Here is a 288358-nt window from a genome sequence, read left to right as displayed (position 1 = left end):
TTAGAAGCACAAAGCGCGGAAGATTAGTAAGCATTTTTTTTATTATTATTATTTTAACTCATATATTCATATCACCACAAACTCTAAAAGCTTAGCTTAAGGAGAAATGTATTAAAGCTTGGAGGGAGATAAAGTTGAGAGAGATAAAGTACCAACCAATCAGCTCCTAACTGTCATTTTTCAAACACAGCCTGTAAAATGGCAGTTAGACGCTGATTGGTTGGTACTTTAGCTCTCTCCACTTTCTCTCTCTCCAAGCTTTGATAAATGCCCCCCATAGTTTTGAGTGGCTTAGTGAGAAATGTATCAAAGCTTGGAGAGAAATATAAAGTGGAGAGATAAAGTACCAACCAATCAGCTCCTAACTGTTTTTCAACCACAGGCTATAAAGTGACTATTATGCTGGGTACACATTGGCCGACATATCGGCCGTTCAATTGAATGGCTGATATACAGCATTTTGTGTGCATCGGCCAGTGTATACCAGTGATATGTTTGTGAATTACGTCGTTCACAGACATATCACGTCGGCTGTGCTGCACAGCCAATACCCAATATATCAGCATACATATTGGGGCATCGTGCGGTGTGTTCGGGCGGTCAGATGACCGCCTGTACACTTGCTGCATGTGTCGGCGGTGATTGAGAGCTCACAGGGGAGGGGGCATGTCACGACAGATTGCACAGTCTGTATGCAGAACATATGTTCTGCGCAGACTGCAGATATATCTGCAGATTAGTCGATCTGCAGATATATCGTTTAGGTGTGTACTCACCATTAGGAGTTGATTGGTTGGTACTTTATCTCTCTCCAAGGCTTAGTACATCTCCCCCCTTTATCTCTCTCCACTTTAACTCTGTCCAAGCTTTGATAAATCTCCCCCATAATCTTTTAAAACAGCATTCCTACCTAATCTATCAAAACATTTACATTCACCACTTGGCTCCAGAGGCATAATGAAGCCCAATCAAAATCTGAAATCTCAATGATTGGAGTTGCTAATTCGTTCTCGCTGCCCCCTGTGTGTGATGTTTTGGGGGAGTGATCAAGTGTCACTCCCCCGTTCTCGTCACATTGGAGTCTTTCCCAGCATTTCGGGAGCTACTGGGTAGCCCCCAGCCTCTCCACTGCTCTGCTATTTTAATGTCACCCCCTCAGATGGTGTCACCGATGCGGTCCACACACCCAGCACCCTCCTAGTGACGCCATTGCCCAACTGTGCACCGATAACAGATCCTCCCATACGTATTACTAGCTTCTATCGCTTTGGTAATATATTCTGAAAGATGGCATCGGCACAGGAGTTCCAAAGTGACTCTGGCACTGTATCAGTGCCTGTGTGATCTGCTAATCAGGGTTGTAACTAGGGTAGTGCGACCTGTGCCGTGGCACAGGGCACCGTAGGGCAGGGGGCGCAGTTTGGGCCTGTCAGTCTTCCTGTTGATTATCATTCTCACTTGTAGCTTCCTCTTCTTTTATACCCAGAATCTCCTGGCCTCCCCTATCTCTTCCCTGGCCCTTCCCCATGAGGCCATGGCCCTTTTTCAGGTGCACTACCTTATGTCCCTATTTAAAAAATGGGGGGAGGGGGGCAATGCTCTCTATGGCACAGGGCACCAAAAAGTCTAGTTACGGCTCTGCTGCACATGCTCCATCTTTTAAAAATATCACCCAAAAGATGGCTGCCCCAGGCATTAATAAGCTCTGAGGAATGATGCAGTAAGTAGGGTGAATTTGTGACCCTACCTAGGTGTGTTGCTTTAAGGTGTACATTTAATGAATATTTTTTTTCTAATTTCCTAATTATTAGTATTATTAAAATTATTACTAATAATACCTACTGTAAGTACCCTGATTTGATTTAGTAAGAATAGTTTAACTTATACTGACCTGGGTTTACTGGTGGTTTTTAAAACCACAGTAATTGCTCTAATGTATAAGCAGAAGACTGATGAGGATATGTTTATTTTCTTGACCTGTAGCTGTTCTAGTGAGGCTGCTTTTTCTGACCTCAAAATTGAGGCGTCAGCTGTTATACATAGACCACATGTAAATAAATAAAACATACTGCTCCTTTATCTATGCAAATGTCATCTGGCATCTGTGTTGAGGACAGTCCAGAGAACAATTTATACTGCACACAGAAAGGATTGTGTCAATGTGGCTGTATCATCAAACGGGTCTAAACACAAAGGAAGGAACTCCCTTTTGAAGTTACATCATCGTCTGTGAAGGACTTTCACTACACAGTAATCTGCCAGGCGAAAGGTCTTCCAGTTACAGTAGTTATTCTTTATAGGTTTCAACTTTAAGTGAATGCTAAAATAATGAAAATGAACTGTTCATGTTTACAATTGAGAGAGATGTAGATTTACTATTGAGATAAAAAACAGAGCAGAACTGTACTCTGGATTGCTAAAAGTCATGGGACAGCAGTATGTAAAGGTAATGGTAGTTAGCGTCACCATACTGTGACATCTTGGAAATGCCCAGATCTGCATCATTTGTAATCTGACATGTCATGAGTCAGTTTGAACACCGGCTAGGCTGCTCATGGCAAGGCAATGTGAATTATTGGAGTTTGAACAGGATATGATAGTGGGTGCCCGACGGATGGGACATTCCATTTCCAATGCTGTACAGACATTCAACATTCCTTGATCTACGGTGTCACGTGTGTACCGGAAATACCTCATGGAAAGCATTACCACCCACCGTGGACAGCACAGTGGCCGATCACATGTGCTTAATGATCGTGACCAGTGGCGTCTGGCCAGAATTGTCTGTGGTAAAAGACAAGCGACACTGGCTCAAATCACATCCACATTCAAAGCAGGAGGCACCAGACGCATATCCAGCAGGTCAGTGCAGCAAATTTTAGCTTCCATGGGATATGGGAGCAGAAGACCCACCAGTGTGCCTCTGTTAACACTATGACACCAGATACAGCACCTCACCTGGGCTTGTGACGTCGCTAATTGGACCCTGGAGGACTGGCGACAAGTGGCGTGGTCTGATGAGTCATGGTTCCAGTTGTTTTGGGCTGATGGTAGGGTTCAGGTTTGGTGCAGACCCCATGAGGTCATGAACCCTAGTTGTCAACAAGACACCATGCAGGCTGGTGGTTCCATAATGGTGTGAGGTGTGTTCACGTGACATGGCTTGGGTCCGCTGGTCAGCCTGAACACATCATTGACTGGTAACCGCTTTGTTTCATTGATTAATGACCATTTGCAGCCCTTCATGGACTTCATGTATCCCCACAAAGATGGAATATTCCAGCAGGATAATGCACCATGTCATGAGTCCCAAGTTGACCAGAATTGGTTCGAGGAGCATTCAGGAGAGTTCTGAGAACTGGTGTGACCATGACGTTTGCCCAACATGAACCCAATCAATCATTTATGGGACATGGTGGAGAGGTCCATTCGCACCTGAGATCTTGCACCTACAGATATCAGGGAACTGTGGGGAAGCTAACCAGATGGCATGGGTCAACACCTCTCCAGGGCTCTTCTGTCCACTTGTGGAATCGATGACACGTTGAGTTGCTGCTCTTCACCGGGCTAGAGGGGGTGGGGTCCTACACTATGCTAAGTATCTATCGCATGACTTTTGCCACTTCTGTGTACTAGTCTCCTGGGCCCCAAGCTCTGCTCTAAAAGTAACACAACACCGGCCTCTTCTGAGCATGCACAGCTGTATAACCACTGTAGTTCATATTAGCAGAGTGTAGAGTGAGAGCAGATAGTAATAGCAGAGTGTATTGTCAAAATATGCATAGTGGATTGTACTTGGTGCAGTTGTCCTAAAGATATGGGACGGGATGCATGACGTATCGCATTCTGGATGTGATGCTTCCCGCCACTCTTTTCATGCATGCCGGTGTTAGTTATGCCAGTATGCATTAACAAAATCACAAAAGAAAGCTCCCTTGGTAAGAGCTGTCCTTTGCGAATGAGGGACTTCCAGGTCTATGACCCAGAAGTCCCTCTGGTGTCATTCTGCACATGTGCAGAATGACACATGCGCCGCCGGGGGTGCTCGGAGGGATCCTCTCACAGTACTCTTCGAATAAAAGCCCAAGCGATGCATTCCCGAGGATTGGTGCATATGAGAAATGCGGTCAAACCCACATTTTGGGGGTTTGAACGCATTTCTCCCATTGCTGACTCCTGCCCATGAAGTTAAACCCAGGTATATGGTATTGGCCAATATGCTGATGCTATAGTTTGTGTAATGCAGGTGTTGGTGCTGGTGGTGGTTAGTCCACATATGGTACAGCTTAACCAGATCTTAGATTTATTGTAATCTGGCAGAAGAGCAAGTAACATAGGACACAGGGATATCACATGTGTAACAGAGGTAGGCAATCTGTGTGGAATATAGCAGCCTAGATTTTAGGGTAATTCTGGGCATTGTAATGCGACAGGCATGAGCTGGGCGAATGTACTGGTGGCTGATAGTCCCAAAGTCTCTCTGTGTATGGGTTCTGGTATAGGGTACTTGCGGTTATTATTACTGGCTGTACTGGCATGTATTCTGGTGGGAGCCTCTGGAGTCTGTCCTATCGTCTTGGACGTTGGGGAGTAAAGACGTGCAGAGATGCAGCGCATGCGCTTTAGCACATGTCAGGAGTCAGACTCCACCTGTTCGAGCTACGATGGGTCCTAGTGACTGCCAGCTCAGCTCAACCTACAGGATGATGGAAGGAGGCAGCTCAGGAGCGCACTCCTTCCATCAGTTCCGCCATTGGTTCACCTGCACCCGTACTTTGCATATCGGATCAGGTCTGTAGCTAAAGCTGAACAGAGCCGTAACTAGACTTTTTGGTGCCCTGTGCCAGAAAGAGCATTGGCGCCCCCCTCATTTTTCAAAGGGACATAATGCACCCAAAAAAGGGCCATGGCTTCATGGGGAAGGGCCAGGGAAGAGATAGGAGAGGCCAGGAGATGCTGGGGATGAAATAAGAGGAAGCTATAAGTGAGAATGATAATAAACAGAAATTTGACAGGCCTAAACAGCGCCCCCTGACCTGTGGTGCCCTGTGCGATGGCACCAGCCGCACTACCCTAGCTACGGCCCTGAAGCTGAATACACAATTTGCAGATCGCTCTGCAGATCCATGAAATGCTCCAATCCTCGGATCAGTGTGCACCTGTAAACACTGAGCTATTTATAAACATATCAGGTAATTAGGTATCTCAAAGAACTCAGTCGGATCCTGACATTGATTTAGTACAGTTTACAAAATGAAAATTAACATCTGACTGGCTGCCTTAGGCAACACAACGCTTATTTTTCACAGTTACCTGTAAAATAGTTTTCATAAACGTCCCCGTTACAGTCTAAGCTGTAATGAATGTAGTGGTAGCAGGCCCGGATTTCAGGAAAGTCACATATGTTGCAGCCTAGGGTGGCAAATGCAGTGGCTCCATGCTGCCCATTGTTTCAGAATTTTACCATATTTGTTATATGCCTGATAGCAGAGAAAAACAATGAGCCTTCTGGCGTACGGTAAATATTCGATAGAGATGATTTGTGATGTTGAGACCATAAAGCTTTTGGGTATTGGGGAACAAATGGAGTGAAGTACAATTAACCTAACATGGCAAAAATGTTAACTGGAGGCCTGAGCGCTACTAGCACTTAACCTCCTTTGATGATCAATAGCATCTTGCAAACACAGTAGCATGTTATCATTGTACAAAAGATAAATCATTGTGATTGGAAGGTCACAGGGTTAGCCCAGTAGGTTGCCTCTTGTACACCATGACCGTTACATTTGCTGCTATACTTAAGAACAAATACTACATATATGCTTTAAAAGTCACACAAACTATGAATACATTACCACGAAAGAACTTGCTGTCAACTTTGACTAGATATAGAGGATGCTTTACGAGCCTAAGCAACCAATTTTACATTGTGTTACAAGTAGGGATGTGCAGGCTCGGATAGGTTCGAGTTTGCACGTGGAGTTCGGATTTTTCCCTCCAAAAAAACGGAACTCAGAAAGAGGCAAAACGTCATCTTACATGGACGAACATCATCATTCCTGGACAAAAGTCCAGGAATGATGATGTTCGTCCATGTAAAATGACGTTTTGCCTCTTTCTGAGTTCCGTTTTTTTTGAGGGAAAAATCCGAACTCCACGTGCAAACTCGAACCTATCCGAGCCTGCACATCCCTAGTTACAAGCTCTTTCTAAATAGTCCCAAAGGGTGGCCATCCATGCGCTCCATCAGGTAGACCATCCCTGGGCAGCAGTCTTTTATTATGTCCCGTTGTGTCTGTAACTGAGAACTGTAGGGGGTATATTTAGTAATGGTGATTTTTGAGTTGATTTTAATTGACTGAAATTGACTCAATTTTGACTGTAACAAATTTCTCATTTAGTCATATACGATTTTCAAATCGATTTCAAAATCGAATGCGATGTGGGTCTATTTTCAAAACTGTAAAAATGGAATGTGCACTTTAAAATCACCTACAAAATCAGCAACATCACCAACAATGGCCCTCATTCAGAGCCGTACGCTCTGAGCAGAGCGCACGCTCTGAATGAGGGCCGGCCTCCATGAAAATGGAGCGTCCTTCTGGACGCTCGTATAGCTGTGGGTCACCACCCACAGGCTATACGAGCGTGCATTTTGATGGCCGCGATGGTCGAGACCATCGCGACCATCGAAATTGTGAGCCGGAGCCTGCGGTTGAGGTTTTCAACCGCAAGCTCCGGAGTGATTTTGGCTCTATCAGAGCCAAAATCACTCCCACTGACATCACTACTGATGTCAGTGGGCCGGCTTTTGACGGGAGGCGTTCCCGTGGGAACGCCCCCGTCAGGGAGGCACGCCTCCGGCACGCCTACCAAAGGGGGCGTGCTGTCAATCAACATTGACAGCACGCCCCCTTTGATCGGACACAACGAGCGAAGGACTTTCCTTCGCTCGTCGCGTCTGGCGCATGCGCACGACGGAGCTCCCTCCATCGTGCGCATGCTCAGTCCAGAACATCGACCCACTTGCGAGCGGACAGCCGCTCGCGAGTGGGTCTGAATCAGGCCCAATATCACCAACAAAATCACCATCAAAATCACCTGCAAAATCGACAAACACTTCCTTGTGTACTCCAAAACATATTACATATACTGTAAGCAACGGAAACTCATTATAAGAATGCTGGCACACACCCAAGCACTTTGAAAGAGAGTTTTGTGGTGAGAGAGGAGGGAGGAGTGTTTAGCAGGAGGGTCGGGATGTTATATACGGTAGGTGCTTAAAAAGTGATTTCTGAGAGTTTTGTTCTGACAAATTCTGTTATTGTCATTTTGAAGTTTGTCTTATTTTTTGTCTAGTCTCATTTCTTTTCTTTGTCTTTGTCAGTGTTTCTGTGTGTCTCCCTATGGAGGCATTCGGTATGATTTACCGCCGGCCTAACCCTAATCCCCCTCTAAGTGTCTAAACCTAACCCCCTCTTCCCAGCCGCCTAAACCTAATTCCCCCGGGGGTTCCTAACCCTAACCTCCTCCCAGGGGTGCTTAACCCTAACCCTCACCTCCTGGGGGGATGCCTAACCCTTTCCCCCCCGGGAACCCCTAACCTAACCCACCCCCCCTGCGGCTGTCTGCGCCCGGCATCACTTCGATCGGGATGCCGGGCGCTGGTCTCCCTGCATAGGTTAAATGACAGAAGTCTAGATTTAGATGCCTGTCATTTAACCCTCAACGGGATTAAGTAGTCGGGAAGCCGGCTGTCGGCATTGCGATGGCCGGCTTCCTGAACGTATACCCTATGGAGTATCTGTATTTATTTATTATTATTTTTTTAAGTGTAGTTTGTAGTTTGTAGGCTTCATAATTATGTTTCTAGTTCTACCAATGGTGTTTAAAAATCACCTATTTTTTAATAATCTATTTGTGGATTTTTCAGTCGGTTTTGTAGTCGATTTCCAATCCGATTTTTAGTAAATGAGGGGATCCTGTAGATATCTGTTGCAAAGTATCGATGGTTGGTCAATGGTAGATTATGGTTGTGATTCGATTTTGCCTTTAGTCAATCCCAGATTTGCAAAATCGTCTGAAAATCACCTACAACTACACCAAAAACCCAAACTCGACCTTTAGGTTCTTATGCTACATACACACGGGATGGTCTGTTCAGCGATCGATATCGCTAAATGATCTCCCTTGAATTTCCTGGTGTGTTGGATGAATGATATAGTTCATCCACACACAAAAGATATCGCCAACGATAACGATGAATGACCAACGATCGCAAACCCCAATGGAAAATGAACAATATCGTCCATGTTGGCCTGCATGCATGGCAGACCAACGATATCGTTATTGTCCATGCGGGAACGGGCATCATTGGTCGTACATTGGTCATTGGCTGCATAAATATGAACGATATGAACGATTTAACGATGAACGATATCATGTGCATTTAACTCCAAATAAACCCCCTTAGCTCCTTTGAAATATTTCTAACTAGGGGGCCTATTCATCATAACTAAAAAAATCGATGGAGGTAATTAAGTTTAGAACTCGCATAGAGTTTTACCTATGTACCGGAGGAATTCATCATTCCTCCTCTCCATCAGTATCTATTCTGAAAAGCTGTCATTTTTGTGATGACAGCTTTGCAGAAATTAGATACTTTTCCCTGCCTAGTCCTTCCTTACCGCATCTGCAATCAGTGCTGCACATGCGCCATTACATTCACAAAAAAAATCGCCTGCAGCTGCGGTAATTCTGTGTCTCCCCCAAACCTCCCCCCTCCTCCCCTCCGCTCACCTCCCTGTCCCCCACCAACCTGGCTGCAGCCGCAGACCCCGACCTCCCGTTTGAAGAGGAGAAAACAGTAAAGTTAAAATAAAAATGTAAAAAACATATTATTTAAAAAAAAAACTGTACTGTGTTCTGCCGGGAGAACACAGTCGGAGCAGCAGCCAGAGCCAGAGGAGGGACGAGGGAGGGATGGAGGGAGCTGGAGGAGCACATGCCCAGCTGAAAGCAGGTAAGTGTAACCCGCTATACGCCGTCAAATTCTGAAAATACATACATTTTGGAATTTGATGAATAGCCTAATTTCTACATCCCCAGATTATTGTATGGGGAGTGTGGAAATGAATGCAGGCGGATATAACCAGGAGATATCAGTGATATCCCCTGTGGTAAGTGTTTAATGAATACTAAAAATATGGTAATTAAGGAAAATGTCCTTAAAACCATTATTTTAGTGTTGATGAATAGGCCCCTAGGTATAAAACTTTTCTTCCAGTGTAAAACAATATCCTAATACAAACAAAGTATGTAACACATGTATACTTTGCCTGATTTATTTATTTTTTGCTTATGGATAGTGAATATTAATCCGGTTTTCAGAAAAGTGATAAATATAAACAATTGTTCTTTCTATAAATAGCGAATTGTCATATTTTGGGTGGGATATCCAAGGCAGAACTGATTAGAGATTAAACAAGGACATGTCATTATTTAAACACAAAAAACGCGAATACATTAATTGTATATATAATGGTACTAATGTACTATATTACTGTAAAATATATTGGTGTCTTTAGTCGCCTCAGGCACTGGCCATACTTTTATAGGTCATGGAATGCCAAGATGACTGTTAGTATTAGTTTTATTTTATAGCAGGGGATTATTCATTGCTATCCCTATGGGCCTGAATCAGAGGTGCCTCCCCCTTGTATACTAGCGTGCACTGGATTGTGCAAGCCCTAGGATGCACGCTTTCAATGACCGTGGATGTTGCAACTCCGCCGGTGGTCCTGATTCCACCACTAAATGCACTTCACCGTGTTCACGATCGATCCTTGCAACAGCCTAGGGAAGGTGCAGTGTCTGACAGGTGTAAATGCCTAGCGAAGCAGTTAGGGGTTGTTAATCTTCTGCCCCCGCAGTGTTTCCGCCTTAGCACATATATATACCTACTCTCCCAGCACCTCTGGGAGACTCACAAGTTTCGGGGAATCCTACTGGTAATTATGCTTTAGCAAGTGTTGCACTGAGCAGCAGTGCCTCGTCTGTGCCTTTGCCAGTGCAGTTCTCTACCCTAATGGTTAAAGTACACAGAAGTTAATTTATGAAGTGTTCTGCTGCACACAAATTCCAGGGGTCCCATCTCCAGGGGTATATTTATTAAAGTGAGAGTTTTTAGAAGTGGAGATGTTGCCCATAGCAATCAATCAGATTCTAGATATTATGTTCTAGAAGCTGCTAGTTAAATGTTAAGTATAATCTGATTGGATGCTATGGGCAACATCTCCATTTCTAAAAACTCTCACTTTAGTAAATATACCCCTGTGTTTATGTAAAGGTTACATAGGGATGTAAAGTGCACTGATTCGCTCTTGTTTAGAGCAGAGAAGGAAAAAGGGAATATTGATATGAGATAAAACAGTGAAGAAGTCGCAGTTACAGGAGCATTTCTCGCTGCCTGCAGTGCTGCGTGGCCATCTCTTCTCCACAAAAGGACTTGAATTTGCACCTGCTCAGACTCAGGTCTGGTCTCAGCCACTATGTTTAAATGAGATGTGTTTTAGAAAATATGTCCGACATACAAAATTGACACCTGTTATAACTAGAGATGAGCGGGCTCGGTTCTCAGAGAACTGAACCCACCAGAATTTTGCAGATCCGAGTCGGATCCAAGACTGGCTCAGGTATTCCCGCCTGACTCGGATCTCAAAGCGAGGCAAAATGTCATCATCCCGCTGTCGGATTCTCGCGGGTTTTGGATTGTATAAATGGAGATCAGTATGATTTACCTCCTCCTGGGGGACTGCCTAACCCTAAGTCCCCCCCGGGAGCCCCTAACCTAACTCTGCGCCAGCCGCCCGGCTTACATTCGATCGGGATGCTGGGCGTCAGGCTCCCGGAGTAGGTAAAATGACAGCCGTCGGGATATCGACGCCTGTCATTAGACCCTTGCCGAGATTAGACAGTCGGGATGCTGACGGTTGGGATTTAGACCGTCGGCATCCCGACTGCATACTGTATAAAGGTTCCCCACGCTCGCTGCCATTTTCATTCAGGCTGTGGAGAGTGAAGAAGATGCAAGGGAGGGGCTGTGCGGCTGTGCTGTTGCTGTGCATAGGGGCTGGCTGCTGTTGTCTATAGGAGCTGGCTTTTTTCTATAGGGGCTGACTGGCTGTTGTCCATAGGGGCTGGCTGGGCTGTGCTGTTGTCTATACTCTATAGGAGCTGTGCTGCAGAGAGAAGAGGGGGGCTTCAGTGGCTCCTGTGTCACTGCAGTCCATAAAGGGGTGCTACTGTGTTGTCCAGGGGGTGCTCTGTCCATCAGTGGTGCTCATCACCCCCAGTGTGAAAATTATTAAAATAAAAGGTGGGGTTTTCTTCTGTGTGTGTGTGCACGCGTTAGCCACATTTATCAGCAACATAGCTATGCAGGGGTGCTGCCTGTGTCGTTTATCAAGGGGCTGCTGCCTCTTTCAGGGGTGCTCTCTCCCCCTAGTGCCCCCCCAAAATTAATAAATTAATAAAAGTGTTTTTCTTCTGTGTGCGTGTGCATTAGCCACACTTAACAGTAACATAGATGCATATGGGTGCTCCTGTGTTGTTTATCAAGAGGCTGCTGCCTCATTCGGGGTGCTATCCCCCCCAAGTGCCAAAAAAAATTGATTTTTTTCTGTGTGTGTGTGTGAGCGTCAGCCACACTTATCAGCAACGTAGCTGCACAGGGGTGCTGCCTGTGTAGTTAATCAACGTAGCTGCACAAGGGGTGCTGCCTATTTCAGGGGTGCTCTCACCCCCCAAGTGCCTCCCAAAAATGTATAAATTAATAAAAGTGTTTTTTTTCTGAGTGTGTGTGCACGTTAGCCACACTTATTAGCAACATAGCTGCGCAGGGGTGCTGCCTGTGTTGTTTATCAAGAGGCTGCTGTCTCATTCAGGGGTGCTATCCCCCCCAAGTGCCAAAAAAATATTTTTTTTTCTGTGTGTGTGAGCGTTAGCCACACTTATCAGCAACGTAGCTGCACAGGGGTGCTGCCTGTGTAGTTAATCAACGTAGCTGCACAAGGGGTGCTGCCTCTTTCAGGGGTGCTCTCCCCCCCCAAGTGCCTCCCAAAAATGTATAAATTAATAAAAGTGTTTTTTTTCTGAGTGTGTGTGCACGTTAGCCACACTTATTAGCAACATAGCTGCGCAGGGGTGCTGCCTGTGTTGTTTATCAAGAGGCTGCTGTCTCATTCAGGGGTGCTATCCCCCCCCAAGTGCCAAAAAAATTCAGGGGTGCTCTTCCCTCCAGTGTAAAAAAAAATTAATAAATCAATAAAAGTGTTTTTTTTTCTGTGTGTGCGCATTAGCCACACTTATCAGCAATGTAGCTGCGCAGGGGTGCTGCCTGTGTCATTTATCAAGGGGCTGCTGCCTCGTTGAGGGGTGCTTCCCCCCAAGTGCCAAAAAAATTTCATAAATTAATTAAAGTGGTTTTTTTTCTGTGTGTGTGTACGCATTAGCCACACTTATCAGCAATGTAGCTGCACAGGGGTGCTGCCTGTGTCGTTTAGCAAGGGGATGCTGCCTCGCTCAGGGGTGGTCTTCCCCCCAAGTGCCAAAAAAAATGAATAAATTAATAAAATTGTATGTATGTGCATTAGCCGCACCTATCAGCAATGTAGCTGTGCAGGGGTGCTGCCTGTGTCATTTATCAAGGGGCTGCTGTGTCCATCCAGGGGTTGCTGTGTCAATTCAGGGGCAGTGGCTGCTGTGTCCATCCAGGGGCTGCTGTGTTCATCCAGGGGTTGTTGTGTTCATCTAGGGGAGGGGCTGCTGTGTCCATCCAGGGCAGGGGCTGCTGTGTCCATCCAGGGGTAGGGGTTGCAGTGGTGTATTCGGAAAAAATATTGTCACACTGTAAGTGCAAAACGCAGTGTATTCATAAAAAATATAGTCACACTGTAAGTGCAAAATGCAGTGGATTCATAAAAAATATTGTCACAGTGTAAGTGGAAAAAGCTGTGTATTCGTAAAAAAAATTGTCACACTGTAAGTGGTAGCGCAGTGTGTTATAATTTTCTTATTCATAACAAAATCTTGTGACACTGTAAGTGGAAACTTCACAATTTTACAATTTAATAATACACAGCAATAAAAAAATGCACTTCTTTCCCCAATCATGAATAACTCTACACGCCGACTACAAGACCACAACAAAATGCTAAATAACGTGCATTATATATTAAACATAATGACATCACAAACGCCTCAGCTGAGATTCACATAAACTTTTCAAATGGTGAAAATAAAGGATATGGTTTAAAAAATAGAATAAAGCAGCTAAAACTGCGTTCTCTGATTATAGTGTCCCTACTCCCTACCCATGGCTTCTCTACCTGACTTTCAGCGAGTCAGAGGGGCAACTCCATGCAACCGTATTCCAGAGTGCTGCTGCTCCTCCTATAGCCAAGGTCAGAAGATGTGTAGGGGATGTGGTGATATGGATTAAAATGGAGCTCACATCCACTAAAGTGGATAATGAATCCCTAATCTAACAGGGAGTGCAGCTGTAATTTATACACAACACAGGATGGGATGATGATATAGGTTTGGGTGATGTTATAATCTGGGGTGATGTATACATCATCTTCTTCACACAATATTAATTTGTCCCCACTGGAATCCACCATTACAGGTGCCTCTGTCATTATTGCACGTAATTGATGGTAAAAGTCTTTCTTGTAGAATTATTAGTTCATTTTGATGGACATCATCTTTTCCACATTTAGGGGAAGTAGTCTCAGGCCGATCACTGACAAGGTTCCCGACTTTGCTGAAAACTGTCTCTGAGTACACACTGGAAGGTGGACAGCTCAAGTAAAGCTAAGCAAGTTTGTGTAAGTGCCTCCAAATTGCCTCTTTTTCCTGCCAGTAGTTCTTTACATCTCTTCAGATCTGTGTCCGTTGGGAAGACGAAACAATGTCTACATCCCTTCTGGTATGAAAATCCACTCCCAGCAGCAGGCATGGTGCTCAAGAATTCTCAAGAAAGACACAATGTAAGACTTAAACCTTAAATCTGAAATTATTGCATTTGATCTGTTCCACTTGTTCACATATCTGTCACAGATTCTGTGCTGGTTAAGTGGACATTGGGTACAACAGTAGTTTGAAGGCCACTAACTAACTATGTTTTTTTAAATGTCCCTGTAAAGGTTGGGAAAAAGTTTAAAGTGAAATCTTTGCAAAGGATTATTTAACAGTCAATTGTTTTGGAAAGCACTCTTCCTGGTCCCCTTCTAGGATGAAAATCCACTCCTAGCAGCAGAAGCAGGGATAGGATTCTCAAGAAAGACACAACATAAGACCCTAAATCTAAAATCTTGCATTTGCTCTGTTCTGCTTATCCACATATCTGTGCTGGTTAAGTGGACAGTGGGTACAACAGCTGTTTGGAGGCTGTTAACTATGTTTTTTTTAATGTCCCTGTACAGGTTGGGAAATGCTTTTCATGTGGAAGCTTTGCAAAGGATTATTTTAACAGTCAATTGTTTTGGAAAGCACTACTAGAAGTCTTCCAGGTCCCCTTCTGGGATGAAAAAAATCCACTCCCAGCAGCAGCAGGCATGGCACTCAAGGATTCTTCTGGGCCACACAGACTGATGTGAATGAGTCAAATATTTTTTTTGTAAATGTCTCCTCTCCTCTCCTCCCCTCCCCTTCTCCCCTTCTCCCTCATAAATTTACTTCAGAATCAAAAAATGAAATTAAATTTACTACCAATCAACCCTTTCTTGTCACTGCCTTCATCTACATACATACTCCAACTCCCTCAGGCCCCTTTTGCATAATAAAAACATTTGTTTCCTGATGTGCCATGTTGGAAGTTGAACTGCCACGTGTTTGTGCTGCCCACTGCTGCCGCTCAGCTTAGTCAGCCAGCTAGCTTGGTGCAAATTTTGGGCCTAAACTGGATGAAAACAATATTGTGAGCTGTGAGGTGGTCAAAATTGACTGGGAACAAGTGGAAATAAATGTTATTGAGGTTAATAATTCTGTAGGAACAAAAACAGGCCCAAATTATGTGATTTTAGCTGTTTTTATTATTTTGTTTAGAAAAAATACAGATCCAACACAAAAAACAAAAAACAAAACACGCAAGGGCAGTTTTGGCAAAACCAATCTAGATCCAAAACCAGGGGAAATACAGACCCAAAGCCAAAGCCAAAACAGGGGGGTCGGCACACATCTCTAGTTACAACGTAAGGTCCTATGGGCCTGATTCAGACCCGGACGCTATTTGCGGACGCTCGTTCTTAAAAAGGGGACGGATATTTAAATTGAGCGCTCGCTCTTTGCGTTGTGTTGATGCCTCTATGTCTGAGCGAACGTCCGAAAAATGCACTCGCTATTTTGTAAAGACGCCCCTTTGCCGTTCGCATCACACGTCATCTCCGTTATTTATTAGATTATTTGGGAACATCGAAAGGCATCTGAACTGCTCGCAGTGCTTGTGGTAGGATTTACTTCCCGCTATCACTGCGAGCAGTTCAGGCTAAAAGACAACCAAGTGACGTGGTCGATGATGCTCCTTTACTAATTATGCACTCCCATTAAACGCCGTTTTGACCGTTAGGCACGCCTGCGTTCGGATCTCCACTCCCCCGTTTTCAAGCACCTTCCCCTGTTACCACCCACAAACGGTACATTCTGTCAATCAAATTAGCAGCCCTTCGCTGTTTTGCGAGTGCACGATTTCCGACCGCAATGACTGGTTTGCGCATGCACATTGCAAAGCATACATATGTACAGTTGTGCGAACATCGCTCAGAGCGAACGAGCGGCTCTGAATCAGGCCCTATGTCCCCTCACTGTGTTATTTTAGGAGAAAAAACAAAATGTTTATTCAATTGAAAGGCTTGGCACCAAGGAGGTAAAGGATGGACCTTGATATGACGTTTAGGGGAAAATACAATTAGCCATGAATTATACTATAATTAGCATGAGAGTTTGGCAATTCAATTAGCTAGTTACATTTTTGCATAGTGCGCCAAACACAGATATGAGAATATATTGTGAGGTGTGCTTGTCATACTACACTAGTATAAAATCAAGGTGTTTTGCTGTGTTTATGCACATTATACAGATTTGTCGTCATATACCTAGCCAAGGATGTAACTAGGGATGTGTGAGCGGTGATGCAGCACAGGGCATTGTCGCTGCTCCACAACACTTGCATGTGGCTTGCAGGGTGCCTAGAACAGCACCTTGCAGCTACTTGCACTACTGCAGCCTGTGGAGCTGCCCGGACAATCCTTAGGATGTCCCAGGCAGTGCTCTATCTACCAAAGCCAGTGGCAAAGTGGACAGCCCGGGCTTCTAGGCATGACATCATCATGTCATGAGATTAGGGGTCGGGGCTGGAACAGGCCGGCATAATGCCCTGTTACAGCACTGCACCTAGCATATATACGCCATATGGAGCAAGGCGCCAGGTGTCACTGAGCTGCTCTGAGAGGTGTAGCATACCGCCTTTTTCTATACATTTTGTGTCTTAGCAAAACACCACTTAAAGTGTACTAGAGATGCTGGGCTTGCACTTTAACCACACAGGAATTAGTTTTAATCATGTACAAAGTCACAGATGAAGCACAACGGAACTTGGGGTGAGAAAAAGTCACAAACGCTACATCGTAGCATTTCATATACAGATTCAGACTCATTCGCACACAGATGTACAGGACAGATGTCAAACATTAAACTGATTAGTGTAATCTAGCAAAGTAGTTTTGTCGCTCCCAGTTATTTTATTAATGCGAAAAAGACGCGCATATTGAGTGAGAAAGAAGCAGGGCACAGCCAAGTCGCCCAGGACCTAGCATGTCGAGGTCGGCTGTTTGGCGCAACTAAAGCCACAGTATATAAGGACACATCTGTAACTAACCTTTCACAATTTACAAGTCAATACACTGAAGAAACAAAGAGTAGGACAAAGTGGACTTTGGTGCTAGACAAGGAAGATGAAGTGAGGACCTGCAGGTATTCTGTCTTAGGGAGTCTATTTACAAAGCCTTGGATGGAGATAAAGTGAATGTAGATAAAGTATCAGCCAATCAGCTCCTAACTGCAATGTCACAAGCTGTGACAATGACAGTTAGGAGCAGGTTGGCTGGTACTTTATCTCCGTCAACTTTATCTCCATCCAAGTTTTATTAAATAGGCCCCTTATTATCCCAGAGCAACCTTCCTTTCACACCTTAGATCACTTGGAACTAGACACTACTCTAAGCAATGTGGGCATTACCCCTGCTGGTTACTGACATATGAAAACTACCACAATTGTGCGGCTTCTACTAGACATGTAAAGCCTAAGCCGGCTTTTATCTCAGCATGATGCTCTTTAGATAGTTGAAATTGTTGTATAAAAGGTCTCAATTTGCACTGATAAAATCAGAGCTCTCCTACATAATCAATAGTACAATAGTCTAAATATGACCAAAAGGATGCATGTTCTGCTGACATAAGTAAGGCAGTAGTTCAAAACAAAATGGAAACATGATGACCAGTGTGTGCTCTGCGCTAATAATGCAGCTGGCTGCCCTGGGTATATAAAGTAATTTATGTCTTGACAAAGGTCCTGCGGGACTGAAACATCGACTTGGGATTTTACATTTATTTGGCTGACTGGCATGAAAATAAAACACTGAATTAATATTGAAGTCTGGTGAGTTCTCTCTTTTCTTCCAATACTGAGGTAACTGATGTCGTGCAATATAGTTATTGGAAAGTGAAATATATAATACATATGTTAGGTTTAAGGGTTAGGGTCAGGCTTACCTGCAAAAGACATATTCGACATTCTGACCATGTCAGCATTTCATCTCAACATGGTCAACGCTGACTGAACCCGAGCCACATACTATCAGACAACTTGAAGATGGTTCCTTTCTCCATGGGACCTATTAATTAAGGCCAGAAATGCATTTTAGTAGGACTGACGCGTTGTAAACCCCGGGACAAGGTTGCAGATATCAGAGATATCTTCTCTATTCTCCCTCTCCCTACAAATGAGGAAAATCCAGAATTACCAAGCTCTGAAAAGATTAGCTTTCGAAGCTTGGCCACATTAGCTGCGCCATCTTTAGATGGTGTTAGCCTGAAATTAAAGCTTGCCCATGTAGCACAGTCAGGCCTGAATACAGACTTTTTTGATTTTTCTGGGATGGGTCCGTACATAAGTATTTTGATAAATAGCCCTGTTACTATATATCTTATTGCCAGACTAAAATGCAGACCTACACAAATAAGCCCTCAAATAAGAATTTACCATCTACATTAATCACAGACAGAGCTGCATCCTGTTAAATATCTTAATAACTATAAGAAAATAAGGGGTATATTTACTAAAGTGAGAGTTTTTAGAAATGGAGATGTTGGACATAGCAACCAATCAGATTCTACTTAACATTTAACTAGCATCTTCTAGAAGATAATAGCTAAAATTTGATTGGTTGTTATTGGCAACATCTCCATTTCTAACTCTCACTTTAGTAACTATAACCCCGATAATTAAATAAAGCTCGTGGTGCAGATTTTGAATTATAAATTCTTAATTTGATGACAATTTTATATTAATTTGAACAACTAACAGCAATCCCATTGATTGTATAATACTGACATTTAGGGGTAAATTTACTAAAATGAGAGAAAAGAGATGTTGCCCATAGCAACCAATCAGATTCTAGCTATTATCTTCTAGAAGGTGCTAGTTAAATGTTAAGTAGCATCTGATTGGTTGCTATGGGCAACATCACTTTTGAAACTCACTTCTAAAAACTCTCACTTTAGTAAATTTACCCCCTAGTGTACATTATGAACTTTTAGCCACAACTGTATTCTTTCCATGATACTGTCAACAAGCCATTGATATGTCATAAATATAGCATATAAGGGGTACTTGCCTACCTTTTGGACCTCCCCTCTGGGAGTCGCTATTGTGAGATTGGTGCCATTGCAGCCCCGCCTACAGTGCACAGTGATTATGGTCATCATGCAGCGAGCGGCCCGTTATGTCACAATTAACATCATCGGTGTATGTAATGACGACAGTCACGTCCTCACCCAGCAAAATGGGGCCTGATGATGCGAATCACCTCATTAAGTTACCTGCCCGAAATAAACAGAACAAAGATTCGGGAGTGTCATCTGCGTTTCGGACTACCAACATTCAGGAGTCTCCTGGACATTCTGGGAGAGTAGGTAATAATGATGTAAGGTCCTAGGAAATTAATGTTTGCAATCACCTACAGTATATTTTTAACAACATTGTATTTTCTTATTTTCTTATTGCCTGCTCTGCTAGTGATAATTACACGCCTATTAACATAATACCTTCTGCAGAGGTCTGTCCTTTTCTGTGGCTGCTCCTTGCATGTTGCCTGGATTTTAGTGACTATACACAACATTAATATGATACTTAAAAACATCTTGATGAATTTGTATAACTGTATATGTAGCTATAAAGGACAAAGATTATTTTGTTGTTGATGTCATATCAGGTTTGCCATGCTGACAGTACATCTCCAAAGTTCCTGTATCAAATTATCTTTTCCCAGATGCACAAAGGAAACAAATGAAAATACTGAACAATGAGGAGGGACTAAAAAATACTTTGGGGTCAGAAAAATGCTGTGCTTTGTAAGTGTCTGCAGTAGAAGAGAGAGGAGAAGATAAATGTTGCTAAGGAGAAACTTTCACTTGAGAGATGAGTTTTCTGAAGTCAGGAGCTCATTCAGACCCGGACGCTAAGTTGCGCTCTCACACTGCTAAAAGGGGCTGGGTATGCAAATGCCGCGATTGCACTGTCTGGTGAAAGGACACCCTGTATGGCTTAGAGAGCGATGGCAGTGAGCGCACGCCGTAGTATAAAGACGCCCATCTTTCTTTCATAGCACACGTCATCTCCAGGAAGTGTGTGATTAATCGGTGACATCGTGAGCCATCGGAGCTGCGCTCAGCGCTTTAGGTAGACCCTACCCCACCGCAAGCAGTGCGATCACTGCAGACTGAAATACAACCAAGTGACGTGTACAATGACGCTTCCATTCTAATTATGCACACCCATAAAACTCCGTTTTGACGGCCGGACACGCCTGCAGCACCACTCCCCCGTTCACAAGCACCTTCCCCTGTTACCACCCACAAATGGAGCTATCTGCACTCAAAGTAGCGGCCAGTCTGTGTACTATGAGCGTACGATTCCCGGCTACACTGACTGGTTTGCGCATGCGTATTTGCAGCTTAGCGATCGGGTCTGAATCAGGCCCTCAGTGTACTCGTATTCATGAACCATTTTGAGCCTTGGGGCCTGATCCAGAGATATATGCATTGCAGATATTTAAGCAGATAAGCAATTATCGTCCGACTGTGCATGCGTCACCGTTGCATTGCGCATGCGCTAAGCTACCTTGGAGATGCCACTCTCAGTGAAGATTACTTTGCAAACAGTCAGGGACTGTTTGAGAGAAGGTTACGGGGAGGGGCAGCAAAAACACAGATGTGTTGTGACCATTTTTGAGGCGTGTCATCTGCGATTCCGTACACAGAAAACATGGCGCCAATGTCTCAGTTCTCGTGACCGTTCTGCATGACCATGGGGTTACTCAGATTGTAGATTATGAAGGACCTGCGACCAACGCTGTGCGTTTGTACGCACTTGCTTGGATCTGTAAAGCTGACAGTGACCATCTCAATACATTTCCAGGCAGCTACAGCATTAGCATATTTTTGCACAGCAGCTACGTACGGGATCGCAGCTGCGAAAGCATTAACATCCACGTCTCTGACTCAGGCCCTTGAGCTCAAAATTCCCTATAACCAGGGTACTAAAGGTTGGTTTCGGGTTTTTGGTCGATTTTTCATCAATTTTACAAACTGGACATTTACTAAAGTCAAAACTGAAGGCAAAATCGATTTTTAACATAGAAAAAAATGGGATACACAGATTTACTAAAGGCCAGTTTTACAACACACCAAAAATCGATGGCGAAATGACATGAAACCTGCCCAAACAATAGCCCTACCTGTGGCAGGTGAGTTTGGGAGGAGCACTGCACAGATCAGTATGATCTGTGCAGGTTCTAAGGAGTAAAAGCAATGAAAGAGTTAAAAAAAAATTAATAAAAATTGTGTGGGACCCAAAAAACATAACCATTCCCGGACCTCTCATCTCGGGTTGTTATGGGAAAATAGGGGCTATTGCCCACACCCCTGGTGGCGGTGGGTGTGGGGTTAATGGTTAAATAAAACAGTAGTTAAAAATATTGTTTGTTACAGGTGGACTACAAGTCCTAGGCAGTTGACCCTGGCATGTCGGCACTAGTGCCATCATGCCCGGACACTAAGGGCCCAGTGGCAACTGTAGTCCACTGTAATGAAAATATTACAATAAACACAGTACACACAGCCGGTGTGGTGGTATTTTGTTTTAAAAATAAATAAACACAAATTACATACTTACCAAATCCTTGGGTGAAACCAATATAGGCATCCATAGGTCTTTAGAAAATAACAAACCAAAAACACGAACACAAACACCGCAGACACGCAATGTACACTGCCTTACCCGAATTGACAGGTCACTAGCGGACACTGTCCTAGGAATTAATATGGAAACGCTGATTGGCTGAAAGCGGACACTGCCATAGCAACCATTTGCTCCAGCCAATTAGCGCTTCCCTATTCAATCCTATGACAGTGTCCCTGAATAACTTTTACAGTGTGTGTCTGTGGGGATCAGTGATTTTTTTTTTTTTTTTCTGAAGACCTATGGACGCCTACATGGACCAAAGATAAGGCCATCCAAGGATTTGGTAAGTATGTAATTTATGTTTTTTAAATTAAATACTACCATAGCCGGTGTATGCATGCTGTTGTTATTTTAAATTTTTGTTTACAGACGGACAACAGCTGCCAGCAGGTCCTTAATGTCCGGGCATGCGGGCACTTGTTGTTCCACAAGTGTTGGCATGCCAAGGCAAGCTGCATGTGATTTGTAGTCCACCTGTAATGCACAATATTAGTAATTCCTTGGGAGGGGGAACCCCATTTTAGTTTAGGTTCCCCAATTTCCATGCAATTCCAGCCCTGGACTGACCAGTTTGGGGCTGGTTAATGTGATCGCAGAGGGAACCCACGCTGTGAGTCCCCCTACTGTGGCATTATCCTCCTGGCTGGTTCAGCCTGCTGCTGGTTATAGCAAAATAGGGGGAACCCCACACCATTTTTTCCTTATTTTCACATACCAGTCCAGGCTGAGAGGTCCAGGGCTGGCTATGGATTTGGGGTGGGACCCCACATATATTTCTTTTAAGTTTTAACACTTTGTTAATTTTGTAAGCAAACAAAGCCTACACAGATAATGGTGATCTGTGCATTGGTGCTCTTTAGTTTTGCCGTCGTTTTTTCACTTCTATTTGCCATCGGTGTTAAGCTGAAAGATGAAAAATAACGTCATTTAGAGCTGCAAAAACCAACTGACATCAATTTCGGGTTTCAATTGTAGCTGAAACCCGGCAGATGACAAATAGCAAGTTTTTGCACTTCCAAATGATGACGATATCAGTCGGTTTCGGTCAGTTTACATTTAGAACCAAAACCGACCCTTTGTAAATTTACCCCCTGGAAAAATAATACCCCTTGTTTCACTTTTTTTTTAAAAATGACTAACTTCGGGAGATATAGAGGTCTCCAATTATCTGACCTTCCACTCTACCAGTCTGCATATTTTCTTTCCCAACTCAAACTTGGTTCCTTTCCCCCAGATTAATGCTTGGGTTGACATAGAAAGAGCTGTATTGTCAAGGTTACCTAGTCACAATCTACTCTGGATTCCCCAAAAGCACAGTTTTCTATTGGTAACGGCTCTTCGGGTGTGGGATGCTAATCTTTTGCAACCATCCAGAAACCTCTCTCTTAGGGCACTTAGTTATTCCTCATTTACATCCCAGTACATTTTATTGTGAGGGTCTTATCCACTTTAGATTATATTCTCTCTTCAAACACTCTTGCTCCCTTTGCAGTACTTCAAACTATTTTTAATCTTCCCTCTGCTGTATATCAAAAATATCTTTAAATTGCTCATTGGATGAGAGATATGAGTAACATACCAAATGCTTTTCAAATGCCGCCAGCGTCACTTCTGCACAGGTTGGCCAATAGTTCCTCTAAGGGGGAAATCACTTTCCGGTATCACTATTTTCAGACAGAGGGCCTGATTCAGAACCGGATGCTCTGAATCAGGGCCCTCCTACCTAAAAATGGAGCGGCCCCCTGGCCGCTCACATAGCTGTGGGTGACCACCCACAGCTTATGCGAGCGGCCAAAAAGATGGTCGCGAATGTCAAGACCATCGCGACCATCGGGCTTGCGACGAGACCCTGTGGTAGGGTCTTGCTGCCGCAAGCCCAGGAGTGCTTTTGGCTCTATCAGAGACAAAAGCACTACCACTGACATCACTAGTGATGTCAGTGGGGCCGGCTCCAGACGGAAGGCGTTCCCATGGGAACGCCTCCGTCTGGGCAGCAACGCCCCCAGCGCGCCCACCAAAGGGGGCGTGCTGTCACTCACCATCGACAGCACGCCCCCTTTGGTGCGTGATCCATGCTCATTAGGGCACCATCGACCCGCTTGCGAGCGCCCAGCACTCGCGAGAGGGTCTGAATCAGGCCCAGAGATCGCTGATAAATCCACTGCTCAGTAGCGTTGGGAGTCTGATCTCAATCATACTTTTATTATCAGGCAATGGGAGCATATTCACAATGATTCCTTTAGTATCCCTAAGTGTACAAATCATATTGTGAACTTGCTCCATAGGTTATATCTTACCCCAGGTAAGTTACACAAAACGTGGCCATGTTATTCGCCTCATCTGGTTAACAGTTTTTGACTTATTGTCAAAATTCATCAAAGGTCCCGTGGCCCAGACCCAGCCCTCACTCTGTTACACTGGCACCCACTCTCTATGCCTAAATTTTAATGCTATTTAGTGGGTCAGATCTTATTAGCAGCTAGAGCTGCTTTAGCTCAGATCTGGAAATCCCCAAATCCCCCCTCTTTGCTTAAGGTCATCTCTAAAATTAAATTTAACTTTGAAATGGAGACCTTTGAAGTCCCCATATTCTACGTCATTTTCCTCCCCTCTCATGAAATAGTTATATTCGTCACTGACAGTGAGGTACTTACTACAATAAAACAAATCTGTGACTCTGCTGCTGTTTTAGATGACAATTTAATTGAATCCTCAAAATTAGCATTTTTTTTTTTAAATCTTGTCTGGAAGCTGGGGTTTGCTGTTTTATTAACGAAATTGTCTGTTTTTTTTTTACCTGTTATTTACTGTGATATTGTATAGTATTATTGCTTTTGGACCTGTGTTTGATATCCTGTTTTTTTCATTGACTCATAGGGGTATATTTACTAAGGTGAGAGTTTTTCGAAGTGGAGATGTTGCCCATAGCAATCGATCAGATTCTACTTAACATTTAATTTGCACCTTCTAAAAGATAATAGCTAGAATCTGATTGGTTGCTATGGGCAACATCTCCATTTCTAAAAACTCTCAACTTAGTAAATTTACCCCATTGTGTTTTTATTCCTTTCCCTTACAATTTTTCTTTCTGTAACCCCCTCTTCATTTTTGCAAAGACTTTAATAAAAATGTATTAAAGTTAATACAAAATAAAATTGCTTTAACAACATTACAACCACATCGGTCTATATACATACTTTATTTGTATTGAGTTATATTTTTAAATAATAAAACATCAAAACAATTTAAAAAAAAAAGTAAAAATACATACATATTGTGGTGAGAGGGGTTGTCTCTCACCTCAACTGCCCTCATTATGGTGGTATCAGCTCCATCCAAGGGAGTCTGGAATGAACCCTGTCCAGTTTGCAGCAAGGGAGGGGTGGAACTCCATGTTTTCACAGTTGCCCAGGCCCAGCTGCAACTAATCACTGAGGAGCACAGGAAGGGTTTAAAACTCTCACACATCTGTTGCTCATTGCCCTGATGCTGTCTAGTGGCCAGGTAGTAGGAGACAGTGTTGTAGTGCCAGGGTCCAAGGGCTATGCTGGGAGAGCATGGCTAAATTGTGGCTGCAAGCCACTATTGACTATTAAACATGAGGAGTGCTGGGACATTTTACGTTGTTTGATTATTTTCTGTTATGTGCCTGTGTGTGTCCAGACCTAACCTCGTGTATGCTAAGGTGCAGTGTCTGCTTCTTTACCGATTACCTGCCTGTCTGTATTCCTCATTTCAACACCCCATGTTAGAATATATGAACATAAAATCACAGCAAAATATTATATTGGTAAATGCAAAATAACAGAGAATCGACCCAGAATACAATCAGATCAATAAGGCTTGACAAAAAAGTCAAGCATAAATTTAACCCATTCAATAATTTAGAATTCACATTCAAACAGCATCTATAACATTGCCAAAGATGAGGTGCGGGCTGGTGGAGGCACAGAAAGAGCCTAAAACATTAAGAATGATCTTTAGAAGGAGTGGAAAAAGCATATTAGGATTCTTACCATAGAGTTCAGATTTTATTGAACTTTAGGGGTCACTTTTGCTTCTGGTACATAAACGCTCATGAGAAACAGTTACATTAATCAGAGCCACCCAGGAAGAGAAGGAGGGGGGATCAGGAGCCATCCATGTTCGAGCAATACACCCCTGGCCAATGTTAAAAGATTATTTACATATAATTGTAAAGGGACAATGAGGGAATTCTCCAGGTCAAGACCAGAGGCAAATGCGAGGGGTCAATAAAGGAATCTGGCTACCCATATTCCATATACAAGCAACCTCCCTAGACCAGACGGAAGCCACATAACCAAAGAAGATGCCAGAAACCAGAGTGGGAAGCACATTTAGGGCAGGAGTCCGAAGATGACCCACCAAACTCAAAAAGCCTAACCAGAGCCCAATAGAACCTGTGCAGAATATATAGTTGGATCTGCTGATATCTGGCATGTGCCATGGTATCCCGAGGAGAGACCAAGATAAATTTCCAATCATCATCAGATAAAACACCCAATGAGATTTAAGGCTTCACAGATCCTCTGCCCCCCAAGATGACAGGAGAGAGCAGTAGACCAGGGATATAGATCTCCGCTCAGGAAGGGTATGAATTAAAAGTTGAACTGGGGCTTCAGAAAAAACAGGGGCAACCTCCCCTCCATTGTGCACAGAGAGCATGCCAGAGCTGTAGGTATCTGTAAAACAAATGCGCTGGAAGACAATAGGTGGAGGACAAATATGTAACTGAGTGAAAAATCCCAATTTTATACAATTGATCAAATGCAGCCACTCCCTAAGACAGCCAGAATGAGCTACTCTCAAGTCCACGGACCTCTGGAAAGGTTGAATTACTCCAAATTGGAGAACAAGAGTCAATTACGGGCTCCCACAAAACTTTTCCTGTGGCAAGCCAGACAGTTGCAGTAAATGGGAGTAATGAGAAAATGGGGTCTGAGCCAACAAAAATTGCAAAGGGGTAAAATCCAAACCCACCTTCTCAAGGAGAACCAATTGAAGGCCTCCTTGATCCAACGGAGTAACCCACTCTCTCAACAGAGTTAGCCAAGTTGCAAATTAATAAAGGTGTAGATCGGACAGAGCCAGACCCCCCTCCCCTCGATGCCAACAAAGGGTCTAATAGGCTATAAGTGCTCTCCTATGCAAACAAAGAAAGTAATAGCAGCTAGAAATTGGGGACAAAAAAAGCAAGTGGGTCTTATATAGTTCATCTATACCAGGGGCCTTAGTATTCGGGAATCACTTGAGAGCATCTTTTATTTCCTCTAATGTAACAGGAGAGTCTAAGTATTGTTGTTGAGAGGTGGATAGAGTGGGCAAAGTGACCTAATCTAGATAGGAGAATAACGCAGAATAGGAAAAATTAGTTCTGGTCCTATAAACATCTACATAGTGGGTGCTAAATACTGCAGCATAAGAGGGGGTCTTCATGAATCATTTCAGCAGCATTTTTCAATTTGTGCACAGTGGTAGGAGAGACCTTCGGCTCTAGCCAAATATGCCAGAAACTTACCTGAGCGATCAACCTAGGTATAATAATCAAAGGCAGTAAACAGCAGGTGCCACCTTGATTTGTCCATTTTTTATGTACAACCAGCTATTCCACCCTATCAGTAGGGAGTCCACAATTCAGATACATAGCCTCAAGGGCTCTATTTTTACTTTCCAACTTTTATTCCCATTTTATATGGGAGCAGAGAGCAGGATATTAGAGAAATATCTATGTGTGAAAAAACATTATGGGATCCAGAAAAATGAGTAACAATCTAGTGGGAAGCACTATTGCCAGACATCTATCAGACCCATTTCCAAGATCAGACATGATAATGAAGTCTGGCCTCCCCCTATTTTCTGTGGACCTGCCTTCCACCTAACCAGGGATTCATCTAGTACATTATAAAAATCCCCAATACAAATAACAGGAGCATTTAAGAATTCCAAAAGAAAATTGCAGGCTTTAGTAAGAGTACTTGAGCTAAAAAAAGGGGGGGGGGAATACATTGCTAACAATACAAAGGGGGAAGCATGAATGGTACCTGCAAGAAACACAAAATGGCCCAATGAATCCACCTTTTTCTTATGACAAACAAAGCACATTGATTTGTATATCAAAACAGAAACCCCCCTAGTATTCGAGTAAAAGGTAGAGTAGAAAGTCCATCCCACCCACAGCTTCCTAAGATAAAGAATACAACTGTCCACCAAATGCGTCAAACTATCCCCGAAGACCAAGCTTTAATTTGCTGTAGAACTAAGGAGTATTTAACCTTATCATTCAGGCCCATGCCAAGATAAAATAATCAGCATAAAAAGGGAAGTACCAACAAGCAGGAAGGAGGGACCACCAGCTCCCCAGCACCCAGAAAAGCAAGGGGGTATACACCGCCAAACACTATGCCAGCCGCACCACAGAAAATACATATGCTTGTAGAATAAAAAACAACCAAAGAAAAAAAATATGGAAAATAAAAAACACACAGAAAAACCCAACCAGGTATAGAGATATTCCTAGACCCTAACATGTAAACCTACCCCTTAAACTTTCTTAACCCACTATTTAAAAGTCAAGAAAAAAGGGTGCAGCTATACCCATAACCTGTGGGACATGATATCGCCGACCTATAAGAATCAAAACCATTGGAGGAACATCCTAAATTAAGAAAGGGAAATTCATACCCGAACCAAAGAGAAACATATACCAAAAATAAACCCCAGGGCCATATAGAAATAGTATGAGTACAGACAAGTAAACAACAGATAATGCAGATCAATCATTAGAATGAAAGAGCAATATCATAAACTGTAACAACAGAATACTCAAGCATACTAGAGTCCATCAGAGCGGAGCAGCTCAGTTCGGAGCTTGCAGGTCAACCCAGGTTGCAGAGTCACATGGAGCATCAAAGAAATTCTATGGCTTCCAGTAACCACCCAAAGCTGAGCTGGGAATAACATGGAGTAAGGAAGCTGGAGGTCTTGTAATCGATGCCTCACCTGGAGAAACTGAAAACGAGAAACGTTCTGAAATACTGCAACTCTGTCCATTATATTCCAGGGGACCTATGGTTCTGGCCAATTGAAGAATTGCATCACGGACCTTGTAGTGGAGAACTTTAGCAATAAAAGTCTGTGGTTGCACTCCAGGTGGAAGAGGGTGAGTTGTTATTCAATAAGCTTGCTCAATCGCCAATTGTGTGGTAATGGAATCCTTACCGAACAGAGTTAACAACCAAGATTCCAGAAATTGTATAAGATTTCTACCTTCTGCTTGCTAAGGCAGTCCTTCATATCTGACATTGTTCTGACGGAGATTACCTTCCATATCAGTTAACTTCTGCTGACAAGTTGCCATCCAAGTTTCCAGAGAAGTGAAGTCAGTCTCCCTGGGACAGGAGCACTAGAGTAGAAATATGATTCTCCATCTCCCCTATTCTGTCTCTCATTTTCTGCATTTTGCTGGAGAAGGGAGATGTCAATATGGACCTCCACCAGCATTTTCTCAGAATCCGTGATGGCCGGTAGTAGCTGCTCTATGGTAACATAAGTAGATACAGCCATCTCAGTGGATGAGGAAGCAAAGTCTGAAACAGGTGGAGACAGCACTGGAGCTGAGGCAGGAGCTGACTCTCTTGGGCAAACATTGCCAACTTAGCCACAGAAAGGCTTGTGACTTCCACACCATCAGGTAAATAGAGCGGGAAAGGCAGCCACAAAATCAGGTCCAGAAAGGAGATGGACAAGCAGCAGGGCAGCAGAAGTCCAACAATGGCAGTACTGTAGAAGGGCAGAGGGTAATGCTGAGCAGCAGAGGAACAGCCAGAGAAACCATAGAACCATAGAAATAATGTCCGCTGCACCTAGGAGCATGATGCACTACAGCAGGTAAGTAAAATAAAGATGTCAACACCATGTAGGAGAGCAAGAGGACACCACTGGAGTGTTCAGAAGTGACCCAGATAATGACAGGCACTAATTCAGACACCAAACTATCCAGCAGGTGAGTATAGGAATCCAAGATGGACACCAGTAGCATAATGCTGGAGAGCAAAACAGGATGAATGAAGCCCAGAAGACTGCACCAAAGAACCAGACACAGCCAGCAGCGGTTCCTACAACCTGCAGGGGAAGGAGAGGCCATAGGGAGCTGAAGGTGGCAGCGAGGCAGTCTAGGAGCCAGATCCAATAGTGCTCAATGTCATCTTCCAATCACAAGAGCCCATAGTCCAGAGGTTGTAGCAGACATCAGGAAGCCCAGGGGACACTAGCAGAAATCCAGGTACATACCGCTAGGTCCAACACACCTTACAGGGGAGAGGGAGGCCACAGGAAACTGGAGGTAGCAACAGACTATTGAGAGCACTGGATCAAAGATGGTGCCATGGCATCTCACACCCACCAGGGTCCAGAGTGTAGACAAGGGCCACAACAGCCCATAGGAAAGGCCACAGAAGACTGGAGGGAGCAGCTGGATAGTGGAAGTGCCGGATCCTAAGTGCCATTTTACAGAGCCCTGGGTCCGGAGCAGAAAGAAGTTGCAAAAGGAGGCACACAGCACCAGGGAGGTTCATGCAATGGGGACAGGGCAGTAGAAGTCCTCTAAGGGCAGCAGGATAGTCGGACAGGATGGTAGTCTGGAGAGCTCTGGGTCTAGCATGCTCTCCTGAATTTTGTGAGGTTCTCCTGGGTTCTTGGAAAAACAAGTGACCCTCCCAGATGTTGCCCACACCTTAGGTGGTGAAGTGCAGCATTGTACTTCAGGGGGGAAGCACCATGATTTATATAAACTTTCTGAGTTTGATATGGAAACTTTTACTTGCCTGGCCACTGATTAGGAGGTTTCAACTTCACAAGGATTATTGTCCTGTAAAAACTGAGGAAAGTCCCAGCTCTGCCACAATCTTATTGCCCAATGTTGTTGTTCTGTGTTGTCAAGTTGATGTCGACTATATGGATAGTCGACATCAAGGAAAAATTTCAATCTTCAGTCAACTGGCTCAGTGTTGATAGTGGGGTATCCATAGTTGTTGTGATTGTATGTCTTACTAGTATTTGTTTGTGAACCCGGTGTCTGATATTCGTCTGTGTTGGTGTCTGGAGGCATTTACAGAAAGCTGGCAGGAATAAGGAGACCTCCTGGCATGTAGTGAAGAACACTTCCCTGACCGGGAATCGAACCCAGGTCTCGGCAGAAAGATGCTGGATCGTACCCACTAGACCACCAGGAACGTCGGTGATGAAGACAAGTTGTTATGTGCAATCAGAGGAGAGTGTGGCAGTAGATTGACCAGGCTGATACTGGATTAGTACTGTAGATAAATAATAAAAACACTCTTCTTACTGTAACCGGAATGCTGGAGTGGTAGATCTTGGCAACGTATTGAACAGGCTGAAACTGGGTTGTCGCTGTAGTCCAGGATCTAGGAGCACTCAGATGGTAGCAGGACCGGATGCAAACAAAACACCAGAATGGGTAATAGGTGATGATACCAGGAATGGCATCTAATGGAGCAGGAACCAGGTATACTCACCAAGTAGTGAGAATGGTATACACAGACGATTCGGATGAACAGCTGACCTGGATGCTAATGGTGAACACTTTCAACACTTGTAATGACTTCACGTTTCTTATAGACCAAGGTATATATGTATAAAATTCACTAAATTATGTCTATTACTTTAAAAGTTATAAGAGAAGCTTTGGGGCCAATATCATGCATAACATTCAAATACAAAATACAGGTATAATTCAACTAAAAAGAGAAAGGACAGAAGTGTTGGAATAACAACTCCTTTTGTAATGTTTAAAGGGAAAGAGGCTGTTGCTATGATTTTATCTTTAAAACTCAGAGCACATCACAAGATACTACCTGCTTCTTGAATCTTGTAATGGGTGATAGTGACACACCAACTAATTGAGATGATCCTGTGTTGTGGCGGTGCCTCCACCTTAGTCTTGGTTATCTTGATTAAGAGAGGAATCCACCAGGGGTCAGCTTGGGAAACCTCTGTAGCCTAAAATGTAGGAGTTATGGACTTATGTTCCACCCTTTCTCAGTATAAAATGGCAGGATTCGGCAAGCAAATCAAGTAAAACAAATTAAACATTGATGGGCTCTCTGCCATCGATGAAGGAGAAGCATCAGATCTCCACCATTCATTTGAAGCATTGACTATTGGTATCCATCTCTAGGGGTTGGTATTACATCAAAATTGGGACTGGTGGGATTTATGATTGACGACTGATGGTTGTATAATTTGTTCTTTATCTCTGTTACTCAGGGGCGTATCTATAATGGGTTCAGGGTGTGCGGGGAACACGGGCCCCTGGGTCCAGGGGGGCCCCGCACCGCACGCCCTGCACCCACAATGTTACTTACCTTTCCAAAGTCCCACGTCAGCGCGGGGTCCGGCGCTGTAAAACGACTGGAAAATGGCCACAGTGGGCATTTTCCCGTCGTTTGCGCATACGCAGTACAGGGAAAAATGGCATTTTCCCGGTGACCTGTGCATACATTATAGACTCTGGGCACACTCTAGTGCACAGAGTCTATAACTCCGGCGCTGGCCGTGCACAGCTCAGTGCGCTGCCGGCCACCGGACGGAGAGGAGGGGGCCCATGTCAGAGACTGCACACGGGCCCCCTCCTCTCTAGAAATGCCCCTGCTGTTACTTATTACCATTTTTTTTCCAGGCAACTGTCTGACTATGATGGATGGGTAGCAAAGATGCACAAGAATTGCTTTTCAAAACCCAAAGTGCTGAGAAAAAATATTTTTACAAGCTGAAGCATATACTGTACATTGTGTGCTTAGCCAATGTTTATAAGAAAGCAGCATATTAATGCACTAGTATTATAGTGACTTTATATTGTATATATTTGTTCAGCCCACAGAGTAGCTGCATTTGATGTTTAGGGGACAGGAGCTGTAGCGATTGAGACACACGGTATCAGAAATGATTTGAAAACGTGCTAGATGTTCCACCGCTTAAACATTATTCATGTTTATGGTATTTTGTGCAAGGAATAACTTTTTGTCTGAAGCAAACCCCTAATTGTAAGTTGTTTTTAAGTTGCATTTGGCTAGAATCAGTGCTACTAGTCCTTACCATCAGCATAACCTTTTGCCCCTAGTTTTGAAATGACTGGGGATAGCACAACCTATAGCGAATCCGATGATTATGGCTCCCAATGAACCATTGACTCAAACATGCTCATCTGTGAAACATCGATAACTCTGAAAATATCAACTTTTTGTAATAATAGTGACAGATCTGCTTTATACAACAAAAACAAAACTGTTTATCATTACAGATGAAAATATATATTTATATATAATTATTTATTTATTTATTTTTTTAAATCATAACATATTATTGTTCTGTAAAATAGCTGGAATATACTGCAGCTATATTAACTTCAATTTGCACTTATACGTGATGATAAATAATCTTTAAGTGATTTGAAAAAAGGTAAAGTCAACATTATTAATATTTGACATATGACTAAAGCTGCATACACACACAACGATTTTTTTAATGATTATCGTTAAACGATATCGTTTAACGATAATTGATGGCAAAAATCGTTCACTTTCTGAGTCAAACGATGAACGATTATTGTTCATGCGCGTTCACGTTTGTAGTTTGTCGTTTGTAGTTTGTCGTTCAGTCAGACTTGTCAACTGAACGATTTTCATTAAGGGAATATGCAAAAATCGTTTGTAGTTCATAAAAATCGTTCATGACATTTAGTAAATGAACAACTTTAGTAAACGATTTTAGTAAATTTTTTCAAGGGAAAATATCGTTTACTCAAATCGTTCATTAAAAAAATCGTTGTGTGTGTATGCAGCTTTAATTGTAGGTTTATCTATAGTTACTAGATGTTGAAAACACTGAATAAATAACATTTTAAACAGGGCTCATATCAGATAGTTATTCAGCTAATACACAGGTCTTCAAACTCGGTCCTCAGGACCCCAAACAGTGCATGCTTTCCAGGTCTCCTTACAGAATCACAAGTGAAATAATTAACTTCACCAATAGTACACACTAAAATGTGTTAGTGAGTAATGAATACACCTGTGCAGCTGATGGGTGACCTGGAAAACGTGAACTGTGTGGAGTCCTGAGTACTGAGTTTGAGAACCTCTGGGCTAATATAATTTGAACACAATACTATATATTTATTTAACAGGGTATTTATCTCAGTGGTGATAGTGATATCTCTTGTGAGATAAACAGGGAGTCATTTTGTAACAATTCCTGTTTCAGTCACAGGATTAGGTATTCTGTTGGTTTTCTCAATCATTTCTCATTTACATTTAAACCAGATTAATTAAAGAGTACAATCATTTAAAGTAATAATTTAATTAAGTTCAATTATAATTGCAAGTTAAAAATTAGCTGCACAAACTAGAGTGAAGTTGATAAATGTACCCAAAGCGGTTACTTTATCGAGGCAAAGCTGATTTTCCTATACTGAAAATATTCTTCTGGATTATATACTACACAGCAATATTTCACGTCAAGGGAAGCGTTGTATTGTGTTTCATTCTATTTGACACACAGCTCTAAAAAGCAATCAAGTACTAATGAGTCTTTGTGCATTTGCCCGCTGTGGATTACCCTGCGCTGTGACCATTGGGAAGTAAAAGCGTTCGTACAAAATGATCGCCTACAGTATAACTTTGACAAATGCTGTGTCAATGCTCATGGCAGTTTTGCAAAAGCAAGCGCTACATGCAGGATCGATACAGCATTTGTAAAATCTGCTTGCCTCAGTCATCAGAATCCAAAGGAGCATTTGCAACATTACTGCCAAATGCGGAATGCATGTGCAGACCATATGTAGACACAACGCCACAGCTCTGCTGGAAAATATAGATGTGAAGTTTACAGAAACAGTCATCAAGGTAGCAGACAGACTGCAGTGGAAATCAGAGAAGAACAAAGAACACATGTGGCCCTAGGTACCAGACTGGTTTGCTGTAGGACCCATTTTCCCCTCTGTTTGCCAAATAAACCCCCAGAAAAATGGTTTAGGGTAATCCAGGCCATTCAGTGGCTACTGGGCCTTAGGCAGGAGCCTAGGTCAGACTTGCCTACTTTTTAATTCTCATCTACTGGAGCCGAGCTCTTTACATCATTAAGCCCCGCCCCTGTCATGGCAAAAGTTGTGAATCGCAACACCATGTGAAGGGGCTAAAACAACAAGATTTGCATCATTTTAACCCAGCCCCTTCCTAAGGAATGGCAATTCCCAGTATTATCTCCCCATCCTGCCCACTTCACTAGGAAGTGGGTGGGATGCGCCGAAAAGAGCTGTCCTTTGCAATGATAGGACTTCCGGGATTATGACCCAGAAGTCCTTTTGCGCATGCACTCGGTGTCACGCGCGTCATGGGGGAAACAGGGAGGGATCTTATTGGAACCAAACGCAACATGGGCTTCTAGTAGGCAACTCCATCTATAGATGCAGCTATTGCAATCTGAAACATGGTACATATGGGGAATGTGACCAAGACTCAGAAAATGGCAGTTTTCGAAGTTTTGCCTGTATTTTGCTATTAGTACATCCCAACCACATTGAGAAGAAAGGTGGTAAGACCGCCATTTTACACATACCATTACATCTTCTTTACTCTTTGTTTTAGAAAACCAGAATTGCACATTTTTAGGGTATAATTTTTTTGGTCATTCTTTTTATTCTTGTTCCTATAGTAATTCCTGACTCACCAAACTTATTATCTATTTATATATAGATAATATATCTGTAGTAGGATGTTTTGGCTATGCATAAATAACCAATAATATCAACAACAACCCATTATTGCAATCTGATACAGGCATGCATTAATAAATATTTAATCATGGGCAGCTATTGTCTTCTAATTAACCTATAACTAGTCAATAAAAATAATTAATAATTATTTTTTTTTTATTTAAGAATACTCTACAACCTCATCATTAGTAAATATGTTATTTTTATTTAAGGAATGAAGAATTTTACACATAAATATGTTTGTAAAAACACAAATATCCCTTTATCTACTACGTGGCACCGATTTTTAGCGTAGACCTTCAGTATCTCTGGGTGGCAATCTGTGTAAGAAAACAAATACTACAGCAGCCTTCTGTGCCTTCTGTTTTGTTTTGCTAGGGTGGAGCTTGGCATAACTCAGTGACATAGTTACTGATCCTACATGTCTCACTGTGAGGGATATGTCTGAGTGCATTTTTTAAATTTGAATGCTGCTGTAGGGTGGGAAAAGGAGACTTTTTCAAGTTTTTTTTTTTAGCTGGCTTTATACAGACAGAGTGGAATCTATATTTTCTCCACACCCATGTTACGTGTGACTTCATAATCTAGGAGAGAAGGGGAGGGAACTGGTGTGGTGTGAGGGAGAGGTTCAAAACAAGTCCCAGATTCATAGAATCCACAAGTCGCTCTCTTCTTCTACAGTCCTGCTAAATCTGATAGGACCTATCTCCCTGCAATCCACCCTGCTGCCCCAAACTACAGGTGAGTGCATGAGATCTTCATTTTACTTAGTAATAAAGCCCTGTGTGCACATACGGGTCTATATATAAACTATAGTATCTCTACAGTATATTAACATTTACTTATATAGCATCAGCATATTCTGATGCAGTTTACATTTGGGATTTTCTAGTACAGCTGAAGAAAGAGTTTGTAATAGAGGCTTTTTATTCCTGTTGTATAAGTCTAACAGTCACTTTATTGTTGGTTATAACAAGAGTTAGCTTCCCTCCTGCTGCTATAACTCATCATCTGCTGTGTGTATCATGTGCAACTTTGCATATACTTGATTGGTAAATCAAATAAAGGGGAAAAACTTTTGTTTTTAAACATTATCTCTTTACTTTGCTTTGCTTTGCCTTTATATGAAAGTCCAACACATGTTGTGCATTTTGTGGTGATTTTCCTTTGTTTTTGTGTCCAGGTTTGTATTCACACAGCAGTGTATTTTTATAGATTGCCTTTAGAGTATTTGTATTTGAGTACAAACAACGACTTATCTCCTAAACTGCCCCTCAGGGCTTAGTGAGGGAGGGGCGTCTCCCTAATGAGGAATGTGCCTCAGGATGGTTTTGGTTATTGCAAATTAGAGCTGGAGTCAAATTCCTGTTATTTTAACTCCTTGAGTTGTAAGTTTAAAAAAATAGAGATTGCTAAAGAACAGATGTAAAAAAGAGGCAGCACCTAAGGAGACTTCTAGCTTCAGATACTAATATCCCACAAGCTATATGTGTACATTGCTACACTATATAATGCCTGGCTTTGACACTTCCCTTACCAGACTCTATAGTTTATTTTTTTAAACTTGCACGCTCCCTCCATCTCCAGCACAGAGGTGTGGCTGGGGATTTGTTTTTAAGGAAAATGTTCCACCTAGTGGTATAAAATATATGGAATTTACTTTTTTTTTGGTAACAAAGTTGCATATTTTAGAAATTAAGAAAAATAGAGGATTATCTGTAAATGACACTTATTATGAGCTGCTGATAAATGTTTTGGTTTATTTTGCCCAAACTACTGAATTTTATTTCCAGTGGAGTGATTATTGGTTCCTTTTAGCCCACCTCATGTGAACCTTGCTGGTGGGTCTGTTTTAATACTATATTTCTTGGGCTAAACATAAACAGGTATATGTTATATAAAGAAAAGTTCTGTAGATCAAACATTTGGGAATAGATGTACTAAGCCTTGGAAAAAGATAAAGTACCAGCCAATCAGCTCCTGTCTTTGTAAAACACAGCCTATACAGTGACAGATAGGAGCTGATTGGTTGAGACTTTTCTCTCTCCAGGGCTTAGAACATACATCTCCCTCCTAAGTGGCCTATGTATTAATAATGGTGGAACTGCCATTTGTCAAACAGATATTTTCATTTTTATTGAAATTATCCCCACTATGTACTAAGGGAAACTTTCAGGGACAGCGGTTGCATTGCCACAGCATTTTTTTTAGAAGTCTTTCACAAACTTATTCGGGGGATACTGACACTGCGCTTGCACATAGTGTCAGTTTCTGTCACTGGACACAGGCTGCGAAAGAGAGATCCTGCATGCAAGCCTCCATAGGCTTAAAGTGATTTACACCATCTGAGGATAGCATAAACTAATGGGTCCAAACAACTCTAAAAAGCTTTAGCTTTTTGGAGTTTGGTATAGGGGTCAGATTGTAGTCAACATTGATAATAATGGGGACTGCGATCTGCAGTGCTAATTATCACTTTGCCAGAGATTTCTGTGATATTTATGGCATTACAACCATAACATTACGCAGAAACTACATATCCATGCTTGTGCACAGGTGACTTAATTAGTAACACAGTTAATTTGATTTAAGCATCTGGAATCAAGCATGGATATATTTAAAACCCGGACTGTAATGGCGGGGTTTGGGAAACTCTGTACTATTGGTTGGAAATGAATACACTAAATATGTACCCCTACAACAAGAAGAAGTAGTCATATGTCTGATCCAGAAAATAAAAATGTACTAATGCATTTGAAATCATGTTCACTTTTATGTATGTAATTGAAATAATTATTTTTCATTTTATGTGTTATCAAACCATTGTATGTTATGACAAGTATAAGTTAGGCAGAATGCAAAGCACAATGCAGTACAATCATTAATAGCAGATGCTCACTTCACAGGGTGACATACTGTAGCTGCTGTGTGTAACAATTTTCTGTTGATGATTTTATGGCTGCAAAGTTTTGTCTTGTTTTTTAAACAGACTCCAGTTGCAACCCAAAAAAAACATTTATTTTTTTTAATAATTTATTTTATTCTTCAATTAAAACAAACTTATATTGAAACAAAATAAACTGAAGTGACCCTTGGTGCCCACAGCATGATCAGCAAAAAAAATGTTCCTCCACTGTTGAGTCTTTTTGGTGCCCTGTGAAAGAGCATTGGTTCCCCCCATTTTTTTTTAAATAGGGACATAAGATAGTGCACCTGAAAAAGTGCCATGGCCTCATGGGAAAGGGCCAGGAAGGCCAGGAGATGCTGGGGATAAAAGAAGAGGAAACTACAAGTGCGAATGATAACAAACAGGAAAACTGACAGGCCCGAACAGCACCCCCTGCCCTCTGCGATGGCATTGGTCATACTACCCTAGTTATGGCCCTGTATACCAGTGACACATGGCGTAATGAAGGTTGCACTATCCTTTCTTAGGATTTCCACAGTAAAGGTGGCAATGTTCTAGTTCGTAAAGTAACAAATAAGGAGGATAACTCTTTATTGCAGATGAACTAGGCTAATTGTAGTCCCACAGTTCCTGATATACCGGTTAGCTGGGATAAGTGTTTGCCAGGTTTTCCAGTACAGACACGTTTGGAAATACTTGGAGGTGGCAGTGAGCTGACTATCACCATTATCATATGCATTGCATAAATACTACTACATAACATGACCCATCGTGTTTCCAACTCTCTGTTCCCTTGTTGAGTGATGCTTTGAATGAAGTAGCTTTTGATTAGGAATTTCGGCTTCTTTAGAAGAAACATATACAGTATATATGTAGGTAGGGCGTAACTGTCCATTATAAGTACATGGACATTATTATGTTTTGGCTATGGTCGCTTACTGCTATGTACATTTATGTCTCTGTACCGGCTGCACCTATGCAAATTCTTACCGTAAATAAACCAGGTAGGCCAGTTCCAGGCAGCAAAGAGAACAGGCTTTACCTATATAATATTGTAAAAACACCGTGAACTTTGATTCTGCAGCCCGTACTGGAAAAGTCGCTTATGATGCAGTCACACATGTTTTATAGTTTTAAACACAATGTATCTAGTGCAACTATTTCTGTGTTTGCTTACTTGATGATGTTTATAAATGTCTCCAAAGTTTTTGTTAACAGATTGGACATTGTTCACCGTCCCTAACCTGCACCTCTCAGCATAAATTTAGATCTCAATATACTGTATTATATGATGTATTTATTTGGCATCCTGATGGTCTGAATCCCGGCACTGGAATCCTGTCTCCAGAATACGGAACGCTGACATCCCTATGGTGTTATGTGGAGGGTTAGGTTTAGGTTGGGAAGGGGAGTGTGGGGGAGTATTAGGCTTGGCCTGCGGGAGGATTAGGCTGCGGGGTGGGGGAGGTTCGGGTTAGGCTGTGAGAAAGGTGAGTAAAGCTGGGTACACACCTATACAGTCTTCAGGTCGTTCTTTCAATATCGAGAGAACGGCCGTTGGATTGTATAGGTGTGTACGCTGTCCCGATGCAGGAGTGTTAGCCGATAAATGTCTTTTAACGCTTCTGCAACGGTTGGGATTGGGGGGGGGGGTCGCATTTTATGTACTGTTTAATATTTATCGGTTTTGACCTCCCGATCCCGTAGAAGCCCGTACACGCTGTGCTATGTCTGCACAGTGTGTACACAGCTCACAGGCAGCTGACAGGGGGATGACACTGGCAACTGCATGGCTGATCGGGACAGTTTTACGCGATCAGCCTGTAATCGGAAAGGTGTGTACCAGGCTTTAGGGGAATGTGTAGGGTAAGGGTTACTTACATAATTCTGGAGGTATTCTGACCGTCGGCATCCCAGCCGCCGGGTGGTAAAGCTTATCTGATCTTGTTTTACAACCATATTACCTGTCCTATTATTGAGAAAGGCAGTAGAAAATCACTTTTTTTGTTTTGTTTTTTACTTTTTTTTTCCCAGACAGCACTAATATATATTTGGATTAGTGGATTCCTGTGTGGTAGCTTCAGACAGAACAATGCACAAAGTAGTGTGGATATGTTGTGTAAATATTAAAAAGGGAGTCCCCAGCTAGTAGCAAGGTGTGAGGTTAGTGCAGAATGTATGTCTGTGTTTATAATTGGACATAGCCATAAACTCTTTGTCAATCTGTTTGTATATTACACATTCACAGCAGCACTATAAAGCTGGGTACACCTGATATCGAATGATCAGACCGATGGTTGTATAGGTGTGTATGCTGCACCGTACTGGAGCATATATCACTCTTGCAACGGTCGGGATCGGGAGGTGGCATCTTATATGCTGTTTAATGTTTGTTGGCCCAACCTCCCGATCCCATAGAAGCCCATACACACTGCACAGTGTGAACGGTGCTCGCAGGCGGCTGATAAGAGGGTCACGCTGGGGACACACTGCATGGCTGATCGGGAGAGTTTTACCTGATCAGCAGCTGATCGAAAAGGTGTGTACCCTGCTTTAGCTAGGAGAACACCACATGCAAGCCAGTCTCCTTGTCTATTAAAAGAGGTTAATTCTGGTGATTTGCCAAGTTAAGGTCCAGAATTGTGAATTGCTTGTCTTTAAGGTCAGAAGTTACTTGAATGGAGGCTCTGAACATAAATCACCTGTTGACGCCACTAAGTACTAGTAAAAGTACTTTAGTGTTTGGAGCTTGCTCTATTAAAATGACATCTATAATTGCCTATCTTTTAAAGGACTAGCACAATAATGTTACTCTAATTGCATGTCAGTTGGAATTTGCCAACTACCCTATACCAGGATGGAAAATCTCTGGCAGAAAGTTTGGCTGTTCACTCTATCCGGCTAGGCAACTGCATGCTAGGATAAAACATTTTGGACAAACAGCAATATTCCATTTTAGGTTACTGGAATGAGAAGACTTTTAGGCCTCTTGGTTTTAAAGAACATTGGGCCTGATTCAGACCCACTCGCGAGCGGCTGTCCGCTCGCAAGTGGGTCGATGTTATGGACTGAGCATGCGCACGACGGAGGGAGCTCCGTCGTGCGCATGCGCCAGACGCGACGAGCGAAGGAAAGTCCTTCGCTCGTTGTGTCCGATCAAAGGGGGCGTGCTGTCAATGTTGATTGACAGCACGCCCCCTTTGGTGGGCGTGCCAGGGGCGTGCCTCCCTGACGGGGGCATTCCCACGGGAACACCTCCCGTCAAAAGCCGGCCCACTGACATCACTAGTGATGTCAGTGGGAGTGATTTTGGCTCTGATAGAGCCAAAATCACTCCGGAGCTTGCGGTTGAAAACCTCAACCGCAGGCTCCGGCTCGCAAATTCGATGGTCGCGATGGTCTCGACCATCGCGACATCACAATGCACGCTCGTATAGCCTGTGGGTGGTGACCCACAGCTATACGAGCGTCCAGGAGGACGCTCCATGAAAATGGAGCCCGGCCCTCATTCAGAGCGTGCGCTCTGCTCAGAGCGTACGGCTCTGAATGAGGGCCATTGTTCGAACATCAAGGAGAAAATAAAATGGTTTCTATAAACACTTTGACACTATCCGTTACTTGTATACTTTCGGCATGAGTTTGTTGATATATTTCCATCTTGTACGTAGTTGTGGTTACTAGTGACTGAGAACAGGCTAAATGATCTTATGAATGAGAAGTGACCTCAACAGACATCAGATACAGCGATTAGCTTTGGGTTTCCTCCTTGGCTTAGTAATGAATGTGGGTTTATCCTTAGAGGTTACTGGAATTTTATCGCTATTCCTTTTGGCATTTATTCAACTATGAGTGATGGTTCCCAGCCTCATTCATCACCACATTTTTCTCTTCTACTAGGATTTCCTAAACAATGTGAATATACATATGAACCTTGAAAGGGGATTTGAAGAAAAAATTTCCTAGAAAGTTAGTGGCACTTTCTTGTATTTTGCCAAATTTTATTAACTTTGCTAGTCTGACTTCTATAAATTTTATGATCAAAAATACTTGATGCTACACCCTGTGCATACACTTTTGGTTTGGCTGTCTGCTGATTTTTGGTTACTGTAACTATAATAAATTATTGAGGTACTTCTCAATAACTATCATCACATGATCTGAGCAACTGTGTACTGGAAAGAACCATCCCTTTTATTTAAAAAAATTGTTAACCTGACCTCATTTAGTACTTTGGTGGTGGCACGACTCAAGGCACCTTTACCTGAGAAGATATGTCAGCATGGGTAAAGACGCAGTACAGTACAGTAAAGTATCTGGACTGGGGGTGTGTAGTTTATGCTGCACCTGATTGGATAGAAGCCATGTGTTGCAATCATTCCATTGGATTACAATTGTTCACAGGTGAAAAAGCAGTTGCCTATTGTTGGTGTGTATGTGGGTACATGTATGAGATCATAGGCTGCCCACATAGGGCTTTGAATCTGTCTGTATGTGACCCATAGATCTACTTGCACACAAACTGTAAGAGAGCAATAGAAGTCTAACAAACGATGTTAAAATATAGATGTAATACCATTACATCCATGGCCATGTAATCATATGATGTATTGTCATTGATTTCATATTTTTCATGTATGATTTTACAGTGGCAAAAAGCGCCAAAAACATTTTTTTCATTTATATGATTGTGCCAAACAAAGCTACAATATATTTACTAAGCGGTGGGTTTGAAATCACAGAGGTTTTGCTTCGGTTTATCAAAGTTATCTTTCTCCTTATTCAGTACATAACATTTATAAATGTATTGTGATTCCTCACCTTCTGTTTAGCCAGATATACAGATGTAGCCGCCGTCATCGTTGCTGCGATACGCATGGATGGCGCGAGTAGTGTGCCCACGTCTATGGTGTGCGTGTTCAATGGGGAGAACGCTGGGTGCACCTAGTCACAGCTCGGCGAGAGATGCTCCATGCCACGATGCGTGATGCTGTGCTCACACATTGCGGCAACGATGACGGTGGCTACATCTGTATGTGTGGTATTATGGCGGTTTTCTGATGGTTTTTTTTTTTTTAAACAAAGCTACTTAAAATAGATCGAAAGGACATCGAAGTGGTTCACAAAACCCCATCAAATCCACTATATAGTAAATCCAGTAGTTTGGTGCTTCAATCTGCCGGCAATTTCCAGGGGTTTCAAATCCGCCGCTTCATAAATGTAGCCCTTGTTTAGTTCATCTGACTAAGTTCTATTGCACGAAAGTGTCTGTAGTGTGAAGCACTATTGTTTTTGTAGTATTACATAATAATATAGTGAATATAGTGAAAATGTTGTGACCCGTATATACTGTAAACCTTTGGAAGTGGTGAGTTTTAATTTATGGCTTCTTAAAACTTTAATCCTTTCTGCAGATTTAGCTGATTGTCTTACTTGCTTCTACTTTACAGGAAAGGAGAACGCTTGTAAGGCTCAGATTTGTTTAGGTTAAATGTAATTGGTTACATCCTGGTTTTCTACTCCCTTTTTAACCTTATAATAATAAATCATCAGATTTCTGTTTAGATTCTTCATGGTCTTTTTGCATAATAGACTTCCCATGTGAAATTAATGTGCCACTACAAAAAATATACATATTGATACTCTGAGTGTCTAGAAAAGGGTGTGAATCAAAAACATAATTGGCTTCTCCATGATCTTCTCACATGGAATTGATACCAGTGTGTGGGAGAAATTTATGCAGACCAGAACGTAACAAATTGAATGTGCCATAATTATAGTGATGGGAATGGTTGACATGAAGGATTATCATTTGTACTAAAATTATGAAATTTAATGATACACACACACACACACACACACACACACACACACACACACACACACACACACACACACACACACACACACACACACACGCAGAGGAATTGGCTTTGAATTTAAATAAACAGGTCAGCTGGTCTCCGAGATGACGGGGTAAGTTCCACGGGATAATGTGTGAGGGAAGTTTGTGCCATCTGATACAAGGGGGCATTGAACAAAATTGTGTTAGTTACACTGCGACCCTGTAAATATACCATAACTCTGTATTGTAAAGAATGTATTTCTGCATTTACTGTAACATTTGCGATACAGGTTTCCAGGATCTCACTAGAGAAGTACTCAAGTATGTCAAGAAAGCTGGAAAAGACACAGACCCAGACTCTTCACAGGGAGAACTATAGCCTATGATCATATCTTCAAACGGGAATATTGGCTGAAACGGTTAAGCTATAAGTAGTTCTATGTTGAGTTTTCAGATTAACCGTATTTACTATTTTGTCAATCAGTTATACGGTTGTCAGGTATTACAGATATTTACTATTAACCATTGGACTGTGGGCCTGATTCAGACCCGGTCGCAAGCGCTGAGTGCTCACAACCGGGTCGACGGATGGCCCAGAGCGCATGCGCGAGACCCGGATAGCGACGGGCAAGCCGAGTCTCACACCAAAGGGGGCGTGCTGTCGATGTTGAGTGACAGCATGCCCCCTTTGATGGGCGGGCAAAGGGGGTGGCTGCCCAGACGGAGGTGTTCCCATGAGAATGCCTACCATCTGGTGGCGGCCCCACTGACATTACAAGTGATGTAAGTGGGAGAGCTTTCGGCTCTGTTTGAGCCGAAAGCTCTCTGGGGCTTGCAGCAACGAGACCCTACCACAAGGGTCTCGTCGCAAGCCCGATGGTCGTGATGGTCTTGACCATCGTGACCATCTTCGTGGCCGCTCGCTATAGCTGTGGGTGGTCACCCTCAGCTATGCGAGCGGCCAGGAGGCTGTTCTAAAAAAAAAAAAAAAGACCTGCCTTGATTCAGAGCGAGCACTGTGTCAGGGTGTCCGGCTCTGAATCAGGGCCTGTGTGTGTATAGATAGAGCTTGTCCTGTAATATTATTATAAGTATTCTGTACTAATTGCTGCACTCTGTTTTTGAGTTAAATTTCACTCTATTCCTGGGTAGTGGGTACCTGCATAATTTTATAGTCTGAGATCATAGGTCTTTTGGCTAATGAGCCTGAAATGTCTTAGATTTAAGAGAATGCACATGTATTTGTCTGGTATGCAGCCATTCATTCCCATTTACCCATCTTCACTTCCTACATATTCCCTGTGCATTCCATCTGCATCCCTACTTTACTTGAAGCCAGGATTCTGTAAGAAATATAAACTTCGTATGGTCAGTTATACACAATTTCCATTTACAAAAAGGGGTGTATTCAGTCCGCACTGTCCCAAGTGGCCCAGTGACCACAAGGCTCGTTTTGTTTCTTGTGATTCAATATAGCACAGCTGGAATCCATATAACTGAACAGAGATGTCTGTTAAACACATAAACCTAATCTGTTTCTCAGATGTCTGGAGTTGGGAACCAGAGGCACACAGGAAACACAATCACTGCTTTTGTGATTTAACTATAAAGTATATCGCTTTCGCTAAGAATCCCATGCTTTCTGAGACAATGTTATGGCCATAAACTTGGGCTCTGGGCAGCCATCAGAGCTACCCAATGGTACCAATTTGGCCAAGTTAATACGTGTGTAAAGCATCACTAATATGTTATAAGACATTGCATTATGTAATACAGTTAGTGGCATTAATAAAATAAATTATTTTGCAGTTATGCTACTCAGAAGCGTACCATACCAGTTCCTGCACCTTGTGTATGAGCGTAATGTCTCCTAATATATTCAGAAGTTCTTTGCTTAATAAGTATGTTGCAAATAAACATAATATTGGGCAATGAGTGACCAGATGAGTTTATACTTAGAAAAACAGTGTGTCTATTAATAGAAATGAATTTCTTGGCACACATATGTAATTATTAGTCAATGTAGAGGCTTAGCTTTTTATGGATCTGGAGGTAGTTTACATTTTAGGACTGTACATCGCCATGTACTGCTGCCTTGTCAACTTGCTTATGCCTTTAACATCTATGTGAGAATTACTGCTCACAAGTACTATATAATGAATTATTGGCCCTTGTTTAAGCCCTAATGTTTCGTTTGAACATTTGGGGTTAAGGGAACGCTTTAGGAGATACTGTATGAACACTTATGACTAGTAGGAAATCACAAAGACTTTTTAAGGCTTTGTGTTATGTAGTGTGACCCCCTCTGATCACAGTTGAGGGTTGGTTTTACCTCCTATAATACTGCTATTGACTTGAAGAAAATTTCATGCTTAAATTTAAATCTGAATTATGTGGTTGAGCATCTAAAAGTGTTAATCCACAAAACGGTTATTAATATACAAGAAAATACTAGTATTGGTGCCTTAAATTGTGTATGATAAATGTGCTGCTCTATTTTTGAATACCTCCTGTAACTATAGCTGTACAGTACCTGAAGAACACCTTTGATCACACAGCTACTCAATGTTATGTGTTATACTTGGGAGGGGTTTTAGTTTGTGGATACAATAATATTTGCGATGTTTACTCAGCTGTAGGTTGCTGTCATCTGTTCATGTTTTATGGATTGCTCATTTTAGTTTTATCTGAAATCGAAAATACTCTGCATGTCTCGGAGTCTACTAAAAGTTGCCAGGGTACATTGTTTGGTCATTGATGGCCAAGAACAACAGAAGGTAACATATTTGACATTTGTGTTATTGTTATATATTTTTTTTTTATGATCATTTGGATTTTTTCTACATAATAGGCATAAATCTACTTGTTAAATGTTATTTTTATAAGTAAATGCTGTTTAACATGTCAGTTGCAGGGCTATAACATTATGTGCTGATTTTCCTGGTTTTGCTTCTATGGGACTGGCATTTCCATTACATTGTGCTAAAAAGATATGGTGCATTTTGTTTTCATACCCCATAACATCAGGGCAGGTGGTAATGTAGTGGCATGCTTGCCAACCTTAGCTGGGAGACCTCTGGGAGATTCCTTGAGGAGGAAGTCCATGTGGGAGGGATGGGAGCATGCCACTACAATTCACGTCATCGTGACACTGCCCCTGGACAGTTTGCCATGATTGCCAGCATTACAGCTCGGGGTGAATCATGTCACAATGCCCCTCGCCACACCCACTTCATGGGAGAAGTGGGCTGCATGCAGCAGAGTTGCCCAGCATACTGGGAGAACCCCTCTCCCAAATTCTGGAGTCTGCGCAAATATGTCACAAAGGTAGACTGTAACTACTCCAAATTTGTATAAGGTGCTCTAGATGCAGAGTTGACCTGCATGTATCTTTTGTATTTTTGCACAGCTGTGTGTTCCAGGACCAAGCTGGTTTTGCCTTTAAAATGATTGTCGCTTTAAAAATACAGGAAGACTTGCAGGAGTTCCTACCGCAGCTGCAGTTCGCAAATCTATTACATAAGCCCTCTGTGTGTTCTGCTAGTTTCTATACATATGATTCTCAATGTTCAGCAGACTACAACAATAACAATTATACTTTTCTATGGAGACCATCGAAGTAACACCCTAGGTTGTCAATCACAAGTAACAAAATCCAATCACATTGAATGTTTGTGTGACCAGATGAAAAGGGTCATTCCATGGTAACTCACGTTACAAAGTGACATAGCAAACAATTAGCAATTCCTGTAGCCATGCATATACAGTACTTGCTATGTCACTTTGTAACATGATTTACCATAGAATGACCAAAAGTCAAACTGTACACATCCATCTATTGGGCAGAAAGCTGAATGCCAGGGGTGAAATAGAAACTGGCTGCACCCGGCCACAATTAGGGCTATGCAAGAGGGGAAACTGACCAGAGTACAATGCTAGAGGGGAGAGGTGCATGGGAATATTTTAGATTAATTGGTACAACTGAGGGCTAGGAGACATTAATTTTCCTCCTTGCCCCAGTTGGAAATATTTATAATTTTTGCACTGGACTGACCCTGTTGTTCTACAACTTTCCTTCAGTTTAGGAGGAAGCCACACAGGGCCTGATTCAGAGTTGTACGTAAACCTGATGGTTTATATACAACTCCGATGTTCGGAGATCTGTGCATGCGCAGGATCTGTACTGTGCATGTGCAGCTTTCCTTCTGCAAGATCGCTCGCACTGCCCTAGCCACCACAGCCTGATTGACAGGCTGCAACCATTTGGTGGCGGCGACAGACAGCATCCCAGAACACAGGGGCATTTTGCCCTCATTTTCTGAACTTCCTTGTACGCAGCTTCCTTGGCTTCAGCTCTGTGAAAACACCGGCCATACTGGGTACACACTGGCCGATATATTGGCCGATCAATTGATCAGCCAATATATCTGCTGCCCATTGCCCAGTTCGTACAGGCGCTATGTCTGTGAATTAAGTCGTTCACAGACAAATCGAATTGGCTGTGCTGCGCAGCCGATGGACAGATATGTCTGCAGACTTATTTGCCCATCGGCAAGTGTGTCCGGGCGGTCTGCAGACCGCCCGTACACATACAGGAGCAGCCGGGGGGCGGGACACGCCCCCTGACACCGGGACCCGCGGGCAGAAGCAGATGGTGGCCGTTCAGTGTGTATGAACGACCATCATCTGCAGATATATCTGCAGATCACTCAATCTGAAGATATATGGCTATAGTGTGTACCAGCATTAGTCAGATGTCTGATCATCACACGAGTGATCTCATCTGTTGACACAAGACGCCTCCTTTTGGCATCAGCATATTATTGCACAGTCGCTGCTTACAAAGTCGCAGCAGCTGTGTAATAATGTACAACTCTGAATCAGGCCCACAATCAGTAGAATGGTCAGCAAAATTTAACCAAACTGGCTACCTGAATGTACACTGTGGCCAGCTTTTATTTTGCTAAAGGGCAATAACTAGGATTGATTGGACTTCCATGACTTGGAAGGGCCACTTTTGAGATTTTATTTTTTAGTTTTTTTAAACAAGCTGCTTCTCTAAAACAAACACATTTAAAAGTTCGATTTTAATGTCTGCGTTCATTAAATTTCCTTTACTGTATCAGTTTCACTACATGTGTGAAATGAATACATGGCCCCACCCAACATATTGTACAAGTTTTCCCAGATTTTCCCCTAGGGCTGTCTGCAGTTTAACGGCTGTGTGAGCTTTTGTGTTCTAGCCCACTTCCTTCATATACTCTGATTGAGGTTTCTTGCTTGTTATATACACATTTTTTAGAACTATACAGTGCTTATAAAAGAGTGAATTTAATAACAAAATTACAATTCAAAAAATCAAAAGCAACTTTTTATTCTGCTGCTGCAAAAACGTATCAGTCTCAGTGTCTTCTTTAGCAAAACTCAACTCGGTTCCAGAGGCTGGGAATCAAGCCCATGTTTTGTCCACATGAACAAATAGTGTTGCACAATTCCAGAGTCATATTGCAAATGATGAAAGTGGAACACTTAAGATAAGTGTAAACAGAATACAGTGCATACAGTTTGAGCACAAGTAAAAGTTTCACACACCGGCAAATTTTCTAGAAACACACATTTAAAATACAGACAGCATAGTAAGCTATAAGTAATGCAGTATTATTATTATTATTATTATTATTATTATTATTATATGCCACTTATTGGGGCCCAATTAATCTTTTTCAATTTCTGTGACTTTTCAGAAGTTTGTGTGTGCTTGTTTGAATTTAAATTGTTGGTATGGGTTCCCAGGATTTCAGGTCCTGTCTTGTTCAGGGACCTGGTTTATTCTTAATTTAGTACTAGGGAGATAAAGAACAATACAGTGTAGAACTTAGGGGGGATTCAGACCCGGACGCTAAGCCACGATCGCTAGCATCCAAAAGGGTCCGGGTATGCAAATTCCGCGATCGCACTGTCTGGTGTAAGGACACCCTCTATGTCTTAGAGAGCGATGGCAGAGTAAGCGCACATCGGTATAAAGATGCCCATTTTTCTATCTTAGCACACGTCATCTCCAGGAAGTGTATGATTAATCAGTAACATTGGAGCTGCACGCAGCGCTTGAGGTAGACTGCGATCACTGCAGGCTGAAATACAACCAAGTGATGTGTACAATGACGCTTCCATGCTAATTATACACAATTATGACCCAGACATGCCTGCATTCGCAGCTCCACTCCCCCGTTCACAAGCAACTTTCCCTGTTAACACCCACAAACGGCACTGTTACTCAAAGTAGCGCTCAGTCTTTGTGCTACAAGTGCACGATTCCCGATCGCAATGACTGGTTCGCATACGCACACTGCGATGCATACACATGCGCAGAAGGGCAACAATCGCCCATAGCGAGCGATCGTGGCTTAATGGTCGATTCTGAATCAGACCCTTAGTCTTCAATCTAGCACCCTGCACCTGTCACAACCTGTGCAAGTTCCTCTTTCCTGCCTGAGGTGTCGCTCTCTAATTTGGTGCTTCTAGCACACAAACTGCTGAATCTCAGCAGTTTGTTGCATCAGCTGAGTGTGCTAGAAGCACCAGAGCAGAGAGCGACACCCCAGACAGGAAAGAGGAACTGCACAGTTTGTGACAGGTGCAAGATGTAAGAATGAAGACTAGAACTGTATATTTAAATGGAGATCATATATTTGCAATCATAGACTGCATACCAGTTAATAAATGAATATAGGCTATCATAGGCTGCGTACCAGATAATAAAAAACAACAGCATCTCCGTGTGACTTTCTTAGCATTCCCTCTAGTGTTCCTTAGTGGATATGTTGTTCATGTAATATACTGTTCCTGCAGATATCACTACCAGAAGTCTACTTGTCTGGATCTTGGAATGTTATTTTCCTACAACGCTGACAGATATACAGGACCAACTATTACAGCTGCCTGCAGAGCTGCTGTATCCTCTTATTGTGAATACAGCAGCTCTTATTGTATCTAATTTAATTTTGTATTTAGGTATTACCATAATAGATCAAAGAAAGATGTAATAGACCTGCACCATCAGAAACTTCACTGCAGGAGATTACAGGTCACAGCCAGGGAATGAAGCCCTTCAGCGAGTCTCCTATAAAACTCAATGTAGCATAGGTGGTTCCATGGCTCCCTGATACCCTCAGAGTAATGGTTTCTTGGAGTGAGGTATTCTCTGTGTAACCTCCTTTTACTCTCTAAAAGGGACACTGGGTTACTAAATCCTAGGGTTTCAGATGTCGTCTAGAGCACAGGTTCTCAAACTCTCTCCTCAGGACCGCAAACAGTGAATGTTTTCCAAGTCTCCTCACTGAATCACAAGTGAAATAATTAGTTCCACTTTTAAATTGTGTCAGTGAGTAATGAATACACTCGTGTGCCTGCCTGGTGATCTGGAAAACGTGAACTGTGTGGGGTCCTTAGAACCACTGGTCTAGAGTGTAACCACCATTAACCTCCCGTTAAGTGGTACACATATTATTAATACAGTGCCTCCACCCAAGTATTAGTTTTCAATTAGGGATTTATTGGGAAACCCCTTTAAATGTTATAGTATGTATATAACTGGTCTATTATTACTCATTAGCCTGTGTATCCATAAATCCTAATGGTGCATAGTAAAGCAATTACCAGTAAAATGGAACATTGGATATAATAATTATTTTCCCACTTATGATCAAACAAGTAACCACTCCATTTGTTGCAGTATTAAAACTTGTTCATATTACTGATTAAATATATATGGAGTTTAACATAGTTACATTCTATACCTTGAATTACCAGCATCTGTTACATACAATAAGATAAATTCACATACAGAAAATATTCCTACAGGATATTCCACCAACACTTTACATCAATAAACATAACATGTTTTCTTCCCCTGAGTTAGTGGGATAAACTGTGTGCAGAAAACATACAATTAGCTGTGAAATAATAACAACTATACAGAGTAACTTACAATTTTATGAGACTCCGTCAACCATATTGGAGCGTAACCGATAATGTATACTTAAGAGTTAAAACACGCACAAACAACATATTTGTGTCTTACTGAAACACATATGCTGCTAATGCACTTTCCTACTAACCATGTATGTATTATTCAGGTAGTGTTACATGATAAATAGTTCGCTTTATATGTCCACAGTCTCACAAGATATCTAGCGAAATATAACTAGTCTTTGTGAGTATCCTATTGCAAGGTAGTAGTCTGCTAGGTTCTGGCTGCAGATATACAGTGTTAATTAATGTCTTTATCCACTCACAATCCATAGACTACACTCCGTAGCTATAATTTAGCTGAGCCTGATGGGCATATGCAACATAGACTTACTTTCACTTACATCTATATATATTCTTCCATTGGCGGAGTTAGAGAGTTGTGAGCCCAGGTGCAAGAATATGCTTTGGGTCCACCTCATGCATTGCCCAACAGAAGTAGTTCCCCCCCCTATGCAGTGCCCCTAGTAGTAGTCCCCCTATGCAATGCCCCCAGCAGTAGTCCCCCCTATGCAGTGCCCCCAGTAGCGGCCCCTCAATACAGTGCTCCTAGTAGCAGCCACCACCCTATACAGTACCCCCAGTAGCTCCCCCCTATACTGTGCCAGTTCCCATGCCCCCTTAGATGTCTCCCGAATACCCTCAGAGTAATGGTTTCTTGGAGTCGGGTATTCTCTGGTTATGTTGTAGTGTGGGCATAGGTGGTTACATGGCACCCTGACACCCTCAGAGTATTGGTTTCTTGGAGTCAGATATTCTCTGGTTATGTCGTTGTGTGGAACCAAGAAGAGAAGAATAATACATCATAGTGTACACTGTGGGATACATTGTGAATCATTCAGTTTGATACATAGAAATTACCTCTCCTTGTGGGTATAATAAATACACTATAGACAAACTCCCACCATTGTCTGAAGGAGGCTGACTGCAATAGAAGGGTGTTGAGATTAATGCTGACCGATCTCATTATTTCTCCAATTTATAGATGATCGATCATCACACAATGTACACTATGATGTATTTATCTTCTTATTTTCATTCTTCCACATTACAACATAACTAGAGAATACCTGACTTAAAGGGGTTTATTTACGAAGCATTGGGTTCTAAAACCCGGCACTTCCAATACTGTTTATGCTCGTAATTGAAAAGGGTAATACTTTTACCAGCCGTGTTTTGGTAGTAAAATCATTGCTCTTTTAAATTTCGGGCACAAAACTGATCGGAAGCACAGGGTTTTAGAACCCAACGCTTAGTAAATGAACCCACTAGTAATCATTACACTAAGGATTTCAAGGGCATGGGGAACCCACCTTTTCTGTGTAGTACTTTAAAGCACAAGGTCATCTGTATTGCAAAATATATTTCAATGCAATTGTCCCAGGAAAACGCATATAAAGTAGCCACTCAATCATCTGTAAATAGCTAGTGGCCATGTGGGTATATTTTAGTCCTAAATTGGTACTTATTTATTTATTCTTAGGTACAGTCTAAATTCAGCTGAGGTTTTGGGGCACAAAACCTCCTATCGATAGTGGGAATACTATATTTATATGAAATATTCTGAAGCTTGAAACCATTTTTAGAAACTTGAGAATACTGTCCTTATGGAAGTAATGTCAGATTAGGCTTGGAAACAGAACTGGTATCCAGATTACGGTGTGTATGGAAGTAAGTTGTTTTTTTTCAGACCGAATTATACAGTAGTTACTAGAATTCTACCCTCTTGTGTATTTCTTGTTTTAATTTTACAATAGGTGGAAACTTAATGTAGTATGTACTGCAGTGTCTACCAACGGAAATGGAAGGAAGGTTTTCTATTACAATAGATGTTTTCGTGGATCTCTCTGTACAGTACATGTTCCTCTTGCCTGGGTCATGCATACTTACAACCAGTATCAATATGAAGTACAACTTTAGTAGAAGTTTTTTTTGTACAATGCATATAAACTGGAATCTCTACATACCCACTCATGTTCCTAACTACATTGTGTATGCGTTGCAGCATAGCGCCGTCTTCTGTGTGCTGCATGGTCAATTTAAATCTTTTTGTTCACTGCAAGTCAAATACATTAATCCTATGGAGCTTCCTCCATTCCCCACCATGACTGAAAATACAGGGTGTCATATTGGCATTTCAGCTTTCAGTATCCGACCCTGAAGATCTGTCATCTTTTTTTACGAAGGTGGCCATGAATCTTTGCCCATAGCAAGATCTTTCATCTTATGTGAGTTGAACATGAAACAGCTTCTTATCTCCATTATATCATGTTACAAAAATAAACGTTAAACAGCTGCAGCAGTGTCTGAACACGAGGTGTCCACAGCTGTGACATTTTTAGATCCTCTATGTTTCCAGTTGTTGCAGCTTGCCTGGATGTTAGCATCTGCACAATAGTGGGAGGCTTGGAAGTATTTAGTATGTGTGGACATCTCCATTAAACATGAGGCTGATGCAGATTAGTATTGCACCAGTTGGCATGACGTATTTTGCACCACACATGACTAGAACAGTATTCACATGCATATGTGCCCATGCAGATTTTAAAGATTCTGCTTGCCTGTGTCTGGTGGGTAAAATGCAGGCATTCTAACACAGGCCAAACATAGTAAGGGAGTGTTTGCTCAATTGCGAACGCAGGCAGTGAAAGAAGATGATAATAATAATATATGTCTGAGAAAACATTATTATTTGCAGGTGGTCGGAAAAGAGCAAATACCGAATGATGATGATGGCTAGGACTATCACCTGCATCAGCGAATCTCTTGTGATTGGTGCTTTATTGGTTGCTTGGGCATAGCTTATGGTTTTAAGAGCTTGTTTTAAAGGATTTTTTCTTCTTAGTGGAAGCAAGGTGGGTAGTTGTTTCTGCTGTATAAAGCTGGGTACACAGTTAACCCTGCCGGGGGCCCCTGCATTGGAAAGTGCATGCAGGTCCAACGGAGGATGTCGATGGTGAACCGCTGCAGAGGCTTGGATTTGCAAAGCCACAGGTGGGCCTCTCGATACCTCTCTTGGCGACAGCGACATAGCAGTTGTGTAATATGTTGCAGTCATGGTGAGATTAGTATGCAACTCTGAATCAGAACCTACAGTATATATGTCTGTGACATGTGCCATCACCGCTATCAACACTGCTTGGTGTCACCATCAGAGTGGGTGACACCAAAATAGCAGAGGAGTTCTGCTACTTTGATGTCACACGTTTTCCTGCTAATCATGCTGTGAACTGCGCTAACTTTACTGCACCCCTATCTCTTTTTGTCCAATTAGGTTGTGGGCAAGACTGGTTACAAAGTATACATGTTGTGAAATTTAATATTCCTGTATCTCCTATGCTACTGTATGTAGTAATCAAGGAATAGAGAAAAATAAAGGAGATGATAATTAAGATTCAGGTTGAGCTACTTCTTCCTGGGATGTCAACTGAAGGTGTTTTTTTTTTGTCATATATTTTAATTGAATGTCATGGCTCATAAAACATGTTTAGTGGATATAACAAGTTTACACCTCCTTAGTGAAACTGCAGGTTTTTTGTGATGAAAAGCCTGAAAACAAGATCGATCATGTCACCTTTTTTTTATTTGCACCCAACAAAATGCAAGTGAAAAACAAATGGACAATTTCTAGGTAAAATATGTGAAAATTAAAAACATACAATGCCCTGGTTGCACACCCCATTACTAAAGTTTTGTGGTAGCACCTTCTGTTTTTATTATAGTAGTGATTCCATTTGAATGAGTCTCTACCACACAACTGGAGTTTGCAATTCAATCCCACTCATCCCTGCAAAAAAATAAAATAAAATAATCCATTGAATCCATCCAATTGCGAGGAGGTCAGGTGTGCACAGTCCTCGTTAGGTCATTCCATGGGTTTTCAATGGGATTGAGGTCTGGGCTCCAAGGGGCCCATTCAAAGTCTTCAATCTTGCTTTTCTATAACCATTACTTAGTTTGAGTTGGATGTGTGCTTTGGATCGTCCTTTTGAAAAGGTAAAATTCTCCTTCAGCTTTCTAACAGAAATCAGAATATCTTGATAATTGGAGCAACTCATTATGCCATCTATCCTGACCAGAGCCAGTGTTCCAGTTGAAGAGAAGCAGCTCAAAGCACAAGGCTGGCAGCAGCATGTGGCACAATAAATACAGTATGACGGTCTTGGGGTGATGAGCTGTATTGTCTCTGTGCCAAACATACTTATTTTACAATTAAGGCCAAAAATTTCAACCTTGGTTTTATCAGACCAATAAGACATTTTCCAGATGTGAAAAATTTAGTTGGACTTGAACATTTCCTGATGCGTTGACTCCTTATCTTGTCATCAACTTTGGGACAATATTCCTGATCTTGACAATGTTCCTCAATTTTTGATGATCGTTCTCACAATGCTTCATGGTACATGTAATGCATTTGAAATTAATTCATACTCCTATTCTAATTGGTGCATTAAATAATGAGACCCCCATGGATATTTTGAAAGCTCCTTACGGACCATGGCTAGCCTTGTAGTATGCAACCCAATAAAAGGGAATCCTACAGGAACAGACTGGGGCTGATTCTGAGTTGAGAGCAAAAGCAAAAAAAAAAAAAACTTTTCGCCTGGACAGACCATGTTGCAGTGCAAGGGGTGCAAATACCGTTGTATTGTTTGCATGCAGGGTAAATACTGGCTGCTTTTGCGTGTACAGTAGCCCACAAATGCTGGACAGCTTTATTTTACATTACAATTTATATTTGGGTTTGGACACACCCCTCTCAGATCTAAGGGGGAATTCAATTGTTTTTTCGGCAACGATTATTAATGGGCACCCAAAGCAGCAATCCAATTCTTTTGGGCGTCCATTAATTATCGCTTATGGCACTAAAAAGCACCAGGTTTAGCTGCGAAAAGCAGCTAAACCTGTCTAAAGTCCTGGTTAGGGACATTTCACACATTTTTCCTAAAATTGTCTATTTGTTCTTGAATTTTGTTGGGTTCAAGGTCACGTTAAAGTTGATTGATCTTGATGTCAGGCTTTGCATCACAAAAAAATGACAATTTCAATAAGGGTGTGTAGACACTTATAAATCCACTGTACATGGCCTGAAGCACTCCACGGTGTACTTCTCACACCCTTTGTAAAGGTGCTAGTCAGGGATAGTGCATATTGACATAGTATTTTAAAGTATCAGTATGGAAACCCTGCGTGGAGATGTAAAGTTTATTGTGAGGGAGGGAAGGTATCGCATTGTGAACACCTATGTTTTATTGGGTGTTTCCTAGCAAGTGGCATAAGGGTAAGCAGTACTGTGTGATGCAATTAGACACCATTACAGTACCACTGTGGTTCTTTTTATACATATAATACATACGGTATACGATCATTACCAACCTTTATCTCTTTGTACAAATTAACTTGGTGAGTTGTGCTTCCAGAACTGGCACATTTGTATACCTCTTATACATGTTAACCCCATCTCTACACAGTTACTGTGGTGCTGTTTTATTTTTTTTTCTAGGAGTATTTTTTCCTTTTACTGGCATTTGTACACATTCCTGAATTATCCTATTTCTAAAGCAATATACAGATATGTAGGGCAGTAGAGACAGGAGTGGTGCATTCTTCTGCAAGCTGCCTACTTCCCATGTGACTGTGATCAGTCCGTAGGCTTGATAACGCCATTAGCACTGAAATGTGTCACCGTGCTCCCCTTGCTTTATAAAGCTGCAAATCACAACTCTGTACAGTAGGGGGTGGCGAACCCACGATGACAATGTCGCTCACCATTACACCCCTCTCCCATACTTCTCACCTTGCTGCCCCCTCTGGGTTTCTAAATGTTAGCAGGTATGGAATAAGATTCTATTTCAGACCTATTTTCATGTGTTACAATTGATACTACTATGAACACTATTGGCACCAGTTAGCTAATAACAAGATAGTATACAATATAAAGCAGGTGTAAATGTGTATCTGAAATGGTATTTTACATACTTACTCCTCAATTATCTACCATCGCTTCCATACTTTTCTGTCACATCTGAGAAAAAAAACTTTACATGTCAAGTATAAAAAGTATTAATATTATTAAACTTTATAGCGCACCACATGTGGCCCACAGTGCCATACAGAGGGCAAACATCAAGACAATGCACGGTATGACATTACATTACAGTAAACAAATAACACTGCATCCCTTAACACAGCTACTGAAAGCATGGATGGGTACTGGGGTGCCCATACGTGTGCAACTAACAGGTTTAATGCTTCTGTACGAGGTGCAAAGACAACGAAGGAGTGGAGTCAAGGGACAAAGAGCCCAAAGAGGAGGTGCACAGTGTAGCTGGTGAGCAAGAGTTATAGGTAATAAGAACAAGATGTAAGAGGGTCCTGCTCATTAGAGCTTACAATCTAAAGAGAAGGGGGCAGACACATGGTTGACACATGGGATGAGCCAATGTAAGGGGATTTGAGGGAAGTGTGCAAGAGTGGGAGAGATGGAGAATGAAAAACGGTGAGGTATACTATATGGTGAAATGGTTAAGCGGATGACTGGTATGCTTTTATAAACAGATGTGTTTTCAATGGTCATTTGAAGCTATACATGCTAGAGGATAGTTTGATAGAACAAGGGAGATCATTACAGTGGTTGGGGTGGCATGGGAGAAATCGTGAATTTGAGAGTAAGATGTGAAAGAAAGGAGATGGTCATTGGCCGACCGGAAAGCGTGGAAGGGAGTGTGTATGGAGATGAGGTTGGAGATGTAGGGAGCAGTGGAGTTGGAGAGGTCTTTCTAGGTGAGGGTGAAAAGTTTGAAGAGGATTCTGTAGGGGAAGAGGAGCCAGTGTAAGACTTGGCAGAGAGGAGAGGCATATGTGGAGTGGTGAGAGAAGATAAGTCTAGCTGCAGCATTAAGTGTAGATCGAAGATTAGTGAGATGGCAGTGGGTCAGATCTATAAGGAGAAGGTTGCAGTAGTCAAGATGAGAAATTATCAGTGAGTGGACAATAGTTTTGGTTGCATTTTGGGGTATGATACAAGTGATGTTTCAGAGATGGAAGTGACAGGATTGGGCAAGAGATTGAGGGGGTCATTCAGACCCGGTCATTAGCGCCGATGCGCTCGGACCGGGTCGATGCCCCCCACAGAGCATGCGCATGATGGCGCCGTCGTGTGAATGCGTGAGACCCGCTACGACCGATAGCGCCGGTCGTAGCGGGTCTCGATCCAAAGGGGGCGAGCTGTCGATGTTGATTGACAGCTCGCCCCGTTTGGAAGGTGGGCCATGGGGGTGGCAGCCCAAACGGAGGCGTTCCCATGGGAACGCCTACCATTTGGGGGCGGCCCTACTGACATCACTAGTGATGTTAGTGGAGAGCTTCCGGCTCAGACAGAGCCAGAAGCTCTCCGGGGCTTACAAGAAGGGTCTCGTCGTAAGCTCCGATGGTAGCGATGGTCTCTGACCATCACGACCATCACCGGAGAGGTCGTTAGAGCTGTGGGTGTTAACCCACAGCCTAACGACCACAACAGAGGCGGGCGGTGAGGATGCAAGTGGCCACCCAGTATCTGAGCGACCGCTTGCATCCTCCGACCACCTCTGAATGAGGCCCTGAATGTGGGGGAGAACAAGAGAGAGGAGTCAAGAATGACACCAACACAGCAGAGTTAGGTAACAGAGAGGAGGTAGTGGTGTTGTCCACAGTGATAGAGAGGTTTGGGGGGGAGGAGACTCATGATGAAGGGAATACAATGAGTTAAGTTTTAGCCATGTTAAGTTTCAGAAAGCATATGGACATCCAGGAGGAGATGGCAGCAGTCAAATTGACACCAAAGAGAGAAAGTGAAGGGATAGATCTGGTAGAGTTGATTGTTATCATATAGAGGTGATAGATACTGAAGGCCAAAGGAACTGTGTACACCCATAGAGGAGGTGTACAGAAAAAAGAGCAGAAGGCCAAGGACAGACCCCTGTGGGACTCCTATGGGAATGATGCATGAAGGGGAGAATTCAGAGGTAGAAATAGAGAAGGAGTGGTTGGTGAGGTAGGAGGTGAACCATGAAAGAACAGTGTCAGAAAGGCCAATGGTCTGAAGGGTGTGCATTAGTACAGGGTGATCCATGGTGTCAAAAGCCGCAGAGAGATCCAGGAGGATAAGCAGGGAGAAGCAGCCGCTGGATTTGGCTGAGAGAAGATCATTGGTGACTTTGGTCAAGGCAGTTTCAATGTAGTGGAGGGAGCGGAAGCTGGATTGGAGAGGATCAAGGAGGGAGTTGTCAGATAGGTAGCTAGTGAGAAGGTTGTAGACATGCCATCTAGTATTTTGGAAGCAAAGGGGATGAGAGAAATGGGGCGGTAGTTAGAGAGTGAGGTGGGGTCAAAGATAGGATTTTTTATCATCAGTGGGATGAGCATTTTTAAAGGATGAGGAGAAGATGCCTGTGGAGAGGATTAGATTGAAGATGTGAGCAAGGTGGGAGCAGGCAGTTGAAGAGAGGGAGCAAAGGAGGTAAAAGGGGTTGGGTTTCAGGGATCAGGTTGAGAGGATAATATATGAGAATGCACATCGTCACCTGTAGTGGGGCGGAATGCGCATATGGGGTGGTGGCTGCAGGGAGATAAGGGTCCCACGGGAGGGGTGGCTGAAGACTGATAAAAAGAGGAAATTTCGTGTCTGTTGCCCTAAATTTTAGAAGTGAAAATGGAGGCAATGTCAGTAGCAGCAATGGAGGATGGGAATGGAGTAGGGGTAGCAACTGATTGTTTTGAAAGTGGCAAAGAGGAGGCGGTATTGAAGCACTGTGAAGAGATGAGAGACTTGAATAAGGATTGTTTAGTGAGGGCGGTACTGCAGGATTAGAGGATGAACTAGAGATTTCACCAAGAGGCATTCAGAGGTACTTGTGCATTTGTAAATGAAACAGGGTAAATTTGGAGTGCCAGGGTTTGGAAAGGCGAAGGCACAGAAGATGTGGACAGCAGAGTGAAGAGCGGTGGTGAGGGTGTGTCTGTAGAAGGAGGACAGCTGGTTGTGGTAGGCCGGGGAGGATAGAAAGAAGAGGCCAAATTGACGGGTTCAAGGGCATAGAGACTGTGTCTAATAATTGTTGATTTATAAGAATGATCTGTACTATTTACATTAGATGTATAATAGAAGCAAACTGAGTTACACGAACTGTTCTATTCTTAATGCCCTATATGGCCGTATATAAATAGTGATCTTGGGACCTATTTATCAAAGTAATTCTCTTCCTAAAATATGTGGAAATGGTTGTTTCCACATATTTATGTCCGAACTAAACCTCACCGTTATTTAATAAGACTAAGAGGCCGATGATTAAGTATCCAACAGGCCGTGAGTTGCAGCGGCGGATACTTAAATACCAGAGCAATTCAGCATTACTCCATTGCGGGGACAGCTGCTCCAGAAGAAGTGGTGATACTTACCGGTGTCTGTCCGACTGTGCATGTGTCACCTGAGGTCACACATGCTTGCAGCCGCTGGACACTCGGGCCTGATTTAGAGAAGGACGCAATGCCATTTTTTTCTTTCACAGATCAAGTGATTGTTTGCTATTGCACGTGCGCAAAAGCCACACTGCATATGCATAACATTTGCATTACAATTACTCTCATACACAGGAACCACTCGCAAAGTGAGTGACAAGTCAGCATTTGGGGGTAGTAACGCGAAAGTGATTAGAAAAATGCATGGATGTCTGATCGTTTTAAATGCCGTTTCATGTGTGCGCATAAATTAGCCATTGCGATCACCTTCGGAGTTACTCTGACGGAGTATGAGAACTCTCTGACAAGTGTAACCCCCCTTTTTCCACTACAGGGTCTACAGGTTACCTACTGCCTTGGGCCTAATGTACCCACCTATATCCTTCCACTAAGTGGTGTACAACCTTTCATTAGTGCCTCCACCCAAGTATAAGTAAATAGTGTGGACCTACTTGGGAAAACCCATATTAACAATTTAGGCTTGCTTGGGTAAGCCTAGCAAATATGTTGAGTGGGTTATGTTTCCTTTAATGTAATGTACAAAGCAAATACATCATATAATGCAACACAATATATGCATACATAAGATTAAACTACCTGTTCCTCGTTCTTCTTAATGCTAGGAGATACCAGATGCCACACACAGGGGCGCCGAAGAGGGGGGGGGAGCGGGTACAAATTGCCCAGGCTTGCTGGAGGGGCCCAGCGGGGGTCCAGGTCTGGCACCGCTCCCCGCCCCCCCTTACATCACAGCAGCCCAGCACACGCTGCTGTGTGCTGGGCTGCACTGGGAGACTGCTCGCGGCTGCTAAGAAGCAGCCACAGCAGTCTCCTAGGCACCCCACTGGTTATGCGCTGGGCTGAGGGGGCTCACTGCATCCCCTCCCCAGCATGAAACGTTGCTTCTCGGCACTGCAAAACTTTTTTATTTTTACCTAAGGGGGCGTGGCCACGCCTCCCATGTTTAGGCCATGCCCCCTTTTTTACTGGGGCCCGGCACGGCTCTTGATAGGCCTAGCCACACATCACCCCCTCCAGGTAAGTAATACAAAATTATGTTTGCTTTTCTGTAAAGTTTAATTTGCAACTATTTATCTACCAGATAATTGATAACAGATTATATCAGATTACATATAGATATACATTAACGATGCATACAATGTAACTGAACAATGAAGTGAGGAACTATATAAATGGTGATAACTTACACATGTAAAATTCCTTAGTACTGAAGTCTGTAAGTCTATGGCAAATCCTTAAACTAATGAATCCTTAGTTTAATATATACAACTGTAACTGTAATTCCAAATCCATTTTACCGGTATATTAGAGTACATTGGAGATAAAAGGTTCCTTTGCAGTTTACGTGCTGACCTCCATTGAGAGCTGAACCATAGTAATAAGTTATGTTCCAAGATATACTTTATCTGTATTTCTTTCTCGAATGCCTTTTCCTTTGTACATATATTTGTGGAATCCAAATAGCATAGATAATGTTAGGCTGCTTCCATACTCTGAGCTTTATTAAGCTATACATTTAGTTTAGCAATGAGCATATAGTTCTCTAAACCTCTGAGGGGAGAAGTTCAACACCTGTCTATATGGTGAATTGTATAGTACAAATGAGCTATGATCTGTCCTTATTTATGGTGGAAGGTCCCTAATGGACAAGGGATACTAATGTCTCCGTGTGAACTGCTGTGAGAGACTGTGTCACTAATTACCTGTGTGAGCGGCCGGGTAATATGGTTTCTATAATATACTTGGTATTCCATGGTACATGGTAACATGTATGAAATAGCAACACTGTCACTTCCAGCAAGTTAATGAGTCTTAGGTACGAGGCTCCAACTCAATCTATTAAACTTCCCATTACTCCTCCGGCTCTCTCCTTGGGGTGAGGTTCAGTAAGAGTGCATTAGATACCTCCTTGAAAAAGGCCTAAAGGCTGAAACGCGTTGGAGACCATTGCACTATTACCCAACTTCATCCTCTTTCACCTATTGTTTACTACTACCAGAGACCCCAGATCAGCGTGCAGGAACTAGGAACTGTTATCAAGTTTCCCCGCTAAACGGCAGGACGCTATTATTTGGCACCCGCAAGTCACGTGACCGACCCCGGAAGCAAGCCTCACCACCAAGTGGAAAAGAGCCGGCAGGACAGGAGCGGTGCCCGCGTGGCTAGAGAGGTAAGTCCCCCATCTGCTGTGGAGTACGCCCGGTGCACTGCTTTCATTAGCGCTGCATCCGTGCCGTCCCCCCCGCAGACTATAGCACTTACCAGTGTGCGGTGCGGCTTGCCGGAGGTAGCCTGTTCATTCAGGCACCATTCAGCACCTGCGCCGCTTGGTATTCACGTGCTGGAGCCAGGCAACCTCTCCCCATAAACAGCGACCGTACTCTTTGTCCCAAAGAAGACCACCCCGGGCATCTGTTTCATCCATCCCAAATAGACATTACCTTAGCGGGACGCCGCTTATGGACATATTCCCCCTGTTTTTTACTTTTTTCATTCCTAACGGATGCATCATTCACCAATCTGAGTTACATCTATTGACAAATTGATTATCCTACAAGTGCATCTTTTCTGGCTCACTCTGGTTTAGCGCATACTGAATAAATTAATCTAATTTTATTTCCCACTGTTTTATAACTTTATTGCTAACAGCCATCTTTCAGGTTATGTTATCTACTTCCATGATTATTTATAATACCCATTAAGCCCGAATACAGGCATTTACACTTGTCACCAGCTACTTGCAGTTTTTCTATTCTGACATATATACCATTTGTTATGTATGATTAAGACTGATAGTTAGTATTATATCATTTTGCATCAAGGTGCAGCGCTGCAACACTCTCCTTAGATACTATATTGGACACTCACTGGCTGATTCCCTATACTGATGCACTCTAACTCACTGGACTGAAGTAATGTGCCCCTCCAGCTCTCAGCCTCTATTGCTGCATGCAATGTCAAGGTGTATGCGGTCCAGTTATTTTACTCACTGCCGATAGGGCGCTACTGGCACTACCAACATGTCACACAGGAGCGCTCCAAGTTCAGCCCCCTCCTGTCAGCTTCAACCCGCCTACTGGTGCTGGCCAATCAGCGCACGCTAATGCTTACTATCAGCTGCCCGCTAACTTCTTGTCAGCTGCAGTTGTGGTCTCAGCTCCTGCTGAGAAAGGCTTCCTCTCCAGCTCCATTCCCCCCCAACTCCTGACTAACTGTCAGCTGCTGTTGAGAGCTGTTATGAACCTCTCTCCAACCGGATCCTCTTTTCCTGATAGGAACCAACTCACTCCCACATGTATCACTCCACCCATTCTTCTATAGTGTATGCGTATCCCATACACTGGGGCATATTTTTACCTCAAGAGAGTATTAATATATTATACACATTTTATATAAATGTACATTCATTTATACACAAGTCACTTCAATAAACAATATAGTTAAATAAATTAACATATATCTGTATACATAGTTTTACCTCACAACTTGTACATACATATATATATAATTTTATATTTTACCTCAGAATATTGTCATTAATACAATATTTATTTTAACCCTTAACCAGGGTTACACAAGCATGAGAGCTGCAGTGTTTGCGGCTGGTCAGACTTGACTTACATGCTGCATGACTGAATGATGTGCGTCCACAGTACGTTGTCGGACGGATATGAAAAGACTGCAGTGGCCATCCTTATGCTTGGCTATGCTTTGGAAGGCATTAGCATATTTTTGCATAAATCTCTGAATAAGGCCCTTAAAGAGGAAGCAGTGGAGTGATCAGCTCAGATCCCTTCTCGCAACCCCGGACCTCCTTCCCAGGAGGAAGGAGCGGGGGTCTGGGAACCAACGCCATCTGCAGTGGCGGGCTGGGCCGGGGGGCAGGGTGCCATGTGCCCCCGGGCCGCAGCGCCATGCGGGCCACGGGCAGTCTGTGTCACTGTGACACAGCTGCTCCGCGCGTGTAGCGCTGACCGGACGGAGTTTGGCCAGCGCTACACAGTGACAGACACACAGCCGCCGGCTCCGGCAGCTGTGTGTTTGTTTCAGCAGCTGATGAGAGTCTGTCAGACTCTCATCGGCTGCTGCTGCTCCCACTGCGTGAGCCATCTTTCGGCTCCCGCAGTGGGTAATGGGAGAGACGACATGATGTCATGACGCCTCTCCCATAATGCAAAGTGGCCCGGGAGGACGGACGGAGGAGCTGATAGCAGCGACCGGACCAGGAGTGGGGTTTCGGGTAAGTGTTTTTTTTTTATTACATGTCTCTCTACTGTTGGGGGGGGGGGCACTACAAGGGGGATTACTACTGGAGGCATTACAAGGGGGAGGACTACTACTGGGGGCACTACAAGGGGGGACTACTACTGGGGGCACTACAAGGGGGGACTACTACCGGGGGCACTACAAGGGGGGACTACTACCGGGGGCACTACAACGGGGAGAACACTACTGGGGGCACTGCAAGGGGGGAACTACTACTGGGGACGCTACAAGGGGGAGAGCACTACTGGGGGCACTGCAAGGGGGGGACTACTACTGGGGGCACAACAAGGGGAGCTACTACTGGGGGAACTACACTGGGGGGATTGCTACAGGGGGGGCTACTTCTGGGGGCACTACAAGGGGGGGGGACTACTACTGGGGGCACTACAAGGGGGATTACTACTGGGGGCATTACAAGGGGGAGGACTACTACTGGGGGCACAACAAGGGTGGGGATTACTGCTGGGGGCATTACAAGGGGGAGACTACTACTGGGGGCATTACAAGGGGGAGGACTGCTACTGGGGGCACAACAAGGGGGGATTACTGCTGGGGGCATTACAAGGGGGGGACTATTACTGGAGGCATTACAAGGGGGGGACTACTACTGGGGGTATTACAAGAGGGGGGACTACTACTGGGGGCACTACAAGGGAGAGAGCACTACTGGGGGCACTGCAAGGAGGGACTACTACTGGGGGCACTACAAGGGGGAGAGTACTACTAGGGGCACTGCAAGGGGGGCTACTACTGGGGGCACAAGGGGGCCACTACTGTGGGAACTACAAGGGGGGATTACTACTGGGGGCACTACAAGGGAGGGGACTACTACTGGGGGCACTACAAGCTACAAGAGGGGGACTATTACTGGTGTCACTGCATAGGGGTACCACTACTGGGGGCACTATATAAGGGGCTTACTACTGGGGGCACAATGGGCACTGCACAGGGGGGACCACTACTGGGGGCACTGTATAAGGGGTACTGCATAGGAGGATCACTACTAGGGGCACTACTGGAGGCCTGCATAAGGGGGTCCTCTCGTGGGGCACAGGGGGCACTGCATATGGGCACCACTACAGGGGGCTGCCCCATATCTTTATTTTTACTTTACATTAATTCCATATGGAGCCGCCTCCTCCCTGGAACACTTGAGGGGGGAGGGCGCCTAAGCAAACACGTGCTCCAGGCACCCTGGCTACACGCTACTCCTCTGCCAGGGCCACCTGCATGCATTTGCCCCCCAGGCTAAAAGTTGCCAGCCAGCCCCTGGCCATCTGAAGATGGCATTGGTTCCCGAAGGCAAACTACGAAAACCATCCCACGTTATGTATTCTGTACCTCCAATATTTATTCATTAAATGTCTGATGATTGTAATCTTAACAGATATATAGGGGATATCCCCGGTGGGCTTCACTGCCTGAGGGCCCAACCCCTCCTCTAGAGTTCTGGTTCGAGACTGTGCATATACTACAATATACTGCATTGGCATTGTATTCATTACAATGCATTGTGGTTATCAATCAGGTACATTATCATGCATGCACGATCAGTATTTACTGTATATATTTATAAAGGGGCTCAGACCATGCAATCTATAATGGTTAGTTAAGCCTCTGTAGTTGCTGGCTCCACCCCCTCTGGATGTTGGTCATACTCCTTAAGCATGGGCCTTTACCACTGCATTCCCCCGGTGGGCCCTTCATGCCCCAGTCCGACACTGTCACGAGGCATGTTTAAAAGTATAACACGCACATGATTACAATGCTCAAAGCAGCATTTATACCTGCATTGGGATCCCAGTGCCAGCATTGTCAGGTCAACATACTCACTGTGGACAGTGAGTGTTGACCTCCTGTACCAAACCTGACTATTCTTCATAGTTCATATGCAATGACCTTAAAAGTTACTTCATTGGGTTGCATTAATAATCATGTTTTTCATTCAAAGAATATTTTGAATGTTTCTCTAAGTAGCTGAGTATACAGTACACGCCTATGATCGTATTGTCCGCCTACAGCTCCATGTCTGTGATTTTGGCAATCTTTCATGTGTAGTGTACTTACAGTGTATGTGTGACTGAGTGCAGTATTCAAGCTGGAGAACTGGACAGACTGCCTGTAAGGCAAGGTGTGTGAGTTTGAAGAATAACTCTTCTTCCCCCTACAGCATTCTGTCTAGATAGAACTACACTGAGTACAAGTACTCTTGGCAGTGGCACATGATTTATACTATATTTATTTATTAACAGTTTCTTATATAGCGCAGCATATTCCGTTGCGCTTTACAATTGGAAACATTGATAGAACAAAACAGGGAAATAACAGACAGACATAGAGGTAAGAGGGCCCTGCTTGCAAGCTTACAATCTATAGTATATATATGGAAGTATGATATGTTTTTATACACCCAGAGAGAAACATTTGTTTTCCCCTTTTAGGCACAGGAACAGACAAATCACAGCACAACTCTAAATTACTGATTATATATAAATACATTTTGCAATAAAATTTTGCAATCAATAGAGGTTTTTAGCATAATCATGGCCAAGGTTATGGGCCTACCCACCTTATCCAGGTAACTTCTTTAGGGTAGGTCCCTAACATACTAGGGTTCAAATCCAGAGCGCAGGACACCCCTAAATCGGCGCAGCCGAGCCACACCAGGGCATCGCCATAATAAGAAAAGTGAAAAGTGAAGTAAGAAAGGTAAGAGCAGCTATGGCTGCATGGAAAGGTGAAAATACAAATATAATAAAAGCAAACTGTAAAGTTTTAAAATAGTGCAAAAAAAGAAAGAATGTGTTATAATGCGATGCCCTGAAGCCGACCAACCAAAGCAATCCAGGGGACCCACGCCCCAAAAGTCAACCCAAAATTGCACTACAGTATATAACTTGTAGGACTTACCTAAAATTGTGCCTATTACAAGTGTGCATATACAATACCAGACTCCATGCTTTTTTGGACCCTGAACTAACCACCTGTGGTGTCTGCCAGCAGGTTTATTGTAGACTACCTTTGCAGAGATTTAGCAGTGGCCAGCTCAAAAAATCACAAGTGCAATAGAAACTTTACATGCCTTAATATAAACATTTTATTGAAACCCATTAATCATTGAACAATTTTGTTGTTCTAGTTTGCAATCTGAGAACAGCCCAGCTAACCTGTCTGAACCATTGCAGAGCAGGTGGGAGAACAGGATTTGTGTAATCCCGAGGCTCTTTTGATGAGTTGGTTGGAGGTGTGTTCAGGTTTTCTTTCTTTGTCTTGAAATACTGCTGAACTCAGACAAATGACACTTTGTATATAGTGAAATATGCAAAGAAAGTGAAGTATATCTTAGCATGTAGTAGAGGAGTGTAAGCAGCTGGCACCACCAGGTAAAATGAGAGAGAAGACTCCAGGCAGGTGTGGATCATACAGTAATTAATGTTATGTAATTAACAATTCTGGTTGCTGTTATAATAATAAGAGAAGGAATTTAAGGCACCAAGTTTACTGTTTTATAGTACATGATGTCTACGCTTTGTGGCACATAGCAGTGTAAACTGCTGATTTACAACTATAATTTTGTCTTCTTTTACAGTATATACAGTAGATGTGTTATTAAATGATTAAAGCAAAATGTAGTGGAAAAATGGCGATTTTTATGGTGCAAGAATGACACCATATTATATAAAGACTTTCTTGGTTTATGTGTAATGATTTGCCTTTTAATCTATAGGCTAATCAACATTAATATAGGTGGCAGCTAAACTCTGCTTATCACTTTGCATGTATTCACTGCTGTATTTGTAAGAGGGGCAATAAAGGACAGATCAATGACCATCATACCAGTAATCAGTAGGCACATGCATTGTATACACACAATCAGTGTGTGAGTGTATATATATAATCTGTGTATATGTATTTTTTAAACTATTATATGCAGTATGTTGCTATTGCTTATAAAAGGCTTTGTAACCAATGATTCTAAGTGTCACTTATTGGTAGAGAAGATGTGTGGTTCGGTTCTCCAGAAATCCGAATCTACCCGAATTTCATGAATCCAGGAAAATCCGAGTCGCGGTTCTAATCTCCTGAGGAAATTTGGGTCACGGTTCTGATCTTTTTGCAGTTTGGAATTTGGATTTTAAAACCGAATTTCTGGTTTTGGATTGCATAAATTACATGATTTTAGCTGTTTTTAAAACTTTTTATCTATTTTTTATTTAAAAAATCCAGATCCAAAACTAAAACCATAACACTTGAGGGTGGTTTCCAAAACCTTGAAGGATATACAAAACCAAAACACGGGGGTCGTCACACATCCTTACTTATAGGTATATTGTTTAAACTTCTATGAAGGGGAAAATGGATCTTTTGTTTAACGCCATTTAAGAGTTATGTGATACATCTAGTGTTTAATATTTAAAAGATGAAAAACAATTGTTCCTCTCTAAAACATCAAATGCTACAGTATGTCAATTATGTCCCTAAAGGAAATTCCACGCCTCAGGCTGTTCTCATACTGGTTTTGCAACTCTGCTTACCAACTCCTATGACATAATATTGGGTTACAATTATAAAACTTATATTACAGACCAAATAAAGGTTATTATGAATCAGTAGGTTTGCTTTGATAAATCTAAAAGGACACAGGTGTGCAAGACCCTGAAATCAGTAGTGAGCCGTGAGCGTAATGGATTTGTCAACAAATGACGTTTGTATATGGTTCTTCTACACTGTGAGAGCCACATGGATGAGTGATGCTATAAACTGGGGCTGTAGTTATTGAATTAAAACTTCTATAGAGCTTAGGTGAAGTTGTAGTCCTAACCTGCAGTAAAACCATAACCACACATCACCACGCATTATGCTGAAGGCATGTCTCCCAAACTCCCTGGTTTCAGCAGGAGAGCCCACCATACCATTTTTGGGAGTTTGGGGTGGAATACCTCTGCCACATGCAGCAGAAACTGGTGCCTTCACTGCATGCAGTAATAAGATAGGCTCTCTGGGCATCCTAGCAGTTCAGAGGTGCCCATCATGTCCTGTGTGACATTGCCACACCCACTATGACTTGATTGCACCACCAAAGTACCACAGCCACTCTGAGTCCTCCATCATTTCTATGCAGAGACACAGGGGGCAAAGGAAGTGTCAATTGTCCTCTGTTTTATGGCATTGTACTCAACAGAATTAGTTTAATTTGATAAGTCAATTACATTATGTTATTATTGAATGTAATTTAATGTTAAATAATAACATTGTTAGAGGTTCACTTAGTAAAGTAGCTTGTTCTTTGGTCTTGATAAACAATTGATATTATAATATCTCCTTAATGTCAGCCTAGCAGTTGCAGCTGAGGGTAAGATCTGCCCCGAGAGGAAAAGAAACCCTGGACAATAGCTATCAGTAGGACGGCGTGGGCGGGGGGGTTCTACTTTACCACACTCTACTTCAGAAGCAAAACCTAGTGCTTTTTCAGAAAAATATTTATCAGAATGGACATAAATCTTACCACAGGGGGCATGGGAATTCTTTGTGTCTCTAACTATCAAGCAGCGATTTTTCTGAGTTCTGTTGATCTAATGAAATTGAATCCACCGGCGCTGCTTACCACCGGCCCTGCTTACCACCAGCCATACTTACCACCGGCCATGCTTACCACCAGTCATGCTTAAAAATGAATTACAATGAATGGTCAGATGAATGTTAAATAATACTACAGTACATTTTTAGGAATTCACTGAACACACTTCAGAAGAGTTATCAAATGTGAAATATTAAATAACTGGCCCATCATGGTTGTTTTTTCGGAGGATAGTATTGAGGCGATGAGGACTGAGTCGCCACGATAACAACTGCAGCTTGTTAGTACATTTATTCCATACTGGAAACCATAAAGTATATCAGTGGCGTAACTTCATCTCAGACGCCCAGAGGTAAGTTATAATTTGGTGCCCCCCCTTAAAAATGGGAAAATAAATATGGTGCATACAGTATCCTATCTATCTATCTATCTATCTATCTATCTATCTATCTATCTATCTATCTATCTATCTGCACAAAAAAACTAATATAGAATATGTGCATTTGTTTCTAGTAGGCCTATTTACTAAAGTAAAGTTGCAGGATACCCCTCCCTTTTTTTTGGCTATATAAAGATATGCGTTAGTCACAGATAAGTTAGTGACCTGTATAGTGCAATAAGCATGAGGCTCAGAGTCCTACTGATGGAGGCGAAAGCCACCTGATGTAGGATGTGGAGCCCTCCTGATACCCCCTATAGAGGGGAAAGCCACCTGATGTAGGATGTGGAACCCTCCTGATACCCCCTATAGAGGGAAAAGCCACCTGATGTGTTGGCTTTGAGGACTGCGTTTGAGTCAAGATACTGTAAGACTGCTACTGTGGTAGAACTACAAATCACAAAATGTCCAGTCTACTGCCGACTGCTTCACATGCCGGGAAGTTGCTCCACCAAAGATTTCCCCCTGGCCCCCGTCTCCCATGCCCTCTTACCCGCAGCTCCGTCTGGTGCATCCTTGGACATCCAGCTCCTGGAAGATCTGCAGCCGTGCTTATGTTCAGGCCCGCCGCACAAGTCTGCGGCTAGAGCTGCCACCAGGGAGGAGTGAGACGGGGATTTGTGGGTGAGGGGGTGCCAGAGTCACACTGGCATGAGAAGCTGCTGAGCAGCAGCGGCATCAATGAACGGGGACAAGCCTTAGATAGATGGAAGCGGCATCTGATGGTCTGACACGGAGCCCTGTACAAGTATATGGTTATGGTGGCTTCCCAGGTGCAGGAAAGGGTTGCCATGTATTGGGTGGCCATGACGGTGCACTCTGGGTACATAGTTACAGCCCTAAATGAGGTGAATATATTGTGGGCAATGGAGGAGGTTGCCTTCAGTGCCAGCGGCAGGCGCCTCCATTGTCTCCCAGAGTTCTGCCCCTGAAGTATATGCTTGTGTAACTGTAAACTAATATCTAAATAACCTAGATAAATACTGAATCTCCAAGCAGACCTTACATTTATTAAAAAATAAAAAACATATAATTTACATATATTTGGATGACCACTCATTTAGCTGCTTCAATATATCATTTGCACACCAATCAGAGCTTACTTTATGGTTTCACTTAACATTTATACTTATGCCATTTTGCTTGCTAATTACATAGATAGTATAGATTATTTACTTATCCCTCCTGGGCAAGGCTTTTCATCATGTGGCATATAAAATTGCTTGGTCAGCACCAATACTTAGATGTATTTTACTAGTTACAGTGCTTCCTCCATGCTGACATTCATTTTAGCTTGTATGAATCCTGCGCAAATGTTGAGGCAGTTTTGTTTTCTGAATTTTTCCTTACAGTTCTCTATCCTAAAGCCAGACATACATTTAAGCAATTTATCGGCCTGATCTGCAGATTATCTCTAGATTGAACCAATAATTGTATAGTATATGGCTGCGATCAGCAATGTTTGGCATAAAAAATCTTTCAGCTGCTCCAATCATTGGTCGATCACATCTGGCAATGTATGTACTGCCACGGCCAATATTTCCCGTTCCTTCACAGGGAGGGATCCGGGCAATGTCTCCTCCCCAGGGCAGGAACGCAGATATTGTGCAGCCATACACTACGATATATCTCACTGTGTGTGGCCATTATATCTAGTGGGTTTCAGGCTGTCAATTAAATGTCTGTCGGTCTGACAGACGTTATCTGACAGTGTATGCCCAGCATAAGCCACAAAATTCTGAGCAATGTCTATAACTGCAATCCTATTTTATCATTGTATTGTACTGTTTGGAGAAAGCGTAAGTAGGTTTTATTGCTCTTGAATAGGCTACAGGAAAAGGAGTGGCTGGCTTTTGTAGGTTTTTAGAGGAAAATATAGTTCTGTTTTGAAACAGATGGTGAATGTGATTGTAATTTTCTAATACAGCAAAGTATACAGAAATGCACAACTGAGGGTGCCTATTTATTAAGCTTCCCTCAAAAATAATGCGGAAACAGTAGTTTCATAATGATTTTAATATTGCTGCTATTTACTAAAACTGAACGCAGGAGATATCACATTTTTTTGTTTTTTCAATGAGAACTGCGGACTTCTCCAATTTGTCAACTCTGAAAAGCAGTTTGACCCTTCACTCGATAGTGAATGCAATAAAGGATGACATCTTGCTGAGCGCATGATAAAATGTTAGTATGGTTTGAAAGATGTCAGTGGAACTGTTCCGATCAGTTTTATCTGATAATGGGTGGAACAGTTTCATTTGAATCATTGTCTGGAATTGTGCTTCACAGTATGTGTCTAGTATGAAAAAAGAAAAAACTATATTAGGAAAAATTTAAACCATTAGCCACGTGAACTAGTTATGCAATTTTAACACTTTTTTCGCACTATGAAAATATATTTGAATTCTACTAGAAAACAATATATGTTCTGTTTACTATGCCAGATCTAGAACCAAACGTCCACTATTCTGTGAGAGGTTGTTGATGTAGTTCAGATGTAGAGTTTTGCTGCCACCTAATGGTAGATTGGACAATTACTGAACTCACAACCTGATCATTATCTCAATCTATTCCCTATTTTCAAACGCTTATCGAGTGAATGTGTGACACATATTAAGCTTCATGGAGGAACAGGTTGTTTGGCAATGTGTGATGTTTAGGTGACACAATATAGATTTGTAGTAAATAATCATGTAAACCTTTTGCTCAGTGCTATGAACAAGGTGTAATATATACATATAATAGTGATTGTACTTCCCTGCAGTGGAATATAATGCAAGTATCTATAGTAATGAGATTAGACGATTGTGACTTGATTGAATATAGCCGCAACGCCTATTAATGAAGTAATATTATCTGGTCCGCAATCAGCAGCAGCTAGGTAATGTTGCCTGTCCCAGTACCACCACTCCAAGCAAAAGGAGATGCAAATCAATGACATATACACAAAAGTCTAGTACTGGAAATGTATACACAATTTTTGTATACATATGTAGTTAGTTGGTGCCTGTTGCTATACTTTAGTCAATGGGTCTGTTCTTTATTTGCACTATTAACTTAAAAACAGCTGTTATACTTGTGATCAGCTGTATTTTTTTGTGTGTTTAGTTCTTGAACAGTAATGTTCAATTTAAGGCTCCCGAAAGTCAAGTAGCACTACCAGCCACCTGGAAGAGTGGGCAAGTCTCCCGGAGCCGGCCACCACACTCCCACAACCACCCACTTACCGAGTGTGTGGTCAATGATGCAATTTGAGCTGAATCACATTTCCTAGCCCCACTGAGCTAAGATGGCAATGTGTAGCAGGGGCCGGGCCACAATGTTGCAATCGCTTCATCACGCCTACCAGCCGCAACATACAGCCTCCCCCCCCCCCCACCCCTGTGTCAACCTGACTGCCATCTCCTGAAGTGGGCAGCCAGGAAGTCAGCAAGTATGACTTAAGGTGGTTTGTATTTATTAGAGAAGAGCAATTTGGATTTAAAGAGATCCAACAGGACCGAATTTTGGGGTACTGAGTCAAACCAAGGCATGGCTCTGTTCCTCCCATCAAATTTGGTTCTCAAAATGAGGCAAAACTTAATTTCCCCGGAAATCTCTTTGGGTTGCATGTAAGTCCTTCCTTTGTGCTTCAGGTGCCATTTTACACAGGAGAATGCAGGGAGAGGGTTATGGGCTGTAGCTGTGCTGCAATGGTCACCATTAGAGAGAGTTGTAGGTATTTGAAGTGAGTGGAAAAAGGTTGTAAAGACAGGGCTGCCATCAGAGATTGTGGTGCCCGGGATGGTCAAAATAGGCATGGCTCCTCCCCTTGGGTTGGGGGGCAGTTTGTCAGAGGTGGGCATTGCTGTGGATAATGTGGGTGGGCCTATAGCAGAGGTAGGGCATCAATTAGTGTGTAAACCAATTTTAAAAAATATATATGTTTGAAGTGTGGGTGTAAACATGTTAATCTATAATATAGGAGGTGAGGGAGTGAAAGCGGGATGAGGGTGTGAGAGCAGGGTAAAAGTGGGAAAGCAGGGTGAGGGTGGCAGAGCAGGAGTCTCTGTACCTAAATGGGAAGTGGGATCCCCGAGCCTCTCCTGCTGCTGTCAGTCTGAGCACTTCCTCCTCACTGTGGCAGCGCCGTGGCTGTTTGTAGATTCTCCCTCCGCCGCTGCTGCTCCATCCCCACTGCTGCTGCTTCTCCCTCTCCCCCGGCTGTTTTCTTCCTGGTCCAGCTTCTCCCCGATGGCTGGCGTTTGCCAGACTGACTGCAGCTCATACTATTCTCACCATGACAGAGACAGGGTCCGGGAGGCAGCGGCGTTTTGTTTGAATTTTGTGCCGGCCGCGACTTAATCATGTATCGTGGGCAGGCAATCAGGATCCACCACTGTGGCCGCACCTCATTGGCTACCGGTCCACGAGAAATGATAGGCTCTCGGCTGCCAACGCTTTCAAAATGCCCCCCCGCGCATATCCACTCCACTGCTGGCTGGGCCCCTTTTCTGTCCTAGCCTGGGACTCTAGTTCCGGTAGTCCCCTCCTGATGGCAGCCCTGTGTAAAGATATTATGTGTGTTTGAGGTTCAGACACTAGCAAGCACTATACAATATAGCCTCCTGTGTATATTTGTGAAGGTGAGCTGCACTTACAATTGTTTTTCATAGGGGTATCTCTATCTGCACTGCATTATACATTGTGTATGAAGGCAGAGACAGTATGTATGATTTCAAGCTTAGCTGACCAAAGATCTAGTTTGCTCAGTATTATGTTTTGGTGGACAGAAAAGCAGTCTTTAAACTCTATATGTCAAGGGGAGATTAAGGGACAGACATTATGGGGCATATCCAATTTCCTGCAAGGTTTTGCCCACAGAAAATTCCGTGGACCTTGCAACCAATTTTGGATTACCGTGGGTATGCGTGCTCCTGATGCCCGTGATATCCAATTTAAAAAAACATTATTGCAGGCTTTTTTTGCGGGTAAAATCCCACGTGGGGATTTTTTTTTTCACACAGCCTGCAGCCTGTTGATGGCTGCAGATGCTGGGAGTGGGTGCAGGCTTAGGGTTAGTGTAATGTAGTATAGTGTAGTATGGGCTTGATTCAGCAAGGAAAGCAGTTGCTAATACGCACGCAATCAGTTGATTGTTGCGTACTTTGCATGCGTATGCATCACAGTGCGCAAGTGCGAACTAGCAATTGTGATCTGAACTGCGATTGCAGAGGCTTCGCAGACCCAGAGCACAGTGATTGGCAGGAGTGCAGTTTGTGGGTGGTGACGGGGGGGTGGTCGAGCAACTGCAGACCTTCCAGTGCATTGTAACGCCCTTGCAGGAGGTGCATAAATTATTCACTTCATGGCAATACGCAGCCTGAGGCCTCATAGCGTGCGCTGAAGTAAGCAATTCCTGAGTGAGGTCTGACCTGCCTTAACTGTGCGTATGGGTCCGATGTTACTCAATGTTACCGATTATTTCACTATATTACCCAAGTATATGGATGTGAGTTAGGGGCAGAATATGTCCTTATGTTAGGCTGTGATTGCAATGCGATTGCAAACATTTGCATTTCACCGCTGATATTAGCAACTGCGTAGCGTGCGTATTAGCAGAATAGCAATCCTTGCTGAATCAGGCCCTGTGTACGGGGATGGGAAGCAGGATTAGGGGTAGTGTAGTGTGTGCGGGAAGCGGGAGCAGGGTTATAGGTAATGTGTGCGGGGAGTGCAGTGTGTGCGGGGAGCAGGGTTAGGGGTAGTGTAGCGGGTGCAGGGTTAATGGTTTAAAATATGGATTTTAGGAGAAATTGGAGCTACTGTGCAGGTGTGCAAAATAAAACTTGCGAGATTTTTGGTAAACTCGCATCTTATTGAATATATACTCCTATAGACAGCAATCTGCACAGTTTGTATTTTAGAGTCTGAGCTGCACTTGCTGTGTACACATTTGAAGGGTATATACTGCATATCTTGTGCATTAGGGGCAGAGACAGTACTGTGATTGCAAGCTTATCTGAACAAAAAAATATTGTGCTGTGAATGTGTCTGTGCTGTGTCTGAGTGAGCTGCACCCCAAAGAAATCTTTTTCTGGTTTTACAAGAAACTCCTGTCTTTTATAATTCAATATAGATATTTCAAGGGAAGATTGTGTCATATTTGCCTATTGTCCCGGAAGTTGCAGGAGACTCCTTATTTTTCGGTAGTCCCTGCTCCCCCGGAATAGTAGGCAGATCTTCCACATGTTGTCCACTTCCAAACCCACAAATCGCAGCATTTGATGGGGCAGGGCCTACTGATGTGGAGAGACCGCCTCTTCCTCGAAGCTGTCAGCTGCATCTCCTCTCCAGGCTCTTCCTGAAGAGGAGATAATTAAAGTAGGCAACAATGGAGTGTGTGTGTGTTTTTGATAGGCAGCATATATTACTGTACTTACTGGGTGTTGTGTCCCCATCAGCTGCAACCCAAAATAATAAATGTTGAAATTATTTTGTTGCTGGTTTAAAAAAAATCCTCAAGTCTTTTAATAAATCTGCTAATGGTAAACTAAAGGTAACAGTCCCTCATTTGCCTATCTCATTGTACTTTCACTTGGTCTGGTGGCTGTTACAAGTTCAAGTACAGTAGCTTTACTCCTGTCCTGGTATAAATCAATAATGAATCAGTCTATAGAGGAACAGGAGCATCCCAGTACTAGTGCTGGCAGTCATAGTACTTCTTCAACATTTATTTTTAAAGAAGGTCAAGGGGTAAGAAAGGGCACTCCAAATTTAAACAATGTTTGACAATCTTTAAGAAAACATCAACTCTTAACTGTGAAGAGAAAAATTACTGCTGCAAAAACATGAAATTGCCAACAAACCATACACCACACAAAGGCCCTCATTCAGAGGCGGTCGGAGGATGCAAGCGGTCGCTCAGAAACTGGACGGCCGCGTGCATCCTGACCGGCCGCCTCTGTTTCGGTCATTAGGCTGTGGGTTTACACCCACAGCTCTAACGACCGCTAGGGTGATGGTTGCGATGGTCTCAGACCATCGTGACCATCGGGGCTTATGACGAGACCCTAGGGTAGGGTCTCACTTGTCGTAAGCCCCGGAGAGCTTCTGGCTCTGTCAGAGCCGGAAGCTCTCAACTGACATCACTAGTGATGTCAGTGGGGCCTCCCCCAAATGGCAGGCGTTCCCATGGGAACGCCTCCGTTTGGGCTGCCACCCCCCCGGCCCGCCTTCCAAACGGGGTGAGCTGTCAATCAACATCGACAGCTCGCCCCCTTAGGAAAGAGACCCGCTACGACCGGTGCTGTCGGTCATAGCGGGTCTCACGCATGCGCACGAAGGAGCCGGCTCCCTCGTGCGCATGCGCACTGGACAAACATCGAGGCGGCCGTGCGGTCAAAGACCATACGGCCGCCTCTGAATAAAGCCCAAAGGCTCAGACCATGGTGTTTATTTGTGAGTTGTCATCCTGCAACTGATCTTTCATGCACTACAATGCATATTGCAAATGCCATGGCCAATCATAGTCATGCATCTTCTGTAACCTGGCATGCACCACCTTCTCACATTGAGTCTAGATGTGACAGCTATAAAACAGGCAAATCAGTGAAAAGAACACTGTCTGAAGAGCAAATTTATGTGTTCACAAACTTCACAGATTCCTGAGGAGTGTCAAATGGTGTCCATGAGTGTTATGTGTGAGTCTGACATTTCTGATTCTGAAAATGTAATCTTAGAGAAGCCTCCTTCCACCATTGCTGAATGAGCTCCCAAGTTCTTTATTTGCTTTACCAGCACCAAAGGGGTTGCAGCATCTTGCAATTGGATCACTACATTTTGGCAACCATGCTTGATCCTAGGTTTAAATCCTAGGTTTTCTTTCTTAAAAGAAATGCCCACATATATTGACGCCTCTACTGTGACTCAATCAGATGCAGTAAGCATCCTCCAGTGTGTACTCAGAAACCGGGTTTAGCACAACCAGGAACCCTGTGAGCGATCAGCGTAAGAGGCTACTTCCAAAAAATGTGTAAAAACTGATGTTCATTAAAATGAACTACAAATTCTATGAGGAGTACCTTTAAAAAAAGTTTACTGTAACAGTGAATTCCAGTGTGGATGGGCTAATATTGTGTAATTATGATTTTAGCAACACTGATGAAGGGTGATGATGAGGATGATCACATCTTGAACTTTGAGGATGATTAACACTGTTAACCTTAAACCCATTGGTAGCTTGGTTTAACCAAAGCCCCAAAATATTTTCTTTTGTGGGGGCCAAACAAACCAAGCACTTCAGCCACAAAAGTGTCAGTCCCTGTCGCTGAAGTGCTTTGGTTTTTAAACTGTTCATGTCCTGTTTTGGGAGGGTCCAAGGGCAAATCCATTATGCACAACTTTTCATTTTGGGCTTTGCCAAGATTGTGTGTGTTTGAGAGGCAGCAAATATTACTATACTTGCTGGGTATTTTGGCCCCAAAATGATATTAATACAATGCAAAATTCTGACCACATGAAGACAAGGTTGCAAATCTCAACGCAATTATCATCACTATGCTTCGGCACAATAAATGTGAATAATGATGGTGACCGCATGAATATGTGTAATATGGAAAATAAAGAAGTCAGGTTTTGTTGAGATAATACTAATCTATGAAAGCAATAAACTGCCTTGTGTTTGTGTCGCTTAGTTTAGCTACCCTTTGGCTAATATTGTTGAAAACCATATTGTAATCTATGAAGTGGTCAAAATTGACTTGAAATGAATATTATTAATGTTAATAATAAACATGTCCATATTCTAATTTTAGCTATTATCACATTTTTAAAGAAATGCATAAACAAAACAACTAAGGGTGGATTTGACAAATTCAAAACATGAGAATTAAAACAAAAAATCTTGGTGGTCTGAGCACATCTCTATTATAATGACATATTTACAAGAGGCTATGGAATATATACAGAGATCTGTAACGTTGCAGTAAAATACTCTCTTTACAGGCATTTTTATTAAAAGATAGCAATAATTTAGCAGAAATAAACTATTTATATTATTGTGATATTTATCATTAAAATCTGCCTTGGCTATACTGACTAGGAGTGATATGGCATAACTTGATGTTTGATGGGGCCTGTCTTGGGAGATATGAGCATGCAAGAGTTGTCCAGTGGATTGTAAGCTCTTCAAAATACTGCCCTCTTCTCTTGTGTACTATTCCTTTCCTTACCTTCACTATCATGTCCATCTTCTTTGGTATTATTTTTGCAAACAGTGGCTCTGAACACAAGGCCGTAACTAGGGTGGTGCGACATGTGCCACTGCTCAGGGTACCGCAGGGCAGGGGGCGTTGTTTGGGCCTATCAATTTTCTGTTTATAATCATTCTCACTTGTAGCTTCCTCTTATTTTATCCCCAGAATATTCTGGCAGACCCTATCTTCTCCCTGGCTCACTCCCCCTCCATTTGGTGACCTCCCAAAGCGCCTTCAGTCACATCCCCTTTTATTTAACACACACATTTAAAATTACTGTCATACCTGGGACTCAAACCTGTCACATTGCAGTCAGACATCTTTAACATGGAGCTATGTGCCCCACAATTTTTGATGGCAACCCTGAACACAACCACCAATTTTCGACCCAGATGTTAGCAGCACACCTCTAGTTCCCTTGCCGGTGAGTTCAGTAGCCGTTGCAGAGTGCATACACCGATCTACCGGACGCTGATATTTGCTGCATATGCACTACAGATAGCACTCTTTCTATACCTTCAGTCGGTGATCTACACTGCCAGCCCCAGGCTTGTGCATGGCTATTGTGATGGACATATCCTGCTGCAGGTGTAACTTCACCAGTGCTCCCCTACATCTAGTGCGTTATACTGTGTATCATCACTGCAGCCATTGGATTCACACTGTATTTGGCAGTGACACCTGCATAACAGTGGTACAATGGGATCGCTACCCCTTCATCATCATATGGGGAAAATTAGACCAAACCCCTTTTTCAGTTATGCGTCTTATGTTCCTGTCTGAAAAATTGGGGGACACCAATGCTCTTTCTTGTCCAGGCCACCAAAAAGTCTAGTTACGACTCTATCTGAACTTGTCTGCTTGCCCATCAACTGGGGTACAGACCAAGCCAGCGCTGATTTTGTAGTTATAGTGACTCTATTTGCTTAAATGTGTAGATATTGACTGCCATGTGTATATTTGGGGATGTAGTCGGCATCCCGGCGTGCGGGATGCCAACGGTCTAAATACAGGCGCCAAAATCCCGACAGGTCAGGATCTCGGCACCAGTATCCAGACCGTCGTCATCCCAAATGGTAAGTATCGGGGTGAACGGGAATGGTAGAGTTAGGTTTAGGCATTATGGGGAGGGATAGGGTTAGGCACCAGGAGGGAGGGTTAGGATTAGGGTGCGAAGAGGGGGAGGTTAGGTTTAGGCACTAGGGGGGAGGGTTAGGTTTAGGCATCGGGGAGGAGGTCTTAGGTTTAGGGGAGGGGGAGGTTAGGTTCAGGCACTAGGAAGGGGGCTTAGGTTTAGAAACATGTAGAATTTGACGGCAGATAAGAACCACTTGGCCCATCTAGTCTGCCCAATTTTTAAACCTATTGTTACCTCAACCCTTATTGATCCTTACTTCTTCTGAAGGATATCCTTATGTCTATCCCATGCATGTTTAAATTGCTCTACTGTCTTAGCCTCTACCACCTCTGATGGGTGGCTATTCCACTTGTCCACTACCCTTTCTGTGATGTAATTTTTCCTCAAATTTCCCCTGAACCCTCCAGTTTCAGAACATGTCCTCTTGTTCTAATAATTCTCTTTCTTTGAAGAATGTCTCCTTCCTTTACCTTGTTAAAATCCTTTATATATTTGAATGTTTCTATCATGTCCCCCCTTTCCCTTCTCTGCTCCAAACTATACATATTAAGATCTTTCAGTCTTTCCTGGTACGTTTTGTGGTGTAGACCTTGCACCATTTTAGTTGCCCTTCTTTGTACAGTCTCTAATGTATTAATATCCTTCTGGAGATATGGCCTCCAGAACTGAACACAGTTTTTGAGATGAGGACTTACCAATGACCTATACAGTGGTATTATCACTTCTTTCTTTCTGCTACTGATTCCTTTCCCTATGCAACCAAGCATGTGACTTGCCTTCCTCATTGCTTTGTTACAATGTTTGCTTGGCTTTAAGTCACCTGAAATAGTGACTTCTAGATCCCTTTCCTCTTCAGTAGTTTCCAGTATAGTGCCATTAATACTATATTTAGCCTTTGGATTTTTGAGACCCAAGTGCATGATCTTGCATTTTTTGTCATTAAACTGTAGTTGCCACTTTCTTGACCATTCCTCTAGTCTACCTAGATCATCAATCATTTGTTTTACCCCTCCTGGTGTCTACCCTGTTGCATACCTTTGTGTCATCTGCAAAAAGGCATAGTTTCTCTTCAATACCATTTGCAATGTCACAAATAAAGATATTAAAAAGCACTGGTCCAAGTACAGATCCCTGAGGTACTCCACTGGTAACATTTCCCTCTTGAGACTGCACTCTGTTTACTACAACTCTCTGTTTTCTATGCTGCAGCCATGATCTTATCCATTCAACTATCTTTGTATCCAATCCCCTGCTTTCCATTTTATTTAACAGTCTGCGATGTGGACCAGTGTCAAAAGCCTTGTTTAGGCACCAGATTGCATTCCAATGGGTGTCGGTATTCTGGCTGTTGGGATGACGCTGTCGGTATTCTGAACAGCAGCATTCCGACAGCCGAGACATCATACCCAACCCGTATATTTGTGTCCTGATATGTCTGTACTTTACCTATGTATACACTTTGTACAGCACTGCGTATGCCTCATTGCCTCCTATAAATAAATACATGATGATTATAAATATATTGCTTAAAGAACACACAGTGTATATATATATATATATATATATATATATATATATATATGTGTGTGTGTGTGTGTCTAATATATATATATATATAATATATATATATATATATATATATATATAAAATCTTAAAACTATTGCTTAATGTTAAAGAATGTTTCATTCACATATTAAAGCATTAAATATTTGTTACTGTTGCCGCTATACTGAGCTTATGGTAACAGAAAGATAAATGTGCTGCCACAATCTATGGTACATAGGAAATAAAGAGAAGCTATCAGATACTGTAAGCTCAGGGAACCTGATTATCAATGCAGGTTATTATTTTTTGCCTTACACAGCAATTTTTGCAGTTAGACCAATAAATATTGAATATTTAGTTAGTAATTTCCATATTACATTCCATGTACATAACTTATGCTTTCTATTTATTTTGCTTTTCAGTTTCATCTTGGTCTAGAAGAAGAACAGAGTGAAGATGTTGGTCGTCCTGGCGTTTATTGTCGTTTTCCATATAACCTCCATAGTATTGCTATTCATCTCTACAATTGACAATGTGAGTCATTAAACTGCTGCACCCACTGCACAGTCCTGCTACATGTATCCTCCTCATTCTCAGACTGGCAGAATAATTTATACATTGTAGCTAAGGTTTATATATTACTATATTTAGCACAACAAATCCACGACTTGGAAAAAGGATATTGTTAAACTTGTATGTGGATTAATGTTATATTCATATACTATCTTTACTATATAAATAATTTTTTATTTCTTAAAAAAAACATGATACAAGCAGGTGTAGTGAGTTTATTGATTCTCCCATCTCAATAGGTTATTAGATTCTGACAAGTTAGTTACTTACTAGACAGACAGATTCAAAAATAAAGTATTTGCAATTTGGTTAAAATACCTATGAAATCTGTTTTCCATAGAACACTTGTCCAATATGTCATGATTGCCAATGATAAATAATAGGTGTCAGTTAGTCGGCTTTCTGTCTCCCAGTTACAGCGCAAAGGAGCACTAACATATTTTTTCCAGTTTCCCCTTTGTATTGGCCTAATGTAAATATATAGAGATGAATTACTAAGAATCTGCGTATTATAGAATTTCACCTATTTTTTTTATGAAAGTATTACAAGAGCTGCTGGACTGTTGTCCCCAAAATAATCATCATTATTTCCTAATTTGATAGGATGATTTTGTACAAAGATGTAGCAGATACCACTCTCTGAGGGCTCTATAAAGATATGCCTTTGTGGCAAAATGTTACAATTTTACTTGTTATTCAAAAGTAATACTTAACTTAGAGGTGGGTAATAAGCGACCCCCCCAGATGTTGTAAAACTACACATCCCAGCATGCCCTACCACAGTTTTATTTGGCCATGCTAAAACTGTTGCAATGCATGCTGGGATTTGTAGTTCTACAACAGCTTGAGGGCCGCTTATTACCCACTGCTGCACCTCTGTTGCGCTATTGTCCCCATGTTCCCTTCGCAGCGACAGTTGACGAATATTGAGAGACCATAGAGGAAATCTCAGATTTTCCTGCAGTATCCCATTACGTAGCCCAACATAGAGCCCAAAGACACATGTACACCTGTACATGACTTGTGAACAGAGAGAGAGCCATGTCAGTGATCTGTGACTATCCCCTCCCCCCCATTTACTTGTACCACAGTAAGATTGTAAAATAATTTCTTTCCCTCAGCCATTGTTTGAGTGAATTCTAAATAAGAGCACTTTGGTTTTAGTTGTTATGTATGCTTTCTGTGTTTATTGGATGTTTTGGCGACTCACGTTATATTTAGCTGACAATACATGCTTTTGTCTTGTTAATGACGTAGGCCTGATTCAGAGATCTACGCAATAACGATGGTCAGTGGCATCCCTCCCTGCAGTGTCACCCTGTGCGTGGAGGGACGTTGTGTGCGCAGCGCAAAAGGGGGTGTGGCCTTGCAGGACAGGAGCGTGGCCTCTCAGCCCGATCCCCCTCGTCCCGTTTTTTTTATATTACTGGGAGGGGATGCTGACTGCTTTGTGTAGCAGTGCCAGCTCCCTCACAGTGTCAGGAGCCGGGTGCTGCACTTCATACTACAGTGCAGCACCCGGCTCCTGTCACTGTGGGGGAGTATCAGTCTGCACCTTGGTGTCACCCCTCGACAGATGACACCCGGGTGCGGCCTGCACCTCCGCACCCCCCTTGTGACGCAACTGACGATGGTTACTCAGTTTCAGCAATAGTCAGTAATCTACGCATGCGCCAATTTTGATTACCGATGTGGCTTGCAGTAAGAATTTATTCACAAAGTGATAGACAGGCAGGGACCATTTGTTGGCAGAAACGGGGAGCTAATCACTCAAACGCAGGCACGTTGCGACCGTTTTCACGATGTGTCTCTGACTGCGAAACTGTACGCAGTGAAAATGGCTCTGGCCTCTCAGTACAAAATAACAATATTTCTGACTGCGCAATCTAGACATATCACCACAAAGGGTAAATACAGGGGCCTTGGGTTGCTCCTACGTCAGATGGATTTCCCAAATCGAATAGAGGCTGGAGGTTTACAGATGTTTTCAAAATCTTTCCTCCTCCTTTTGGGTACTGGACAACAGGCAGCGGTTCCCCCACACAATGATAATCACCAGGCTTAAAGCTTTTCAGACAATATGTCCTTCCTCAGAAGCATGCTCCAGCCTCTAATCGATTTGGGAAATCCATCTGACGGGTGAGCAACTCAAGGCCCCTGTATTTACCCTCTGTGTTGATATGCTTTTTATCTTTATTTCTGTGTGAGTGCAATGTGTTAATACATTTTGTCCTTTTTCTGGCAATACTGCACTATGGGCCTGATTAAGAGCCGCTCGTAAGCGGCCGCTCGTTCGCTCTGAGCGATGTTTGACCAACTGCGCATGCATACGGATCGTTATACGCATGCATGAACCAGTCAGTGCGGTCGAAATTCATGTGCTCGCAAAATAGCGAATGCCTGATAATTTGAGTGACAGGAGTAGGCGTATGTGGGTGGTAACGGGGGAAGGTGCTTGAAAACGGGGAGTGGAGATCCGAACGCAGGCGTGCTTAAAGGTCAAAACGGGCGTTTTATGGGTGTACATAATTAAAACAGCAGCGTCATTGACCACGTCACTGGGTTATTTTATAGCCAGAACTGCTCGCAAAATTGTGGTAGCAAAAACCAACCCCAAGAATAGCGAGCAGTTCATACCCTTGTCGATGTACTCGATTAATCTAATAAATAGCGGACATGACGTAGGATGCGAGCGGCCAGGGGGCGTAGTTTCCAAAAAAATGACCGCAAGTTTTGTTCGCTCGTTCAGACCTGGAGGCGTGAACAGACCGCAAAGCGAGAACGCTTGATTTGAATAGCCACCCCTATTTTCAGGACGAGCGAGCGCTAATTGCGTCCGGCTCTGAATCAGGCCCTATGTTCTTTGGTCTCTCTCTGAACGATTGAGGAACACATTTGGGAGGAAAAAATCTGAACCCCTGTTGGCTGAAATATCCTCATCTTAACGCTGGAGAAGGCAAACACATAAGAAATAATAAAGGAAATTCCTTTGTTTGATGTAAGGACTAGAAATGTGCGCCGACCCTCGTGTTTTGGTTTTGAATCTGGATCCCCCCTGGTTTTGGCTCTGGATTGGTTTTGTCAAAACCTCACCTCCGTGTTTTGTTTTCGTGTTTTGGTTTTGGATCTGGATTTTTTCATAAAAAATCATAAAAACAGCTAAAATCACATAAAATGGGACTGTTTTTGTTCCTACAGTATAATTAACCTCAATAACATTTATTTCCAGTAATTTCTGATCAATTTTGACCACCTCACAATATTATCTGATTCATCTAGTTGAGGCCAAAAGGTTGCATCCAGCTAGCTGGCTGACTAAGCTAAGTGACACAGTGGGCGGCACTAACATGTCACAGTTCAGCTTCTAATTTCCAACACGGATACAGTGTGTTATACAGTGTGGGTTGGATACACCAATAGTGCACTTACTGTGACAGCAGTGTCGGCAGAGCGGGGTTGCCGACGGTGTCCTCAGTACATAGAATGGCAGTGCTGTGGTGCTGGCAATGTCCTCAGTGAAGGCTATCGGTGATGTCAGCAGTGCGGGGGTGCTGGCAGTGTTCTCAGTGAAGGGTACCAGCAGTGTCGGCAGAGCGGGGGTGCCAGCGGTGTCCTCAGTGCATGTGTGCTGATAGTGTCGGCAGTGCAGGTGTACTGGTGGTGTACTGGTGGGAGCGTCGGCAGTGTGAGGGTTGCTGACGGTGTCCTCAGTACGTGGGGCAGCAGTGCAGGGGTGCCTGCAGCGGTGGTGTCGGCAGTGGGGGATGCTGCCAGTGGGGGTGCCAGTGGTGTCGGCAGCGGGTGATGACGGCGGTGTCAGGAGGCGGACGCCATCTTCTTCTTTAGTGTTCATTTTCATTGGGCTTAACGCTGATTGGCTGAGAGCCGTGACAGACGGCTCAATACAGCTCAATACAAAACGTTGTGACCCGACAGCGGATCGCCCCACTCACGACTAATTGAATTAAAGAACTAAAATATTCTGCTTTGAACCTTTTAAAGTTACTTTGTTTAAAAAACAGATCTGACTTTAACATGTAACCTATATTTGTTTCATAGGCTTGGTGGGTTGGAAATGACTTTTATGTGGACATATGGAAGACCTGTATTACCAATAATACAATATTACAATGCGAAGGAATCAAAAGTGACAACAACGGTGAGTTCTAGCACACACCACACACTATTTATTGTGACTAGCATGGGATGTGCATAGTTTGGCACAAATGATATATAAACAGCTCTTTACAGGATTCTCACATTTTCTGTATTCTGTTGTTAGCATTTCAGGCTATCCAAGCTATTCAGGCTACTATGATCCTGTCGACCATTCTCTGCTGTATTGGACTCTTAAGCTTTGTTCTTCAACTGTTTCGGCTTAAACAAGGAGAGAGATTTGTGTTGACTGCTATCATCCAGATGTTGTCATGTGAGTACTGTAATGATTTTGTAGGTTTGTGATTTTTTTTTTCATTTATATGAACTTTTAACAAACTTCTCCTTACATAAAAGACCAACAATAATTCCTCACCCTGCTTATCGGTTTATCCCATGGGTGAATTAAGGCCCGAGGGGACATGTGTGCAGTGGGCCCCCTCCTCTGAGTAACGGGCACCCCAACCCCTCCATATCTTACCTTGTGCTGGCATGTGGGACACTCCTCCTCTGTGGCATCATCTTCCCAGTGATAATCGGGAAGATAGTGCATGCACACGAGAGCAAAGGCCATGGTGCCAGGATCTTTGCTATCATTGCGCTGTGCCATCTTCCCAAAGATGTCACCGTGGTGGAGGGGGCACCCGCTTGCTACACAAGGTGAGTATTCTCTGGGTGTGCGGTGCGGAGCCCCCCTGGAACCTGCATTCATTATAAACTTGTCCCTATACCTATTCTATATTTTCCTGTGTACCTGAACTGATAGGCTATAGACATGTAATGTGTATCTCTTGGAAATTTGGACCTGAAGCCTATTAAAAATGTCTTCACTGCGATTACTTAAATAAGTTCTTACTGCTATGAAATAGGTGTTTACTGAAATATAGCAGTATAAATTACTCAGCATAGTACACTTTATTATCTGAATTTATTAACAAGAATAAAATACCAGCCACAGGTTGACCAGACTTTCTTGGGAAGGATATAGCGTTAGGAGCTGAGCAAATCTTATTTCCGACACGGATACAGTACAGGGCAAATGCACATGCAGGGCAAATGCAAAACAACAGGGCAAATGCAAAACAACACTGCATGTTCTGCATTTTAGGGGTAGACAATGTATGGCACTCCAGCTACGGTTGAACTACATGTCCCAGCATGCCCTGCCCAACCTAAAAAGCGATGGAAAGGGCATGCTGGGATGTTATGTTTCACAGCAGCTGGAGTGCCATATGCTGGCTACCCTTAGACTAGGGCCCTAGGCCTTGCCTTGTCCCACAATTATAAATCTTTTTGTGCATTTTATAGTGCAAGCACAGATTTGTTTTTCTAGGTGCAAATTTGCTCCTTACTGTAAAACAGACCCTATGAAACAGTTCTCAGTACCCTAATTTCACTTGTTAGACAGAAATGGATTGATTCTTTAATATTTAAATTAACTATAATTATGGTACATACTTGTCAGTATAAATAAAAGTTAATTGAATGTGACCTTGTATCATACTTACCGACATTTGGCCAGCCCCCTCCAGGAGGGAGCCGCCAGGTCGGTGCAACAGGGCGGGTGGGGGTGGTTTAGGCAGGCAGAGCGGGGGCGTGCCGATGCGATCGCATCATCGTGGCCCCACCCTTGCTTTATAATGCCGATGTTACCGGCATTATAAAGCAGGGGGCGGGGCTATGATGACGTGATTTAGCACGAATTGCGACATCACACCCCCAAACCGCCCGCTTTCGTGGTGATCGCGGGGAGGCGGGCACCATTCCGGGGGGGACTTGCCTACTCTCGTGGGGTGCTAGGAGTGGCACCCGATTATCGAGAGGCGCCTGGCGGTCCCAGGAGAGTAGTCAAGTATGCCTTGTATAACACTGGTAAACTTCATATGATAGGGCTGATTCTGAGTAGAAAGCAAAAAAAAATTTTTTGATTATTTTTGAATGCAATGCAGGGTACACTAAGTACTGGCTGCTTTTGCATGGATCCCACAAATGCTGGACTGTTCTATATTTACACTGCAATTTTGATTTGAGTATGGCCACCACCCTTCCACATCTAAATCTCTCTGCACATGGTGCATCTCCTACATCTGCAGTGCAGCATGGTTTTACTAAAGCTAGGTACAAAATAGACGATATATTGGATGATTTAACGTTTTAGGACAAATTGGAAGACAAATCGTCCACATCGTTAAGTGTGTACACACTATTGCGTGCTCCCACGCGTCGTTCGTTGCATCTTCAGACTGACCTGCAGTGCAGGACAAACTGAAGATGTGGCGAATGACACCTCGGTTCTGGATGCGGCAGAGGAGGGATATCGGGCAGTCGTACATCAGATCGTGCAGTGTGTATGAACTACCCGATCTATCATGCAGTCGCATCTGCCATCGCTGGGTACACACATCGTCTAATGCAGTGGTTCTCAAACTCGGTCCTCAGGACCCCACACAGTTCACTTTTTCCAGGTCACCCAGCAGGTGCACAGGTGTAGTCATTACTCACTGACAAGTTTTAAAAGATCCACAGGTGGAGCTAATTATTTCACTTGTGATTCTGTGAGGAGTCCTGCAAAACATGCACTGTTTGGGGTCCTGAGGACTGAGTTTGAGAACCTGTGGTCTAGTGTGTACCCAGCTTAAGATGCAAAGTTACTTGATTTTTTTTGTTTTGCTCCCAACTCGGAATCATCACCTATATGTGGCACACCAGTGACATGCACAAACTAGGATGGAATCACTTATTTCCAATATCTTCTAATTTCTGGTTGTAGACAGCGATCTGTAACCTGCCCCATCCATTTGCTTAATCCTCTTTTGTAGAAAAGAATACATAGATTTTTCAGTTCTTTCAGAAAGCACAACATAGTGACTCTATTAGAGCAGGAAGTCCACTCGGGCTTGCGAGAACTGAGACCCTACCACAAGGTCTCCTCGCAAGCCCGATGGTCACAATAATCGCGACCATCTCCAGGCCGCTCGCAAAAGCTGTGGGTGGTCACCCACAGCTTAGCGAGCGGCCTGAAGAAAAAAAATAAAAATCTCCGCCCTGATTCAAAGCGAGCGGCTCTGAATCAGGCCCTGTATCCATATAGCAGATAAACTAGTATGAGTGATGTTTTATATGAATTGAACATGCATACTATGTAGTAAAAGAGCATCCTTTTTGCCTTTGTTTCTAACAAGGAACCAGGCTATGAAAAATGGGGAGTTGGGGAAGGGTAATGGGAGGGGAGGGGTCACATCAATCAAATAAAAAAAAGAAAACATTTTAACTGTATTTTGATTTTTTTTTCTCCTAATTCTAATCTGCACAGGTCTCTGCGTTATGGTGGCCGCATCAATCTACACCTCCATGCATGATCAGTTCCATCCGCAAAACATTAACAACGGCACGTTTGGTTATTCCTTTATCCTAGCCTGGATCGCCTTTGCTTTCACCTTAATTAACAGTATCATGTACTTAATACTTAGAAAACGTAAATAAGCCATAGTATCAGCTAGGTAAATTCTATAACTACAGAAACCAAATCCAGATAACCATTTTGTATATAATCATTTTAATGTGGTTTTGTAGTAAGAGGTAATATTTCCTAAAACATGTACTGTTTTCTTAGCATGTTTAACGCTAAGACTATGAAACATTGTACAAATATCCTGCAGCATTGCCCCTATTTGGGTTAATGGGAAAGAAGGATGATCTCGCAATACATGTATAATGTTTTTACAACTTGAACTTTGTTTTAATTTTATATATTTTTGTTTAGCCGTAGATATAACAAACGTTAGGTAAAAGTTTTCATTGCGTGGGTAGGGTTGGTGGGTTTGCAAATAACACATTGAGCTTGCAGTCTGTATGAAAGGAGAGCCAGTAATGAATTCACACATCAGAGATAGTTGGCTGATATTTAGAAATAATATAATTTTTAATAACATCACAATGTCTAAGTGGGTGAAACACACTTTTTTTTATCCTAGACTTGATTAATTTTTTTGCCATTGTGACTAAAGAATATTGATTTAAGAGTGACTGTCGTTAGTATGATCAAGGGATAGGTAAATAGCAGGACCAGCTGTTGCTGAACTACATCACAAATCCCCATCATGCGGGATAAAAAAAACCAAAACAAAAACAATTGTCCTTTGGTGTAACCTATTAGACATACCTTGTTTTATGGTTTCATTATAATTATTATTGGAAGATTAGTTACTTTTATAGCCAGAATTTTACCCCTACAATCTTGAAGCTGTACATATATAAAAAGAAAATTTGTTTCTAGATCTTTGTTTTGCATGTAGTTTTAGAATCTAGGTATGGAATGTGGTCAGTTTATTGTTATAAAACCATTGCTTTAAAATGAAATTATTTGTCATGTGGTCATTTAAATAGGGTAACAGTACACTGAATCGGGCAATCAGGCCATATTCTAAAATATAAATTCTTTTTCATATTTGTATTATAATAATACAATATAATATCATTTTCATATTTTTCACAAAATAAAGAAAATTATATATATTTTACTTACTTTTTTTTTAGATGGGATGATATGGGGATTTCTAACCATGGAGAGCTACAGTGATTGAGGAGTTGGTGGATAAAAATTGGTCCACTGTGGTATAAGTATACACTACTTAAGGGATCCAACATACGTCTGCCCACTACTCTGCTCCTTCTCACCCCCCAACCCTGTCCATTGCTCCATCCATCCTGCTTTCTGCTCCACTCCCGCTCTGTGTGCTGCTCTGCCCCATCCTGCTCTCAGTGCACTACTCTGCCCGTCCTGTTCCCCCACTCCGTCTCAACACCTCCCGCCCATGTCTTCATTCTTACCCATTCCCGACAGTTTCTCCTCGACACTGGCTAGGCTAGGGTCTGTCCTGCCGCTTGCTGCAATGGGAGCTATTGTAGGGGCAGCGCTCATGCATGTCAGAGATGGTACAGACTTTCACAGATTATTATATAGCCATAAATACCGTGCTGAAAGTAGGATGGTATGATATCATACTGGGCCTTCCTTTGACACTAGCCACGTTATTTACAAGCAGGTGTTTTCTTTCAGAGCATGTGCCCATTGCTCCCTCTTCAGTACACAGATTAGGAGAAAAGCAGCCATTTTCTCATAGCGCACTTGCAAGTATTGACTAGTGTGCCGGAGAGTGGCATCCATTTTCTCGTATTACAGGTCTTTTGCATGCTAAAAAAAAAAGTAAATGAATCAAATTTTGAAAGACGTGCTGGACCACAGACAATACACAAGCAGGATTAAAGACTATTTGTGAATGTACAAACATATTTAATGGGGAAAATTAATTTGACAGGGATCATTGAGACAGGTAGGGTGTTGAAGGATTTAAAATTGAACATTTCAAACTATCAAAATCCATTCCCCTTCACTTACTTCAACGTGCAGTTATGGAAAATGTAACACTATATGCAGTGTATGTGATGTTTTTTAAGTGGAAACTCCTAGAAATAACCTGCACTTTGGACCTGATTCAGACCCGTTCGCTAGATGCGGCCGCTTGCTCCCAGCGTATGCAAATTCAGCTAAGTGATGTCAAGGCAGGTGATCGCACGGCAAGGCATAAGCACACCCACTATGTCTTGGCTAGTGATCACTGCGATGCATGCGCAAATACATAACATCGGCCGTGTACGAGCGAGCATCCGCTTGCGAACGTGTCTCAATCAGGCCCTTTGCAGAGCAATAACAAAAACAAAGTTTATTGACATCATCAATGCAACAGATAGTAGTGGCATCATGCTCGCGTCCAGTAATGGGTGGGGGGTGAGGTGCTTTTGGACCCACAGTCACTTGAATAGGATAGGCTACACAGCAGTTTGTGCACAGCGCACACAGTGACATTGGGGTGAGTGGTGGATGAATAGGATAGGCTACATAGCAGTCTGTGCACATTGCACACAGTGACATTGGTGTGAGTGGTGGGTGAACAGTATAGGCTACATAGCAGTCTGCACAGGGCACACAGTGACATTGGGGTGAGTGGTGGATGAATAGGATAGGCTGCATAGCAGTCTGTGCACATTGCACACAGTGACATTGGTGTGAGTGGTGGGTGAATAGGATAGGTTACATAGCAGTCTGTGCACAGGGCACACAGTGACATTGGTGTGAGTGGTGGGTGAATAGGATAGGCTACATAGCAGTCTGTGCACAGGGCACACAGTGACATTGGGGTGAGTGTTGGATGAATAGGATAGGTTACATAGCAGTCTGTGCACATTGCACACAGTGACATTGGTGTGAGTGGTGGGTGAATAGGATAGGCTACATAGCAGTCTGTGCATAGGGCACACAGTGACATTGGTGTGAGTGGTGGATGAATAGGATAGGTTACATAGCAGTCTGTGCACATTGCACACAGTGACATTGGTGTGAGTGGTGGGTGAATAGGATAGGCTACATAGCAGTCTGTGCATAGGGCACACAGTGACATTGGTGTGAGTGGTGGATGAATAGGATAGGTTACATAGCAGTCTGTGCACATTGCACACAGTGACATTGGTGTGAGTGGTGGGTGAATAGGATAGGCTTCATAGCAGTCTGTGCACATTGCACACAGTGACATTGGTGTTAGTGGTGGGTGAATAGGATAGGCTACATAGCAGTCTGTGCACAGGGCACACAGTGACATTGGGGTGAGTGTTGGATGAATAGGATAGGTTACATAGCAGTCTGTGCACATTGCACACAGTGACATTGGTGTGAGTGGTGGGTGAATAGGATAGGCTACATAGCAGTCTGTGCATAGGGCACACAGTGACATTGGTGTGAGTGGTGGATGAATAGGATAGGTTACATAGCAGTCTGTGCACATTGCACACAGTGACATTGGTGTGAGTGGTGGGTGAATAGGATAGGCTACATAGCAGTCTGTGCATAGGGCACACAGTGACATTGGTGTGAGTGGTGGATGAATAGGATAGGTTACATAGCAGTCTGTGCACATTGCACACAGTGACATTGGTGTGAGTGGTGGGTGAATAGGATAGGCTTCATAGCAGTCTGTGCACATTGCACACAGTGACATTGGTGTTAGTGGTGGGTGAATAGGATAGGCTACATAGCAGTCTGTGCACAGGGCACACAGTGACATTGGTGTGAGTGGTGGATGAATATGATAGGCCATATAGCAGTCTGTGCACAGGGCACACAGTGACATTGGGGTGAGTGGTGGGTGAATAGGATAGGCTACATAGCAGTCTGTGCACATTGCACACAGTGACATTGGTGTGAGTGGTGGGTGAATAGGATAGGCTACATAGCAGTCTGTGCACATTGCACACAGTGAGATATGGTGTGAGTGGTGGGTGAATAGGATAGGCTACATAGCAGCTTGTGCACAGCGCACACAGTGACATTGGTGTGAGTGGTGGATGAATAGGATAGGCTACATAGCAGTCTGTGCACATTGCACACAGTGAGATATGGTGTGAGTGGTGGGTGAATAGGATAGGCTACATAGCAGTCTGTGCACAGCGCACACAGTGACATTGGTGTGGGTGAAGGTGCTGCTGCCACTACTCTATATAGCACTGCTGGTCACGTCGGCCGCTCCCTATGCAAAGCAATACAAATATAACACCTAGAAAAAAAATTGTTGGCAGAAGCTATTTCATTATGGGCGAAGCCGTGGGAAAGGGGGGGGGGGGGGCAGGGATGTGCAGTCAGACTGCAGGGTTTTTACTATAAAATTGATTATAAAAACAGAATAATACAAAGAAGATATTTAGAACTTATAAATACCTTCTTTGTATTTTTCTAAACAAAACTCACCAAAATTACTGCACTCCCTGGAGACAGGGAGAGATGAGGTACTAAGAGCTCTGCCTCACCTCTGATAGCTTAGACACTACCTGGAGCTGGGGGCTGGACTACAAAGCAGCCAATAAAACACAGCGAAAAAAGGCTAATGGAGGCATGTCTCACTATATGAGGGTGTGCCTTGAACTCTGATGGACACCTCTGACGATCAGGTGACCAGTCCAGGAAGTACTCAGACATTGGAGCGCAGCAGCAACAGCACTGAGGACGGAAATAAATTGGAATTTGCAGACAGAGGAAAATGCACAAAGGAGAAAAAGATGAGGAGAGTCTGCTTTGGATAATGTCTGGGGGCTTGCATATCACTGTGTAACAGGATAGGTTTCCCTGCAGACACCAGTAGCTGGCACCCCGTCACTATGCAGGGATTGGCACCTTCTGTGTAAAGCTGGGTACATACTACATGATGTGTACCCAGCACAACATCACACTGATACTAGCCAGTGCCTCTCCAGCCATTGACCTCACAGCATGTCCCTAGGGTGAGGTATAGGGGAGGAGCCTGAGCTGTCCCAAAAGTTTACTTTTTAGTTCCCAGAATCCTCCAGCAGCCAGCTATACCCTACGGTTTCTCCAGTGTCCCCATGGCTGAAAAAGGAAGATAAAAATTGAAAATTCCTACATAAACAAATTCATTCAACATGTCCAATTTATGTTTCTACACAGCTTCTTTTTGTAACAGTAATTTGGCTCGGTCTCCACCACATCTAGGGGGTAAGACCCAATCAATGGGCATGCATCTAAGGCAGTGGTTCTCAAACTCGGTCCTCAGGACCCCACACAGTTCACTTTTTCAAGGTTACCCACTAGGTGCACAGGTGTAGTCATTACTCACTGACACATTTTTAAAGATTCACAGGTGGAAAACCTGGAAAACATGCACTGTTTGAGTTTGAGAACCTGTGATCTAAGAGATGCAGGTGGGTGTTTTTAAATTGTATATAAATAAAAGTCTAGCCACCAGTTTATTGGAGATACCAGTATTGAGGGCCACTTGCATTGATGATTTATGGTTGGTCACAGGGGTGCCGAGAGGGTGGGAGAGCGGGTACTAATTACCTGCGCTTGCTGGACAGGCCCGGCGGGGGCCTGGGTCCGGCACCGCTCCCCCTCTCTTACATCACAGCAGCCCAGCACACGCTGCTGTGTGCTGGGCTGCACTGGGAGACTGCTCGCGGCTGCTAAGAAGCAGTCACAGCAGTCTCCTATGCCTGTGGGAGGAACGATCAAGCTGATCGCGCCCCCACTGGTTATGCGCCAGGCTGAGGGGGCTCAGAGCGGCCCCCTCCCCAGCAAGCACTGCAAAACGTAACTTTTTTTTCCTGGAGGGGGCTTGGCCATGTCTATCGAAATTAGACCACATCCCCTTTTACCCGGGCCCGCTGCGGCTCTTGACGGGTCTGGTTGGCCATCCGCTTCTGGAATGGCTTAATCATTTTGCCAGTGCATACCAGTACACATGGCCAGGTTAACATTTATATAACATGATCTGAGATACATGTCATTCAATGATGTATTGGTATTTTCTATTCTGTACTTGGATGGCTGAAAGTGCAATTTAAGCAACAATAGCATCCTAGTTTATACTGGCATAGCCTGCTTTGTGTACTCGATTGTTGTCAAATAGATCTGCACATGAGACTGTCTTTTAAATTCTGACTACTCTTGTAACTCACATGGGGTTTCCTTGGTAGGCAGTCTTTTAGCACGGGGTCAGTAGCCACTATATTTCAGTGTTGCTTAATTGCTGATCTGGTGGCAACATTCGCTGGATACAATATTTGAATGCTTTGGAATCACTGATTAGGATTACTATGCAGTTTAACACTGCTGAAAACGTTTTCAGTTTCTGACTTGTAACATGTCCTTATTTCTCATAACCACCTCTCAAACCTGCTGGAGGTAGGCGAAACAAAATTCCCTGATTATATGCCGTTTTTTTGGGAGGTAATTGAATTGCCCAGAAAGATTTATTTTTTGGTGAAGTCTCATTTTTACCGTACAAAAAATTATTGTGTGCAATAAAATTTCACTCATAATAGTCTGCCTCATACAAAGTGCAGTATGTGTAATACTTCAGAAATATACAGAGCCAGCGATCGCAGTAAGGTGTGCAGTAGAGCAGGGCCAAAACTAGGATTTCTGTCACCCGGGGCAAGGGAGTAATTTGGCGCCCCACTCATGTAAGGTGACATCAGGATCCTTCCCAGCAGCACAGTAAGGCAAGTTTCTGGCTCTGGAGGTCTGCAGGAGTAAACCTTCTGCAGTGGTGCACGGCGCGCCAAGAAAGCCAGGGGAAGGTCCCGCCCGCCCGCCCTCCACTCCCTGCATGAAAAGGTAAGCGCTCAGGGGTAGGAGGGGGACTGGGAGGGAGCGAGGGGCGGCAGTGCTGCACAGGGCGCACTGCCGTCAAGATACGGCACTGCCTGCTACTGCCAGACACAGTAAGGTCCTCCATCTGCTGCTGCTGGTTAGTTACTGGCCCCACTCACTTAACAGTCACTGGGGAGTTGCAGCCAGCAAATTGACAGTGACACTTCCTATCTGTGGAACTCAGGGAGCAGGGCTTGATGAAATGCACAATGTAGGGACAGAGAGAAGGTAGGTTGCATGAATGAGGGCTCAGGAGGAAGGCAGGGGGTGAGAACATGGGACGGGGCTAATAAGGAAGGCAGTGAGCGGGGCTCAGGAGAAAGATGGGGGAGCAGAGGACATGGATCTGAAGGAAGGCAGGAGCCGGGTCCGGAGGAAGTGGTGTGCTAGTGGACCACAGAATGCTTGGGCAGAGGGATTAAAAAAGGCAGGGAGGCAGAGGGGCTTGGACAGGGCTTGGGTTGAAAGCAATGGGTGGAGACATAGGGGGTCATTCAGACCCGCTCATGAGCGCAGGACGCTCGCAAGCAGGTCGATAGTGCCCTACTGCGCATGCGCACGACGGAGGGAGCTCCGTCGTGCGCATGCGCGAGACCTGGCTAGCGACGGGATAGCCGTCGCTCCGGGTCTCGCACCAAAGGGGGCGTGCTGTCGATGTTGATTGACAGCACGCCCCCTTTGGTGGGCGGGCTGGGGGCGTGGCTGCCAGACGGAGGCGTTCCTATGGGAACACCTACCGTCTGAAGCCGGCCCCACTGACATCAGTAGTGATGTCAGTGGGAGTGATTTTGGTTCTGATAGAGCCAAAATCACTCCAGGGCTTGCGGCAGCGAGACCCTACCGCAGGGTCTCTGTCGCAAGCCCGATGGTCGCGATGGTCTTGACCATCGCGACCATCATCATGGACGCTCGCTATAGCTGTGGGTGGTCACCCACAGCTATGCGAGCGTCCAAGAGGCCGCTCCATTTTCATGTAGGAGGGCCCTGATTCAGAGCGAGCGCTCTGGTCAGAGCGTCTGGCTCTGAATTGGGCCCATAGAATGGGGCTTGGGAAGAAGGAACTGGCAGATGGCTATGTCTCCAACCATCTCCTTGGCACCCCCTCAAATCCAACACCCGATGCACGTGTCATTCCAAATTGTGTATTCTGGTATGACACAATATACACCAATAAAATACAAGTATCCAAGATTAAAATAGATGGGGAATTACCAGAAGTCCCATTAGCATAGGGCACGTAGATTTTAAGTTGGAGGTATTTCGGACTACCTCTGAACGAGTCTCTATTTAGGTCTTTCTGGGAATCCCTTGTAAGCAACAAGTCCTGTCACACCTGCAACACATTTTGGGAGCGCTTCCTCCCTTCCTCAAGGCAGTGTGACAGGAAGTGAAGATAATCCGTCTTATACACCCTCTATTTCCGGGTCATTGGTTAATTCTTTCAAATATTTGTCAACTTATACTACAAGTGGTCTACTCTGATTGGTACCTACATAATAAACCATCATCTCTATATATCTACCTTTGATTTAGCACTCAAAATATTTTTTTTAGAAAATAGTGTGCGTCATATGGACTTCCGGTATTCGGCGCATGTTCATCGGGGAAACCCGATGAACATGCGTTGAATACTGGAAGTCCATATGATGCAATAAATGTGACAAATGTTTTAAATAATGTAACCTAAGACCGGAAATGATGATGATAGAGAGTATAGAAGAAGGATTATCTTCACTTCCTGTCACATTGCCTTGAGGAAGGGAGGAAGCACTCCCGAAACACGTTGCAGGTGTGACAGGACGTGTTGCTTAGAAGGGATTCCCAGAGGGACCTAAATAAAGACTTGTTTAGAGGTAGTCCGGAATACCTCCAATTTAAAATCTACGTGCCCTATGTTAATGAGACTTCTGGTAATTCCCCATCTATTTTAATCTTGGATACGTGTATTTTATTGGTGTATCTTGTGTCATACCAGAATACACAATTTAAAATTTTTACATTGTTAATAAATACTTTGCTTCTAAAGGAAATATTACTCCATGGTTGTGGTATAACTTTTTTGTTTTTGCATGTTATGGATATCAATTGAGAAAGGATTAAAACTCTTAAGAAGAGGATCTGTATACTTTGAAGGGAAGTACGGTACCTATATTTCTGATTAGACACTAGCACATTTTAGCTTTCATATTACACTTCTATATTTGCTATATTTAGATTCTAAGGGGAGAACCTTTTTGTTTGCTGCTCCTTAAGTGTTGGGGCGCCCAAGGGTACTACAACTAGACTATAATAAATCTAAAGATACATGCTATACAGGCAAATCTAAATATACTTGCGCAGAACGAGTCATGCGCCTGTGCAGATTCCTGATCATCAGGACTTTGCATTCAACAGTGATCTAGCATGCACTGCTGAATAAGGCCTTTGATGTGCTGGTCTACACACAAAAATGGAGGAACCTTAAATGTGCTTTTAAAAATAGGATTTTTGGTCACTTACCTTTGAATTCTTTTCTCGGAAGCAAGCTGGGAAACACTGAACCATGATATTGTAGGTTGGCTGGAGCTGGCACTTAATGTAAAGTGTAGCTTTAAATCCTAAGCTCCTCCCCCTGCAATCCCACAATTCCAATAGTTCTTTAAGAGAGTCCAGAGGGGAGTAGCAGTAACCTAGTAAGACTGTTAGAGCAATAAAACAAACCAGTAGAGAAAAGATGGTCAAGAACCAAACCCTCACATGACTGAAGCAGGCTCGGGAACACTGTGTTCCCTCCCTCATGCTCAGAGAAAAGGATTCAACAGTAAGTGACCAAAAATCCTATTTTCTCTTTCAGCAAGGCTGGGGAACACTTGAGTGATGAGTGAGCGGATACAATGCACAGTGGTCTACTGAGCAGCCGGCCAACCATGTGAATGTGCATCAGAAAAAACATGCAGACAAACTGTGTGGCATACAGAATAAATCTTGTCCAAGGAATTCTGCAGAGCTAGATCATATTGACCCTGGGAAGTCGCAGAAGGAGGAAGAACTGGAAAGACAATATCCTGGTGTAAGTGAAAGGTTGAAACAAGTGTCAGCTAGAACATAGAAACTGTACGGGAAACCACTCTATCGTCATTGAAGACTAGAAAAGGTGGCTTGCAAACCCCTAACTTAGAAACATGCCAATTTGAGGCAATAGCCATAACGAAGACAAACTTCCAAGTAACTAACTGTACATCTGCTGAATGTAAAGACTCCAATGAAGCCGGTGTGAGAGCCGATAGGATTAGATTAAGATTCCATGGTGCCACCTGCGGACGAAATGGTGGTTGAAAAAAGGGTTTGGACCCTCGGAAGAAAAGCCAAATGTCGCTGGAAATAAATTGACAGACTCGAAACCTGTAAACTCACAGAATGAAGTTGTAAATCGGCCTTCAAATCCGCCAGAAGGTAGGCGAAGAAACGTGAGCGGCGAAACTTGAAGGCATGAACCCTGTGATGTTCACACCACAAGAGGTAGAGTTTCCAAACTCGGAGGGTAAGTGCGAGAGGAGACCAGTGTCCGGGCTCGCAGCATAGCACGGACCACAGAGAGAAAAAAAACCCCACAGCTTTCCATCATTTGGTCACAAAATTCAGATTGTGATACCCAATAGAGGAAGGTCCTCGTGTAGAAACGGACCTTGTCGCAGCAGGTCTGGCCAAAGTAGAAGCTGCCACCCAAGACATGTAGAACTTTTGATAACGTTTGCATGCCCCAAACAGCGTGGCCGGGCCTGGAACCACAAGGATTACCATCACTTGTTAATTCTTGATGCACATGAGGACCTGGGGCAACAGTGGGGTTGATGAAAACAGATACACTGGATAAAAAGACCATGGAAGAGTTATTACATCTACTATGCAAGCCAGTGGATACCCGTATCTCGTACAAAACTGTGGAACCCTGAAATTGGGTTGAGAGGCCATGAGATCCACCCGTGGAAGGTCCCATGTCCGAAAAGCGGTTGTTAGACCATTGGAATGAGAGACCACCCCTCTGGGAGAAACGTGGATCTGCTGAGGAAGTCCGCCATCTAATTTACCACTTCCGGCAGAAACACAGCTGAGAGAGTTGTAACAACTGCCTCCTCCAAGAATAGATTTGGGCTACCTCCACCATTGCATCTGCGCTCATTGTGCCTCCTGGATGACTTATGTAGGCCACCGACATGAGCTCAAAGCCACTTTTCTGGCCTAAGTATCTTGACTGGCAGAGCAGTCTGTGATGGTGACCAAAGGCCCTGGAGCCGAAATGTAAAGTTACAGCACCTCAGCCCAGGAGACTCGCGTTTGTGGACACAATGAGCCAATCCACAGTAACCAAGGATCGGGCAAGGAGGAGAGAATTGCAGACTTGCCAATGAACAAATGCTGTCTGACAGAATGAGAAACTGAGACAATAGGAATGCTGAGCAACCCTTCCAATTTTTGAGAACCCCCCACTGGAACTCCTGCGAGTGGCCCCTGGCCTACTGAATGGTTTTGAAGATGGAAACCATCATGCCTAACAACTTCATGCTCTACAAGAGCGACGGACAAATGTACTGACAGTACCCTCGAGACAAAGTTCTGCAGGGTCCGTGGTCTGCATTCCACAATAAAACAGATTGGAGAGAGGTGTCAAAGACCACCCCCAAAACCGAATGTGCAGACAAGGCAGTAGGTGAGACCTTGTGAAAGTCAGGATCCAGCACTGATCCAAAAGTACTTGAAAGATGTGATCTAGGAAGATCCGTAACCGTGAAGCTGAATTATTCTTCACAAACAAAACATCCCAAGAGGCCATAATTGTGATACTTCCTATGCTCAATAAGCTCAGCATCACCAACCTTATTTTGTTGCAAACACACAGAGTTGGGACTCCACCGAAAAGGTAGGGCTTGGAATAGATGAAGAAACAGTGGCCAAAATGAAGCATATTGATACACATCCCAGGCCTCTGTACTGTGGATCCCCGATCATAGAGAGTGGATTCGAACTGAACCCTTTCCCCCTTGGTGCTCAAGGCAAGACTATTCAAGATCGGCCCGAAAAAGCTATTCGGCAGTCGAACAAGGAAGGAGATAGAACCCCAGTTTCCATTCCGGCAGTATAACTGGAGCAAAAATGCCGGCTGAGAGGAGTGGAAAGATAGCATGGTCCATTGCCACCTTCCTGCTTGAATTTCCGGAGAACACTTGGGAGGAGAAAAAGCTGAAGAAAAAAGGTATGCGAGATAGAAATTCCATCGCACTGCCAGAGCATCCACGAAAGCTGGGGACCTTAGTGGTTGTGACGTGAGACAATGAGGTCTATGCCTGGCAGGCCCCATCTGTTCACCAGGAGTTGAAAAACATCCGGGTGAAGAGCCTATTCCCCTGTGTGTACATCCTGATGGCCTAGGAAGTCCAGTTCCCAGTCGAGGTCTCCGAGAATGATTACTGCAGAGATTGCCAGGCGATAAAGTTTGGCCCACGTTAGGATCTGTGCTACTTTCCGCATGGCTGCCCGACTTTGCGTGCCTCCCTGATGGTTGAGGTGGGCAACTGTGGTCGCATTGTCAGACTGCATTTGGATAGGCCTACCCTGGAGGTGTTGCGCCAAAGTGAGCACCCTACACAGCTCAAAGCTCCAGGATGTTTATAGGCAGATGATTTTCCTGAGTTATCCATCTTCCCTGAAAGGTATGATGACCTGTCACCGTGCCCCCTCCGCGAAGGCTGACATCCGTAGTGAGAATCCTCAATTTGGAATCCAGAAGGGGTGACCCTCGTCCAGATGGGACGTCTGTAGCCAACATGAGGGAAAGCAAAATGTCTGGAGATAGGAGGATCATCTGGGACTGGACCAGATACGGTCCGTTCCACTGGGAGAGAATAAACTGTTGAAGGGGTCTGGAGTGGAATTGGACATATTCCACCATATCGAAGGTGGATACACTGGACCTGCATTGCTGAGTGAATGGATACTCTTCAATTGCAGAGCAATATGCACACACGCAATTGCAGTACCGAAATCTTGTCTGCTGGCACAAAGATCCTTTGTACCCGAGAATTTAGGAGTGCACCCAGATGTACCATCTTCAATGTTGGAAAGAGGGAGGACGTTTTCCAATTGATGATCCAGCCGTGTGCTTGCAGAAAGGCAATGGTCAGTTGGAGATGGCATTGTAAAACAGCCTGTGACTGTGCCAAGCTTAAGAAGTCGTCTGTCAGGGTTCGGCCATTACTCACCGCAGCACTGGCTTCCCCTGACTACTCGTGCGGTCAGACGTCAGGTGCGGCAAAGGGTGACGCACTGAGGATTTTGCCTTAGGCACTCTGGGCTTTCTATGTGCGGCTCTGTGTCGTGGTTACCATCATGGGCGCCACCGTGATAGTCCTTCTCACCTGACTGTTCCTCCAACCAATGGTAGCATGGTTTTGGTCAGCTGACGCTGTCCTCCTATGAACTGCAACCATAGGGTATATACCAGGAAGTTGCCTGTACAACGTCGTTACTACTGGTGTATGCTTGCAGTCACTTCATTCCAGGTTTCAGTTCCTTGCTATTGAGTCTTCTCCAACATCTATCACCCTTCGGTGCGTCTCCATTCGTACTCAGTGTACTCAGTACACTTCAACTGAGTACAACCACTGTGTCATCCTCTGGAGCGTCTAGCATCACACCCCGTGTACTCAATCCATATCTACAGAGTACAACCACTGTGTCATCCTCCGGTATGTCTCAATTCGCACTCCGTGTGCTAAGTCCACATCTATCAAGTACTACCACTGGGTCATCCTCCGGGGTGCGTCTCAGTTCGCACCTCGTGTACTCTGTACAACCATTGAGTTATCCTTCTGTTCCAATGGTGCACCAGGATCAAAACGCCATAAATTCAGTGCTTGTCTATTCTAGTGCTATCATCATCCTCCTCCAGTGCCAGCAGAGCATCCTACTCCTCCATGGACCTGCCCTCCTGTATATAACTTCAGGACACAATTTCCAATGTGCCAACTCTGTACCTATAGGTATAGAACCTGTACTTGTACTTCTCCAAAGTACTTTCTCTGGGCCGTAGTGGTGTACCTCTCTCCATTTCACACTCGTATCGGATACCTGATCAAAGGGCTGTGACCTGCTTGCCAGGAGAAGCTAAACCCATATCCTGCTTGGAGGGGTCACTGGTGAACACCTCCTTGCAGGTTAGTCTCTGCGCCTTTGGTTAGGTCTCATCAACATCAGATTCCTCCCTCAACCCGGGACCTCAGCTTTCAGCCCCTCAGTAGGGGATTCCTCGGAGCCGGGCATTACATTGTCTAGGTATGGCAGGATTCTGACTCACTGATGCCTCGGGTAGGCCATCAAAACCGCCATTATATTGGTAAAGACCCGAGGGGCCGTTAACAGACCAAATGACAGCAACCCATAGAAATCATTGGTTGGATGGCATAATAGGCACATGCAGGTACGCATCCTGAATGTCCAAGAAACCATAAAATGCCCAGGTTCCATTGCCAGAACAATAGCCCATAGTTTCTATGCAGAACTTAGGCACTCTGATAAACCTGTTGAGGGGTTTGAGATTCAGAATAGGCCGATGAGACCCATTCAACTTCTGAATCAAAAAGAGTGGAATAGAAACCAGTTCCTCGAAGATCCGAAGGAACTAGTATTACCACACCTGAACTCAGCAGGGTGAATGGCTTCCTCGAAGGCCTGGGCCTTGATGGAGTGCGATGGAATACCTGTACAAAAAAATTGCTGGGGACGAAGTCTCTGGAAAGTGAGAGCGTATCCACAAGAGACCACTTCTCTGACCCAGGCATCTGTGGTTGTCTGTCTGTGAACCGTAGAAGTCGGCCTCCCAACCTGAGATCCCCCAGGAGGAGGCCTGTCCCATCAGACTGAGGGTTTGTCATCAGGTCTAGGAGCTGAAGGCTGCTTAGATCTAGACTTGTTGGTCTTGTTCGAAGCAGGCTTCCTTGGAAAAGACTGTTCTTTTGCCTTATCTTGAGGATTAGGCTTAGGAGTAGCTGTTGACGGCAAAAAAGCAGATTTTGAGGCTGCCAGAGTAGCCACTATCTTGTCTAGCTCTGCGCCAAACAGCATGTTGCAAGAGAAAGGCAAGGATTCGAGGGTCTTCTTAGAGTCAGAGTCCACTGTCCAGGATCGCAGCTAAAGGACTCTTTGGGTGACTACAGAGGTCGCAGATGCTTTAGAAGCAGTCCAGTATCCAACAGTTTCTTCTAAATAAGAGGCCACCTACTGAATATGGTAGATGTAGGCAAGTTGCTCCCTGGTAGCATCTGATGACATGCTGTTTTCCAGTGCATTTGTCCATCCTTCAACAGCCTTAGCTACCCAGGCTGCGGCCTTAGCCAGCCTAGTAACAGCACCAGAAAACAAGTAAACAGACTGAAGACTAGTTTCTAGTTTTCTATCTGTAGCATCCTTAAAGGAGGATGCAGATGGTATAGGCAATGTAGACCTCTTAACTAAACGCGCCACATGAGATTCCACCATAGGTGGGACTTCCCATTTAGTACTCACCAGGTGGGAGAGGATAAGAAGACACCAGTCTTTTTGTAATCTGGAACAGTTTGTTAGAAATATTCCATGCTTCCCCTATAAGCTCAGTGAACTGTTCTGATTGAGGGAACAGCCTTAACCACCTTTTGTCTTTTAAACACTGGGGCTTTAAGCTTAGGAGCGGGTTCCTCATCCTCTATATTCATGATTTATTTAACCACCCTCACTAGCAAAGGAACGAGCAGCAAGGATAGATATAACTGACAGTCAGAAAGCTAAAGCAGTATATCACCACAGCAGAGCTAACACAAGTCACATACAATGCAAATAAACACAAATTTACTTGCAATGGGCACGGATTCAACTACTCAAGCAACACTAGGCTGGTAGGATTTGAGTGCTGGATAACGTGGCTCCAGGGAGACAGCTTCAGAAAAGCCCTGATTAAAGGCACCTGAGCATCTCATTAGGGTGGAAGGTGTAGGAGGAGCAGCTCCGATATGGGAAGACTCAGCTGTGAAATCACAATCTGAGCTGGGGGAGGGGCTGTCAGGGGAGAGCTTACTTCTCCACTACTGTATTAACCCCCGGGTCTACTGGCTTAACAAAGGCCCCAGACGCCAGATTTTACTGCCCTGGTGGTGTAATGGGGGAGTAGACGCACCAGTCACCCCACAACAGCGGCCTCCAGCTGGTCTCCACAGCTGGAGGTAAGGACTGCATTCAGACGCGAGTCCCCACAAGCAGAGATTCACCTTACCTGACATCCAGTTATCTGGCTGCAGTCCAGGGTCTACCAGGGAAGCGCTAACTGGTGCCCACCGTAATCACTGGACCGCTCACCGATGTTGCGGCACTAACGGGGGTAGTATGATCAGTCACGCAGGCGTCCATTAGGACGCTCAGCACGACTTGCTCAGAAAAAGTAAAAACTAAAACATAAAATAAAAGCTTGGGGCTGTCTAGCACAGGTAACGGTACTCAAAGATGCGACTGCTTCTGCCAGCACCAAACGAAAAAGCTGTCTGGCATGGCTGGGGTACATGTGGAGGAGGTCCGATGCATCCAGGGAGCTAAAGCTTTAATGGTTTGATGCACGGCTTACTCCAACCAACCACACCCCATGGTAATCCCTGTGGACCCTGAAGAATTGTACCTTTTTTATATCTTGCTACTATAATAACAGTCCTCATACCTGTCCTTTACCATACCCTTGATAGCTATTCATTAGGTTGGTCATTTCATGTACAAGAATTGTTTATGGCTCCAGTTAGTGATTACAGACACTGTGCTGATTTGTGCCTCCAGGCAGTTGATTACAGCGGGTAGCACTGGTTCCTAGCTATTTCTTATCCGTTGTTAAATTCTATCTTTCTATGATTACTTGGAGATTATAGGTACAGTGCTTAATTCCTGGCACTGGGTGGTTGGTAATTACAATCACTGTTCTAGTTCTACAGTTTATGCACTCTACACAAAAAGAACATTAATGTGCGTGGTAGCTACATTCATGTTCTTCACCACAGTAAACTTCTATGCAACTAATGTTATATTAATATGTGGTTTAGGCCTATGCATGTATTATTACAAAACAGCAAAACACTAGATGTATACGTGAATGCTAAAGAAATGGTCAAACAATCCCACAAAATAAGTAAAAGAAATAATTGAATTAAAATTGCATTTTATTAGTACAAATAAAAATCCAAATATTGGGTTTCAACTGCCCCAATTCGGAAGTCTGTTGTTACGATACCCTTCCCCCTGTACACTACATAAGAGTGCATAGAAGACAATGCTAAGAAATCCTACAGGCACTGCACTTTATTAACATAGAAAAGCACTAATCATTCCTTACACAATCTAAAAAAAAGCAAATCAATTGTATATCATATTTTACCCTAGATGTGTAGATTGAGTGCAGCAAGAAAAATAAAATGTAAACACAAAAAAATCAACCAAAAAAAAAAAAACTGTATACAGGTATCAAAGAACATGATGGCAATTGGCATTCATCAAAACAAATTAGATCATGCCATATTTATGGCTTACCATTTTGATATAGGAATATTCTAAAATTGTGTTTCTAATAAAATAAAAAAATTGGAAAAAACATAGCAATACACATTAAAAAGTACAATTTGCTACTGCTAATAGCAGTTTTTTTTATCATCTCAGTCAGTTAAGCTAGTTAGTCGATATATATTTTTCGTTCAAATGACAAACGATCGGTATAGGAGGGTGTGTACACCTGATATGTCTGTGAACAAAGTCATTCACAGATATCAGGTCGCCCCAGCAGCACAGCCGATGCTGATATATCTTGGGATATTGGTACGTCTGTCTGTGTGTATGGGATTGATAAGTGTGCATAGCCTACCAAATCGGCTGGTCGGACGTTTCTCCTTTAAAGCGTGTACCCAGCCCTATATCTGTGAAAGTCGTTGGAACATCCAGTGAGCAACTTTTAAGTTACTTTTGCGTTTACAGCTTAATCATCATTTAAAGAAACTGAAGGATTAAATCTCTCGTCAAAAACATTTCTAAGAGTATGTGTCTTTATTAGGTGGGGGTGCAGGTGGTGGGAGAAGTAATACAACTAGCCTAAGGTCTCTAATTGCATCAAATCTGTGGGATTCAAAGTGTACAAACAAACCACAAAATATAAAAAAAAAAAAAAGTCATGAATTCTAAAAAAAAATATAAAATGATTTATGCCAATATTTTAATCTGTGATTTAGATCTGCATTTGTTGTTTTACCTTACTTGCAGAAACAAAAATTGTACACTAATATAAAATTTAAATAATTATGACAATTATAAAATAAGATTCACAGCACAGTATTGAAATCTCTCTTGTCAGCTCTCCAGTGTATTCTGCATACCACGGTCCCAGCATATTGCACTGCAAATAGGGGTGCTGCCCTGGCATGAAGATCAATGGTCTTGAAACCTGCTCCTTTTCATGTTTACTGGGCATCTGGTGTGAGCATATACATGTGTTATATATATATATATATACACACACACATATATATATATATATATATACATATATACACATACATACATACATACATACATACATACACGCACACATACACCCATTTATCCCACAGGAGGACACTACAAGCAGCCTCCTTTAGCCAGAAAGGGCCACAGAGTAACATTTTGAGCTTATTTGCAAACATAATGTATCTCACATTCTTTTAAAGTATATGGACATATAGATTTGTGAATGTTCGCCATTGCTCTTTTATACAAGGCTACTTGAACCTACAGGTCATAAACTTCAAGGCTCGTTCTATCACAACTTGAAACAAATCTGGCCTGGATAGTGTATGTACACTACAGCTTGAATGTTTGGTTTGCCCCTTGGATGCATTCATCATTGTAACCATGCACTTAATAGTGGAAAAACTTTATAGTTGCTATGTATTTATTTTCATTTTATTAGACTGTTAAACACTATTACAAACCTATTTTCTTCTTCATTTGCTATATTTCTAACTATGCCTGTGTCATATATGTTGTGTTGAGGTTTTCAAATTGTGTTTCACTGTGCAATAAGTGCTGACTTATGTTTCATTTATTTACTGTCCAGTTGCAACTAATGAGGCCAGTGGATGAGGCTTATCAAAGCATATTAGTGCAAATGCAAAGACTGATCAAGCCATTCTCTTCAATAATGTCCATGCAATAGACGTCAGTTGGTTGATAAACTTAGTGGGCAGTCCTTTTATGTTCTGCTGATCTTGTGCAACACTTAAGGGCCCCATACATCTGACTGCCATTTCCCCGATGCAACCGGAAACGCAGATCAGCAGCCATCGATGATCGGCAATCTGCTTGGGAATCGGTAGAATTCTTCATTATAAAAATCCCCCATTTGCTGATCATGATCATATTTTGGATTTCACCAATGCCACGGTGCCTGGGGATCAGGGAATAGCCCCAATCCATCGCAGATGTATGGGGCCTTAAGGGGTCAATCCCTTCACTAACTGCAGCTTTTAGCGTCACCTGAAGCCAACAGATAAAATATAGACATTACTAAACCTGTGAGGTGCTGCAACTGTTGTAAGTGGTACCTTATGGATTCTGGCTAATACATGCAAACGAGAGGAGGGACCCCCTCCCTGCTACATCTAGATAGCAGGAAAGAGAAGTTGTTAAAAAGTGAAGTAGCCCTTCAAGAATTCATTAAAAAACTGTAAAGCCCCTGTTCAGTGCAACTACATGAATATATACTTGAATGTAAGGATTTATAGAATACCTATGTTTAAATGTCTGGAAGTTCCCAAGTGCACTGAGCGCAATCTTTTTTCATAGAAGAAATTACAATTAGCAAAATGATGAGTAAAATAAATATATTAAAGCATTAGATACCAAATTTGTAAACATCGAAATGCTTCAGTTAAATGATGGTGCAGTAATAAAAAAAAAAAAAAAAAAAAGCTTTGGGGGTTTCTAAACTAAACATTAGACTGCATATACTTGAACTGAGAGAACAGTATCTGGGTAATTTTCTATGTACTGTACAATTTAGAAAAGAGTAGAAGAGCAAATGTCACAAATACCAAAATTCTTAAAATAGATAGAGCATAACAAATGCAACAAAACTCAATATGAGTGAAAACATCTCAAGTTCATTACACAACAGTTATAAAAGCACACCAGCTATAATTTCTTTGCGGAGCTTAGAGGTTTTACCGTAGTTGACTGTATATCACAAAGGGGTCCAAAGCGTCCACATGCATCTTTGGCTCTCATAGCAAAATAATATGTTGTGTCATCAACAAACTGTGTTAGTGTACAAGCCATTGGTAAGGGCAATGCCTTGATTTCACCTATCTTTTTCCACAGTTTTTTGGGGTTGTTTGGATCCTCTTGGTGAACATACAGACAATAGGCAATAGCAGGGGAGCAGTTCGGGTCAATACTGGTGACATTCCATGAGAGGGCAATGCCTTTAGGATTTTGGACTTGGGCAAGCCTTAGTTCAGGCTTTTGTGGCAGCTTCAACGTTCCAGCATCAGGTTTCAGTGGGGATTTCGTCAAGGCCTTCGAGTCATGAGCTTTCTGTGGAAGCGAGAAGTACATATGAGGAATATAAAATATCATAGTAAAAATTTATTAAAGGAAATTAATGATCCAGACAAAAATAATATTGTCCACTACATATTAGAGGACAGAAGAGCTAAGGCTTCCAATCTTTGATTTGCCGATATGGAGAATTTTTTTTTTTTTTTTACAATGTTCCCAACATCAGTGCTTGAACCTCATTAACCCAGAGCCAGGTGGCTTCAAAGGCAAATAAAATCCTAGGATTTGTAAGGGCATGGGATCAATGCTGTGATGTAGAAGTCACTAGTAAGTCCACATCCTAAATGTGGGGAACAGTTTTCAGCACCTCACTGAGACAAGGTGGGTGGAGAACTGCAGAGGTGGGTAATCTCATTAACAAAGAAAGTAATGGTTAAATTATAGGCTACAAAAACTATGTTTACATACTTTGGGAAAGGGTTAATTAGAGGCACCAAAACATATACATACATACTGTACAGCCATAACATTAAAACTACATGCCTAATTTATGTAGGTTCCCTCGTGCCCCCAAAACAGCTCTGACACGTCAAGGCAAGACCTCTGAAGGTGTCCTGTGGTATCTGGCACAAAAACGTGAGCAGCAGATCCTTTAAGTACTGTAAGTTGCGAGGTGGAGCCTCCATTGCTTGGACTTTTTTTTCCAGCACATCCCACAGATGCTCTATTGGATTGAGATCTGGGGAATTTGGAGGCCAAGTCAACACATTGTCATGTCTCTCAAACCATTCCTGAACAATTTTTGCAGTGTGGCAGGGCACTTTATCCTGCTGAAAGAGGCCACTGCCATCAGCGAATACCGTTACCATGATGGGGTGTACTTGGTCTGAAATAATCTATAGGTAGGTGGAATGTCTCAAGGTGACATCCACATGAATGCCAGGAGCCAAGGTTTCCCAGCAGAACAGTGCCCATGAAATCACTCTACCTCTTGCTTTCTTCGTCAGGCCCCATGACGTCTCTCTATTGGCGGTAGCTTCCCATATGAGTCATGTGTCACTCGTTCTCATAGAAACCCGGAAGCGATTTTGCTAAAGACCGCTCTATATTTATACAATTATTTCCCCGAAAAGAATCGAAGGGGCTGTGAGTATACTTCTCTTCTGAGATTGTCAAGAGATATATATGAATGTTTTCTATATTGTCATTTGTCTGGACTGTTCGTTTGTATGCACTTGGTAGATGTATATATTCTCTCATATTTATCAACCACTGACCAATCATTTTGCAATGTGAACATCTGCAGTGAATTGTAAGTACTCAGGAGGGTATTTAATACAGAGAAAGCAGAGACAAGGTCATTAAGCCTCTGATGAAGCTGTTTGACACAGGGAAATGCTTTAGGCGGACTCAGTACATTAAACCCGGATTTCTTACACAAGAATTTATTGGATCGTCAGGATATTTTTGGAGTGAGCCGTTCTGTCCTAACATTCTACCCCTCAAATAGGAACCCATGAGTGGATTGCACTAAGCTGCATGAGATTCTTGGACACCAAGGGATACCAACTGTGGAAGGGCTTTGAAAGATACTACTGGACACAGTGAACAGCAATTTACCTACCTGCAGGTTAGGTCATAAAACCAGTCATTCCAATGATCTTTATCCAATTAAGTTAAACTCCGGGATATATGTACATTTTATATTCCATTTGTACACACTCTAATAACAACTTTTAATTTTTTACTATCGGGACTGTTTTTCCTTTTTTATTCATTATATACAGATTTTTACATATCCATGGTTTCTTCTATGTGAGACCTATGTTTTATTATAGGTTATATTAATCAATCCATCTTTATCTATATCTACCATTGAGCTCTATTTATATATTCAGACATTTTATATTTTATTACTATTGATTTTTATTTTTTCTACTGTGCAATTGTGCTATTTTCTCACATCGTTCTAGATTTTACACATCAGATGACTTCTGATTTATTTGATAGCTGCACCTACACAGTATACGTGAATACGTACGAATACCTATATTGTCACATCTTCAGGTGAAACAGTAAGCGCAGTCTCTTTGCTTTTTATTTATAGTTTCTTTCCATAGTGCATCCTGGTGCCATCTCTTCCTCTTGTACATATTTCCTGCTTCTAACACATCAACTTCAGGAACGCTTTACTTGCTGCTTAATATATCGCATCCCTTGACAGGGGCCATTATAACAAGACCAATGTTATTCACTTCACCTGTCAGTGACTTTAATGTTATGGCTGATTACACGGATTTAACTAATCTACATTTCATACCATGGACAATATAGACAAAAAAGATTCATCAATTGAGAATGGAAGAAAGATGGTTTCATCAGGAGCATAGGAAGATGTTCTGTACTGAAGGGGTATAACATCTGTAGTGTTCCTTAACATACAAGGTGGTAGTGAGGGCAACTAACAAAATAAAAACATGGACAGGATGCTTTCATACAAGACAATTAATAGAAGGCATTATTGGGGCGATTGCTCCATGGATATTATTAGATTGCCTATTTTGTGCCAGGAATGAATATCCCCTCGTGAGGTTTCCCCTCAATCAATAGTATTAGAATTTATGAAAAGTGGACACTGTCTATTTTAATGAACTATGTAAGCCATTTGCCATATCCCAATTTCTGCTGGTGGTAGAGCTGTAACATGTCTTAGCCACACATTTCTAGCTGCAATGAACATAAACAGCATATCTCAGTGGGATTGGGTGTACACAGCCTGACAAGTCCTGCAGACTACAGGGTTGAGGATGCAAAGCAACTGTGTCAGACTCAGTTCAGGCCCAGTATCTCTATTGTGAAGGCAAAATGGATGTAGCAGAATATTGAGCAATATTGGAAGAAAACATGCTGCATCCTACCTTTGATTTGGGGGATTTGTGAATTGATTGTTTTCTCTCTGCCATGTCAGGACTACGAGAAGCTTCATCTTTGTTTAAAGAAACTTCTTCTCTGTTCTCAACACTCTTATCGGGAACTTTTTCTACCGTAGCACTCTCCTGAGTCAGTGCTGGCGGTGTGGCTGTTTCTTCATGTGGGGGTGAACATTTTTCCTCCAATTTTAAATCTGAAAGAAAAGGGAAAAGAAAATCTATTTTCAATATCAACACATTCTGCACTAACAAATAGGCTCTCCTCTATATATACCATTAGAGCAGATCAGAGCACAAACTTAGTCACATTTATCTTACGTAAACTGCGTCCAACTCCACATTACAAAGTGTACAACTGTAGTACAGTGTTTGAGTGGGTATCACAATAGGAAACAAAATACAGCTGGTAATTTGTGTTTCGGCATGCGGCAGCATTCTCTTTCGCAGCCACAGTGGGCATTTTTTTGAGAAAGGTACAAGGGAGACTGTGCCAGGCAGGGGCTACTCAGGGAGTCAATGTTGCGTCTATGGTAGAGAAATCAGATCCTCCAGCGCAGCTGAGCATTGCTCACATATGCAAAGTGGGCGTTGCAGGATCTGCTCAGTCCGTCGCATAGAAGTACAAAAGATGAATGCACAAGCTGACATTTGCATATTTCTGCACTTGTGAATCCGTGAGAAATCGCAGCCGCGCATGAACTGCGTGCACCTCTGAATCAGGCCCATTGTTGCCAATGTAGGTTAGCTTAGTAGCAGACCAACTGATTCTGATACGGCAGAGTTTTGTCCCACAGTCCAAGCAAACACATTCAGAATATAACTTGGACACTGTATTAAACGATTACACGTACTAACAAGTGGTTCTTCAGTGAACAGTGTTCCATTGTGATGTGCAACCTCATCATCATGGGCTCACATTACCAGCTACTATATGCACCATGTACCCACCAATGTCATGCATATCCAAGAATTCTACATTCACAAAATATATTTAATTCTGAATAATAAATCAGATAGACTACAGGACACTGCATATGAGTAACCCAAGTATCGTGTCAGTGTGATCACATACAGCACTTTGCCATGGCTTTTCCAGTGATAAGTAAATACCTTTATCTGACTTTTGCTCCTCATCGTCTGTTAGATCAATTACAGTCTTGGTTTGTTTATCCTGTTTGAAGGAAAAACTTAAATTTTATCTGTATATCTTGAACTGATTAATAATAAATAATTGTCACCCCACACGCACAGTGCAAAATATGCACAACTCTTTTTGGATTGCAGGGTGCATTGTAAGACCGTAGTAATTTGATGGCACTGCAATAAAACGTAATTTGTATGTGGACAGAAGTGTGTGCCATGTCAGAGGGGGGGGAAGGGTCCTTCCCACTTACCCCCACCATCACCTCTGCAGCAGCATATCCCACCATCACCCCCGGTAGTTAGGAGGGAGGGAAGATAAACCTTGGGTAATAACTAGCGGAGGAGGGAAGGAAGATAAAGTATAAGGGATATTTTAACTGTAATCGACAATTGGGACACAGCAATATTTATCGGTAAAAACAGAATAGGCGAAGAACCTTTGTTTTGCTATGTCAATATAAGTGCCAGTATTATGCACATAGATAGGAATTACTGACACTTCGGAGAGGCCCGTTTTTATTTAAAACTCAGGTGCTATTTTATATCGCAGATCATGCGTACAACCTAGTTAGGTTTTGTTTCATTTGCTACATTTCTTTGCTTACAATTGTTACTGTGTCAGGGCTCCCGCCGAGGCCTTAGGGTTAGACACCCCGGGGGGAGGTTAGGGTTAGGCTAGGGGAAGGTGGTGTTAGGGTTAGACACAGCTGTCTTGGGTCTCCCGGTATCGGGACTGCTTCATTCTTCAACAAACATACCCTTGCAGGCCACATGCGTTGTCAATCACAATACAAAGAATAATACAAAATATACATACTGTTGAAGGATGTGTTTTACTTCTGTGCTCCTTTATAGATTCCATTATTTTGCGCATAGCTAATAATAGAAAAATGTGTACATTTTTATTTTCGTACCAATCTGTCAGATAAAGTTGTTGTACAAATTACATGATTATTATTGGTCTTTGAAATACAGTGCTTTCTCTTCATAACACCAATTGAAAACACAAAACTGATGCATTAATGAGGAGTGTGATGAATGCTTTTCATAATGCTTTTGGGTCAAAGAAATAGTTGATGGAGTGCTAAAATTATTGTAATCACATCAATTTTCTAGATTTCTAATTTTTGAGTGCAATATACATAGCTACTATATTATGTTTATGTATATATGTGTATCTATATAATAAAATTGACTGCTGATAAATATGATGGGGAAGATATATTAAATCTTGGAGAGAGATAAAGTGGATAAGTAGTTTATAGCAACCAATCAGCTTCTGTTATTTTCCTAGCACAGTCTATAAACTGACAGCTAGTTGATTGGTTAGTACTTTGGCCTGAGTCAGAGGTGGCCAGTACTGTGAAATTCTGCTAATGATGCATCTATTGATACGCCCAGCGGCTGTGGCTCTAATCCGCCGCGGTGTGCTGAAAGGCGTACCATCGAGTGGACATCGGACTTCTGAGTAACCATTTGGCAGATGGGGTCAGATATACATACACATATATACTAATAAATAAGTGGACCCAGCATCTGCTGGATTACCTCAGCCACTCCGCCCCCTAAGAAGTTCCACCTGTTCCTGCGCCCTCTCTTCCCAGCCCTGTCCCTTCCCCTCAGCCGTCGGTGTGGAAAGCGTGTGCCCATCACACCTCACATGAATGTCACACACAATGGGAGCTGGGGCGGATGTTGTGCATGTGCGCCACAATTAGGCCATCATGCAAGTGTACGTGATAATCTGATTTAGATGAGGGTACAATTTTATACACACACACACATTATGTATGTGTGTATATGATATAGGATTCTGAATATTATCTGTCCATGATATGCTCAGTAGGTGCCAGAACTCTCAGGTAATGACTTTACATGAGAGGGGTCAGAGTTCAGACCAACTGTCAGTCACTGTAATGTAGCTGTTACTCCTGTCAATAGAACCAAAATACAGAGACAGTGGTAAGATAGAGAACATCATTGAAGTTCTTACAAGATCTTAAAGGGTGGAAGGGTAATTGTTACTAGAAACGCACTGGCATCAAGTGACCCTGACTTATCCCTTATATTAAAGGACAAGCAGTTTCCGATCAGACTTTCTTTTATGATGGAGATAAATAAATGATATGGTTTAACTCTGCAGCATCACTTCTGCCGTGGCTTCCGGGGTTCATGGCACAGGGGGCATTCCTAGGAAAAGCTGGAACCCCACTTTATTGATTTAAGTGAAATGTAGAAACTATCATTGTAATAAAAGAAAGTTTAGTGCTCAGTACAGCCCTATTCTCACTGAAATGAGAAAAGGTGACCTTCAGGACAAAGATTCTATTCCAATGACAAAAAGGAACATAGCTAATGGCTCAAAAGGTGGTTGCTGCAAAGATCTGAGAATCCTATTAAGGTACCAAGGAACCACCAGTTGCACATATGGTGGTAGAATATGAACAGCCTACTGAAAAAGTGTTAACTTCTGGAATATCTGCAATTTTTCCACTGAAAGAAGACCGCACCCCTAAAGCACCTAGACTCAAACCTGCATCTAGATCTTCCTGCAGAAAAAGAAGAAATCTTGCTAGTTTGAAGGATGAAGTAGGAAATTTCTTTCCCTTACACCAGAAGATATACAGAAAGACTTATCAGAAGAGGAACTTTGTCAACAGCCAGTTGTGGCCTTTTAAGAACCATTTTCCTTTTGAAAGAGGAGACTTTACCTAAACCTTGGACTGATCTAGTAAGCCCCAGATCAGCCCGGTTCTTGAGCCACTCTCGTGCCTGGATGTCTAGAAGGAAACCCTGTTAGCCTGGAGTCTGACTCCTGGTTGCTAATTGTTTAGAATGCCCCATAACAGTTATAGGGGTAGATTTCTCAAGACTTGAAGAGAAATAAAGTGGAGAAACAAAGTACCAACCAATCACTTCTGTTTTTTTACAGGCTGTGTTTAAAAAAATGACAGGAACCCATTGATTGGTACTTTAAAGCTTTAGACCAAACAGGTTCCACCAGTTTGAAAGGAACCATTGTCTGCAAATGTGACCCTCGGCTTTACATGCTGTAAAATGGCCTCTGGTTCAGACCTAGCATTCGGAAATTTTACGGAATTTGGAACAAGCAAACACCTTCATAGACACCTTTTCAGGGAAAAGTACTCCATTTCTCGGTCATATTTAAACACTGAACATAGTAAAGTAGGAGAGAGAGATAAAAAGACCTAAAAACTTTGCAGCCACTGCTCCTTTTTATAAAGAACATAACCAGCCCAAACATTCCTCCGGCTATAAATATACAGAGAAGAAAAACCTGTGCTCGCAGTGCCGCCATCATGGGGGGACTGCCGGGACTGGAGTCTCGGTCCCGGACAGTGGCAGAGCAGGGGTGCCCGCTCCAACAGTCGCTGCACAACCCGCAACCCCGCGCTGCCTCCCCCCTGCTACCGCCAGCCGCCGTTGACCCACACTACCCGGTCCTCATTACAGGAGGAGGGCTTCCGCCAACATACAATAAAGTTTAATTTGTAGTCGGCGTTCGTGACACATCATGCCACGCCACTGGAGGGAGAGGTCGGAGGAGCAGCATCTGCAGGAGGAGAAGAGGAGAAGATGCTAGAAGGAAGGAGAAAGGACTCTTCAATGAGATAAGGTAAGTAAGTGGGGGAAAAACCTGGGCAGGGCAGAAGGGCAGAGCACTGGTCTGGTGTCACTGATCTAATAAACCAGGGCAGGAGGAAAAGGAAAAAAGCTGGGCAGGGCAGATGGCTGAGCACTGGTCTGATACGGTCACTGATCTAATAAACCAGGGCAGGGGGAAAATGAAAAAGCTGGGCAGGGCACTGGTTTGGTTTGGTACAGACACTGATCTAATAAACCAGGGCAGGGGGAAAAGGTAAAAAACTGGGCACTGCTTTTGTTGTAGGAAAAAGGTAGCAGCGAAAGGGGCAGGGAGCCACGGGAGCTGCCTATTTTGTCAGTCCCGGCCCCCACCCACAATTTCTGATTGCAGTCTTGGGTGCTCATGAACACTACTGGTAGAGACTGACTGCAAAGTCCAGTCTATTATGGCAGGCAATCCATCCAGGAAGCAAGTCCATAAGGAAGAGAGGACAGGGAGCACCTCATCCTGGGTCTAGCAATGGAAACCAATGACCTGTCTGAAAGACTGTTCCCCTGTAGTGTCTCACAGTGACTACTGCCTCGGGTGATAACATCAAAGTACGTGTGTATGTGTGAGCAAATGATTACAATTCCTGGTAGTACATTGCAGCTCTCAAATGCAAATAAAAATAATCCATCATCAGGGAGCACTTTACCTGAAAGGGAAGGATTTAGGGGAGATTTATCAAACCTTCTAAAGAGGACATGTGTAAGGTATTATCCACAGCAGCCAATCAGATTAATCTTGTACATTCTATAAAATGACAGCTAGAATCTGACTAGGTGCCATGGGAAACACCTCCAACTGTCCTTTTTAGGTTTGACAAATTTTTGTTTAGTCTCTTCCATATTCATGGACATGTCCTATTGGGGATGCAGTCATATGACCAGCGGCTGCAAGGCCGCCGGTCACAATCCCGACGGCAGAATGCCAGCTAGGGATTATTAATAGGCGTCGAAATACCGACACCTATCATAATCCCAACGCCGGAATCAAAAACAACACGGGACCGAATGAGGTATGTACGGTCTGCGCATCCTCATAGCCTGGTGGGGAGGGTTAGGTTTAGGGCACCCCGGGGGGATTTAGGGTTAGGCACCCCTGGGGGAAAGTTAGGCACCCCTGGGGGAAAGTTAGGCACCCCCTCGGGAATGGGAGGATTAGGTTTAGGGTGCGGGGAGGGGGGGGGTTTGGTTTAGGCACCCCAGGCGGGAGGTTAGGGTTAGGCACCCCTAAAGGAGGGTTAGGGGGGGGAGAGGGGAGGGTTAGGTAGTTTACTCATCTCCGTCGGGATCTCTGCTGTTCGGCCTGCCGGCGTCGGGATTTCGTCCGGCAGTCATTCACACCGATACTGTCCTATTGCTGTCTTCTAATATGGCCACCATTTTGTTTCCTAGAGCTAAGAAATAATGTGCATATTGTCCTGCTAGCTCAAAAGCCTCGGGAAAAACGACAGAATGAAGTGTAAAGGCTATGAAGTTGGAACCAGAATCCTCTTGGACTTCTTAATCTTAACATCCAAGAGAACAGAAGCAGCACAAAGGTGCTAAAATAGTAATGCCCTATTGTACTGGATTCAATCTATATTTGATTATAATTTAGCAGTATTACTATATTTTTATAATTCATGCAACTCAAAAGTAAATTCCTAGAAATTTGATATGAACTTATCTAACCTTAACAGTGGCGTGAGGCCTCTCCCCTGCACCCAATTGCACATGTTGAAGGTTACGGTTTATATGTGGAAGCTAGCTATTAAATAATCCATCCCAACCCTCACTCCCTTAGCAAAATGGTGCGACCAATTTGCAGACTATGGAAGCACTGTGCAATATGTGAAGATACTGCCAAGTGAGATATGCATTTCCAAATGCTACTAGTATCCTTATATGTAAGAAGTCACCCTTGGAAAGCAAAAACATAATTTATGGATACTCGAACATTCATCTCGTTCCTGAAGATCTGCTGCTGCTGCTTCTTCAACAACAGAGCCACAAATGGTTGCTGAAATTATCTTCAAAAAGTAAGCAAATAATGCATCCAGCTGAATATAAAACACTTGAGATACAATGACACCTTTAAATCAGGACAAATTGATCAAGTTCCTGCACAAGCTGCAAATTCTCCTGGGATAATATTGTCAATAACTGAAAATGTTTATTGGCAGGAAGCTTTTAAAATCTGAAGACCATGCTACTGTTTGCGCAGCAGATATTCTGTGGAATCGCATTAAATGTAGATATTTAATGCAATCTGTCCAAGGAAGAAAAAAAAATATCAACAAAGCACTGTGCTTTGCATTACTTATTTATGGATGGACAAATATGCCAAAGAAGAAATTATGAACTATGTGATAACGAATCTTCAGCCAGATCCTTTTGTTTTTATTGTGTGTGGTGTAAAAGCATTAGAGAACAGACATACTGCGGACTATATTAGTAATAAATTATGTTACATCCTAAAGTAGATCGGTAGTGGCAATATTTGCTTTGCTAATCGACAGAGCAAGTAAGATGAAAGCCTCATGGAAGACCATAATGGATAAACACCCACATACTACAGCAATAAAAAGTGCACCAACGGGCTAAAGCTGCTCTCACATCATGGTTTTGAACATGCAGAACCACCAGTAAAGAACAAAGAAATGATTAAACATGAAAAATATGCATATTGCAGCTGCAGCTTTTAAGAACAATCTGCAAGTAAATAATGCCAAGAATAAAATGGTGATGCTGAAACTTTAGTAAACTAGAAGAGGTGCATTGGTGACCTCATGTTTTAAGAAAAGCTTCTAGAAAACTATACTAATTAAGGACCCTAAGCTAGCCAGAAGTGGAAAGAACACAGTACTGTAAGAGGATGTATTTTGGAGAACTCCTTTAAGACCCTATAACCAATTTCATCAGCAACAGTTGTACTTGAATCGGACTGTGCACATGTCAGACATTCATAACCCTCCAGCACCAAATGAAATCAGCAGCTATTGAGAAAGGAAGTGCCTTTACGGAACAGAGGAAACAAATCCTTTCTTAACAGATGGGAAGAATGTTTTTGCCAATAAATTCATGCTGCTGAAACGTCCTAGATCCAAGATTTAAAGGAAGATATACTAGTGATGCTAGCACAGCTACTACAAATTACTTTATTACAAAAAAAAAAAACACACTAAGGAATTCATGTTGTGAAAATACTTTCAAATTCTGCAAACTACAGAGAAGGTGATTGGTCAAGGAATACAGCCTGTACAACACGGCCACTAGCACCTCTTATACTTCTACAGCAGGTGAAAGAAACACCCACACCGAATCAAGAATAGACAAACGCAATAGCAGGTATAAACTTGTCTCAGCACAAGTAAAGCCTCAGTTTTTAAATATAAAAATTGTAAGATAGTGAAAACAAAAAATAAGAAATACCAGAAATAGTATTGGACAAAGATTCCTAATATGTATAATCTACTTTTTAATTGAACTGTAGACAAAACAGTTATTTTAATTTGTAGATTAAACAGACACTAACAATCAGGAAAAAACTGTCCAAGTTCATGCAAGGGCTATATATTCTCCTGGCATACACACTAACTTCTGCCGATCTGATAATCGCTCAACCGCATTGAAGCGTTTATCGGATTAGTGTGCACCCCTACACACTGAGCAATCTCTAGCTCAGTGTGTACTTTCTTCAGATCTCCTTATTGGGGTCGGGAGGTCGGTAGCGAGATAGTGTGTGCATCGCACCAGAGCCCGACCTCTTGATCTGACCATTGCAGGAGCAATTGAATGCGCAGTATGACAGGCGCATGCGCAGAAGAAAAAAAATTGCTCCACTGCCTCAGACATTGATATTGCATGCGACTCAGAATCAGGCCCTATGTCAGTGTCATTTTAGAGTCGGACAGATTTAATTGAAAGTCGTACATTAATTGGCTGCGTGCGACCTATGTGAAGTACATAAAAAAGTGGGGAAATTATCTACAACCCGCCAAAAAGTGAGAAATAAGATAGCAGGACAATGCAGAAGGCTAATTAGCAAAGTGTTGGAGGCAGATAAATGAATGGTGTGAAATGACTGACTTTTGCAACTTTTAAAAATTATGGAAATGTTACCAGGGCCGCTACCTGGTAAAAGACCCGAACATTAGCGGCATCAACCTAATGGTCGTGAAATAGCTGCATCTTCTAAATAACAGAGATTATACCTCACACAAACTAGCTGTATGATAACAATCTCTCATAGGAGCTACAAGAAATTATAGGATAAGTGAGGGTACTTGTTCCAAGTGGAAGATTTTAAACACCTTTCTATCTTTTTACGCTACAGTACTATTGATTTTAATATAAATACTTCACAGTTATAAAACAATATAATTTATGTTTTACTACAGCCATTCAACACACAGAATATATAAATACTGTATGTATAAATATATACACAATATACTAATATTGTATGTTGGCATGGGGTATGTGCACTGAAGATGATAACCCCTTTCCCTTTTCTTTCTTTTCTATTCGAAATAGAATGTCGACACTGAACATGTCAACATTCTGCACATACCAACATGTTCAATGTTGAAACTTCAGCTTCGGGATCCTGAATCCCCCCATGATCACATGATTGGAGGGGATGCCCACCCCAGGAGTGAAAGATACTGTATCTATCATACTGGTCTACGTTTGAAAAAGCATTTCAGGGAGATTGTGAAAGCACCACCTATGAATACGGTGGTAAAGTGGGCGTGTACTGCTATATCTGAGAGGCGTGCCATAAATCTGACTTACATCCAAATGTAAGTGAGCCCCAAAGCAGTTCGTAAGATCTACGTGTTGATGAAAACACACGGATACTTTTCAGAGAATGCATATAGCCATAGGGATCATTGTGCCTTATATCCAGGGCTGCCATCAGAAATTGCGGGGCCCGGTACTGACAAGATAGGCAGGCCCCCCCCCCACCGCCCCCTGGGGGTGGAGGGGGGCAGAGCTACACTGGGGGGGGGGGGGACATCAATTGGTGCCTTTAAGAATTCACAAACTTTGCACTGTGGTTGTTGTTGGATTGACATGCTATAATATAATTACACTGAAAAAGCTGGATCCACAGAAAAAAGCTAGAAGGGTGAGTGTAGACCACAAGGAAGGGAAGGCTGGTTGGACAGGGGGGGGGGGGTTGCAGGGAAGGCTGCCTGGACTAGGGAGGGAGGCACAGGGCATGGCTGGACGGCTGACTAGGGGGAGGACAGGGAAGGCTGCCTGGGCTAGGGAGGGAGGCACAGGGTATGGCTAGATGGCTGACTAGGGGGAGGACAGGGAAAACTGGCAGGACTAGGGTGGGAGGCACAGGGCAGAGAAGGCTGACTGGACCGGGGGGAACTGGGCAGAGAAGGCTGGCTGACTAGGGAGGCATGGAAGGCTGGCTGAACTAGGGGGGAGGCACAGGGCAGGAAAGGCTGGCTGATTATGGGGGAGACAGGGAAGGATGGCTGGACTAGGGGGCAGACAGGGAAGGCTGTCTGACTGGGGGAGACAGGGAAGCTTAACTAGGGATTAGGCACAGGGCAGGAAAGACTGGATGACTAGGGGGGTGGTACAGGGAAGGCTGGCTGACTAGGCGGGGAAAAGGAAGGCTTGCTGGACTTGGGGGTAAGCACAGGGCAGCGAAGGCTGTAACAGAGGGGGGGGGGGGCAAGGCTGTCTGAAACAGCGGGTGGACAGGAAAGGCTGGCTGGCACAGGGGGGAGTGCACAGGGCAAGGTCAGCTGGCTGCACTGGATTTAGCGCTGACTGCTTTTCAGAGATGGGGGCCCGGGTGGCAGCGGTGCTGCAACAGCAGCCAGGAACAGCAGTCCAGGAGAATTCATAAACAGCTCTGATGGCATTTCAAAAGCCGGCCGCGAGCCAATCACAGCTCCCGGACCAGCAGCCAACCAGGAGCTGCCGTTCCGCGATCTCAGGCTGTCTTGTGGCCGCAGGCATTGAATGTATAAACTCTCCCTGCATCCCCTGTCTGCCGGTGTGGTGTAGCACCGCTGCAACCCGGGTCCCCGTCTCTCTCTCTCTCGAGGCCCGGCGGTCCCCCCCCTGATGGCGGCCCTGCTTATATCCAATATACGTTAATGATGCTAATGATACCATTTGAATGTTCACATATATAGATAGACTTCATAATGGGGGTAAGGTGCAATTATGGAGATTGCTAGACTCGTCAGGGAGATTTCTACTATTTCAGGGAGTCTACCTGACAATTAGGGCCTATTAAGATTTAAATGGACTATCGAAAAAAAAGTAAAAAATATTAACTGGTAGCTCCACTTAGAACAAACAATTGCTGTAAAAATCAAATCCTATTTATAGTGTAACTCAAGAGCTATTGTGAAAACCATTAAGAGTAGAAAGAAAAACTGATAGAAATAAATAAGTAAAGAAACACACTCCTCCCTTATGTCTTTCACTAAACACAAAAAATAACATATTAGGTAACAAAATAAACATAAAACATAGGGGAGCATATTTAAACATATTTTTCCCAATTCTTTCTTTGTTACTATTTATGCATAAAAGCTGCTACGTACATTATTTTACTTATAGACAGTAATTTATACGTACCTTGTAACCTCAGTCCATCTCTAACGGCGACCTCTGGTAACTGCACTGCCCCCGAAGTACCGGCTGAAAGAGGGTATTTTTAAAGCATTTATTAGGATTATCTGGTACCAGCCTCCGTTGCTTTCACCAAACAATTTGTATACGTATATTTTACATGTATAGAACATTTTCAAAGCCTCTAAAAATGATAGGCGCATATGCTTTTATTCCAGATGTCAAAAAGTGATTAAACCTGGAATTATATTTAGCTGATTAAGTATGAGTGGAGGCAGCTATCTAAAAGGAGAGTGATAAGTCAGTGTTATAAAACAAAAAAAAGTGCAAACCATAGTGAATATACCTAAACATACAGACGCACAATAGGACACTTGTAATTAACTGTGCAATGCTGCTAAATCTTAAAGTTGTTAATTTTTATTATGTGATTTTGTCCAAATCCATCCAGTGAAAGACCCAGAACAGGCTCCACGAGTCAAAGTTCTGCCCAGCGTACACCAACGGTAGGTCCGATCAGGACCTTAACCCCCTAGTATGTCTTTTGGGATCCAAGGTTAACACTCTGAAGTTTTCGTCCAAATCCATCCAGTGGAAGGCTCCAAATAGGCTCCCCGGGTTAAAGTTCTGCCCAACGTACACAAACGGGAGGTCCGATCAGGACCCTAATCCCCCTAAAACCTGTCCAGAATCCAACTGAACCTCCTCGCACTGGTTTCATCCCAATCAGTGCAGGGGTGTCCAAATGTATAACCGGTCAGACAAACTTACAAACAAACAAACAGAGCAATGAATTTTATATATAAGATTAAGCCTTAACGTGCACATTTTGAGCAACTTGTGGATATCCATCAACCCAAGATATATTCATTTAGAAGGGTGCATAACATTTATTTCCTGTAAAACATTTAGCACCCTATCCCACGTTTAAAAATCATGTCCTTCTTTGATAACATTCGCCAAACAATACGGATCACCATTAAAGAACTAGTGCGTGTGTGAGCAGTTAAATTTGATGGTGCTCTGACCAACAGACTTGATCTTACTGGGCCCATTTAGCATGTGCAGCTTTTGACTATTCAATAGATGGGAGAAACGTTTGTAGCTACACAACATGTCCTCATACATTTATGCTAAACATGCCACGCAGCACGACAGGCCTGGCGTGAGTGAGCTGCCAGGTTCCGTGCAACTCTGCTAGCGTCTGGCGTCTTTTTTACTTTAAATGCATTTTAGTTGCAATGTGATGCGACTAGGAGGCATCAGTAGACTGTGCTGATTAATTTGATATTGACACTTTCGTACCTGTGCGCGAGTCTGTATACAAAGCACAATGGAAATTGGCATGGAATAAAGCTGCGGCCTCTGCTTCGTAGCACTTTGCATGCTGATTGAGAGACTCGGTCGCACATAGATATACAAGTGTCAAATATCAAATTAGTCAGCCCAGTATCCTGCTGTGTGCTAGTCACATCGTACTGTGATTTAGACGCATTTTCCTCAAACACCATGCCAGGCGCTAGCAGGGTCTCATGGACCTGGCGCATCATGAGGAGCTGTTTGGCGCGACTGCAGCATATATGTGTGAGGATATATCTGTACTTAGAATTTAATGCATAAGTGAAAAATATACAACTACATTTTTCTGATACGCATGCACTGTATAAGTAATATAGACATAGGATCTGGTCTCTTCTGCTCATTTAACAGTGCATAAGGTTATAGAGAAGGGAATATATTTTCCCAAGAGACTTCAGGTCATATTACAAAAAGAAATTAAGGGAAAAGTGCAGAATTAAGTAATAATTTATTGTGTGTATATAACTCTTCAGCAATAGTGCCGGGGATCTTGACAGAAATTTAGCGCAGATATCTAGCGGCAGTCTTTTTGGTCCACACATCTCCACATATAACTATTTTACAGATGAGTCCTCAAACACCTAGCCTCAATACGTCGTGCGGCGTGAGTGAGATGCCAGGTCCATGCCAATTGTGATTTTTTAAACTATTTTACCTCATACACCTAGCCTCAGTACACCTGGTGCAACTGATCCGTCATGTCCTATGCAACTCTGCTTAAGATTAGCATTTTTTTTGCCTAGTTTTTGGCCCAAAAATGCATCTTAGTCGCAAACGGATGGGACAAGCCGCTTCACGAGACTGTACTCATTAATATGATATGCGACACTTGTAGATCTGTGTGTGATTGAATCTGTATACAAAGCATAGCGTGATTAGCTGTGAAAAACCCGCGGCCTCTGCATCGTGGCACTTTGTATACAGATTCAGACTAAGATACATTTTTGGCAGACAATACGCAAAAAATACGTTAAGCGCAAGCAGAGTTGCGCGGGACACTGCGAGCCAAGAAGGGCTGTTTGTCGTGACTGCAGCAACAGGGTATGAGGACAATTCCTGTATTTTCCTACTGAGCAAACAATTGCATTTACACTATGAAGATTTTTTTTTTTTTTTAAATTGTAAAAAAAGAAAAAAAAAAAAAAAAGAAAAGGAATTGCTTCAGACAAATTAAAATGTTGATCTGACAAAGGAGCTGGCTTCTAGAATATTATCTAGACAGAAACAGATGAACAAGAAGATTGTATGTTAAGCAGTTTTCATACCTGCATTGTCAACTTTTTTTGGAGAATTGTTTGGATGTTCTGCTTTGAATGGTTCTGTTTTGCTGAAAAGGAAAGGAGGGCATTATAATGTGTTTTACAGCATGTGTTGAAATTGCTAGTATATTTTGTGTAAGCTACAGTATATTACAAAAGAAAACAAGTTAATGTTTTATGCAACAAAATACGTAGAAATAAAAGTATTTTGTAATGTAGCATTTTAGTTTTCCTAAGTAAAAAAAAAAATAATTTTACAAACTGAAATGCTTGGCTATAAAGGGTGACATACAGATTTTCAGAATATGATGAAACTGAATGAAGGAGTGGGTGTAGAGTGATTTGTCTGTAAACACTGTGTGGTAGGTAAATGACAACAGGTGTAGTTTTTGGTGAGTACCGTGCATTACTATTGTAAAACAATTCACTACCAATAACAAACAACATCTTTAAGCATCCTATATGTGCTGTATAACTATCAAGCATTGCAGTGTTTAAGACAAAAAAAATATATATATATGATTTTTTTCTTTTAATGCTTACTGCGATATAGTATATTTGGGGACAGTGACAAGTGAGTACAGATGATCTCACCTGAGGTGGACACTATCTAGATTAATAGAGGTGACCGCTCTCTATCTTTATCCCATCTTTCCCGTCAATCATTGACAATCAATAAATGAATAATTATCTCTCTACAATATGATGACTCAAAGTGCTCTAGCTATAACAAATACATGAAAACATAATGTAATCAAGTGATTAAGCAAAGCACAGGGTCAGCAATTAGAAGGGCCAGGAGGGAATAAAACAAAAAACTCACTGCAACCACCTGCTTGTTTCTTGTGTCAAAGCACCGAAAGCGGTCCGTCACCAAGATCCAGTGCTCTCAAGGTAGCTGCTTGTACATCCAGATGCCACTGTACAAGCAGCGGTCTCTCAGCCAACTAGACTTCCATGTGACATCTATTATTTACAATGGTTTACTATTTGCACCACTATCTATAGTAACTCCAATTCTAACAACTTACCCCCACCTACAAAGCCCTCAAAAACACTACCCCTTTCATAGGTATTCAATCGGGAAACCGGCTGACATAAGCCCGACAGCTGGCTTCCCGATTGCTTTATCCCGGCGAGGGTTAAATGACAGGCGTCTAAATCTGCCAGGCGCCGTGAGCGGACAGCCGCGGGGGTGGGGGGAGGGTTAGGTTTAGGGCACCCGGGATGGACTTAGGGTTAGGCACCCCCACGGGAGGGTTAGGCTAGGGGAAGGGGGAGTTAGGGTTAGGCCCCCCCGGGGGGAGGTTAGGCACCCTCCCGGGGGACTTAGGTTTAGGCAGCGGGGAAGGGGGGGGGGGTTAGGTTTAGACACTTACAAGGGGGATTAGGGTTAGGCACCCCTAAGGAGGGTTAGTTTGTACTTACCTAGGGATGATCGGGATTTCCAGCGCTGTCGGGTTGCCGCTGCCGGGATCTCTGCATCTGTCGGACTGACGCTGCCGGGAATCAAACTGCCGGCCATGCGTCAGCCGGTATTTCATACAGATTCCGTGCGGGCGTGAATTATGGAATTCCAGACCACACCCTTCACATCTTTACAAACTCTGAAAACCTCTCTATGTAAGCACTTACCCTACTCCTATCTATACTACCTACAGTTCTACAACTGTCCCAATCTCAACACTGAGCCACACTTGCTTCGCTTGTCTCAAATCTGCTTTTTTCCCCATTATATTGCAAGCTCGCAACTCCTCGTTGATCCTGTTTCAGATACGTCCTGTTTTCCACACTGCAGGCACTGTATTATTATTATTGCTGTAACTGCACATAAGGCTTTTCCTAGAAATATGTTCAACCACAAGGTTCCTTTATTACTAAAATGTGTGTATAGTGTAAGTATGACAATGAAATAGTTTGTCTGATTAGTTACTTTGGTTTAAAATTGCACCCAAAGGCATTGTTAGTTAAGGAGTTCTAGTAACACCAGAATGGGGCTCTGATCTGTAACGTATGCTAGTCTCCAGAAGGGTGCTCTCCTGTATATGCTGGCTCCCAGAACGGGGCACTTCTGTCTATACCTGACACTTGATGGGGCCTTTGCAAAAATCCAACAGTAATTAGTCTTACAACCAAAGGCATCATGCAGTTTCATACTGCTAGTGAAGCAAGTCATGGAGATCCTGAAGCATGGATATCAGTATACAGGTATTATCATCCCTACCATAAGGGGCACATGAATTCTGTAGCTGGCTTATTAAAGGGATAATCTGGCAACCCTAGTGTAACACCACATGGTCCACAAACAGGGAAGGAGCAGTAACTCTGCACAAAAAACAGAAAGCACAGATATACTGCTGCAGCCTCAGAGCTTATGAATGGGGTGCATTCTCCGAATCCCACGGGAAACTTCACATCACCCCTTTCTGTTTTTCCACTCAGAAGGGCTTTGTGGACTTCTTAAAATTCACTGAGTAACATGTTCATGGATGCCGTAATGTTGAAAACCGTATAAAATTATTATTGGTTGATATTGTGCACACATTGTTATGTCATGTTTGGTCCTTAGACTACTAACTAGACCTGTAACAGTGGCACAGACATATTCCTTTTAGAATTTAGGAGTCTATTTACTAAGCAGTATTAGGAGACTAACTGGGGTATTCAATATGAAACGTTAACTTCACTGTCGAAGTTAACGTTTCATATCTGAGTTTTTTTCCTGCGTTAAAGTATCGGGCGCGCTCCCGCTTATCCCTGTATTCATTATAAAATTAACGAAAACGGGAAACTCCGAAGTTGGATTTGCGTAAAGTTAGGAATTTTTCCTTAAAATAATTGTAAGACCCCCCTAAAGTTGTAAAAACATGGAGGAACACTATGGGTACCTCCGTTTTAGCCTTTAATTGAAAGTCGGGGATTTAAATAGCCGCAGCAGGTGTTTTTTTCCCGACATTGAAGAAGTGATGCAGAAGAGCACTTAGGTTATTTTTTTTCGTTTTTTTAAGTGGTCCCATCAAATTTGGGGTACATGAAAATGGGTACTAGCATATTTTTAAGTCCCTAAAGTAAGTTTTTAAAAATTCTGCATTTGTGCACCTGCCGCTATAAATCTATTCTTCAAAACACCTGCCGCATACTTGCAGAATAGCCCTGAACCTATTTCCCTATTGTTAAACAATTTTTTTCCCTTTTTTTTTTTCACCCCAATTTTTAAATACATTTTCTGGGGTGTCCCTATTTTTTTTAAAAAACTTTTTTTGACACAGTTCTTTTTTAAATGTCATTCCCAGGGGTGCAGGCTATTTTTTTTTAAGCCTGCACCCCTAAAACCTAATTCTGCACTTTTTTTCGACACCTATTAAATGGTGAAAAATGATCCCTGTTTTTTCAAAAATGACCCTTGACCCCAATTAAGGAAAAAAACATGAATTTTCGGGAAATATGCCAGGGACCCCCCTAAAGATGTCCAGACATGGGGGATCACTATGGGTAACCCCGTTTTTGCCTGCAAAAGAAAGTCGGGTTTCAGCCCACGTGGGAACTGTCAGTTGCCGGAGCCAATCAGCGGGCGCTCTACAGTGAGCGCTGCTGCTGATTGGCTGATGGGACTGCAATGCCCCGTGAAGTGCCGGCAGCGACCATTCGGGAGCTATCTGTATGTGTGACAACACACATACAGATAGCTTGTAGTGTGGATCGGGTAACTCTTTTTTTTTGTTTTTTAATCCCATGGATTACTGCGTAGACCAGCGCTGGATGTAGGCGAGTATGAAATCTTCCTTACAGGGCAAAATTTGAAGGATCACTACTGGACAAGGGGACAGAAACTTCTGGTATAGGTAAGTATGTGTGAATGGGTAGGTGTATGTAATAAACTTATACTGGGCACGGTGTGTGTGTTTTGTCTTTTTTTAACTATTTATTTTACAGTGAAATTACAGGTGCCACAAGTCTGCTGGCACTTGTAGTTCCACAAGTGCAAAATGGCAGGCATGCTGGCACTTGTAGTTCCACTGTAAAGTACAATAGTTTTACATTATTTGGCCCCCCTATTACCCCCATACCCACCAAGCAAGGGGTATGGGGAAGAGCCCCAGGCTTCAGCGAAAGCCTGTGGTGCTCGGGAGAGGGGGGACCCTTTTTTGGGGGGTCCCCGACTCCCCCAAGATCACCGGCTTGCGCTGACCGACTTGGGGTCTAATGCTTTGGACCTGGAGCCCCGGTGATTGGGTCTCCGGGCTGTGGCATTACACCCCGGTCGGTTGGGTCTGGTGCTGGTCTTAAATATAGGGGGTACCCCACGTCGTTTTTGCCCCCTATATTTAAAACCAGCACTAGTCCCTGCAGCCTGGTGTTGGTTTCTAAAATACGGTGGAACCCTACACATTTTGTTCCCCGTATTTTTAGAAACCACCACTGGCTGGCAAGCATGGGGCTGGTTTGACTTTTGGGGGGGGACCTTATGTCATTTTTTTTCTAAATTTTTACACTTTTTTACAGGTTAACAAAAACGGGAATTTTCTGGAAATATTCTAGACATGGGGGATCACTATGGGTACCCCCATTTTTAACTCCTGAAGGAAGTCGGGCTTTCTAATAGCCGCGGCAAGTGCATAAATGCGACTTTGAAGAAAGTGGTGCAGAAGAGCATTTAGAAATTTTTTTTGGGGAAAAATAACTATGCCCAGCAAATTTGGGGTACTTGAAAATGGGGGTCAGCATATTTTAAAGTTGCTAAACAGACTTGAAAAAATTGTGAAAAACCCACTTGCGCAAGGAGCTGCAATGAAAAAAACGCCTGGGGCATACTTGGGAACCCACCCAGAGTCAAGTTCGCTATTTTTTAACTTTGTTCCCCAACATTTTTATTTTTGGCCCCCAAATTCAAAGTGCATTTTTTGGGGTGTCCCGATTTTTTTATTTTTTTTGACACAGATCGTTTCAAGGGGTCATTCTGAAGGGTGCAGGCTATTTTTTTTAAGCCTGCACCCCTAAACTCCAATTCTGCACTTTTTTTCGACACCTAATCAATGGTGAAAACTTATCCCTGTTTTTTATCTTCGACTTTTCAAAACTGCGATAAGTCTTTTACACCTTATTCAATATCAAAGTAAAACCTCCGATAATGATGTCATAGCTCCGATATTAACGCAAAAACGGACTTATCGCTCCCATATTGAATACCCCTGTATGTGAAATGAGATAAGGTACCAGCCAATCAGCTCCTAACTGCCATGTCACAGGCTGTGTTTGAAAAATGACAGTTGGGAGCTGATTGGCTGGTACCTTATCTCCTTTCACTTTGTCTCCTAACACTGCTTAGTAAATAGACCCCTTAATCAGTTAGTGCTGACATTACATCAAATTGCTTTCTCCACAACGTATTTATTACAGAGAGTTATTATTCCATACAACTGGTGGAATCTTAAAAGGATAAGAGCATTGAGAGTAAGTTTAAGAAATATAATAAGAGTGTAAATCACTCACATATAGGAATAACAATCTGACCAAATAATGGCAGCTTCACATTTTCTGGCTATGGCTTGATGTAATAACTGAAAAGAAACACTAGCGATATAAGTGGCAGATGGGTGGATTGGAGCATAGATGTATGCTGCAGGGAACCAGACAACAAGAGTGTGATTCTTAGGGGCCTGCTTCTCAGATGTCAATATAGTGAAACAGCAACGTGAGTGGAAAGGCAATGTATAATTCCATATCAACATGTATTTTACAAGGAGGAAAAGAGGAAGTGTAGGAATCCTTCAGTCCTACCATATATACGCATCAGAAATAACACTAAATCCGCCCCTTACTAATATTGTGTAGGTTCCCTTTGTGCCACCAAAAGAGCTCAGACACATTGAGGCATGGACTCCACAAGACCTCTGAAGGTTTCATGTGGTATCTAGCACCTAGACGTTAAGAGCAGATCCTTTAAGTCCTGTGCGTTTCGAGATGAAGTATACATGGCTTTGATTTTTATTTCCAGCACATCCTGCAGATGCTAGATCGGATTCAGACCTAGGGAATTTGGAAGCCAAGTCAATACCTTGAACTCTGTCATGTTCCTCAGACCATTCCTGAACAATTTTTGCAGTGTGGCAGGGTGCACTATCCTGCTGAAAAAGGCCACTGCCATAATGGAATACCATTACCACCAACTTAAACATTTTTTGCAGTTCAAGTGGCATGTATTAAAGTAACATTCGCAGGAATACCAGTACCCAAGGTTTCGGAGCATCACATTGCCGCCACCAGCTTGAGTTTTTCCCACCCACACTCGGCCATCCACATTATGTAAAAGAAAACGTGATTCATCAGACCAGGCTACATTCTTCCATTGCTCCTCAGTCCAGTTCTGATGATCACGTGCCTATTTGGGGCACATTCAGCGGTGGACAGGGGTCAGCATGGGTATTTTGAACCATATGCAGAAAGTTTTGGTAGAAATGAATCACTGTATACCAGGAACACCCCCAAGAACTGATGTTTTGGAGATGCTCTGACCCAGTCGTCTAGCCATCACGGTTTGGCTCTTTTTCTAAGTCGGTCAGATCCTTACGTGTTCACTTGCTGCCTAATATATCCTAACCATTGACAGGTGCCATTGTAACGAGATAATCAATGTTATTCACTTCACCTATCAGTGGTTTTAATGATATGGCTGATGGGTGTATAGCTATATTGTAAGCCAGACATGGAATAATTGCTGCTGTTTACTAATAAAATTGCAGAGGTTCAATTTACGAATATTAGCAGTTAGTTACTTATATAGCACTCCCATATTACACAGCGTTTACAGAGAATAGATCAGTCATTCACATCAGTCTCTCCCCTCAGTGGAAAATACAATCTATATTCTCTATCACATCTACACACATACACACTATGTTATTTTTTTGACAGTAGCCAATTAACCTACCGGTTTTATTTTGAAGCTTGGGAGGAAAACACAGCTCCCTCAGGAAACCCACACAAACACAGGGAGGACATACAAACCCCATACATGTCGGCCATGACTGAGAATTTAACTAATGACCTCAGTGTTGTGAGGCAGCAATGCTAATCACTACACCAACCATACTGCATGGTTCAATACAAAGGGCTGCTGTCCACTATACAAAGTAGAAGCAGTCACTTTATTAGTTAAATAAATACTTCATATTTCAGCACTAAATATTCAGGGATATTGCTAAGACATTTCATGACCCTACAGCCTTGAGGCAATGGGTTCTAGTGAATTAGACTGCATTGCTTAACCCAGTGGTTCTCACACTCGGCCCTCAGGACCCCAAATAGTTCTGACGCAGATAGGAACGATATATCGTATAGTGTGTGAGCAAATTAACCTATAAGTATATTTTTGGAATGTGGGAGGAAACAGAGCATCCAGGGGAAACCCACGAAAGCACGGGGAGAATTTACAAACACCACACAGTTAGGGCAGTAGTGGGAATTTTGCCGAAGCTACATGCAGGGTCTGGGGGGGGGGGGGGGGGGGTGACAGCACAGCCTATGTCTGCCATCCAGGTGGGAGTCATTAGGGCCGGAGAATCCTCTTTATAGCCCTGATCAGTTGTGAACCTGGAGAAATGTGTGTAGTTTATATGTTAACTGGGAGATTTGAATAGACTCTCACCTCTGCTGCCCAGATTCATTGTCACTAAGTACAACAAGCTCCATTCGGTCGGAGTTTAGACTTTGTGTAGAAGGCCTTCTTGAGAGAGGTAGTTCAGATTCTGCAGATGGAGCAATATTAGAAGCACTAGGAGAGGTTTCTGTTGTAGGAAGCTGTAAAGTCAGACAAAGCATTAAAACGGTGCTCTAATAGTTACAATATGGCATGTTTTAACGTTATAGAATTAAACCAGCTCTCAGGGCTCCCTTTATCAACGATACTTCCAGCTGCCAGCATATTTAATTGACTGTCACAGTGGTACTAATGAATATGCTGCAGACATGTAACATTACTTACCCCACACCTGCCATGTCCAGCAATGTCCTCCGCTGTGTCACCCACAGCCTACAGCTGCCAGCCCTGGCCTGTTGTGTAATGCGCATGGGCATGGTGATTCCACCTGGCAGGAACTCAGCAAATCCTGGAAGGCTTAGCTGAAGCAAGAAAGGCTACTACTGGAACTCAATTGCAGGCTATGGCGACTGTACTGCTAACGCCATCTACAGATCCCTCAATGTATAAAATAGTAATTTAGTTGAACTATTTGGTTGGCTTACATTAGCAATCGAAAAAAAATAAGATTTTAAGTTTTTTTTCCCCCCAATTTCACGATCCTCCAATCCTATATATATAGTTTTCAGTGATTTGCAGATAATTTTCAGCAAATAACAGATCTGCCAATAGTGAAAGGTTTCCTTTTACTAGTAATAGTCAGTAAATCGGCTGATCGTTACCATTCACTAGCAATCTACAGCCCCGATTGGTGAAATCCAACATGTTGAACAATCTGATTTACAGATCACTTTTTGGTCAGAATCGGCAATCAGTGAACCCCATACATTGCAGATATTTTTGCACAATCATATGCAAAACTGAGAATTGCCCCAAATGACTGCTGAAGTATGGGCCCCATTAGGTGTCTCTTCCTGAACACAAGCAGCAGCCATTTCTTTCGGGTGTGGATTAACAGATAGACAGTAAAAAGATACGACACTAGATGTTACACAGTCAATAGGTCGACTGGGACAAAAGGTCGTCACACTAAAGGAGGACATGTAAGAAGATCGACATGTACAAATGGTCGACATGGTGAAAATGTTGACACAAAAATGGTCGACACATGATTTTTTTTGTTTAGACCTAATCTTCACCATAACCCTCACCTTGGTGTCTGTCCCTAACTGTCCCTTCAAGAGCCTAATGGTGCGTACATGCGGTACAACCTGCACAAACAACATCGCTGATAGATTTACCTACAACTTTCTGTAGTGCAGGGCAAACAATTTTGGGTGTACACACTGATAGATATTTCTGTGAAGTTAATTTTTAACATGCAAATAGTGTTGAAATTGTCCAAGTTGGCCTGCATGTACAGACAACCATAGATATCGTTATCGTCTATCCGGGAACGCACATAGTTAGTCATTCGTTGATAGTTTGCTGCATAAAAATTAAAGATATGAACGATTTATCGTTGATCGATATCATGTATATAATTCGTACCGTGTGTACACACCATTACCCTAACCCTCCTGGAAGTGCCTAACACTCCCTCCTGGTGTTTAACTCTAAAGGTGCGTACACAAGGAACGATATCTATGAACGATAACGTTCAACCATAGGGCCTGATTCAGACCCGCTCGCAAGCGGGTCGACGGACCCCCACTGCGCATGCACCGCCTCCGGCGTGCGCATGCCCATATCCCGGCCAGCGATGGCTGCTCCGTTGCTACGGGTCTCGCTACAAGACGGGGCGGCTGTCTATGTAGATTGTCAGCTCGCCCCGTTTTGTAGGCGGGGAGGGGCGGGTGGCTGCAAAAACCCAGGCATTCCCTTAGAAACGCCTGGCGTTTGTGGGCGGCCCTACTGACATCACTAGTGATGTCAGTAGTGGAATTCCTGCTCTATGAGAGCAGGAATTCCACTCGGGCTTGCGAGAGCTGAGACCCTACCACAGGGTCTCCTCGCAAGCCTGATAGTCGTGATAATCGCGACAGCTCCAGGCCACTCGCAAAAGCTTTGGGTGGTCACCCACAGCTTAGCGAGCGGCCTTATGAAAAAAAAAAACCAGCCTGATTCAGAGCGAGTGCTCGCCAGCAGCGAGCGGCTCTGAATCGGGCCCATAGATTGTTCATATCGTTCATTTTTATGCAGTGAACGACTAACAATGCGCTTTCCCGCATAAATGATAACTAGATCTATGATCGTCCATACATGCAGGCCAACTAAAACGATATTGTCAACTTTGCCTGTTCAGAGATGTCGCAGGATGACTTCACTGAAAGACATCTTTCAAGTCCTTGGTGGTACAGATCGTACCGTGTGTATGCAGCTTAACCGTCGGGGTAAGTGTCTAACCCTAACCCACAAAAAAGAAATCACGTGTCAACCATTTGTACCTGTCAACCTTCAGTGTTTCGACCTTTGTCCCAGTCGACCTATTGACTGTCTAACATCTGGTGTCTATCTAGACACTGTCAAACTTTTAACTGTCTATCTATAGTCCGGCACCCATTTCTTTCATCTACTTGTGGCACATCGAGCATTAATGTTGAAGGAATGGACAAGAATCTTTGCAAACAAACCCACTAAACCAGTGAGTAACACCGCACATTTCTATCCAGAATGCTGTATATTTTTAACTCCTAGAGATACCAAGGTTCTGTAGTAATAGTGGTCATACAGGAGGTGCATTTGGAGGCACTAATTAGCATGCTTTATTTGTATGTAAATATGCACATTTACATGCAAATAGAAAACAAGTAAAAAAAACAGGCTTAGAACAAATCAATATGTAAAAAGACCTCTTTAAAGTTTGTTGCCAAATTTCATTATTTATTTTTTTTTAAATCTCCCTTCTCATACAGAAAACTTTTTTCCTAGCTCACTAACATACTACGCTACTGTGCTAGAAGAAAAGTACCAAAATACCATAAGAAAACTTGAGCTGCGCAGTGTGACACATCACAGCTGTTATTGGAACCAGTCTAATGGCACTATGTCAGAAAGACAGCTTTAGGAGTGTATGCCAACTTTGTCATTTAGACTTGGTGACAATGGATACAGGAACTACTACAGTACATAGCGGATACCAATTTTAAATTGTATGATTTCTATTTTTCTTGATAAATCAAAATGTTACCTCATCATAGGCAGGACTGACAGATGGCAATTTACTGGACCCATTGTCCACGTTATTCTGAGCTTGGATTGCATATTTAATGTGTTTCTCCAGTCTCTTTATATTTATCTGTCAGAAAAATCATAAAGAAAAATCAACAAAAAGCAGATCAGAACGGCATAAATAATTTGTACTACAACTGAAGCACTATACACAAGATGCGGTTTTGTTTTTGCTCATTCTACGGTTTATTTTTAGTAGTATGGAAAGTCTCAACTAGTTACTATAACAATGCATCATTTTGATTTATGACCGTGCTGTCCCGTTGACATGAATTACTACATTGTGAAGAAGGAGCATTGATGTTTTCTGCATATTTTACCTATTTTCAAGGTGGGGGAGGGAGGGAGCAGAGAGAGTGAGTGGGGGAGGGTGGAGACAGATTGAAAATAAATAAAAGCCGGTCAATGCCTGGTAACTAATTCGGAAAAGTTCCACTCCGACTTAGGGACAAATCATATTCTACAGAAGTCGTCTCCCCGCCCACTGAGTGATCTGCCTAACTGGGTCATACAACTTAAGGTGCCCACACACATAGTGATGTGATCTCAATCACACGATGTGTATGATTTCCCCCTGAACTCTCCCGGGGAGCTCCCTGGCAGTCCTGCACACGATTTGGTGTGAAAAAGCTGCCAATGTGACACACAATCTATCGTGCTTCCTAACTACTCCAGTGCATCCTGACTTGCAGGGCCGGATTAAAGGGGGGGCGACAGGGGCAATCGTCCCTGGGCCCCCACACCTGAAGGGCCCCCACACCCAGCCATTGGGGTTAAAGTGAACCGGAGGAGACGGAACCCCAATGCCGCACGGAGACACCAGGCGCCTGCTGAGATTGTAACCAGCGTGCGCCCGGCTCCCTCCCCGCAGCGGCAGACAGAGCCGGAGACTAGAGCTCACTCGTGAGCTCCGGCTTCCGGCTCAGGGAGTGAACTATGTGAGAGACGTCATGCGTCTCTCCCATAGTGCAGAGGAGCAGCCCCAGCCGAGCGGATCGGAAGGCACGGGGTTTAAGGTAAGTATGATTTTTTTTTTTCTCTTTAGCGCAAGCGGCTTTTCCACTGCTGGGGGGGACACATTACTTGGGGGGGACATTACTACTGGGGGCATTACTCGGGGAGGGGCATAACTACAGGGGACATTACTCCGGGGGGGGGGCATTACTACTGGTGCCACTACCACAGGGGGCACAACTACTGAGGGCATTACTATTGGGCACACACAGGGGGCATGACTACTGGGGGCACAACTACAGGGGTATTACTACTGGGGGTATTTATACAGGGGGCATTACTATTGGGAACACTACTACTGGGGGTATAACTACAGGGGGCATTGCATAGGGGGCACTGCATAAGGGGCAACACTCCTGGGGGCACTACTACTGGGTACACTGCATAAAGCGCACGTAATAGGGGTCCCCACATGTTTGTTGCCCAGACCTTAATCCGGCCCTGCTGACTTGAGATTGTCAGATCTGCCCTACAGCACGGCAGATCTGAAGATGCGATGTACGAACTGCGGGGACGGGCGTCACATCGTGAGTGGGACTCACGATTTGGCCATATTTTACACGATCTGTCGTTCCAATGCGTCGGAATCGGCCAGATCGGGTAAAATATCGCTATGTGTGTGGGCAGCTTAAGTGAAACATTTAGCAGTGAACGACTTAAATTAGACAGGCTTCTTTCTTAGAGAATTATAATGAAAGCTATAAAAAAACCCCCAGCTTTTAAGAGGTCAGATATCTTTATATTACAAACGACTGACATATCTTGGATCACAAGATATGTATAGTGTATAATACATGCACTGGCTGTCATTTTGCAAAAAAATATTCCCAATAAAATTCTGTTATCTGCAAAATATTCATAAATAAAGATAGGTACTTTGCATACAGTGGGCTGTATTCAATTAGATGCGAAAAGCCATTTTCCGCGGAAAAGTATCGAGGATCGGGGCTTTTCACGTGGGCGGAACTCATCTCCAAATTCAATTCCAGACGGTTTTCACCTACGCGGAAAGTCAATGCAATGTAATAGGTGAAAAAGATTTGCCTAAGAATGTCAGGAGAAAAGAAGTGCAACATTTTTATTTTGGGGTGCAAACGTGGAGAAACCTCAGAACAGCCCCCCCAAAAAAGCAGGGAAAAAACTTAACACCCCAAAAAATACTTTCATTTTGGGGGCAAAAAGTACAAAGTGGGGGGACAAGCATAAAAACTAGCTAAATAGCCTTCTTAGGGGTATACAAGGATGGGTCAGATGTTTTTGGGATTGCAGGTGCATGCAACAAGTGTGTTTTTTAAAACTTCACTTTAGAGAAATAAAAAGATGCTAGCACCCATGTCAAAGTACCCCAAATTTGACTGGACTACTTATTTTCAACAAAAAATACTGCTTAATGCCATTCTTCACCACTTTTACAAGGACGCTAATAACAAGGATTTTAAAGAACTTCAGTACTCAAAATAGTTTTATTAGGGCTATTGGAACACTTCTACATTTATCCCCAATGTTAGTGCATCTTTTTGGGGGGGGTTCAGACTGATTTCCCCTATTCATATAGTACTTTCCGCCTGTTCTGCATTCGCCGCTTACCATTTTCACCTGGTTTGTAATTGAATAGGGCAAAAAGCGGGGACGCGCACAATAAGCTTTCGCGTCCAAAAAACGCGATGTAGGCGAAAAGTCGGGTAGGCAGAACTTTTTTGCAGCCTGAGGAAGTGTTGTTCCTTATTTGGAGCCCCAGTATCTCTAAAAGCAGTGAAAGTTAAAAAAATTAAATAATGAAAAATAAAAAAAAATCCAAAAATGATAACACTGCAACCAAACCCAGAGAATAATGAACACAAGGTATAAGTCTTTTCAATTGAATGGAAATAACAGTGTTGCCCAGTAGATGATAAACCTCTCTCTGCCAGTTCAAAAATACCATCTTCTCTTTCTTTGATCTCTATGGTTTACACAAAAGCATCTCAAGAACTAAAGTCAACCAAACCACAACAACAACATTAACAGTTCATGTAAACTAAATACAAATCTGTAGTGGCTTGTTTCACAAACCAGAAGGGCTGAAAAGGTGATTTAAATGACACACACCCTGATGATAATGTATTTATTCAGAGTAAAAGTAACCATACAAACTGCCCAACTCTTTCTTGGTTCTCCAGGGATCAAAGAGAATACAAATGTTCTAGGAGATTTCAACATATGGTTCACATCTTGCAAATGTAACCTCACTCTCCCTTGGGGGCTGAGCAATAGGGAAAAGGAAAGATGAAACTACAGACTGAAACGAAACTCATACTACCATATGGGCTGAGCTTAACAAAACAAGGCTGCCTGTTCAGAAACCTGTCTAGATGAACATTTGCTACAAGGAAGATTTTTTCCATTTGACACACCTAGGAAGATTTGCCGATTACAAATGTATGATAAACAATAGGTAAAATAGCATAACCATATGTGGATAGTATATCAATCCTAGTTCACAGTAACCGGTCCATCAAGCATCTCAAGACTGAAAACGGTAGATTTTGATTTTATAAAATTTAAACAGTTGATGTTTGAGCCAGGTTGGGTATGGGATGCCGGTGCTCGGGGTCTCGGTGGTCACAATCCCGACGCCGGCATTTCAACAGGGCTAGGTCGGGTAAGTATCCTAGCTATACCTCTCCCCCCCTAGTGCCTAAACCAAACCCCCCCCCCCAATGCCTAACCCTAACCTTCCCCCCCAGTGACTAACCTTTCCCCCTTAGTGCCTAACCCTAACGCCAGTAATTACCGTTGGGAAGCCGGCGCCGGTATTGACTAGTGCTGGTATTGTAACTGCATCCCGTTAGAACCAATTAGTTTTAAAATAATTTTTCGGTGGTTTCTGGGTTGGTTTAAATTAAATATTATTTTACTTTCCTGTTGCTCCATTCCTCTTATCAGTCTCTCTTGTACCTCTTGTCACTGATATAGTGCGAATGTTACATAATGTGAAAGCACATTCATACAGTAGTAAGTTATGTTCAAACTTCTATTGCAGTGAGGTGTTCTGTACTGTACTCTATAACATCTCTTCGTCTCTCCTGCCTGTGGAATGGAAATGCTGTACAATACCAGAACACACAGAGGAGCATGATGTATACCCTGATGCACAGGATACCTTTACTTTTATGTACAGTATGTCTATAATCTTATTTTATTAATAAATAATTTGATACCACCTTACAAATATGTCCTCATACATCTAGCCTCAATACGCCATGGGGCTAATTGCACCGAGTGTCTTTTTTGCTCTAAGTGTTGTCTGCCGCAATGCGATGCGAGAATGACGCACCACAAGACTTACTGATTAATTTGATATGCGACACTTGTATATGATATTACATAAACACGAAGCACAACGGAACTTGGCGTGGAAATAAGCCGCGTCCACTCCATTGTAGAACTTTATATACAGATTGAGGCTCAGTTGCACACAGATATACAAGTGTCGCATATCAAATTAATCAGTGCATTATTGTGGTGCATCCTAGTCGCATCGCATTGTGACGCTTGGCGCAAGCAGAGTCGCCCACGACTGGGCACGCAGAGAGGGGTTATTTGGCTCAACTGCAGCAAAAATATGAGAACATATCTGTAGAACGGTTTGAGGAAATTGAGAGGACGACTACCTATTGTGTTATCCCACATTTGTTATTGACAGATACAAATAGACGTATTGCATGTGCCCAGATTGTTTTAGTCCATACATAGGAATTTGGTTGGGATACCCCCTTATCGGGCAGCTCACAACACTTTTGAAATAATCATTTGTTTCTATACAATCTTTCATAGTAGTCAACAAAATAAATAGGTTCTGGATTTCCATATAATTCATCTTGTAGTAGCACTTATTTGATACTAGTTGTTGCCCGTGGCTTTGCCCACAATGACATCGCTTCTGCCAACATTTTTTTATTTGAGGTGTTCTAGTTGTATTACTTTGCATAGGGGCCCTGTCACAGGAGTGGCCCACGTGACCAGCAGCACCTTCACCCACCACTCACACCAATGTCACTGTGTGCCCTGTGCACAGACTGCTATGTTGCCTATCCTATTCACCCACCACTCACACCAATGTCACTGTGTGCCCTGTGCACAGACTGCTATGTAGCCTATCCTATTCACCCACCACTCACACCAATGTCACTGTGTGCCCTGTGCACAGACTGCTATGTAACCTATCCTATTCATCCACCACTCATCCCAATGTCACTGTGTGCAATGTGCACAGACTGCTATGTAACCTATCCTATTCACCCACCACTCATCCCAATGTCACTGTGTGCCCTGTGCACAGACTGCTATGTAACCTATCCTATTCATCCACCACTCATCCCAATGTCACTGTGTGCCCTGTGCACAGACTGCTATGTAGCCTATCCTATTCACCCACCACTCACACCAATGTCACTGTGTGCAATGTGCACAGACTGCTATGTAACCTATCCTATTCATCCACCACTCACACCAATGTCACTGTGTGCCCTGTGCACAGACTGCTATGTAGCCTATCCTATTCACCCACCACTCACACCAATGTCACTGTGTGCAATGTGCATAGACTGCTATGTAGCCTATCCTATTCACCCACCACTCACACCAATGTCACTGTGTGCAATGTGCACAGACTGCTATGTAGCCTATCCTATTCACCCACCACTCACACCAATGTCACTGTGTGCAATGTGCATAGACTGCTATGTAGCCTATCCTATTCACCCACCACTCACACCAATGTCCCTGTGTGCCCTGTGCACAGACTGCTATGTAGCCTATCCTATTCACCCACCACTCACACCAATGTCCCTGTGTGCCCTGTGCACAAACTGCTATGTAGCCTATCCTATTCACCCACCACTCACACCAATGTCACTGTGTGCAATGTGCATAGACTGCTATGTAGCCTATCCTATTCACCCACAACTCACACCAATGTCACTGTGTGCCCTGTGCACAGACTGCTATGTAGCCTATCCTATTCACCCACCACTCACACCAATGTCCCTGTGTGCCCTGTGCACAAACTGCTATGTAGCCTATCCTATTCACCCACCACTCACACCAATGTCACTGTGTGCAATGTGCATAGACTGCTATGTAGCCTATCCTATTCACCCACAACTCACACCAATGTCACTGTGTGCCCTGTGCACAGACTGCTATGTAGCCTATCCTATTCACCCACCACTCACACCAATGTCCCTGTGTGCCCTGTGCACAAACTGCTATGTAGCCTATCCTATTCACCCACCACTCACACCAATGTCACTGTGTGCAATGTGCACAGACTGCTATGTAGCCTATCCTTCTCAAATGAACGCTGGCCCAAAGAACCTCTCCCCTCACCCCTTACCGACTGTGCACATGGTGCCACACCTATCTCTTGCATTGATGTTGTTAAATTTTGTTTTTGTTATTGCTCAGCTTTAACTTGACGGATTGAGATGAAACAAAGATGCATGTAAATTTCTAGGAGATTCTACTACAAAATGATGCAGTAGTATTTGTGCCAACTTGGAACAGACAGACACAATGTTCTTATTAGTATAGATACAGTAGGTCCCAAGCTCAGACTGGTAGTTGCCTGCTAAACAAAACACAAGTGATACACTGCAGAAATGTCCTGATCTCTCTGTTCATCATCTGGTGTTGGAAGAAAACTAGAAAGCCCCCACCCCTTCCCAGCCCACTGTCTTTTCATCCGTGGTGACTAATGCCCACTCATTATGAAGTGCTTCCAAATTTCTCTGCATATGTACAGATAAATAGGATGTCTGAATGTGCAATCATCACTTTTGAAAAGGGGAAAACTTCTCATTCAGTAATACTTGTGCCTCATTTCCAGCATGTACTACCTCATACAGAGCCTGCTTTAGAGGAGGTGCACACTATCTACATGCAATGCTGATGTTCATGTAGCTGAGCAATTACTTGCTACTGCGCATGTGCAAAATATTCTGAAAATTGCACATGAGATACCCGGAGCGTACGCACAAATGCACTGTTACGTATGGGACCGATGGTATCAGAACTGGCGAGGAAAAAGCATGGGCACTCCTTAGTGGTGACCTGAAGTGAAAGCAAAAAGAGACCGTCTTGGGCGTGTTGCGGGGGGGTCAGTAAAAGCAGATGATTTCTCAGACACAGAGCCGCAGAGGCCATGTTCAAACAGATACACTCCATCTGCTATAGGGATGGTGCACCTATGGTGGAGTGGCAAGGATTGCCGGCAGTGATTCAACATCCAGAAACGCTGTAAGTGGGCATCTCAGTGCTTGCCCACTCAGGTGCACGCTAGTACATGAGGAGCAGGCTGAAACCAGCATTTACATATTATCGCCACCGCAGCTAAGTTAATGTGTAAATAATTTTTAAAAAAACCTCATACCAACAGTCAAGCTAATGATTTTTTGTGTTGTCGTGAAACCAAAGGCACACCAGCAAGTCTACAAGCAGATGGCTGGGAAAAAAAAAAAGTCAAGCTTTTGTAACATCCAAACCTCAACCAGAAGGTACCATAAGAGAGCCGTGTCATCTTATTGTTGAAGGTGGTTCTAAAACTGCAGAATGAGAAGCATTATTTTTGTTGGTCTAGATCTTATACTGTATATAAGAAATGGTGCAAATTCCAGGATGGTGCGTGATCAGGTGAAGTAAGGAAAATCGTGGGACAATTTGCAATTGACAAGGGTGGTTCAACTTGTCTGAACATGCAAAATGTCTGCATATTGTGAACTATGAAAATACTCTTAACAGTGAACTAAAATTCCGCAAATAGTGTCTGGCTAAATGCTGTGCTGAAAGTGTGGGAAATGATCATGTAAAATAAATCAGTAAATTAGCCTATTGAAATACTTTCAGAAATTCCCAGGAAAAATATGAAATCAGTTAAAGCAACATGGTGTCTAACACCATTATTTTTTACAGAGCCATTTCATTTTTGTGGGTAAATGTAATAGCCTGCACGTTGCAGGCATTCGCAAGTTCTCAGCGAGTCTGTCTGATGTTTTAAAAGGGCAACCTGTATTTTGTCTTTTAAATGATTGTCCCTTTAAAACATCGGGCAGACTCGCCGGGTAATGGTGGATACCTGCATTAAGCAGGCTATTACATTTACCTTTCAGTTTCACTTGAGTGGACCTAGGGGTAGGTTTACAAAAGGTCAATTTAGATAGATTTTAAAATCGATCAATATTGATGGGCTTTCCGACTGCAAAATTTGCATATTTATCATTCGTAGGGTTTCAAACCCTACGGATGATAAATATGCAGATTTTGCAGTCAGAAAACCCGTTGATGTTGATCGATTTTAAAATTATCTAAATCAACCTTTTGTAAATCTACCCCTAGGTCCACTGCCTGATGAATCGACCTTTTGTAAATTTACCCCTATTGATCGATTTTAAATCTATTTAAAATCAACTTTGGTAAAATTAACCCTTACTCTCTAAAAAAGAATAAGGCAATAATTTTGGCAGTTAGGGGAAAGAAAAAAAAAAAAGTCTATACATACAAGGTGTCTAGCAATTTTGTCAGCATGGTTTCCATTGCTCTGTATCAGGTTGACTTGTTGAGTTAAATCTTGCATTCTTTGGTCAAAAGTTTCTTTGAAGAAATTTTGCATTCGTCTTTCAATTAGACATTGAATCTAGTGAAGGAAAAAAAACATAAAACATTATTTAGTGGTGGTTTACATGGCATATATTCATTGCTATTGTATACAATTTTCAAATGTCATGTTCTGTATCTGTCAGATGGTACACCTTTTAAAACTAATTTATATGTAAAAAAAGAAAACTTAAAAAAAAAAATAAGTATGAAGGAACAAACCATACTATCCTACTGTGTGTGTGATTTTATTTTTCAACATATATTTGAATGTTTGGATCAGGTCACCTTTTTTTTTTTTTCCTCTTAGCTGTACATGTTTAATTTTTTAAGTTTCTTTGTGCAGTCCGTGTACCATTTTAGAAACCCATCTCAATTTCTTTTGTTTCATTAGAGTCTGTACACCCTATTGTTTGTTTTATAATTAAAGACAACTCTAAAGGTGCGTACACACTGAGTGATTTTACTGAGCGATTGCACGATTACGACATCGCAATCGCTCAGTAATCGTGCACTATAATGTTGGAAACGACCAGCTGGTCATTCCCGATATTGTCCATTGCCTGAAAATGCAAGCCAATTTGTCAATAACGACAGATTGGCCATGTTCAAGAATGAAGGAGGGTGCTTACACTGAACGACTGATCGTTCAGTGTAGGCACTACAGGGGAACAGGAAAGACGGTATGATTACGATGTCATAATCGTACTGTCTTTCCTGATCGCCCAAGTGTGTACACAACTTAAGGGGGAATTAAATTCCCTGACATCCGTGCTAACTGCCTGATTCAGAGATGGAAGCAATGCCAATCTTTACGCAGTTGAGCCATTATCGGTGATCTGCGCATACGCCTGAAGCTGCGTATCCATTAGGCGATTAAACAGGCCGATTGAACGATAACAACATTTTTATCGTTCAATTGCTTGTTAATTGCCCGCAAATCGGCCAAGTAAATGTCAAAAACGACCAGCGATGCGCGTGCCCGCTGGTAGTTTTTGCCATCTATCATCGCCAGTACATGCTGGCAGGGTTGCACGATTTAAATCAAATGATTAAAGTCAACAATTTAAATCAAATTATTAAATCATGATTTAGATCAAAACGTTAAACTACAACTTTTGCTTAAGGTGGGTACACACCTGACAGATATATCTGCAGATGATGGTCGTTCATACACACTGAACGGCCATCATCTGCTTGTGCCCTCGGGTCCCGGCGGCTGGTGGGCGTGTCCCACCTCCCTCCTCACGGCTGCCGCTGTGTGTGTACAGGCGGTCTGCAGACATATCTGTCCATCGGCTGTGCAGCATAGCCAATGCGATATCGCGGGTACACACTGCCCGATGGGCAGCAGATACATTGGGCGATCAATGTATCTGTCAGTGTGTACCCAGCTTTAGAAAGAGATAGACATGTCTTTTTTTTTTTTTTTTTTAGCTCAGGTGGGGAGAATAATGGATGGTGTATAGGAGATTCCCGATATCTCTTTAGTTTCACTTTTGGATTCTCATGGCTCTGCAGTTTCACTTTCACTTTTGGGATTCTCATGGCTCTTCAGTTTCATTTTTGAAGTCTGAACAAGCGCAGGACAACATCATTGCTATTATTAAGCACTTCAGAAATGTAAATTTTTCAGCAGCTAAATACAAAGAAGCAGACGGGAAAAGGCTTATACTACCAAGTGTCATACGCTGGAATACTATGGCAGACTTCATCAAGTGCAGGAATTGCAGATTGGGAAATGAAAAAGCAGCTAAGCTGGTTGCATGCTACAGAGCCTTTTCTGTTGAGTACAAATGTGAAGACATGGACAAAGACATGTACATATTTGACTCAGACTCAAACAACTGATTGGGGGGAATTCAATTGATTCCTGCCCCCATCGCGCCCGACGGAGCTATTCAATTCTTGCTCCTGTCGGGCACGATCAGCTGCCAGCGCTACATTTCAGCTCGCAGCCCCTGGGGGATGAGAGCTGAAATGTGCGAAAAGTGACATGTTTCGGCGCCCAAACATCACTTTTCGCGATCGCGCCCAGCACTTTGGTCGGGTTTAGCTGCTTTACGCGACTAAACCCGACCACTTTGGCGCGATCAGTGTGAAAATCTGGAACAATTGCATAGCGGCCCGCGATCTCCTGTCACTTTAGACGGGAGATGCGGGCTGCGAAAACAATTGAATTCTGCCCATTAAGTGAAATTCAGAGCCTAATTGTACTTCTTGATGCAACTGTTTAGTGTGTATTTATTCTATTACTGTGTTCATTTTTACTGTTCTCACTTGAAAAATTGTTCATGTATTACCAAAACATCTAAAATTAAACCGTTTACTTAAAAAAAAAAAATTGTTCTAAAAAAATCCTATTTAAATCCAAAAAATCTGATTTAAATCAAATAAATCCGATTTTTTTAAAAAAATACGATTTTTATGCAACCCTGCATGCTGGTCAACCTGAAGATCACATCAGGTTCAGGGATTATGGATGTGCCTATAACTGAACGTTCAGTGTAGGCACATCACAGACATAGAAACGACAGCATGATTACAATGTCGTAATCGTGTTCTTGTTTCAATGTCTATTAGTGGATACGCACCTTAAGTGGCACTGTGCATGAATCAAGTTTAATTTTCTCTGCTGCTCGCAGTGAGGATTTATTGGCAAAGTGATTAACAGACCGGGACAGTTTGTGGGCAGCAACGGGGGTTGGCAACTCAAAAGCCATGACCGTTTTAGGGGCGTCGCTGTCTGTGATCCTGTATGAAGTAAAAATAGCTCTGATGTCTCAGCTCCTACTCCCATTTTGCATGACCATAGAAGTCCTATAACTGACTCATTAGAGACTGATGCTGCGTCTTTGTACGTAGTCGCTTGGATTTCCAAAGCCGCTGGGTGGGCGTCTCAATACAAATCTCGGCAGCTGCAACATTTACATATTTTTGCACAGACGCAACATACAAATTTGCAGCAGCATCTCGTACATCTCTGAATCAGGCCTTATGTGTCGTTCCGGAACGGCTTATCGGACCAGACGACATTGAAAGTTTTCCCTCGCACCTCTATAAACTTGAGATGTCTGCACTTCCTAAGTGCCCGATATCCCATTGAATTGAATTCCGTCAGAGTTTACTATGTAAAAATACAGTATATATTGCAGCAAGAGAAGTTGGAGAAAGAATCACTGTCCAGAAGGCGAAAAAAAATTATTTTTCTATATTATATGCTTCAAGTAAACAAAGCGTATAACTCAATAATGGCATAGCTAGCCTTACTGAAAAGTTACAATGTAAAATATTACTAAGCTAAAAACTACTGTTACTGCTAAATAATGTCTAGAATAAACACTTAGATACCTCATTTAAAACGCCTTTGTTTGATGTTTTGGCACGCTTTGAATCAGGAACATCATTGTTATCTGAAAGAGCCCTTTTCCTTTCGTAGCCACCTTCATAAGAGAGAATAAAATGTTGCGGATATAAAACTGCAGAAATAACCATTGCTAAAATTCTAAATATATAGGCTGTGCGTATTATTTAAAAGAAATTAAAAAACAAAAAAAATTGGCCTATTGAAAACAAAACATATCTACTGCTATTTAGATCAATTTAAAATTAATTTATTAACACAACCGTCTGTAAAAGTAGTAGCCAAAAAGGAACTGTAGAGCCAAAACAGATTAAACTAGGGCTGACTAGTGATTAGATATGATCATCCAATTGTGTTAACCTACTAGATAGTCCGTGTGTCTGACATTGCAAGAATTGGGAGGAGGTAATTAATTCCATAGCCTTCAGTCATGTATAAATTAGTTCCCGGTAGCACTTTGGCCATAGTGTGGAAAATGCTGTATATGTAATCAAATGGAGATTTTCCTACTATTAAAAGGGTGTACACTTGGGACTAAATTTTTATTGAATTTCAACAAAAGGATTACAAGGATACAGCAAAGAACTTCTACAGCATTATCCCACATACAGAACTATACAGAGACAGAAAATGTCTGAAAAATAATTACATGTTGTTAACATCAGCATTACAAAACCAATACAAAACAACATAATGATCATGCAAAAAAAAAAAAAACAACGCTGGGTTTCTAGTAAAGTAAAAGGGACAATAAATAGTTTGTCTGTTTTGGTGGTATTTCTATATAATATAGGGGAAAGATACAATGATCTGCGATGGCCACGAGCTACTTTCCAAAAACCATTGACATCGCTAACTTTTGTCTGGTAAAACTTACCCATGTTAACTCTTTTTCTTCGAATCTTAGGGTCCACAGGGAGACAATGGGGGTGTAGGTGGGACTAGGAGGACCGAACACCAACAGCAAAGCTTTTCAATCCCAGGATGCTCCGGTCCTTCTCCCTATACCCTGTCCACAACCTGAGAGCAACTCAGTTTTGATTAACAAGCCCAAGGCAGGAGCAGGATAGCAGAGCAGGAAGACCGGTACACTGAAGAATCACACTCTCACACACAGAAGGAAACAAGTGACCAAGAGAAAAACAAAACAAAACATAGAAGCCTAGTGCGCCAGGGCTGGTGCCCTGTGGACCCTATGAACTTCGTAGAAATATAGTTAACAATGGTAAGTTTTACCATAACTCTCCTTTTCTTCTTTGGGGCCCATAGGGTTGCACAGGGAGACAATGGACATTTCAAGGGCGCTCCTGAACAGAGAGGAGATCCCTGCAGGAAGCATCCTGAGAGGCAAATGTATCAAAGGCAGAGAACCTAAGAAAGGTGTGGACAGAAGACCACATATCCGCCTTGCATAGTTGTTCAGCAGAGGCGCCACGCCGGGCTGCCCACGAGGGACCCAGAGAGCGAGTAGAATGAGCAGATACTGTAGCTGGCACAGGAAGGCCAGCCTACACGTAAGCCTGTGAGACAAGTCATGCGAATCCATCTGGCCAGAGTCTGTTTGTTAGCTGGCCATCCTTTCTTATGGAATTCATATAAGATGAAGAGGCAGTCTGATTTCCTGATGGAACTAGTGCGGTCCACGTAGATCTTTATAGCACGGACCACATGCAAAGAGGTCTGGTTATTGAAAGGCCAGAACCACAATTTCTTCTTTAATGTGAGAAACCACTTTGGGAAGGAAGCCTGGGCGCCTTCTAAGAACAGCCCTGTCCTGATGAAAGATTAAAGAGGGGGAACTACATGAAAGCTCCCCTAAATCAGATAGCCGGGCAGATGCGATAGCCGGAAGAAAGAGTCTTCGCAGTGAGCCACTTGACATCCACTGATTCCAAGAGTTTGAGTGGAGGCTCCTGAAGTGTGTGGAGAACCACTGACAAATCCCACGGGGCCACATGAGGCAAAAGGTCGAAGTACCAATGGCATCTGGGCCAAGCTGGAGCCACCAACAGGACTCTGCCCCCTTCCTGTTTGAATTTCCGAAGAACAGATATTGGAGGAAAGAGGTACACCAACTGGAAGGTCCACCTCACAGATAATGTTTCCACGAAGGCGCGGTGGGGTCCCTTCTCCTGGCTCCATACACTGGAAGTTTGTGGTTGTGTTTTGAGGCCATGAGATCCACATCTGGTAGAACCAATTTTTCACCAGAAGCTGAAAGACTTATGGGTGTAGAGACCACTCTGCTGCATGCATGTCGTGACGGCTGAGGAAATCCACTTCCCAATTGAGAAATTCTTGGATGAACACTGCGGAGACGGCTGGGAGATGGTCCATGTGAGAATGCGGGACACTTCTGCCATTGCTGCCCGACTGAGTGCCTCCTTGGTGATTGAGGTAGGCCACTGCCGTGGCGTTGTCGGACTGTACTTGTACTGGCCTGCTCTGAAGGATATCCCAAGCCACAGTGAGAGCTCTGTAGATGGCTTGGAGTTCTAGGACGTTGATTGGCAAGACCGTAGTGTCCAGCGGTCCTGGAAGGAGTACTGGCCGGTCACTGCGCCCCACCCCTGGAGGCTTGTGTCCATGGTTACGAATACCCAGTCCGGGATCCAAAAAGGGGCGTCCCTTGTTCAAGTGGGACGTCTGTAGCCACCAGGCAAGGGAAAGGCAAACCTCCGGGGAGAGACTCATCATCTGGGATCTGAGCAAATGAGGCAGCCTGTTTCACCTGTAGAGTATCAGGTTTTATAGGGGCCTGGAGTGAAACTGAGTGAACTCCACCATGTCAAAGGTTGGCACCATGGATCCCAGAGTCTGCATTGCAGAGTGAATTGACACTCGGCAACTGTGTAGTAGTCTGCTCACACGGTGCTGTAATACCGATATATTTTCAGTCGTTAGGAAGATTCTCCTGAACCTTAGGCAGGGTACACACCTGAACAATTTGTAATCGTTCCGATTTCCTATCCAATTTCCCTTGAAGGCAGAACTTCCTAAATTGAGCGTACACACTGTCCAATTTCGCATAAGATTTGACAATTTGTTGAATCGTCAAATCGAATGCGCTGTATAGTGTACAGTGGGCTGATCGTCTGGTTGTCCGTACACTGTGCGATTGGCACCTTATCGTATGCTTTATCTTATGATTGTCTGTGCAGCACAGACAATCATAAGACGTCACATACGACCAGCAAGAGCACGCAATTGTACGTACACACTCTGCGATTTACACGATTCATCGTTCCAATTACCTTAATCGTGCCGATATCGTTCTGGTGTGTATGCACCCTGAGAGTCTAGGGGGGCTCCCAGATGTACCATTCTTTGAGAAGGTGTCAATGAAGATTTTTTTCAGTTGATCAGCCAACCGTGCATTTGTAGAAAGGCAATAGTTATCTGTATTGGCGGTGAAGAATTTTTGGGGAGCTGGCAAACAGCAAGAGATCGTCTAAATATGGGAGCAGTCTGATCCCTTGATGACTAAGATAGGCCGCAATAATTGCCATGCTCTTGGTAAAGACCCAAGGAGCCGTTGAAGGGCCAAAAGGCAGAGCCTGAAATTGGTAATGTTGCTGTAGAATAGCAAATCGGAGATACTGTTGATGAGAAGGTGCTATAGGTACATGTAGGTAAGTGTCCTGAATGTCCAGAGACACCATAAAGTCCCCAGGCTCCAGGATAATAGAGCAGAGGATTTCCATACCAAACCTGGGCACCCTGATAAACTTGTTCAGCGACTTGAGGTTGAGGATAGGCCGAGAGCAGTTGGACTTCTGAACTAAGAAAAGGGTAGAATAATAGCCCTTCCCTCGCTCCCTCGCTGTGCGGATGGGACCGGAATTATTATTCCTGAGAGCAGTAAGGGCTGAAAGGCCTTTTGGAGCAGCAGGGCCTTGCGTGGGTCCGATGGAGGGCCTGTGCAGAAGAACTGCTGGGGTGGTTGCCTCAGGAAGTATAGGGCATATTCGTGGGAGACCATTTTGCTTTCCCAAGGCGTCTGTTGTGGTCTGACGCCAGAACTGGGTGGATTGAAGAAGTCGGCCTCCCAACCTGGGAGCCCCCAGGGAGAGGCCCACCCAGTCAGGCTGAAGGCTTGTCCTCAGATTTTGGTAGGTGGACATCTAGTAGCCCAGGTCTGTTTGGTCCTAGGCTTGGAAGCTTTAGTTGATGCATGATACCTTGAAACAGGACTGACCTGTAGCTTTTCCTTGAGGACGAAAAGACTGAAAGGATGACATCCGAGGCTTTGCATTATATGCAGAGGGCAGGAACGCCATCTTGGAAGCTGCCAAGGTAGTAGCTATTTTGGCCAATTATGGGCCAAACAGGATATCCCCTGAATAAGGCAGAGATTCCAAAGCCTTTTTATAGTCCGCATCTGCCTGCCATGAGCATAGACAAACAATATGGCGGGCTACTACAGAAGTGGCAGATGCCTTGGAGGCTAGGAGTGCCGTATCCATAGCTACTTCACCCAAACAGGAGGCTGCATCTCTAATGTGAGATATGTAGGACAGCTAATCCCTCGAAGCATCAGAAGGAAATGTCTCTTCTAGGGCCTCTGTCCAACTCTCAATGGCCTTAGCCACCCAGGCAGTAGCCCTAGCAGGACGAGGTAGCAGTTTTGACCAGACGTGTCACGTGGGAATCCACTGCTGGGGGAACTTCCCATGTAGTTCAATCAGTATCGGGAAGAGGGTAAAAGGAACAAACTCTTAAGCAGCTTATATCTTTTTCTGGGCATATTCCATGCCTCACTGATATGATCAGATAGCTGATCAGAGTGAGTAAAATTGCGTTCTGTGGTTTAAAGGATGGCTGTTTTGTCTTAGGAGCAGGTTCTGTCTCTTCTATTTGAAGAACAGATATTACAGCTTTTATAAGTGCAGGTATGTTCAATTTAGAGTGGGGTTCCTCATCTTCCGAAGAGGAGTCAGAGTGAGAGAGGTCTGCATCTTCTGCCTCCCCAGATGATAAATCAGTATCTGATAGTTGGGTAGACTAGGAAGATAACACAGCATGCTTAGTAGGTTTACTAGGTAAGGGTCTCTCTTTTTGAGGCATTTGCTGAAAAGCTGTATAGGTATTCGCCAGACTCTGCACTGCGGTAGAAAGTATGTCTACCCATGGGGGAGGCAAAGGATATGCAGAGAGTACCTGCTGTGGCCATCTCATAGGGGAAACTACCACAGGGACAGTTAGATGGTCCGCAATTTATGCCAGCACTTGTGAAAAAGTAGTCCAGGGTGGGACCTGAGCAGAGGAGGTCGGGGCTGACTGGCCCAGGGCAGTATAACACGATGCACAAAGACCATCCTGAATGAGGTCCTCTGAATTAAAGCCTGCTGAACAGGACTTACAAGACACCAGAGTGAGAGGAGTATGCTGCTTGTCAAGTCTTGCCTCTGCTAGACATAGCTGCAAGAATAATGTAACACACAATCTGGTGCAGTGAGCAACCCCGCTGTATGTGTAATATGGCACAGTGTACTGAGCAACAGCGATATATAGTATGTGATAGCCCTCACAAATATATGGAGATGTGAGGTACAATGAACCCCCTATAGCTTTAGTGTGCCAGGGTTACAGTAGAAAAAAGGGAAAGGTATAAGCTGACAGTCATATGAAAAAGAAAACAAGACAGCAGCGCTAGCATAAGTCACATACAATGCCGAATATACAATATAACTGCAGTGGGCACTAAAATCAACTACACAAACCGCAGTGGCTGGTAGGCTATAGCGCTGTATAACCTGGTCCTTGGGAGAGGAGTACAGGGAGACTGGACCTAGCGTTCCCGGAGACCTGAATGAAGAAAATGGCTGCCGTGAGTCTCAGAGGGGACGGAGGGTGGGAGGAGCAGCTCAGGGAGCAGCAAGACCGCAGTGCAGTGGCGCCCTGAGCTGGGGGCGGGGCAGCAGGGAGAGCGCCTTTTCCCCTATGCTGACTTTAACCACTGGGTCCCCTGGCCTTACAAATGCCCTGCGCCAGTGCTTGTAATGCCCTGGTGGGCTAGTGGAGTCCTGATGAACCTGTGTCCACATCAGCGCCTCCGATCTGTCTCCCAAGACCGGAGGTAAGATTGCGCAAAGACGCAGGTCGCTGCGAGCGGGGATCCACCTTACCTGTCCCCTGGATTCCGAGCTGCAGTATGGGGTCCGGGGAGCATAGTTAGCTAGGTCCCCCTCAGAGCTCCGCTGAAAGTACCTAGTTGAGGGCTGGTGTCACGGAGCCGCGGAGGGGTCATGGAGCAGCAGTGCAGACGTCCAAAGGACTGTCTCGTGCTGCTGCTCATTAGTAGATTATATAAAACTAAAATTAAAAAAATAAGCTCCCCTGTTAAAACGGTGTGCCCGCTCCTGCCGGACACCAACGAAACGGAGTTGCCCTCAGGCTGTGTGTGAGGTATAGGGGGAAGTACCAAAGCATCTTGGGATTGAAATGCTTTGGTGTTGGTGTCCGGTCCCACCTACACCCCCATTGGCGCCCTATATTGAAGAAGAAATTAGTAATATTTGGCTATCATTATAAATGATGATGGGCACAGCTTAATGTTGCGGCGGCTGATCGTAGTGAATTAAATCCCACCCATAAAAGGTCTGATAGCTAGCAAAAACAAATACAAAGTAATTCAGTGTCCACAACGATGACCCAAATTATTCAACTTATTCTTTAATTTGGCCAAAACCAGCTCATAGAGCAACCATCTTTTATAATTTATGCAGCTGAACCAATATGGACAGACCGCGTGTCTGTTACAAATATGAAAAGCAAATTTATTTATATATTTTTAACTGGTCGGCCCAGTAAATATTCAGCTGGACCTAAAGAGAATGAAAACAGAAAGAATTTCTGAAACAATTTAGAAAGAGGGTACTAATATGGAATAATGTTTGACAGTGGAAGAATGAAGGAAATAATCTTACATCAAAGGAAACAGATGCAGATGTGCCTCTTTTTAAATAAGTGTCCTATCATATACACCGGCCTTTCAAAAATTTCTTTTGGGCTTCTCAAGCCATGGAATGATGCATAACAGAACCTGCATTATGTACAAAGGAATACTGTAAGGAGGGAGAAAACTTATGGTATAGATGTAACGATACTGGATCAGAACCTCTATACACTCCTTCCTATACCTTCTAATATCCTGCCTATACCTTCTAAGGATGACGCTAATTTGCGTACGCAGTCATACAGTAAATAAAGACTTCAGACCTGGAATCTGTGGTTCCAACGCACAAAGTATTATTAAAGTAAAAGTACAGTCAATTACACGCTATTGATCCAGACACAATTTGGCGCAAAGGAATTATAAAGACCCAAGTACAGTACACTTCTGGACCAGATGTTAGGCATCAGCGCTTCTGGACCAGATGTTAGGCATCAGCAAGAAACCCCTCGTCAATCAGCATTCAGCACGAAGACTAAAACCCAGTGTTGGAGCACACATTTTTATACCCCCCAGGAATAGACAAAACAATAGAGAAGTTTGTTGCTGATGCCATTGGTTCCCAAGGGGGATGCATCTGTTACAGAGCGTTTAACAGGCTGATTCAAATAGACCCAACCCAGCCTCCAACAACTGGGGGTCTCTGGTTTCCCGCCTCATGCAAAATCCTAACAGTTGTCCATATCATATACATTTTGTTGCTTGAAGTCTCTGCGGTCCATAAGTTGAGAATGCATGATGCGATCTCCACACCGACGATACCGGAATACTGTGGAAAGAGTACGCATCAGTACAAAACCAAACACGGCTTATTTATCATGTATAAAACCTTAGTTACCAAATAATCTTTATTTCATAGCATTTATACTAAATGAACAAACTTAAATCTTATACCTTAAAGCTTATGGAACCTTGTATGTGGATATGTAATGTGTGAGTATGCGGGGTTTGATATAAAGACGCTAGTTAACTTGGGACAGATGCGTGCGCATTTAGCTAATAATCAGCGTTTTCATTCAGGGTCTTATGCATTCGCTAATATGCGACTAGTTAACAGCGAAATTGTGCATATTATTGTGTATATGGGAAATGGTGAAAGATGCAATCGCATGGTGCCAATAGTAATATCGCCATATGTACTTAAATGCGAGTTTATCTAAAATGGCGCTTGGGCGGCCATTCGCAAAATGGCGTCTTGCGATCTCATTTTCAAGATGGCGTCTTGCGGCCAGTCGCAAGATGGCGTCGCTGCGATTCAATTTTAAACTGATCTTGTCTCAGCCAATAATCCAGCTTCGACAGTCCACCCTTTGATAGCGAACAACATGCTATCACAATCTGATTTTAAAATATAATTTAGGCTTACATTTATATACTATTTAGTGTTCTTATGGGATGGCACAAGGTGGTTCTTAATCCATCAATAATGTGTCTCTGAGTGGGGATATAAAACTACTATTATACGCACACCGCGGATCTTGGAAGATCATGTGAAAAGTGTGGGAATGCACCATTCTTATAAAAGCAGTCTTGAAGGGGAATTTAGACTTTACATTATCTGAGGTGTTTTAAAAATAAAATTTCAATAATACATTCTATGCATGTCTAAATATATGTATACCAAGCATTTCAACATGTGTGAGGGTCATAACTTCTGGGGCTACTCTTCCCAGGTAACACAGTAACAGTACTAAGATTGGTCAGACACTCCCCTGATTGGCATTGCGCTCCTCCTGATTCCACTCCATCAGCACTGCCATCAGCTCCCATTTCCTCAATCGGTCCTTCATCACAGAAACTGAGTATCCCCAAACAGATCATCACGACAGAAACTCTGGAAAAAACAGAACTAGGATGACCACAGCAGCCCACTCCATTGCTGGAAGCACTGATCTACACATTTCTTTAGCTCAGATATCTCACCGTCACCTTTTTAATCCTCCCGGCACAAGCTCGCAATCGACAGGTCCACGTTATCGGCCTTGTCTCCGCCTTGTATCTCCACCGGTTGGTTAATCTCCCTATAGTGAGTGGAATGGACCCACGTATCTTCCCCGGCCACCCTTTGAGGATGTGGTATCGTCAGATACGGACCTTTCCACCGATCAAACTACCTGAGCTAAAAAAAAATTGGATCATAACAAATTCTCCAGGTTTGACATCATGACAGTTTGCATTAGACATGTTAGTTAATAACACTTTCAATTTCTATTTTTCTCATTCATCTTCGTGAGACCCTGTATAGTAACCTCATTATCATATTTTCACATGAGGCTGCCTGTTTCAACAGTATCTCAAAAGGGGGGGCAAATAAAGGAAAAGACAGTCTGGGATAATCTTAGTGTTATTACCCATCACCTTACACATGTTCTCGGAAACGTCACCTGTAAAATAAGTCCCCCTATCATTTTTTTTTTCTTTAAATAATTCTAGGGATATAGTATCTGCATACAGGTTCCTGCACTTAAATCTTGTTATTAATAGCTACTGCTCTAAATAATGCCTGAGCCACTGGGTTGGATAGTATTCCGAGTATTCGACCTTAGCCTGGCATGGCTGCCGTTTATCCTTAGCAACCTTGTGTCCTGTGTGTGAGATAAAGCACAACAGTTTAATATAATTTAAACATGACCTAAATACAACAATAAACATCTTTTGAACGGGGTGGATGAAAGGATTGTTGTGGGAGTTGAGCAAGAGGAAAAGATGGTGGGTATGGGTAAGGATATGGAGGATAAGGGTATGGTGGGAGGTATGAAATTTGTGGGTAGCATGAGACCTGTGGTTGTGTACGATATGTGGGGTAAGGATGTGTTTGCTGTGGTGTGGGATTGGTGAGGACGTGTAACTGTTCAGGTGCAAGTGCGTGTATAGGTGCAGGTGTCTCTACTGGCTGTGGTGTTACCGTCATTCCTTCCAGAGCTTGGATACTGACAGCCATTAGTTTTTCGCTCTGGGTCTCTCTCTTCTTTGAGATGTTTTTATCATGTTCTATGGCAGATTCTATGTGTGTATCTATTGTGACTCCCCTCCAGCCAGGTTGTGAGGTCTGAACCCGAGTCTTTAAGTTGTCTTTCAGACCGTCCATGAGTATCGTGACTATAATTCCCCTGTCGTGAGTGCTATCTTTAATATCTTCTAACCCAGTGTACTGGGTGATAGCCTGCAGAGCCCGGTCACAATAATCTTCGGCAAATTCACTCTCCTTTTGCTTAATTGTGAAAATTTTGTTCCAGTTAACTACTACTGGAAAATATATACCCAATTGAGTTATGATGCGGGAAATATTATCTTGATTTTTACTTGGTCTGTTAAGGGAATGTCACCATCCAATACACAATCTGTGATAAATTTTGTCACGTCGGTATTGCGTGGTAGAGAGGCCCTTAACACCACACGCCAAACTTTATTAGTTGGTTCATGTGAACTATCCAAATTTCTCAAAAATCTTTGACATTTGGCTAGTTCCTTTTTGGGATCGGGGAAATAATTTATGATGGAATTTAGTTCTGCTCTTGTCCAAGGACAATGCATTACTACTTCCCTCGTGGGCACTACACCGTTCGCATCTGCATTTCCATTCGGAACGGTTATTGTCCGAATGGGATGCAGACCGGTAGCGCTGCTACATTTGACCTTGTTACCTGGCTGGGAGTTTAATCTGTTGCTGCTACGTATGGTATTAACAACTTCCTCTACGGGTGCAGAGTGTGTTAGCACTTCCCTTGCTGTTACCGATGAAGATGGCAGCACCACTCGTGATTGTGGTGATGCAGTATCTATCATTTGCACAGCATGGGAAATGGCAGACATTACAATAGGCTCATCATCCACATCATAAACATTTTCTTTATGGTTGCTTAAGAGAGGGTACAAATTGCTTGTTACATTTTTAGTAACTGTACTTGCACCTACATCCACATAAGGTGGGGGAGGTGAGCGTGAACTGCTGGCAATACTCTCCACAACGCTACCTTACCACACGTGCGCGCCATTTTGCGGCTCGCCCGTATTGCAATTCAGCGTCGCGGATGTATTCTCTGGCAATGCGCTCACAACGCTAGTTTGCGTCACTTGCGTATTTTTAAGCCACACATCTCCTTCATGCTGCCACAACTTTAAACATTCATATTATTTAACTTTTTTCTCTCGGGAGCGCATCAGACTGATGTGATCCCGGACATTATCTAGTACAGTTTTATCAAAACTACCAATTCTGGAAAATGGACTAACACTCTTCTTCGTCATATTAAACCATAAATCACAATACCTGGTTGCATTGGCACCGTACTTAATATGCATAATATGCCGTGCCGACCCAAGTGGCGCTTCCAACAGCAGCAAATCATTTAACATCTCTACCGATTGCTTGGTCCACATCCTGGGAGAACCCTAAGTTTTTCAATAAAGATTTAAATTGGTGAAAGACAATCTAGATACTCTCACTTACCTACGGAAGAAATTTCCAGATACCCCCGCTCACCTACGGAAGAAATTTCTAGATGCCCCCGCTCACCTACGGAAGAAATTTCTAGATGCCCCCGCTCACCTATTATCTCTCAGCTCACAATCACAAGTTTCCTAGTGCGGCTCAACTACAATGCTCAAACAACCCAACCTAATTATTGAACACTGCAGTCACACTGAGAGCCGGTCCCTAACAAACTATACACCTGCTCTGTGTACTGAAAGGTAAGCTGCTTACCGAGCGGCTTGCACCTAGCCCTTAAAGGTCATACGGTACCTCTAACTGTAGGGAACAAGTTACCCCTACCAACAAATACTCACAACAAATACTCACTGTTGCACACTTTTTCCTGCGCAGAAAAATACAAGTTAACCCAGATATTGATAACAATTGAAAAATGTAAACCTCAACGGCTTTATTTAAACACGTGGCAGTACAACCGGAAGTACGTATACGCTATTGTGCGACCAGTCGCATTCACAATAATGCGACTACCACACAACCGTATGACAACTTTTTAGCTGCATACACAAAAGCGCGTCTTTGCTGTGCGCAAAACTGCGACTCAGCCGCGTACTCCATACTGCGGGACCCCTTTAAACGTTAGGTTCTATCAACAAAGGAAAACAAACTTTTTCCTCTCCTGTCCCTGGATTCTAGTCAGCTTCCTTGGCTCACACTGAAACGGATAGCGATCTTTCAGCACAAAGCGGTTGCAGGTAAACCCTGCATGTGGCCACTCCACCCTTTGCTAAGATATCGATAGCCGTATGTACCGTGTGAGTAGGTAAGTGACTTCACTACGAGCCCCCAACTAACGATACTGGATCAGAACCTCTATACACTCCATCCTATACCTTCTAATATCTTGCCTATACCGTCTAAGGATGACGCTAATTTGCGTATGCAGTCATACAGTAAAAGACTTCAAACCTGGAATCTGTGGTTCCAACGCACAAAGTATTATTCAAGTAAAAGTACAGTCAATTACACGCTATTGATCCAGACACAATTTGGCGCAAAGGAATTATACAGACCCAAGTATAGTATACATACGCAGCGCTTCTGGACCACATGTTAGGCATCAGCAAGAAACCCCTCGTCAATCAGCATTCAGCACGAAGACTAAAACCCAGTGTTGGAGCACACATTTTTATACCCCCCAGGAATAGACAAAACAATAGAGAAGTTTGTTGCTGATGCCATTGGTTCCCAAGGGGGATGCATCTGTTACAGAGCGTTTATCAGGCTGATTCAAATAGACCCAACCCAGCCTCCAACAACTGGGGGTCTCTGGTTTCCCGCCTCATGCAAAATCCTAACAGTTGTCCAAATCATATACATTTTGTTGCCTGAAGTCTCTGCTGTCCATAAGTTGAGAATGCGATCTCCACACCGACGATACCGGAATACTGTGGAAAGAGTACGCATCAGTACAAAACCAAACACGGCTTATTTATCATGTATAAAACCTTAGTTACCAAATAATCTTTATTTCATAGCATTTATACTAAATGAACAAACTTAAATCTTATACCTTAAAGCTTATGGAACCTTGTATGTGGATATGTAATGTGTGAGTATGCGGGGTTTGATATAAGGACGCTAGTTAACTTGGGACAGATGCGTGCGCATTTAGCTAATAATCAGCGTTTTCATTCAGGGTCTTATGCATTCGCTAATATGCGACTAGTTAACAGCGCAATTGTGCGTATTAATGTGTATATGGGAAATGGTGAAAGATGCAATCGCATGGTGCTAATAGTAATATCGCTATATGTACTTAAATGTGAGTTTATCTAAAATGGCGCTTGGGCGGCCATTCGCAAAATGGCATCCTGCGATCTCATTTTCAAGATGGCGTCTTGTGGCCAGTCGCAAGATGGCATCGCTGCGATTCAATTTTAAACTGATCTTGTCTCAGCCAATAATCCAGCTTCGACAGATGGTACATATTTCAGGAGAAAATCATTCTGTATCCAAAGACATAGTGCTGGGGTGGCTAACTCAAAGGGAAGTCCATCCCATGCTGAGCCAACTGGGGCAGGTAACACATCATACAAGGTAAACCTAAAGTGTGACCTGCCCAGCCTGACAACCTTGTTCCGGATACCACTTCTGCAGCAGAAATGCCTTTATCGTCCCTCTACTTCACAGGTTCATAAACTCAATCCTCAAGACCCCAAACAGTGCATGTGTTTCAGGTCTCGTCACAGAACCACAAGTGAAATAATTAGCTCCAGCTGAAGATCTTTTAAAACCGTGTCGGTGAGTAATGCATACACCTGTGCACCTGGTGGGTGACCTGGAAAAAGTGAAATGTTTGGGGGTCCCGAGGACAGAGTTTGAGAGCCACTGCTCTACATCAATGTCAACATATCCAAGTGGATCTCCTTAGTATTTAAGGTATCGCCATTCACTCCTATCACACTGCCTTGATAAAGAGCTACTGTATATGCTCAAAATGCATTGGTGGCTGTTAACAGGATTTTTTATTTTTTTTTAAACTTGACTTGTGGAGCCTGACCCAGAGCTTTGACACTGAACTAGGTAAGAGGTTCCGGAGCCTCCACATGTACAGTGCATCCGGAAAGTATTCACAGCTCTTAATTTTTTCCACATTTTGTTATGTTACAGCCTTATTCCAAAATGGAATAAATTCATTTTTGTCCTCAAAACTCTACACACAATACCCCATAATGACAACGTGTAAAAAGTAATTTTAAGATTTTTGTAAATTTAATTAAAAAAAAAAAAAAAAACTAAGAAATCACATGTACATAAGTATTCACAGCCTTTGCTCAATACTTTGTTGATGCACCTTTGGCAGCAATTACAGCCTCAAGTCTTTTTGAATATGATGCCACAAGCTTGGCACACCTATCTTTGGCAGTTTTGCCCATTCCTCTTGCAGCACCTCTCAAGTTCCATCAGGTTGGATGGGAAGTGTCGGTGCACAGCCATTTTCAGATCTCTCCATGTTCAATCAGATTCAAGTCTGGGCTCTGGCTATGCCACTCAAGGACATTCACAGAGTTGTCCTGAAGCCACTCCTTTGATATCTTGGCTGTGTGCTTAGGGTCGTGGTCCTGCTGAAAGATGAACTGTCACCCCAGTCTGAGGTCAAGAGCGCTCTGGAGCAGGTTTTCATCCAGGATGTCTCTGTACATTGCTGCATTCATCTTTCCCTCTATCCTGACTAGTCTCCCAGTTCCTGCCGCTGAAAAACATCCCCACAGCATGATGCTGCCACCACCATGCTTCACTGTAGGGATGGTATTGGCCTGGTGATGAGCGGTGCCTGGTTTCCTCCAAACATAACGCCTGGCATTCACGCCAAAGAGTTCAATCTATGTCTCATCAGACCAGAGAATTTTGTTTCTCGTGGTCTGAGAATCCTTCAGGTGCATTTTGGCAAACTCCAGGCTGGCTGCCATGTGCTTTTTACTTGGCTTCCGTCTGGCCACTCTACCATACAGGCCTGATTGGTGGATAGCTGCAGAGATGGTTGTCCTTCTGGAAGGTTCTCCTCTCTCCACAGAGGAATGCTGTAGCTCTGACAGTGTGACTATCGGGTTCTTGGTCACCTCCCTGACTAGGGCCCTTCTCCCACGATCGCTCAGTTTAGACGGCCGGCCAACTCTAGGAAGAGTCCTGGTGGTTCCGAACTTCTTCCATTTATGGATGATGGAGACCACTGTGCTCATTGGGACCTTCAAAGCAGCAGATATTTTTCTGTACCCTTCTCCAGATTTGTACCTTGAGACAATTCTGTCTTGGGAGGTCTACAGACAACTCCTTGGACTTCATGCATGGTTTGTGCTCTGGCATGCATGGTCAAGTGTAGGACCTTATATAGACAGGTGTTTGCCTTTCAAAATCATGTCCAAACAACTGAATTTACCACAGGTAGACCCCAATTAAGCTGTAGGAACATCTCAAGGATGATCAGTAGAAACAGTATGCACCCGAGCTCAATTTTGAGCTTCATGGCAAAGGCTGTGAATACTTATGTACATGTGATTTCTTTCTTTCTTTTTTTTTAATTAAATTTGCAAAAATCTTAAATAAAACTTTTTACACGCTGTCATTACGGGGTATTGTGTGTAGAATGTTGAGGACAAAAATTAATTTATTCCATTTTGGAATAAAGCTGTAACATAACAAAATGTGGAAAAAGTGAAGCGCTGTGAATACTTTCCGAATGCACTGCACATTCTTCCTGGTCATAGGAATCTGGTAAAGCCTCCAATCTTGTACCATTGTGACATGCTTTTATGTTGTTTTATAACATAATTTTATTAAGAAATAAATTTATTGGAACGTATTGCACCATGTTTGGCTATGCTTTTGTTTTTTCCATGTTTTTGAATACTGAAACTTTTGGTGTATAAAAACATCAGGTGATGTGAAAACTTCTACAGAAAGGCAAGTGATTTTTTTTCCTATTTATCACATTCACTTTTTTGTTGGCTACCACTGTGGTGGGAGTTGCACACTGCAGGCTAGCGCCTTAGTACATATTATTTATTCAATTATTGGGTATAACCAGAGTGAGTTACAGGCTGCTTTTATATCCTGTAGAAGCGCTATAAGGCTTTTCTCTCCCTTTTCATCATACTACAGATCCATATGACTCAGGCTGCGACACATCATAAGATTTGTCCACATTAAGGGGTGCGTGGTGTGTGTAACTCCAGCCTTAAATCTATTGCCAACTAATATGCCAGGAAGGCACAGATCTAATGGCTGCACTCCTCAAAAAGGAATATTTGTGTCAACCCCATATTTTTGAATCAATATTTCCACATTATCCAGATTAAATATTTCTAGGCAATTCTTCAATTTCTACAGATTGATAACTATATGCATTTTTCATTATACTTGAAGAATCAATTTCTGGAGGCCTAGTTCTTTTAACTTCATGTCACAAATGTAAAAAAAAAACCCTTTGTTTTACCTTGAAACTAATTTCAGCTTTAAATCTAGCGACTATATCACCAGAGTTGTCCTAGGACCAGCAGATCACAGTTTATTACATTTGGGCCCCTGTCTTACATAAAGATCCTTCCTTATTAGCAAATGAGCACTTTGTTCATTAAATTATTCAGGAGGCTGACGCCTTCCTCTGTTCTGATAACTGCACTTGGTACAAAAAACTTCAATTTTAACCTTTCTGTTTCTGCTGAAAATTTAACTATTTTTGTACAAAGTGCAGTTATCAGACCAGATTTCATTTTATTTAGACTTCTTACCCATCTTGTTTCCCATAGTTTGTATAAGAATACACTGGTGCATTACCCTTGAGGTATCTAAGTATGTAATGTCTTTCCACTTTGGCAAACTTAATTTCATAGTTTATAGTTAGGGGTCTGGCTCGCACCAGAACTTCCAGGTTTGCATAAGTGGAAGGCACTTGTTTATGATACCGCTGACCATGAGCGATATTTATATACATGTAGAAATGCTATACACAAGTACCAGCAAATTTGGGATCGCTGGATAAGGCCTTCACCTGGGACAATGAGCGCTTTCAATTTCTATGAGGCTGTGGGTTCTATGACCGGATGGCTTCAGTCCGACTCCCGATTACAGATCGGGGTTTCGATCCCCACTGGATCTTGGGTATCAGTGATTCCCGCTTATTGTCACTGATTCTGCCCACTGCACCGTGGGCGTGTAACGATGCTGCCACCACCAAGCTCCTTCTATCGGCATTCCGAACTGCTTCTGCTGCGTTGACTAGCTGCGGCCACACCCCCTGATTGGTGTTGGCTGATTCCTCCTGATCCCTCGCAATGGACCAGGCTCTGCACTGTAGCCAGCAGAGGGCTTGAACTTGGAGACGTGGAGCTCCACCCAGAACAGCCAGTGAAAGGAATAGCGTTTGGCGCAATTCTGTTGGTCGCAGGATTGAGATGCAATTGTAGTTGGCAAAGTTGTTTATTGCTCAAAGTCTTGAAAAAGACTCGTCCTTCAGATTGAAAGGGTACATCAGCATACAGAAATCTTGCAGTTCTTCTCCACAAAGGATATACAGGGTTGTACAATTTTCACAGGCACGAAGCCTTCTTTTATGCCACTCCAATACACATTACCACAGGGGGTAAGTTTTCCCTGTGGTATAAAAACCAATCACCTTAAGTGCATGACCTGTGCGTGTGCAGGCCACATGCACATTTAACATTGTCCCCTATGAACAGTGGGGAATGGTCACTGCCCTGTGCCTAAGCACACCTGGTGTTTTAGTCGCCACCCAGGAGTCGGCTCGTCTAGGGCCAGGGAGCTTTCCCTCCAAAACAGACTTCCAGGAATCTGCTAAGGGACCAAGCCTGCCATCTCTGCCTGAATCTGAGCTTCAGAGATGGGCAAGCAGGGTCCCCAGGTAGGCTTTCCTGGCCACGGAAGAGATACTCTTTTGGAGCTCCCTGAACACCATTAGCTGGCTGTACTAGCCAGCTTCCTATTCCACTTGAAGCATGAGGCTGCATAGGAGAACATTTTATTTCTTCTGGAAGGGGCTGGGGGATCCAGCAGCACACAGAGGACTCTGGATCCCCTGGCCGTCCAGAGAATCACAGGTAAGTGCATTTCACTTTTAATTATACATTTACCATACATGCATTTAATATATACATTTTATTTCACATTATGTACCTAGGTGTGTTTTTTATACTGTGCCCAGAGCTCAACGCTAGGCTTTACTAAACCAACCCAGTCCCCAGCATAGGGCTCTCACAGCTCTGCAGCCTTGGACCATGCCCTGGCTGCAGCAGCTTTACTTTTGCTCAGCTGCTGCTTCCAGGGAGCGTGCTCTCCCTGTCCCTCGGCGTGCAAGCATCTAGGCCCTGTAGCCAAGGGACTCAGACCCGGCTGCAGTGGCTCGCTGTACACTCCGCTGCCTGGCCACAGGAAACAGCCAGCACAGAGTGACTGGCAGTAATCCATGGAGTGCTGGGGGCACCGGGAGCTAAGCTCCTGGTCCCCAGCCTTTTGTACCTCCTAGCCTTGCACCGCCGCACGGGAGGGGGCGGCTTACCCGGACTTCCACCGAGAGTGCAGCACTCAGCCTGGCTGCCTTTTAATGCTGAACGCCAGGAGCTAAGCTCCCGGGCACAGCAGTCACCACCACACAGTCCAGGCCATGCTGCACCTGGCCCTCCTCCATGCTGTGGTATCAGGAGCTAGCACTCCTGACCCCCAGCGTGCGGTCCCCGTGCCTTGCAGTCCGGGACGCTCGTCCTGGCTGCAGTGGCTTCCTGATGCCCGGGAGTGCTGGAGGACCAGGAGCTGTGCTCCCGGTCCCCAGCGGTCGGCACCCAGCCCAGGACTTAGTCCTGGCTGCAGGGGCAGCCTCCACCAGGTCCGCCATCGCCGCTCTGTTGGAGCTTACCTAGCGCCGTTGATACAATTAAAACGTGGCACATATCGCCCTCAATACAATTAATTATGGCGAATAGTGCCCATTGTTCATTTAAAAATGGAGATGCTGCATGGGGTGGTTATAATCCCTTCAGTGCCGTGGCCGCCATTACCACGTGTGGCCAGCCTCCGGCCACACTTCTTCCCCCCCCCCCTCAGGCGGGCCACAAGAGGGCCATGTCCCAACGAATTGGCTTCTGGTCCCTCAGTCTCTTGGGGGTTAAGAGAAGCTACCTGGGAGGCTTTGGCTCCGGCCTAGACAGTTCATCCATTTTACAGTGGGATTATCCATGTCGGTGCACAATGTCCAAATAGTCGCACTGAAGTCCAAGGCTCCACCACAACAGTCTGTCAGTTGCTTCAAAGGTAGGTTGCAAACACTTGATAGGTGGGTGGTCATTTACCTCTGTGGAGGGCCAGTTGCACACATAGTGTCGGAGTTGGTTCAATGCCCAACAGTTTCCACCTACTGTGTTCCAATTGTGGCATACCCCACCTCCCACCGTAGCAGTATCCTGCTCAAACAAGCCACAGGGTCCCCTTGCCCATATGGCCCCTCCTGGCTCTGTACTGCTCCCAGTCCGTGCAATGACAAATTAGTTCATACCACAATGTCCTGGTCCTGAATATGCAACATCTGCACTGGAGCTAGTACCAGAGCCTCCTTCAAAGACTGGAATGCCAACTCACAAGCGGGTATCCAGTCCTCTGACTTGTGAAGTCCCTCCCTAGTCAACTCTGTAAGAAATGTCACTACAGCACTAAAGTCAGGGACAAATCGTCCGTAGGGCCTTACAGTTTCTAAGGTCAGTACCTGTCTTGGGGTTGTGGTCCAGAGACAGTTTCTGGTTGCCTCTGCCTCTACTGGTTTGGGCCTACCCTTGTCTCCTCCCACTCTATACCCTGGGCACTGCACCTCTGTCATTTCCATCTGGGATCTGTCTGCACTAACTGTCAGACCTGCCCTTCCATCCTCCTCCAACGACCTATGATTAGGGGAACCTACCCTGTCACGTAGGCCTTCTCTCACCACCTTGTCCGCTACCTGTTCCACAGTGATGAAGGAGGGATCACCAGCCTCTGAACCCCATGTGGCGTTAGACTGCGTGTCTTCCCCGATCTACTTGGCACAAGCAGGGGACCTTGCTCCCTAACTGGCCAATCCCCTTCTACCTTCCTGGCTACCCTGTATCTTAGCAGTTCCCACCAGGTCACACTCACTGCCGCCATCCCTGAAAGGCCACTGCCAGCGTGGCACGATATGCTTTCCAGAGATGGGTCACCAAGCCGAGCTTCACTGAACTCCTGCCAGTCAGTCCTGAGGTCAATCAAAGGGAAGTCAGTGTGGTCACTCATACTCACCGCCGGAGTTGGCAAACCACTAGGAACAGGAGCATCACTGGGCACCCCCACAGGATCCAATGAGCCAGAACCAACATCTTCTGAGTTACTAGGGGACGTAGGCACACCAGAGGCATAAGGCATGCTGGATAGATGTGCTGATTTAGCCGCTGTAATCTTTTCCTCTGGGCTGGTTGATGCTGTGGTAAGCTGCGCTGGCAGTCATCTAGCCGCTGTGGGCTTTTTCCTCTGGCTGGGCTGCTCTGGTGTAGTTGATGTAGACTGTGACCTGGAAACTTGACTTCGGGCGATGGCGTCAGCAAACATGGTAACGATTCCACCACCAAGATCATTCCCCAGGATCACATCGGTTGGAAGGCCATTCATGATGGCAACATCCCTCAACTCTAGGCCAGCTCCCCAGTCCTGGTAGACTCTCGCCACAGGTACCCCTCGCTCCATTCCACCTACCACGGTCACTTTGGCAGTGCGACATGGCAGTACTGCAGCAGGATCAATAAGGTAGGGGCCCACAATAATTGATTGAGGCCGCAGAGTCTCTTAATCCTTGTCCCTGCAGGGACCCTACTTGGACCGTCTGCAGGTGCCGCCACATATTTTGGGGTAGCCTCTTGGCCATGCAGGCGACTCTCTCCGTAAAGTCCACCTGATTCTCGCCACACTTCATTGGACTGACTATAGTAGGAACAGTATCTTTGGACTCACCTCCCCGGGTTAGACAAGCAAGCCGGACTCCAGCACTCGGATTTGGGGCATGAGTCTGGAGTGCTTGGGGTGTGGGACAGTTCATCCTCAGATGTTTGGATTTTCACACAGCTGTAGCACTTCTTGTCCAGTTGGGGCCTCGGTGGTCTCTGATTATTTTGCAGGGGCAGTTGCTGGCCAAGAGCACCCGGGTTGGAGGATGCCCGCTTTGGGGCGTGATGAGCAGAAGAGGGGTGTTCCCTTGGTTGTACAGTCCATTGGGGTCGGCTGCTGGTCGGGCGCTTCTGCCCTTCTGGCCGAATGGTAACATATTTGTCTGCTACCTGGGCAGCCATCTTCACGCTGGGTGGCTCCCTGTCTAGCATCCACTCCTTCACCTCTGGGGCACACCTGTGGTAGAACTGCTCTTGACACAGCAGATCAATCAGTGCATCCCAGGTAGTGGCACCAGACCCCTTCACCCACTTCACCACGTACTGCCTCAGCTAGGTGGCGGAATGCTCACGGGTGCTGTTAGGGTTCTTGGGCAAGTCCCGGAATTTTTACCTGTAGGACTCAGGAGTGACAAAGTGTCGCTGTAGGAGGGCCCTTACGACTTCATCATAATCACCACAGTCCTTGGTGGCCACTCCTCGATAGGCCTCCAGGTCCTCCGTGCAGTTTGGGCACTAGGTGTCTGACCCACTTCTGCTTGCGTAAATCGTGTAGTTTACAAGTCCTTTCAAATACTTGCAAGTGTCCATCAATGTCCCCATCAGTGTCTGCAAACTTGGCAAACTGTATACGATCTGATCACGGTACAGCAGTCTGCAATGGTGCTCGGGGTACCACGCCCAGTGGTGCCCGCTCGCCATGCCACATCCGAATGACGAGCATGCATTCCTACTACGTTGCCCTTTCACCCAATTCCACTAGCCGATCCGCTAGGGTAGCCATTCCGCCCCTCTGGGACGTTTGGATTCCTTGCTTGGGAATGCTGAGAAACAGAACTGCTGCGAGAGGGGGCAGAACTTGTTTCTCTAACCACGTCCATGTGTCCGTTGTTACGCCGTCCGCACTTTCCACCTCCGCCTGGGGCAACTCCGTTCCGCTGTAATCAGCCATCCTGCGCGTTCTCCTGAACTGCAGTTACTCCTCTCCTGAGTAACTCAGCTTCTCTCGTCAGGTGACCGAAAAGCCGCCTGGGAATATCCCATCGTTATGCCACCTATATCTATGACCGGATGGCTTCAGCCCGACTCCCGATCACAGGTTCTAATCCCCGTAACCAATGAGGTGCCATGCCCTGCACACCATTACACACTTGCTCTAAAATTTTGCTAACATGTACTTAGTTTACTTACCATTGTTAAATTCTGAAATGACTGTTGTGACTTTAGACCTAATATATCTATTATGATATATACATAATTATGATGCCTAAGTTCTAAGTGAAGCCCATTTACTTTTCAATAAACAACCCTTTACTCCCCCCCCCCAAAAAAATACAATGTCACTAGTCTAACTCTCCACAATACAGTACACCATTTGAAAATACCTAACTCATCGGCTTACCTTGGACAGCTGTACTGTATTTCAGCGTTTTGGGATCAGGCTCAACACTGTTTTCAGATACCGCTGCCTCCAAGAGCAAGGACCAGTAAACTGTCTGGCTCTTACCCAATGACGCAGTGGTGTGCACATGGACAGAGCTCCACCTTATATTAAAGAGTGGTTTTTTTTTTTAAGTTTACAACCACACCTACTCCTGGAGGCAGCAAAGTGGTGCTACCTGTGTAGCCAGGCTGTCCTCAGCTAACTGCATCAGATGGTGTGTCATCTATAAAAGGTCCCTGCACTACAGAAAACACACAAACCACTACCTGACTTGCATATACTAAGAGACAGGAAAGAGACACAAGGAATAAAAGGAGTCTGGGGCAGTTACTAGCTGTCTTTACCCAACTTATAAAGGAAGCTACACATTGTAAGGGAAAAAACTGTCCACCCTAGGGAGCCTAAAGTGTATTTTTCTGGTGCCTGAAGACACAGAGAGCCTAATTCAGAGGTGGATGCAAAGCCGATGTTGGCAGAGTTGAGAGAGATTATTTGCTACTGCGTATGCAAAAAGATTCTGCAGACCTCCACAATGTATGCGTTACCCTGAGTGTTCACACAAAGGCACTGTTCAATACGGAATCACTGGCATTATGAACTGCGATACAAAAACATGGGGGTCCCTGGGAGACGATTGGGAGGAAACCTAAAGTGTTCACAAAAAAAAAAAAAAAAAAGAAGTGTCTGTCTCAGGGATGTGTTATTGTAGTCTTGGGGATATGTCTATGGAAAAGGCTGCACTCTCAGTCATAGAGCCGCAGCCACAGATGCCATGTTTATACGGAGTTGAGAAGAAGACACTGCGTCTGCCATAGGCCGGCGCAAGTGTTGATGGTGAATGCAATAATGGAGTGTTTGGAGGGGATTGCACTTTCCGGCGCTCGCTAGTACACAATGTGACGGCTGAAACTAGAATTTGCATATCACCGCGCTGCGACTCTACTGAAAAATTGCAACCGTGGCTGCAATAGCATCCATCTCTGAATCAGGCCCAGTGTCTCCCATCTCCATACGATGTAAAGGATAAGAGTTGAACACGCAACACAATTTTTTCACTGGGATTACTATAAAAACTTCTCCATAACATAATTTAGACGAGTGGAGTATGGGATGCCGGCGCTCAGCAGTGTTAGGATCCCAACACCTGTCGGTCGGTATCCTAACCCTCACCCCTCAGTGCCTAAACCTAACCGCCCCTCCTTGTGCCTAAACCTAACCTCCTCATCTCTGCTCCTTAATAAAGCTAACCCTCCCTCCTTAGTGCCTATCCCTCCCCCTAACCCTGCTACTTACCTTCAGGATGCCGGAAGTCGGGATTTCAGCGCTGGTATTCTAAGCACTGGCATCCCATGTGCCGCGATATTGACTGTATCCCATTTAGACTCATATATCCTAGCTGAACTTGGGTTTACTATTTGGAGGAGGCTTGCTACCCCCTAGAACTCTAAACCATGTTCCGCCCCGATGCCATCACCCACTCCTTAACCTGCCGCTCTTATCTTCATCGTCTTTATGTGTGAGGCCGCTTGTTAAAATCAAAATCGCTGTACTTATGATAAATTGTGAAGTGGTGGGAAAAAAAAATCAATCAAAAAATTAAATATGTGCCACCTCAAACCATGACAAGCTACCACAATTACACTGGTAAACTCTGATAAAGGTCTGGACATTTCTTACTAGTACAGGTCCTCTTAAAGAGTACACACTTATGCATTCTCCATCAGCATTTAACCATTTATAATTATCTACCAAGATGACATATTAATTAATACAAGCTCCGTATTTAGGACTAGGGGCTAGATTTATGATGCGGCTGTATTTCGGCGGATTTGACATGGAAATTTAAAATGGCGATAAAATTAAGTGCAAAGTGTGGTGTTTTATAGTTATTGCCGCTTGAAATGACCAGTTTAAATGCTGCCACTTCGCGAATCTAGACCCAAGATAAAGCAATGTGATCCATGTCATATGCAATGCTCAGTTGTTTTTCCATGAAATTAGCTTAATCCCCCTTAATTTATCAACAAATAATGTTGCAGTTCTGCATATATAGACACCTTGGAATACACAGACTTACTTTCAGATGAAGTGCAATTTTGGGATAGATTACCAGCATCAGAATCCAAAGGTGAGTTTACTATACAAGCAGGTGCATCAGTGCTACAGGAGGGATGAAGCCGATTGCTGGTAGCTGCAGTTAGCACACTCACTGGTGTCACTAGGCCAATAGATGAAGGCTTCGCTAAAGACTTGTCTTCAGATACGATTTTTAGTATTATTGATGCATTCAAATTTTCAGAGATAGTAGAACATTCACCGATGTCTGTTTGCTGAAAGTCTTTTTTGAACTCTTGCACAGTGCTGCTCTCAGAGGTTTGCATGTATTTCTCTCCTAAAATCTGGTTTCCTGTATTTGGTGGGGAGGTGACTTGACGTAAGCCATTAAGCTGAGGTTCCACAGCATCACTTGTTTCCTTTACTTGAAAATGTGCACTATGAGAAATATGAATAGAGCTCTTAACAGGAGACAAGAGAACAGAAGATCTATCTTCAGATTGTTTGGTAATCTCATTCCATGTATTATTGTAAGAACACCCTATGTTCAATTCAGAGTCAACTTGTGAAACCTCTATTGAAACTTTTAGGCCATTAGAAAAAATATTCTGGCTCTTATTTATTTTAGAGGCAGAGTTATCTTGTGTAATACAGTTTGCTTCACACATTAATTCAGGGTCTCTGACTGATTCTGTAACAACGCTCTCTATATTGGATGAATGTTTTATTTTATTAAGGATGGCAATTTGCTGTCGACAGCTTGCAGTCATCGTTTTTCTTGCTCTGAAGATTTTTCTTGCTGATCCATTTGTATTGGTTACTAATGCACCCTACAAGAAGAAAAAAAAATACTAAATGATTTGTACCAGTTTAAGTTAAGCTCACCATCAGTATTTAAAAAAACAGATTTAGAATTTCAGACCATTTTGCTTTAAATTGGACCAAATGCAAATGAAATATTTATATCACAATCTCCCTACTACGCAAGATGTTATTTTCACCAAATTATCACCCAATACATCATCATCTGCTCAGGAAGTGCTATACACTTCTGCTGTCCCACTTAGAATAACAAATCCTACAAAATATGAATCATACATGAAAACAGAACAAGTACGAACAAGGTTGATAATGGAGGTGTGCGTAGATGTGAGGAGGGGGTGCTTGTGTAAGCCTACAGTACAGATGACAACAGCTGGCAATCTAGTACTGTAGTTTAGGAAAGTATACTCTTACAGGGCGATTCTCCAGAAAGTGAACAGAAACTACAAAAAATTTAATTTCACTAACCAGCAATTTGTTTATATTTATTAAAGTACACATTCCAAAGTATAAGAAACTACTTTGATTTACCTCTAAGCTACATTTTAGATAGGCTTTTCATTACACCAATGCAGAAGTTACAAATCATAAAAAACTATTGTTAATTATAACAAAGTTTTCACAGCACACTGTTCTATAAAGTAACTGTTTGGAAGTACCTTATATCTTTGTCCAATGTGTTGGCCATTTCCACTGTTTAGTTCTACCATGCTGAATCATTAATGAAACTTCAACTTCAGACCCAATAACCTGTGTCACCTCCCCAGGATACTGCTGTCCATTGTAAGTTACCAACAACCAGTTTCCTTTTTCAATTTCATTTTCAGTGACTTGAAACTGAAATTCATTATTGGATGAAACTGCATTTGCATAAGCCTGTACTTTTTTACTTGGTGTGCATTTAATTCCATGTAACTTGGATATTTCTGAAATACTTGTTGCATTTTTCCAGATCTCATCATTACGTGGAATGTCTTTTTCACCAATGTAGGACTCTTGTGCCTGGCATCAATGACTTCACAAGTTCTACAAAATTCAGAGCAGATTGCACAATAGTGGCACAGCAGACACTGCTGAGGAGTTCCTGCACTAATCAGTAATCTCCTCAGCGTTACAGCAGGGCAACCCACGGGGCGCAGCTCAGCAGCTGTCAGTGGGCGGAGCTACAGAGCAGAGGTCATTAGAAATTGACCCGATAGCTCAGTCGTCTGAGGTGAGCAGTAACTAGTCTGGACGGGCCAGGGAACGGAGCCTACAGTTTAATTCATACAAAATGTAGGGTGGACGCAACTTCGGCCGGCCAGTTTGAGAACCTGTGGGCCTATTTACAATAGAGGGCCTGGAGCTACAGCTCCATCCGCCCCATTGTTAATCCGGTCATGGTAGAAACAAATAATTTAATTATTATGTTTTGAACAAAGCGTAAAATCGCTCAAATCATTGTTCCAAAATGCTAAACACAGCCATCAAGACTAGAAAACATGTAATAATTCACACATCCCGTGCATCACTTTCTATTGTCCCCTGCATCACGAGGTTTTAAAAAAAATTAAAAAAAATCACAAAATTTCACAGTTGTTTATTTAATTTAAACCAAAGCAATATCTGAAGTATATTTAAATAGAAAATGCATTTAACAAGCATGTACCCTTTCACACTTCACAGAATTATTCATTACATTCTGTTAAGGTAGAAAATATTTTCTATGAGTCCTGTGCATCACATGATTTTAAATTTGTTTTCCTTTTAAACTGGTCTGTTAAAGAAATAGTTGTTATATGAAAAGTTAATAGCTTAGTAGCAATGCCTTACCATATAACTTAAGACCCACTAAAATCTTGGTATTTTGGCGAAGTTTGCCGTTTGAAAATGTGTAGCTGTCCCGTGCATTACCGGGAGAATCGCCCTACAACAAATTTAAAACCAATAGCATATGAGTTGCCAAGGAACTTTTATCAAAGATTGTAGATCATGGTGAGCGTATTGACGGCCCAGAAACATGGAATAATGAGCTAGCAACAGCATATAAAAGTAGAGGCATTGCAATCAAAAACTGGATTTTGGTACTTACCGATAAATCAATTTCTTCGATTACACAGGGCAAACTGGAGCATAAGAAGCTGTGGTATAGAGTGGAGCCGGGCACTTTAAATACTTAGAAGTGTGGCTGGCTCATCCCCCTCTATGCTCCATCAGCCCCAGTTAGAGAAACTGAGTGGAGATGGAGAGCAAGGCAATGGAAAAGAAAACTGAGGAGGTACCCACATGTAAGCAGTCCAAAGCCCGAAAGGAAAAGAAAAGTCGCAAACACACTGCAAACAAAAAACATGCAGTCATACAACCAGAACAAAAACGATTCCACAGGGGACAGTGGATGCCCGCCTAGTGCTTCATTACCTGCCATTGTTACGTTTTTGTTCTGTTTGTAGGACTGCATGTTTGTTTGCAGTGTGTTTGCAACTTATTTGCCTTTTGGTCTTTGGACTGCTTACGTGTGGGTTTCTCCATTTTCTTCTCCATTCCCTTGCTCTCCGTCTCCACTCTGGCTCAGTTTCTTTAACTGGGGCTGAAGGAGCACAGAGGGGGAGGAGCCAGTCACACCTAAATATTTAAAGTGCCAGGCTCCACTCTATACCCCAGTGTCTTATGCTCCAGTGTCCCCTGTGGATTCAGAGAAATTGATTTATCGGTAAGTACCAAAATCCTGCTACTTAATCTACTAGGGAACACTGGAGCTTAAGACACTGGGGACATCCCAAAGCTTCTCTCCCGGGTGGGAGAGTGCTGAGAAACCTGCAAAACCCTGCGACCAAAACCAGAATCCGAGGCAGCATGTGTCAAAACGGTAACACAGTACAAGTGTGAACTGCTGACCAAGTAGCCGCACGCCAAAGCTGCGACACAAAAGCACCTCTGCACGGAGTCCAAGTGGTTCCCACCGAACGTGTCGTGTGCTGACATGGAAACAGGTGGAGGCCGAGCACTGGCCATGTTAGCCTTGCGGATAGCCAGACGGATCCATGTGGCCAACGTCTGTTTGGAAGCAGGGCAACCACTCCGAACCGCATCATACAGTACAAAAAGGACATCCATTCGCGCAACGCAGCTGTTCAAGCAAGATAGATTCGGAGAGCCTGAAACACAACCAATGAGTGTGAATTCCTGGAGTCGTCTGACAAAACAGGCTGGTTGATGTGGAAAGCAGAAACAACCTTTGGCAAAAAAGCTGGCCAAATACAAAGCTCAACACAATCGTCATGGAAGATCAGGTAGGGAGAGCGGCAAGATAACACCCCAAGTTCAGAAACCCACCAAGCCGAAGCTAAGGCCAGCAGGAGAACAGTCTTCCAGGAAAGGTACTTTAGGTCCACCTCCTCTAAAGACTCAAACACAGCCGACTGGAGAAAGGTCAAAAAGAGGTTGAGATCCCAAGGAGCTGTAAGCGTAATAAAAGGCAGCTGGTCCCATAGGACTCCCTGAAGAAATGTTTGACCCTCCGGAAGAAGAGCCAAGTGACACTGAAAAATGGGATTTTGGTACTTACCGGTAAATCCTTTTCTCTGATTCCACAGGGGACACTGTGTCACAACCAGGGTTTCCCGGCAAAAGGGACAGGTATTACCTGTGAGGGTGCAGTGGCGTGGTCCTTCCGGTGGAGGAGCTGGTGTCTGGCAGCAGGCGTTGGCTGTGTGAGGTGTTCCGCAGGCACTGTCATTCTGGCTGGTACGCCTGGTGGTGTTTCCATTCCATTCTGGTATGGGCACCACCATCTTGCTTCTGGTCATGTGACTTAGTTGCTCCAATCCTGGCGTGTCACATGCTCTCTTCGACCATTCACGATCCTGCACTGAGTACTTAATGGAGTTCAGAGCTCCCCATAGTTGCCAGTGCAACGTATTTCACAGCGTATGCTGTGAGAGAGTTCCTGTGCTCCTGAGACCTGTCTGTTCAGTGCTCACCTGTGCTTTTGCTGGATCCCAGCTTCCAAGCAGCCTGCATTGCTCTGCCTGCTCACAGTCTCCTGCTGGAACCACCCTGCACCTTCCATTAACCTTCCCCCTGCCAAAAGACCTGAGTGTGCAGTTAACCCTGTCCCTACACTGCCTCGTTACCTAGCTCTCTACAGCTATCCTGTTTCTATTCTGAGCCATCTCAGTGCTACTAATCAGTTATTCAACTACTCCATAACCTCTCTGGATTTCATCACACCAGTATGAATTTGTAACCTGATATCCTGTATGCAGCCTCGCAGTAACCATTTGGATTACAAATACTTTTAATTATTTCTATCACTACCTGGACATTACCCACTCTTGCTTCACTTCAGTATCAAGTCATCAGCTCCCTACCTATATTCTGGACTTTATATTATCAGTATACAAGTTCACCCATTAAAAAAAACACTTTTCAGTTTGTCTGGTCAGGTGTCTGCTCCTGTTACAACCCCGGGTCCACAACAAACTCAGATCCTAACACACCGGAGGTGCTTACGCTGGGGTATAGGAGGTGTGGATAGCTGGAGCTGGCACTAATTAATTTAGAAGTGTGAAGCTCCTCCCCCTCTATTCCCCATCAGCCCTCAGTTTAGAAAATGAAGACAGAGAGGAGATGGAGAACAACAGGAGAGAAAGAAGAGAACATCACACAACAACTCAACTATAAAACATATGAAACAAACAAACCGGCAGGCAAAGATCGTGGAGGTGGGCGTCCAGTGTCCCCTGTGGAATCAGAGAAAAGGATTTACCGGTAAGTACCAAAATCCCATTTTCTCTTTCATCCACTAGGGGACACTGGAGGTGCTTACGCTGGAGACGTCACAAAGTTTTCTCCACGGGCGGGAGCACTCTGAGGAACCTGCAAAACAAGGCGGCCAAAACTTGATGCTGAGGCCGCAAACGTATCAAATCTGTAGAACTTCACAAACTTGTGAACAGATGACTAAGTGGCTGCACAGCACAATTGGCAAGTGGAGGCACCCTTACCGGCCACCCCCGAAGCACCCACGAAAGGTGTGGAGTGAGCCGAAATGGACCGAGGAGGCAGACGAGCATTGCTGACATAAGACTGACGGATAGTTAGTCTAATCCAATGAGCCAACGTCTGTTTTGGAAGCTGGCCAACCCCTCCGAACAGCATCATAGGAGGACAAAAAGAGCCTCCGACTTGTGGAGGGACGCCGTCCGAGAAACAAATACGAAGAGCTCGAACAACATCCAGGGTAGAAGGAACACCTGAATCCTCTACGAAAGAAGGCACCACAATAGGTTGGTTTATGTGGAAGGCCGACACCACCTTAGGAAGGAAAGTGGCTACCGTCCTGAGTTCTGCCCTATCATCATGACAGGCTTGTGGGACCCAAAGCCAAAAGCGAGGAGGCGGACCGTCTTACAAGACAAATACTTAATATCAAACTCCTCCAGAGGTTTAAACATGGAAGATTGAACAGACCAAGGTACCAAGTCCCAGGGAGCTATTGGAGGCTGCACACGCAAGACCCCCTGAAGGACGTTGGCACCACAGGAATAAGTGCCAATTTTCGTCGAAAGAAAAGAGGCGAAGTCCAGAATCTAATCCCGTCTGGAGAAAAAGTAAAAACCGGGATAACCGAAAAGTCGTAGACAGAAGGTCCCGACTGGAACACCATGAAATAGAAGAGCGCCAGATGCGATGATAATGCGCAGCTGAAACCGGCTTTCTGTCGCGAAGCATGGTGGGAATAACCGAGTCAGGGACGCCACTGAGTCTTAAAATATCGGTTTCAAGAGCCACCCCGTAAAACACAGCAGCATCAAGTTTGGGTGTACGAAAGGACCCCGCAGCAGAAGATCCAGGCGAAGTGGAAGGAGCCCCGGCTCGTGTGACAAGAGGGACCAGAGGTCCGAGAACCAACTTCGTTGAGGCCAATTCGGAGCCACGAGAGTGACTGAGGCCGACTCATGTTTCATCCATTTTAGTATTCGAGGAAGAAGTAGAATCGGAGGAAACAGGTAAACAAAGTCGTAGGTCTACGGCATTGTCAGAGCGTCAACCGTCTGTCTGTGGATCCCGAGTTCTTGACACGTATACTGGAAGCTGATGATTTAATCGAGAAGCCATGAGATCCACCTGAGGACGACCCCAGCGACGGACTAGAACATGAAACATGTGCGGGTGCAGCGGTCATTCCCTGGAATGGATATCCGGACGACTCAGATAATCTGCTTCCCAGTTGTCCGCTCCTGGGATGAAAATTGCAAACAGGATCACCGACTGACTCTCGGCCCACCTGAGAATCTTAGATACTTCTCGCATGGCCATGCGACTTCGAGTTTTGCCCTGGCGGTTGATGCAAGCGACAGCTGTCGCGTTGTCCGACTGAACTATTACCAGAAGAGACTTCGGAAACTGTGTTGCTTCTATGAGAGCATTGTAAATCACTCTGAGTTCCAACACATTTATGGGCCACCTTTGTTCCAGAGACCAACGACCCTGAAAGTGATAGTCGAGGACCACTGCTCCCCATCCTCGAAGGCTGACATCAGTTGTTAGATTATCCAATCCCATAGCCAAAATCTTCGGCCCGCTAAGAGATTGTTGGATTGTGTCCACCAGAGGAGAGCCACCCTGGTAGCCGGGTTCAAACGGATCAGTCGATGTAGATGCGACTCTGACCCCTGTGATAGAAGGTCCAACTGAAATACTCGGGAGAGGAACCATCCGAATTGTAGCGCCTCGAAAGTAGCTACCATCTCCCCCAAAAGACGCAGACAAAGAAGCATAGACATCTTCTTCGGTCGAGTACCAACTGAACTAGCAACCAAATGACCCGGGCTTTATCTTCCGGAAGGAAAATCCTCTGTGATGCCATATCCAGGATCATTCCTAGAAACAGAAACCTCTGGGACGGACTGAGATTTGATTTCTTGGAATTGAGTATCCAACAGAGCTGGATTACAGTCTGATGTGTCAGTGAGGCGCGGTCCAATAAAAGGGATTCTGATGGAGCTTTGATTAATAGGTCGTCCAAGTACGGAATTATGTTCACTCCTGATGACCTGAGATGAGCAATCATAACTGACATAATCTTAGTGAAAATGCGGGGAGCCGAGGATAATCCGAACAGCAAGGTCTGAAACCGATAGTGATTTTGAAATATGGCAAAGCGCAGGAAGGCCTGATGCAGTTCCCAAACTGGAACATGAATCTAAGCTTGATATGACAGACTGAAGAGACCATTTTGAAACAATCCATCTTCAGGTACAGGTTTAAGATGGGCCTGACCAAACCATACGGTTTGAGCACTACAAAAAGGTTTGAGTAAAACCCCACACCTCGTTGATTCACTGGAACCGGAACTATCACAGTTGATACTATTAGAGACTGGATAGCCTCGTCTGTAGCTATTGGCAGACTCGTAGTGAAGAAGCAAGCTGGAGGGGAGAATTCGAAAGCTATTCGGTATCCCAGGGAAAACAGTTTGCGAATCCATGGGTCCGAAGAGGTCCGACTCCAAATTTGTTGAAATTCTGTAAGCAAGCTCCCACCACAGGAGACCCCAGGTGGGACGGGAGACCGTCATACTACCTGATGCTCAGCTGGCTTCTGTTCCTGTCTACATGCAACCGTATGTGGTCGACCTCTGCCGCCCCTTGCCTGAGTGGGGGCACCTCGGGATCTACCATGAAAGGGCTGTGTCGCATGAAAGGACTGAAACGAGGGTCCTCTGTAAATTCTCCTGGGAGCCGAAGCCATGGAAGGAAGGAAGGAAGGAAGACATGCCCCCAGTGGCCTGGGATATCCATTTGTCTAATTCCGGACCAAAAAGCATGTCACCAGTGAACGGTAAACTGTCCACAGCACGTTTGGATTTTGCGTCTGCCTGCCAAGAACGCAACCAGAGAGCTCTGCGGTCAGAAATAGCAGAAGCGGATATACAATTATTGATCTGACTAATATCCTTGGAAGCTTCTCCCAGGTAAACTGCAAATGTGTTCTGCTAGTACACGTAATTAAGCTCTGGAAGCTGAAATCAACTGATCAGCCCAGCAAATCATAGCTAAGTTGAGCCCCCGCTGCAGTATAAATAGACCTTAGCGTTGACTCCAACTTACGATCAGAAGGGTCCTTTAGCAATGTAGCCCCCGGTACTGGAAGCATAGTCTTTTTAGAGAGGCGGGAAACAGACGCATCAACAGGAGGGGGGGGGTTTCCCACTTTTCCATCATAGATGACTTAAATGGATAGCTGGACGGGAACAGACGAGGAATTTGGAACCTCTTATCCGGATGTGTCCAGGCCATTGAGAACGGGAAAACCGCAGACCTTTTTGGTTCTTCATTAAATAACTCCCACTCCTGGGAAGCATGAACAATATCCTCAGGCAGATTAAGGATCTGCCTGATGGCCAGGATTAGAGGATCCACCCCCGTGGAGACGGATTCTAAGTCTTGAGGCGCTGTACCGTCATCATACAAAACGTCCTGAATTCACCTTCCTCAGTATCCTCATGAGTGAGGAGTTACTCGTCCGAATCCTCTGATTGGAGGATAGTAGTAAGAGGACGCTTCTGAGTAGGTATTTTTAAAAGGAAGTTGAGGGAATAGTAGTAGCGGTACCCAAAACCTGTACCAAGCTGTCTAGAGACTTGGTTAACCCTGCTACCCACGGAGGTTGAGACTTATGAGCCTCCGCCAATTCAGACGTTAATTCTGTCATAACACCTACCATGTGAGCAGCCCATGGAGTGGTGGGTGAGTTAGTAATGGGAGCAGAAGTATCCATTACTAAACAAGCATCACTTAACATGGATCCCGTAGCATGTGGCTTGGTCTGTTTGTTGCTACACTTTGAACAAACATCTTTTGAGAAGCCTTAGTCCTGCTTGACATTTATACAGCACCCACACAGTGCAGAAATAAAGAGACAGTATACTAGTACAGATGCAGACAGTATACAGAGACAGAAGGCTGATGGGTGAAGAGAGGAGAAGACACCCCCCACAGTAATAAATCCCCTGCTCTTTACTAAATGCACCCCATGAGCACTTACAGCCCTTTTTGAGAAGGATCCTGTAGTCTAGGGATGCCTGGAGCAAGAAAATCCAGCCTTCTGCTACATATGTTGCTCACCTCCTGAACCAGGGAGAGATGCAGGTAGTGAGTAATGGAAGAAAAAAAAAAAAAAAAAAAACAGCAGCCACGCTGTTATACACAGCTGCTTGCCGCCCGTAGAGAGAATTCGCACTGCATAGGCTCCGCCCCTTCTCTATCCCTAAGGGCTCCCAATATGGCCTCTATCAGGAGCAATACTCCCCCTCCCTACACTGCGGGTACTAGAGCCGGGAGCTGCGCTGAAGCGCTAGATAAGGAAAGCAGACAAGCTGTGTCAGCGCCGGGCAGCGTGTAGGGAGCCGGGTGATGCGCAGCTATTACTCACTGCGTGTCCTCCTGCAGTCTCTCTCTCTTCTATGCAGCACAGCCTTCTCTTCTTTAGCTTCACGCTGTGTGAAGGCTTGCTGGGGCGATAAGGAGCTGTCAGGTGCTTTTGAAAAAAGCCCTGTGCACTCCTTCCTGATTAATTATAAACATCAGGGCAACCAGTACCCGGACCCCACCTATGATATAGGTGGCGAAGGGTACCTCTTAGTGTAAAAGATGCTTAAAAAACAAATACAAAAATTTAAGTAAAATAAATGTACTGCTGGATCACAGCATAAAGTGACCAGCTCCAATGAGGCACATTTTCTAAACTCTCAGACCTCCCCTAACCCCTTACAAATGATGCCATACAGCCATGCCCAGCCTTTACACATTATGGCGCACATTAATGCCCTTTAGTCCCCCTATGCATTGTCACTAGTAGTAATCCCCCTATGCAGTGCCCTCAGTAGTAATCCCCCTATGCAGTGCCCCCAGTAGTAATCCGCCCTCTGCATTGCCCCCAGTAGTAATCCCCCCTATGCATTGCCCCCAGTATTTGCCCACCTGGTTGCCTTTTAGTGACCTGGGCCTAAAGCCCAGGTCACTCACATCTATTTGTGGAGCATATACCTTCAATTGGGCATAATGTCCCCTATGTAGCCCGGGCCTTGTGCCCACCTATATACCCACAGGCCTATTGCCTGAATTTATCCCACGGGCCTAGTGCCCGACAACCCTTTTGGTCTAGGGAAGGGTTAAATAACGGTGGCCCAAGGCCGCCTACCGGTACAGTGGAAGAGGCTGCGGGGAGGAGCTTCGTTAGCTCTTTCTCTTCGGTCCTCAACTTCATTCTTCTGCCACTGGCCCGTCCTGGCCAGCGGCGCCGTCTCTTCCTGCCTTCCTCCTTGATCACGCTGTCTTCTGGCCTCTTGCGCGGCTGCCGGAAATGTTGCCGCGACGCTATACTCTTCGGGAGGTCTTCACTCCTCCCCTCCGCTGCCGGTACTGATGTTTCCCGCTCAGCGGCGTCTAATTCAAGACGCCGCGAGTGAGTGGGGCTATGACGCGGTGAGCACCTGGCTAATTGTTTCTGGCTCTTGACCCAGTCATCCTCTCTGATAGCACCCCCACTGCCGCTACTGCAAAACAGGAAGCAAATACCCTTCTGGTTCAAAGCATGGCATGGCAGGCTCTCTTCTGCAGCGGATCTCTGGCGGGTTGGATTATCATCGTGGTGGTAGTAGTTACACCTATTTGGCTGTGGCAGCATGGAAGTCTTAATTTTGAAATCATGCCTGAGGGCACTTTCATGCATAACTGACAGAGTACATGTGGCGCACGAGGCATAGGGACTCCACCGGGGCACAGAATTCATCAGCTTCCTATCCTGCTCAGTTGTATCCTCCAGACAGTGAGGATAATGAGCACACTGAAAAGGGTTACATTAGTAAGTAACAATTTAGTTAAAGCGTTACATTCATAATTAGTAGTTTACATATGATAAATTAATGTAATCCCATATTCTGAACTTTAACCCCCGCTTTATGTCTCTCCACCTTTATGCCTCCTATATCTCCCAGCCTTATGCTTTTGTTTCCTTCACTTCTGTCCCTTCTTCATCTCTGTCACTCAAACCCCCAAACTCATCAATGTATCCCTATCCAATCTCAGGGCCATATTCAATTAGCGGCACAAACGGATGGTTTTATGCGCCATAGGCGAAACCAGCAACAGGTGAAATAAAAACTGGAGAAAATATTTCTCTATCCCAGACCAGGAGAAAAAAAAAAAGCAAAATCACTATTTTTGGCAAAAAATGTGGAGATTTCTTTCAGAATCCTTTGGACACCCTCCCTAATAATAAATTACCGGGAAAAAAAAATCATAAGTTGCGTACCTTCGCGAAATATGACCGTGCAATTTTGGGAGAAAAAAAACTAAAAAAAAATTGTTGAAAAAAAAGATAGAAAGCAATTATTTTCCAGAAAATTACTGTTCCATGTAAATTGGGGGTACGTTAAAATGGGTGCAAGTATATTTTCGTGTCGTAAAAACGCAATTTTAAAAACTGGTAAAAAACTGCCTGCTGCGACCACGTGCGATGACTGACGCTCCCATAATGCCCCCCGAAAAATCAGACCCAAAACGCTAAAACCATATTCAATGATTTTTTTTTTGCCCAAAATTTGCGCGGCCGTTTTTCGCCAATGTATGCAACTTATACATTTTTTTTCTGGTAATTTATCATTAGGGTTCCAAAGGGTTCTGAAAGAAATCCCCACATTTTTAGCCAAAAATAGGGATTTTGCATTTTATCTCCTGGTCTGGGATGGAGAAAACTTCTCGTGTTTTTTGGCAGAAATTCTGCCTTTTTTTTGCCGAAAATGGCCGTTTTCGCCAATGGCAAAAAAAGGCAGTTTTCGCCGCTAATTGAATATGGCCCTTAGTCGCACATTGACATATAAGTGTTGCATAACAAATTAATCAGCAGCCTACTGGTGCGCTCTAGTTGCATTGCGAATTAAGATGCATTTTCAGCAAAAAAGACGCCCAAAGCTAGCAGAGTCTCACAGGACTTGGTGCACCAAGAGGGGCTTCATGCGACTGCTGCAAAGATGTGTGAACAAAACAGCTAGAAGGTATAATGAGATTTGTTACGGGTGTAAAGGGTATGGTGTATGGACTGTAGTTGGTCTAGTGACACACACTACTAGTATACAAAACCGGTTAAGTAAATAAATTAACTTTACTTTTATATCCCACTCACAGAACAATTCGGCTGCATAGCTATTAAGTAGCCAAGCTCACCGGATGTTTGCCTTTCGGTTTGATCATGCAGCTTGGCCTAAACCTTTGCAAACTGCAACACATTGGATGGAGTTGGAGTTTTCAGCCTCCAAATTACGGGATAACAAATCTAAAAACTACAGTTATATATATATATATATATATATATATATATATATATATAGCAGTTGGCAAACTGCACCTTTGTACTTTGGCAGAAGGTTCCCAGCAATTAAATGATCGCAGCATCATATTGGCATTCCTCAGTGCTGCTGCTAAATACAAACCTACCTATTGTTGAAAATATGTTATATATAAAATTCATTGGTCTGTTTGTCTGTCTGGTTATGCATTCGGACAAACCTGCACCGATTAGGAAATAACCAACGCGAGGTAGTCTAGTTGGATCATGCCACGGTTTTAGGGGGTTAGGATCCTGGTCGGACCTCCCTTTGGTATACACTGGGCAGAACTTTGACCGTGGAAGCCTATTCTGAGCCTTCCACTGGATGGATTTTGACAAAAACTTCACGGAGTGGTAACATTAGATCCAAAATGACATACTAAGGGGTTGAGGTCCCGGATGGACCTCCAGTAGATATACACTGGGCAGAACTTTGACGCAGGTACGCTGGCCAGAACATTGACCCGGGAGCCTATTCTAGGTCTTCCACTGGATGGATTTGGATGAAAACTTCACAGAGGGGTGGTAATTGGTCTGGGATGTCTAATGGAGTGGTTGGGGTCACGGTCGGATCTCAAGGAGGAGTGCACAGAGCAGATCTTTGACCCAGGGAGCCTGTTCTGGGACTTACACTGGATGGATTTGGACGACATTCCATAATAAAACTTATTAACTTGAAAATTTAAACCTGGGCAATGCCGGGTTCTTCAGCTAGTTAGAAATAATTCTTAAATATGACTGATATAACTGTACTTATCCTTGATACCATTTTTGTAGGTTGGCTATGGACTTAAAAAAAGAAGGGGGGAGTGTGATTCAGTTGTCAGCCTACATGATCTTCTGTGTCCTGACAATTTTTGCTTTGTTGAAAACGTTATGTATGAATAAATTCAGAAAATACAAAAATGGTTAAGATGCATGTTAAAGAACCAAAACCAATTTGTGAGGTAATCTCTTACCAGACCACATAACTTAACACTAACTTTTTTCTCTTTAAATAAACTATTTCAGAAAAATGCAGTGTTAACTTTTCCCAGAAACTTGGAGCTTTAGTAATTAATGACCTTTAAAATATTGTATTTATCAGTCTCTGCATATGGTTTGAAATGAGAAATGAAAGTAATCCACTATCTATAAACACCACATTTTAGTTGTATTTCAAACCCATCAATAACTCAATTATAAACACTAATATGACCCAGAATTTCTTCATGAATTGTACCCCTTTCACATCGCAAAAATAACTCGGGTTGAGATGCAGTGTGAACGTGCCACCAAAAAAAATCCCGGATCGAGCAGGGTTGAAGACGGGAACAAGCCAGGTTGAAGTGCAGTGTGAACAGGCTCTACCTGGGTTATCCAACCTGGGACTCAGCAAACAACGCTGATTATATGTTCCTAGGTCTTACTTGATAGTGTCAGCAGCCAGACACACAGGCAGCACACTGCAGACAATAGCAGAGGCAGCATTCCAGCAGTCTGAAAGGGGTTAATACTAGAGATGTGTGCCGACCCCCATGTTTTGGTTTTGGATCTGGATCTCCCCTGGTTTTGGATCTGGATTGGCTTTGCCAAAACCTCACCTCCGTGTTTTGTTTTCGTGTTTTGGTTTTGAATGTGGATTTTTTCTTAAAAAATTTAAACAAAAAAACAGCTAAAATCATATAAAATGGGCCTTTTTTTGTTCCTACAGTCTTAACCTCAATAACATTTATTTCCACTTGTTTCCAGTCAATTTTGACCACCTCACAATAATGATTTTTTTTCATCTAGTTATAGGGCCAAAAGGTTGCATCCAGCTTGCTGGCTCAAAACTGATTGATATAATTATTAATAGAGTTGAGGACTGTGCAAAGATGATGGTTGGGATACCCTTGAGGATTGAAGAATTGATAGTTGGTGCAGCCCCTGGCTGTAAAATTTGACAATTAATTAAAAAACAATTCATTGGTGCAGCCCTGGGCTGAATAATTAATAATTTAATTCAAAAAGTAAAACACAATTCATTGGGTGCAGCCCCTGGCTGAATAATTAATAAAAAGCAATTCATTGGTACATCCCCTGGCTGTAAAATTAATAAATTAAAAAACAATTCATAGGGTACAGCCCCAGGCTGAATAATAAAAAGAAATTCATTGGAACAGCCCCTGGCTGAATAATAAAAAGAAATTCATTGGTACAGCCCCTGGCTGTTAAATTGTTAATAAATGAATCTAAAAATAAATAATTGGTTCCTAAACCAACCATAACATTAACATGTCAGACAGCAATGCCCCAATCAGCACATAATGGAATGGAAAAAGGTGCAAGATGGAATAGTCCTTGGGCCCTCCCACCCACCCTTATGTTGTATACGAAACAGGACAGTTTAACAAACCAATCAATTCAGCGACAAGGACTGCCAATTGTGGCTGAAATTATTGGTTTGTTTTGATCCCCATAAAACAAGCTGCCAATGTGCATTGGACATGGAAATGAAAATGATCCCGTACACAAACTGGCTTTACATTACAAGTTGTTGTCGTCCTCATCATCATCCCCATCAGTGTGTACATCCGCTTCTTCACACAATACTAATTTGTCCCCGCTGGATTCCACCACAGGCGCCTCTGTCATTTTTTGATGTAATTGTTGGTAGAGGTCTTCCTCGTGGAATTTGTAATTCATTTTAATGAACATCATCTTTTCCACATTTTGAGGAAGTAACCTCACTGACAAGGTTGCCAGCTGCACTGAAAACTCTTTCAGAGTACACACTGGAGGGTGGGCAACTTAAGTAATGCAAAGCCAGTTTGTGTATGGGCCTCCATATTGCCTTTTTCCTGCCAGTACTGAAAGAGGCTGTCTGACATGCCTACTAGGATAGTCCTCCACCATTCTGTGAATGGAAACCGTATCACACATAGTCACGGTAGAAGACATGTCACTAGTAGGCAGTCCTCTCAGGCCCAACCAGATACTTTTTGGTGACTGATCTGCATGACCAGCAGGCATTCTGTAAGGCATATTGAGTCTTTTCCTGGCAGCTGCAGAAACTGAAGGAGGAGATGATGGCGTTTCACGTGCGGCTGCAGCTGACAATTTTATTTACCAACATCTCTTTGTACAGTTTTCGATTTTTGTCTGTTTGAAAAAAACTCACAAGGTAGGACTTAAACCTAGGATCCAGAATGGTTGCCAAAATATATTTTTCAGATTTCAATAGATTGACGACTCTTGGATCCTGAAGAAGTGAATCAAGGGCTTGATACACCAGTCCGACATACTTTCGCTTCATTTCACCTCCTCCTTCAGTTACTCCAGCTGATTTTGCAAGTGTCTGATGAGGGGAATGACCTGGCTCAAGCTGGCAGTGTCTGAACTAACTTCACATGTGGCAAGTTCAAAGGGTTTGAGAACCTTGCACAACACGGAAATTATTCTCCACTGCGCTTGAGTAAGGTGCATTCCCCCTCCACGGCCTATATCATAGTCCGTTGTATAGGCCTGGATGGCCTTTTGCTGTTCCTCCATCCGCTGAAGCATATAGAGGGTAGAATTCCACCGAGTTACTTCCTCTTGCATCAGCTGATGGACGGGCAAATTTAACAGTACCTGCTGGTCATGCAATTTTCAACAAACGGTCGTCGAATGTCTAAAATGTCCGGATATTTTGCTGGCCACGGAGAGCATATCCTGCAAGACCGTGTCAGTTTTTAAAAAACGTTTCACCACCAAAATAATTGAGTGAGCAAAACATGGGACGTGTTGAAATTCGCAGAGATGTAATGCTCTCACAATATTGCTGGCATTGTCCGAAATCACAAATCCCGAGGAGAGTCCAAGTAGGGTAAGCCATTTAGCAATGATTTCCCTTAGTTTTTCTAAGAGGTTCTCAGCGGTATGCCTCTTAGTGAAACCAGTTATACAAAGAGTAGCCTGCCTCTGTGTCAGCTGTCTTTTGGTAGATGTTGCTGCTGCTGTTGCTGTTTTAGGCAATACACCTACCCAGTGGGCTGTCACAGTCATGTTATCGTTAGTTTGCCCTATCCCACTTGTCCACATATCAGTGGTCAAGTGGACAGTGGGTACAACAGCATTTCTGAGGACATTAATAAGGTTTTTTTTAATGTCCTTGTACAGATTTGGAATTGCTCTTCTAGCGAAGTGGAAACTAGAAGGGATCTGGTAGCGAGGAAACAGGACCTGAATTAACTGTTGAAAACCCACTGCAGTAATGGCGGATACTGGATGCACATCTAATACCAGCATAGCTGATATGGCGTCAGCAATCCGCTGTGCAACTGTGTGAATGCTGTCATGCCCTAGCAAACGATTGTTTGACAGTTAATTGTTTTTTTGAGGATATGCTACAAGTAGTCTTCCTCCTGGTCCCCTTCTGGGATGAAGATCCACTGACAGCAACAGCAGCAGCAACAGGCTTAGTCATCAAGGAGACTTCTGCGGAATCACGGATAGGAGAGGAAACAATCATGCTTCGAATACCAACATTGGTTGCAGCAGGACTACTCCTGATGACGAATGAGGATGTTGATGATGCAGGTGTTGGTGTTGGAGATCGAAGGCGATTGGATCTCACAGAGAGGGAGCAGGCAGGCGACACTGGACTTGTTACATTTTGAGTTTTGGAACTTGGCGATGTACACTTTGATATTTGATGAATGCACTCCAAGTGACGTAACAAGGAGGAGGTTCCTTGGTGGTTTATGTCCCTCCCTCTACTCACTCTTGCATGGCAACGGGCACATATGGCTTGACAACTGTTGTCCGGATCGGGGTGGAAATAATTCCACATGTGAAAAGTGGATTTTTTTTGTCTTGTCCCGGCATGACAACAATGGGCTTTGGCTTTTTCAATCCATGGGCAACAGCTGTTGCCTTACTTACACAAATGTCATCCTCGGCATCAACATCCTCATCACCAACATCTTCATCATCAACATCCTCATCATCCTTAGCGCCTTCAACTACCAAAATATCCTCCTCCTCAATGTGCAGTTCCACAGACGCATCCTCAATGACTACGTCTGCAAGATGTTGACTGCCCTTCCCCACATTTACAGAGGGAACACAAATGTTGGAACTTGGAGGAACCTCCAGTACACTAGTTTTTAGGTTTGGCTTATACATGGCAGCCGCGTACACACTTGCACTCTCCTCTGGGATTTGTGATTTCGATTTCTCAGGGCATACAGTTGTTTTTTCCGAAGGGCTATCAGAATCAGCAGTCTTCCTAAAGAAAGTCCAAGGCCTTATCCTTTCCTTGCCACTTCGTGTAGTGAAGGGCATATTGGCAATGTTTTGTTTATCTAAAGGCAACTTGCCTTTTGATTTTCTTTTCTTTACTTCTATAAAAGTAGCTTTACCATATCGATGGCGTGACTTAAGCCCCGGGGCATGGGCCTTCATAGAGGACGAGGAAGTTGACAGCCTTGCACTGCTGGCGGCAGATACATGTGGTTCTTGGCCTTGCTCTCCTGTCATGTGACAGCCCTCCATATTTTCTGCGGTCTTGAAGCAGTTGCGTTGCTGACTTGATAGATTTTGTGCAGCTAAGCCTAACACGCACAGACAATTATTTATTATTATATAAAAAAAAGACAAGTTTTTTTTTTATTTCGTCTGCTCCAGAACTTTGGGCTGGAGTCGGCAGCACTAACTTGCGTTGCCGACTTGCTGTATTTTGTGCTGTTAAGCCTAACATGCACACAGACAAATATATATTACACACAAAAAAAAACAACAACTTTATTTGGGCCCAGATGGACGCAGCAGACAGCACCAGCCCAGATGGATCAGAACCAGCCCAGATGGACGCAGCAGACAACACAGCACAGCACCAGCCCAGATGGACACAGCAGACAGCACAACACAAGTAACACAACACCAGCCCAGAATGGACCAGCAGCACCAGCTGTACACTACCCACCCTCCCTGATCAGTCTCCAAAGCCGGAGTGAAATGGCGCCCCACGCATCCCTTATATATAGAAGAGACGAAAGCTTGCGAGCTGCAAGATTTCGTCTCTGTAGTTTTGCCTCAATTTGGAGATACGGATCGGCAGGAACAATCCGAGCCCGATTGGATCAGACTCGGGTCTCCTTAGTTCGGGTGGGTTCGGATCTCTTAGATCCGAACCCGCTCATCTCTAGTTAATACTACTACTGTCATTATAGTGATGGCTAAGTGGAGTGATGAAGAAGAGGACTGTACACTATGCTGCCAGAAGCTGCATCATGCTCTCGCTGGCTGAATCAAATAGCAGTAAAGCACAGACACTCATAAACTCAGGGCTACACAGTGGTAATCCATCAGCCACACTTCCTGCAATTCTGTGAGCAGTCTCAACCCTCCCTTGTGTTCCCTTTTGTGATCTTATCTTTGTGAGCCTGAAAAAGTCAATTTTTTATGACATCATTAGGGTTTTACAGGGCTGACCCGGGTTCAGTGTGAACACAGCCAACTCGGGTCGAAGGTGAGTGTGAAAGGGGTGAAATCACATTTGCTACACGACACTAGCCATAAAAAAAGTTTATACTTAGCTAGATGCTTATATATTGTGGTAGAGATTGTAGTATTTAACTTAGGCTATTTGGCGAATATTATATGAAAAGCAAAAATGGTTGCAAAAATATTACACAAACAAACAAAAATAGTTATGAAAAACTAAATAAAGTAAAGCAGCTAAACATGGGAGTACAGTTTTTGGGGAAGCAGCCGTCTGACAGCAAAGATGAGAAACTCAGTGTGTGGAACAGATAAGAGTAGGAAAGCCACTCATCATACAGTGTGTAGATAAGATAACTCAGTCATGATGAAAGACACAGTAGCCTGGAAAGAAATAACCTATTATTCTAATGCATGGGGGATATTAATTAATAAGACAGAAATGCTCAGCCATACTTCTGAAACAGTCCATCACTGGTATTATCCTTACTTTGGCATGGCCCCGCAGGGAATTGAAAGAGTAATTGAGAGGAATGGGCCTGATTCAGAGTTGTATTCTTTTGCAAAGCAGCCGAGTCTATGGACGCAGATGCTGTGCAAATAAATGCTAATGCCTGCAGGAGGTGTCTAAAGGAAAAAAAAACTCCTGCCAGCATCTCAGAATCGATGCCTGTGCCCACAGATGCAAGATTGGATCAACATGACAACCATCAGTCACAATATTTGCAGCATCGGCCCCCTGAGTAAAGCAGGAGACAGAGGCTTGTGAGGGTATAGCATCAAGAGGAGAGGTAGTAGAGTAGGAGAATGAGGAGAGTGTAGATACTTCATTCAGTCCCCAGGAGGTGCACACACAAAAAAGGAGGAGGGAGAACTGTGGGGCTCATTTTTCATGATGCTTGTGGCCTCACAAAAGTCGTGGGACACCTAGATGCACAGCCTCCTCCTCTGTAGTCTACAGGGTATGTGAAGGAATGATGAGCTGGTCGGAGCCCACAAGGCTGGAGCCAGGAAAAGACCGTGATCAGTACAAGATAAGAAAGCTCACCCTGAAAAGTCTGAACCTTTATTGCTCTGTCCTCTGGTCTGTATGAGGTGGGATATGCTCATTTCTTGGCTGGACTACAGTGCATCACCGCAGATGAGTGTCTCTTATGTGTTTAAAATGCACACAGCATAGTACAGTCAAAGTACAGTTGACATGTGCATGGGCCACAGCGATCTTGGCATGATTGTGATAATTAATTTCATGTAAATATAGGATGGCAACCTGTGACTGATTACAATATTATTAATGCTAGTAATGCTATGTTTCAGTATGTTTATAGAGATTGCTAAATAGGGGAACTATTTTGTGGTATAATATGATTTGGGGATATTGGAAATAAGTAATTACAGCTGAAATATACAAAGTTTTGTCCTTCAAAATTAAAATTTACCCTCAGCGATCAGCACCAAGCCCACAAAAAAAGTCTTAGTGTGAACACTACTTGACAGAAGCGTGCCAAGTGTTAGTTACATTATTATACATTTCTTGATTCAGATTAAAACATGTTGATACAGTACTGTTCCAGAGAATTTATAAATACAGTAATGCACTAAAGGGAAAATAAAAGGCACATGACAGACTGTGTAAAAAATAAAATATAAATAAACTTCCTAGCAATGGCCCCACAGAGTATCATATATAGTTGTATGCTTCCTGAGCTACCCACGACCACAACTAGGCGAGTTAAACCCCTTTCAGACTTATGCCTAAACCCAGGTCTGGTGCATGTCTGAAAGGTGCAACCCAGGTTGACAGTCCTGGGTCCACAACCCTGCTAGCTAGCAGGGTTTTTCCTGGGACTTGCAACCCGGGTAGACGGCCCGGCTCAAATGTGAAAGGTGCGACCCGGGTCACGCCTTAAACAAACTGATTGGCCGTGGACAGTGGCGCTTGGAGATGGGATCATCTCCAAGCGCCCACTGAATGCCGGAAGACCGAGGTCCAGTGTGAAGGGCGACGACCTAGGAATAACCTGGGTCGTCCCCCTTTGTGTGAAAAAGGTATCCAGGCTTCAAACCCTGCTTGGTGTCCCAGGTCCGAGCCAGGTTGAAGCCGGGATTTCATGTCTGAAAGCGGTAATAGAGCCCCTTATCAAAAAAAAGTTGGTGCAAAACATACACAAGGGTAAATTTACTAAACTGTCCATTGTTTAGAAACTGATGAGCATTGCTGACTGTTTGGGGATATCAAATATAGGATGTACTAAGTACAAACAGCAGGAGGCCTTTAAAAGCCTATCCTAGCAGTAGAAAAAAAATTAGGGGACAGAGTAGGGAGTCCAACCCTAACCAGCACTAGGATTTATCAGCTAGGGCTGGTGGCCCTATAGCAGAATGACACATACATCATGGAGTCCCCCAGCCATACTGCCAAACAGCCTATGGAAGTGGTGAGCACCAAAAATAAAAGCTTGGGTGGTGGGTGAAGGATTAACAAATAGTGGAAAAAAAAATAAAATATATATTTTTTTTACTGGTGAACTATAGGTAGTAATGCCAAATGTTAAAGGCTGCCAGGGTGTACAGGCACTTTAACAAGTTCCAGTATGCACTGGCAGCAAAGCCTGCTAGCACCTGTGAAAAATAAATACACAGATCTTAGAAAAAAATCCTTTAACAAACACCTAGACCACTTGTTTACCAACTACTCAGATCAATATGGAAGGATCTTCTTCGGTCCATGTAGGCAGCTTACCAACTTGTCAAGATAAAAAGAAAATTGAATGACACAACAGCCTCAAAGCACAATGGTAATGGCAGTTCATTGGTGGAGACCGACATAGGAACAAATCGGAGCACTCTGATTGGTTAGAGCATGGGACCATACAGAATGGACCTATTCATGGTTATGGATGTGCCAGGGAGAGTGAACTGCAATTACCGTGGTGGGATCGTAAGACAAAGTCCTGTTGTAGCGCATGGCTTTGGCTGTGAGTTACAGAATTAGATCTAGGTTACATCCCTGATCTTCAGTGGCCTCTGCCCATAAGTTTCTTCCACAAACCTTCAGAAAAAACATTAAAAAAAAATATTGGTCCACAGTTAGGCCATACTTGTGCTGCTTTATTCAGATGTCATTTATCCCATTCCACTGGAGCAGAGAACTCAGGGTTTCTACTCCAACCTTTTTTTTTATCCAAGAGTCAGAAAAATTATGTTGAACCATCTTGCATAGGGCAACATATCCGTGTTTTCTCAAATTCTTAGTTCGGATCTTCATTTCCAGTTCAGGGCTCTGAGTCTTCAATAAGATCATGGTGGCCATTGTCGCCCTAGTAAGATCTCAGGGGGTCATCACTGTTCCTTATCTGGACAAGGTGTGAAACAACCAGAGAGCTACTAAAGTGGTACAATCACATGGGTAAATTTTGAATAACTGCAAATAAAAACTGGTTCAAAGTCAGCATATGCTGTTCCTAGACTCACTCTGATACAGAACTGCAGAGCTCCTTTCTCTGAAGACAAAATCAGAACCTTACAAGAGTTGGTGAACAGGGTCTCTCTGTTCTCCTTTGTATTAAACGTATGATGGTCTTTGGTTTCAATGTTGTTAGGTGCACCAGGATTCACCCACAGAGGTCCAATTAGATGCACCGGTCTCTCAGGTATTTGCAGGCAGAAACCTGTATAGAGGCCATTCATTTTTCACCTTCAACTGGATAGATGTGACAACCAAAAGCAAGTCTTCAGAGATCGAGAGTGGTAATCCGAATATTCGCTTACAAAGGCTCTTGTCTAGAGCTGAGGACTGTGTGGCTTCCTAACATCAATGGCTTTTTGATTAATCTCCAGTTTAAATACCTGCCTGGGACTGCGACTACATGGGATACTCACTACCACTGCACTCAATGTTGCCTGCAGACTGCTCTAAATATGGAACACTTATCAGTGGACACTGATTTACTGATTTAATGACCGTCACCATACTGATTGGATATGCTGCTTGTCTGCACCATCTGTTGAAGTTTTCACTATATAATTTATCTGCCAGTGTGATGGGTTGTGCTTTAAACACGGATGCTGCTATTTGGTGAAGATCCTTTTAATACAGCAGGATTGTGAGTAAGCTGATACATATAAAACCAAAAAACTACTTGACATCTGTTGTGTGTTGCTATTATGAATGGACTTTTAAGCTACACGCCGTTAATAAGGGAGATATGTGTGACCACACACGAACACACACTGAGATTATAAATCTTCTCCCTGCAGACTCTGCTTCTGTCTAAATGCTGTTCAGCCAGTGCACAGCTTGAGGCTTAGAACATGCTTTCACTCACTAGGAATAACAATTTATATTGGACATAGTTACAATTTTTTGCAACATTGTATAGCAAACCAGGGTGACTGCTGTATGTGGCTGGTATTAGAAGACTCCCCCTGGAGTATCCAATTTATTTGCTTAATCAAACATCTCTTGTCTATTTAGACCTAACCATTGAATATTGTCAGGACAATTTTTTCATTATTAGTTTTTTATTTATTTATTATCATATGTTTATTACTATTAAATACTTTTTATATGAAACAGATTTTTTTTAGACCAATATAATAAATGGTTTATTTTAGACTAATTTAGACACTACAACCCGAATAGCGCAAGTAACATTATTAATTAGTGCTGAGGTATGACTCCTATAAATGCACTGGACAGGCAGTTTTGAACACAATGAGAGGAGTGCAGCTTAGGATTTAAGTAGACCAATCCATATCCAGTCAGACAACGCCTGTCGGATTCTAACTTGAGCATTGCTTCCAGCGATAGTTACAGTGTACATTTCAGGAAAGGAGAACTGGGATGCATATCACTCCATTCTCCAAAGAGTGGTCTCTCCATCCAGAGGGCATCAATTTGTTGGTGGAACAATCGACCAGAGATTAATCTGATATTGTCCTGGCACAACCATAAAGCACCCAACAACTGGTCCTGGGACACACTGGCAACAATTGTTGATGCCATGAAAATTCCATGGAACTTTGGTCTTTTTCCTCCACTTTTAATGCACCAACAGAGAAGGGCTTCTTGTGATTCTTGCTGTCCCAGATTAGTCAAGTACATTGGCCTGGTACTCCAACATGCTAAAAGTGGCCAAAGTGGAGTCTTCCCCTGAAGTAAGATCCATACGTTGGGTCATTGCCTGCATCAGGACTTTCTGTGACTTGTGCTTAGATTGCAGGACTATTAAAGACAATATCTTAAAAGGAAAGAGTTTTTTCAGAAGAGGTTGTGCAGTCTATGTTAAGACCTAGAAAGATGTTTTTGGTACAGTTAGAATGGGTTTGAAAGATTTATGTGGTTTGGTGCAAACATTCTGGATTTCACTGATCGTTTCAGCTGCCTTCTTTAATTTCTTCATTGGATTCAGGTATCAGCTTCATTGGTTCATTTCTAAAATAATCTGGCACGGAGAGTAAAACCTGTTTGCAGGGGTTTTACACATACAGCCTTCCATGTGTCCTAACGAAGCCATGGGATTTTAACCTGGTCTTTTCAGCTCTAAAGCTTACGCCATATGAGTCTCTGGAGACAGTTGATTTAATGCTTATGGCATTAAAGATGTAATTTTTCTAGCCAGTGTAAAAGGTAAAAAAGTAATGATCCTCAACCAGACGGTATATAAAAATAGCATACAGAAGTATCTCGATACATCTTTGCAGCAGTCGCGTTAAAAAGCCCCTCTCGGCGCGCCAGTTCCTGTGAGTCTGCTAGCATTGGGAGTCTTTTTTTTTTTTTTTTTTTTTAACGAAAATGCTTTTAAGTGGAAATACGATGCGACTAGAACACGCTAGCAGACTGTGCTGATTAATTTGATATGCGTCACTTGTATATCGGTGTGCAACTGGGTCTCTGAATCTGTATATGAAGAGCTACAATGTAGCCACCGCAGCTTTTTACATTCCAAGTTCCGTTGCTGTACATATACAAACTCATGTGCACACATATATACAGGTATTTTATCTACCTGGTTGCCAGATAAGTTATTGTACTTTATCCCAATGAAAAATAAAAAAAGAAAATGTGTCCTTTGTGAAGTAGAGACTAAAATATTTTTACAGGAGCATCAGTATCAAATACTGCAAGTTTCCCAAGGTGGTATATACACTAAAGTACCATAAGTCATGGGATAGTAGTATGTAAAAGGTATTGGTAGGTGCCACCACTATACTGTCATAACTTCCAAATGCCCAGAACTGCATCAGTTGTAATCTGACATCTCGTGAGTGAGTTTGAACATGACTAGGCTGTCATGGCAAGGCACCGTGAATTACAAACGGGGTGTGATAGTGGATGCCCGACGAATGGGACATTTTATTTCCGAAGTTGCGCGGGCATTCAACATTCCTCGATCTACAGTATCATGTGTGTATCAGGAATATCTTATGGAAGGCATTACCACCAACCGTGGACAACACAGTGGCCTACCACAGGTGCTTAATGATGGTGACCAGCTGCGCCTGGCCAAAAATGTCTGTGGTAACAGACATGCGACACTGGCTCAAATCATATCCACATTCAATGTAGGAGGTTCCAGGCGTATATCCAGCAGGTCAGTGGAGTGTTCTTTAACATCTCGAAGTCGGGCTTTCCTACAGAGAAAGCATCGACAACTGAATTGCAAGCTAAGCAGCACTGTAAACAATCCTTTGATATTTGTATGGGAAGTCCCCAGCGCCCGCTGCTGGTGTCTCTGCTCCTGGCTCCTCTCTGGATGTGGCTGCAAAGTGCAGACAGCCGCGACTCCCCAAGGGGTGCGCACGTCGACCTGTAGGGAAATTTAAAGTGACAGATGCGCCAAACGTCAAGTCACATTTGGCACAAGATTTTAATTCTTCCCTATAAGAGGGAGTCTCTGGCACTAGACAGGTGCCAGAGTATAGGCTCCCAACCTTACTCCAGTGTTCTGTAATCCACTGAATTTCTGCTTGCTCCTGACCTTTGGCTTGTCAGTGACCTGATTCATTCTCCTCCCTGGTACTGCACTTGGAATTCCGATTCTGACCTTCGCTTTGTTCTCGACCCTGATATCTGATTCCTGGTACAGTCTTGTCAGTTTGGTTCTGACCTGGCCTGTAAACTATGTTTGTACACCTTCATCGTACACCACAGTAATCTAAAGTACACCAGCAAATGTACTAGAAAACCTAGTCTGAGCGCCGCGACCTGCATGTCAGATGCAGCCAAGTAGAAACCTCCTTGTGGAGGTCCCTGGTGAATACCACCGGCACGTTAGACTCCGCGCCTCAGTACTGGATCTTGCCAATTCCGAAGTACGGGCTAGCATCCACTATCTATCCATGAGTTTGCGACAGAATACTCTGGCTCAAAAGCATGGATGCTACAGGTAATCTCTCGCCACGGGAATTGCTGGAAAATCAAGCTCCGATTGTTCAGTGCCTAAAGACACAGATGAGGTCGATACCAATAAGTCACCTCTGGTACAGTCAGTGCCATCTCCTGTGGGATCAGTTTCAGTTACCATAGCTTCCATATCCTTCGAAATTTGACAGGGGATCCCAAAGGTTGACGGGGATTCCTGAATCAGTGATCTATACAGTTCAATGTCCTAGCTGCAAATTTTTCTGTAGAGAGAACTAAGGTGGCTTAAAACATCTCCCTGCTGTCCAGACAGGCCCTAGCTTGGGCTTCCCCATTATAGGAGATTAATGAGCCACTGGTTAATGACAACGCAAAATTTTTGAAGCTGTCAGGAAGTTTTTTGATGAACCCGGTCGCGTGTCTTCTGCAGCATCAAGTAACCTGCAACTAAGACAAGGCAACCAGTCCGCAGGAGAGTACGTGATGCAGTTCAGAACTCTTGCCTCAGAACCGGGATGGAATAACAAAGCTCTGGAAGCTGCATTTATGCAAAGCTTTTCGGAGCAAATTAAGGATGCCCCGGCATCCAGAGAACTGCCAACATCCTTAGACTACCTAGTGGGGTATTTAATTAACTGCGCTAAAGTAGCACTGCTAATTGATCGTGGCGGGGCAATCCTATTGGCCCCGAAGTGCCGCTGGACACTGGAACTTATCGTGGTTCTCTGATGTGTCCCGAAAAATAATCCACGATAAGTGCCGTTTTGTCACCACCCAAATGGCAAAAAACACATAGGATAATTCTCCCGATAAACTTACGGACCTAGGCTAGGGTGAAAAAAAAGATCGGTGAAAAAATGGGGATAGTCGGTCGTGGCTATCCATTAGCGCCCGAACTATGTTCAGGGCTAATTGGATACCGTCCCTAATCTCCTTGTGCATCCGGGTAGATCTTCACCCTAGGGAGAGAACACGAGAGAAGGAATAGTCTTGTCGCTTCAGTTTCAAGCTCGCTCCTCGATTCAAAGGCACCAACTGATCCTCCCGAAGAGCCGGAAATCACAACTTCCTGCCGCGGAAAGGGAAATGAAGTTCAAGAATAAACTGTCTGTACTGTGGCGAATCAGGTGAGCTCCGTACTAGCTGTCGAAAATGTCCGGGAAACGAGAGGTCCTAACTAATCGTGCATTTCAGCACACCCCAAAAAGAAAACAGTTCTAACCAGTTCTCGATTGAAGCAACGCTGCTACTTGAGAAGTCCTCAGTAACTGTTAAGGCCTTCTTGGACTCGGGCACCAATGACTACTTCACTACAGCCCAGAAAGTTCTTGAGGTAGTTCCTAGTGCGCTACCATCCGCTCCAGGACTTCAGAAGTCACCATGCAAGTTGGCGCTCTTCATAAGGAGTTAATCTCATTCTATTTACTCCCTTCAGCTAAGAGTCTGATTATCCTGGGTCTTCTGTGGCTCCGTAAGCATGCTCTCAATTTAGATTGGAGTGAACCTCAAATTCTGGCCTGGGGATCCCAGTGCCATCAGACCTGCTTGCCATCTATTAAACATCGAGTCATTAGCAGTTTGGTCATCTTCTCAGAGGATCCTCTTCCAGCTTCATATCAGGCATCAGGGATGTATTCAGTAAAAAAGCCATTGAGATGCTTCCAGGTCATCAGGAGTGGGGCTGCTCTAATGACTTGTTGCCTGGGAAAATGCCCCCTTGTGGAAGAGAACATCTAGGAGAATATTAAGCGCACGTTCATCAGAGAGGTCTATTCTTTGTTAAGAAAGAAGGTGGAGTTCTGAGACCGATAATCAGGGCCTGAACGCCATCATCATCAAGGACCGGTTTCACCTACCCTCTGATTTCTGAGCTTTTCTATCGGATAAAAGGGGCAAAGATTTTCACCAAACTAACATTCGTGCGACCTACAATCTGATCTGAATCCAATTTGGGGACGAGAGGAAGACGGTCTTTAACACACGCGATCGTCATTATGAATACTTAGTCATGCTCTTTGGATTAAGGAACGCTGCAGCCGTTTTCCAAAAACACATGAATTTTGTCTTTGGGACCTGTTATATAAGTATGTGGTGGTATATCTATCCAGATATTCACTGAAGTTATAGTAAGCCATCGTCAACACGTATGTGAAGTACTGTCACAACTCAGGACTAACCAGCTCTTCTGCAAGCTAGATAAAATGCTCCTTCGAGCAAAATGAGCCGACATTCCTGGGTTACATCATTTTGGGCTTGTCTTCAGATAGATCCAGAGAAACTTGCTGCAATTGTCAACTAGCCTTGTCAGATTGGGTTAAAAGCAATACCATGCTTCCTGGGTTTATGCAACTTTTATCGCCAGTTCATCAGGAATTACTCGTCTTGCAACTCCCATCACTTCCCTTACCAGGAAGGGTCAAGACACTCAAGTGTGGCCTCCCGAGGCAGAGAAAGCTTTCACCATTCTAAAATCGCGTTTTATTTCAGCACCCATTCTGTGACCTCCTAATTGTTACCAGACTTTTTCCCTGGAGGTGGACGCCTCCACGGTTGGATTTGGGGCGGTGCTTTCACAGAAAGATGAAGAGGGCAAGTGGTAATCCTGTGGGTTCTTTTCCCATAAATTCTCTGCTCCAGAGAAGAATTATGCTGTTAGGGATAAATAACTATTAGCCATCAAGTTGGCCCTTCAGGAATGGCTACACTTGTTGGATGGTGCAAAAATTTCCAATGACAATTGTGATAGAAGCATTGAAGTTAGGGATGGCGTGTATATGAGTCCCAGATTCCTGTTATATGTATTTTAACCCCCAGGAAGAGTCTGTTTTACAAACAGTTCTGAGTGTCGGCTTTTGGTAAAAGCCGGATAATGGGTCCTGGGGGTGTGGATGTGAGAGAGAAGGGAGGGCTCCATCCACAGGGCCATTTCAGGTGTTAGGGCTTTCAGCCTGAGAGCAGGCTAATTAGGGATTACACCTGGAAGTGGCTCAATATAGCTGTGTAAGAGTTTTGATGTAGTGTCTCACACACCCTGGAGAGAACAGATACTGAGGTTTGTTCAGAGACACTAGGACCTTTTGAAAGTGCTGTGTTTGTGGTGAGGTAGTAGGCCTTGCCACTTGTAGAGAGGAAATTACCTGTCTAGTCAATGCCCAGCCGGGCTAGGATTTATTTTATGTTTGGTTTATTTGACTATTGGTGTTGCACAATAAAAACTGGTGCCGACCAGCTTGCACGAAAACCCACGACTGGAGTGCTGTTTCCTGACTGCTGTGTGTAAGGAGGTGCCCATCTACCCCAGGAGAGGGACCACCTACCCCAATCTTATCACACAATTTATACAGAGCACAAAAACCTGACTTATCTTAAAAAGGCTCAAGAAAAAAAACTAAAATAAAAGAATAAACAATCCGATATACATAAGGACGCCATCATCAACAGAGATGTAGACAGCCCTGCAGAGTCATGAGCAAACGGATATTAACCAAGGAGGAAGGGCACTACAATGAGGTCTAAATATTGCAACCACTTGTGGGATCTACCCTTTTCAATAATTTATTGATGTGCAAAAATAGATACAGAAACTTACCTTGAAGAAATTCTTCTCGACACAGACCACATCTTGCATAAGCCCCCGTTTTTAAGGAAAAATCAATTTTTTATCCTACACACGTGAAAGGACATTTTATTGAAAGTTTTAGAAGATTGATTTTAGACAACATTAAAAAAGGAGAGCTATGGTAAAACTTGCCTTGGTCTTCCTGTGGACCCTACGGACTTCAAAGAAAGAGTTAACAAAGAAGTGTAGGTGGGACCTGTAGGACCGGACAGTAACAGCAAAGCTTTTCAATCCCTGGATGCTCTGGTCCTTCCCCCTATACCCCGCCCAAAGCCTGAGGGCAACTCCGTTTTCTTAACAAGCCCAAGTTAGGAGCAGGAGAGGACAGAAGGAAAACTGGTACACTGAAGAAACACACTCTCACACAGAGAAGGAAACAAGTGACCAAGAGTAGAAACCCATAGAAGCCAGGAGCATCAGGGTGAGTGCCCTGTGGACTTTATGTACTTCGAAAAGAGTTGACAGAGGTAAGTTTTATCATAACTCTCCTTTTCTTCAGGGTCTATAGGGCTCCACAGGGAGACAATGGGGATATCCCAAAAGCAGTTGTTCAAGGGTGGGAACGCTCCTAAACTGATAGAACTCTACGCCCGAAAGAAGCATCATGAGAGGCAAATGTATCAAAGGCATAAAAGGTGTGGACAGAAAACTAGGTGGCCGCCCTGCATAGCTGTTCAGCTGATGCACCACGCCGGGCTGCTCACGAGGGACCCACAGAGTAGAATGTGCAGATATTGTAGCCGGCACAGTAAGCCCAGACTGCGCGTAAGCCTGTGATAGTCATGCGAATCCATCTGGCCAGAGTCTGTTTGTCAGCTGGCAATCCCTTCTTGTGGAATCCATTTAGGACGAAGTGGGAGTCTAATTTCCTGATGGAAGTAGTATGGTCCACATAGACCTTCAGAGCACGGACCACATCCAAAGAGGCGTCATCTGCTGAGTGGTCTGGTGACTGAAAGGTCAGAACCACAATTTTCTCATTTAGGTGGAAACGAGAGACCACCTTGGGAAGGAAGCCTGGGCATGTTTTAAGAACTGCCTTGTCCTGATGAAAGATTAAAAGGGGAGCACATGAAAGCGCACTATGGGCAGATGCCATAGTCAGAAGAAAAAGTCTTTGCAGTGAGCCACTTAACATCCACTGATTCCAGGGGTTCGAATGGAGGTCGCTGAAGTGCTTGGAGCACCACTGACAAATCCCATGGAGCCACAGGAGGGACATATGGAGGCTGTATACGTAGAACACGTTGCAAAAAGGTGTGAACATCTGGTATAGGAGCAAGTCTGTGCTGGAACCAGATGGACAAAGCAGAGACCTGTACTTTCAGATATGCTAGACGGAGGCCTAGATCCAATCCAGTCTGCAGAAAGGCTAGAATTCGAGAGCTCTTAAAAATTTGAAGGTCACAGTTTCTCGGAGCACACCACTGGAAATATGCCATATTTTGTGATAAATCCTGGCTAAGGCCGGTTTACGGGCCCTGAGCATGGTCAGGACCAGAGAGTTGGAAAATCCCTTAGCCATTAAGAAAGATGTCTCAAGAGCCAAGCTGTTAAAGACAGACAGGTCAGGTCCAGATGCAGACAATTTGGGGTGCCTCGGGACACTTGCAGGGGTGCCTCAGGTTAGTGGTCCAGCACCAAATCAAATGATTTAAGGTCAATTTAATTTAAATATGTGGACAAACAGAAGCGCTAACCTGTCCACCACCACATAACTGACCCTAAGGATGACAGGTAAGTACAATTTACTTCACTTTACAAAAAAAAATTCTGAATCTCTCAATACCAAACTTAAACTAGGCGTGCCGTGAAAACATTGCTGGTACTCTAGGGTGGCGTGATTCAAAAAAGTTTGGGAACCACTGACCTAACACCCTATAAGTCTTTAACAGACAGCTCTTTTACTGTTGTTTCAAAGACCTCAATCTCCTCACTCATCCAATACAAAATATGATGAGAGAAAGCAAAAGTGAAGGGATACTATGACGTCTCACTTTTCATTATAAACTTTTCTATTATCAACTAGTAAGTTACTTCGCTTCTAAGTGTGAATTTTGTGAATATACAGTGCCTTGCAAAAGTATTCACCTTCCTTGGCTTTTTACCTTTTTTGTTAAATTACAGGTTGTAATGTATTTATTTTTTTAATCTGAATTTTATGTGAAGCATCTGCACAAAATAGTTTAATTTGGTGAAGTGAAAAGAAAAAAAAATTATATATAAGAATCTTTATAAAATTCTGACAATTGGCATGTGCATATGTAATCACTCCCTTTGCTATGAGGCCCCTCAAAACTTCTGGTGCAAACAAATACCTTCAGAAGTCACATAATTAGTGAAATGAAGTCGACCTGTGTGAAATCTAAGTGTCACATGACCTTTTCTGAAAGGCCCCAGAGGCTGCAACACCACTAAGCAAGAGGCATCACACCATGAAGACCAAGGAGCTCTCCAAACAAGTCAGGGACAATGTTGAGAAGTACAATTCTGGGTTGGGTTATAAAAAAAATATCCAAATCTTTGATGATCCCCCGGAGCACCATCAAATCCATAATCATCAAATGGAAAGAACATGGTACCACAACAAACCTGCCAAGAGAGGGCCACCCACCAAAACTAACTCACAGACCGTGAATTAATCAGAGAGGCAGCACAGAAACCAAAAGGTAACCCTGAAGGAGCTGCAGAGTTCCACAGCAGAGACTGGTGTGTCTGTGCATGTGACCACAATAAGCCGTACACACCATAGAGCTGTGCTTTATGGAAGAGTGGCCAGAAAGAAAACCATTACTTAGTGATAAAAATAAGAAGACACGTTTTGAGTTTGTCAAAAGGCATGTGGGCGAGTCCCCAAATGTATGGAGGAAGGTGCTCTGATCAGATGAGACTAAGGGGGTATTCAATTAGGCTGCGAAAAGTCAGAATCGTCGAACGGAGTTGGAAAAGTCATTTTCGCCTATTTCAATTATCCCCGTATTCAATTTCAAAGACTTTTCTCAGGTTCGAAAAGTCTTTGAAAAAAACAGGGATAACTTTTCACCTTGTTTTACATGGTGAAAAAAAGTGCAGAATTGGGGTTTAGAGGTGCAGGCTTTAAAAAAAAAAAATAGCCTGCATCCCTGGGAATAGCCCCTAAAAACAAACTGTCAAAAAAAAAAAATGGACACCACAAAAAAATTATTTTAGTTTCCGGGTACAAAAAAAATAATGGGAAAACAGTGTTTAAAAATAGCGAAATAGGGGCCTGATTCAGACCCGCTGTCAAGCACTGAGCGCTCGCAAGCGGGTTGATGGTGCCCAAGTGCGCATGACGGAGGCACCTCCGTCGTGCGCGAGACCCGAATAACGACGGCCAAGCCGTCGTTAAGGGTCTCGCACCAAAGGGGGCGTGCTGTCAATGGTGAATGACAGCAAGCCCCCTTTGGTGGGCGTGCCGGGGGCATGGCTGCCCAGATGGAGGCGTTCCCATGGGAACGCCTACCGTCTGGGTCCGGCCCCACTGACATCACTGGTGATGTCAGTGGTAGTGTTTTTGGCTCTGATAGAGCCAAAAGCACTCCTGGGCTTGCGGCAGCGAGACCCTACCGCAGAGTCGCGTCGCAAGCGCGATGGTCTTGACCATCGCGACCATCATTTTGGCCGCTCGCTATAGCTGTGGGAGATCACCCACAGCTATGCGAGCGAGGCCGCTCCAAAAAGGAGCAGGGACGGCCCTGATTCAGAGCGAGCGCTCTGTCAGAGCGTCCGGCTCTGAATCAGGGCCTAGGTTCAGAGGTATTCTGTAAGTATGCGGCAGGTGTTTTCTAGTATAGGCTATTAACGGCAGGTGCATTTTTGCTGAATTTTTTAAAAATTAGTTTAGGGACTTAAAAATATGTTAGTACCCATTTTCATGTACCCCAAATTTGATGGGAACACTTTTAAAAATGAAAAAAATAAAAAAAAGCAAGTGCTCTTCTGCAGCACTTCTGCAATGTTGGGAAAAAACACCTGCCGCGGCTATTTAAAAGTACAGAACACATTCTGCAGGGCTAAACGGGGGTACCCACAGTATCCCCCATGATTGGACATTAGGGGGGTCCCAGGATGAATTCCTGAAAATTCCCCTATTTTTCTTGATACTTACCTTTCTGCAGGCTCCTGTTTTCGCCGGCTCCAAATTGGATACAGAGATAAAGTGGGCACACGCCCAATACTTTATCCCCAGAAAACCTCCGATTTGGAACGAGAAGTCCAATATTGAATACGGGCCTAAAATTGAACTTTTTGGCCACTAAGGAAAACACTATGTCTTGCGCAAACCCAACACATCCCATCACCCCAAGAACACCATCCCCATAGTGAAACAGGGTGGCAGCATCATGCTGTGGAGATGTGTTTCAGCAGCAGGGACTGGGAAACTGATCTGAGTCGAGGTAAAGATGGGATGGAGGTTTACCTTCCAGAAGGACAATGACCCGAAGCATACTGCTAAAGCAACACTCGAGTGGTTTACAGGGAAACATTTTAATGTGTTGGAATGGCCTAGTCAAAGTCCAGATCTCAATCCAATTGAGAATCTGTGGTCAGACTTGAAGATTGCTGTTCACAAGCGAAAACCATTCAGCAAGAAGGAGCTGGAGCAGTTTTGCCTTGAGGAATGGGCAAAAATCCCAGGGGCAAGAAGTGGCAAGCTCATAGACTTATCCAAAGCGACTTGCAGCTGTAATTGCCGCAAAAGGTGGCTCAACAAAGTACTGACTTTAGGGGGGTGAATAGTTATGCACGCTGAAGTTTTCTGTTATGGTGTCCTAAATGTTGTTTGATTCACAATATAAAAACCCGCCACAGTTGTAGGCATGTTCTGTGAATGAAATGATGCACACCTTCAAACAATCCATTTTGATTCCAGGTTGTGAAGCAACAAAACATGAAAAATGCAAAGGGTGTGAATACTTTTGCAAGACACTGTATATCCCAATGAGCAAGAAACAGGAATACTTTAGAGAATTATTTTGTTTTATATATGCGCATTCAATGTTTTTGAATTATGACTAATGATATATGAATATTACTCATGTAGGCATTATTGTTGCTCAGATACAAGCATTATGAGACATTTTATGCCTGGTGTTGCTGAATGGGGATTTTCATTTTCTATGTATTATGAGACATCTTAATACTTTGCGGTATTGAAGTACAGGTTGAGTCTCCCATATCCAAAATGCTTGGGACCAGGGGTACTTTGGATAATGGAATATTCCGGAATTTGGAATAATTGCATGCCATAATGAAATATCTTTGGAATGGACCCAAATATACACACATAATGCATTTGTATATTATATACACCTTATACACACAGCCTGAAGGCAATTTTATACAATATTTTTAATAATTTGTGCCTTAGACAAAGCTTGTGTACATTGAACAATCAAAAATCAAAGGTTTCATTATATCAGTAATGCCAAAAATAGTCCATATTTCGGAGTATTTGGATATCGGAGACTCAACCTGTATTGGTATTTTCTAAGCTGTACCTGACAACATTGATATGGTACAAATCAAGAGGTCATATATGATTGATGTGATCCTATTTCTCTGGTATATAATTTTGTAATAGAGTAAATATAAGATACACCTTTATCTACAAGTTTTAATGTTGAATCATTTATTAGCAAGAAAAGGCAAACAAACAGGAAAAGTACCAAGGCACTTTGACATACACTGTTAAAGTGTATCTGCAGCAGTTAAAAAAAGGGGAAATTGCAACCCCACAAATGGTAATAGAACAAGCAGAAACTGCGCTAGTATACACAAAGAATTAATTAGGCATGAATTTAATGTAAATCAGATAAAAAAAAACAGAAAAATATACAATACACAATCAAATAACACGTAGAAATGCGAATAATATGAAGAGCAATAGAATATGAAAAATTTAAAAAATAAAAAATTAGATAGAAAATTGTTATTTGTGAAATATTCTCCACTGATAATACATGTCCAGCTGTGCTGTATTCTGGAATAACGCAAATATTGTATAGCGTACAAAAATTCAATTGTCACAGTTGAAAAAGAAGAGGGGGTTTATTTGTTGTTTTTGTTTGAGTCCCCCAATTGAAATCAATCAACTGCCTATGGTAGATACAATATATCAGCTGTCCATATCATGGTCTGTATCAATTAGATTGTTGCAGGGTTAGAAGTTCTCATAAGAGCCACTTTAAAGGCTGGCAACCACAAAGCCTCCCATCCGCTGTCACAGCACCTCAATTTGAAGCATGAATGTTATAGATTGTAGGTAAATGAAAACGGCTTGTATTGATGACTGTACTCACTCGTTGTATAGGAGCGCCGTTAGGACCCACACGTCAGAGGTGCTGGGAAGTTACCAAGAGCTGGAAGGCGCAGCCGCGACTTTTTCAAGCTTGAAAAAGTCTTGAGATCGGGACGAAACGCGTAGCTGCCCAGTTTTTGCTCCACTGCTGTTGCCGTACCGGTCCTAACATCAACCTGCCGGTCTGTCCAAAGCACCCACTGCCTTTCCATCTCCTGGATACTATTAAGTCGCGGCCACGCCTTCCAGCTCTTGGTAACCTCCCAGCACCTCTCAGACGTGTGGGTCATAATGGCGCAGTTTCTGCTTGTTCTATTAGCAAGAAAAGCACTAGATCTTTTTGTGTGGTGTTAACCAACATTATTGATATTTTTCTTGGTACTGTTTGCTGCTGCTAATTATCCCTCAAACGTTATAATTTTAGTCAAGGGGATACCATCCAATATATTTGTCCATGCTAATCCTGCCAGTAAGAATAAATTTTGAACTCTATAGCAGAAATTGATATATATGAATTTAATATGTTGTCATTTGTTACATTGCATTTTATTTAATGAGTATATAAAATTGTTTTTATTTTTCACTTCACTTTACATAAACACATACATTATAGTGACAATAAGAATGCTCCAGAAAGGAGTCATCTTGTCTTGCCTATGCAAGAAATTCTATATTTATTGGGTCAGTTTTTGACTCCAGGGAGCACCACCAACATCTTTAATATGAAGGGAGAGGCCGCTCCTCCCATAATTTAAGTTTACGGTTGGTTAAGGAATACATATATTTACTGTGCAGAATCTTTTTCCCAGATACCCTTTTTCCCTTGTTTTTTTTATTGAGGTAGGACACTGCCGTGGCGTCGTTAGACTGTACTTGTACTGGCCTGCCCTGAAGAATATCCTGAGCCAGAGTGAGAGCTCTGTAGATGGCTTGAAGTTCCAAGACATTGATTGGCAAGTCTGCCTCGGTGAATGCAGTATGGATGGGCAAGGTGGCATTCTTAACCAGACGTGTTACATGAGAATACAGCGGCCCTGGAAGGAGTGCTGGCCGGTCACTGCAACCAACCCTCGGAGGCTTGAATCCGTGGTGAGGAGAGACAAGTCCGGAATCCAAACGGGGCCTTGTCTAAATGGAATGTCTGTAGCCTCCAGGCTAGGTACAGGCAAACCTCCAGGGTTGAGCGGGGGGAGAGCCATCGTCTGGGATCGAAGATGGGGTAGCCCATTCCACCTGGATAGGATCAGGTGTTGTAGGGGCCTGGAACGAAACTGAGCAAACTCCATCATGTTGAAGGTGGACACCATTGATCCCAATGTCTACATTGCAGCGTGAATTGACACTAGGTGACTGCGGAGCAGTCTGCTGTATTAAGGAGCTCTTGTCTGTTAAGAAGATTCTCTGAACCTGAGAGTCCAAGATGGCTCCTAAATGTACCATTCTTTGAGAAGGTGTCAGTGAAGACTTTTTCCAGTTGATCAGCCACCCGTGCGTTTGTAGGAAGGAAGGGTAGCTGGCCAACAGCAAGAGGTAGTCTAAGTACTGGAGTAGTATGATCCCTTGACAACAAAAGGGAGGCCACCATAACTGCCATGATTTTGGTAAAGTCCAGAGGGGCCATTGAGAGGCCAAATGGTAGAGCCTGAAATTGGTAATGCTGCTATAGGATAGCAAACTGTAGATATTGTTGATCAGAAGCCGCTATAGGTACATGTAGGTAAGCATCCTGAATGTCCAGAGACACCATAAAATTCCCAGGCTCCATAGCCAGGATAATAGAGCAGAGGGTTTCCATACGAAACCTGGGCACCCTGATAAATTTAATTTGTTCAGAGATTTGAAGCTGAGGATTGGCCGATGAGACCCGTTGGGCTTCTGAACCAGGAAAAGGTTAGAATAGCCCTTGCCTCGTGGTGAGGAGGGGACTGAAATTATTACTGCTGAATTCAGAAAGGACTGAGTGGCTTTTTGGAGCAGCAGGGCCTTGAGTGGGTCCAATGGAGGCCCTCTGAAAAAGAAATGCTGGGAGGGTCACCTTAAGTATAGGGCATATCCGTGGGAGACCACTTCTCTTACCCAGTCGTCTGACTCAGGGTTACATAAAATTTTATTTTTTTATTTTTTTTTAAAAATTAAAAAAAAACTGATTTGATTTAAATAGGATTTTTTCTTAAATGTTTTTTTAAATAAACGTTTAAACATTAAAAATGTTTACTTAAGAAAAATTATTAATAAAAAAATCCTAAGTAAACATTTTTAATGTTTAAACGTTTATTTAAAAAAACATTTAATAAAAAATCCTGTTTAAATCAAATAAATCAGTTTTTGATTTTTTTTTTTTTTAAATCCAATTTTGTGCAACCCTGCGTCTGATATGGTCTGACGCCGAAACTGGGCAAGTTGAAGAAGTCGGCTTCCCATCCTGGGAGAGACCCTCCCTGTCAGGCTGTAGGCTTGTCCTCAGATTTGGCAGGTGGACATCTAGTAGCCCAGGCTTGGTGGCCCTAGGGTTGGAGACCTTGGCTGATGCCATGGAAAGGACTGACACTTCGCTTTTCCTTGACTGTGAAAAGGACCAAAAGGATGATGTCCGAGGGTTTGTATTATATGTAGAGGGCAGGAATGCAGTCTTGGAAGCTGCCAAAGTAGTCACAATTTAACTAATTATGGACCAAATAGAATATCTCCAGAATAAAAAGAGCCCTTTTTTGAGCCAGAGCCTGCTTTCCAGGAATGGAGCCAAACAATACGGCGGGCCACTACTAAAGTCTTAGATATCCTGGAGGCCAAGAGAGCAGTATCCATAGCTGCTTCTCCCAAGTAGGAGGCTGCATCTCTAATGTGAGATATGTAAAATAGTTGTTCCCTTGAAGCATTAGGGGGAAATGTCTCTTCTAGGGCCGGAGCCCTCGCATGACGAGTAATAGCTGCTGTAAGAGAGTATATGGATTTGTGACAAGCTTCTATACGCCTATCTGTAGTCTCCATCAAGGAGGTTGCAGTATGGATGGGTAAGGTGGCATTCTTAACCAGACGTGTTACATGAGAGTCCATTTAGTGCAATCAGTAGCTGGAAGACGGTAAAAGGAACTTAAGCGCTTTGGAATTTGAAACCTTTTACCGGGCATATTCCATGCTTCGCCATGTGATCAGATAGCTGGTCAGAGTGAGGGAACTCTGGTAAAACTACATTTTGTTGTTTAAAAAGTGGTTGTTTCTTAGGAGCGGATGCTTCCTCTTCTATTTGTACAATAGATTTTACAGCTCTCACAAGAGCAGGTATATTTAATTTAGAGAACAATAATGCCGACATGCTGTTAAACAAAGCAGCTGGAAAAGGGTTAGTCAGTCCCTAGTAATAATCACAGAATGATATATAAAGAAACCAGCGCTATATAGATCTCTCACAGTATAATGGACAGTTTTAGTAATAAAAATCAATGCAAATTTATTCAAATATTAAATGGTGCACCGTCAAATATTTGAATAAATTAGCATATTTTTTCTTTACTAAAACAGTCCATCATACTGTGAGATCTATATTGCTCTGGTTCTATATTTAATTTAGAGGGTGGCTCCTCGTCTCCTGAGATGGAGTCAGAGTGAGAGAGGTCTGCGTCTTCTGCCTCACCAGATGATATATCAGAATCAGATAACTGGGTGGACTGTGAAGAGAACGCAGCACGTTTAGTAGGTAAAGGCTTTTCCTTATGTAGCATTTGCTGTAAAACTGTAGAGGTATTAGCCAAACTCTGTACTGGAGGTAGACAGTACGTCTACCCATGGGAGGCAAAGGATTTGCAGGGAGTACCTGCTGTGGCCATGCCACAGGGGAACCTACCACGGGGACTAAGTGGTCCACAATTTTTGTCAGTAGCCCAAAGTGGGTCCTGAGGAGGAGACACCGGGACTGAGAGGTCTGAGGCAGTGTAACAATTAGTACAAAGACCATCCTGAAGGGGGTCCTCTGGGGCTAAGCCCACTGAGCAAGACTTACAAGACATCAGAGTAGGAGCATCAGCATCAGTCTGCTTGCTATTCTTTCCTCTGACAAACATAGCCACAAGAAAAATAAAATACAGTATGATACAGTGCAGTGAACACCCTGCAGTATGTGTACTATGGCACCGTGTAGTGTGCAACCACACTATATATTATGTGACAGCCCTCACAAATATATAGATGTGAAGTACAATGAACCACCTACGCTTTAGTATGTCAGGGTAAATTAGAATAAAGGGAAGGTATAAACTGACAGTATAGAAAGTAGAGATCAGTGGTAGCACAAGTCACATACAAATGCAGAAAAAAACAACAACATAGTATATATCTGCAATTTGCACTAAAATCAACTACACATACCGCAGTGGCTGGTAGGATAAAGCGCTGTATAACCTGGCCCGTGGGAGAGGTATACAGGGAGACTGGACCCAACATTCCCAGAGACCTGTGAAGCAGAAAATGGCTGCCGCACATCTCTAAGGGGCGGAGGGTGAGAGAGCAACTCAGGGAACGGCTATGCTGCAGTGGATGGCACCTTACGCTGTGGGAGGGGCTGCAGGGAGAGCGCCCTCTCCCCATGCTGACATTAACCACCGGGCCCCCGGCCTCTGAATATGCCTCTGCGCCAGTATATTACTGCCCCGATGGTCTAGTGGAGTTGTGGACACACCAGTGTCCACATCAGCGCCTCCGGTCCGTCTCCTGAGACCGGAGGCTAGACTGCTTAAAGACGCCGCCTTCCCTTCCGCTGGATTCCGGGCTGCAGTGTGAGGTCCATGGAGCCTGCTAGCTAGTCCCCCTCAGAGCCCCGCCGAGAGTACCTAGGTGGTGCTTGGTGTCACAGCGCCACGGAGGGGTGGAGCAGCAGTGCAGACGTCCAAGGGACAGTCTTTTTCTGCTGCTCAGTTCAAAGCACTAGAAATAAAAATAAATCAATCAGCTTGGGCTTCTTAAAGCAGCCCCACTGTTAAAAATGGTGACCCAGCTATTGCCGAACACCAATGAAACAGAGTTGCCCTCAGGCTGTGAGTGGGCTATAGGGTGAAGTACCGGAGCATCCTGGGATCGAAATGGTTTGCTGTTGGTGCCAGGCCCTACCGATCCCACCAACACACCAATGTCTCTCTGTGGAGCCCTATGGACCCTGAAGAAGAAAAATTTATAAAAAGAGGTACATCAAAAAAATAGAATATGTCCTGGAAAGAGATTGGCTGTCAAGATTTTACAAGAAGATAGAAATATAGTAAATAAACCATCTGACAAAGGGGGCAGCATTGTGATCATGGACAAGATTGGTACGAGCAAGAGATTTATCACCAGTTGCAAGGGGAATTATATTCCAAATAAAAAATGACAGACTCTGAAGATTCATAATAGCTTCTCAAAGTTACTAGAGGATCATCTTAAAAAGACCTCTATTTCTAAGGAAGAAAAGGATTTTCTGGAACTCACCAACCCCCACAATCTACATACTTCCTAAAATCCACAAAGATGAAAAAAATCCACCGGGAAGATCACTTGCACAGCCAGTCTTACCAGCAAGCTCTCGGCATTCATTGATCATCACTTGTAGCCTACAGTGAAAAAGAACCAGTCATATATGAAAGACACCACTGATATGTTAATAAAATTGAAAAATATTAGATGGGAGGAAAAGATGTTTATGGTATCAGCAGACATCACAACACTATATACCATAATAGATCATACCAAGGGGTTGGAAGCTGTATCCGGGTTCTTGGACCGCACAAATTTGGATAAAAATAAAATAGAGAGTTCCCGAATTATGGGATGCAATTTTTTCTCCATAATAACTACTTAATTTCAATGGAGATTACTTTAGCCAGCGGATCGTCACGGCGATGGGTACCAGGTTTGCCCCAAGTTATGCCAGCCTCTTCGTCAAATGGGAGGAGGAGAAGGAAGAGGAGGAGAACATCTGGCGTCATCCTACTTGGGGCTTAAACCTGGTATCCTGGAGCCGATACATAGATGACGTCCTTTTTTTCTGGAAAGGATCACTAGAAAACCTCAAAATCTTCTGTCAAAGTCTCAATGACAACTCCTGGAACATCAGATTTAAGTACAAATATAAGTAAAGAGGAGAAAAACAAATGTAATGGTCGGTTTTTTTGCACACTCTCCCAGGGTAAAATGACAAGTTTTTAGAAATGAAAAAAATGCAGTCACGGACTTGAAAAATTAGTTCAAAGTTAAATGAGGCTTCTTTCAAAGTCAGAAGTACTGATGTTCATATGATTTCAATTATTTCAGCACTCCTCCTTCCTCAGAGTGTGATTATTTAGAAGAATTCGATTTCCAACCGGTGTTCTCCTCATACAAAACATATATAGCAAAAAAAACCACCAGAGAATAGTGTAATATTGCCTTTAATCATGCATCACTTAAAAACAATTTTTTTTTAAACAAATCCATCACCAACATAATAAGCAGCGTAGGGTGATGTATAATGCACACCAAATCACATTTTGAGTTAATTACTCCAGGGACCTCCTGGAAACAGAACCTGGAATTACCACTCTTGATGTACAGTCCTCGCCCAGATGTTACTGTATACCGGTTCCTGCAGCACTCCACCAAAGCGTTTCAACTCCTTCACAGTCTTTTCCCAGGTGTGCTAAGTTGGTGGTCAAATATCCTTATATCCCCCTTACATTCCCGATTGGTAGATTCAGGGGGAGGATCCAAGTCATTACATTTACATCACAATAACACCACAAATAGAGTCCCTTATGCATCCTTTCCTTAGTTTTTCGAGAATCCTTACTACCCTATCCCACTGTACCCAAAAAGGACCTTTTGATGTGCAATAGAATTGGTGTAGGTATCACAAAATCTTAAATTGCGTTCCACTGGTGGAACGCATACCTCCACTATCTCCTTAACTTCCCATTTACCTTATTACCGAAAACTGCGTCCGCGAACTTCCGGTACTTCATTCCCCTGCTGGAGTGCTCTAAACATACTCCTAAGTTCATGCTGGGCATACCACATTAGTTGTCCCCCTTCTTCTGCCACTAAAGACAGGATTGGCCTATTACTTACTGGCCGACGGGACGGAGTTGCTGTTGCCGAAAGTCGCGTCAGTGCACTTCCGGGTTCTCGTTACTGGAGGTCGCATTTGCGCACTTCCGGTATCGGGTGAGAGGCTTGGAACGCATCTCCCTTGATACATATTCCGGTCTCATTATTGTTTACATTTCAAATTAAGATGACTGTGTCCATAAGGTGTACATAAAAACATCTTACTTGAAAAGGAGTAAAAAAATGTTAGCAGAAATGCATATAAATAAGAAGGGGGAAGAAAATTTGTAATAAAAATACTAAAAAAAAAAAAATTAAGAAGATAAAATTTTAACACATAAAAATCAAAGAAACAATTCAGCTCGAAATCCACATTCAAACCATGTGGTGTCAAGGTTTTTAACCCTAATGTTAATTTCAATTTCTGATTGTGCTAAAGTGATAGAAAACATCTTTTCTTCTCCAATGTCCTTCTAACGGTTTCATTCTTATAATGTATTTTAGATGTTTGGCTGAACATTCATGAAATTCATTAAAATGCTTATATAAGAAATGGTTTTCATATAGTTTTTTAATGTTTCTGATGTGTTCTGCCCATCTTTCTCTCAAGGTTCTGGAGATGCAGCCTATATATTGTAGGCCACAGGAACACTATTAAATAAATTTAATATTTATTGTTGCATGTGATAAAATCCCTGATCTTGAATTCAGTCTTAATTGAAGTAGCTACGTAATGTTCTCATTTACTTGGTTGTCCTTGATGATTCATACACATTATACACATTCCACATCTGTGAAACCCTTTAGTTTTCACTCGCCCTACTCTTTGCGGGAACGGCACCCTTTACTAACTTATTATTAAGTTAGGTAACCTTCTGCATATACATTTTGGATGTTTTGGATTAATGGATTTGAGTGCAGGGTCCTCTTCGCAAGAGGCCAGAAGACGGCATGATCAAGGAGGAAGAAAGGAATAGGGCGGCACTGCTGGCCAGGACAGGCCAGAGGCAGAAGGATGAAGCTGAGGACCGGAGAGGACTGCTGGGGTGGAAAGAAAAAGAGCTAACTCTTCCACCGTAAGAGTAGGCAGCCTTGGGCCACCGGTATTTAACCCCTCCCTAGACCACCAGGGTTGTCAGGCACTAGGCCCATGTGATAAATTCAGGCAATAGCCCTGTAGGTATATAGGCGGGCACAAGGCCCGGGCCCCATAGGGGCATTAGGCCCACTTGAAGGTATCTGCCCCACAAATAGGGGTGAGTGACCTGGGCATTAGGCCCAGGTCACTAAAGGGCAAATAGGTGGGTCACTACTGGGGGCACTGCATAGGGGGGTCAAATTCTGGGGGCACTGCATAGGGGGAGAATAAATACTGGGGGCACTGCATAGGGGGGATTAATACTGGGGGCACTGCATTGGGGGGACTATTACTGGGGGCACTGCATGGGGGGGACTATTACTGAGGCAATGCATAGGGGGGACTACTACTGGGGCAATGCATAGGGGGGACTACTACTGGAGGCAATGCACAGGGGGACTAAAGGGCATTAATGTGCAGCATCATTTGCAAAGGGGTATTACTGCATTGCATAATGTGCAGCATAATGTGTAAAGGCCGGGCATGGCAGTGTGGCAAAACGCGTAAAGGCCAGGCATTGCTGTGTGGCATGTGTAAAGGGCATCAATGTGCGGCATGTGTAAAGGCCGGGCATTGCTGTGTGGTATAATGTGTAAAGGGCATCAATGTGCGGCATAATGTGTAAAGGCCGGGCATTGCTGTGTGAAATAATGTGTGGCATAATGTGTGAAGACTGGGCATTTATCCTTTGATAAATATGCTTATTATTACCTAAAGCATTTTTCATAGGCTAACCATACTATCACTTTAAAATGGGACACTCATGAATTAATTACAAAGGTAAAGAATTTTTTTTTTTTTTTGAATAGGGATAAAAAATTGTAGCTTATCTGATTAAAAGGGCAAGTTCATGAATGGGAAGAGAATAGGAAGCTCCTATTTATTCAAATTTTTTTTTAATCGATTTTATCTATATCTTGTTCATTTTTATGTCTTTTTATCCTTCATATGGAAAGGATATTATTGTTGTGCCGTATTAAAAATTTATTTATGCACTTTTAAATGAATTTGCTGCAATTTTTATCAATTTGCACTTTATGCACTGTAGCACGTTTATGAAATATCATTGATATTTATTTAGAAAATGTATTAAATGAAGGATCATTTGCACTCAGCACTTTAGTTGTGCAGATGATATAATCATTTGATTTACTTATACATACATATAAGGTTATTTAAGCATGTTAGGCGCTCTCTGACAGTTTTGTATTTTCATTTTTTTTTGCATGTAACAGATCACCACTGGTACATTGTTTTCTGATTGAGCTGACACCCATATTGTTGGGGGGGTGCAAGATAACTTTCACAATTTTTGGTTTACAAATAACACGGATGAGATAAGAGACACACATTGAGAAATTACATTATATAGAGGGATTTACACCTAACTGGTGCTGTAATCTTCTGTTACAGACAAGTCATATTATCTGAAAGATAATGGAGGCATTAAAACATGCATTTAAGGGGCATGTGGGGATATCTGACGCTGTTGGGAGTATAAGATGGGCATTTTAGGGGCATGTGGGGAGGTCTGAGAGGCATATGGGGAGCTCTAAAGCATAAATTATGATGGGACCAGAAATGGTCAGGTAGGACCCCTTTTTTTTTTTTAAAGTGGTGGGTCCCTGGGACCCACATATTCTGTCACTCACCGCGATCACTGAAAACACTAACATCTTGTTTACTGATGTTAAAAGTTAAATGAATATTAAAACGGTCTTGGTTTAATTCATTGCAAAACACAGTTAAATTTTCTCCATCTCCTTCCCACACTAATAAAACATCAATAAAATGAAACCATTTTAATATTGTGGTGGAATCTATTAGTCCATATAAATTGGTCCTCCCACCACCCCATAAAAAGATTGGCATATGCGTGAGCGAAGCGGGTACCCATCGCTGTTCCCTTTATTTGTAGTATTTTTCATTGTACCAAAATAAGTTATTTTCTAAAATAAATTTAAATTCCTTCACTAATAAAAAAAAATAAAATCTTACACCTTTACATATTATTTAGTTCAAATAGGACTTAAGTTTCAATACTTCAGACTGTAAATTATGATCTATGAAGTGCGAGAGGTTAGAGGTGGCTGAATCCGTCCCAGCCACAATAGGTCATCCGGGGGGATTCGTTGTATCCTTATGGATTTTAGGTAGGATATAGAATATAGTGATCATTGGGTTTTCTATATAAATATATTTTTTCTCCTTCTCAAGTGCCAATCCCGTACAAGAGAAAAGTAGAACAGAGAGGATACTAAGTCCCCAAAGAATAAGTTGGAGGAGAAATAGATATTTTACCCCTATTAGGAGAAAAAGGGCTTATGAGGAAAAGAGAGAAAGGAGAGAGAACATTAAGGGAAGGGGACGACAATTCCATCCCTACAAAAATAGGTATGTTTACACCCCTATAAGGGACACCTTTTATATAAGAGATTAATGGCACGCCAAAGACCAATACAAAATTAGAAACAATCCCATTTCTACAAAAGGTTCAATATCTTTAATGAGGAAGATTTTTTAGGAATGAGATGGAAGAGAGCAGAGTACTAGCAGGCAAAAAGAAAAAGAGAGGGAGTAGAGGAAAAGGGAAAGAAGGAAAGGAAAGAAGTCCAATGAGGTCTTTGACGGGAAATTTTGAAGAAATTCAACCCTCTGCAGAAGTAGATGAAATCAGAGAAACTAAAATCTTTAATTTAAGTAAACATGTTCTGACAGAAAATAAAGTTTTAAAAAGGACTCAAATTTGCACCTGATAATAAATATTTTAAGTTTGAAACTTACTTAGACCTACAATTTATAAAAAAAGGTATCTCTTAAAAAATATATGGGTCACAAAAGGGGAGAAAGTGGAAAGGGTAGAGGTATTTAAGCCCAAACCCACCTTCAACCCCACATTTCAGAGGGGCTGCTTTATACAGAGCTTTAATAAACTAATCAGAGGAATTAGATCATTTACAACCCAAATGGGGAAAACCTGACAACTTAAATTTTGTAGGAGCTTCTCTTTAAATCAAATTGAAGTAAAAATACTGAGATTACTATAAAACCCACCAACAAAAGGGGGGGGTTGTCATCATGGACTCCATTAAGTATCAGTGTTCTTCCCAGGCTGTTTTCTGCGGGCGCATCGCCGGCAGAAACAGCCTCTGCCGGGCTCTTTCCCCTGCCCCAATGCATTGCATTCCCGGTCACTCTTAATGTGTCCTTGTTGCCATGGACACGGGATGCAATGCTGAGCTGCGCCAACATCACATTGTTCACATTGGAGGCTCCGTGTCCGCCGGCACTAAGGACATGTTAACGAAGGTTTCAGGTGACGGGACACAGCGCATTGGGGCGGGGGGAGGTGCCGGGCTGGGGATGCGGCATTGGGTCAGGGGAGAGTGCCAAGCAGGGGATATGGCATTGGGGCGGTAGTAATTGTCCATTACAATGCAGGGGCAGTGTCAGGCTGGAGGGCAAAGATCCATCCTCTTGTATAAAATTTAATGTGGGAACAGTCACCTAAACTGATTAAAGAGAGCCTGCAAGTGGGGCCAGTATCTGTAGAGCTGTATAAAAAATATATCCTGTGTAGCCTGCAAGTGGGGACAGTATCTGGGCCTTTAAGAAGAAGAGAATAAAAAAAATTGTTATTTCAAGTTTAAAGCATTATAAGGTCGGGATTTAAAACATTTTATTATTCCGAAGGCCCCCACCCGGCTACTTCTTGATGCCATCCGGCTGGAAAAATTTCCTGGGGAGAACCTGCGTATGATAAAGAGATATTGAGGCAGCTTAATGATAGGAGATACATCTGAAAAGCAATCCCAATGACAAAATGAATAAAAATCTCAAACGTCTGTTACAAAAGTATAAATTAGTAGGGATGATAGCAGGAAAATATTTTTTAAGAAAACCAAATGATCCCTATATTCTATATCCTTCCATAATGATACAACGAATCCCCCTGGACGACCTATCATGGTCAGGACGGATTCAGCCACCTCTGACCTCTCGCACGTCATAGATCATCATTTACAGTCTGAGGTATTGAAACTTAAGTCCTATTTGAAGGACACCACCGATGTTCTGAACAAATTGAAGGATTTAAGGTAGAAAGATAAATAAGAAATTAAGTTCTTTATAGACTATTGACCACACCCATGGTATAGAGGCAGTGCCATTTTTCTTAACTAAAAGTAATATGGAGAGTAAGATTGATTTTATTAGTGAAGGAATTAAATTTATTTTAGAAAATAACTTGTGGTACAATGAAAAATACTATTAATAAAAGGGAACTGCGATGGGTACCCGCTTCACTCCCGCATACGCCAATCTTTTTATGGGGTGGGAGGAGCAATTTATATGGAGTAATAGATTGAAAGATTTAAGGTGGAAAGATAATAACATTTTAGTGATTGTGGACGTAAGTTCGTTTTATATGATTATCGACCACCCATGGTATAGAGGCAGTGAAATTTCTCTTAACTAAAATATGGAAAGGAGTAAGATTGATTTTATTAGTGAAGGAATTAAATTTATTTTAGAAAATAACTTGTGGTACAATGAAAATTTCTACCAACAAAAAGGGAACAGCGATGGGGACCCGCTTCGCTCCTGCATACACCAATCTTTTTATGGGGTGGTGGGAGGAGCAATTTATATGGAGTAATAGATTGAAAGATTTAAGGTGGAAAGATAATAACATTTTAGTGATTGTGGACGTAAGTTCGTTTTATATGATTATCGACCACCCATGGTATAGAGGCAGTGAAATTTCTCTTAACTAAAATATGGAAAGGAGTAAGATTGATTTTATTAGTGAAGGAATTAAATTTATTTTAGAAAATAACTTGTGGTACAATGAAAATTTCTACCAACAAAAAGGGAACAGCGATGGGGACCCGCTTCGCTCCTGCATACACCAATCTTTTTATGGAGTGGTGGGAGGAGCAATTTATATGGACTAATAGATTCCACCACAATATTGAAATTGGTTTCGTTTTATTGATATTTTATTAGTGTAGGAAGGAGACGAAGAAAATTTAGCTGTGTTTTGCGATGAATTAAACCAAAACAGTTTTAATATTCATTTAACTTCTAACATCAGTAAGCAAGTCATTTTTTTTTAGACGATTTTATATAGAGAATAATATTTTAAAAAACAGGAATTACTGTAAGCCCACAGACAGTAACTCGTACAAAAGTATTAATAGTAATTATCACCAGTTATGGCTAAAAAACATTTCGAGTGAACAAATGAGACGAATAAGGAGGAATTATACCAATGTAGATGTTTTTAAAGAACAGGCGGATATTTTTAAATGAAAATAAATAAATAAGGGGTACAAGGAGGAGATGATAATTATAAACACAGATGTTATTGACCAATACCAGGAAAGTAGAAAAGTTAAATTATTCTCCCATTCATAACCACATTCAATGCACAACACAAACAAGTGGAAAAAATTATAAAAAAATGTTGGTACCTTTTAGAAGAGGACCCTACACTCAAATCCATTATTCCAAAACACCCAAACATTTATATACAGAAGGGCACCTAACTTAAAGTATAAGTAAAAAGTGCCATTCCCGCAAAGAGTACGGTGAGTGAAAACTAAAGGGTTTCACAGATGTGGAAAGTGTCTAATGTGTAAGAATCATCAAGGACAACCAAGTAAATTAGAAAATTACGTAGCTACTTCAACTAAGACTGAATACAAGATCAGGGATTTTATCACATACAACAATAAAAATTGTGTTAATGTATTAGTGTTCCTGTGGCCTACAGCATATAGGCCACACCTCCAGATCCTTGAGAGAAAGATGGGCAGAACACATCAGAAACATTAAAAAACTATATGAAAACCATTCCTTATCTAAGAATTTTAAAGAATTTCATGAATGTTCAGCCAAACATCTAAAACACATTATAGGAATTAAACAGGTAGAAGGACATTGGAGGAGAAAATATGTTGATATCACTTTAGCACAATCAGAAATTAATCTACGAGTTAAAAACCTTGACACCACATGGTTTGAATGTGGATATCGAGCTGAAATTGTTTCTGTGATTTTTATGAGTTTAAACAGGCTGATCGTGTCCTAGGTGGCAGTAGAAGGGGGGACACCTAATGTGGTAAGCCCAGGATAAACTTAGGAGTATGTTTAGAGCGTTCCAGCAGGGGAACGAAAAAACGGAAGTTCGCGGACGTGACTTCCAGTAATAAGGTAAACAGGAAGTGTAAGGAGATAGCGGATGTATGTGTTCCACCAGTGGAACGCAATTTAAGGTTTTGTGATACCTACACCAGTTATTTTGCACAACAAGAGGTCCCTTTTGGGTACAGTCGGACAGGGTAGTAAAGATTCACAAAGAACTAAGGAAAGGATGCATAAGGGATTCTATTTGTATTGTTATTTTGATGTAAATGTTATGACTTGGATCATCCCCTTGAATCTACCAATCAGGGGAATGTAAGGGGGATATAAGGACATTTGAACACCAACTTAGTACACCTTGAAAAAGACTCTGAAGGAGTTGAAACGTGTTGGTGGAGTGCTGCAAGACTGGTATAAAGTGACATCTGGGCGAGGACTGTACAGCAAGAGTGGTAATTCCAGGTTCTGTTCCCGGGATTTGGTGTGTATTATACACCGCCCTATCCGGTACACTGCTTATTATGTTGGTGATGGATTTGTTTAAAAATTATTGTTTTTAAGTGATGCATGATTAAAAGCAATATCACACTATTTCCCATTTTTTGCTCCTTTATATGTTTTGTATGAGAACAATGGTTGGAATTGAAAAATCTTCTGAATAAATGACATACTGAGGAAGGAGTGTTGAAATATTTGAAAATCATATGAACATCAGTACTTCTGACTTTGAAAGAAGCCTCATTTAACTTTTAACTTAATTTTTCAAATCAGTGACTGCATTTTTTACATTTCTATAAACTCATCCTTTTAACCTGGGTGCGCAAAAAAAACCCCATTATGTTTGTATTATTGTTTTTGTGTAAGAGGAGTGGTATGACCACCTTGGTGGTTTTATGTGCAGCATCCATTAAGATGGAGCGCGAGATTGACATGGTTTATTTTTCATAAGTGAAGAGGGAGGTCAACTTCCTGGAGCTCACGATCTATACAAATAAATGGGACTTTTGAAACTAAGTGCTACCAAACACCAATGAACACTAACAGCTTTATACATAAGGAAAGCGAACACCTAAATAGGTGGCTGGACGGTGTCCCCAAAATCCAGTTTTTAAGAGTAAAGAGAAACTGCAGTGACATGAAGGTCTGCTCTGAACAAATGCAGAATATGAATGAGTTTCTTTTCCAGAGGTTACAACACAGAAAAACTTGAGGTGGGGAGTTTTAAACAGAGATCGTGCCTCTCTCTTTACATCCAACAAGAAGGAACCCCAGAAAAGAAATGAATGGGCCTTCATCACCAAGTACGGCTCCCACCATTCCACGATTGAAAAAGCTTCTAAAAGATACTGGCATATTTTACAGAAAGACTCCAATTTAACCACTGTTTTACCTCCCAAACACATTTTTATTTATAGGAAAGCAGATTCCCTTAGGAACAAACTGGTGAAAAGTGCAGGAGAGGAACAATCCAATAAGAACCAAGGGCTTTGATATATACGGGACGTGCACTATGTACAAAGCAGTCCGCATACCATAAAATAAGTTCACCAATTTTAATATAAATGGGAAGAAATATGTAAATTTGTTATTTTATCACGTGCCATACACCAAATGTTGTTTACCTCAGAGTGCAGCTGTGGACTATTTTACACAGGGCGAACATCAAAAGCCCGAAAAACCAGAAAGACCAAACTCAGAAATATAAAAAGGGGTCTTTAAATGCACTCTGTCAGACCACTTTAAAAAGATCCACAACTTCGCTACAGACCATATTAAAAACTTTCTGAGCATAGAAAACATAAAAAAAACACATGGAGGAATGTGTCATACACTTGTGCCCATCGGATTGTACAAAGACTTTGATCTAAAATGGTTTCTATAATTCAAACAACCCCTGAAACGCCTCCTGCCCTTTTAAAGTTTTAAACATGCCTTTCAAGTTTTATATGCCTCTCAAGTTTTTTATCTTGTCCTTCCACGTTTTAACTTTCTAACTTTTTAATTTGTAATTTTTTAAATGTTTAACCTCGAAAGGAAGAATCATTGCTTACCTCATAGCTTCCACTCCAATAATTCTCAATCGATCTTCGTGATGGTGCTATAATAATGAACCCAAATGCTTGTGTGATTTTAAGTCTTATTTATTCTTTTTATTCCGAGGCAATACATCAACTGAAGGCCACGAAAATGCAAGATATATTCCTCTAGTGACTCCACACAACCACTAGAAAACCATGTGTGAGCACATGGTTGAAAAGTATAATGAAATAGGAAATACACTGAGGTGTACTCCCTGTTTTCTGAAATTCGAGCTTCACTCTTAAAGACTCCCCACAAGCACTTTCCGAGTACCCATACTCAATAGAAGGTACAAACACCTGGAGAAGCCGGGGGAAGTCTTTAAACCATGCACCCGCAAACTGGAAGTCACAGAGTGGCATGTCAGCAGGACTGCACATAAAAGGAAAGCACACACAGCCTTGAAGAGGAGCCACTAAAGGCTCAAAACGCATCAGCCCATCTGTGTGCAGGACTTGCACTTTTAGGACTGAGATATATGCATGTGTCTGGTGGGATTTTATCCGGATAAATTCCACTATTGCCATTTACCCTAAAGGACACTCACCACCTCAAACTGGTACAAAATTGCTTTTAAATGAATGTGCTCATTCTGAGCTAAGTATTGTGCTTTTATATTTGCTCACCAGATCTATTGATTGTGCTTTTATTTGGATGTAATTTTGTTACTATTGCATATTTGCTCACCTGAGCTAATCATTTTGCATGTTATTGTGTAACTATCGTCACTCCCAAAGGAACTATTTTTACTTGCTGAATCGAATAAGTGTTATACTTAAGTTCCGTCTAGTTCAACTTCGCCACATCCCCAGCGCCCAGGTCTACAACGCATACACTTTTTTGGTCAAAATGGCTCACTGTCTGAATTTCCATCAGTGTAGATGGTCATTCTTTGATTGATTCAAATCTGGCAATTAAATACCGTCCAGGTAACAAAAACATTAAAGCCGATGCTTTGTCCCAAGCATTCAGTTCCGCTGAGGTGGTAGGGGTACTGGACGACAAGCCCATTCTGAACCCTGCATGTTTTTTTGGCTACCACTAGCACGGTCGCGAATTTGCCAGGGAAGACATTCATAGCACCCGAACTCAGGCTTAAACTAGTTCAGTGGGCACATTCATCATGCTTGTGAAACAAAAAGACAGATTCACTCCAGGCGCTACCAAATCGTCAGCTAGGAAAAAGCACTAAATAAGTTACCACAACTTATAATCACATATATTAACAACAAACAGAGGTGATCTCTCCTTGCACCAATATTGTCCACACAATGATATTTATATTCTCTGTTCATGAATATTCTTCCACAAGTGTCTCGTAACCACTTAACTGATAAATTCTTTTTCCAAAAAACCACTCTGAAATTGTCGGGGGATTTTTTATGAATAAATTGGGTCAGGAACAGCTTTTTAAAACTTATACAACACGATTTTGTAAAAAAAAAATATATTTTTTTTAAACGCTGTATACCATAAAAATTTTTATGGTATATAGTACTGATGGCCATCGATAGAAACAATACAGAGAGCACGAGAGAGAGAGCACAAGAGAGAGAGCGCGAGAGAGAACGCGAGAGAGAACGCGCGAGAGATAGATTATATATATATATATATATATATATATATATATATACACACACATACATATATACACACACACACACACATACATACATTATGGCCAGGGCTCTGCTTTATTCATTGCGGTGGGGCTTTCAAAAATGGGGGAGAGGCTGCTGATAGCGGAGGTGGAGGGAGAGAAGGACAGCACTGTCAGCGCTACCTTCTCTGCCCTGTCAGCAGCCGCCGGGATGCTGCTATCCGGAGTAGGGAGAGAAGGACAGCGCTCTCAGCACTGCCTTCCCTGCCCTGTCAGCAGCAGCCAGGCTGCTGCTAGCCAGCAAGGAGGGAGAAAAGGACAGCACTCTCAGCGCTGCCTTCCCTGCCCTGTCAGCAGCCGCTGTGCTGCTGCTAGCCAGCAAGGAGGGAGAGGGACATCGCTCTCAGCGCTGCCTTCTCTGCCCTGTCAGCAGCCACTGTGCTGCTGCTAACCAGCAAGGAGGGAGAGGACCGCTGATTTCTCTGCCCTGTCCTCTCGGTAGCCGCTGGGGGTGGGTGCGCCGGCGCTGGGCTGGCCGATCACTGCAGTGATCGGCCCACGGGGAGGGACAAAGTGTGCATAGTGACTAGGAGGTCCCTCTGTGATTGGTGGCTGCTAGAAAATGATTTCTAGCAGCTGCCCACAGAGCTTTCCTGACTTCTACTAGTTTCTGACCTTATTCAGTCTCCTCCTCCAGTTGACATTGGCTTTATTCTTGACCCTGATATTGTCTGATTACTGGTACCATCTTGTCCGTTTTACCGTTCCCACTAGGCTGTTTTAGCAAGGTGCCGTGCCCTGCCCTATTTCTGAAGGGCAGAAAGCATCCTGCCCTCCAGACAGCCTGCGGGTTCTGTATCCACCCGCGGTCAAAACAGCGACGCAGCAAAGCCGGTGAATGGATGCCGGGCGCATGCGGCCGGCATCCATGCACTGTGACCGCAGTGATTGGGGGCTGCCTAGCATGTCCGCGTAAGTGCCGGGCACGCCCCCAGGAGTAACGAAAAGGGGACGCTTAATAATGACACGCCCTTTTCTTTGGCAACGCCCCAAATTCGGGCGCACACAGAAGTGCCCTAACTCTAGGTCCGGCGCCCTGCCTGCTGCCGGACCTAAAGTGAACACTACATTTGGTTCTAACCCGGCCTTTCGACTACGTTCGGATTACTGTGGTTTACGATGAAGGCGCACAGAGTACACTAGCACCTGTCCTAGTGAACCTAGTCTGAGGGCCACAGCCAAGTCCAAACTTCCTTGTGGGGGTCCCTGGTGAATAGCACCGGCATGTTAAGACTCTGCACCTCAGTACTGGGTCTTGAGAATCCTGAAGTACAGGCTAGCATCCACCATGTGAGTTTCCGACAGCTTTCTATTAACAAGTACTGGACATGTATATACATTTTGATTACTCTAACTGGACATTATTGTGTAACTACACATTTTTATAGACTGACGAATTTTGAGCACCCTCCCAAAGTACCCTCCCAAGTATTTATGCTGGCTTTTTCCTTTTGTTTCCTTTGACCCCACCTTCCTTTTTTTGTCCATTCTCCCTGCACCCCGGATCACCCTGCTTATCTGGTTCACACAATATAATTTTGAGTGATATGCAATATTTTCATGAAAAACAATTTGATTACAGTACTTAGTGTCGGCCTAACTTTCGTCTGTCTGAGAACCCTCCATTAGACATACTACACAGCACACTAACAAACAAATTCCTTTTTAAAGGACATATTAGTACCATTAAAAAAAACAAAAACATTTTTTTCACCCTTACAAGCACTGGCTGTCTAAACCATTTAGAATGCCTAATGTTGGGGTTGTTGTAGATCAACCCTGCATCTCAGCAGCTAAAGACCCAAAGTCTCGGCAGATTAAGAGGACTGGCAACCATTGCCTTTAGCTCCTTTCAGTATATCTATATCTTGTGCATCTTGCATATATCCATTCTTTTCCCCATATCATTATATCAACATGCAGCCCAGACCGCACTGAAACAGGCCATGTGCATACAGCCATTTCAAATCTATCCCTTCTGTTCCAGCATTAAAAAGGTGTACAGAGTAGATGGTTAACTCCAGAGATCATAGAAGTTCCAGGAAGAGTTATCCCAATAGTGGAGATCTGAGCCAGATCATCCAGAATGTAAACTAGGCTGTTGCTTAGGGCCCAAAGAACACGGAGAGTCCTAGATTACACTACTGCTTTTTTGTGGGTCCTTGAAAAAAAACAAAAAAAAAAAACAAGGGAGGGCTAGGGGGAGGTGGGTCTTAAAAACAGCATCTTGCCCGCTCTTTGGCCTAAGCAGGGACAAAGCAAAAGTAGTAATAATGCTCAAATACACACAACTAGAGACATCTGTTTACATTAAAAAAAAAAAAAAATACCCTGTACTGGAGTACACGGGAATTACCTGACAGGATACATACATTTTGTACTTGTGATCTAGAATAAATTTGATTACCATAATTATTTGATTTTTAAATCTTAATTTTACATTCAGATACAAGGTACAGCTATGGGGACCAGATTCGTGCCCAGTTTTGTCAACTGGTATATGGGCCTTCTTGAGGGGCAGCTCAAGTAGGGAGGTGACTACAGAACAAACCTAGTCCTTTATCAGAGATATATTGATTTTTTTTTGGAACAGGGACTCTCATGATCACTCAGTTTGTACAATCACTTAAAGCTAATTCACTTGGTTTAACATTCACAAGCACTTTTGATCATGCACTGTCAATTGAAGAAAACATTTGCATGTAGATATTTTTTAAGAAAGTGTATATGAACAACTTTCTGAATTATAACAGTAGTCATCAGCATGCACGGAGGAATAATGGCCCTGATTCAGAGCCGGACGCTCTGTCCAGAGCGCTCGCTCTGAATCAGGGCCCACCTCCATAATTATGGAGCGTCCTCCTGGACGCTCGTATAGCTGTGGGTCACCACCCACAGCCTATACTAGCGTGCAGGATGATGGTCGCGATGGTCTTGACCATCGCCAGTGCGAGCAGGAGCCTGCGGTTGAGTTTCTCAACCGCAAGGCCAGGAGTGATTTTGGCTCTATCAGAGCCAAAATCACTCCCACTGACATCAGTGGGGCCGGCTTCTGACGGTAGGCGTTCCCTTGGGAACGCCTACGTCTGGCATGCACGCCCACCAAAGGGGGCGTGCTGTCAATCAACATCGACAGCACGCCCCCTTTGATCAGTCACTACGTGCGAAGGAAAGTCCTTCGCTCGTCGCGTCTCGCGCATGCACACGACGGAGCTCCCTCCATCGTGCGCATGCGCAGTCCACACCATCGACCCACTTGCGAGCGGACAGCCACTCGCGAGTGGGTCTGAATCAGGCCCAATATTCCTAAGAGTCAATTCTAAGGATCAAGATAAGTTGCTAGTAGTTTTTAAAATCAAGTTAAAATCCTACATTCCTACTTTTTAGAACAATGATATCCCGAGTGGGGGTCTTAGATAAAGCACTGTCTGAGGTATTTGATAGAATGCGGTTGCTCCATGGACGCACCAAATGTACCATAAATGAAAGATTTCTGGATCTTAGACAAAATATCTTAAACAACGTAAACCACAGCTTATCTAAACATGTATTAAGATGTGATATAGGTAATATAAAAATCTTTCTGTGATGGCTATTGAACAAGTTAGGATAACATCAAGAGGGGAAGATAGGTTTATAACTTTATGCAGAAGAGAAGTATTTTGGATTTTCCAGATGAAAAAAATCCAAGTCCCCCTGGCCTTAATGAGACAGTGTAACTGAATAACAGTCGACAGGGTTATTTCAGATTATATATATGGTTTGTTTAGTCAGATACATGTGTAGTTTGAATTACATTATTGTTCATTCTAGGGTAGGCAGGGCGACCATCACAGAAAGGCACTCTGCATTCTTGAGACGCTTTCACTTTTCATCACTGAAGGGGGGCATGCGCAGCACTCACGGAGGTGCTGGGCTGCCCCCAAACTCCCTGCAGTGTGAATAGATGCTGTGCCCATCTATTCACTCACCAGGGATTGTTTCATTCCCCCTCCTACGTGGGATGCTGAAAAAAGCCTAGCGGGAAAACTATTAAAAGATATAGTGTAGTTCTGTTAAAAATTTAAAATATATGTAATGCAAATTAAAGATAAAACATTATCTCATCCAATGATGTATTCTTATATAACTGATTGTCCATCTAGTTATGTTTTATATGTTCATTATTTTTTTTTCGTTTTTAGATTGTCTGTATTTGTATTGATAAAATCTGTTTCCATTTTCTAGTACTAAAGCTTCATGAGCAATATCGTTTAGTGTTGTCCCCTCACCTGCCGGGCTCAATTCCCGATATAAAGCATACACACTGAACAATATCATTAACGATATCGTTCAGTGATGTCACCAGCTGCATCCCAGAACTTGCAGGATTTGACAATATTGTCAGATTGGCTTGCAAGTATGGCCGATGACAGATATCGTTAACGATCTGCAGGAGCGTGTATCTTTAACGATGTCTTGCATACACACGGAGCGATATTGTTATCGTTCACAATATCGTTCCGGGTGTATGCAGCTTTAGTAGAATATCTCTATGATGTGAGGCATTTCAGAACTATAGACTATATATACAGTCAGGTCCATAAATATTGGGACATTGACAGAATTTTCAGATTTTGGCCTCTATTCACCACCACAATGGTTTTGAAATTAAACAAACAAGATGTGCTTTAACTGCAGACTTTCAGATTTAATTTGAGGGTAATTACATCCAAATCGGGTGAACGGTGTAGGAATTACAACAGTTTCAATATGTGCCTCCCACTTTTTAAGGGGCCAAAAGTAATGGGACTATCAACTCAAAAGCTATTTCATGGACAGGTGTGGGCTATTCCCTTGTTATTTCATTATCAATTAAGCAGGTAAAAGGTCTGGAGTTGATTCTAGGTGTGACATTTGCATTTGGAATCAGTTGCTGTCAACTCTCAATATGAGATCCAAAGAGCTGTCACTATCAGTGAAGCAAGCCATCATTAGGCTGAAAAATCAAAACAAACCCATCAGAGAGATAGCAAAAACATTAGGTGTGGCCAAATCAACTGTTTGGAACATTCTTAAAAAGAAAGAACGCACCGGAGAGCTCAGCAACACCAAAAGACCCGGAAGACCACGGAAAACAACTGTGGTGGATGACAGAAGAATTATTTCCCTGGTGAAGAAAAACCCCTTCACAACAGTTGGCCAAATCAAGAACACTCTCCAGGAGGTAGATGAATATGTGTCAAAGTCAACAATCAAGAGAAGACTTCACAAGAGTGAATATAGAGGGTTCAGCACAAGATGCAAACCATTGGTGAGCCACAAAAATAGGAAGACCAGATTAGAGTTTGCCAAACAACATCTAAAAAAGTCATTACAGTTCTGGAACAACATCCTATGGACAGATGAGACAAAGATCAACTTGTACCACAGTGATGGTAAGAGAAGGAGAGGAACTGCTCATGATCCAAAACATACCACCTCATCAGTGAAGCATGGTGGTGGTAGTGTCATGGCGTGGGCATGTATGGCTGCCAATGGAACTGGTTCCCTTGTATTTATTGATGATGTGACTGCTGACAAAAGCAGCAGAATGAATTCCGAAGTGTTTCAGGCAATATTATAGGCTCATATTCAGTCAAATGCTTCAGAACTCATTGGACAGCGCTTCACAGTGCAGATGGACAATGACCCGAAGCATACTGCAAAAGCAACCAAAGAGTTTTTTAAGGCTAAAAAGTGGAATGTTATGCAATGGCCAAGTCAATCCCCTGACCTGAATCCGATTGAGCATGCATTTCACTTGATGAAGACAAAACTGATGGGAAAATGCCCCAAGAACAAGCAGGAACTGAAGACATTTGCAGTAGAGGCCTGGCAGAGCATCACCAGGGATGAAACCCAGCGTCTGGTGATGTCTATGTGTTCCAGACTTCAGGCTGTAATTGCCTGCAAAGGATTTGCAACAAAGTATTAAAAAGTGAAAGTTAGAGTTAGGATTGTTTAGTTTGTCCCATTACTTTTGGCCCCTTAAAAAGTGGGAGGCACATATAGAAACCGTTGTAATTCCTACACCGTTCACCTGATTTGGATGTAATTACCCTCAAATTAAATCTGAAAGTCTGCAGTTAAAGCACATCTTGTTTCATTTCAAAGCCATTGTGGTGGTGAATAGAGGACAAAATATGAAAATTCTGTCAATGTCCCAATATTTATGGACCTGACTATTTGTTTTATAAATAAAAAGAAGTATATACATATAATTGCATAAAACCTATGTGTCTGGCGATATAAACAAAGTGTTAAAAAACAACAACAAAAAAATGATAAGAAGGCTAAACTAAACATTGAAAAGACCACCCTTCTGCATTGACACTTGTAAATTCTTTGACGAAATCACTGAAAACAGGGTCGGAGAAACATCAGCTGACTTGTCTCTTAATGACATAAATATTGGCATTAAGGACTTCAGGGAGTGTGGAGTGTCTATCTGGTCCATAATTAGCCCTATTAGCACATCCATTGCAGTCAGTCAAGGGAACTGACCAGAACCTGCTGTGGTCAGATGCACAGCCATTATTGACAGCTCAACACCAGCAGTAGAAAGTCCGTTGTGACAACACAGCCTGCTGCAAAGATTCCCTGCTACAGTTTGGTTCCAAAAAAATACATCCAGTGTGGGCAATTGGACCCGATGAAGTGGAGTACACCAAAAGTGCAGTGTATCTACACATTCGACCGTTCTTGCAACTGTTCTTATGATGGTATACCAAAGCAGGGCTACCTCGAATACATGCACAAGCCTTCCCTCTTCTGAAACTCACACACATGATGGGGAATGAAACGAACAAATGTATTCAAACCTCAGTAACCTAGTTCAGAAAATGATGGAGTGTCCAAAAGGGGTTTGTTTAGGCCCCGTAATCATGCCTCATCTCCTGCCCATTATGCTAATTTCAAGTACAACCGCTGCGAGTGTAGCCTGGAAAAGAAAGTGTGTACACGCTGGTACAAATCATTTTCTTTTGATATTTCGGAAGCCTGGGATCAAAGGTCGCAAGTTTGTTTGTATAGGTGCGTACGTCCTTATCGGCACTCTGGTCCAGACTTCCAATTGGTAGTATAGTTGAACGGACCATTGCATCTAAAGTATGATTGTATAGGTGTTTACCAAACTTTACAGCTTAATGTCTACCTTCTTTGGGGGATATAGTCAGCATCCCAGAATGCCGATGGTCTAAATACTGGTGCTGGGTTCCCGGCTCCACTATCCAGACCACAGACATCCCGAAGGTGAGTATTGGGGGTTAGGCCTAAGAGGGGTTGGGTTAGGTCTAGGTCTCGGGGAGGGAGGGTTAGGGTATGGGTTAGTAGTACTATACTTCCCTACGGGTGTTGGGATGCCGCTGTCGGTATTCTGACAATGTATTCCTATGTGCACGCATACGTAATCGCAATGATATCGCTGTACAGATTCCTACAGCTTCTCATAAGTCCATATAATGCTTTTTTATAACTCTCAGGATTGCTCTATTTCACCAAGCTGTATGGGGCATGTGGTGAAATCTAAAGGGAACATGTTAAGGTATTATGGCATTGCGTGCGACATCTGTATTTTAATGTGTCATCTCTATTTTTTTTAATCCTCCAAACCATACATTATGATGTGCCACAGAAGCAATGTTTTTAAAATGATGGGTCTCTGGAACCCACTTAATTATAAGCTAAGTGCGGTCAAGGATATGTTGTTCCATCCACTAACAGGGGTATTCAACAAGCGGAACTTCACATCCCAGCGTGCCTTGCCCCAGTTTCGCTAATAGGGCTAAAACTGACAGGGCATACTGGGAAATGTAGTTCCACAGCAGCTGGAGGGCCACATGTTGAATACCCTTGCCCTATACACTTCTAACATAGGGAGAGACGCACTTAATTTTTTTGTGGCCAGTTTAATATCTCCTGCATAGCCATTATCAAAAGAAAACAGGGCCAATTATCATGGGAATGTATTATAAAAGCAGATGCTGAAGAGGGAGCGTGTTAATTTCACCTCTTCGGTGATTCCAGACAGGCCCTTTACGCCAATGGTGACTGGTGCATGCACTGGTTTCTCCTATTCAGCAGCACTTGTGCATCAGTGTCAGTGAGCATGCAAGAGTAATGCAGGTTACACATCTAAACAATTCGATTTGTAGATGACGATCCGCTTCACTCATCAGTGATTTGTCAGGGAGTTGGCAAAGAACATTTTAATTCCCAACTTACCAAGTCAGACCATTTTCAGTTATGCATCGGGAAAAAAAAACTGGCCAAAATTTTGGATTTTCATAATCCCCCCCACCCAGGCATCGGCAGAATGGGGAAGTGTCCCAATTGAGGCTAGTTGCATTAACCTATAGCGGCTCTCATGAGACAATTTCTGGCTACATAGTGATTCAGATAGCCAGAGACATACACAAACGTCAGTCAGACCTAAAGAAATGCTTAGAACCTGCCAGCTGGAATGGTAAGGTAAGTGCCACAAACTTTCATAAGTTGTGGTTCCTGATCGGCACAATTGCAAAGTAATGTTTCGCCAATAATGAAGGAGGAGCTGATGATATTTGTGATGCATGTTCGTTACACACTTTCATATATAAAATAACTGCTGCACGCAACATGAGATTTGACCTATTTGGCAAATCTCTCTCTTGGTGAATTTATGACATGTCTTAGTGAGACACACCTTAAAGTTTGCATATGCAAATAGTACAACTAGCCATATCCTAGAACAGTGTGGCCAAACCAGTCCTAAAGGCCCCTTAAGGGCTGTTTCACACGCGTCGGTTTTCACCGGCCGCCAAAAACTGCCCAAAGCCGGAAGTTTTTTTGCCTGTGGATATGTCCCTTTCACACACACAACGGTTTGATGCAGTGTGTGCTGGTTTTGCCTTGTGTATGATTTTTTTCCCTATCTTTAACACTGAAACCGTGGACGGCAGCCGTCCTTGTCAGTGGATATTCTAGGCTGTAACACGGCGACCGTGCTGTCTGAAATGACCCATCTGCTTACATACTTTATTAAAATTACTACACTGCAAAAAACCTGCCGGTTTTTTGCCAGCCGGGGAGAATCAGCATGTTTGAAATAGCTCTAAACTGTTCAGGTTTTCCATATCTTCTGTGCATCTGTAAAGTGTGTCAGGAACGAATGCACTCCTGTGCGCCAACTCGGTGGTCTGGAAAACATGACCCGAGTTATACAATAATCTTGCGAAGCAGCCGACCCAATGACTGGTTTGAATGATTATCATTCAGTGTATGGTACTGAGTAACAATCATTCACAGCCCAAAAATGGTCTGGTTTGCTTTGTTTCAAACCTGTCTAGTCCACACAACCATCATTCAGCGGACTTGTCAGTGGATGGAGATGCCTACATACATCCAGAATGATTGTGCAGTCTCCGCTTTCCTCCTCCATGGCTGCTGGTAGTCTATAACCAGCTTATGGTGAACCCCAGTTCTCTGTAGAAGTGCTGACCAATTACTGGGCCAGCTGATGGGATCCATGCTCCCAGACCAACCACAGATGCCAAGTTTTACTTAACTTTTCATAAATCTTCCTCTAGCTACAGTAACAAATAAAGTGATATAGGAGAGAAAGGATATAATAGTGTCCTCCATGTTACCACCGTTGCATCACTTACACAATAATGCACATCACAGATGACTCTCCCACACCCATCAGGAACAATCAATACAGTTTATTGGTACGAACGTTGCTGCAGAAAGCTGGTCAGTATATAAATGCTCGCTGGTAGCTTAGCGGAAATAGACATATGCACTAAGGAAAGCTGTGCATGGCTGCCATGTCCTGTGTAGCTACCAGGATAAAAAGAACAGCCCAGGCTGCATATCCAGTTACTGCCAGTCCCGGGTACATGGCTGGAAGCGCTGCTCATGCTGCCACGTCTGGGGTATGAGCCCGCAGACACAAGGCAGCTTCGCATCCGTCACATCGGGGGTAACCGCCCGCCCAGCACGCACTGTACTGTACTGTACTCACCATGTCACTCCCGGCAGTGCAGCCCACACCGGCCGCCTCCATTTCTACGTTGTTCCTCTAGCCCGGTCACGTGTGCTAAGACGTCACACAGCACTCCTGCTATACTTGGACAGCGAGTACTACCCTACCCCTTCCCCTCCCCTGGCCGTATGTCACGGTTGGGGGCGTCACCGTGTTCGGGTATCCTGCACGTGTAAAGGCAGAGCGCGCAGTGTGAGCGTGAACTTTTCTGGCTACGTCCAACCTCGAAAGAGGCGGGGTTCTGTCAATAAGTGGGTGGAGTTAACATGCTACATTTTGTAATTAGTCATGGACAATTGGAGAGGCCTTGCCTTGTCAGTCTTTTGGATGGATATGGGATCATTACTTGCCAATCAATATGGCAAGCTTATCGCCATGGGGACTATCTACCTATTTTTAACAAATAGGTGGTTTGCGCATGCACACTGAGGACCCTACTTATTGACAGAATGCTGTTGAATACCTCTCTGACAGCGCAAGCAGTGGAAACACAATTATTGATCCGGAAAATGGGGCTGATTCGGAAGTTGACGCAGAAGCAGCCATGGCAGTGTCTATTGGCAAAATGCCCACTGTTCGTGTCCTTAGACGCTGAAATACAGATTAGTGCGTGTTTAGACCCTATGGCCGATGCAGTTTCTCCTTCTGAGTATGGCCTCCTATGGGGTTCCAGACAATAGATAGTAAAAAGGTCTAGATAGACAACAGATGTTAGGCAATAGGTCAACGGGGATAAATGGATGACATGGTTGAGTACAAAAGGTCGACACAAAAAATGGTCGACTTTTTGGGGGGGCTTTGTTAGGGTTAGGCACTTACCGGAGGATTAGGCACTAGAAGGGACGGTTAGGGTTAGGCACCAAGGGGAGAGTTAGGGTTATAAAGCAAAAAAAAGTGTCGACCAATTTTGTGTTGATCTTTTGTACTTGTCGACCATTTGTACCTGTCGACCTTCATGCATAAAGAACTTTTCTGTCAACCTTTTGTCCCTGTTGCCTGTCTAACATCTGTTTTCTATCTAGACATTATCCATCTAATTCCTGTTGATCTTTTATACCAAACCCCCTCCTATGTCAGACGTTGAGCGTCTGTGTACGCAACAACTATCGCTCGCGGCACTCCCATAACACAACTATAAGACAGACTTGACACAAATCAGGTACGTAGGTACCCTACTTGGTGCTGCAGATTAACTGACTAGCGCATGTCACTGCCACCTGTCCTGGTCTCCTATAACAGAAGCAGTTCCCAGCTCCTGAGTTCCAACATCTGTACTACTTTCTGCACTGTTTCACCTGAGTGCTTTCCTTCCAGTTGATTCAGCCTGTCAACTGCTCTTACCATTTTGCAACTAATGGTGCATACACGCGGTAAGATGAAAGATTTGAACGATTTTACCAAAGATTTGAACGATTTTAGACTGTATTAAATTGAATGGAATCATCCAAATCTGACTGTAAACACATCAGATGTCAGATATGGTTATCTGACAAGCGGGAACACGCATCATTCATCGTTGCAGGCTCACATGTCAGATTTTCTTTCACAATTAAACGATGTTTAAAATTGTTATCGTTCAGATCTGACAGAAAATCTGACCGTGTGTATGCACCATAGAGTTACAGTACCATCTGCTCACCTGTTGTAAACAGCACTACCTTACACCAGTGTGCTGTCTGCCTTCAGCAGCAAGGATTCAATCATAATTACAGTCTGCTATAAATAGCCTCCTGCATGCCGTCTCTCACCTTTACCAGCTGTGTTCAAGACCTGTTACTGACAGGATGTAGTGGTCATCCTGGCTACAGTCTAAATACTGGTGCCAAAATCCTGACAGCATCGGAGTCCCGGCACCAGTATCCCGACCGACGGCAAAGGTAAGTATCGCCAGTTAGGGGTGGGTTAGGATGCAGGGTTAGGTTTAGGCACTAGGGGGAGGGTTAGGATTAGGGAGGAGGAGGATAGGATTAGGCACTATGGGGAAGTTAGGTTTAGGCACCGGGAAGGGGGTGTTAGGGTGCGGGGAGGGGGAGGTTAGGCTTAGGCACTAGGGGGTAGGTTAGGTTTAGGCACCGGGGAGGGTTAGGGTAGGGGTTAGGATTAGACTTACCTTGTTTTCTTATGTGTGTAGGGATTCTGACTGTCGGGATGCTGCTGTAGATATTGTGACCCGCGGCATCCCGACCGCTGGTAATTCATACCCAACCCGTTACTGACTGTTAATTCCTTGTCATCCACAAACACACATACAGTGTATTACAGATTGATCCATCCAGTACTCATTCACACTCATATGAACTAAGCTGCTAAAGGTATAGCTAACACTGGCAGGTAACATACATATTCGTACAACAGACTTAGATTTGCTCTGTTCTTCTATATCATGCAGATATTCTGAATGATAACTGTCATTATACCTCCTAATCATCAACCATCAATGGTTATTAACCTTTGCTGGTTAATGGCCATCCTTAAATCACAGTCCCTATTGAGAATAATGGGGACAGCGGTCTGCAGGGTTAGCTTAATGCTGGAGATATTTGTGATATCTCATGTGTTAGATCCCTGCTTAGGAGATTCACCCCCATGTGCAGTTGAGGAGTCAGGGAAAAGTTAATTGCTGGAAGTGACAGTGATTAGCGGGGAGGGGGTTTCCTTGATTAAGGGGGCACTCCAGGATGTTATGGGTCTCCTTCATCGTCTATCGGCCATGTTTCCTTTTAGTTACTGTCCTGCACGGGACATGGCATGCGGGCGACTTCCAAACGTAAGAGGAGCCTCCGTGGCACAGGAACGTCCCGGTCCATCCTACCTCCCTGCTGACTTGAGTCTTTGTATACTAGGCTGCTATAGGACAGTGCACAATCAGGTGCTTGCTGAATGATGTGGATATAGCAGTTTCCAAACAGTTACACAGCCGCAGCTTATGTCAGTTGGTATAACACAATAAAAGCCAGTCCGTCAGGAGATACTGTCAAGTTAAAATTGCGACATTGTATTTAAAAGCTACTTTGTTAGCATGTTTTGTTCTACCACAGAACTTTTGCAAGACAATGATGTAGGGAACAGCAGCTGGCTGGCTCTATCAAGGCTGGTTAGTCACAGGCGCCAAAAATAGACCAATATCGCCATTTGACAATCATAATGGGATGTAACCATCTGACACCTGTGGTTGGTGGAAAGGAGAGGGGTTAAATGATGATATAAGAAAAGGGAATAGAGCTAGCAGTTTCCAATATATGCTGCTGTACCATAGCAGGTATGTAAACAATAGGTTATGTACTAGAGGTTTATTAATACCTAGTGGAGCCCATGTGTTCCAGTGCCCCCTCAGTGCAGCTAATGACCCCTCCTTCCCATACCTTCAATATATTATCGGGAAGATGGAGCATGCGCGAAATATAGCAAAACAGTGGGCGAGAGTCTTTGCTATCACCAGGACCATCTTCCCTAAAGATATCACCCAAATGATTCTGCTGCCAGTAGAATATATAGGGAAAACCCTGAGTGACACACAACAGAATCTGTTCAGGGTACATGGTGTGCAGCACAGGGCCCTGCACACATTTAATTTATACGCCAGTGGCTTCCAATTACAGTAACCCCCAACTGGTCATGTTTTGGGGATTTCAGTCTATGGAAACAGGTGAGATAATTACTGTCCCATTAACATAGATTAACTCATCTGTGCATGATCACATAAATCCACAAAACAAGACCTATTGTGGGTACTTGAGGACTGGAGTTGGAAACCACTGATATATGCCACTGTTCCGTACCCATTGCCTGCTTCTATTTGCAATTAATAGCATAGATTTTTAATATTAGTAGGTTACTGACCTTGGGCCTGATTCAGAGCCAGACGCTATTTGCGCTCGCTCGGTCAGAAAAAGGGGCCGGCTATTTAAATTGAGCGCTCGCTCTTTGCAGTCTGTTGACGCCTCTATGTCTGAGCGAGCGAATGAAACATGCGCTCACTATTTTGTAAAGACGCCCCCTGGCCGCTCGCATTATACGTCATCTCCGCTATTTATGATTAATCGAGTACATCGAAAGGCATCTGAACTGTTCGCAGTGCTTGTGGTAGGTTTATCCTACTGCAATCATGCAAGCAGTTCAGGCTAAGAGACAACCAAGTGACGTGGTCGATGACACTGGTTTGTTAATTATGCACACCCTTAAAACGCCTGTTTTGACCGTTTGGCACGCCAGCGTTCGGATCTCCACTCCCCGTTTTCAAGCACCTTCCCCTGTTACCACCCACAAACGCCTCATCCTGTCACTTAAATTAGCAGGCACTCGCTATTTGGCGAGCGCTCGATTTCCGATCGCACTGACTGGTTGGCGCATGCACATTACATCCCATACGCATGCGCAGTTGTGCGAACATCGCTCGGAGCGAACGAGCGGCAGCTTACGAGCGGCTCTGAATCAGGCCCCTTATTTCCATTTTCTGCAAGTGACACTTTATTAACACTCCAGCCAACCGCGTGCAGGATGCACCATGTTTCACAGGGATGTAGTCAAGATACTGGCAGCCTCAAGGCCGCCACTCTCTATGTCAATGCTGAAATTCCAACAAGGAATTGCCCGTTTGGCACGCCTGCGTTCGGATCTCCACTCCCCGTTTTCAAGCACCTTTCCCTGTTACCACCCACAAACGCCTCATCCTGTCACTTAAATTAGCAGGCACTCGCCATGTGCATGAACGAGGTAAGTCCGGGGTACCCATCCTGTTAGACGCGGGGGATGGTTAGGTTTAGGGAAGTTAGTCGAGTGAAGAAATTGCTACTAAAATGAATACTGAAATGAAGCACTGTATGAACCACATTATGTCGATCATGTACTCCAGCATCTTGCTAGAAACACCAGATCATATCTCAAAGACTCCACTGAAGTCATAAAGAAATTGAAGACTATTGTCTGGAAATCTGACTATGTACTGGCTTCAGTGGATGTATCATCCCTATATACAGCTATTGATCACCAACATGGACTAGAAGCCACAAAGTTTTATATGGATAAAGAAACTTTTAATATGGATTTTAAAACTTTTATATTGGAGGGTATAGAATTCATTTTATCCAATAATTTATTTTGGTTTGACAATGCCTATTACCTTCATCTACATGGCATGGCTGTGGGCACCAGATTCGCCCCAAGTTATGCCAATTATTTATGGTATGAGGGACATGAATTTGGGGTGAGTCTGGTGCTTTGGGCTCATTACATAGATGACATCTGGAAAGGGAATGTGCTATCCTTGGAAGCCTTCTGTGAATATCTGGACATTAATGATAGGAACATTGACCTAACTTTTCAGATTAGTAAAACATCCATCAATTTCCTAGATCTCACGATCTTTATCGAACAAAATTAGATTCATATTAAGACATATATCAAGCTCACCGATTGTAACTCATATATTCCTTTTGATAGCAACCACCACTCCACTTGACTAGCATTGGTCCCGGGCAGCCAATTTCATAGAATCAGAAAGAATTGCTCTAGATTAAAAAACTACAAAGAACAAAAATCCATGTTGAAGGAACAATTTAAAAATAAGAGATATACTGAAGAAAAAATTACGAAACCTTATGAAAAGTTTGTGACCCAAAACCAAGATGACTTACTAACATCAAGAATACAGGATACATGTAGGAAAGATAAAAAAGATTTGAGGATACCATTCATCACCAAGTATAACAGTCAACATAAGTTCTTGGAAAAAATAATAAGGAAACATTGGGGCTTACTACTTCAAGATCCCATTATCAGAGAACACCTTCAAGAAAGACCAAAATTTGTCTACGGTAAAGCAGACAATTTAAGGAAGAAATTAGTAAAAAGTGCATTAGAAACAGGACAAATACATAAACCAATCAAATCAAAAGGATTTTACCGATGTGGCTCTTGCCCTATGTGTAAAAACTGTAAAAGTAAAGATGCAGTTATCACTAAATATATCTCCAGTCATAACAATAAAGAGTTTCAGAATAGAGATTTTATAACATGCCATAGTAAAAATGTTATTTACCTGCTACAGTGTGAATGTAATAAACAGTACGTAGGACGAACATCTCGTAAGTTGAAAGATAGAATGGCAGAGCACCTACGTAACATTAAAAAAGGCGTCACATCCCACGTGGTGTCTGCACATTTTAAAGATAAACACAAATGTAATCTGATAAATTAATCTCCTTTTGTGGAATCCAGGTAGTGTCTAATAACTGAAGGAAAAATGACATGGAAGATCGCCTAGCCAGAACAGAAATTCGCACCATTTTTGATCTGGGTACCCTCATCCCCAATGGTTTTTATAGGCTGATCTCTGCACTTTATACTATAAATGTCCCTGTTATCCATTAATTAGTATTACCTTGCACTTTTGATATTGTTCACCATCTAAGGGATCCTGCTATATGTCCCATTTTTTGGAAGCTCTCGAACTATGAATCTCTATTGGTATTTTAACTTTTAATATTTTTTATTGTTTGCAAATTATTTTTATTGCATGTTTTTATTATAAGTTGTACCACATGATGTTTACATATTTATTAGCACATATGGGTGTTCAGTATTTTGGAGGTTTTGAATTCCATACAGTATCTTTTATTCACACACATCTGTTACTTAAGATTCTGGTAACTGTACTACCTATGATAGATTGAATTTTTTCAGTAACATCGGTGAAACGCATGAATGCCTTCCATCAAGGATTACATATCCGATCCTTGTACAACACACAGCCATAGTGAAAGTTTGGGCACATGCGCAGTGAGTATCATCAGTCATTGTACATGAGTACTCTGCGCATGCCCAACTCTAACCTGACAGCACTCTGACATGGAAGTACGATGGTGCTTCCTGTAAGGACTCGCTTTCGGCGGCAGTCTCTTGCGTTCCACGGTGAAGGAGACTTGAATGTTTGTTCTGTGGAGACCCACATTACCATGACACCGTGGGCAATATGTGCTTCCGGCTGAAGTTTTTTTGCATTCCACAGTAGAATGGGGAACACGCAATATCTTTTATATAAGGTATGGTGAAGCAATTTACTATATGAAATAGTGTTTAGGATAGTGAGACATTTCTGAAAAGATAGAACCATGTATGCATAATAGAATTAAGGTTTTCTTGATTATTGAAAGCATCTGAGATGGACAACCCCATCCCTTTTTGGGAGGGACTGAGGAATTAGGGGTATATAAGCCCGTGCAAAAAGCCCAGACAATCACACCTTGAGAAAGACTACATGTTGAAACGCGTTGGTGGAAGGGCTCCTTACACTGGGTGACTCACAAGAATTAGGTTACCTGCTGTGGAACAGTCCGAACTTTGCTTCCACTACAGGTGATTTATTTCCATTCTTCCCTGCCTTATCACTCATGTCTTGCTTCTTTGTATTTGTATTTTTAATCGTGGTATGAGACATAATAAATCATTTTTGCAACCACTCACTTCTGATGAGTCTCCTCACTCACTTTTTCACATGTGTCTGTGAGGAGATATAGAGGGAAGATAACTTGCCAGGAGAAGAGTGAAGTGTTTGGTGCATCCAAAGAAACCTTTATGAGCATGTTATTACACAGATTACTGTAAGTAGGGTACGTCCTCTATAAAATAGTATCCTGATTTCACACGGGTGCCCAAATTATTGCTCCCTTATTATTCACGGGATAGAATAGCCTGGAAACAAAGATACCTTTATAAAAGGGTACCTCTGTCTAACAGAGTAACTACGACCCACTACTTAACCAATTCATCGCTACTTTTAGACCCTCTTCCCATTTGAACCAAAACTACTACACTATCAGTCCTCTCTTTTTCTTTATCCCTCTCTTATTTTTGAGGAACATCTTTTGAAGCGAACTGCAGAAGAAAATGGATCTGAGAACACACCTTTTTCATGTTCAATGAGAACTTTTTGGACTCATCAAGTGTGATCATTATTATATGTTCACAACCGGGTGTTGTATGTAAAATCTGTATTTTATTCATTCTCATACTTACCCATTGAAATTATATACTATTTTGATAGAGGTTGAGCGTATTTGGGAGTCATCATATATTTTTCATGCAAACTCTATGAACACTGTCTTAGCTACTTGATTAAATAGGGTGGGCAGGGATGTAACTAGGTATTTGAAGGCCCGATAGTAAAAGTGTTATAAGGGCCCCTATGTAATACCCAATGGTGAAAAATTTATATAACGTAACTATGACAAGGAAGATGTTCCCTCCTCAGCTCTGGGCCCCATAGCAGCTGCACCCTTTGCACCTACGGTAGTTATGCCCATGATGGTGGGTATAGTCTTCCTGTAGTGACAGTCCCTTTCCTCTGTATGCTGTGAGATGTGATGGACTGATGTTCCAAATGTTCCAATATAGATAATAATGCGGACCCTTCTAAAGGATTACATGCCTAGCTAACTAATTTAAAAGAGTTACAGTACTTTAGAATATCAGCGGTAAATTTACCAAGAATCCTGTTTAGTCCGAGTTTAAAATCGCTGGGAAATGTTAGTATTTTTCAAGATCAAACACTCAAATTTACTAAGATTCGTGTTTAACAGAATCATGTATTCCAACGGTGTATGCAATCGTGTTTAGTCGTGTTTAATAGTGTGCAAGTTCAGTCATGTTTTGCCCAAATTCTATAGACATGCCCATGAGCAGTGTGTTTGCAGAAGCACTGCACAGATTAGTGTGATCTGTGCAGTGCTTTTCTGTGTGTAAATGTACAGAAAAAGTTACAAATCTTAAAAAAAACTGCGTGGAGTTCCCAAAAGAGCATAACCAGCAACGGGCTCCTTGAGCCAGCCCTAGTCCTAAAAATCTGGGGGAAAAATTGCGGAGGGGTGCCCTGTATTTTAAGAACCAACACCAGGCTCAAATAGCAGGAGGGTAATGCCACAGCCAGCAGACACACTTGATGGGGCCACCCCAGTCAAAGCGTTAACATCCCCAAATAGTCAGCCCAGGCCGGGCATTCCTCGGGAAGTAGGGAATCCCCAAATAAAGGGGTCCACCATCCCGAGTATACCCCTGGTCTGGACTGAAACCTGGGGCTATCCCCCACACCCCTGCATGGTGGGTGCAGATTTGATGGGTATCAAGATAGATTTAAAATACTATTGTTAATTGCAGTAGGACTACAGGTCCCAGCAAGCCTGCTTCGCTTGCTGGCACTTGGAGAACCACAAGTGCAAGCAAGCCCCTGGTACCTATAGTCTTGTGCAAGCTTCTGCAAGAACGCTGCTCACAAGATCATATTTTTGAAAAGTATTTTGGACTGAGTTTGCACCATGTTTTTAATCATGATTCTTAGTCAATTTTCGTTTTGTATTGTTTTCTATAGAAAGTAATGCGAGTTGGTTCGATGGTATATTGAAATCTATTTGACTTTTCACCCGTGTTTTATAGTTCTGACATTTTGTTTTAGGTGGTGGCATTCTTAATTAGAACTATGGGCCTGATTCAGAGCCGTTCGCTATTTGTGGTCGCTCGTTTAAAAACAAGGGGTGGCTATTCAAATGATCCGTACGCACATTGCAGTCTGTTCACACCTCTAAGTCTGAACGAGCGAGCAAAACATACGCTCGTTTATTTGTTAAAAACGCCCCCTGGCCGCTCGCATCCTACGTCATGTCCGCTATTTATTAGATTAATCGAGTACATCGACCAGCGTATGAACTGCTCGCTATTCTTGTGGTTGGTGTTTGCTACCACAAATTTGCGAGCAGTTCTGGCTATAAAATAACCCAGTGACGTGGTCAATGACGCTGCTGTTTTAAATATACACACCCATAAAACGCCCGTTTTGACCTTTAAGCACGCCTGCGTTCGGATCTCCACTCCCCATTTTCAAACACCTTCTCCTGTTACCACCCACATACGCCTCATTCTGTCACTCAAAATAGCAGGCCCTCGCTATATTGCGTACCAACGATTTTCGGCCGCACTGACTGGTTCGCGCATGCGTACTAAAAACCGTACGCATGCGCAGATGTGCAAACATCGCTCGGAACGAGCGTACTGCCGCTAACGAGCGGCTCTGAATGAGGGCCTATGATCTTAAGTACAAAATAGGATTAATATAAATGAGGGGAAACAGTGTTTTGAGTCAAAAGACTGAAGACCAAATTAAAATAACTATATATATATATATATATATATATATATATATATATATATAATATAAATCACTTGCCTGGGTGGAATTCACCTACCCAGTACTGATAACATACAGTACATACAAAATTTTTAAAGTTTTTTTGAATATCGGAGGTGCGATATCTGCTACCTGCTGACAACCAAGTATTTCCTAAGAATATCCATCGTTCCAGTATATTTGAGACCATTTGGAACTTGCAATAGGTAGTGAAGGCACAGAGATTAACCCCTGAAAAAATCTCCAAGGAGATGAAACGTGTAGAGTAACTGTGCTTTTGATTCTAATTTGGTGACTACACCACTACGAATACATACTTTAAACCTAAGTGTGAATTGTCCATGTTCAAATGTGGAACCTGTAAACCTAAGCAGCACCATCTAAAATTGTATTGGTACTGTATAAAATGTTTATTATTGCAATAAATTGTATTATGTTTTTATAAGGGTGTGTCAGGAGTTGGGCTACTAGTTCACTGCGGAGGGTCTGGATAGCTGCGCTCTGCCTGATCAGGACCTGGTGCACTGTGCACCATGCCTGTTTTCCCCGCAGCCATGAGTGGTATCTGCCATATGGGACTCTCTAGCTCTGCTGGGAGATCAGTGTTCAGCCCTGCTACCAGCCGATGGCCCATGCTTCACTTACCTGCACTTGTCGTCACTGCATGGCGCTGCTCCATGGTGTCAATGCTGGCTTATCCAGTCCATGTTTCAGCCATCTTGGTCTGGTCAGCTGATCCTGCACCTGCCAATCCTGCTTAGCTCTTGGGTCAGCTGAGTGTAATTGTCCAACCAGCAACAGGCACTAGGTATATAAACCTCCCTGGACTCTCAGTCAGTGACTGTGCAACATCTCCTAATGGTTACCTTTTGGCTCCTGCCGCATCCATGTTTGTTCCTGACCTAGTACACCTAGCTGTTTATTTACTGAACCCGGTTCAGTACTCCTAAACCAACACTTCCTTCATACCTGGGCTCAATTCAGTGCTCCAGTATACAGTGTTTGGTCTCTGGTACCATTCGCAGATCAAGGTTCCCAGCATTTATCTAGTAGAATATTCTCAGTACTATACTATGGATCCTTGCAGATCTCGCCTGAGTACAATTCTACACCGTGACTGGTACTCTGCCTTTACCACTACCTCTAATATCTGCAATCATTCTGATCATCTCGTGTCAAGTTCCAGCTTCTATACAGTCTGCCTTTGCCTGTTGTTGCTATAACCAGTTCTCCCTGGTCTGTGCCATCCTATGAGGAAAACATATCTCAGACTTTCTCAGTTTGTGCTGCCGGTATCACAGCCAGCAAAGCCTGTTCCATCATGGGAGGCCAATTTCCCTAGAGTTGTGACAGTTTGCACAGACCCAATAAATCTTGATCAGGATCAGGCTTCTGTGGCTCAAGTCCTGCAAAACCTTGCAGCCAGACTAAAGGCTCAGGAGAACACTCAGACACAAGTGCTTCAGTGCCTGCAGGACCTTTCTGCCTGTTTAGATCATCTTCAAGTTGCACTATCGCCTGAGGCTACAGTCACCCCAGTGTCCATACCAAGCCCTATGATGTCTTCTGAATCTCAGTTGCATCTTCCGACCCCAAGTCATTTTGACGGCAATCCCAAGCATTGTCGTGGGTTCCTCAATCAATGCGAGGTCCACTTTGAACTTCTTCTTCTTCTTCTTCTAAAGTGGCGTATGTCATCTCCCTCTTGGCTGGGTCTGCATTGGATTGGATGTCTTGACTCTGGGAGAGAAATGGTCTGGTGATTTCCAATTATCAAGAATTTATCCGATCTTTCAAGAGGATTTTTGACGAGCCAGGCAGGTCGGTGGCAGTCTCAGTTGACATACCTCGGTTTAAACAAGGCTCTGGTCTGGTAGGCCAATATGTTGTCCAATTCCAAACTGTGGCAGCTGAATTGCAGTGGAATAATGAAGCCTTGAAAGCCGCCTACTGGAGTGGTCTTTTGGATAAACTCAAGGATGAATTAGTCACATGAGATTGCCAGATAATTTGGATGATCTGATATCCCTCAGTATTAAGATTGATCTTCGCATGCGTGAACGTGGAGTTGAAAAAAACGCATTGAACGTTAGAGACCTCATCCTTTGCCACAGCCTCACATCAACACTCAGGAGTCAATGAGCCCATGCAAATTAATCATTCCAAGTTGTCGGAAGAATAGAAACATCGTTATAGACAGCAAAATGTATGTAATTACTGTGCATCCTCCAAGCACTTTTTGAATAAATGTCCCATGAGATCGGGAAATGGATGAAGCTATTCAGAAAGGGGGATGTCGGACTAGGGGTTCTCTCTGCATCTTCCCCAAATCAAGATCGTCATTTCCATGTCTTCATAGAAGGTGGCGATTCCTAGTTCCTAGAGTATACTGCTTTGATTGATACTGGCACTGCCAGTAACTTTATCTACTCATCAGTAGTGCAACAACTAGCTGTTCCTATCTGTAACCTGCCTCATCCTAGTACTCTCACTGCTGTGAATGGAAATCAAATAGAAAAAGAAACTGTTCTTCATGTTACTAGACCCCCTCAAGGTGAAGATTGGTGCTTTACATGTGGAGCAAGCAGAGTTCTTAGTAGTTCCAGTCATTACTGATGAAGTTGTTTTGGGTATGCTGTGGCTGCATCGGCATAATCCTCATATTGATTGGTCTAATGCTCAGATTCTCTCTTGGAGTACCTATTGCCAGCAGCACTGCTTAGACCAAGTGGTTCGACTCGTGGACACCAAGACTAATTCCTTGAATGCACTTCAACCATATCAAGAATTTGCCAATGTCTTTTCTTAGCTGGCAGCTGACCAGCTTCCACTCCATCGTCCTTGGGGCTGCCCGATTGTTCTAATACCAGGAAAAGTACCTGCCAGAGGTTGCATTTACCCCCTCTCTTTTCCTGAAACTTAATCCATGTCTGAATATATACAAGAAAATCTAGAGAAAGGATTCATTCGACCATCTTCGTCCCCTGCCGATGCTGGGTTTTTTTTGTAAAGAAGACTCCACCCTTGTATAGATTTTCAGGTCTTAAATTATATAACCATCAAGAACAAGTACCCGTTGCCTCTCATCACAGAGATTTTTTATAGGGTTAGAGGAGCAAAGATCTTCACCAAACTAGATCTTAGAGATGCTTATAGTTTAATCAGAATTAAAGAAGGGGACGAGTTTAAACCGCGGTTAATACATGTGACGGGCATTATGAAAACCTTGTGATGCCCTTCGGCCTATGTAATGCTCCTGCAGTGTTCCATGAATTTGTGAAAGAAATTTTCCGTGACATCCTGTATCGATACATCATTGCTTACCTGGATGATATTCTTATTTTTTCATGTCATCTCAACAGTCATCACCAACATGTTAAGGAAGTCTTGCTCCGTTTATGTGCTAATCAGCTTTATGGGAAAATATCAAAATGTGTCTTTGAAGTTCCTACTATATCTTTCTTGGATATGTGATCTCTGTCTCTGAATTACACATGGATCCTGAAAAACTCAAAGCATCTGAGAATGGGTTCTACCTACGTCTTTGAAAGCTATCCAAAGATTTCTGGACTTCTCAAATTATTACAGAAAATTCATCAAGTTATTTTCTACCATTGTGGCACCCATCTCAGCTATGACCAGGAAAGGAGCCAATCCTGCTGATTGGTCTCTGGAAGCCCTCTCTGCCTTTCACACCCTTAAGCAAGCCTTCTCTTCTGCACCTATTCTATTGCAACCTGATCTAGAAAAACCATTCATGCTGGTGGTTGATGCATTGATTTACGGAGTGGGAGCAGTCTTGTCGCTGACAGCCTCCGAAGGGAGACTCATGATCTGTGGTTTCTTTTTCCACAGATTTTCTCCGGTCGAGAAAAACTACTCCATCAGGGATCAGGAGCTATTAGCCATCAAGCTGGCCCTGGAGGAGTGGAGGTATGTATTAGAAGTAGCAAAGCATTCCATAGCTATATATACTGACCACAAAAATCTTATGTACTTGAAATCCACTCATGGCATGAATCTTCTACAGGCCCGCTGGGCACTTTTTTTTCTCGTTTTATTATTGTTCTTAAGTATCGACCAGGATCCTTGAATGGCAAAGCCGACGCTCTCTCCAGGTCTGTTAAAAGAGGATGAGAAAGCATCTGAACAGAAGTATCCGATCATCAAACCACTGGCTTTTTCCACTACCTCTACATCTTCAAATCCTCCCAGAGGTAAAACCTTTGTCGCACCAGAGTTACGAAACAACTTACTATCTTGGGCACATGATTCTATTTTTCTGGCCACTCTTGTGTCCGTAAGACTCACTCTTTTCTTCAGTGCAACTACTGATGACCTTCTATGAATAAAGATGTACAGGAGTTCATACGTTCCTGCTCTAAGTGTGTGCAGCATAAGATCTCATGGCAATCTCCTGCAGGCTTACTTTACCCCTTGTCGATTACTGTCAGACCCTGGTCCCATCTATTTATGGACTTTATTACAGATCTTCCTGAATCTAAAGGTTACACAGTTATCTGGGTAGTAGTGGATCGATTCACGAAAATGTCCCATTTCATTCCATTGCCACGAATACCTTCAGCTATCAAGTTGGCAAAAAATTTTATATGAGAGATCTTCCATCTGTATGGACTCCATCAAGAAATAGTATCTTATTGTAGAGTCCAATTTGTAGCCCATTTTTGGAGAGCCCTATGTTCTGCTATGCTGATTAAGTTGCAATTTTCATCAGCATATCATCCCCAATCAAACGGCCAGACTGAGAGAGTCAATCAGGATTTAGAGACATTACTCAGAATTTATTTGTCTTCTTCTCAGGATAACTGGGTGGACTTGTTGCCATGGGCTGAGTTTGCCCATAATTTTCACTATCATTCAGCCACAGAAGAGAGTCCTTTTTTTGCCATTTATGGAGTACATCCACGCATTCCGGAATTCCAGTCTTCACCGGTGATAGAGGTACCAGCTGCCAGCGGCGGATTGGCAGGTATTTTTGGCGGGAAGAATCCCGGTGGGCCGAATGGTTGCGGGGCCGCTTTTCTGTGAGGCCCCACCCCCTTATTTATGTCACCCGCCGCCACCGGCCGCCAGGCTTTCACAGGCTCCCGGCTGCCTGTCAGCTTTGTCTGGCCCCTGCCTCACACGAGAAGAGAGGCCAGCGGCACCCTATTTAAACCCGCCTAACATACTGTCGGTGTCACACGCCACGGAAGATACAAGAGAGGAGGAAGGTGGCGTGGACCCGCGACCAGCGGCGGGACATCAAGGGAGGGAGCCGGTAAGCCGTGAGATGAATGGTGGCAGTATGGACTGCTTGGAGCGGCTGGGAAGCCGTGAGGTGAATGGAGGTAGCGTGGAAGCTACTTGGTGTGGCTAGGAAGCTGTAGGAGAATGCTGGTAGCATGGAAGCTACTTGGTGCAGCTAGGAAGCTGTAGTAGAATGGTGGTAGCGTGGAAGCTACTTGGTGAGGCTAGGAAGCTGTAGGAAAATGGTGGTAGCGTGGAAGCTACTTGGTGCAGCTAGGAAGCTGTAGTAGAATGGTGATAGCGTGGAAGCTACTTGGTGCGGCTAGGAAGCTGTAGGAGAATGGTGGTAGCGTGGAAGCTACTTGGTGCGGCTAGGAAGCCATAGGAGAATTATAGCTGGATGGTAGTAGATAACAATGGAGCTCAATGGGTAGGCTCACTTAGTAGACTAAGGGACTTGTTGCACTGGCAATTTGCTAGTGGGACAGGAGGTCCCTTTATAGCAGCTGCTGGAAGCTGGCTGACCAGATCCAAAGGGGGAGCTGCTCCATTGCTGGAGAGAGCATCACATGTCTAGGGCCAAGATGGCTGCACCCATGTCCACTGGGAGTGCGGGTGGAGCACTCATGGATGACAGCCCAGCAGGGGGAAATGGAGTGCAGGTGCCAGCGGGGAGCAGAGAGTGGCCAGCCGGGAGCAAGTGCAGAGGCAGCAGCAGCAGAGGATCGGTAGTGAGTCGGAGAGCCATGGGACAGCACCCAGACAGGTAAGCAATGGGGTCTGTTGCGGAGGTCTTGGCGGCTTGTGACAGTTGTCTATTTACGGATCATGGTTCAGTACTCCTAAACCAGCTTTCAAGCCATAATATACTGAGCTTGCTCAGCACCATTGCTCTAAAGACTTTTTCTATCTTTCAACTGAGTCTGTCTCAGTAAAGAACACTGCCTTCGTACCTGGGCTCAATCCAGTGCTCCAGTATACAGTTCTTGGACTCTGATACCATTCGCAGATCAAGGTTCCCAGCATTTATCTAGTGGAATATTCTCAGTACTACTACTACTACTACGGATCCCTGCTGTTCTTGCCTGAGTACAATTCTACACCATGACTGGTACTCTGCCCTTACCACTACCTCTAATATCTGCAATCATTCTGAACATCTTGTGTCAAGTTCCAGCTTCTATACAGTCTGCCTTTGCCTGTTGTTCCTATAACCAGTTCTCCTAGCTCTGTGCCATCCTATGAGGAAAACATATCTCAGACCTCCTCAGTTTGTGCTGCCGGTATCATAGCCAGCAAATCCTGTTCCATCACTGGAGGCCAATTTCCCTAGAGTCGTGACAGGGTGTCAACAGTTTCTTGATCACAAAATCTACTAGGTTTTTATATGTGAATATTTTTATATTGCAATAGTTGTATTTTGAAGTTTTAATCCAGAACTGCCTTTTCTTTTTACTAATTCTCCAGTATAAACTGTAAAGTTACTCAAGCACTCTTTTACAGACCTTATCCAGTCCCACTAACAGGGGACCCTGTATGAGTAGCTGCTAGGTTCAGTTCTCTGTACAGGCGCAAGATAAGGGTGATTTATATATAATTTTATATATATGATGTGGCAGTATCACCAGAGATGGCACTGGTGAGCAGCAGATTCTGTGTGGGGCAGGGGAGATCTGCCCACACAGAGAAGAAAAGGATTCTGGGAAGATGCCTAAGAGGCTGCCTTGTGGAGAGAGCTCAGGTGTGGGCTTATGAGGAGGCAGACCAGTCAGGTTGCTGTGGGAAACAGTCGATGTGAAACTGTGGCAGCCAGAGAGCCCAGTGAAGCTGAGTGAGTCTATGGGGGCCAGGAGGCCTGAGTCTGTACCTGCAGGAGGCAAGGGGGGACCACAAACTCTCAGACTGTGTGACAACAAAGCAGTGAAGCTGCAGCCTGCGGAAGCCAGGGCCTAAATATGTAGGATACAGGGAAGGCCGCCCAGACTGTATTTGTGTAGCTGTGGCAGTCAAGCAAAGCCAGGCTGGAGCCGCTGATAGACCTGGAAGCAGGCACAGACTTTGTTGGCAGACTAGCTGCACCACGATAGAGAGGGCTCAAGAAGTGAATTAGATGCCCTAAACAGGGGCTAGGTTGTTTATTACTTCTGTTCCTTTGTGTTGTACCTGTTTTTCCCTGCTGGATGTAAAGCACCATCTCATTTATTTTGCTGGAAGGCCAGGTGTGGACTCTAATTCGGCACCTAATCACTGCACCACTGACACCAATTTACCGAGCTAACTACCCCAGGATATCACTATATATATATATATATATATATATATATATATATATGAAAAGTAGGAGAGAATGCAAGGTGCCTAATCGTGTAATATATTTAGTGAACGTATGGTGAACATACAACATAAGTATTATGTGCGTTCCAGATGTTTTCTTGGTAATAATAAATTTATATTTTCCAATAAGGTGATCCAGTGTTATCACAGAGTGAGAAAAAAAAAAAGGTTTTAAATGATGTGCGGAATATCTATAAATAGCTAATCAATATGGATGTTGACCTCTTCCTAGAGGTTCAGTTAATATAGAGAACCAGACCGCAATGAAGAATGATAATATAAATATTTAATAGGGACAGCAGAGTATAATCTACACAACAAAGAAAAAATGTTTTTCCAATAAAAAAGGGGGAAAAATGGGAAAAAAGGGGGAGCAGCAATGCAATAGATAAAAGTACTAAAAAATATTCTTAAAAAATTCCATAAGACTTAGCTGAGTACAAAAGTCTGGTAAAGTGCTGGTGCAAACACTTACTATGGCAGTCCGTTTAGTCCATATATTGGAGGGTGGAGGAGGTCCCAAAGCATTTCATCTATTTCAGACTTCTTCAAGGGGAGCAGGAGATGTGAGACAAGTCTCCAACATGACCCATATTTATATGGGTATAGGGCATATTAAATTAATTGGATGATTTGGCTCCATGTGACCTGCAACCGGAAGTGTTTCTCCGGAGGTTCTGTTTACATGTAGTTCAATCTATTGTCTCAGCAAAGATGGCTGAGTACTCATAATGCAGACCTTTTCAAGTTCCTAACAGCGGTATCTATGGTTAGGCCGGAGACAGATCCCGCTATGGCCCGCTCGTGGAACGTCTTCCTCGACCTCGTCATGCTGGAAGTCACGTGTGTGATGACACGCACATGAACCGCAAATGCTAGGCGGACATTTCCTGGTTAGCCGTGTATCTCCTTAGCGACGGTTACCAGGAACGCTTATTGCAGGGAACACTGGCTCTTAATAGCGAGTGCATTAGTTTACCTGAAATTTACAGTTACTAAATATACTTTACTCAGTCCATACAGAATTATTAATCCATGGTGCATATACAAAAGGAAATAGATAAAGGTAATTAATTATGTAGAAGAGACACTTTTGGCACACAGATATTAACATCGAAAATAGTGCATGCACATATTAATACATAAAGAGGTATCACCCGTCAAAGGAGGGTCGGGATATTTCTAGATTAAATGCAATTTTTGATTGACAAAATATCTGAAAATAGCGTGTACATATTCTACTGCTGCTATTTCCATGTTTGTTATCTCTATGCTTTTTTGTTATCTACTTAGAATCATAAAATGCATATACTTAGAGAAAATACATAAAATTAGATATCTAAACCCTTAGGATACTTTTCACATGATATAGAGAATTTATAACATAACAATACCCACAAATTTGCATTTTAGCGGTATAATGCTCTTCTTTATTGTCTCCATTCTATACTATGCTTTTTGTTGTAATTTATTAGCTGAGTTTGGTACGAGATTGTTTCCCATAAGAAAAAACAGTATTTTCCTTTGCATATCCGATTACTCTTCAATATACCTGCTGCTCCTGGTATTCTTGGGTGGTCTTCCATCCCAGTACTATCCAGGCCCAACACTGTATAGCTTCCAAGATCAGAAGGGATTGGGCACTTTCAGTGTTGTATGGCCGTAGGTATCTTAATATTATATCACGCATCTCGGAACACTTTTGACTTTTCATAGAAATGGGGCAATCTCGTAGCTCTCACTTAAACCGTGTGGAGACAATGTATTGAGTTTGTATATCCAGTACATTTCCCTTTGAGACAATTTCCTGGCTAGATCACCTCCCCGGGGACCTGGGGTAACATGTTCAATAGTTCTAAAGGTCATATTGTTTACTGAAGAATTGTGGGTTGTTAAAAAATGTCTGGAAACTGAATGGGTAGTTATCTTGTTCTTGATATATCTAATATGTTCCTGTATTCGGAGTTTAAGTGGTCTTTTGTTTTTCCCTACATATTTAAGTCCGCAGGGACATTCTATAACATAAATCATGGAAGTGGTATTGCAGTTTATGAATTGTTTCATACTATACTCGTTTGAATTATTGAAGTTACAGAAGAATTTTCTATTTGGATGAAGATATTTGCATACAATACAATGGCCACATTTATAGGCACCCACACATTTTATTGCATTTTTCACTAATTGTTTTTCTGGTAGTAAGCTTGGTGCAAGAATTTCTTTAAGGTTTCTAGATTTTTTAAAAATAATTTGAGGTAAAGCTGGTAATATTTTGTCTAATAATGGGTCCATTTTCAATATATTCCAATGTTTTTTGATCGTATTCCTGATTTTTTTCTCCTCACAGTTATATTGTGTAATGAAGGCCATTTGGCCTCTCTGTGCATCTTTCAGTTTTTGTTGACTACTATTTTCCAGGATCTCTTCTCTTGTTAAATGTTCACATCTGGAAACAGCTTCACTGATGATTTTTTTCAGGATATTCACAATCTCTAAATCTATCTGCATATATATTAGTTTGTTCCTTGCAAAGAAGATCTGTACTGCAGTTTCGTTTGATTCTATAAAACTGTGAGAATGGAATGTTGTTCTTCCAGATTTTTACATGCCCGCTCTTATAATGTAGATAACTGTTAGTGTCGATGGTTTTGATGAAGTTCTTAGTTATCACTGTTTCGCCATCATTAGGTAAAACCAAATCTAAAAACTCTATGTGATGGCAGTTCACATTGGAAGTAAATTTCAGATTAAAATTGTTAAAATTGATAAAATCCGTAAATTTATAAAACTCCTCTATGTCCCATCCCAGATCAATAAAATATCATCTATATATCGTTTGTAAAAACAGATATTACTCTTAAATGGATTATTATTATATATAACTCTTCCCATTTGCCCATCAGTATATTAGCATAGCTGGGTGCGAATATTGTGCCCATAGCCATTCCACATGTTTGTAAATAAAATGTATTTAAAAATGTCAAATAATTATGGGTTAATATAAACTGAATAAGATCACAAATAAAATTCACATGTGGTATTGTTAGCTCTGGGTCTTTCTCCAATGCTTCTTGATATGCTGATACACCTTTCTCATGTTCTATAGAAGTGTACAGAGAGATGACATCGATGGTTTCCCATAAAAAAGATTCTTTCCACTGGATACTTCTTATAGATTTCAATACATTGGACATATCCTTTAGGTAAGATGGAAGTAATTGAACCTTATCTTTAAGAAAGATATCTACATATTCAGAACAGTGGGCAGTCAAGGAGTCTATGCCCGCTATAATAGGTCTACCTGGAGGGTCCTTTAGTTGTTTATGTATTTTGAGAAGATGGTAAAAGATTGGGATGACAGGATTATTATTCAGCAAGTATTGGTATTTGTCTTTAGTGAGTATCTCTAACTGAAGCCCTTTAAGTAGGAGTTTCCTGAGATCTTCAACATAGATTTCTGTAGGATCCTTGGGTTGTGGTATAGGAGTTGAGGTCACCAAGTAGTCTATTAGCTTCTTTTACATAATCATCTCTATCTTGTATCACTAGACCTCCCCCTTTATCTGCTGGTTTGAAGACTAGGGTATCATTTTCTCAGAGTTAGTAAGATTATTCCGAATTGTGCCAGTATCTTGCGTATCTAAGAAATCTTTTTTCACCATTTCATAGAAAATATTTATATGGTTGCCTTTAGATTCTAATGGATAAAATTTCAAAGTATTTTTCAATGAGGATTTTGACATTGTAGCATAGTTAGTCATAATGGCGTTACTGTTTTTGGCGAAATGTCTCTTCAGTGTCAGTTTCCTAACAAATTTATTTAAATCTAAAAACATTTGAAACTTATTAGGTTTCTGTGTGGGTGCGAATGAGAGGCCTTTGCTTAATAGATTAATTTCTGGCTCAGAGAGGGGATGGGAGGACAAATTAAAAATTCATTGTTTCGTAGGTTCTAATGCCTTATGAACCTTCTTTTTTGGTCTCTTTCTCCCTCCCCGTTTTCCCCTCCTTCTGCATACCTTTGTTTCTGTGGTGATGCCATTTCTAGGTTTTCCCTGGGGCCGTTTCTAGGTTTTCTCCTGTTTATACCCCTTATGTAAGGGGTAGTGGTAGGGGATAAAAAATCACTGTCACTTCCCGATTCTAGTCTATTAAGGGCAACAAATCTATTACTTGTTCTTATGTGCTCTTTTCTGGGTGATTTACCCATGGTAATTTGTGGACATCTTCTATATTGGATGTTATTTGTGCCTCTAGGGTTATAGTTCCTAGAGTGGCTCGTGTCTCTAGTCCGGGGACCAAATCTAGACCAATTTTTTATTCTGTTAGTTAGGTAGTCTTGTTTATCTCTATTAAACTTTTTTTCTTTATTTCTGATTACCTCCTCCTCCGTTCTTTCTAGATTTTGTTTAAGACTGCTTCATTTATTTTAAACTCCTCGCTGTCTTTACATTGATATTAGCCTCATTACTTTTCAATTGTTCCTCTATATTCGATAACATTGATATTTTCTCTTGTACAATAAGTTTAATCAATTTCATAGACCATTCATGTAAGATATTATCCCATTCTTCCATAAAGTTACTGTTATCCAACCAAAAGTTGGGTTTTTAACAATTCTAAGTCCCCTAGGGATTCTTTTCACCTGTAGATAATGGCCCTCATTCAGAGCCATACGCAAACAGCAGTACGCTTGTTGCGTTCCGATGTTGACTAACCGTGCATGCGTCTGTGTAACACTGCGCATGTGCGTAAGGCAGATTGCGAGCTTATTTTGTCTCGTTCGTAAAAAAGCGTACAGGAAGTGACATGTCCAATGTGATTGACAGAACAGGGTGTTTTTGGGTGTTGACGCGGGTGGAGATGGAAAAACGCAGGTGTGTCGAGGCGTTTTTTGGGCGTACATACATTAGCAGATGCGAGCATAAAATGTGTTCGGACCGACTCATACGTCACTGGATGATCCTCTTTCCCTTCAAAATGCTCGCACAGCTTAGGGTTTGGATTACTCAACCTCATTGGCGATGGCCTTCTCCTCCATCCCGGCACTCCACGATGTTGCAGCGATTAATCGCGGGTGGTCAGAACAGCAATTAGTGTTGGATTGAAAACCGGCTTGGTATGTGTTTTGAAAGCAGTTTTATGGGTTAGCACAAAAGCGTACGCAGGTGGAAATCATAGCTGCTAATGTCAGGATTACACAATCAATTTGCGTACATTTGTGGGGGTTTCTTTTGGGCTCAATTTGTTGGTTAGGGCCTATTGTAACAATAATGTCATCATGTTTTTTTTGTTTTTACCTTTTTCTTTTGGCCTGTTGAATTTGCATCGTTATGTTAAATTTTAAACGTTCCTTAAAGAGCCCTTTTTTTTTCATGTATTTTGCCAGTTTTTGCCTTTTGGCCCAGGATTAAATGTAACCCATTTTGATAATAATGTGAGAATACAATGTCAGACTTTTTTTTAATTTTTATTGCTCAAACAAAAACTAAAATAAATAACTGATTTTTGACAAAGTTTTTTTGCAGGGTTCATTCCCAAAGTTACAATAATTGGGCCAACATAAAAGATTTATGAAACGTAGAACACAAAATTAAAAACAATTCACAAGAAAGGAGAGGGAAGTTTTGACCAGAAAGGAATATGAGCCAAGCACAGAAGGAGTGTGGGAAAAGTCGCCATTGCTGTCACCGTTTTTTCGCCCGTTTGGATGGGGGAGGGTGGGCGCCAGACCGGGTCCAGGATGCCATCGGGCTGGCCTGTCCAGAGGCAGATGTTGTGGCCTCTGGACTAGGCACAGGGCTAGGCACATTTGGAGGATTGGCTGATGTTGTGCCAGAGGTGGAGGATCCTGATGTTCCGGCAGGAAGGGAGGTCGGCTCCACCATGTGCTGGCGAACGAGCTGCTCCAGGGCATTGGCGATGCGGATGTTGGCCCTGGTATTTTCCGCCAGGGCCTGACCAATGGTCACGTTGGCCGCAGCATTTTGCTCCAGGGCCTCAGCCACCCGTATCAGACTGGCGTCCATCCTCTGCAGAATCTCCGTATGGAAATCCGATTTGAAATTGAGTTCTGTGAGGAGGGCCACTGCCTGCGAGGGGGATTGCCCTGGACTGGCTTCTGCAGGGTCCTCAGCCGGATGTACTGGTTCCTCCCCTGCAGAGCCAGCAGAAATTCTGCGGCCAAGGCTCCCCTCTGGAGCAGACTCATCCGCCTGTGTCTCTGTTTGGAAAAATGAGAAAAGACTCACATTAGAATCTACATATTGGCACAATAACATTTTAGAGTTGGTGACATCACAAGATTTACCTGGGACAACATGAGGAGCCGCAAAGTCTGGCATGTCCGTATCCATGTTGGACACGCCAAACACCTCCACAGGCTGCACACACCCCTGTGCCAGCTCTTCTAAATCCGTCAACTCCAATGACACAGGGGTGGGACCCCCACCTGTCCCCCTTGCATGCCTAGCCCTGTTCGCCAGTTTTTGCTTTAGGCGATATTTGAAGTCGCCCCATCTGTGGGATAAAATTGGAACCATTATCCTTTTGTTTAAAATGGGGTTTGTTTATAGGGGGGGCAAGTGTTTACTTACCGCCGTTTGACATCCTGGGCTAGATGGACATAATCACCCACCCTATTGACAGTAACGGCTACCTCTTCCCACATTCTCCACTTCTGGCTTGTACTCATATTCCTGTCTGCCTGTGGCAGGATGTCCACACACTTCTGAATCAAAACCTCCATCTCCTTTCTTGTGAAATGTGGCTGCCTTTTCTTTTTGGCAGCTTTGCCCGGAATACTGGGCCCAGCAGCCTCTTCCATGTCATCCTCCTCACCTATTTGTGTAAATATGCAGATTTCTCAACTTCACAACTTGCCCAATATTATGTTTCAAATTAATCATTGAGACAAAATGCATGAAAGACTTACCGCCTGACTGTTGTCCATTGTTTCCCTGGTCTGTAGCCATGTCTGAGCTCCAAACAAGAAATACACCAGAATTTAAATGTTGTTTCGTGACGTATTTATACATGCGTCCTTATTTTGCGGCCGCATCATTGATTGTGCGTTCCTATGATCCCTCCTTAATTTTTGCGGGAAACTAAACACTATTTATGGCTTGGTGTGTCTCGAGTCGAGGTGGCGTTTTTGGACTGTTGGAGGTTACCTTGGTTGGAGTTTCTTGTTTGCGGATTTAGGAGTTGGCGTTGTTTGGAGTTTATTTTGTTTGCTAGAGTTGCGTTTTTATTTTCCGGTCACTTTCTTTTGGGATATTTTTTTGGCCTCGTTTCTTGATTTGGTAAGTTTTGTGAAGTCTAACTTTGGTTCAATTGGTGTCTCCTTCTGTTTGTTATTTTTCTAAATTTTTTTCCCCCTAATTTCATCTCTTTTAGGTTTTTTTTCTTTCGGCCCCAAAGACCTTTTGATTGGGAATCTTATATATTAGCTCTTGGTAAGTCCATTTTTTTACTTGTATTTGTGAACTAATTAGCGCATTTTTCTCTGTTTGTATAGTGACTTGTATTGGCGAACTAATTAGCGCATTTTTCTCTGTTTGTATAGTGACTTGTATTGGCGAACTAATTAGCGCGTTTTTCTCTGTTTGTAAAGTGACTTGTATTGGCAAACTAATTAGCGCATTTTTCTCTGTTTGTATAGTGACTTGTATTGGCGAACTAATTAGCGCATTATTCTCTGTTTGTATAGTGACTTGTATTGGCGAACTAATTAGCGCATTTTTCTCTGTTTGTATAGTGACTTGTATTTGCGAACTAATTAGCAAATTTTTCTCTGTTTGTATAGTGACTTGTATTGGCGAACTAATTAGCGCATTTTTCTCTGTTTGTATAGTGACTTGTATTGGCGAACTAATTAGCGCATTTTTCTCTGTTTGTATAGTGACTTGTATTGGCGAACTAATTAGCGCATTTTTAAATGCTTAGTCATCCTGTAAAATTGTTTGTGTTTTCCCTTTAGCATTTTTGGCTTACATTTGACCCCAATTTGACGTACTGTGTGCAATGTCGTTTTGCTCGTTGCCCAAATGTGTGTTTCGCCTATTTTATGTTTTGTCTTGCACCAAATTTAGAAACATAAATGCACAGACTAAACATTTTTTTTTTAATATTGGGAATATTTTCAGTTTGGACGTATCATGACAATACCCCGGCATGTAAGCAGCAATGGATGGTATCATCAAGCTAAGTTGTTTTAATTTTCTTTTGGGGTGGGTCAAAAGCCTTACATTCAAATCTTGCCATTTCAGGTTGATCTGGGGCGGATTGTTCTGGCCATGCTCCCGGAAGCCGACCAACCTCAATCTCATCCCAGGCGTAGGCATTGTAGGCGTGCAAGGCCCCATATATTTCAAACACTTGTCACCCTTTTTGGAATGCCCGATGATGAGGTTTTAAGACGCTACCGTCTTCCTCCCAAAATCATCATAGACACTCTCTCATTAATAGAGAGTGATCTTGAGCGGCAAATTGACAGTCCAACAGCAATACCACCACTTACGCAATTTATGGCGGTGTTACATTTCTGTGCCTCAGGATCGTTTCAAACAACGGTGGGAATAGTGGCGGGCATCTCACAATCCTCCTTTTCCAGGATCCTGAGGGCAGTGATGGAGGCACTTTTCAAGCACCTCCATCATTTTATTAAAATGCCTTTGGATATGGGTGCCCTTAGTGTGGCCAAGGCCAATTTTTACCAAATAGCTGGCTTCCCACACATCATAGGGGTTGTGGATGGTACTCACATACCACTTCAGCCTCCAGCACGGCTGGAGGCCATATTTCGCAACCGTAAACACTATCACTCCCTGAATGTAATGGTGGTATGTGATGCCTCCCTCCAGATCCTGTCCCTGAATGCTAAATTACCAGGAAGTGCACATGACTCCTTCGTCATCCAGCAATCAGGGATATGGCACAAATTAACCAACCTACAAGCTGGTGATGCATGGCTTCTGGGTAAGTGGAGACCTTTAGTACATAACAATGTTAAGCTTGATACACAGTGATCCTGATGTTGTCTATTCTTTTTCACAGGAGACAGTGGCTACCATTGCATGCCCTGGCTGCTCACTCCTTATTTGGCTCCCACACCAGGCCCACAAAGTGAGTTTAATACCGCACTTACAGCCACCAGGCAAGTGGTGGAGCGCTGTATCGGCCTTTTAAAAGGCCGATTCAGATGCCTCCACCGCTCTGGTGGCGAGCTCATGTATTTGCCGGATATGGTTTCGAAAATTGTGGTCCTGTGTGGGATATTTCACAACATCGCCATAAGGAGTGGTGTCCCAATGCAGCCAGAGGATGCCTTACCTGAGGATGGCCCCCCCGAGGTTGGTCGGAGGTCAGTATGTGGGGGGGCCATACGCGATGATGTGGTGGCCCGATATTTTAGGTAATTATTGACCAAACAACAGTGTTCATACCCAATGTGTCACGGTTTGTTTGCGTTCATCTTTTTTTAAATTAATTTTTGCCCCATCTTCTGTTTGTTTGCATAATCTTTGGCACTCCCACGATGACTACTTCCTGCTACCCTTCAAAAACCTTTATGTGGAAACTTGTGGAATATATTATGTCACCCATATTGCAACGCCATATTTGTTGAATCATGTGGGCATGGACCTTCGTCAACCAGTTCTTGATTTGTTGTGTGTTTGTTTCCTGTTTTTGGTATGTGGTGTATTTCTGATTATCACTGTGTGTTGTGTTTGTGAGTGATCACTTTGTTTTTTGATTTCTGTTGTGAATAAATATTTGGAGAGTGTAATTTGTTTCCTTTTTGGGCACTTTAGAAGCAAGTGTAACCAAACTCACAAACGTTAAATTTGCCTAAGGGGTAACCCAGTAATGAAGCAAGTTGAGCTAAAATGTAATATGTTTTCGGGGTACAAACCAACACACCAAGGAATCCTGTACAATCAGTTGGCTTCGTAAGATCGGCCTAAGCAGATTGCCCACCAAATAGGAACCTGTAAAATGTTGTAAACTATAATGTTGCCCACCCCAAAAAAGGAAAATGACATTGGTACTGGTAGGTGTTTCTTGTGCCTGTTTGCCTTCAAAATACAACACACAATCTGTAGTGAGATTAATTGGCAATCCTTGCTTGAAGAGTCTACTTATGTCAGTGTAAAAAATCTTGGATTTACAAAAAACGCATGAGACAGAGCGTTAATTAAAACCGATTTATTTTTAAACAATTTGTAAAAAAAAAAAAAAACTAATTCCTAAGGAGGACCGCCAGATGGTCAAGGCCCTGCAGCAGCCCGGTGACTTGCTCCCGCATTCGGGCCACACACTGACAGATTTCTGCCCGACGCCTCTGTTCCTCTGTGGGTGACAAAGTTTGGGGATTAATACATCAATAATGAAGCAACATTCAAAAACAACACAAAACAAGCAAACCAAAACTTAAAAGCTTGTGCCAAAAACCAACATTACACGGATAAAACCCAGCACCCCAAAATGTCGTAGGCCAAAAATACAAGGCCCCAAAAAAAATGCACACAGGTGTGATATGTGTATGGTGAAATCAGCAGGAACAGGTAAAGACAACCCCCCAAAATTCCAAAAGGCGACAGAAAGCCCACAAAAATGGGGACGACACATGATTACATACAAACAGTTTGTGGTGCCCAAAAAAAAAACAAAAAAAACATACCAATCTGCAAAACGCCAGAGCGAGAAGCCACTCCCTCGACCTCCTCGGAGGTGGCTACATTCCCCAAACCTAGGGGCAGGGTGTTGGCAGAATCCTGGGAGGGGTATTTGGAGGAGGGGCGGTTGGAGGAGAGGGGGAATTGGGCTGGAGGGGAAGTAGCCCCGAAATCTCGGCCACAGGCTCTGGGGAGGAAGGGGTAATTGAGGAATTGGGGGTTGGCGAGAGGGGCCGTGACCGGCGTCTTGTCTGCCGATGACGCCGTAGTCTTTGCTGTGCCCCTAAAAGATGTAAAAAATATTGTGGTTAGTTTCAACATGAATCCAAAAAAAAAAAAAAAAAGGAAAACATGCACATGAAGATATGAATACAATGAATAAATAGGACAGTCATGAAAACTTGCACATGCAGATGAGTACAAGGAATAAATAGGACAGACATGAAAACATGCACATGCAGATATGACTACAATGAATAAATAGGACAGACATGAAAACATGCACATGCAGATATGAGTACAAGGAATAAATAGGACAGACATGAAAACATGCACATGCAGATATGACTACAATGAATAAATAGGACAGAAATGAAAACATGCACATGCAGATATGAGTACAATGAATAAATAGGACAGACATGAAAACATGCACATGCAGATATGAGTACAATGAATAAATAGGACAGACATGAAAACATGCACATGCAGATATGACTACAATGAATAAATAGGACAGACATGAAAACATGCACATGCAGATATGAGTACAATGAATAAATAGGACAGACATGAAAACATGCACATGCAGATATGACAACAATGAATAAATAGGACAGACATGAAAACATGCACACGCAGTTAGGGCCCACAAGATAAACATGAAAACCACAGTCCATAAAACTTACTTTCCGCGATCTGCATGCGAAAGCATGCCAGCAAGCGGGGCGTCCGCCGGTGCAGGTCCGACCACCTGCGCTCCAGCTGGCCGATATGTCGGCATGAGCCGAAGGAGCGCAGGCGGCGACGTACCTCCGCATATGTGGAACGCTTTCTTTGATTTGTGATGGGTGGAGGCTGCCTGGTGATCCGCCTGTCCATCACCTCCGTGAGCACCAGCAGCTCGCGCCTGGTGAATGCGGCAGCTCTCATGATGGCAATGGTGTATTTTTAAAAAATTAATTTTAATAAAGCCCAAAAAAAAAATTTGATTGGCTAATGTATTTGGGAAATTAACAGGAGCAATTCTATTGGTTAGTGTATGAGTCATGTGTTCGACAGGGCCAGAAATCTCTTGAGAGTTATGATAGGCTTGATGCAGTGACATGCGTAAGCAAATTTAAATAAAGAAATGAACCACAGAAAATTTGCGGGGATCCAAACAAATAGAACAATTGTTTAATTGGGGCTAACATGTCTTTTGAACAATAAAAGCGAATGTTTAAGCCGTACGTATTCTGCGGGTAAACACAAACACGGACAAGATTAAAGTTTATTGCATTGTGTTGAAAAAAATAAAACAATTAAGCTAATTGATACATTGATTGCCATGATACGATTGAGGGAGGTAGGCAGAATAAACGAGCAGGTAATCGGAATCTGACAGGCCCACTTCCGGTTTGTACTTGTGCGTGCGTTCCCTTCAAGCCATTTCGGGGATGTACGCTCGCTATTTGGCACGCTCGTTAGTTAGAGGAGGGGTCGCCTGAGTTTGGGGCGGATTTTTAGCTGCGTACGAAAATACGAGCGAGTGCTTGAATTTAAATACTTTTTTACGTACGCCGAACGTACGTACGCCCACTTGCGAGTGGGTCTGAATCAGGGCCAATGTTCCAACCCCTTTATGTCCCACCAGGTTTTGATCTCTCTGGTAAGTAATTTCTCTAGAATCCAAAACATTGTATCCATATTGTCACTAATTGGTTCTATATGTGGTGCATTATCTTCATTAAAACTTTTACTACATACATCTGACCTTTTGGGTCCTAATCCACATGTTTTAAACATAATTATAAGTGTCTCACAGTGCACTCAAGTGAATAAACTTAAAAAATCCAGAATAAATCAATAACAAAGTGCAGAAATAACAATTGTGTACAACAAACACCAGTAATGCAGCCCGTCCTAGTTTAGCCAAACAAAGTATAAGTAGAACTGATAGTCTAGGCACCTGGCGCTTCCTGGTATATTTTACTGAAATATATATTGTGATAGAAGCACTGGTAAAGTGGTTAATGGCAGGTACATTTGTCCTAGGTTTTTGGCCTATGTGTTCTAAAAAACCCCAGGAGAAGTCTGTTTGTAAGCAGACCAGAGTGTCGGCTTTTGGAAAAGCCGGTTTGGGTCCTAGGGGTGTGGATGTGAGGAGAGGGAGGGCTCCATCCACAGGCCACTCCAGGTTTTGGGCCTTTCAACCTGGTAACAGGCTCATTAGGGCTTGCAGCTGGAAATGGCTAATATAAGCATGGTTTGTTTGTGACTGAGTGTCTCACACCTGGGAGAGCAGGCTGACTAGCCTGTTCAGAGTTACTTGGTGATAATCCTTCTAAGTACTGTGCATGTGTTTTGTTGATGGTGAGGGCAATAGACCCTACCATTATTATAGAGAGGGAATCTGCTGTGTAGCTAGTGCCCAGCCAGGCTAGGACTTTTGTTTATGTTTTGTTGAGGTTTATATTCATTTGGCACAATAAAGACTGGTGCCGACCAGTTTGTACAAGAACCCCTGACTTGTATCCTGTTTTTACAGCTGCTGTGTGTGTAAAGAGGGAGTCCCTCTACCCCAGGAGAGGGACCCCTATCCTGACTATGTCACATTTGGTGGAGAATTTGGGCAATCACACACTGAAATTGCAGCAAGAAAAATTTTTTGTTTAAAATGTAAAAAGGGACAGACACCAATTCATCAGTGTGGATAGAAAGTTGTGTCCTTTGATGTCCATAGAGGTGGCATCCGCAGATACTTAGGGAAGCCAGATTCTGCTTCCAACCTACATCCCAGGACAAAATGGAGGACATTGTTCTAAGCTATGGCAGCTCAGCAAGAAGCTACCAGGGCTCAGCAGGAAACAAACAAAATTCAGCAAGAAGCTACCAGGGCTCAGCAGAAAGCTACCCAGGTGCAACTATTGGCCTTAGAGGCAGCCCAGAGGCAACAACAAGTCACTATCGAGGAAACCCACCAGGCCATAGCGGAAAACAGCCAGGCCATAAAAGAGGTGGTACAACAGCTTGTAGTCCAGTCTGGAGATGCTTCTCCTGCTCTTCTAACTAACACTAACACCATACGGGCCAGTCACTTTCTGCAAAAGATGACCCAGAGTGATGATGTGGAGGCGTACCTTATGGCCTTTGAAAGAACCGCCGAAAGAGAGAAGTGGCCTAAAGAGCAGTGGGCAAGTCTTGTGGCACCCTTCCTGTCTGGAGAACCACAAAAGGCCTACTATGATGTATGCCTGGAAGATGCCAAGGACTATGCAAAGTTAAAATGGGAGATCCTAACCCACTTGGTAAGGACCTCATTTGTTCGGGCCCACTGGGAGTTGCAAATGGAAAAACCTCCATGCTCACAGATGCATGACTTCGTCCTTCTAACCACAATGGCTGCAGCCCAAGACACTGACAGGACGATAGAATGTGGAAAGAGTCGTGATGGACCGGAATCTGCGATCGCTACGTGCATCTCTGCGCAAGTGGGTGAGCCATGCAGACCCTAAGTTCGCAGACCAGCTAGTTGAACTGGTGGAGAGGTACGTGGTGGCTGAGGAGCTGATGAGTGTGCCCCACCGAGCCCTGATGGCATATTGGCGAACTCCAATTGACACTGGTAAGACTGTTCCAGGGGAGAAGGGTGCTGGGCGGTGGAATGTACTCAAGACTGGGGGTGTGGAACCTGGAGATAGGCTAGCCAGGCCAGGAAGGTTCCTACCCCATAAAAGACTAGATATTAATGTCATTCAATGTTTCCAATGTGGTGGTTTCAGCCATATTGCGGCTAATTGTTCGCTCACCTCTGATCCTATGCAATGTGATACTGCTCATGTCGACTGCAGGATGTCTTTCTTTGCACAACCAGCCTGCACTGCTGACCGGCAAGTTGAGACAGATAAGCACATGTGTATACTCACTGTAGAAGGCAACCGAGTAGAGGCTCTGTTAGATTCTGGTAGCCTGATTACACTTATGAAAGCTGAACTGGTGAACCCCTTGAAGCATAAGGGGAAAACTGTTGGTGTGACCTGCATATATGGGGATACCCGGTATTATGATACTGCAGAAGTGAACATAGAAACACCATGTGGTTCTGCGATAGTCTCTGTGGGTTTGGTATAGGGCTTAATGTATGATGCAATATTGGGCAGGGACTTTGCTCACTTCTGGAAATTGTGGGAAAGCCAATTTTGCACAGAGGTAAATCACCCTGATTCGTTTGAGAGGGTTACTGATGTACTAGCAGAGTCAGAGATGTTCCCTTTTTCTAGTATGATTGGCAAACTAAAGAATGCGGAGCGTGATGGTGGCTCGCCAGGTGGTGTGCCTCCCACTGAGGTGGGGAGGGTTATTGAGCCCGTGGCCCGCCTGCCTGATCTTGAGGTCAGGAGAGAGGTCTTTGCCGTGGAGCAGTCGAATGACCCTACTCTGGTAAAAGCCAGGGAGAATGTCAAGGTGACTTATGGTAAACCCATAGATCCCAATAGTCCTTTGTCACATCCTCACATGGCAGTATGTCAGGATTTCTTGTATCAGGTGACTAAGAAGGGGGAAGATATTGTGGAACAATTAATAGTTCCCAAAGCTTACAAAAGAACAGTGTTAGATCTGACCCATGGTCATATAACGGCAGGCCACCTAGGGGTAGAGAAAACTACTGAGCAAATTATGCAGAGGTTTTTTTGGCCCAGGGTCCATAAAGAGGTATCCAACTATTGTGCATCCTGCCCTGAATGTCATTATCATGCTCCAAGCCCACATTTCAAAAGTCCCCTGGTACCGTTACCCTTTATTGAGGTTCCATTTGAAAGAATCGCTATGGATTTTGGTTGGGCCATTAATGAAATCTGCCCGGGGCATCAATATATTCTGGTGATAATGCATTATGCTACCAAGTACCCGGCAGCGATACCATTACACAATACATCAACCAAGACCATTGCTAGAGAATTAGTCCATGTCTTTAGCAGGCTGGGAATACCTAAGGAGATCCTGTCTGACATAAGTATCCCATTTATGTCAAAAATCATGAAGGAGCTATGCCGCCTGTTTAAAATTGACCAATTAAGAACTTCTGTGTACCATCCCCAGACCGATGGGCTAGTGGAAAGGGTTAATAAAACTTTAAAGCACATGCTAAGGAAAGTAGTGGACAAAGATGGTAGAGATTGGGATTATTTGTTGCCTTATTTGCTGTTGGCCATAAGAGAGGTTCCCTAATCCTCCACAGGGTTTTCCCCTTTTGATTTATTGTACGGGAGACATCCAAGGGGGTTACTTGACATTGCCAAAGAGACATGGGAGGGGCAGTCCAGTCCGTATAAAACAGTTATTGAGCATGTTTCTCAAATGCAAGAAAGAATTGCTGCTGTGGTACCGATAGTAAGAGAGCACTTGGAACAGGCCCAAAAGGCACAGCAGAGGGTAAAAAACCACAATGCTTTCCTATGCAACTTTGCTAAATGGCAAGGACCCTTTGAAATCTTAGGAAAAGTGGGGCAGGTCAATTATAAAGTTTACCAGCCGGGTAAAAGAAAGCCAGAACAGAAGTACCATGTAAATGTTATAAAACCCTGGAAGGATAGAGCAGCATTGTCAGCCATCCGAGCCCCTCCAGTAAACCCAGGGCCCATGGTACCCGAAGTGACAGTGGCAAAAACCCTGTCAGCCAGTCAACAGCAGGAAGTTAAGGAATTTCTGATCAGAAATAGGGTGCTGTTTTCTGACCTACCAGGGAAAACCACGGTCATCAAACATGACATAATCACTGACCCAGGGTATAAGGTTAACCTAAAGCCCTATAGGTTACCAGAAGCCCAAAGAGAATCAGTGTCGAAGGAAATTAAAAAAATGTTAGAGTTGGGTGTAATTGAAGAATCGCATAGTGAGTGGTCAAGTCCCATTGTGCTCATTCCAAAACCCGACGGGAGTGTGCGATTCTGCAGTGACTTCCGGAAATTGAACAGTGTGTCAAAGTTCGATGCCTACCCTATGCCTAGGGTGGACAAACTAATTGAAAGGCTAGGAACAGACAGATATTTAATTACTCTTGACTTAACCAAAGGGTATTGGCAAGTGCCGTTAACTGAGAATGCCAAAGAAAAGATGGCTTTTTCTGCACCAGAGGGGTTGTTTCAATACAAAATGTTGCCCTTTGGGTTACATGGGGCACCTGCTACCTTTCAAAGAATGATGGATAGGATTCTAAGGCCCCATAGATAGCATGCTGCTGCTCATCTGGATGATGTGGTCATTCATAGTAATAATTGGCAGTCTCACTTGCCCAGAGTACAAGCAGTGTTGGACTCCATCTATAAAGCAGGTTTGACAGCCAACCCAAAAAAGTGTTGTCAGGGGATGGAAGAAGTAAAATATCTGGGGTACATAAAGCCACAGCTCAATAAGATTGAGGCAATCCAACTGGCCATGACCCCTGAATAAAAAACAGGTGAGAGCCTTCTTAGGGATCACTTGGTATTATAGGAGGTTTATACCCAATTTTGCCACCATTGCAGTCCCACTGACTGACCTTACCAAAGGTAGACAGAAAGTCATGGTGGAATGGGGTCCTGAAGCAGAGAAGGCTTTCCAGGAGTTAAAAATAGCGTTATGTTCCCAATCAGTTTTGATGACCCCTGATTTTGACAGAGAGTTTGTTGTACAAACCGATGCATCAGATGTAGGCATCAGATTGGTCCTGTCCCAAAGCAAAGAGGGTGAAGAACAACCGATTTTCTTCTTAAGCCGGAAATTAAATGTACATGAAAGAAACTATACTACGGTCGAGAAAGAAGCATTGGCCATAAAGTGGGCATTAGAGACTCTCAGGTACTACTTGGTGGGAAGGAAGTTCAGATTGATCACTGACCATGCCCCTCTGAAGTGGATGTCAGAAAACAAGGACAGATATGCGAGAATAACGAGATGGTTCTTGGCATTACAAACCTTTAAATTTACAGTAGAACACAGGCCAGGAAGCCAGCTGGCCAATGCAGATGCTTTGTCACGTGTCCATTGTTTGGGGGCTGCGGTTGTTCCACCCCACAGGTCGAAACAAAGGGGGCGTTATGTGATAGAAGCACTGGTAAAGTGGTCAATGGCAGGTACATTTGTCCTAGGTTTTTGGCCTATGTGTTCTAAAAAACCCCAGGAGATGTCTGTTTTGTAAGCAGACCAGAGTGTTGGCTTTTGGAAAAGCTGGTTTGGGTCCTAGGGGTATGGATGTGTGGAGAGGGAGGGCTCCATCCACAGGCCACTCCAGGTTTTGGGCCTTTCTGCCTGGTAACAGGCTCATTAGGGCTTGCAGCTGGAAATGGCTAATATAAGCATGGTTTGTCTCACACTTGGGAGAGCAGGCAGACTAGCCTGTTCAGAGACACTTTGTGATAATCCTTGTTAGTACTATGCATGTGTTTTGTTGATGGTGAGGGCATTTGGCCCTACCATTATTATGAGAGGGAATCTGCTGTGTAGCTTGTGCCCAGCTGGGCTAGGACTTATGTTTATGTTTTGTTGAGGTTTATTTTCATTTGGCACAATAAAGACTGGCGCCGACCAGTTTGTACGAGAACCCCTGATTTGTATCCTGTTTCTACAGCTACTGCAGACATATCTGTCCATCGGCAGGTATCTGTCCATCGGCAGACATATCTGTCCATCGGCAGGTGTGTACGGGCGGTCAGCAGACCGCCCGTACACACACAGCGGCAGCCACGAGGAGGGGGCTGGGACACGCCCCCACCTGCCAAGACATGCCACCTGGTCGCCGGGAACTGCGGGCAGGCACATATGATGGTTGTTCAGTGTGTACGAGCTACCATCATCTGCAGATATATCTGTATAGTGTGTACCCACCTTTACAGTTAAGCTTTGCTTCTGCCTTGTGCCTTGGATTAAACCTCTGTTTACCAAAGTCTTCTGCATAATCCCTGCCTGCACCGATGTCTCTGTTTTTAGAAGTGGAGTTGTTGCCCATGGCAACCAATCAGATTCTAGCTATTATCGTCTAGAAGGTGCTAGAAAAATGTTAAGTATAATCTGATTGGTTGCTATGGGAAACATCTCTACTTCTAAAAACCCACACTTTAATAAATAAACCCCTTAGACTATTCTATCTAGTTCCATACCTGGATGGGAGATATAGCATGGAATGCTGCAGCAAAGCACTATCAGTTCTGCCAGGTCCTGAATGATGACAAGGATGTGTTGGTTTGTATTGATTTTCTGCCAGGCTAAGAAGAGTTCATTGATCATTGTATTACCATTGATACCCGTCTGATAGAATGTCGAATGGAACGTAAAAGGGGACCACATTCATAATATGGAGTGCTCAGTTACCCTAGAATTATCAAAGAGTGCTCTCCAGTTTCAGAGCATGCTGAACCAGAGTTCATGCAAATATAAAGTATTCAAGGACCTTTCACCCCCCCCAGGAGAAACAATGCTGAGGAGACCAGAACCTATGTCACTATTGTGGTAGTGCTGCTCATTATGTCCAAATGGAAAGAAACTGTGGGAAAACTCCAAAACCTCCACTCTATAAAGAGGTGGATTCAAAGATCAGACCCTGAAAACCCTCTCTTCCCTAGCCATCTGGCCCCAGCCTATACAATTTCTTCCTGTTACCTATGTCTTTGCAACTCCAGTTTGAGGAAAATTCAACAGAAATCTCCACCCCCTCAACTCTGGCTCATTGACCAAGCTTTAGCAGAGACATTGCAACTATCACGAAAAAAGTGGTTCAATTAGAAACAGTTGTTGGAACCCCTATTTCCTCCAGCATCGTTTCTCAATGGACTATTGCCTTAACCCTGGAAAGCATACAGAGTCAACAGGAACAATTAGCCTTAGATGTCATCCAGCTTAGTTTAAAACTCAAGTAGTCCTCTGTGCTCACCTATGTGGGTGTTAGGATCTGTGTTTGTTGTGGACCCGGGGTGGTAACAGGAGCAGACACCGGAACAGATTTCAAGTGAAAAGTAGGTTGTTTAATGTAAGTACTAGTAGACATGTACAAGAATAATACTGATTAACATCTGTGACTGAAGGAACAATAGTGATGCAATGAATGAATGTCCAGATCAGTGACAGAACTTAAATAAAGAGCCGTATTCAATTTGAGCCGAGCCGCGATACTTTTTCATGGTCCGGACTTTTCGCCTACTTCTCCTGTTTTGTAGGTGGAAAAGTATTGCGCTTGTGCCCGCTTTACCCCGTTTTCAATTGGAAAGTACGCGAAAACGGTACCCGGCGAAATTTGAACAGGCGGAAAGTACTGTCAGATTTGGGGAAATCAGCCTGACACCACCCAAAAGATGCACTGACATGGGGGTTCCCTATGGTACCCCCCGATTTGGCTTGCTGAAGATATTTGGTGTTTTTAAGCGGGCTCAACAGCTGCTAAATAGCGTTTTTCTATACGTGACACAGAATAGTATTCAGGAGTATTTTTTGCAGAAAATAAGTTATCCCAGCAAATTTGGGGTACTTGAAAATGGGGGTCAGCATATTTAAAAGTTGTTAAAGTGAAGTTGAAAAAATTGTGAAAAATCCACCTGCTGCAAGCACCTGCAATCAAAAAAACACTTGTGGCATACTTGGGGACCCCCCATAGTCAAGTTCGCTAGTTTTTAACTTTGTACCCCAACATTTATTTTTCTTGCCCCCTTTTTCAAAGTCATTTTTTGGGGTGTCCTTAAGTGTTTTTAAAAAATATGTTGACACAGTTTACATTTGGGGGACTTTCTGAAGGCTGCAGGGGGGTTCCCGCAACATTGCACCTCGAAAAACCCCAATTCTGCACTTTTTTCCACCTGCTATTCATAGGCAAAACTTTTTCGCCTATTACATTGCATTGACTTTCCGCCTAGGCGGAAAGTCTTTCAAATTGTATACGGGGTAAAAGCAAAATAGGCGAAAATGACGTCATCTGCAAAAAAGTATCGTGGATCCGGACTTTTCGCCTCAAATTGAATACGGCGCAAAGTCTTGATTAACTGAGGTAACTGTGGAGCTGAAGGAAAAGTCCAGTAAGTCAGTGGTAATAGCAGGGTAGGGAATCCGGGAATACTGTGATAATAGGGTTATACAGAAATGCTGTAATAGTTGCTGAAAGGGAAAGCAGGTAATGTTGAGATGATGGCTAAACAGGGTAATCCAGAAATGCTGTAATAGTTGCTGAAACGGAGAGCAGGTAATGCTGCGATGATGGCTGATCAGGGTTTTAGCTGAAAACTCAGGTGCAGGCTGGAGTAGGTAATTGGGAACTACAGGTTCAGGAAGGAATGAGTAGGTTTGGGAACTTCAGGTTCAGGGAGGAGTGGGTAGGTAGAAGGAGCAGGACTTGATCCACAGTAGGGAGCAAGGCAGGGTAGAGTGGTGCAGGTTTGCAGGGAGCCAGGGACCAGCAAGGAGCTGAGGCAACACCGGAGCTAAGGTCTGGTTCAGGAGAGAACTCTCTCATAGCTGATGCTGAAACACGTTGCACTGGCAACTACAGGGAGCTCTAAACCCCCTTAAGTACACAGCAGCAGAGCGTTAGTGGCTGGAGAGATCACCTGACACATCAGGATAGCCCACTTAGTCACATGACCTGAGGCAACATGATCACGCTCATGTACCTGTGGTGCTGAGACACTGCTAGACTTACCGTTTTCAGGATGGCCCAATGCTGGCAGACCCCTGCGCATACCCACTGCCCGTCTCCACATGCCAGATCCTTTGCCAGAAGGACCGCGCCACAGCTCCCTCACTGGTAAGGACCGCAAACCTCCACGCCGCGAAACCCTGGTCGTTACAGTGGGTTTGGGTGGGGACTAGAGTGTGTCAACTATTTTGTGTTGACCCAATACTTCAATACTGATGTGTTGCATAAAATGTTTATTGATAAATGTCAATAAGAATGGTTTGGTGTTACTAACTAATACCAGTTCAGGTTGATGGAAACAAATAAGAGAAACATGCGACAATACATTTAGTACAAAAGAGACACAATAAGGTAGGGGGTATGAATAGGGATAGGATCCTGTTGTCCAAATGATGTCATACAAGTTTGGTAAGTCATACTTTAAAATGTCATCAGATAGATATCCGGCTAGTTTTTTAGGTGTTATTTATATAATGGTCTGACCTATGACTCTGCAGTAGCTGCGTGACCCTTCTGCACCTTCAGCCCTCCTAGTAGATAGTCACACTGAGATCCAAAGTACAGGACCCCCAGTCCTGGTAGGGGGCCTGGGTGGGTCACCAGAATGGGTTCAAGTGTGCCCCAGTGTAAACAGCGGTCACCAGCGTTTAAGTGTCTGTCTGCTGAATGGGTGTGTTGGATTTCTCTGGACCCAGCCAGCACAAATGAGGAAGCTGCAGATGGTATGCTGCTTACTTCTACATGTGGCCAGTGGTCGATACCGGGATTGTACATACTTACTGTTTTCCAGTGCTGGTGTGCAGGCGCAGTGTTAGCAGTCCTTCAGATAGATGTAGTTGTTGGTTGATTTGAGTGCAATTTGTGCATCAGCATGGATCCCAGCAAGTCCCAAGCTTTTCAGTAGTGACCAGCACTATAAGATGTGAAAGTTATGCAAAGATTTGTAGAGTTTGCCACCTACCACAGATGTTTCATCAAGAACTTCTCTCGATTTGTCACACTTCTTATGGAATTAACTTGTAAAAAGGTACCTTTCCACAGGTCTTATGTGGCTCAAAAAGCTTGCCAATTTTTTAAATAATCTTTTCAGAGAGCACCAATGCTAATCCACCTAGATCATGTTCAGTAATTTGTTATGGATGTGGATGCATCAAATTCAGTGGTAGGAGCTATTTTGTCTCAAAGAAAAAGCTACAAATATGTACTTCACCCTTGTGTTTTCATCTCCAGAAAATTGACTTCTACAGAATGTAACTATTTACCAGAAAGTACTGATCATCCATTCTGCTCTAAAAGAGTGGTGTCATTTTTTGGAAGTAATTTTTATACCCATCACTATTCTTACTGATCACAAAAACCTTGATTACTTCAAATACACTTAAAGACCAAATGCTAGACAAGCACAATCATTTTTAATTTCACGGTAACCTACGGCCCTGGCTCTCGAAATGTTAAGGCAGACACCTTATCTCGCCAATTTGAAAATGGTGCTACTGAGATTCAGGAACCTCCACTTGTGATTACAGCTAGAAAAATAATTGCCTCTGTCAGCTCTCTAGTCTTTCGATCTCAGGTTACCAAAGCCACCAAAACCTATAAAAAGATCATCAAACTCCACATCCGCTACCCAGAAATTCAACAGGCTGCAGATGTTTGCTATTTCTTTCTCTCCAAACTCTTTGTCCCAACACCTACTCTCCAATAAGAAACTTACAAATGATTTCATGATGCCTCTACTGCAGGTCATTCTGGAGTTCAAAAGACATTTGCCCTGATCTCTCATTTACTTCTGGTGGTTACAACTGTCAAAAGAAATCAAGGCTTACGGTCAATCCTGTTCTGTTTGTACCCAGCATAAGTCTTCATACACTGCACCTTCTGGTCTGCTACAACCGCTACCTGTTCCTAACCGTCCATGTAGAAATATTTCAATGTACTTTATTTTAGAACTCACTTTATCACACAAATGCTCCACCATTCAAAAATGGCTCACTTCATTCCTCTCAAGAAACTACTTAATGCTCCTCAAACTGCCAAGATCTTCCTTCAACATATCTATCGGTTATACGTCTGTCCACAATTCATAGTCTCAGACAGGGGACCTCAATTCACAACTCGGTTTCGGAAGGCTATTTGTCAACTGCTAAAATTTAAGTTGGATTTGTCTTCAGGGATTCATCCGCAAACAAAGGGCCAGACAGACTGCATTAATCAAAGTCTAGAACAATACTATTTTCAGCAGTACAATTTAATGGAGCTACTCCCTTTTGCTGAATTTATTTATAACAATAATTTTCATTAATCTGCCAAGGAAAGTCCATTTTATTCTAATTATGGTTTCCATCCACAACCAGTACCAGATTCCACCTTTGAGTCACAGATTCTGCAAATACAAGAATTACATCAAAATCAGAAAATATCTAGTTAGTAACCTTCATGAAATTGATCAAAAATACAAAGCTCAGGCTGATAAACATCTCAAGATGGCACCACATTACCACATTGGAGATAAAGCATGGTTATCAACCAAATATTTACATTTGAAAAGATCTTTGCAAACATTATCAGAATAAATCTTCAGTCCTTGTCATGTTTCATCTTCTTCAACATGAAAATTAATGTTACCTCATCCAGTATTCTACGATTCCATGTCAAGCCAGCACCTGAGTCTACGAGATTTAAGTCATTTCCAACACCATTAATAGTTAATGGACAAGAAGAATATGTTGTGGTGAAAATCCTTGACTCCCCAAATAATTTAGACCAAATCCAATTCTTGGTCAAAAAGAAAGATTTCTGTTGGGAAGAATGTTCATAGGACTTGCTGATAAACTTCACACTCCCAGATTAATTCAGAAATTCTACCAACAGTTCCCAGGTAACCTGGAGTGCCTGAAAGTAGCATTCTAGACAGGCATGCCGCACTTACCACAGTGGTGGGAGCGCTTTGGTGCTACCAGCCACATAGGTGGATTTAAGACAGCCACCTTCTGTCCTAGCAGACTGCCTGCTTCAAGCAACAGAGTCCTCAGCATACCATGCTGCCAGCCGCCGTCATTACAGCTGGGCAGCGTGGGAAAGGCTTTACATTTCTAGAACTAGGATGAAACAGTGCATGCGCCCTGCTGGTCATATTTATAACAAGGCTAAAGACATCAAACCCCAGTTCCTTATTTAAGGAAAGTCTGCTTAGCTTCCTGTGCTTGGTCTTTAGAGAAGCCTGCATGCTGTTTGGATGGGCCAACTATTCACTCAAGCTTCTTGTTCCAGTTAAGCTTTTTTCCTACCCTGTACTTTGGTTTAACCAACTGTGTACTGATGTTTTGCTGCCTATTCTCTGCCTGTACCTCACCATTGTGAGTAATGCTACATGTACAGTACTAAGATCCTGCTATCTAATCCTTGCCTGTACCTTGCTGTAACACCATGTGTTCTGATGTCTTGTTGTCCACTCCTGGCCTGTCCCTTAGCATCTTCCATCTGAGAAACCTGCACCTTAATCTCATTGTTTCTAGCGTAATGAGTCCAATACTATCTTCTTGTGACATATACATGAAACATTTAGTTGGACAGATTTTATATTTTTATGTCTAATACCAATATTTATTTTTGTTTCAATGTGAGCAAAACTTTATACACTTTTTAAATACAAAATAATTGCGTAATTGTCACGCCTGATGGTTGGAGTTGATTGGAACTGGAGGCTGAAGGGGAGCAAGGCATGATTGAATCTGGCTGGCTTGCAGCAGGACTTTCTCATGCAATGAGAGAAGATGGGAGGCAGTCAAATTGCTGGAGGTGATGAGCCAGAAGGCGAGGACAGTAGGAAACACTTTTATAAGATTAGAAACTGAATTGGAACTGTAGTGGTAGAATCCGATAGGAACCGATATAGTGGAATCGATGATATGGAATTGATGAAGCAAGGTCGGATTAGAACCAATGCTGTAGAATCGATGGAGTAGAATCAATGATGTGGAATGGATGAAGCAGGGTCGGACTGGAAACAATGTTGTAGATTCAATTAACTAGAATTGATGATATGGTATTGATGAAGCAGGATCGGATTGGAACTGGTGTTTGGAGACAATTGGATTGGAACTGATGTTAATGAATTGGAGAACTTCATCGGTTTGAGACCGATGTTGATGAATGGAAGAGCTTGATTGGTTTGAGACTGATGTTGATGAATTACAAGACTGGAATGGTTTGGGACTGATAATGATGAGCTGCAGTAATGGGTCTGTTTGGAACTGATGATGGAAGTATCGGATGGGACCAATGGCTGGAGGTATCGGCAGGGACCGATGGTTGGAGATATTGTCTGGGACTGATGGTTAAAGATATCAGCTGGGGAACATATCAAGAATCTGATCCTTCCTGGCCAGACGATAGCTTCAGTCTGTATTCACTCTTCATGTAGGCCAGAAGATGCTTATGTAGGAATATAACCAATGTCATCATCATGCAACAGAGGTTTTATTTTTGTTTGAGAATTCGTGTCCTAATAAAGATTTTGTGCCCCAGCTGTTTCCTACTAATTGTGAAAGTTTGTGGAAAATATCAAGCCCCTTCCCCATTGTGTCCCACCAACAGTCTCTTGCCACATTTCTCCATAATCTCAGCTTCCCCCTGTGTGTTTCTAGCAGCCTCAGCTCACCCCTAATCCCTACTATGTCTCTACATAGCCCCAGAGCCCCCTTGTGTTTCTCCAGAAGCCTCAGTACCACCGTGTATCTCCATAGCCTTAGCTAGCCCCCCTTTGTCTCTCCATAGCCTCCCTGAGCATTGGTTAAATGCTATAGAACTACACTTTGGCCCTCATTCAGACCCACTCGCAAGCGGCGCACGTACGTTAGGCGTACGTACAAAATTATTTAAATTCAATGGCTCGCTCGTATTTTCGTTCGCATCTAAAATTCCTCCCTAAACTCAGGCGACCCCTCCTCTAACTAACGAGCGTGCGAAATAGCGAGCGTACATCCCCGAAATGGCTTGAAGGGAACGCACGCACAAGTGAAACCGGAAGTGGCCTTGTCAGATGTCGATTACCTGCTCCTTTATTCTGCCTACCTCCCTCAATCGTATCATGCCAATCAATGTATCAATTAGCTTAATTGTTTTTTTTTTTTCAACACAATGCAAGAAACTTTACTCTTGTCCGTGTTTGTGTTTACCCGCAGAATACGTACGGATGGAACATTCGCTTTTATTGTTCAAAAAACATGTGAACCACAATTAAACAATTGTTCTATTGGTGTGGATCCCCGCATATTTCCCGGGGTTCATTTCTTTATTTAAATTTGCAAACGCATGTCACTGCATCAAGCCTATCATAACTCTCCAGAGATTTCTGGCCCTGTTGAACACATGACTCATACACTAACCAATAAAATTGCTCCTGTTAATTTCCAAAATACATTAGCCAATCAGAAATTTTTTGCACACTTTATCAAAAATGTTTTGTATGAAAAACTCCATTGCCATCATGAGAGCCTCCACATTCACCAGGTGCGAGCTGCTGGTGCTTACGGAGGTGATGGATCGCCATATCACCAGCCAGCCTCCACCCATCACCAACCGGCAGAAGCGCTCCGCGTATGCGGAGGCACGGTCCCGCCTGCGGTCCTTGGGTTCACGCCGCAACATCGGGCAGCTGGAGCGCAGGTGGTCAGACCTGCAATGGCGAATGCCCCGCTTGCTGGCATGCTTTCGCATGCAGATCCTGGAAAGTAAGTGTTATGTATTGTGGTTTTCATGTTTGTGTTTGTGGGGCCCTAACTGCGTGTGCATGTTTTCCTGTCTGTCCTATTTATTATTTGTCCTCATATCAGCGTGTGCTTGTTTTCCCTCTATTTCTGTTTTTTTCATTCTACTCCTATTTGCATGTTTTTTGTTGGTGGTTTTTTTTTTTTTATTTGGGCCCCGGATTTGCCCAGAAACTAACCTCAATTTGTTTGACATATTTTAGGAGGACAGCCAAGACTACGCCGTCACCGTCCGGCCAGACGGCGTTCCCGGCCACTATCCCCAACCCCCAGCCAACACTCCACCCCAAATATTTCCCCTATACCCCACTCCTCCCCAGCCTTCCAAGACCCTCTCCCGGAACTGTCGGGCCTCCTTCCCCTCCGTCCCACTTCCCCCTCTCCTCCACCCACCCCTCTTCCAATTACCCCCTCCCTGGAGTCCGTCATTACCCCTCCCCGTTCTTTGGGCAATGAAGGCTCCTCCGAGGAGGAACATGGAGGGACTTCCGGAGCTCCCGTTTTGGCTCCCGGTATGTTTTTCTTTCACATTTTTTTTAACCACAAACTGTTTGTATGTAATCATGTGTCGTGCCTTTATTCGTGCTTGTTTGGTTTACTTTTGGTGATTTAGCAGTTTGCCTTTACCTCTTCCTGCTGATTTCAACATACACATATCACACCTGTGGGAATTTGTACATAGGCCTTGTATTTTTGGCAGCACCCCCTTTTTGTTTTTTTGTTTTTTTTTTCGGTTTAGGAGTGATTTTGTTGTGTTTTTGTTTTTTTAATGTGGATTCCCTATTGTTTTATTAATCCACACACTTTTCTCACCCACAGAGGAACAGAGGCGTCGACAAGAGGTGGACGATTGTGTTGGCCAGATGCGCCAACATGTCATTGGCATTCTTGTGGGCCTTGACCGGCTGTCTGGCATCCTTCGCCAGTAGTTTTTTTTGTTTATTTTCGTTTTCTAAATAAATTTTTTAGTTCTAATATACGTTCTGGCTCATTCTTTTTTTCCAAAACAAAAATAGTTTTCCCTGACATAAGTAGACTGTTCCTGCAAGGATTTCCCTTTTTTAAAAGTCAGATTGTGTTTTGTATTTGTATGTTAAACAGCCACAAGAAACACATAACAGTAACAATGTCATTTCCCTTTTTGGGTGTAGTGTCAATTAGATATTTCAACATTTTACAGGTTCCTAGTTGGTGTGCAAGCTGCTTAGGCCAATCTTCAAAATCCAAAGGTTTGGACAGGCTTCCTTTTGGTGTGGGTTGGGAACCTGAAAACATATTTCAGTTTACATCAACTGGTGTCAGTACTGGATTACCCCTTAGTCAAATGTAAGGTGTGTTAACCTGGTTACACTTGCTGTTAACGTCCAAAAAAAGGAAGACCATTTCACTCTCCAAACATTTATTCACAACATAAATGAGAAATCAAAGTGGTCAGTCCCAAAAAAAAAAAACAGTGAT

The 288358-nt window shown here is 43.2% G+C and overlaps 2 protein-coding genes and 2 pseudogenes across 3 annotated transcripts; 1 reads left to right on the top strand and 3 right to left on the bottom strand.

Annotated features, from left to right (window-relative positions):
- Positions 1–35832: 35832 nt before the first annotated feature.
- Positions 35833–92974, top strand: EMP2 (epithelial membrane protein 2). Of its 2 annotated transcripts, none has more exons than XM_088466765.1 (5): positions 35833–36131; positions 84310–84421; positions 88520–88619; positions 88743–88889; positions 91929–92974. In XM_088466765.1, the coding sequence occupies exons 2-5, from the start codon at positions 84344–84346 to the stop codon at positions 92096–92098; spliced, it is 495 nt and encodes a 164-aa protein (XP_088322891.1). In that variant the 5' UTR covers positions 35833–36131; positions 84310–84343; the 3' UTR covers positions 92099–92974. The 2 variants fall into 2 exon arrangements, with proteins under 2 accessions (XP_088322891.1, XP_088322892.1); XM_088466766.1 differs by lacking the exon at positions 35833–36131 and adding an exon at positions 69120–69194.
- A 16063-nt stretch (positions 92975–109037) lies between these two features.
- Positions 109038–241990, bottom strand: ATF7IP2 (activating transcription factor 7 interacting protein 2). Its single transcript, XM_088466764.1, has 12 exons — positions 241820–241990; positions 176799–177606; positions 152201–152292; positions 148755–148889; positions 140163–140270; positions 136982–137133; positions 129343–129404; positions 126725–126787; positions 117288–117346; positions 116438–116498; positions 115316–115521; positions 109038–112433 (listed from the first exon to the last, which is right to left on the bottom strand). The coding sequence occupies exons 1-12, from the start codon at positions 241859–241861 to the stop codon at positions 112032–112034; spliced, it is 2190 nt and encodes a 729-aa protein (XP_088322890.1). The 5' UTR covers positions 241862–241990; the 3' UTR covers positions 109038–112031.
- Positions 178387–215519, bottom strand: LOC148534561 (uncharacterized; annotated as a pseudogene).
- Positions 241991–261147: 19157 nt separating the features above from the next.
- On the bottom strand, positions 261148–261266 carry LOC148534559 (5S ribosomal RNA; annotated as a pseudogene).
- Positions 261267–288358: the final 27092 nt, after the last annotated feature.

The sequence above is a fragment of the Taudactylus pleione genome, unplaced genomic scaffold (assembly GCF_031769625.1).
Source record: "Taudactylus pleione unplaced genomic scaffold, aTauple2 ptg000066l, whole genome shotgun sequence".
NCBI classification, from domain to species: domain Eukaryota; kingdom Metazoa; phylum Chordata; class Amphibia; order Anura; family Myobatrachidae; genus Taudactylus; species Taudactylus pleione.
This window is presented reverse-complemented; position numbering and strand designations above follow the sequence as displayed.

Bases quoted from the DNA above. Each gene is read 5' to 3' on its own strand.
- EMP2 (XM_088466765.1), top strand. From the start codon at position 84,344: ATGTTGGTCGTCCTGGCGTTTATTGTCGTTTTCCATATAACCTCCATA. The intron at 84,422-88,519 runs GTGAGTCATTAA...TTTGTTTCATAG, and splicing joins TCATCTCTACAATTGACAAT to GCTTGGTGGGTTGGAAATGA. The intron at 88,620-88,742 runs GTGAGTTCTAGC...TTCTGTTGTTAG, and splicing joins AATCAAAAGTGACAACAACG to CATTTCAGGCTATCCAAGCT.
- ATF7IP2 (XM_088466764.1), bottom strand. From the start codon at position 241,861: ATGGAGGCGGCCGGTGTGGGCTGCACTGCCGGGAGTGACATG. The intron at 137,134-140,162 runs GTAACATTTTGA...CTGACTTTACAG, and splicing joins TCAGTCCTGCCTATGATGAG to CTTCCTACAACAGAAACCTC. The intron at 126,788-129,342 runs GTATGAAAACTG...ACCCTCTTTCAG, and splicing joins AAAAAAAGTTGACAATGCAG to CCGGTACTTCGGGGGCAGTG.